The sequence below is a fragment of the Pholis gunnellus genome (assembly GCF_910591455.1).
Source record: "Pholis gunnellus genome assembly, chromosome: 10".
Classification (NCBI taxonomy): Eukaryota; Metazoa; Chordata; class Actinopteri; order Perciformes; family Pholidae; genus Pholis; species Pholis gunnellus.
In genome coordinates, this window is record NC_136537.1 from 10643039 (window position 1) to 10931396 (window position 288358).

General features: G+C 43.3%; 13 protein-coding genes across 22 annotated transcripts; 7 read left to right on the forward strand and 6 right to left on the reverse strand.

Moving 5' to 3' along the window:
• Positions 1–58053: 58053 nt before the first annotated feature.
• nlgn3a (neuroligin 3a) lies at positions 58054–149430 on the forward strand (the record flags this gene model as incomplete). Of its 5 annotated transcripts, none has more annotated exons than XM_079167994.1 (7): positions 58054–58525; positions 59632–59691; positions 68120–68179; positions 76077–76226; positions 110879–111064; positions 137294–138083; positions 148578–149430. In XM_079167994.1, 7 exons carry the CDS (start codon positions 58054–58056, stop codon positions 149428–149430), a joined length of 2571 nt encoding a protein of 856 aa, XP_079024120.1. The 5 variants fall into 5 exon arrangements, with proteins under 5 accessions (XP_079024120.1, XP_079024121.1, XP_079024122.1 ...); XM_079167997.1 differs by having other exon boundaries at positions 58192–58525; positions 68120–68191; XM_079167995.1 differs by lacking the exon at positions 59632–59691.
• Positions 149431–160482: 11052 nt separating this feature from the next.
• On the reverse strand, positions 160483–164267 carry LOC306702302 (regulator of cell cycle RGCC). Its single transcript, XM_079167887.1, has 5 exons — positions 164116–164267; positions 163037–163201; positions 162317–162397; positions 161685–161747; positions 160483–161094 (listed from the first exon to the last, which is right to left on the reverse strand). The coding sequence occupies exons 1-5, from the start codon at positions 164135–164137 to the stop codon at positions 161087–161089; spliced, it is 339 nt and encodes a 112-aa protein (XP_079024013.1). The 5' UTR covers positions 164138–164267; the 3' UTR covers positions 160483–161086.
• Positions 164268–170016: 5749 nt separating this feature from the next.
• pcdh20l (protocadherin 20-like) lies at positions 170017–174306 on the forward strand. The gene is made up of 2 exons (XM_079167040.1): positions 170017–170092; positions 170600–174306. Exons 1-2 carry the CDS (start codon positions 170045–170047, stop codon positions 173120–173122), a joined length of 2571 nt encoding a protein of 856 aa, XP_079023166.1. The 5' UTR covers positions 170017–170044; the 3' UTR covers positions 173123–174306.
• A 3431-nt stretch (positions 174307–177737) lies between these two features.
• Positions 177738–182491, forward strand: plp1a (proteolipid protein 1a; the record flags this gene model as incomplete). The annotated part of the gene is made up of 7 exons (XM_079168211.1): positions 177738–177753; positions 177993–178179; positions 178314–178470; positions 178825–178993; positions 179947–180020; positions 180133–180198; positions 182130–182491. 7 exons carry the CDS (start codon positions 177738–177740, stop codon positions 182286–182288), a joined length of 828 nt encoding a protein of 275 aa, XP_079024337.1. The 3' UTR covers positions 182289–182491.
• A 2900-nt stretch (positions 182492–185391) lies between these two features.
• Positions 185392–186971, reverse strand: rab9b (RAB9B, member RAS oncogene family; the record flags this gene model as incomplete). Its single annotated transcript, XM_079168078.1, has 2 exons — positions 186934–186971; positions 185392–186060 (listed from the first exon to the last, which is right to left on the reverse strand). Exon 2 carries the CDS (start codon positions 186001–186003, stop codon positions 185392–185394), a length of 612 nt encoding a protein of 203 aa, XP_079024204.1. The 5' UTR covers positions 186004–186060; positions 186934–186971.
• A 1930-nt stretch (positions 186972–188901) lies between these two features.
• pofut4 (protein O-fucosyltransferase 4) lies at positions 188902–192566 on the forward strand. Its single transcript, XM_079167379.1, has 5 exons — positions 188902–189031; positions 189330–189668; positions 189808–190188; positions 190975–191597; positions 191764–192566. The coding sequence occupies exons 1-5, from the start codon at positions 189029–189031 to the stop codon at positions 191912–191914; spliced, it is 1497 nt and encodes a 498-aa protein (XP_079023505.1). The 5' UTR covers positions 188902–189028; the 3' UTR covers positions 191915–192566.
• A 152-nt stretch (positions 192567–192718) lies between these two features.
• Positions 192719–206145, reverse strand: znf185 (zinc finger protein 185 with LIM domain). 2 transcript variants are annotated; one of them, XM_079167378.1, is made up of 34 exons: positions 205975–206145; positions 205010–205072; positions 204575–204698; positions 204375–204482; positions 204243–204269; positions 204026–204085; positions 203891–203941; positions 203726–203797; positions 203550–203630; positions 203325–203387; positions 203047–203169; positions 201713–202966; positions 201248–201313; positions 201064–201135; positions 200731–200805; positions 200439–200513; positions 200149–200229; positions 199754–199798; positions 199555–199608; positions 199249–199308; positions 198656–198706; positions 198504–198548; positions 198216–198263; positions 197554–197619; positions 197332–197397; positions 197151–197204; positions 196756–196872; positions 196443–196490; positions 196087–196122; positions 195358–195429; positions 195188–195262; positions 194999–195064; positions 193950–194055; positions 192719–193263 (listed from the first exon to the last, which is right to left on the reverse strand). In XM_079167378.1, the coding sequence occupies exons 2-34, from the start codon at positions 205017–205019 to the stop codon at positions 193162–193164; spliced, it is 3453 nt and encodes a 1150-aa protein (XP_079023504.1). In that variant the 5' UTR covers positions 205020–205072; positions 205975–206145; the 3' UTR covers positions 192719–193161. The 2 variants fall into 2 exon arrangements, with proteins under 2 accessions (XP_079023504.1, XP_079023503.1); XM_079167377.1 differs by having other exon boundaries at positions 200731–200808.
• Positions 206146–207792: 1647 nt separating this feature from the next.
• On the reverse strand, positions 207793–211425 carry nsdhl (NAD(P) dependent 3-beta-hydroxysteroid dehydrogenase NSDHL). The gene is made up of 7 exons (XM_079167935.1): positions 211244–211425; positions 210976–211137; positions 210547–210693; positions 210286–210414; positions 209667–209809; positions 209083–209185; positions 207793–208970 (listed from the first exon to the last, which is right to left on the reverse strand). Exons 1-7 carry the CDS (start codon positions 211262–211264, stop codon positions 208638–208640), a joined length of 1038 nt encoding a protein of 345 aa, XP_079024061.1. The 5' UTR covers positions 211265–211425; the 3' UTR covers positions 207793–208637.
• Positions 211426–211554: 129 nt separating this feature from the next.
• On the forward strand, positions 211555–214809 carry cetn2 (centrin, EF-hand protein, 2; the record flags this gene model as incomplete). The annotated part of the gene is made up of 5 exons (XM_079168212.1): positions 211555–211566; positions 213689–213853; positions 213959–214087; positions 214375–214512; positions 214720–214809. 5 exons carry the CDS (start codon positions 211555–211557, stop codon positions 214807–214809), a joined length of 534 nt encoding a protein of 177 aa, XP_079024338.1.
• Positions 214810–216386: 1577 nt separating this feature from the next.
• On the reverse strand, positions 216387–220075 carry gcna (germ cell nuclear acidic peptidase; the record flags this gene model as incomplete). Its single annotated transcript, XM_079168213.1, has 12 exons — positions 216387–216854; positions 216985–217189; positions 217338–217473; positions 217612–217756; positions 217864–218002; positions 218100–218519; positions 218629–218699; positions 218803–218869; positions 219005–219054; positions 219189–219261; positions 219352–219544; positions 219986–220075. The coding sequence occupies 12 exons, from the start codon at positions 220073–220075 to the stop codon at positions 216623–216625; spliced, it is 1821 nt and encodes a 606-aa protein (XP_079024339.1). The 3' UTR covers positions 216387–216622.
• Positions 220076–221124: 1049 nt separating this feature from the next.
• Positions 221125–235073, reverse strand: LOC306701961 (UDP-N-acetylglucosamine--peptide N-acetylglucosaminyltransferase 110 kDa subunit). Of its 5 annotated transcripts, none has more exons than XM_079167421.1 (22): positions 234713–235073; positions 232621–232771; positions 231772–232015; positions 231503–231571; positions 228084–228200; positions 227444–227523; positions 226914–227109; positions 226685–226825; positions 226462–226562; positions 226168–226321; positions 225800–225901; positions 225510–225689; positions 225002–225160; positions 224745–224834; positions 224483–224608; positions 224200–224370; positions 223957–224073; positions 223565–223735; positions 223037–223189; positions 222704–222956; positions 222371–222494; positions 221125–222280 (listed from the first exon to the last, which is right to left on the reverse strand). In XM_079167421.1, exons 1-22 carry the CDS (start codon positions 234747–234749, stop codon positions 222100–222102), a joined length of 3117 nt encoding a protein of 1038 aa, XP_079023547.1. In that variant the 5' UTR covers positions 234750–235073; the 3' UTR covers positions 221125–222099. The 5 variants fall into 5 exon arrangements, with proteins under 5 accessions (XP_079023547.1, XP_079023546.1, XP_079023545.1 ...); XM_079167420.1 differs by having other exon boundaries at positions 225492–225689; XM_079167419.1 differs by having other exon boundaries at positions 232621–232801.
• Positions 235074–253498: 18425 nt separating this feature from the next.
• Positions 253499–262639, forward strand: fhdc2 (FH2 domain containing 2). Its single transcript, XM_079167885.1, has 12 exons — positions 253499–253622; positions 254733–255335; positions 255440–255501; positions 257199–257301; positions 257571–257656; positions 257838–257938; positions 258276–258346; positions 258560–258667; positions 259009–259079; positions 259553–259670; positions 259749–259913; positions 260007–262639. The coding sequence occupies exons 2-12, from the start codon at positions 254859–254861 to the stop codon at positions 261948–261950; spliced, it is 3306 nt and encodes a 1101-aa protein (XP_079024011.1). The 5' UTR covers positions 253499–253622; positions 254733–254858; the 3' UTR covers positions 261951–262639.
• Positions 262640–264545: 1906 nt separating this feature from the next.
• On the forward strand, positions 264546–268195 carry rhogd (ras homolog gene family, member Gd). The gene is made up of 2 exons (XM_079167360.1): positions 264546–264592; positions 265216–268195. The coding sequence occupies exon 2, from the start codon at positions 265245–265247 to the stop codon at positions 265818–265820; it is 576 nt and encodes a 191-aa protein (XP_079023486.1). The 5' UTR covers positions 264546–264592; positions 265216–265244; the 3' UTR covers positions 265821–268195.
• Positions 268196–288358: the final 20163 nt, after the last annotated feature.

Here is a 288358-nt window from a genome sequence, read left to right on the forward strand (position 1 = left end):
CATGTATGGCAATGTTAGTCCGCCGGTTGATCAGTTGGTCTGAAATAACTCAAAAACTATTGGATGGATTGGCATGAAATTGTGAACATTGTGTTCATGGTCCCCAGATGATGTATAGTTGTAAGAACTTAATTGTTCACCAGATTTTTTCTCTAGCGCCATTGTAGTGACATACTTTGACAACTATTGGCTCGCCGTGACATTCGGCACATCTATCCATAGTGCTGAGAGAATGAATCCTTAAGACTCTGGGGATCCGCTGACCCTTCCTCTAGCGCCACGATCAGGTCAAACTGTTATTCAATAAAATATCTTGACAAATGCTACATGGATTGACAGGGAATTTTGTGCAGGCATTCATGGCTTCCAGAAAATAAGATTACTGACTTGAGGAATCCCCTGAAGGTTCCTTGAATGCAACAGTGAGGTTAAGAGTATGGTTCAGAATGACATATCTTAACAACTATTGGATGGATCGCAAGACAAATTAGGTACAAATATTCTTTTTGTGATCCCCTGATTTGTCATCTAGCACCATCATCAGGTCAAAATTTAAATTTGTCCAACACATTTAAGTTAATGGCCTATTTCCTGCTAAACTAATAAAATTCCCGTCAAACCCTCAGGAAGAGTGCTGGGCTTTGAAGCCAGTTTTGGTAGTGGCCAAACCAGGAATTGCAACTTCCAGGTCAGTCGTGTGATACCATTGGTCTCAAAAAGACTTATTCTCATAGACTTAAATTAGAAAAGAGACGTCTGTAGCTCAGCAGATATTTTTTCTTGAGGTAAATCAACTTCCCAGTTTGAGCACTTGAATAGCCCTTAAAATGTAAAATGCACTAATAGCTAAGTCCAGAGTTCTTCTCTTTCCTCCATTAATGTAAATGAACCTGAGGCCGAGCAGCTTGGAGGTGAGGTCAAAAGAAACACAAGTGAGCTTGCTCCATAGGCCCCACGGATGCAGAAGCAGTGCGGGAGATCTTATAACTCAGCAGTCGAGTCATTTTAGCTTCATGCGCTACCGAGCAACTTTAATAGGAATGAATGGGCCCCGCCTCCAACGCTGTATCAACTTCTCTTTATACATCTACGATTCCCATCAACCTTCTGTTTACTGCTAATAAGCAAATGTTAGCATGCTAACTTGCTAAACCAAGATGGTGAACATGGTTACCATTTTACCTGAACATCAGGATGTTAGCGTTGTCAATGTGAGCATGTTAGCATGCTGATGATAGCATTTCTTTCTCAAAGCACCACCGTGTCTAAATACAAACTCAATGAGCCGCTAGCATGGCTGTAAACTCTTAATCTTCCAGTCATTTTAAAACCTCTTTTGTCAAAAGAAAGTTCAGCTCTACAGCTAGTAAAGTGGATGGAATGTTTTTCACATCTGAAGCCTCTTCATAGTTAGTGCTTCCAGGGTATTTTTACTAAGTAATCTCTCACACTTGCCGTGGACAGCTCTCAGACGCACTCAACTCTCCTCAAAGACCACATGATGCCCTTCATCTGGGTTGTGTTTCCTGTGTGTCCGTAAGGAGTGCCCATCCCTGGAGAGCCACTCAGACGCTTCTCTGTGCAGGAGGCCAGCAGAGCGTGTGATATCTCCCCGAGGTGCTTTGTCAGAGAGCTATTAATAGGTTCAAGGGACATCCTCCATCCCCCATCCCCCAATCCCCCAACACTCCCACCAACCTACGGCCCGCTCGCAACCATCCACACGTGGGCGCACCTCTTTGTTGGCGTGCCCGGCGAAAAGGTGACGGGGCAGTCAGCCGTGATGCTGTGTTTAGAGGAAAAAGGCCCCGCGTGGTGAGGGAGGCTCTGCTGGTGCCCTCCAGGCGACGGGGCTTTTATTTCCTCTTGAGAATTACAAGAGGCTGTTCAACTCACAATGGAGAGATAATACAGTGTAATATATTACAATAATTATCAGGTCTATAATTGTAACCCTGTCAGTGTAATTTATCGCATTTTTTATTTTACCGTAAATTGCCTCTTACACAGATTCTTGAACATTTGTGTCTTTAATACCATCGGTGAGACTGATGATCCAGTACGTACAGTATCTCTTAAAATATGGATGTCTAATAAAACATCCCATTTAATCACTTCTGTGTCTCCCAGTTCACAAATTGGTATGCAGCCCACATCCAACGTAAAGCAGAAAATAAAGTGATGACATATTCCCTTTTCTCCCAGTTTGTATAGTTCCCCTCAGGCAGGTAATATAGTGTCAAGAGCCACTAAGGAAATCAAGGTCTTTGTCCAAAATTCAGTTTTTATATTCTCCTGACTTGTAATGTAATAATAGGCAGTCTATACACATCCTTCCTGGACAGTTCACACTTTTATTTTTTAGAATTATATTTTATTGTTTATTCGTTACTGATACATCTGACATGTGTTGTGAATACGATGCCTTTACGTTTAACATCTGTTACGTGTTTTTATATGCCACAAGTAGCCAAAGGCAAAGCTCCACATGTGCGGGTCATAAACTTTTGCAAAGTCTACTGACGCAGCCATGTTATTAAGTGAGTAAGTTATTTCCATTCCACCTATTTACCCACAACAGCAGCTTGACAGAGCTGGGTAAGTAAATGTTTGTCTTCAATTTTCGTCTCACAGCAACGAGAGCAAAAAAGGCCCATACCTTTGAAATGGCATTGAAACGGATACATCTGAAAAACTGATGAAAGTGTTTGGACACTATTTCTTTTGGAGCCCCCCCTCCTCCCCTCTTTGCAAACTAAACTCTCTTGCAGCCAGACGATTGTTGGAACGTGGTCACATTTTTTTTAAAAACCTGGTCAAACCATGAGACAGAATGGATCCATAAGGGGAATAACTGCAAACTGGCAGACGGACAAAGGCAGAAAGTAAGAGAGGAGGGAAAGATTAATCACTTTTACCCTGCAGCCTTTTTTTTCAAACCGAGCAGAGTTAACTCCCCCGCCTCTGTCCTCCCGGACCCAAGCTAAGATCGGAGCGCTCTGTTTGCATTTCACCTACCAACACCCACGCAACATCACTAACTTTAGCCTAAAGCACATCAAGGTCAGCCTATGTAAAGGCTTTTAGCGTCTCTTAAATGTCTTGCCATACATAAGTAAAACAAGCCGACCATCGTGTGAAACTTTTCATAATGTGCCGTAAATATCAGCCGAGCCATCACCAGCTGTCTTAGCTGGATGTCACTTCAATAACACGCCAAATGTCACCCTCTGTCAACTTCTTACAAAGTTAATTTATTGAACATTTCTGTTCTGTAAATGTCTGTTGTGCTTTGTAAGAAAATTCTTTCATTAGACAACAATTGATTGGATGTCTCTTCCATTACCACCTGGCCTTTTAGTTATCAGTGGGCATAAGACTGATAATCTATGAGGTGGTATTCAAGTGTCGACCGACTCATCCACAGACTTGTTATAGTTGGCTCAGGAATATGTATTTCATCAGAAAATGATTGGTAATGCAATTCGGAATTTGTGTCTATTAAATGTGGGGGTTTCTGCATTTCCATAATACTGCGTTAGATTAGTGTTTTGCTATTTATTGTATTCATTGGGTTTTATTATGTTTTAACCAACCTGTGAAGCCAAAGGCTAAGACAATAAACATTATTATTATTATTATTATTATTATTAATAACCCGTGTGTATAAAAACACGACAAATCTGACATAAAGGTTAACAATCCAATCAGACATGAGCAGTATATTCCAAACTACAGTATGTTGAAATTGTCAGGTGGGCCATTAAACTGCAGATGAAAAGGGCCTGCTGGAGCCGAGGTGTTCCGTCATCTCTCAAATTTTGCAGTAGGGCTGTCAAAATTGGCCAAAAGTTACGTTTGAATATTCATTCTTAAAAAACACACGTGTTCAAACTGTTCCTACATCTATTTTTGCACATTATGTCCATGACTCTGTGTCCTAACTGTCCGTGAGCAGCGCAGCACTGCGTGGTGGGACGCCCTGTTTCTGTTTACGTCTGTCTTGCTTTGAAAGCTCCGTAATGGCCGAGGAACAGCTGATTGGTGGGTTGAAATTGGGAGTTATCGATACGAAACCTCCTCATTTCACTACAAAACCATCCACTGTCCACTCAGCTCCCCGGGAACCTTTATGGAAGACGGAGTTAGAGTGGATTGGATGACAGGATGTTTATGCGCCTTCTCACTCCCGGTGGGGATTCCCAGGAAAAAGTTTAATTTAATTTTCAATCAATACAAGTGGCGTTGTTTGACACCTGTCATTACGTGTTTTATTGTCACAATTGAACACACATTTTCATATTCAAATATCAGTTTGTTTTTTTACTACCTTAATACTTAAGGTAAAATAAGGTAGTATATATTTTAGAATATTTGTTGACAGGCCTAGTTTGCAGTATATTACTTTCTTTACTTTAGAAAATGTGTCTTGCCTTAAGGCCCTTTAGTGAATCTGTGCCAACTAAAGTCCTTGAACTACCTTTGCCTAAATCCAAATTTAACAGAGCAAATTCTGGCCCTGTTTCACATGAAATCATGCAGTCTCGCAGGGTACACACCGCTATTTATCTCCGAGCCAAATGCAATTACTGCTGCTTTTCAAAGGCAAACTATTTCTATATTGAAATCACAATATCAGTTGTGATGCTGAGCCAAGCAAGAGGAAGACGTATAGCTATAGGAGAATGCTTTTTCCACGAACGATCTAAGTGGATATTATCTGAATGCTAATCATTGCATTACAGTAAGCCCAGGGAGCACAATGGAAAATGTCTCCTTGGCGAGGTCAGTCCACATGATGATGGAAACCAGTGACTCAATAATTAAGTATATCATTAACACAATAAATCTGGAAATGTAATTAAAAAAAGTCTATTGCAAAACAACGGACCGGTTGATCACTGCACAGGCTAAGGTTAGCCCTTATTTGTCAGCGAGAATCTGTCAGTAATGACAATCCTAACCTTCATGTGCTCTTCTTGAAGTCCAATTAAGTCTGTGTGATTGCTCATATTGTTACCGCATGTAAATCAGCTGGCGCTCTCTCTGCTTCCATTCTTCACACTCTGCTGTGTGGGTGAAGGACATTGCAATCACAATCATACTGTACTGCATCACAATGGGATTCATTACAAAACATAGGATCTGAATCACTTTTAGTGTATTGTAATCTTACCTCAACATTTGCCCAGATTTATGTGTACCACAGCTCGGGTCAAGTGCTTTATAAATTATACCATCGCGTATATTAAGTTCATATAGTCCTTCACCTTGCCACTGTAGTCTGCCGTATTCGGGCTTGTTTTGGTTCGGGCTTGACGACTCTCCTGAATGACACCGTTAACGGCCATGTTGCAGTAATAAGCCGTAATCCTCCTACATATTCCTCCTCAGAGAGAGCTGCTCGCCAGCCACCTGTCTGCTCATCAATCTGTCTCTCTGTAGTTATAAATCAATCACACATCTGCAGCACACACACACACACACACACGCACACACTCTGAGCCAGTTAGAGGCACTGCTAAGATTCAAACAAGCCAAGCAAGAAGCATGTCTTGAGTTTAATAATGTCACCGGTTTGAGAAATCAATGTCTTCATCGGTGTTGTCACATAAAACAAGCTACTGTAAACAACCGGTGTCAAAAAAAATAGAAGGTTTGACGTGATGCTACGATGCTTTCACTACATCCCACCGTCTCATGTCAAGCAAAGTTAAATGAGTAATCCAGCAATTTAGCATTGAACTAAAGTCGGGGGGGGACTTGTGAGACACCGATAAAAACAATTGAGCAGAGGTCACAGAGCGAAAACACTTTCCATGATGCGACGTGACAGAATTTTTTCATTAGATCCTCCCTATTTGTTAAATGCCCACATCTTTCAAAGTCTTGTATCTCAGTCTCAAGTGACATCACTATGACATCATCAAGCACCTCCAGAGCCAAAGAAGACATTACACTACTGTCCTCTGGAGGTGTGAATCTTGACTGGCCTCATTACGTTTAACCTGCCAGCGATTCTACTGCACGATGATTCTTGATGCATCTTAGTGTATCACATCTTCAATGCAGCTCTTCTATATAACTGCACATGGCTACTTTCTCATCAGTATATACAAGCTAACTGAACGCAAACTGCTTTCAAAAATCAAGTTGGCTGTAATGTACAAAAATAATGTTTCACATAGCAGTTCTATGACAGGGCACTTCCTGAATGCCTGTAGCATTTTATCTTGGCTATAGTGGAATTTTACTCACTCATAGCTCTTCTAATGTCACTTGGTTGAAGTAATTGCATTTCCCGACAGAACAGCAGCACGGTTGAATTTCAGCCCGCATGCACGTTTTCTCAGCCCGACATTGTTGAAAGCGAGCAGGTCATTTTGGTAGCAAGGGCAACAAGTTACCGCACTGCCCAGTGTTCAAAATCCGTCACAGCTCCGCGCAGAATTTGTCAGAATTGTCCACATCGCTTAGAAGTGATACATCTCCACGTCTCTGTCCTCACATGTTTGTGTAGTACTAACCATCAGTAGTAAGCAGAAAATTGGCGGAGTGCCCCTTTTTAATGCAGCTGATTTAAAACAGCGGACATCCTGTGGTGGCTAACACTTACAGATGAAGGTGGTTGTAAGGACAGCAGTGTAAAATAGCTTTGTTCTTGACCATGGAGAAGGACAAACTAAGGTTCTAATCTCTATTCTCCAGCTCAGAGTGAAACGGGGGACCTTCAGTGTGTGTGTGTGTGTGTGCGTGTGACCCACAGTGAAGATACAATGGACTAGAATTCACCAGAAATACAAAGCTGTGACAATCTCAATGACTTTTCTTTGTAATCCAATGAAAGGGAAGCCCTCTATCAAGGAGAAAATGAAAGACGAATGACTCAAAAATTGTGAAATTGTAGAAATGGTCTCAGGAATAAAGGGGTTGACAAAAGGGGCATCCATTTCAGAATGGGCTCTGTTATTTCCATTAATGCTTAAAGAGGACAGATTGGTAGGTGTGAAATGGAAGGTGCGGGGCGGCTTCATGCACGTTTCCATTCCCATCACTCTGTCATGCTTGTTTCATGGCAGACTGAGGCTCAAACACATCAGCGCATTATCATTCAAGTATAGCTTCTGTCTGAATCAAGGACGTGGGCATTATCATGAGAATGAATTGCCAGCTGACATCAATGAAACACAGATATCTTTCACCACCAGCACGCAACCTTTCTCACTTAAAGTGTGTCTGGAGGTTTTGCTTTTTTTTTTTTTTTTTTACTGTGGGTTCAGCATTTGAAATTGCAATATTTGTACCATATGACATGCACTTACTGGTGAACACCATAGTCATTCAATCAGACATGCAGAACTACAACATTACGTTCTACATTAAGATGGATGCGGCTTTGGTAATGCTAAACCTATATGCCATCATTTCCAAGAGAGATGCCGTTGTGATTTTAAATGTATGCTGGGCACGCGCTCTGGTTTTCCAGCTACAGCATGTGGGTGGGAAGTGCTCTTCTCTGCTTTCAAGCAGTTTCACTCTGAGAGAAGGCACCCCTGCGCTATTAGACATGTAAATGTAAATTGCAGGTAGGTGGTTATGCTTTTCCGCCCTCTCCAGAAGCTGCACACACTCCAGATTAGAAGGCCAGTGCCACCTAGTGGTGTGACTTGGAGCAAAGAAATCCAACTTGTGTTTTGCAGCATAAGTGGCTCAGTTGATTAAAGCTCATCATTATCACATTATTAAAGTCAATCTAAAACTGGGTTGTGCATTGGTTTTACACAGTATTTTACAGCTACATCGGAGTGTAGTCGTGTAGGATGTATAGTCATTTAAAATGGTCTGCTGTGTTTTTGTTCACCCATAGTGCCAAATGTGCCAAACACAAATAATGTGATGCCTATCTACTGCAGATTGTTGCCTTGGTACTGCAGTGATATGCCCATTTCATGATACAACACAGTACAGTTTTTATAATAGGGTATAGTGCCATATGAGCAATAATGTTTGGGATCAGTTCCTTTAAGTCTCTCACCCCTTCTGCCCTTAATCTCTGCGTGTAAAAAATGTCCTTGGTGTGGGCTCATGATTCGACAGATTTGTGAACTCGGGAAACCCACTCAGCCATCCAGTGTTCATCAGAGTAATTATGTTTTGTTGTGCCCACAGAAGTGACTCACAAAAGAACAGCTGCATGTGTTGTTGCAGAATTCCGGCACACGGGCGTGTACACAAAGCCGACATCTGCACATCTGTGTGATCATCTGTGCTCCATCCGAATGATGTCGGGTCAAACAAAGTCTATCCAAAAGTTAAAATAGCTTGATCCTCGTCCATCGCTGTTAAGAAATCTGACTGAGAAAATTAGGAAATATGTAGAAATTAAGTTTTGGTCGAAGGCAAAATGTGAATACAGACGATAGACACACACAAGCATGGCAATGTGTACAAACACACACACACACACACACACACACACACACACACACACACACACACACACACACACACAGACATCCTTTCACACACTGCAGGAGAACTTTGCAAAGACATGCCTCATAAATTATACATGACAGGTTATTTCCTTTTTTTATTTTAACTACTCTGTTGACACATCTCAAGGTACAGTAGCAATGAGTTGGTTCAGTGGCTGGTGGCAAAAAGGCTTCAGCTCTCAAATACAAATTGTCGCAGAGTGCAAATCCGATGATTTCATTTCCAACTATTGAACATTGTTCAGGAAAGTGCGTCTGCTCGATAGCACAAAAGCCATTTGTCAGCACAAAGCTTAATAAACGGAAGCAGCGGATTTGAACCTAAAACTGTTGCACATTTGATCTCTTATTGGAAAAAAAAATGAAAGGTGCGAAAGCGTCACTCAGCGGAAGAGTTTTTCGACTGTGAGCGAGGGCTTATGCTTGTTGCTGAAATGAATCTCCTAAATGAGGAATTGATTGGCCATTATGAGAAACTAGCACTCTTAATTTGCTCGTGGAAATGTGTCAGAAAACAGATTTGCATATATATTACAAAAGCTTCAAGATATAAGTAGCTTGGGCGGAATTCAAAGCAGCGCAGCTACAAGATTGAATTACGCACTAATTGAATCAATCAGTTATTCTCGTACACATGAACGACTGAATTGTGTTTCTGAGTGGCGAAAAGTTGATCAAGGAACCAATTTGACACCCTCTCTGGCTGTGCCTCAGCTTTTGGAGCTTCCAAAAACATCTTTTGGAGTTGATGATGATATTTGTTAAGGTAGTTATTGTAGTAATTTGTGTGTTTGTATCAATGGGATCAAAACAGATTGTCGTAAACATCTGAGATTCCTTAGTTCTAACAGAAAATATACTCGCTCTCGGACTCCTCTCTTTTTCCATGTTTCTTATCATACTCTCCACCACCCACTGTATTGTTCAGCTGATGATGAATGACCGTGGCGCTGGAAGCCAGAATGAGCTCGCGCTGAGACCACACGAACGCCACACTTTCAATACCTCTCCAGAAAGATTCATTACAGTAATTAAAGTTCTGTTTTCTCACATACTTCCACAGAAGTCACTCCTCGCAGTCATTCCAGATTCTCAACAGAAGCGAAGCCCGCTGTAGTTCTCTTGGCGTTGCAAGTGGGAGGCGAGACTGGGTTTTCTATTTTTATCGCGGTGGACATCACCATCTTGGGTAATCAACTCCAACAGATTGCGCTCTGAGAAACAAATTGCTTCATTTAAGCATGAAAATGATTGAGCAAAAGGATGACAAACACAGCGGAGCGCATTTATCAAAGCTGTTTACACGAGACGCACATCGCGGCTGCTGGATCCACTTGAGAAATTGCTTTGTTATACTTACAATTTATCATTGCCATGTTGTATTTACTGAAAAACAAATCTGTCACATGGTAGTCAAGAATAATCCAAAATGTCAATTATCACCACTGAGTAGAATAAGGTCTCATGTGTATGCTGCTCACACTCTAGCATTGTAGTTCAATCCAGAAGTTCTCTACACATTAATGTCTAAAATATGAGAAACAAAAGTTTTGGGAGACGGCTGCATTGCACCCGCACCCGTTGTCCTGGTGGATATCAATTTAACTTTACATGTTCTGAATTTACATACAAACGAGTGCACATTAAAGGAAGAACCTGAAGAACCAAGTGGAGAATCGTGACGCATGTCGATTCATCATTGCAGGGCACGAGAGGTCACTGAATGGTTCAACGAGAGTGAAAAATATGTGGATCATTTGCTATGACCTTCACAGTCACCTGATCTTCGCTGAGCATTTATGGAAGATTTAAGAGCAGCATCCCTCCAGCAGAGGACAACACACTCGCAAAGTCGATGGCAAAAAGAACTTACACTGTTTTAGAGACCCATTTGGAAGATGTGTTGTGACGGATGTGTTGGTAAATTTGGGTTTCTGCCCACTTATTAATATAATGTATGATATAATGTGTGGAAGGATCCCCACTTCACTACTGCTATTCATCATTAAACATTTGCTGTGTGTGCAATGTTGAGTTTTAAAAACTGAAAAGAAAGCCACAGCCAAATAGAAATCCCCTGATGTTGCTGCAAACTGCAAGTTTTCTGTGAATAGATTTTTAAATCAGCTTGTCAAGGAATTGTGTTGCTATGTTATTATTATTTCCTTGGACATTTAAACAAAACTTTGGAAAAAACTAAGCAAATCCAACATATTTTCCATCATTCTGAAGTTTCATCATTCAGTTTCTCTGGCCTGATAATGAGAGTAAATTGCTATTTTGTTGAGTGGATCCATTCTCTAAACTCTGGTGATTGTTTTTTGCTACAATGGCAGAAAGTAATCACATGAGCAAGTAATAATAAAGTTTACAGGCCAATCCACATAGAAAGACGTTTTGACATCTGTCACTCGTCATCATGACCCCATGAAGTGAGTATCCATCAATAACTAAATAAAACTTCTCTCTCAAAGACAAAAGAGGTGAGGCAAAAAAACATAGACAAGGCATCGTGTAAACACTGCAGGAGTGGTTTCACTCTCACTTGTGGGTTTTCTTAATCTCATTATGTTCCACTCTGGAGCGGCTGCTGAGTCAAAATGCGACGCATTGTGGTCAAATCCGGTACACGGTTCCGGCGTTTGGCTTAAGATGAGACCGCTTTGAAATGTTTACTTTGCCCAACCCTCACCGTTTGTGTGCCTGGTGAAGACAATTGAGCCGGTCACTGCAGAGGTTCTGAGGACAGAGACTGCCAACCGGAGGTCAGAGTGGAGTAAATGGACAGAGAGCACTTTAATAGCACTTGCTCACATCTCACTTTTGATGTCGATTTTCCAGTAAGAGTCAACGTGCAACCACCTTTGCTGCTGGATGGATCTCATCTTCCCCTGTGGCCTTTTTTTCTGGCTGGAGGCACTATGTTGTCAGATCGTCTGTCCCCCCCCCCCCTCCACCCTGTAAGTTTATTTGTCCGGCCTATGTCTCAGGATTGAATTTCTTTAAATGTGGCACAAACTTCAACTTGTGCACAAGGTTGAATTGATTAGAATGTGGAGGTCAAAGGTCACTGTTCCCTAAAAAAAACTAATTTTTGGCCAAAACTCAAGAATGTATATGCTAATTAGGACAATTTCACACAAATGTTTTGATGACATTTTGGAGAGACAGGAGGTAATCATAGTTCATGAATGTAGCCAGGTAGCTAGCAAGCTGTGCAGAAAAAGTGCAGTTCTCAATCCTGCCCCCAGAGCTGTGATTCTCTTTCAACCGGCAGTACAGCACAAGACCTACTGTATATATTTATCGCCAAACTGGTCAGAGATGTGGCGATTCAGAGGTCTGGAACCAGGCTACAGTTTGAAAACTGTCCATGAAAATGGCTTACCACCAGGCTGAACAGCTCTGTTTCACTGTATTCACCTCTGACAACACCCAGCATGATCTGTAATCGAATCCAACACTGATTTAATTAATGAAGTTCTGGAATACACATTTACATCCATTCAGCAACCACTAGAGGTCAGCAAAAACAACACCACAGGGGGTTTTCAGATAGTTTTTAAAGAGGAAGTCATCAGGACAACATTAGTCTTTTATTCAATTGCTTAAAACCACGTGTTTGCATATTTCTGGAGATCTACCTTCAGCAGAAAAATGACTGTGGATAAATGACATGACGACTTAGTCCTGAGCAGCCGATTAACACACACACACACACACACACACACACACACCAGCCTCTGATCAGCACCATGGACAGCAGCCGAAGCGCCAGTTGTATCAATGCTAATCTAACAAAGCATGCCTGAGTTTGGTTAGACTATCTACTGCAGGTCATTGAGGGCATTGACATCCATCATTGAGCTAAGAGGAGACCAGATTAAATTATCAGACAACTGTTCCAACTCAGAACATACAGTCGCACAGCTGGAAGAAGACAAACCGTTGCGCATACAAACACAAAGCCGGTCGCATCATTGATCCATTCTGTTGCTTTGAAAGGAGGCTTAACATCAGGACAACTCCTGTGTGATAGTTTTCCCATTACAGCTGCATTAAGTGCCATTAACCGCACAGCTTTCTACTCTCACAGTATACAGTAACCATAACAATTGCTCGGGGCCCGTCGCAAATCAGAGATGATGGTTTAATCAGAGGAGAGTTTAGCCTGCTGCTCCCGGTTTGTCTTCGACCCGGTCGTCACGCCACACTAATTCTCCATACGTGCTTGGTTCACTTGAGAGATGATTATAAAAATGTGCGAGAGGTCTCGGGTTCTCACACCTGCCTTTTTGTCCTTGAGTTTTCCCAACAGGCAAGCCCACACAGGCAGACACCCCAGAGCCTGGATCCATAAGAATTTACATGCCAGGCTCAAGCGGCTATAAAGCCACTGATGTAAAGGGACTGAAGGTCGAATGAGAGCTGTGCTGCAGTGCATTTGATGTAAGGGCAGAGTTGAGGGATAGTTCCAAACATTTCAACCCACAGTGAAATATACAGTTTGCAACCCACATTACTGAGTCTGGTAATTGCTGTCAGACAAAGACTCTTCTGTCTGATAACTAGTACTTCCATCGGGACAGGATATAAGGCTGGGGGGCTCCAGTGTGTGTGGGGAAAAAAACATGAGGGATTATAATGTATACAATGTACTGCACAATTCAGTTTTCTGTATTTCTCAGTTATAAAAATCCACACTGAATTATACGTGGAACCTGTATCTTCCCTTTGGCTTCACTAAGAGCGCCATATCATGTGGGAAGAAATCCGTCTGACGCAGTTAACTTTCTTGTTTATCAGAGCTTTGTTGAGTTTACGACCATCTCCGGCTCCAGTGAGATTTTCTAACCACATCGTCTTTGTGTGCAAAACAAAAGCTTAGGAATATTGGCAAGGAGATCAGAGAGTGAAGTCTGAGATTTTGGGGAGTGGTGTGTGTGCTTGAGAGATTTCCACAGAAGTCTCTTAATTTCCCTAGAAGCAACGCGGAATCCTATTCAGCCAGGCCAGACATATTTTGGGAGATTTTGCGTCCAAACGCGACTTTGGAGAGAGCCCAGTTGTAACCCTCGTCAGGATGTATTGGCTCACAGCCAGTCGGTTTGAAGGTGCAAGATAAAAAATCTTCTCTGCGAAGTTAGATCCATCAGTTCAGCCACCATAGATGGCACTGAATGCATACAGGGCTGGTGTCTTACATTAGAAATGCATGGTGCTTTTTTTTCACTCCCTACAGTCAGTTTTGCCTTAAGGGGTCTTTTGGGCTGTTTTAGTGAAAGGATTCATTTATAAGATATTCATACTTAACAGCTCTCTGGTTATATTAACTTCCATTTGAAGTTTACTTCAACTACAGAGCACAGCAGCGATACTGTGTGATAGCAGCGTCTCCGCTTGTGATTAATGAACTTGTGCTGTTTAATATGATTTTCCTGGAGAAGAGCGATTAGCTCGTGGCTGTAATGCCTTCAAGCTTTTGTCTACCGCTGTTTGCGTGCTTTTGAGCTTCGTAGCACCTGAACTTCTTACGCAGGCGGCATTGTTCTTGGCAGAGACCGTTATGGGCTTGAGGTAGAAATCTTCAGGCCCGACACAGCACAATTTGTCGCCGAAAATATTTGACACTGAGCGAGACTCTTGTTTCTCTCAGAGCTCAGTTGGCTTAGCTATAAATTGCTTTTTGTGAGACAAGACCCAAGCCCCATTACCCTCGGTGGAAAGCCGTCTCATGGAAGGAGTTGTCACCTTGAGGCCCATCTGTGCTCGCGACTGACTGACAGCGCTCCCTCTCTCCGCGTCTCTATTCCTCCCATCTCCCCTTTCCATCACGCCAGCCCCCTTGCTCCGCCGCAGTCTGTTTAGATCAAACCACTCCTGCAAGCATCTCTGATTTTCAATCAATTTCAGAAAACATCGCCGCTCACTGTTGTCTGCCTGTCCGTCAGTCTTCAGAGCACCCACTGCTGGAGGGAGTGGAAGCTGAATCCATCAGGGACGCAAAACTGGTAGCATTCTCCATTTACATACGAGTCTGAATAACAACACTCCAGGACTGCTGCCATCCCTCCTCCCCCTCAGTCCTATTTTAAGTGTACTGTATATCTAATTTGGTGGGGGGAAAAGCAACAACAGAATAGCAAAGCAAGCGATATCGGTATATATTCATGTATCACTGCTTGTGATACGAAGTTGCAGCAGTGTCCAGCTCCGCCTGCTCAGTGATCGCATCTCTCTTGCAGCCTGATTAGACGCCATGTGAAGAACACAGAGGCCCTTGATGCATTAGACAGGCCTGTTCATGCTGACCAATTAGACCAGATCGCCTGCTGGAATCACTCCGGCAGGCGATGTCGAAAGCAAACAAACAAACAAACCCCTGATGACACCTAAACACACTTTGTAATGAGCAGGTTCATGAATTGCACACGCATCTATTAATGCTCAGTGTAAAGAATAAAAACAAGTTGAAACAGAATCCACTTGTGGAGAAACGCAACACGATGTCACGCTGTGGTGGCCAATCATCATAGCAATGATAGTTTACAATGCTAACACTTGCTAATTAGCTGTAAAAACGTTCAGCTGAGGCTGATGCAAATCTTTTTTTTTAGGAATTAAGTACTGGCAGAAATGATTTTTTTTTTACCTGCTGATGGTGATCACCACAGTTGGTAGCATTCATCCTGTGCTGACCAGGAATGTCTGTGCAAATAAGCATCCATCCACTAGTTGAGATACTATTATTTTCAGTCTGGACCAAAATCGTGCATCAACTGACATACATAGCTAGAAAAGTCTATAATCCAACATTCAGATATTGGATTAGCAAGTGTTTACAATGTAGTATCATCGGTTACCCTCTCCACCTGTGTGAGAGTCTTCATGAGCGTGATAAGTAAATATACACCTGCTCACACAGGACAGCAACATCCTGCAGTGCAAATGTGTTAAATAATATCGCTCTCCTCATGCAATGTAGGCCATTTTTATATGTTGCTTTTAGATAATGTCAGAGCAGTTAGCTACTTAATCAACCAGCCTCTGTGTCACATTAATAAAGCCCCAGAGAAGTAAACAAATACGCTTTCCACTCTCATTAGGACTATTTCCGCGCTGGTAGAGCGGGAGGATGCTGCTGGGTAATGACGTGTGCATCGCAAGGTAATAAATGAAACGCGACCTAGAATCAACAAACCGCGATATATTCCGTGGACAGAACATAATAACTGAAGGGTGAATGCACATCCCAGTCTAATCAGGGTATTTGAGCAAAATCACCTTGTTTGTGTTCAGGAATGAACAAAAAGAATGGTGGTAAGGGCTGGGGATGGTGTGAGGAACAATCACCAGGAAAAACATATATGCCGTCTGAAGTCTGAAAACATGAAAGGTGTTTTGTGGTTATCATCATCATCTGATAAAAGCAGGAGAAAGCACTGTAACAACACTGGGAGAGAAGAAGAGGAATATAAGAGTACGTCCCAGCCATTTGTCAAGTTGGTGATCACGATTTCCAGTTTTATTAGAGGCTTATAACGAGAGGAAGGGGATTATGAACTGAATCCTTTGTAATTGGGCCCACTGGGGGAAAGTCTTAGAAACAAAAAAGCTTCAGAAGAAGCCAAAGTCAAGGTGATTGGACACGGAGGTGAGACAGAGGAAGAAAACATGTTTACACGATGGAGGGCAGAGTGAGCCTGCGTGTTCACATGTTGCACAAACTGTATTTCTGCCCTTGTTACCCAAGAGTATTACAGGCTCATCTTTTATTTTGTAACACGGAGGACCGTCAGTCGTCCCCTCTGCCCTTTGCGAACGCTGTTGTCTTTCATCACTGGTCCGACCATGAATGCGACGTCCTTCTCCCGGTGCGACGTCTCCGACTACCTGAACCTCTGCGCCTCCTCTAAAGTCCTGCTCCTGGTCCCGGGCTTCTGCTTGAACGTCTTCATCCTGGTGTCCCTGGTGTCCTGTCTGCTCAGCCAGCGAAGCAAGATACGGGGCAACGTGGCGATGTTCATCCTGGGAAGCACCTGCTGCAACCTCGTCAACCTGAGCCTGTGGCCCATGACCATCCACTGGAAGCAGCATGGCCGCTGGCTGCTCGGCGCCCGCTTGTGCGACGTCATGGTGGGCGCCAAACACCTGACGAGCTCCGCGTCCTTCTGCTACGTCTCCCTTATCACCTTCTCCGTGTACCTGACGGTGGTATGTGGCTGCGGGCACCTGGTTAACAGCAGGCTGTTCCTGGCCCTGCAGCTCCCGTTCCCCATCCTGCCCGGTGGGCTGAAGGAGCTGACCCTGTGGATCCTGGGCCTCCACGTGGATCACCTGGATCCCGTCAACCTCACGTGCTTCTCCTTCATCAACGACGAAGTCGTGCGGGTCCTGTTGCTGGTGAAGACCGTTGTGTTTCTGCCACTAAGCCTGTATTTCTACACTCACATTCTACACACCATCATCCAGAGCGCCAAGGTGATGCACAGGAGCCAGAAGGTCAACGTGCGCCTGACCAAAGTGTTCAGCTTCATATCTCTCATCACCTTCACAGCACATGTTCCTGGTAAGTGAATGTTGTATCACCGTCTTTTTGGGGGGTTGCTTTGACTCACTAGTTTGACATATTTTAAAGTCGGTCAGTATTCACTTGCTCGTATGTACGTTAAACGTTCCTTTCTTAATGTCCTTAATGTCCTGTCTCACACTGCTGAAACCTCATATTTGCTTTAGTAAGTCTTGAAATCATTGAAATCATTTCAGAGAAAAGTGTCAAAGACAAATTACAGCAACCAATACGTCTTTCCATGTGAGTATAGCTTTGAGTGCTGTCTTTAACTTTAACACTTTACATATTGTAAGTTTCTAATGAAAAGAGAATTAACGTTTTGAACCTACGTGAAGCCTTTACGTATTTGGAATACTATTCTGAAATTAAGTATAATAACAATGAATTTACAAGTACTCAACATGTACTGTGTACATATGAATACGGCACTGTGTACAGTACAGTGCCCATTTTGTAGGAGTTTACAGTTCCACAAATACAGCTTTTTATATGATTTAACTTGCTAAACTGATCAGTGTTGTAGGAAGTAACTAAGCGGTATGTCTAGTGATGAGATTCAGAGATTCGTACGTACACTCTATTGCCATTTGAAAAGTATAAAGGCTATTTTCTGAAACAATTAGCAACAGTTTGAGTTGAGTAATGAAAAATACAATAAAAATAAAAAAGCCATCCTTTGGCATTTGAACAACTAGGACTTTATTAAACCCACCAATGTCAAATGTACTCTTTACACAACACAATCATTTGTTTTACTTAGAGGAGTTTCATTCAAGAGATGAAAATTGATGAGTAAAGTACATATTCAATAAATACATGTTCAGTCAGGAACACTCTCGTTATAGATTTTAACCATTTATTGCAACAAATGGAATACAGTTAAACTTGGCGATAATGGCTCCGCTCTTTGAATGCTCCCCGGATTAGCCAGCAGCTACTGAGCTAAGACTGGGAGCACGAGCAATAACCCCCCCGGGTTTACAGGACAGAGGTACAGTTTTTAGAGACAGTTTTAACAAAGAGGTGGCGGCTGGGGTGGAGGAGGCGAAGCTTCGCCAGCAGTGCGGTCTGTAACAGCGTAGATGTAGAATGAATCAGTGAGGAGGAAGCCATATTTAAATAAACCTCCGTGAAGTGAGAGTGGGCTGTGATTGGTGTGTGGCCGATGGGAAGCTATGATTCAATCGGCTGGCTGTCAGCTGGTTACAGCTGGGGCATATAACTTCTGTGTCCTGCATGAACTTACGCTATAGCTTCATTTCTACCTCTCTCCGCTGGCTGGATAAAGCTAAACTGAACTATAACACATACCTTAACTTATATTTGTCTTCTTCTTTAATTATACTCTATTGAGAATGGTCATACTACAGGGTATTCATATATTTGAAAACATTTTAACCTCTTGAACCCTAGGCCTATTTTTTTATAGGACTTATAGGACTAATTTGTTTATCATAAAATATAAACATTTTAAGGCACTGAAGTATTTACTAACCATTTATACACCATCTGCACCGTATAGGTGCTGTGTTTGCACTGATGAAGCACCTGACTGTGTGTCAGGAGATGGTCAGAGACTTCCTGCTGGAACTGCCTTTACTCTCCAGCCCCATAATCCTGCTCTGTATGAACAAAGAGCTCAGGAGCCAGTGTCTGCTACTGCTGCAGCGCAACCCGACCAACCGCTACATGGGGAAAAGATCCATCAGCAAGACCGACGAGCAGCACAAGAACCTGACCACAGGAGAAACTGACGTCTGTCACCCCTAATTGATACAATTACGATGTATAAGTTTTCATGGTAAAAACAATTATTAGATGTTGTTGTCCCTCATTAACTTGCCTTGCAATGTGTCATTGAGATGTATGTTGAAGTAGAAAAGACAAATGAACAGCAAACAAATATATCAAAGAAGAAGTAAACTTTTGTTTTGTGCCATTTTTGTATGCATGTGTGTGTGTGTGTGTGTGTTCGCTGAATGTAGGCCTCACTGTAAATCCACCTCCTCTAAAGGCTCAAGGTTTAAACCAACATTACCGCCCACGTGTCACGTATCAATACGTCTTAAGTTTTATTCATTCATGATATACACCAGTTGGGTTTTTGAAGCGCTGCTCACGCCTGATCAATGGTTATGCAGTGACATCTAGTGGTGATGTACTAGACTGCATTTACTGCACTCATTTGATCATGAATACTGTATGGCCCAATCTTAATGTGTACAGACTCATAGGCCTTGAGGCTGCAAAGGATTTGAGGGTGCAGGGCTGACCCACTGTCAACTTGTTGAGTGCTTGAGGGCTCTCTCACAGACATCTTCAGCCCTTTATACACTTTCCGTAAGTCTGCATTTCTGCAAACATTGCCGGAGGGAATTTATCCCAATTCATAGCGTTGTGGCGTTAAACGCGGGGCTGCCAGGGGAAGCCTAGAGGTGTACAAATAGGTAAACAAAGAGGTCAGCACATGTGTTTAGCCTGGCGTGTTGAATTTACACAGAAGAATTCACATTTAAGATTGTACATAAAACACGTGACATCAGAGGAACGCAAGCGGAGGCTTTATTACACACTTGGTTTATTCATCGAGCAATTCTTTTAGTTATGCTTATTAGAGCTGTTGACAAAGACAAGTACAGAGATTATTTTTACAATTACCTCTCGTCTCGAGAGGCAAGAGCCTGAAATCCGTTCAAATCAGGCAGGAAAACAATTAAAAAAATGTAAAAAACCTTGGGTGTCGTCAAGGTAACATGATATGTCACTGCCAAGTGTTGTCCCATTCGCATTTATACTATTTCAAACCCTTTGCAGCCGCTCACACTCATAAGTCCCTGAGGCTTCAGCGCTGAAGGCCTTGGGGGGGGGGGGGGGGGGGGGGGGGGGGACATTGGAATTGGGCCTAAATTAAATAATTATGAAAATCCACTTAGTTAGCTCATCTTTTTGTTTTTCACCGACACCAATTTTCAATATCTACAGCAGCTGCGGCAACATAAACTTAAATTGTAACCACCTTCAGCCTCTCTTCAGAACGGACTTTATTTCCTTGAGGCTCTGAAGATGATGACATATATAGAAATGGCAGCTAAAACTAGGATCACAACAGTAAAGGTTGCTTTATACAATTCACAAAAGAACCTATATGCAGAATCCATGCTGTTAAAGTAGAATGCGATATCCCTCCGATGAGCAGGCGCACGTCTGCTGTTGAGTACTGCTTTTAGTCAGTAGGTGACGCTGTCTGCTCACGTTTGAAACCGCTGCTTACAGTAAGTCATGAATGACTGAGTAATATTCATTAATCTTCATGATGGATTCAGTGAGAAGGATGCAGCACTGGATAATGAATATGCATATTTATGTGCTTCCTCACCCATGGTTTAGATAATCCGAGCACATGCAAGTTATGCATTTCCCTGCAGCCAGTTTGCCTTCATTTCCAGGAAGCTTCTGTAGGTCACCCACAGCACGGAGCTCCCCACCACGCGACCTTTAACCCAGGTAATTTCCCAGGGGACACAAAATGGTAATTACTGCTGTTACAGACTACCCACATATTATGTTAACTAGATGAAACACAATTAACATATTACTGAAATAGTCTCATGTTTTTGCACAGTGGATAGCTGGTGTAGTGCAGCATTGCAGCATTTTCTTTTTTTCCTTTTTTTCAACACAAGCAAACTAATGTGACAAAGAGTGACGGCTCGTGTACCAGATCTTTTTTTTTTACCGTATGTGAATGTAAACGTGTTTGAGGTAATTGGGGGGTAATTAGAAAAGCCTGTTTTAATTGCAGCACTGCTCCTCATAACGCTTTGATGTTTCTTTGACCTCAAGCAAAGGCACTGTCGACACACATGGAATCCTTACCCTGCATTACCTTATATTTGAATTACTATTCAGTAGATCATTTTGCATGAAGTGTGTGTGTGTGCACATTTTTTTTAGGGGGGGGGGGGGACAATTCCCTTTCATAACAGCAGAACTACTTTACGTGAACTTCAACTTGAACACATTTCAGTGAAGACTGTTCCTTGATGAGTTTCTGTTTGCCAGCGCGCCAACGAACATAATATTACATTCATTCTAATTACTAAGACAATTTTTGTGCAATTAAATAAAATGTCTCCCCTGTAAGGCATTATATAAGATCTTTCCTTGAATCAAAGAATCATTTCAGTCTGCAGCAAGTGTCTTCAGTTGCCTAGCAACTCCAGCCCTGGTGCGGACTAATGCTGTCTGGTGTGTGGAGGTAAATCGGGGGGCAATCTGATTCCAAAATAGGTTGCATGTAGGCGGGGGTCAAACTTTGCTGATGCTCCAGGACAGTTCTCCCAATTTGGTGGTGGAAGCTTGTTGTGCTGCTTGTCTGGGGAGAAGAAAAAAAAAGGGGGGGGGGTGTAGCTCACTAGGGGAAGTGTTCTGCAATTTAAGTAAGATTAACAGACTATAGTCCAAGGACAACAAATCAGATCTAGCATCTAGTGATGGGAGAGTAACGTTTAGCTGCTGACCGTGTAAACTAAAGCTTACAAGTTCTCCCCAAATGGTGAAATTAACCATGCTTGCCACCTGAGCTGCCAAGTCCCGCAGGCAAGCTGTGGCTCTGTTCAAAGCCACGGGAATTTTGCTTTGTGGATTGCAGCCATGTCCTAACTTCGGTGGTATGTATAATTGTAGAGGTGGCTCTTACGTTCACATGTGAAATGCAAATGCCCACAGCGATTGTTCTCCTTCTCCCAGGTTCCCCGCGTCTTGTCCGTTACGCTTCGCTAAAACAATTCCACATTGCCTTCAGCGGATCGGCTTCTCTTTTCACACCGCTCCCTCTGTTGCACAGTTCATTAAAGTTTCATGCCAGATTTTTTACTTTGATAACATATGCATATTGTATGTCGCGCTGCTGAATGCAGGTAGGATCACAGGGGCCTGAAAGAAGTCCACATCCTTTATTCCCGGGCTCTGTAAAGTGTCACATGCTTCTGCTGTTTCCTTCATTTCTTTACAGATGTGTCATTGCAAGTTATGACACGCTTTGACAGCAAGAAGACACATTTCATTGTGATGTTAAAACTCATCCATCCGAACGTTCAGCCGCAATGAAAGAGCCTCGGCACGTTATCGGATATGCTATTTGAATTTCCATAGTTTGTCATGCTTCCCTTCCTATCGGGTGATGACGGGCTGCATTTCCTATGTACATGCAATCTGTGGTGTACCATCTCCGAATTTTGATGAAGAGAATAACGTATGAGGAATTCTATATTCAGACAGATGGGAAATTCATTTTTTTTCCCACACTTGCCGACCATATGTTCAGCTATTTCCGTATTGATTTCTAATCAAAGTCTCCACTGGGTGCTGGTGCTGGTTGCATCTCCCAGAAAATATTCAAGATAGTGAGTAGAGTTCAGAATAGTATTTCATTGTCATGGTCACCTGCTTGGGCTACTTAGACAAAGTCGATGACACAGAACAAATCAATTAAAAACAAACAAAAGCAGACCAAAAAAATGTAAAGTTATATGCAGTGAGGGTCGATATAAAAGTGTTTGAATGAGTTTCAGTTGTGCACAGCTCGAGACTTCCCAGTAAAGGAGAAGTAGAGCAGTGTAGAAATGATTTATAGCACCCCGAATGTTTAACAATTAGATCAAATATATTGGTGTTTACCAGCACATCTGAGGCGAGGCCTGGCAGGATAAGTAATTTGATGCCGTCGGACTCGATGGGAAAAGTCCCAGCATCTCTCCTCTCTCAGTCTCACTTTCTTTTTTTTTTCCTTTCCTAAAGCTTTCTGATGCATTTGCGCTACTCTCTTCTTGCCCTGAAAAATCACTTTGTCACATAGCGACGCATCATTTCACATGCTAAATTTTTAAAAACTGGAACTGGAAATCCTTTCTCAGCATGCAATATCCATTAGGGAGAAAATTATTCATATGATTCGCCCTGCATTATTTATCGCTTAATGAAGAGAAATATGTGCCCCTCACGCTCGCGCCATTGTTACCCACAAATACCTTATCTCTCAGGATTTCAGGTTCGTCTTTACAGGATCCCACTGCGCATCCACTGGGTAATCTAGAGTGAGAAACGACTTTTGATCACATAGTAATAGGAGTTAAAGTGCCCTCATTCCTCCATCACCTTCTGTATGGAAGATTCACTTCATGGAGGTCCCATAAATCTCCTCTCCAGAGGTTGTAGGGGTCTGCGTTGCTTTTTTTCTCCTATATGTTTGCTGTATTGTGGGATGGTGGAGAATGCCCTTTTCCTTTTTTTTGTCTTTCAGCCAGTTACACATGAATAACTAAAACCGTACCAAAACCTATGCTCACCCTCTCTCCTCTCCATCGCTCACTGATACGCTGCAGACCTCCAGCTTGAAGAGTTGAGACGCAATAAAAGAAAAATAACACGGGCAGAATGTAATTTGGAAAGACAGAAAAAATATCTCAGAGCACCATCGAATGCATTTATTCTGTAGACAGTCGTAGCCGCTGAAAATAACTGCAGAGCATCAAGCGGGTGTGCCTGTGTCAAATACAAACCGTCACAGGGTATTACAGTCAAGGTTGGCTTGACGGTGTGTTGGGTTGTGCCGCTTTCTGTCGTTGTGTGGTGCAGCGGGAGCAGATGGAGACTTTGCAGGTGGGAGAGTCGGGCTTCTGTTGTCAGTAGAAGCAGTGAGAGGAGGAACTGTGTCTGCTGCTTATATATGGTCCCTCCAGGGTTCCTACTATCACAGTATTGAAGGTGATAAATGGAACTGCAAATGTGACACTAACCAAGATCACGGTTCAATGTTTTTTTTGTTCCTCTTGTATACATTTAAACAGAATAGATCCTATTTTCACATGAGTTCTTCTTCAGTGTGTGAATCTCTTGTAAATGTCCTTTTATGTATGCAAACACAAGGCCGTATATGTTTAGAACGCATCACGGTGAGTGCAATTACGTTTGACTGCTTGCGCACATGTTTGCAAATTGAGGTAAATACCATGGACATTGTAAATGTGCAGACGCTGACCTTTTCCATAGATAAACAAAGCCACAGATGCTGCAGGGTTCTCTGCACCCCACAGCGTTTACGGGTCACAAAGAACACTAAGATCTACACACGTCGAAGCGGTAGGGCTTCTGGCGGCAGTGTGTGGTCAAACAAATAAAAGAAAAATGAATCGTTTCAACTCGGTTGCAGAATTACTTGGAAGTTAGATTTCTTTGTCAGAGTATCTACTTACATTCTATATATTTGCTGCTGTTCTTGTGTGGTTGTGATTGTGGGGCATTGCTTTACAGCTGACCTTGATTCGCCCTGTCCATTTTCTGTTTCCAGCAGCATCCTGTAGAAGCTTACCTTTGTTTACTCGTCTGCCTTGTGATTTTTCTCCTCACTTTGATAAATAATTGACATGCTCTTCTCCTTTGATATGTACTTTAATGCTTTTTTTCCCCCCCAAACCTTGTAAAAGTCTGCACTTATAGTGCTTCTCTTCCTGCTAACTTTAGAGTGCACATCGGCACAGTCACTGATTTCATGGTGGCAGCCTCTTTAATTTAATATTCACATACAGTTCAATCATTTTTTTCCCCCTTCATTTTCAGAAAGAAAGAGATTAACATTAAAACATAAATTGCATGCCTGGTGTGACACGAGTATTGTTAATCTACAAAAGCAACAGTGGCTATAAGTGCCTTACTCTCAACTTCTTTTTATACCTGGTACATTGCATTTCTGTCGGTACAAAATGCGTTTTATGTGGTTGTTTCGTAGGGTGCTGTTAAACTACATACTGCACATCTACAGCCCATAACATTTAGTGTATTGTTGACAAAAGTTATTGCCTGCTCACCGGAGCCTCATTTATTGTACGCTCCAGGCAAAAAACATTTCAAAGTGAGAAATTGTCTTTTGGAAAGGTTTTTTTCTTTTTCATTTTTTTTTTTGCTTGCTTTGGCAAATGTTGTATTTTTAATAGAATCGCTTAACCACCGCATACACTCCAAACAGTTTGAGAGCAGCCTTTGAAATGTTTAGGTTTTTGTCATTTTAAAAACCAGATAGAATCTATTATTCAATTACTATCTCACAGCGGAGTTATTCAGTGTTGCGTCGTCCATACTGTAAATACTACACGCTTAATTAGCTGTTAATTTGGCTCAAAGTATGGAAACACCTCTCCTCTTTTTATTTTTAGAGAGAGAGAGAGAGAGAGAGAGAGAGAGAGAGAACGAGAGAGAGAGAGAGAGCGAGAGAGAGCAGGCAAACATTTGAAATGAGCAAAATAGTTGAGAAAGCAGAAGTGTGAGAGACCAATGCTTCCCTCTCCACCTGTGAAACCTTGCTTACACTCATCTGGTGGCAGCACTGACAGGAGGAACCCTGCTAATTAGTTCCCTCTGTAAAGCTGTCATTACCACCAATGATAAGGGGGGGGGGGGGGGGGGGGGGGGGGTGGAGGGCCGCAGAGGAGATACGGTGCTCTAATTTGTCCTTTTGTACGAGGAGAGTTGAGAATCCATTTACAATGGTGTGAAACATTTGATTGAGTTTTACAATAATTCCTGCACACAGCACGAGGAGACTCACGTTTAAGTCCGGAGAGCGATGAACACCGTCTATTCATTCCTGTCATCTCGTGTTTAATGAGGATTATATTGCATAAAAACACAATATTGCACACTTGAGGGAATTCTGGCAAGAAACAAGAACGCCAACCCTCAGTTAAATTTGAGGAAGTATAATAAAAAAAAAAATAAAAGAACAGTTTTCTGCTGGCATCTTTTCTGCCTAATACAACTCAATGAAGACAATTTGACACAAAAGTGATTATGCATCCAGGCTAGGTAATGTGAAATAGGAGCACCAACGGGACGCAGATTCATAAACAGGCAGTGAAAAGTGATATTCTGTTGAAATGCAAATTCTTTGAGGGTTTTGTTCCAGAGGCATGCAGGGTGAAATTGGCCTTTAAACACATTGGCATACTAATGTCTTGAGGTGCCTCCACCTTCAGCCCACTCAGAATAACCATGGTGCTATAATTGACTCGTAGTTCACAATGGCAATGCATACATTTGCATCAGATAGAATTAGACATGTCTCTGCTCTGAGGTGTGTTCATGTGCCTGTGTCTGCACTACGGAGAAAGAAGAGGGACTTGATGCACCAGGCAGTTGTTGAGGATGGAAATAGGTTTGCTTTGGGGGCAGACTGTACCCGCGGCTGTTTGATTTATCCCCTTTCTTCCTGCTCCTTTTCTTTTCTTGTGAGAAAAATTGCTCCTTATTAAAGAAAATCGAACACAGAGAAAAATAAACACGTTGTCCATGAACACAGTACAGTACACACTTTCTTGAAAAGCAGAACCATTTAGACATAACACTCCTGGTCTGTCTTGTAATTCAGTGTTTTCCAGCGTTTTTTGACTCGTGACATAAAACTTCTTTCGCTCCTTCGTCATCAGTTGCGCGTGTCTACCGATTAGAGTCCAGAAGAAAGTCAAATTAAATCGTTCATTTACAATATGTTAGGCTGCTTTTTCTGCTTGCTTCTTCTGTTAGTCATCTTGCGACTGCTTAAATGTATCATCTCGGTTTGCCACCACTGCACTGATAAACTAATACCTTGACCACAAACACTGATCTCATGTGGACCATCTGGTCAAGTCAGTACCATCTTTTCAAATTTCCTCCTAAAACATACTTTTACGTGGGTTTATTTACATGTAACTTTTAGTTTCTTTTTCTTTTTTGGATGACTGACATTTATTTTACTATAAATTGTAAGGATTTTATAATCTGTTGGTTTTAATTTGCCACCTTGTGCGACGCATTGGTTTTGAGAAGTGCTCTATGAATGGAGGTTGTCGTTGTCGTCTCGTTACAACTCAGACAGAACACCGGTGGGTTATATCACTGTTTCAGTGCTGACACAGCGAGCTACTTATACCACAACATTTAGCTTGAAAAGATAGATTTTAATCAATCAAGCGTCATACAGTATGGGGTCGGCGTTGTAGTGCGCAGGCTGCAGATGCATATTTGTTTCAGTGAGTCAGCTCTACGATTGGCATTCAGTTGAACTCCCAGCAGGATTTCAGGCAATAAATATGGAAATCTGAGGATGAGAGCCAGGCTCTTGTCTAGCTGCTTTTTGCCTATTGCACAGTTTAGTCAAGTATCACTTCAGCATAAACAGACTGATAGCAAACAGTAAGATTGGAGCTTTCTCAACTGGCAACTATTTACTTCAACATGATCACTGTGCGAACATTTCACTCAGAAAAATTACCGGTTACCTCAGTTTTCTATAGTAATTCTACGTAACAGATATAATAATGTGTACAACACACGGGGAAATCATCTGTGCACAGTATATTTAGTATGTTAGTTACAGCCTGTGTAAGGGAAAGACCAACAGAGCCCTGGGCGCTTGGCACAAAAATATCCCTAAATCCCCTCTCCCACCCCTGGGCAGTGACACATGCTGTGACTAACCCCTTTCTGCGATAATGGAGTTAAGATTAGTGTACAGAAAAGCGTGTCCTAATAAATACAGTGTGGTAGTAAACACTAAACCAGTGAAAAGTGTGTCTGATGAAGACATTAGTATTAAAAGGATGCATCACCAGCTTGATTAAAACTCTTTGTTTCGACTATTGGGGTCCTGGGGAGATCTCCTGATTTTTCGAGGCTACCTGGGAAAGTGCCTGATGTGGCGCGCTGTAATCAGCCTCTGCCTGAGACCCAATCACTGCGAGAAGAGACGGTCTCAAAATACCATAAATGTGTTCTGAAAGCACAAAAAGCAGTTCAACCAAGCTGAAAATGGATGTTTAAGAGGAGAGCTGATGAAAGGGTACAATATAAAGCGGGATTAACGTGAGTTGACTGTGGAGATGAACTGTGTATATTTGTAAACCATGACAGTGCTCCAGCACCATCAAGATTCCCTGAAAGACTGAGAAGCTGAATTTTATGACTTACAGAAACAGCCTCTTATAATGCAGTTTGGAAGGGGAAAACGTGTATATATTATTCATTTCGCTATTCTGTTTAACCTTGCTATCGCAAGATAATTTAGGGTTTTTGTCGGCACCATATTTTGCATCGTGCCTTTGACCAGGGGACTGTTAATAGATCCTTAATATCTTTTAAAAGTGCGGGGTTTCTGCGTCAGTATACTCTGAGCTGTTAAACAGCCATTGTGATAAACAGGAAAACAACAAGCCTAATGTGAAAGTAATAAAGTACAAGGTTATCATCCCGTCACATTTTCAGCCCTGCGAGGATGAGAAGATTGTCGGTTAAAGTGAAAATCTAATTTTAATAGTTGTCTGGCATAATTTCACAGTGAGATAAGGATGTCATATCAATAGAGTGCTATGAGAAATTCATGCCACAGTTACTTCCCGCTCTTCACTTTCTATTTTTGATACTTGATCTGAAAAACCGAAGGTTGAGAGGTGCAGAGTAAATTGGTTGAGCTTCAGCAGGGATTACCGCGTCGATCACTGGGGTAATGTTACAATAAGGGAAATAAACAAGCTGAGAATGACTCAAAACAAAGCAGGAAGTATTTTGTAATGCCCATGTGGGAGCCGCGTAATGCTCTGCACTGGACAGCTGTTACAGATAACTGACAGAAGCACTCAGCAGAGCAGATCAGGAGATCCTGATTAATTTGTAACAGCTTCGACTAAAATACATTCTGTCAACTTTAAAGTATCCCCAAAGTTAAATTCGGCTCTGGCTTTTATTTTGTCTTATTTTTGGTAATAGACAACAATGACAACTCTTGCTACACTGGTGCAGCCAGTGGGTTTTAGAAGTCACATAATTAGTTTTGAGTAAATGGAGGCCACCTGTGTGTATCCTGAAGGTCCCACTCTAGGTGAGTGAGTGTTGTAGCAAAACCTACACAATGATGACAAAAGCAACGCTCCAAGCAACTCCACTGTAAATCCTGTTTGTTTCATTGTTGTAAGACAATAAAATATGAAAATCAAAAACATAAAAAATATGTATGTAATTCACTTTGTCTATTCAGATAGTCAGCATGAGAAAAACAAAGTGTTTTTGGAACATTAAAGCATGTAAACGTGCTCTAATAGAAACCCCAAATACAAGTATGGACCTGGAAATGAGCGTTATACGTCCCCGTTAACGCTACATTGTGCAACAGACATCTGACATGTGAATGTTCTGGAGAGGAGGACATAAAAATGATATAAAACTAGTTGAGCCAGAGTTTATTGATGAAGCCTACAGCATCTGTTAGATGTCTTCTAGAAGTTAGCTGTGCCTCCGTACCCAAAAAAGAAAGTAGCTTATTCTGTAAATGAATGGAGTCGAGAGCCAATAACGGACCAACAGTCATGTTTTCAGAGATTTCTGTTTCTGACAATGTGCCCCACAGCCTCTGTCTCTGGTCGGTCTGCACCAGCCATGTCTTGCCTTTTTTTTTTCTTCATTTTTTAAGTACGTCTGTTATCTGATTATTTTTTAGCTTCTAGGCTCACGTGGATAAAACAAGGCGCTGTGACTGCGGCCTGCTGAGGAAGAATTGGGCTTTCATACACACACAGCGTTGCACTTCGTCTTCAGGGATCCCAAATTTATTAGTGTATTTTTGACAACCCATTTGTCCAAGTCCTTTGAGAGCACCTGACCACACAGCGGTGTGAGCCGAGGGCTTTTATCTGTGATCACTAGCAATTTGGAGCTGCATTATCCTCCTCATTATGCGCCTACTTATCAAACATATTAAACCTTTCACAAAAGATATTGATTTTAATGATTTTATTACAAGCTAAAGTAAATTACGAGCTTCTGGGGAAAAGGAGTTTCACAGAATTTAAACCAGATACACCAGAGGCAACCATCCATTTTTGCTATTTATTAATAAATCGTTCTTCACAAGATTATTGCAAAAAGCCACATTTGAATAGTAGCGCATGAAAAGAAGGACACTCTTAGTAGTCCTATCAAGGCAAAGCGTGGCTCTGTTAACAATTTCAAATTGATCTCAGAAATGTTGAGTGAGGACAACAGCACAGAGAGACCCCGAGGCAGATAGATGTCGAAAAGTAAAAGGGTAACTGAAAGCCACAGGCGTCACAAGACCCAGGCACATGGCAGAACTTGAAACAATAAACTCTGTTGGTAGATTAGCAGGCTAAACTCAGCATAAACTCCCTAGAGGCCTATACATGTAACAAGTAGCATGCGGTTGTGTCCCAAACAGCGATTATGTGATCGAATAAAAGAGCGATGGTCTGAAAACAAATAGAAAAGAATAGTTTAAGATAAGTAGATCAACCTCATGGCAGTTTAATGAACTGAGATTAATGCGATTAGTTAGCCAGATAATCTTAGGTAAATCTCAAATTTTATTTCGGTGTCGCAAAAACAAAATTTGAAAGAAAGCCCACTTTAAGAAGGGTCGACCTGCATGCTGCCTGGCTAACCTGCTTCCAGTCAGGTTAGGTGGTGGGACAGAGATCGTCTTATAGGAACAGCCTGCTTTCTCTAGAAAGACTTCAGAATTTCCTCAGGACGTTTGATTTGATGAAGACACATTCTCATTAAAGTGGCAAACAGCAGAGCACTGGGCATTGTAAAAAATAAAGGATGCAAATTGCAAACTTTGCTTTCCATGATAATTCATCAGGGGTGTGATCAATGTCAGGTGAACGGCTCACTCTTACTATAAAACATGCTTCTAACAAATAGCAGGCGCCTGTGATAATTGTACTAAAGTTACTCATAGTTTCCTCTGCAGTGATTGGTTCACTGAAGAGGCAGATTGCGTTGTTCCCTCGGTGCCCTGATGTCGGACAGTAATAAAGAAGAGAACATGTTTTTGTGGATTTAAAAATATCAGTGTTCTGTTTTCTTTCCCACTAGATGTCTACTTCAGTGCTGTTTCTTTCCTTCGAGTCCAACTTGGCCACTCTCTCTTTCGAGCTGAGCTTCATTAAGCCCGACATCGCGATGCTCACAGACGGCTTCGTCTGTTGTTGTTTTTTTTCAGCTCTGAGGTCGTTTACATGAAAAGAGATTGGGGAGGGTGAAAACCACATGCAGCATTAACCGTTTGAATTATTGATCCTCTCGCGCAAACGGTTGTTGTTTCGGCAGCTGGAGAAATAATATGATTCAGCTGGGTAAGAGATTGGCACGTTAAAACAGCACAACAATAATGGTTTAAATTAATAGCACCACTGGTGCAGAAGTAGAGAGTTACTGGAGAGCGATTGCAGATCTGGGAAATATGTTTTTTCTGTAATTGTGTTTCTTCAGAAGACAATGCAAAGGGATGGACCCCTTCAGAAGACACTATCAAGGTCTTGATATTTCTTTAGAGTGCAGCTGAACTCATTCTTCATTGATATACAGTCATGGTCATCACAATGTCACCTATCTCCTTCACTGTTCTGCTGACTCTCTTGTCCTGCTGGACTGTCTTGTTTGTTTATCTTCCCCATCTCGCATCTCCTGCTTGACATTTCTTCCTTAATCTTGACTGTACAGTATTTGACAGATCTGATGTTGTTTGCTTCGTGTTCTGCTTTTCTACTCTTGTGCGCGTCCTCGTCTGTGCTGTCTGTGCTGCTATATCCCTGTAGGTTTCACGACTAGTGTTTTTAGCGTTTTTTAACACTTAGCATTTTTTTTTTTTACATCTGGCCAGATACAACTGAAAAGATTCACCATTTAGGTCTTTAGGTAACTCCAACATATTTACATTTGTATTGTTTATTAATGGACATTGTCCCTAATTACCAAGTTAAGAAATTCTAATAAATCGCATCCAAAGGTAATGAGTTTCCTGGCAGTGTGTCTTTGTTTTGTAGGATAAAAATACTTCAAAGTAAGAGCAGTTTCACACCAGTATTGCACCCTAAAAAGTTGTCTGTAGTCAGTTCGACCTGTTTTAAATGTGCTGCCCTCATGGGTATTTGTTGCAGTAATATTGCTTGACTGAACGTTAGCAGGTTATTTTTACTTACAGTTTTCTGATGCTCAGACGTGACAGTTTCCTTGATAAAGGTTGTAGATGGGGGTGTCTTTGATTGAGTGGCTATAATTTGGGCTTCATGTCCAGCAAATGTAAACTTGGGCAAACTAGCATTCAGACAGCATCCAGTATTTTCATTTTGCCATTGTGATGCTCAAGCTCACTCCCGAGGCATACATATTATTCTCCGGCATGCTTTTGAACTAACCATCCAGTTGCCTCAGGGCAGGCACAACAGTCATCTGTTTGTGACTGAGCTGACACCCTCCTTGAGAGAAAAATAGTCCTTGTGAGTATGAATGACTCGCCTGTGCCCACCTGTAAAACTGCAACAAGCCCAGCATTGCTTCTGGGACATTAAGGAGTCCACTTTTAGATACTCAATGTTCGTTTTTTTGGTTTTTGTTTGTGATGTTACAGACTGTCTTGCTGCTTTCAGACACAGTTTGTTTTATTATATATATGTCTCTAGCTAGAAAGTTCATTGAGCCTCTTGCTAAAACACAAGATGTCTTACGGCTGCATTGTTGTCAGGAGGTTTGTGTCAGTGTCCTTGCCTTCTTTATGATTTGTTTTCTACTGTGTGAGTGTTAAATGCCAGTAAGAAATGGCAGCCCTTGCTCTTCAGTTCTGACTCAACATTGGAGACTTTTCACGCAGAGCACGCTATGTATATATATATATATATACTGTATATATGATGTGTATGCTTAACGTTAAAGAGGTAAGAGTTGCTGCAGTAGTTGCACTAAATTACCTTTACTGGTCACTTATTGCTACGCATTTACTGTGGTAAATGTTTGTACAGTTCAGCACTTTAATTGTGTTTAAACAATAAAGCAATGTTGCGTTCCAACTCCTAAAATGCACTTATATTTGACTGCGTAACGAGCTCTATTTAACTTAATCTTGATAAAGAACACCTTCTAACGATAAGGGACATTTAAAAGGCTGCTGCTCAGATTCACAGCAAAAGTATAACGTCTTTGTTTATAGAGGACATTCAAAAACAGATAATGTGGACCAAAGTGCTGCACAACTTCAGTGACCAGATAAACACATAGAGGACAACTTAAACGCAAGGACAATAGAGGAACAATGCAGAAAGACAAAGCACCAATGATGCAATATTGATCTCAAATGGATTTAAAGGCCAAGGAGTGGAGATGGGTTTTCAACCAAGATTAACAAAATGTCAACAGAGGGAGCGGAGTTCTGTCTGGGGGGATAAACTCTTCCATAGTATCAAGCGGCTAATGTGGCTCTGAAATCACATATAGAGTCACATTAAAGAGACGGCTATCTCTTTTGAACTGATTCCTATATTCCCTCACCTGTCTAAGCAAGTTGTCCTTAAAGAGTTAACCATTAATGAAATGTCCCATTACTTTTCTGCTACTTTATCTATCCCAAGTAGCCGATTTGAGCATTTAAGGAACTTTTGCATCACATCTTCATTCGGTAAAGTCTTCTTCGCTCCTTTCAAGACTTTTCTTTGCAAACTCGGCTTATCTTTAATATAATTTAATATTCATATCATTAAAAGGGGAAAGTCCTAGAAAACGCAATTCTAAAAAAAGCACTAAATCCCTACAGGAGCAAACTGCCCTATAAAGAATGATGCCTTTTAATAGGGTGCTATTTGTGAGAGGCAGTGAAGTTGTGGCCCCTCAGTGAAACATGAAGAAAAGGAAGAAGCCCTTTTTTTGATGACCTGTCAAATACGGCAGTCCAGAAGAGCAGAGCAGTCGGGAGGTGTAAATCCTCAGCTCCTCTTCATGTATGATGCGTGTGCCCTTGGTTACCTAGTAACTCTCCTCTCCATCTCCCAATCGGCGCTCCCGAATACTCAGCCGGGATCGCGCCGCGCGCTCCCGCGAAGCTCGTGTTGAGCCGAAGAGTGCAGGCAAAAAGCATCAAGACGCGCCAGGACTAGGAGGAGAGCTTTCCGCTGCAACAAAAAAAAAATTAAATAAAAACAATAACGCGGGAGAAATCCGTTAAAATGAGAGGAGGATAATGAGAGACGCTGCCGCTTCACAGGAAGGTCATTCCCGACAAACATAAGCAGTGCGCAGACTATACGGATATTTGGAGTATACCCGACCGCAAGTGAACACCTCGAAACAGTGAAACCTTGGTCCCGGCTTTTTATCCTCTCAAGAGCAAGGCATGGGGGGATTTACACCTCGACAAGACAGGTGAGTCATTTCATGATACTTGACGAGCAGCTGGGGGAGAAATCTCAAGGCTGCGTGCGTGGTGAGTGAGTTCTGAGGGGGGGGGGGGGGGGGGGGGTGCAGGGTGAAACGGGCACATCGGGCTACTTGTACCACTTGTGTATTTTTCTTTCCCCGTAAAGATAACGAGTGGGTTATTTGTGGTGCTACATCGAGGCAGCGCATTACACCGGCGCGAAGCCACGTCGGCTCCATACTTCCAAAATGCATTTTTTCTTCTTTTTTTTTTTGGTGACTTGAACGGACTACCTCGAGTCTCATTAGAGGCAACATTTGGCCGCCGGATAACTGTGCGTGTCTTTTACCCACGCTGCCCAGATGTGACGTGTTGCAACGCCGCACTGCAAACGTTAATGCAGAACGTAAATATTGTGACAAATTGGTCCGAGCACTTGTTACTTGGGCATAAAGACATCTTGTGCGTGATGGAGCAGCGACGCGCAGACTCTCTCTCTCTCTCTCTCTCACACTCTCTCTCTCTCTCTCTCTCTCTCTCGTTCATTGAGCTCTCCCTTAAACGCAAATGAAATAGCCCGGTGACTTGCTTTAGGCAAATGAAATTGCGAGCTCTAAAGTTGAACGGAAATTAAACAGAAGAATTACTGAATCAAATCAACCAGGATAGATAATATTTTATTTCTTTAATGAGAGTGGGGTCTGGCACCAGTTTGCAGCAGGCTACCTCCATCTGTTGTGCGGAGGACCAGCAGGATCCACCACAAGCATACGTGGGGATCCCCATTTTCCTATTGTGTGTGTGTGTGTGTTTTTTTTTAAAGTTTTGCTCATGAATTGGTTCTTTTGGAGGTTATGGGTGAACACATATCTCACTCAATTTGAATACTTAATCACATGACGTGGGGTTCAATGAGGTTGAAGGATATCTTTTGTCATGCATAGCGACAACAAAGAGTGCACTTATGATATCCATGCTCACTCATCACTGGGATTTTCTCTGATCTAGCAGCCTATAAATCTGCCTCCTCTCTCCATTGATCTTTCGACTTATTCCATGACTCTGCTCAATTCGTCGTATAGTAAACGACCTCACTTTCCCATCTCTCTAATTCCTGTGACAGCTGTAGAAACCACATGCACAGACTGCTCGTGGAAGGAGAGGGTCTGAATTCAAAGCGCTGTGACGATCCTGCAGGCCCCTTGTTGTGTTTACTTTCTCCCCGTATTGAGATTGCTGGACACATGGCATCAAGATAAATGGTCTCATTGTAGTCAACGGCAGAGAGAATAATTAACTCTGAGAGGTAAATCCCGAAGAGGCAGGGAAAACGTCAAGCAAGAGTTGTCATGGTGATTGTTTGTATAAGCGATGTGTCCCTGAAACCTAAGCGTTTAGGAAACGATCCAGCCTTTTATTTGGCAATGCGTGCCACCCTATTGATGACAGAAGCCCTTAATGGGTGATAATAACGCAGACGCACACAATACCTAGTTATTTGGTTGCACGCATTTCAAAACCACCCTATGAAATTTGATTAGCACTCTCTGGGTTTTGATTTGCCGCCAAATTGCGTTAATTCACATTGTGTGTGTGTCTTCGATATCATCCGCAGGATTATGCATGCTGCTGCTGCTGCTGCTGCTGCTTCTGCTGTTTATGAATTCTCTCTCTCTCTCTCTCTCTCTGGCCCTTCAGACTTTGTATTCCAGTCCAGCAAAGTGCTATTCTTCAAGTTCCCTGCTGTTTTAATATCCATTCTTCTCTCTCTCTCTCTTTTTGTTTTTCTCCTGAAATGTTCCTGGCCTTGTGCTCGAGCCGTGCAACAATCACGGCAGCTAAAATCAGAGCAGAATAATTACCAAGAGCGCTGCTCGCTGAAGGTGTTCATTAGCCGGACATATTGGACTTGAAGCCTTGAGGGCCAACGGAGAAGTGGGTGAACACGTGATCACCGGCAGGCGCACGCGCTGACACAGCGCTTCAAAGTGCAGCACTGAGTCTATTGTTTACCCCGTGAAGTCTCAGGGCTGCTCAAGAAAAGCTCCGTGAGACTCCCTGTCTGCTTGCAAAGGTCAGCGAGGCTTCGTCCTGACCTAAAGTGAATACACCTGAGTACGCCTTGGCCTGACTTAACATGGACGAGGCGCTCATTGGCCCGGGAGCCCTCTTGTTCTTTAGCCTTCGGAGCCTCTCCCCCGCGTGCTCCCGTTATTGCTCTCACATCCAGACGCGTGGACGGAAGGCGTTGCTCCTCTGTGTATATGCAGAGGTGTGTTGTTGCACATATGAGAGAGGCTGCGGAAGGTTATTTGTGTTTTTCTAATATTCTTCATTGTGTTTGACATGTTGTCTCGGAGGCAGCAGGAGCAGGAGCTGAGTAATTTCCCAAATGGATACCTCTGACCTTCTGAAAATATGTCCCATCACTGCCTATCCCATGCCTGAAGAAAAGTCTGTCATTGTTCGCGCACTGTTTTCACCACGTCGCAATGTCATACACACAAGAAGAAAAAAGGCAGAATTTGGATTTAATACATATTATATTTGACTACATATCCAAGCAAACAAGATATAGGGTTGTGGTGGCATTGATGGCTGATGCTCTTAAAGACACAGTGTGTAGGAATATCTGACAAAGCAGACATACTATACAGCTGTGTAGAGTATATTCCTTTTCTGTTGGTGCGAGTGAAGAGATTTGCTTGGTGAAAGAAATCAGTTTCAACGCTACTATCACTTGTAAATGTACATGATTGAAAGTCCCTCAGGTTTTTAATTGGCCCCAACAAAGGCGTATTTTAAACACAAGTCAAACTGTGTATCGGGATGTGTCAGCTGAGTCCTTTCATAATCCGGGTACAGGCGCAGATGTACAGTGACTAATGATGGAGGATAAACCTGTCTCTTCACATTTGCTCAGGAGGATGCGCTTTCATCAACAGTAAATCACACCTCTTGTGACATAAATGACAAAAAAAACTCCCCCACCCTGATTGTTTTAAATATAAAAAGCAACATTTCACAAGATTCTTTTAATAATGAATGAGACATATTTGTTAAATCTGTGAGAAAATGAAAGAGTCTTTGTTTGACTAACAAAATGGTTTTGGCCTGAGGCGCAAAGATACGCCTCAAGTCTACTGCACATAACATATTTAAGAGAGATTTTTCATTGTTCATGGCCCAAAAACATCTCCCCTGACTAACAGGTTTCCCTGCCAAAGACCAATGTCTGCTTAGTAAACAAGATTCTTTTGGACATCGCCGTTCTAACTACAAAGCAGATGTCACACAGTATGTCTCCACTCACTGTCTGCCAGAAGTTATCTATTTATTATTTATTTATTAATTATAAAATTCACACTCAATAATACTCAAGACAGAGGACGAAGCCTGCTGAGTTGAAATCAGGGACGTAACCAAATATGCAGCAGCAGCGAGGAGCTATTTTCAATTGTTTTCCTTTTTAAAAAAAAAAACTTTAAAAAAATGCATCAGAGAGAGAGAGAGAGAGAGAGAGAGGGGGAGAGAGACGACGAGAGGCGGGGGTGGGAGGCTGTAATGATAGGGGGAGAGGCTCTCGGATGCAAAGCTGTACTTAGACTTACATAAGCTTAGATTGGGATGAAGCTCAGTTCATTTCATTCATGTGGAACATGCAAAAGACATGAATGACCTTTTTTTTAACGGGAGTACAGGAGTCAGTCCGCTGAAGCAGTGTGTGCAAGTTGGTGAACACTCCATTGATTGTACTTCGGGGAAAAGCGCCACACTTATTTGCAGGCTGTGATTTGCATAGACTTGCACAACGCAGTGGGATATGACAAACGACTAACTCTTAAATGTATGTATAGATTTCTGTGGCCCTGCACTTTCTGTCCTCTAAAAGTCCACATCTGCAGCCTGCCATCTCATTTGAATTTTAAATTGTCTGTCAAAAAGATTTTAAGGTAAGTCTGAAAGGAACAAAGGAGCAGTTATTCCGTCAGTACTCTGTGGCTGACGGGGGGGGGGTGAAGCCCTGCCTGTGTGTTTGCGAAAAGTTCACCTTAATCCATATGATTCAAATTGCATTTAATTCCGCTTAATCCATCCTGAGAATAGACAGACAAGTGACAGGGAATCAACACTTTCAAATCCCGGGGGATGAACGTTACTGTCCAGGTAAAGTAGATGTGGCAGAGTGTGCGTCAATTCCCCAGCTTCTTATCCAACTGAGCAATCGCTTAAGCCCCTTTCTTCCCCTCATTTTCTTAGCGTGGAGTGAGTATTGTGCGGGGGTCTGGCAGGACACAGAAGCGAGGGGGCCCCGTCTAATGCGTGGGGTAAATTAGTGAAGATAAGGCCTGAGTCAGTACCTCCAGCCTACCATGGATCCCCCAGGGGCAGGCTCTTAAGGAGCTTAGTAAAAGCCTGTCGCATGAAGACATGACATGGAGCTGGCTAAATGGGCTACGTTGGAGTGTCTTCCATCAACCTAATATTCATATATGGGTCACTGTCGTTCAAGCTTTAATCCCATTCAATTTATTCAGTCTTGGTTATTAATTCAGAGTTTTAGGAAAATAAGGCCCCGTGTGCAAGAGAGGCGAACGAGGGCGTATTAGCGAGGCTGCGATGGCACCTGTGCACCAAACTAAGAAAACACTCGGGCCCACTCATAAGACCATGTTGTGTAAGAGTCTGTGCCACCGAATCAATAATGAATGCTAGTTTATCCGTAGTAAAGGAACAAGGAAGAGCTCCTCCGGAGTCACTGGGTCACATACACTGGGGAAACAATTAGAGGCTTCCTCTCGCTTCGCAGTGCCGAAGCTTGTATTTTTTTTCCAGCTGCATGCATTTTTCGTAATTTCCTCAAGGGTCCAGCAGCATGTCTTTACCGGCCGTTGAGAAATTACAGACACGGGTCGGTCGCTGAGTATTTCCCAGCCCGAGCCACAAAAGGCAGCGTCGGGTCCTCGTGATCTCTGCGGGGGCCGCGGGAAGCGCCGAGGCAACGTGACGGACGGGGACGGCAGTCTTGCGGATGTGTGTTAACCTCATAATGCTGACAGATTACAGATTTAAATATTTTAAATCTCACAGAGCACATGCTGCTAGTGATGAAGAGAGTGGAAATAACTGCAGTAATGCAAGAGATTAATAGAGATCCTTCCTCACTCTCCCACACACACACACACACACACACACACATACTTTAAACACACACACACACACACACACACACACACACACACACATACTTTAAACACACACACATAAACTATCCTCTGAAACTGGTTGACCACGAGTAGACTCAAGGATTACATATACTCTTTGATACTTTTTTCATTTCTCCCCTTGCCATTATTGAGGATTCGTGATTGGATATCAGATTTAACCACATCAGTGCTGAACTTGAGTCCAGCGGCTGAGTCATGCTGCTTTATCTTTTTGTTTCTGTCTAAAGGCAAGTTGTAAATAATGGAGAAGCGTTTATTTATATCTTTTCCTTCTGTTTTGAGTCAGACTCTCGGCTGCACTTTTCACCTGTATTCGTGACAGTACACGGAGAAGGCATTAGGAAGAGACAGCTCTTGCTCTCTGAGATGTTGCCAACTTATAGCTTTTAATTATTTTATCTCACTATTTTAGCTGCTGAGGATCCAGGAGACCAAATTATATTAGTATGCGTGTCATACTGTAAATGTAAAGCTCAGTCAACCAAAGGGCGTTTGGTGTTTCCCTGTGTGGACATTGTTGTTTTTTTACTCAGGGCCAGAGCCAGAATAGAAATTGTCCAAATTCTGACACCCTCTTAGAATTGTTTGACTAGACCCCTAGAAAAGCAAACCATGATTTTCCTCTGCATTTACCATTGATTGGAGTGTTAGAAATTGTATTTCTTTAAATGTTTCAAAAGCTTCTCCCCGATGCCAGCGATACAAATCTGGTGGAGAAATCCTAAATCCCTTTCATTTCTCTGGCCTCAAACCGTCCATTTTTTAAGAATGTAAACTCTAAGAACATTACCAGAACCAGCTTTAAATACAGTAGAATGTAAACTACCGTTTTGATGACCCGAGGAGGGGTCATTAAAACTCCCAAATCCCCCAAAACGATAGTGAGGACATGTCCTTGGTTTCCTCAGTAGCTACATCTCTGTCCGTACTCATACTCGCATGTCCTCCCACATTCCACATACATGCAAATCAGGTTGACTGGAGACTCTGACTTGCCTGCAGGTATGAATTGTGAGTATGAGAGGATGTGTGTGTGTGTGTGTTAGCCCTTTGATGGATGTCCACTGTGTTCTGAGGTAGTTGTAGAGTCTCCAGTAACCTGAGTAGGGAGTAAAGCAATACGGGATCAGTAAATAACAAAGGACCAAATCTAAACAGAGTCTTTTTTAATAGTAATGTGTTTTACAGTGTGGAAGCATTTAAATGTGCCATAATGACACTGTAAACCCTCTCCCTTAATGGGTCGCTACCTGCTTTGGGATTGGTTTATTTTGGTGCTTACATGTAGACCTGCTCCTGACTGCAGTCTAATTATATCTCTTGCCAGCTTGGCATTGCCTCCTGATAGCCTTTGAGGACGGAAGAATACCTCCATCAAACCCGGGGCCCATCTGTGCCCGCATTCCTCCCAAAAGCAGCCATCCTCCACAATTACAGCGTCCTTCCAATGATTCCATCATCACTTTGTGTAAGAACAGGCTCCAGGAAATTGACTTGATAATAATCTGACAAAAATTACCATCGAAGGAAATTAGACTGGGGAGTTTTTCCCTCTGTGTTGTGTTTTAAAGGCGGGATGCACACTTTGCGTGGCCCTTAGAGCTTAAATAATAGAACACGTAGCTCATTGATCAGTCCAGATATTGTGAGAGTGTATAAACGTCATGCTTTCAAATCTATGCTAAATAGTTGATTTGACCTAATATCTTCTCTTTGACTCGCTGCAGCTCATTACGTTGATATGGATCCCGATTCACCTGAAAATCTGGGTCACTCCAGAAATAGCCTCGTGGCTTGCTCTCCCAAGACGGCAGGTCTGATGAATTGGTGGCTCTAGGTCACTATGACAAAGGTTTGAGTGAAAAAGTGAGCACCGGGGCATCAGCCCGAGATTTTGATTCATTTAGTTTTTTTGTATCTCGCAAAGAAGTTTTGTTCCCGAGGAGTTTGGTGATGTGGGCGAAGACACATAACACTGGAGGGATCCTTTAGGCACTTTTCTGATCCTTTAAGTAGCACAGATTTGAGGGGTTTATGCTAAAACTGCCCAAGTTGTGCGCTCCAAAATCCATAATCGCATAGTATTTGTAGAATGCGAACACTATGTGGGATGCAGTTTGAACCGTGATCTTTAATATGCTGCAGTTCATGGGCTAAAAGACATTTTAAATACAACTTGTATTATTTTTTTCTGGAGTCCTGGAGAGTGACGCTTGTCTCTACAACAGGAAGGTAGATTTGGAGACGAGAGACTCCAGAGTTGTAGCTTCTCTCATAGGTCCTCTCAGCCGGCGCCCGCTGTGAATTTCAGCGAGGTTTAAGTACAGGTGTTGAATGACATAATAACGGTGGGCAGTTCGGTCCTGAAGCTGAAGAGTGAAATGATACCGTTGGATAGAAATGGTTCTCGGAGAGTAGCGGGAATGGAGCGGGGATCAGAGCGGATAAGTGCAAGGACAGGAGGAAGAGTCGAGATTGAAAGGAAACAAGAGGAAAATGGTTAGGTTGGAGAAAGGTAAGCCTGGATAAGCCTTTTGACAAGTGAGCTCTGGGCTGGAGAAAGCCAGTCAAACAAAAAACTGCCAAGTTTGGTTTATTCATGCTGTGGACAACTGCAGCTTAACTATCTTTTTTTTTTTTTTTTTTTTACAGTGGTACACAAACAACAAGCAGAATACAAATGCTACCGAATTGTATTCTGCGCTCCTCCTTTTATGTGAAGATTTCTGATTGAGGCAGATCTCCCTGCCATGTTGAAAATTACTAAATGATTCAAGGTTTTCTGACAACCCCAGCATCAACTGGCATTCCCATCTCTTATTCTCTTTAATCGTATCCTCTTTCAATCCAAACCTGCTTCACACACATTCATGCATTTAATATTCGACAGGAGCCACAACTCCAAAAGCAAAACGCGACAATAAGCATTTATTGTTGAAGCTTTTTCGGTAGCCTGGCATCCAGTAATATGTTAACTAATGGGATGTCGAATGGAGGTATTTGCTATTGCTGCTGAGGAATAACAATTTACCGAGGATATTGAATTTACATTCTTTGAGTCTCTTCTTGATTTGTATGACCAAGATATCTTCCAAGACTTCATCAGAAATATATAATTGAAAGGAAGAAGTATTTCATGTTTTACGGCGCCAAAAGGCATCTCGAACGTCACAATATTTTTCAGCAAGACTGTCCAACTGCTGCACATCATTTTACTTGATTGGCTATTGAAAAAACACCTAAAGGAGAGTCATTATCCAGCATACACACACACACACACACACACACTTACGTGCAGCACCCCAAGACCCCTCAGGGTCGATTCTAATGATACCCATGTGATTTACCCAGCAGATCCATGCTCAGTGTGTAAAAAGGAATTCAGGACTGACCTAATAAGCCATAGCTTTGACTTTGTTTCCCGCTGTGCTGTTTGAAAGGAGACATTAGGAAGCACGAATGAGGAAACCTTATCACAAAAGATGTCGGAAATGTGACATATTTCCTCGGGGGATAATTTTGCTTTGTGTCTCGGTGGCCCACTTTTCCTTCACATTGATGCTTTGCTGCACACGAATGACAAACAGCAGCATCACATGTTAAGGTCTTTTTTAGTCAAATCCATTAGCAAAGGTTCAGAGCAGAGGACTTGAGAGCAGAATATCCTCCATTGAGGAAATGTTTCCTCTTTTGCGTTTAATTGTTCAGCACGGTGTGAAAGGACTCATCAAATTGTGTTAATGAAGATCCTCAGTTTCCCTTTTAATCTGAGCCTTGCACAACAAAAAAAAAAAACCAACAACACACACTGCTAAAGATAAAAAGCGACGAAAACAGTAGAGCATGGATATAGTGGTGAATAGCTCATAGAGGATATTTATGTAATCTTGGGGCACCAGGGCTGACTCAAACCCGACTCAGAGCCGCTGTTGCAGAGAGAGGCCCAAGGACAGTAGCACATTTTCTAAATCCCTGGTAGACACAGAAAGTTAAGACAAGCAGTGCTGCAATAAAACAAAGCCCAGCCCATTTATCTGAGCATCCCACACAACCCCTGGCCCAGATTTACAGCCCCGGGCATCCGGAGCCACCAAATCTTCTGGCAGCCACTGCCGCAGATATTGATAGGAAGAGCGAGAATCCCACCAAGGAATTCTGAGCTGGAGGGTCCGACTTCCCAAAACATGAGCTGTCCCCTCATGGTGCGCGATCAAAACACCAAAGGCGTATGACATAAAACGGTATGTACCATAATCACATTGTAAATTGGGATAAATTGTCCCTCATTGATTTTTGCTCTTTCCCTGAACTTGTCTAGCAAGTATCTTGTGCCATGTGGCATTAAGAGTGTATGGATTGTTTGACGAAGCCAGGTCTTTGATGAGCATTTGTACCCTCCGGAGACGGAGCACAGACGACATTCCATCAAGAGCAAAATGCCTGTTTGAAAACAAATAAAAACAGGCCCCTTCTCATCATTAGATCTAAAGCACTTAATCCTGCAGAGTGCGACTCTCCTCTTCCTCTGAAAACCTTTTCTTTGTATCCATCACATATGGATTCCCTTCGTGGAGTAAGTCTGCATACCAAGTCGCTGACGCTCACCTCTTGAGTTTGAGGGCAATCTTCACCGGTCGTGCCCCTCTGTAGGTCACCGCAAGGGTGCGGGGTATACAGATGCTTTTTAAATTATTCAAAAGTGAAAAGAAGTCTTGCGCTGAGATAGAAAAGAGAATGTCTCCTATTAACGAATGCTTTTGTTCCAGAAAGCGTTCCACTCTGCTTCTGTCATGCAGGCAAGCTTTGAATATAAACCTGGATTCTATTCCGGCTGAGTGAAAAAGTTCTCCTGATTTATCTCTGTATTTTTTAACTGCCAACTCATAAAACACGGGAAAAGGACAGTAAAAAAATCACCCACACGCACACATAAACACAAACTGAGACACACAGGCCAGTATTTATGCTAGCCAGGCTTTCTGTTCACCACAGGGGTAAATATTGGTAATATGTGACGTGCCATTGTGGCTCCGAGGGCTTTGCTTTTAGTGGAAATGAAAATTGCGGCTAGGGCCTTGTAGTCACATGAAATTTTACAGCAGGCATGGAGGCACTTTCATTGTTGTGTTTGCATCCTCGCAGAAGCTCCAAGGCTCCTCAGCTAGAAAACAACAATGGCCTCGTTGTTCCGTCTCATCTGCGTTCATGCCTGCTAAAAGGAACATAAAACTCGCCCCCCTGCCAGATCCTGCTCGTTGCCTTCGTATCGGCACAGTTCAGGCACAGAGGAATAGTTTTTCAAAGTGTCACCGTTTAGGGCATGGTTTGGATGTCAGCTGCTGAATGAATAAATAATGTGCCCTCAAGTTGCATTTGATGTAGCGGGATCTGATCCGATATGACTTTTCACTCAAGGTAGCTAACATCCAGATGTTAGACGAAAACCCTTTTTTTTCCCCCCTCAGGTTGCTAATGAAACATGGAACAGGGAGGATGTTTATAGTCGTTCCGCCGACAAAAACATTACGAGGAATGCTTTTTTTAAAAATGAGGCAGATGGGAAAAGTTGTCTCGCAAGAGCAAAAATGATTCGGAAATGTTGCATCATGTGTAAGTCTGGATGCATGATCACCGTGAGTGTGAGCACATACAGTATCTACAGTATGTGTTGTCATTGCTCAGGGCTCCTTTGCTGCAAAGTCGGCACCGAATTGGAAGCAAAGATACAGTTGTAGCTCACAGCGCGTGCTGTGTGCAGTTTTTGAGGAAGTGCAGACAACCCGAGGCCAGATTTGCCTCCAGTGTTTGGACGTGGCCTACTTCTAAGTGTGCAGTCATTAATGTGGTCTCCTACTCGGTTTAAAGTACACAAATGGGATTTTAATTCATACCCTGAGTTCCGTATGCAGAGTGTCTGTGCCCAGTCTTTTCATCCCACTAAATTCAGTCCTGCAGTTCACCATGTCAATGTGCGTCTGACGTTCAGATAACCTGGATTTATTTTTAAAAAGTGGGCACCCGGTACGTGTGACGCCTCGCTGCATGACCTTGAGTACCCTCAGTAAGCCGCAGTGTCTGAGGAAGTGCGTGTTTGGTACCGTAGTGGCCTACTCTCATCTCATGGACTTTGTAGTGCCTGTGTGTGTTTGAATAATGTCCTGCAAGAGACACTCTTAAGTGCAACGTCTAGGACTCAGGCGTCAGCAGTAATATCGGGGCAACCTCTCCTCTGCTCTCTCCTCTGTGTGCAATGGCATGGGGGATATTACAGCATTAGAACTCATGAATTATGGCCGTATTGTAAGCTCAATGTCGGGGGACATAGATGTGTTTCGGGTACCACCTTGGCATCAGTCAGAAGATTGGAAAAGAGGGGGAAGTGTGTGCGAGTATGTCGCTGTGCACACTGTTTTGGGCTCTGGTGAGAATTTTGATGCCATATTAGTCACAAACGGTTGTGAGCTTATAGCTGCTCCCCTGTTTGATCTGGAGGCTGCTGCGCTAACACAGGGACAGGTACGACTCGCTATTCTCCATCATAGTAAATGGATCTGTGCGTTTCCCAAAAGATGGGGGGTGGGGGGTTTGCAATAACAAAAGATGCATTACCTAATAGATTTGGCAGAAATGCAGAGTTCAGGGCGCTCTGATAAAGCTGGGTTACAGTACTTTAATCAATCACTAAGAACACGAGCCAATTTAGGAAGAAGCCTGACATTCAAGATAGGCTTTCAGACAGGATTAGAAATAGTGAATGGAGAGTGGACATATCTGCCAGGGCGAGCCCAAAGGACTGTTGTCGGGGGAAAGTGTTCCCTCCGCCATGTGTGATATTGAGGCATGCCTATGCTTCACCCCCCGCCCCCCCCGCCGCCGCCGCCACCGCCACCGCCGCCCTTGTGTATTTGAAAAGTCACAATCCGTCTTCCCGGCCTTGCCCCTCAGTTACACGAATGCAGATGAGTATTAGTAACAAGACAGCGTCGGTTGTCTCTGTTGTTTACTCTCTCCCTTCAAGAAAGGGCACTGTCATTTAAAATGTCCCTCGGAGCTCATTATCATCTGGAGTCTCCGGCCTTACTAATAATATCTAGAATATCAATGCGAACATGCAGTGAGCTTTTCTAAACAGACAACTGGGAAAGTCACTGGAGGAAAACAGCTGCTTTCTTTGCCTCCGGGACATCGTTCTGTTTTTCTTTTTTTCTTCTTCTTCTTTTAATTTTTCTTTTTTTTTACCCAGCTTAACCAATGCAGCCATCTGATTTCTGACACTCAAAGACACCCAATCTAAGCGAACATTTTAAAATACATCTGACTCCATCCTCAAATTTTGTAATGAATTTAGCTATTTCCCAAAGCTTTGGGACTCCCTGAAGGGAAAACCTGGCCTCCAGCTTCAGCCCTATAGCCTGGGCTCATTGGAGAAAACATCCACAGGCTGTAATGCTGCTGGATAAAGGGGAGGTTCAAATGTGGTGATTGATATCATCTCACTAATCCCTCCACATCGCCTCTAAATCCACCTGGCTGCAGCTCTGAAAGAGCCTGTAGAGTGATGAATTAAGATGTAAATGCTCAGACCGCATTTCCATTTCCGATTGTCATATTTTATAAATGTATATCATATATTATTTAAATGAAAGCAGTCAGGATTCGATTTTTCATCATATTTTGTAGCTGTTTATTTACATTCACACGTCTGTCAGACGTTCCTGATGCTATAAATTAAGTATTATACATCACACGTTAAAGACCGGATTTTACGTTTCACAGTAAACCTTTCTCTGAAAGGTCAAAGATTGTATGCCATACAGTCCTTAAAGTGCTATCAAATCCTTAAACGCCTCTCGTTAATGGCTGAAAGAGGCCATGTGGCGCGGCATGTGTTTGTTTGTTTTTTTTGTTTACGCTGAAGATGAAGGTCACCCCCTCATTAGTGCTGCGGCCTCTGTTTTTGATGTTGCGATATACATAGTAATCAAGTGTGGCCCACATCGCTGTTTACTGTTGACCTTTAGTTAAAAGCACATCACTGTCGGGTCGGTTCGAAACTTAATTATGCTCCCATAAAACTCCCAGCCATCATGTGCAGTGGACAGACCTCATTTAATCTGTTGTCATTAGGCTACAGTAACCCTGTAAATAAGGCCCGCACCATAATGCTCATGAATCCATTACCGCCTTTTTTTTTTTTTTATATATAAGAAAATAGATGCCGAGGGTTTTGCTGTGTCAAGTGCACTCGTGTACGACTCGGCTTTCAGCTATGTATTCAGAAATCCTGCTTGTCACACAACAATACACTTTGGCACCTCTCACTTCTCTGCAACTACCAGGCATTTGCATGTCAATAGCATCAGTCTACCACTGTGCTTTTGGCATTTGTGAATACTCTGAAAGGGAGCCAGGTATAGTGCAGTGGAGGTCTCTGTGAAAGAGACCTCAGAATAATGTGTTGGGCGTCGCTGGCTTCATTAACACGTTACTTTCTCAAAAGAAATCATCTCGGCTCATTTCATCGTCGATCACAATTAAGCGCGCCGCGACGTGCAACTCAGTTTTAAAAGTGCATCCGACATTTTAAAGTGAATGCCTGGAGGGAGAAGGAGAAGCTACACAAGTGCTGTATATAATGCAACACACTGTGATGTTTTTAGATCATATCAAATAAATTAATTCCCTAACACCATATTTTACCTGAATGTGGAATAGCTCTGTGTTTGCACATTACTGTAACTGCTGCAAATGCGAAAGGCACCTAATGCATTATTACCTCATTAATTTTACAGGCAGCATCTGGGTCATGTCTCTGCCTGGTATATGTATTATTCTGTGGAGCCCTTTCACACCGAATGATAAAGCTGATCTTTTAATTTTCACTGAGAACTGCTGCCTACTTACCTTAAATTAAAGCTGTTATTTGGCTTATTAGGCCATGGAAAGATTCATTTTCTCAGCATACTTACAGTACATATTGTACATGCTCACACACACACACACACACACACACACACACACACACGCACACAAATGCACAAGGCAATTACATTTCACAGTGAAAGCTTTCATTTTATGATACATTTTTAAAAAATAATAATTTCATATTCTTCTGGACAAGTAGATCTGAATTTTTTATCTTTCTCTGCAGAAAACATAATTCAAAATGCAGTGGCTGAAAGTGGTGAATTACATGCGCTCTTTGCAAGGCTTCGCTGCTTTTGGAAATGGTGCATAGCTAAGTGTTGTCCTCAGGATGATCAGCTCTTCAAAGGCCTGGCTTTGTGTGGTTTATGAGGATACTTCTGTTTGTGTTTCACTTTCTGTCGCAAGAATTTATTTTCTCCACTCCTGGCAGGAAATGTCCACCAAATTGTAGACATTACTGCACCGTAAATTACCCACATAATCCCAGTTTGAGATTTATATTGTATGCTATTAACTGCAAAGACGATCTAAATCACGTTATCATCCGAACCATTCTTCTGGCCGGAAGGGAATTATTTTTTTGTTCTGTTTAAATAATTGCCCCCCCCCCAATGTGCGTTGCTCTTAGTTGCATATCTACCTTTTGATACTGGCTCTGCAAAATGACTATTCAGGCCAAGGACAACTGCTCGGTCTCTTTAACCCAGAGGAGAAGGTTCAGCACCAGCCATAGGAGCTGATCCATCTATGCTGTTGTAATGCAGTGCCAATGAACTTGGAGCCCCGATTGTGAGAGATCAACTCCCTGTTGTAATTACCAGCCAGACCTCAATTAACTCACAGCAAACCTTCGGTTCAACTCTATATGTTTGTGAAGTGTTAATAGCTGCTTTAAGGAAAATGTTCCCTCTGTCAGTTCTATGGTGCGGCTGCTCCTCTTGGATCAATATGCATTGCACTGCATCTTCAGATACACACACTTAAAGCATTTAATACAGAGTTTAAATAGGAAAACAAACTATTTATCCCAAACGATACTCTCATTAATCTCCAACCACAATCAATCAGTGTAAATGTTCAGAGTGTTTTCTTTTTTTTTCAGACAGTAACTCGCGATAACTAGCCAGGAGCTCCATGACGAGCAGGATTTCGTCCAAAGAATACAGCAGGAGTAATACACACCGGTTCACATTTAAAGTGATTGTCATAAACTTTGATTGGCTTTATATATGTAGTGGCATGCCAGCCGCTGTTCAGGTTCCTTGCACTTGCCTGAATTTTATAAGGGATGCATCCCAGAAGGCTAAAAAATCCATCCTCCTCTCAACTGTAAGCCAGAAATTGATGTTAGTGCTGCCATGTTATACGTGCTGTCCTCACAGTAGAGGAGATGAGAGGAGCTGCTTGAAATATCCGCTGAATTCTCCTTGGTATGCTCGAGTGTATCCTCTCTAGGAATTCAATCATGTTTCACATGTGCTCACCATATCCAATCAAACGCGTTGCCACTTCACAGTTGTGGGACGATATGACAACTAGGACACGTAACATACAGGTAAAATCAGCTGATCACAGACACTCGCGTGATAATATATACGCCTGATGAAAATGCTCTTTTGGATATTGACCCAGTCGTCATGCGATCAATATGAAACACACAGAAGCCGTAGAAATTCTGGTCTGCCCATTCTTTACTTTGAATCTTTTTCTCCCTCTAGTCTCTCATCAGGAATAGTCTCGTAAAAGTGGTGTCAAAGTATACACATTGCTGTCTTTGCTAGTTTGATCTTAAAAATGAGGGCTGGGGGGGTGAAGGGCTTTGACATTCTTTTATTTCACGAAATGGATCAGTCCCAAGCGGTCGACCATAAACTTAGGAAGACGTGTCAATATTCACACCAGCATTGATGTGTTTCCTCACCGTACAGTCATATGTTTTAGTTCATAGCTTAAAAACGCATTCGAGTGTGAAGTTGCTCGTTAATTCAGCACTAAGGAATGTTTGTTTACCACCGAGAACATTTTTGACCAGTTACATATCTCGGTCTATATGTTAATATTTTGCATTAATCCATTTTGTTGACGTTTAGCCTTTCAGAAAAACATTTTCTCTGCAGAAAACTGCTCGCTTCTCTGATTATCTGAATCTGGCAGTAACATAGCAATGCGCCCGGTGTCCACCTGTTAAAGGGGACTTTTTTTTCCTTCTGCGACTGCCCCAGTGCTAAATGCAAAAGTCAGTGTGCTAACAGGTATAAGGTATATTGTTTCACATTTTCACCATCTTAGTTCAGCGTGTTATTATATTATCATTTGCCAAAGTACTGAACACAAAATACAGCTGATGCTGATGGGAATGTCATTTGTGTTGCAGGTATTTGGGTATAGATCATATAAGTACATACAAATATTGGACAAATTGGAATTTTGACCTGATGATGGTGCTCGATAAAAAGTCCGGGTATCACCAAAGTCATTACAGTTCATACTGCGGGGAACACACATTTCTTTCCTACCTTTTCATGTCAAAATACTTCACTAAAAGAAAAAACCCCAACACTCATGGTGGTGCGAGATAAGAACTCAGGACATCACCAAAGTTACTAGAATTCTGACATTGCCAATCGCAGAGCCAAACTGTCAGTGTAGATAAGGAAATCCCCCAAATGTATATTATATCTACGTGTGATACTAATGCAGAGATGTACCAACATAGGCCTAGACATTGTTAGATGGAATAGCTTGTGATGGATGACGTGAAATGTGTAAAATGAACAAAATGAACCCTTTTTTTATTAGACGTTCCTTGTTTGTAATTTGGTTACTTCTAAAAACACAACAGAGGCCGTCCTCGCCTTGTGCTCTTTCGTTCGCAGCATTTTGGAGCTGCGTTGGCAGGGTGATAGAAAATGCACACGAAACACTTCCGTCAAGAGAACAGATCCCACTCTGCATACGGCATCTGTGGGAGGGTGGATAATGAGTATGCCATGTGTAAAGCCTTAATGTGTTTACATACGGCTAGATTAGAGACGGACCCAATACTTGCCCCTGCGGTTTCTGAAGGAATCCCTGTGGGCTGCTTGAGTGATTAGCTAGTTTGAGTTTTTCCCCCCCAGTAGGAGTGTCTAGTGGGATGCTGCAGTGGATCGATAGGAGTTAGGATGATGAACTGTTGGGGAAATGTCTTTATTTATCTAATTGAGTCAGTTTGCCTTGATTAATATCCCTCTACCCCCACATATTGTTACACATATCGTATTACTGCCTCAACCGTATCTGACACTCAGAGGCACGCACGCCCGGTGAAGAGAAAAAGAAGCAATATAGGTGTGGGGACGGGCCACTGCCTCGACTTGCAGCTTTAGGACTTCTAGATCACATCAGTCCCTATTATTTTACTCACGAAGAGCAAACAGTTGTTTCGAGCGCCGTCAGCAGTTAAGAGAATTGCCATTATTTATTTGCTGCGTAGCCACAGAATTCATCTCCACACCTGGAATCTGTCTTTATTTGGCCCTGCCAAGCTCACCTCTCCATGTTTCCTCGGCCGTTTGGCCGGTAATGATACTCGCGGCGGCTTTTATCCGGCAAGCCAGGAGAAGGGTGTGGAGACGGACGGCTTAGCAGGCGGGCCACAGCGCCGGCGCCGTCATTCCTCACCGTCTCCCTTTTGCTCCTTTTTAAGAAATATGTCGGCATCACCGCGGTGATTAGCAGTCAGAATGTGCTGCGTCTTTGTCCTTGATTTAATGCCAAATCTCCTAAGTAATAAGCACTGCGCAGGCTCTGTCTCTGACGGGAAAAAGGCGAGGGAAGAGTGGGCCCTCATCCCTCACTGTTACAGCGCCACTGGTTCTCAGCAGGAGCCTCATGAAGCCGCGGTTTGATTTGACATTTTGTGAATGTTGTTTCTGAAACATGCCAATCACCCTTGATTTGATACGGCGGGGCTGTTGTTCGTCAAGCCCAGGAGCTTATACGCAAAGCACGCGTGCGTAAGGAGCCGTGCCGTATGTGTGTACATTCATTATTGATTTTGCTGTGCTGAAATCCATGTTTGCCCATTTGAAATAAACACGTGTAAGCAGACAATTCACAGATATGTATTTCCACATTGTTGACACGCAGAGGCCAGAGAGCAATCCGATCATCAGCTGAGCTCGTCACCGATGTAGATTGGTGTCTTTCTGGAGCACAAATGGGAGGTGAAGACACTAAATGACGTTTTTGCCGTTGCCTCTCACATTTTAATGAGTTCAGCCGAGGTAACCGCCCTGGTGCATAGGTTTTCTGTCTTCTGCTTCCTATCTTGTTGCCTGTCTCTTATCGTTTCTGTAATGGCACTCTCGGCCTTTTGTTATAATGTAACAGCACCAAAAGCATTTGTAATCAGTGATTACACTCTCTCAGGTCAGGACGGCTGACTTCACTTGAAGTTAGATGTTCCAGAGGACTAATGCAGCCCTGTGAATGCTTTTGTTGCGGTCTAGCTGCAATAATAACAGAGTGGGGAGAGTCAGAAACTCCATCTACTCAGAACTCTTATTGGTTCCTTTTTTTAACAGAGCCCATTCAGCCTCCCTCTAAGGGATGTCAGGGCGTAGGAGTACATTTGGCTCTGTGCTCAGACTTTTATTGCGATGCAGAGATCTCTCCGCTGCAGCAGAACAAAGGTTCTTCTACAATAAGCGTACACGGCTGTGGGCTCGGACCAAAATAAAGAGGAATGAAGTCTTATGTATTTTCTTCTAAATATGGGACAACTCACATGTTGTACCAATGGTGTCTTTTTCAATATTGATGAATAGGGATTGGACTGGCAGAATCTAGCATGTCCTGTTAATCAGGGTCTGGACAATTGGGGAGGATTGTGCTTGTACTTGGTGGAGTGCCGTCCTGCATTAAGGTCTAATAACCTCCCTTAGACTCGGCACCCCTCTCTCCTCCTTCTCTCCTCCTTCTCTCCTCCCCCCGCCTCCATCAGCCCAGTTGTATTTATTATGTGCTGCAAGGCCACGGTGATGAGACGATCAATATTTCTGGGATGATGAGGGAGAACTCATGCAATCGCTCCCCCTCTCTCTCTCCCTCTCTCTCTCTCTCTCTCTCTCTCTCTCTCTCTCTCTCTCCCTCCCTTTCTCTCTCTCCCTCTCTCTCCCTCTCTCTTCCTCCCTTGGCAGTGCTTCAGCAGGTAGAGAGATCAAAGCAGAGAGGACCTCTGAGATGCTATTGGAGGGGAGACAGATGAAGTCCTCTGTGCTGCGTGTCCTCTAAACACACACACGCACACACTCCATCACACTGTCCTATGTCCTTGCTGTGTCCTGATTAAAAAGTTTGACCCGATGCAGTTTATCTCAACAAGAATTAGTGTTATTACACTTATTCTGCTGCTGTGTGTGCAGAGCTAAACATGAATGGACTCAGTTAAACTTGAAATTGAAAATCTTGTGTGTCTGCTCGGGGGATAAATACGTGGAACAGTGAACTGTGATGAGAAGTTTAAATTCCTGCTGAAACAGTTTTTGAAGAGGGATCAGAAATGCGGTCATGGCCTTTTTTCTTTGTTTTTTAAGGTACTTTAATGTTGTAGTTCGGGAAGTGTTTATCCCCATTCTGTAATTTATTATTATTGTTTTTTACAAAAGAATGCACATCGAGACGATAAATACCAGGTGCTGGATGAAGAACATGTAAGAGATGGAAAAAGTAGTCCGCACATTAGACAATGCTCCCATGAACATATGTTTAATTGCCTGAAAGTAATTTTATGAGCGTTCTCCGAAGAAGTTCCTGACGTCAGTTGGTGGTAATTAAGCATTATCTAGTAATTCTTTCAGACTCCCACATTCTGAGTTCCCATTTAAATGTTTTCATCTAAATTGGAATGAACTTTCGAACTAAGTTTATAAAGTTATGATGTATGAATGAAAGGGTTTTAAACTATATTCTCAGTGTTACTGAACATAGAAACACAGGACTGATGTAACGAGCATATGTATGTATGTGATTGTCATCATTATATTAAATTTGTTTCTAAGAAATCCTGTTTCGTCCGTAATTTGGGCAAAGAGGAGAGGTCAAAACATCACAATACCCAAGAGCCTTGGCTGCGGTTGCCATGGAGAGGAGGCCATTCTGGGGCACGAATCAGAGCAGCAGCAAATTCAAAATGCTTCGTCGTAACAGTTAAGAGTGAATTTATTTAAGCTTCAGATGCAATAATATTTAGTTTACACTGAATTTCAAGCTCCAAGCTTCAAGCTCCACCCTTGACTTTCTATCAAAGAACCAGATACGTTCTTAAGCTCTTTTAATAATGGTTTTAACTGGAGAACGTCATGCTGTCTATGAGAAAAATGAACGGGACTTTTACTTCCAGAACCAGCTTAAAGATCATGTTGTACTGTAGTGTGTGGCTCTGTTGAATTGTATTGCATTATACTGGATGGTGTTGCCAATATTTAGTCACTGATATACATAGGTCTTTGATAGAAATGGAGTGGATGTAAGTGGAGGGACAAACTATTAGCAAACCCTCTCAGTATGAGGCAATATAATTCAACAGCACAACAAACTGCAGCTTCAAAAATGACCATAAAGTTTAATCAACACTTCTCTCTGAAACGGTTTCAACAAAAGCTTTACATTATACTGTATAACCTTCATGAAGGTGGGATTTATGGCAGGACTGTTGTATTAAACAGAATTAGTTAGAAGTAGCCAATAAGCTGGCAACAGAGTGCATTATATGGTTCATATATTACTGGTTGTGTTTTGTGGTGTTTGTCGGTGTGTTTTCTTATAAAGGTCCGTCTCGGTTCAAGCATTTCTCTCTAGCAAAGGCTGTAAAGGCTGTGGTATATGGCAGTGGTCGATGCGATATGTCTTTAACAAATATATATTTATCTTTTAACAATATACTTCATATAGCATTTGAAGTTGGGGATATGGCAGTAAAGTCTGCTAGGTTTTCCGCTCCTGCTAGAGAGAGCCTCGTGAGCGCGGAAGGGACTTTGTCAATGTGACTTTTCTGCATTTCGAAGCCTTTGCCAGCCCCCAGCAATGCATGCCTTTTAGTCCCTGGATTGGATATGGATGGCTTTTCATGTATTATGACTTCGCAGGTGCTCGGTGTGCCGAGTCTCTGGGGAATAGTCCACCACACACATTTCATTTGCACAAGTATCAGGGAAGGTGAGCACATCCGCAGTATTTACAATATGTACTGTATGTGAGGGCTTACATGTACAACTTCCACCAGGCTTTCTGTTGATCAACGTCTGCTGCAAATGGGAAAGCTGCATGGCAATAACGGCACCTCCAGGAATGTCGGGATTACTTTCTATCAGTGGTTACTGGCCCTCCGACGGCTGCTGATATATTATAAATCATTTACACAGTCATTTTGGAATGCAATATCCTCCTCTAAATGCTGGCTTTTCTTCTCCATTGTTATTAGAGCGAATACTGCAGTAGGCGCACAAGGCTGAGAGGGACACTAAGCCACAGAAATTGAAAATTGATCAGGCAGTGTGGGAAGGTGTTGTCACTGGCACCACAGGTTCACCCTGGGACTGTTGATTAACATTTACAGCGCTGCCGCTGGAGGAACCTGTGCCGCCTGAAGCTACATCCTCCCGTCTCCTGTTCATCCCAAAAAGAGATCTGTTGTAGGAGCAAGAAGGGAGATGACATTTAAACTCTGCCCTGTTCATATCTATAACCAAAGGGAAATGCTGCATGGCATTAAACTGGGCATTCCTTTTTTTTTTTTTATCATGTTATGATGTGCTTGTGTTTGACTCCAGCTGATGGGTTTTAGCAGTGCCTTTCCTGTAAATGTAGATAATCGTAAAGCATCCGTTCATACTGGCTTAATATTCATTCCTCACGTGTTTTCAATGGAAGTGATGGCGGACAAAATCCACAGTCCTATCTCTCTGCAAATATACATTCTAAAGTGCTTCTGCGGTTATGATGAGGCTGTAGCACTCTGAGTTAGTCGAATCAAGTGGGCGTCTTTTTACTATAAAACCCTTCTCTCTTTGTTACTGTTCTCTCACTGCAGCTCAACAGGAAAAGTTGTCTGTTAAAAGTGAAACGGAAAAGGCTGTAACTTTGGACGATGCCCACTTGATTTGTCTCATTCAGACTGCAGAATTCTCATAAACCTTTTAGATATATCTTTCTCACTGGCCTCCATCATTTTCATTGGAAGCATGTTAAGCCAAGTTCACACTACACGACTCTCAAAGTCGTGAGGTCGCTGTACTGTTCACACTACACGCGCTGTCTTGTAATCGGGAGTCTTTAAGTCGTCGTGGGGTTGTCACACTACACGACTGACCGGCGACGGAAGGTCACACACGACAAGATCTTTCTCTAGGAAGAATCCCCAATGAGTATGTCTGGCCTCCAAAACTATGTTTTTATCACAAAGACACGCATGAGAAGTGACATGAGGGTAGTGTAGTCGCTGTTGATGATGTCGTCTTCAGCACATGTCTTTACTATTTACCCTACGTAGATCAGTCACTGTGCTGTGTGTTATGAAGACATCCAACACGCGTATGTGCAACTTTGGTCCGGATTGCAAATGCAACTCATGCAGTGAAGTTCCTACTGTTACGGGCAACCCCTTCGCCAGGATTCCCCCTCGACCCGTGTCTCGTGCTCTCATTGGCTGCAGCTCCCACGACAGGTCCCGGTACTCAGCGTGTGAAGATATCTGGATTGTGTCTGCGATGCACCGGCGACACTCTCGGCTCGCACCTTTGAACAGTTCACACATAGCACTCGAATCGCCGACGTGCGAGCGACAAGCCGATGCAGATTTGGCTTTCATCTGGGGCTTTTAACCGGGAGCCTCAAAAAGCTGTCGGCGAGTGGAAAATCTGGGCTTAATTTGTTGTCGCGTGATCTAGAGGCACGAGTGGGATCTTTTAATGGGTCAATATCACAGCTAACCTGTTTTAGTGTTCACACTTTGCGTCTGACGTTTGTTTTATGACAGAAGAAAAACTGTTAACCTATTCTTTAACTATTACCGTAAACGTTGGCCTTTGAAGAATAAGTACCTACTGTCAGTTGATGCCTTTCACATGCCACTTGTCCTATCAGCATTATTAGGAACATCTTGACAAGTTGCCAGGCAGTTAATTGCAATATCCAAGTCAAAGGGAGCTTCTTGATTACGTGGATTGATGAGAGCACCGAGAGCTCTGTCATGTTTATGTGAGCTGTTTAATGTCCTACCAGAGAAGAACTCCACAAGTCAATAAAAATGACTGACTAAAAATTGTAGCTGCAAAACCGGTGGGCTGTCAGGGAAATGTCATTAATTTTCCTGTCCTCTTCTCTTGCAGCACGGGATAGAAGATCTGACGAGCGGCGAGAGGGCGGTGAATCAGGAACTCGCCGCGTAACCCGTGACTGCTTTCTCCTCGTCTGCAAGCCGGCGGGCTCCAGTATTCCCAGCTGATGACTGTCCCTCAGGTGGCTGGACTGCAGGGCTGAGCGGGAAGGTTTTTTTTCGCTGAGGAAGGGGGGGGGGGGGGGGGGGGTTTACAGTCGCACTCGCTCTCAAGGACCATGTGGTTCTCTCCAAGGAGAGGTCGTCTCCCCTCGCAGAGCTGGCTCGGTGCCGGCGGCTGCACCGGTTTCAGCGTGTCCTTGTGGGTGTTGAGTTTTTGTTGGTGCTTTCCGGCCGTGAGAGGTGAGAACTACCACCCCACTGTGAACACGCAGTATGGCAAACTCCGAGGGGTGAGGGTGCCCCTGCCCAGTGAGATTCTTGGGCCGGTGGACCAGTATCTCGGGGTTCCGTACGCCGCCTCCCCAGTGGGAGAAAAACGCTTTTTGCCCCCGGAGCCTCCTTCCTCCTGGTCAGGGATCAAGAACGCCACTCACTTTGCCCCCGTCTGCCCCCAAAATATTCACAACGCGGTGCCAGAGATCATGATGCCTATATGGTTCTCCTTCAACCTGGATATAGTTACTACGTACATACAGGATCAACACGAGGATTGTCTTTATCTAAACATCTATGTTCCAACTGAGGATGGTGAGTGCGTCGAGTAAACAGGATGAAACCAAACCTCTCCTCCTACTATTCTTGTCTCTTGCCTCCTTCTCGCTCTGTCTTTCTTCTTAAATTTTGTGTCACCGCTGTATTTTTTGCGCGGAGCATGACCTGTTGTGTGGCGCATGCCGTGTCTGTGTCCATCATCTCAACCTCCCCATCTTGACTTGATCCTTCATTTAGTCTTTTCATCAACTCTCCCTTTCCATGCCACTGTTAGAGGTTCCTCTTTTGATGACTAAATGACTTATTAATATGACCCCCAAAAAAACAAAAGAAATCTAATCATACAAAGAGCAGATTGGAAATACTTGGTGCACCTTCCTACCCTCACTGTCTTGACTGTTCTGGGGATATTAGCCATTAGCGATTAGTAGCCTGCCTCATAAGTGAATGATCTACTGCTGTAGGGTTGGTGAAATATTCTGTCTGGTACACGAGAGGCCTGTGGCATCAGCCTGACCTATGTAAGACCCTTTACTCTCCTTGCTTCATCCGGTTTGTCCTTGCACAAAGCTAAAAGCCAGAGCAGGTTTTGTGCAAAAGGCAAACAATAGATTGGGCTCCACTGTGACTAAAAGTCTCACAAGTTTCAAATGTCTTTATGTCGACTCTTTTAAATGGCCACCATTATTTCACCACTTGAAGGAGACCCACACAGAAAAAAAAAAAGGCTTGAAATGTTAAGTGCTCTGAGAATCAAATGGGCAATGTCAAATAACACTCTCACTTATCAGATTACAATGCGAACTGCAAAAACGTTGGAAATGTAGCCTCTCTGCCTACTGTGTGGCTGTAATGGGTCTTAAATAGAAGTGCATGTGAATATGGGCTTCCTGTGTCCCAGGATGCAGCAAATTCATTCCACCATTTTGGAATATTTCTGCAGCAACACCCCAGTTACTTTCTCAACAGGTCCTCTGTTGTTGTTCTTGTTGTTGATGATGACTGGGAGGTTGGGGGGAGGAGGGTGAAGAGGGGGGAGGGGGGGTGGGGGGGGGGTCTGACTCAGTCTGAGTTGTTGCATGTCACATGGGATCTTTTCCAGAGCTCTCTGTTATTTTGTAGTTTTTCCATTCATTTTACAGTCAAAAGAATATCCAAGGAATGTGCCAGGAAACCCAACAAGAAAATGTGTAGAAAAGGAGGTATGTAAAAAAAAAAAAAAAAAAAAAATGAAAAAGAGACAAAGAGAAAGCCAACACGGAACGAAAGAGAGGAATTGAGAGAGTGAAAGAGAGAGGAGAGTGATGGGTGCATCCTTCCAAAGCCGCCAATATCACCACCTGTCAACTCCCAAATCAAAGTGCTAATTGGGATGAACGTGGGACTTGTGACTCAGCTCAACCTTGACACGAGTGTGAGAGATGAGCGAGCGGTTGTGTTGCACATGTGTGTGTGTGTGTGTGTGTGTGTGTGTGTGTGTGTGCGCGCGCGCATGCTGAAGTGTGGTGTTGCTATGAGTGTGTGTCAAGGAGCGTCAATGCAGGTCTCTAAATAAATAATGACGCGTTGTCAAGCAATAGATCGTGATGTCTAAGAATAACACCTATTTTATTTGTTTTCTTTACGTGATTGTATGGCTTGTTCATGTTTTAAAGTGTAATCCTCTTGAATTCAAATACAACTGTTGATTAAATCAGAGGCATGAGTGCTGCTTTGAAACACCAGAAGATAAAATCTGACTCGGTATGCAAAGAACTTTAGTCATGTTTCAGACGGCTCTGACAGCACTTAAGACACCAGCTTATTGGAAGTATTTGTCAAACGTGACACCTGAAAGCGTCGGAGCCTCAGCCGTTAATTAAATTTACACTAAAAAGTGGAGGGCCACCTCTCTCTCTCTCTCTTGAATTTATGATTCACTATTGTTCAAATAGGGGCTGGTGTGGGGTATTTTATTGGCATGACAGCTTTCATCTATCCATGTGGCAAATGCTCACAGCCACGTCAAAACGCAGTCCAATTTCATTAGCAGCAGCTAAAATCTCACTGTTGGGAATAACAGAAGGCTAATTCTCTCAGCCTGCCTGCAGGCAATAGAGGACCATACGAGTAGCCTTAAGACAGGGAGCATATCTCGCTCCACAGTACAGCTCTTGTTTCAGCGGCGAGACCGCTGCTGTTGATTTCCATGGAGGCAAGAGGCAGCTATTGGCCTCACTCTGTGCACTCATACATTCTGCTTTGGTAAACCAATTTTGTGAGAGAAAGACTGGCCCTCCAGGCACATCTGCTTCCGAATTAGTCCCAGTTGTGGAATATACACAGAAATATCTCTTTAATATTCCCCTTCCACTTGGAATTTTTCAATTATCTCCCCCATGTTTGGTAATGAGAAAAACGGTTTATCATAAGTTTTACATGTTGGTTTTGTGACACATTTTTGTGCAGAAAGATGATTGTTGCATGGTTCCTCTGTCGCTTTAAACACAAAGGTTGCTGGAAACTCTTTTTTTTCATTTCAATTGCACCGTTTTTTTTAAAGTGCTTCTACTAATCGTGGCTTATGTTGAATTAGCAGTGCAAATGAAGCATAATTTATCCTTCTTAGGCAAAGCAAGCACTGCCTTATACTTTGATTGGGTTAAATGTTTCCAAAAAAGAAAGTTAAATTCTTCTTTGACAAATTCAGCCTGAATCGGGAATAACTTCTCTTATTAAATATTGTGATTTTATTAGTTCAATCAGAAATTGGTCATAAAATTAGAGGTTTATGTTTTGTGTATAAAGTTTTGCAATGTTTTCACTAGAGACCTGTACACGGCAGTAGAGTCATACACACACTCTGCATATTCAGTACTAATAACGCCTCTCTGTATATCAATGAACGTGCTTCCTCTGGAGAAGGGCATTTGACTATTGATGAAACGGTTGTGTAATTGTTGCCAAGCAACAGTATGCAGTTGTGACAGGAGCGGAGTAAACGGCCCCCTCACCTCGTGTGAAGCACCTTTGTTACACTGCTGATGCTTGTCAAGTGAGAGAGATATTGTACGTCACCCACGAACCTTGTAAAATGCACACGTGATTCTTCTGTTTTATGAGACAAGGAGCCCGTATGCCATGAGTTGTACGGTGTAGAGCCTGTAAATCTGGAAGAGTAGTGGTAACTATATATATGTCGAATTTGGTTTTGAAGAAATAATTCTCATCTTACTTAGAGATTGAAAATTATTAAGAAAATGGGCCTTAGAGATCCTGTGCTATTACCATCCTTTTGGCATTGTGAAGCCACTTAATTTGCCGATATCAAAGATGTGGATCATTTTCCTCCATTAAACAGGGGGAAAGCTCTTAAACCGCCCGTAGTAGTGCCCGGACAAAAGATCAAAGACACGCTCATTGAGAAAATAATGGAAGGTTCAAGACAAAATTATAGTCGATGTAACTATTTTCAGTATGGTTGGTTGGTATTCAGAGCGAGGGGTTTTGCTTGTCCAAAATCAACAGAGCATTGCTCTTTGTTCAGGAAACAGATTATTGTTTGCACTGACTAAAATGCAATTTAAGAGAACGGCCGTCCCTTCCCTCTGCTCGACTGGTGCAGCACCGTGTGTCCAAGATGTCCTCACAGGTAGTCTTAATTTGCGAGATCAGCACCGTAGCCCACTGCTCCCTGTGAAGTGGCCTTATAGTGTGCGCGCAGAGCAGCAGCAGCAGGCATTGGAGCCTTGGTTTTATCACTCGGTCATTTTCTCTTCTCTGAGTCGGAGTGAATGGAGTGAAGAGAGGGGTAATGATGTGCGGGGGACACTGCTAAGCACTATTCAGCCTTCAGAGTGCTGGATTTGCTCGAGACGGGTCAATTTTGCAAGGACGCACCTTGATGAGGTCAATCTTTATCTTCAAAAAAAGGTTTACGTTGTTCGGTTGATAGGCAGACTTTAAAAGGCACCTGTAAATTCCCGTGCTTTAGATGAGATCCTCACTGAGGATCCGGTGATTAAGGTGCACTTACTGTGCTGCACGCCGCCTGTTTATGCAACGCGGAAATTATTTTCTACGGGCTTTTTTACAGCATGTCTCTTTCGCCGCCCATAACCCTCTTGTAGAAAATGCCCTAAGAGTCCTTCAACCTGGTCTCTCTGAATAACACAGCCTCCGAGAGACACTCTGAGATCACACTTCCTGACTCCTAAAATCATCCCTCATCATGAGCCTATTTGAGATAAGTGCAACCAAATCTGTTGTACATTTTGGCTTGATTTGGACCACTCAAATATCATTCTTATGCAGCCCTCACAGGCAGCAGGCTGCCATGTGTTACGCAGCCCGGTGCCAGCACTGAACAGCCCCATCAGTTGCCAAACCTGTAGATTAAGTATCCCAGAGCAGAAACGCTGGACATTTTTCCATCTTAACAGATGACCTCCAGATGCTCGAGAGCTGTGAAAGACAGAGCCCCCGATCCTGGTGAGACCGCGTCTGGGCCATGGCAGTCAGTAACACACCATGGTAATCCCGTCGGTTGGCCGACTCAAGGAAGGAGGGGCTGCCTCTCCCCCCCCACCACCCCCCGAGTGCTGCCGACGAAATCTGTACGCCAAGCAGACAGCGCAAAAAACTTTCCAAGAAGACGAGAACAAATATTGGCTTGTGTGATTTGAAAACAGAGCAGATGTCTGCTTTTGTTTGACCGAAAATGACTTCCACGATCTCCTGTGATCATCTATCTGGGACTGTTTGTGACCCCAGCGAGTGAGGGCTGTGACCAGCCAGTGGCAGATCCAGTCCCTCTAACTTGAGATGCAAGACGCGACCCAAGCAGGAAGTCCCTATTCAGAAGCCTCATGCCGCTGTGCTGTCCAGCTTCCCCCAGTCAATCCAAGGCTCAATATCTCTCTTGTTTATCCCAAAGTAAAAAGGAATAGAGGACACAGCCTGTGGGGTCTTAAAGCCCTGTTAAATTGAAAACACAATTTATTTGTTGATTCTGGTATCTCTGTTAGCTTAGAGCCAGGTTCTTGATTCCTAATTTCCATTTAATTTAATTTTCTCCTGACCTAACAAATCTGACATTTTATGGTGCAGCCATAAAATTGTATGTATACAATTTTATACAAATCCTCATAAAATTGATACAAATCCTCTTGCAATTCAGACTACTATATTTGGTATCTTTGGGATTTTTGACATTTGGCCTGGATTTAGTATTTCTCACCAAAACGCATTGTTGCATCCCCAAGGTTCAACACGTTCTTCGAGAGCATTTGTTTGCCGAATTCCTTTCATATTTTAAATTTATATCCATGTTTGCTTGCTAACAGTATTCTTCTTCACTGCCTTTGGCTGTGTTTTGCCTTTCCTGGGGGTGTTGAAAGCTACATACCTGCATTGTTCTGGCTTTCAACGGCGTCGAATGCATCGGAAATGCGTAATGATGCGTACAGTATTCAACCGTGGTGCAGCAGATACTTAAATGACTGTTTTGTCTTACAGAAGATTAAGAAGCCGAAAGCCTGGTGAGTCTTGATTGTTTCTGTAAGATATTTGTGCAGCGTAGTCTTTTTTCCCTAATATGGGGAATAAATGGTTCATTAGGGACCTAGAACAGAGGTAAGAGGCCCCAGTGTGTTCGACTGCCACCGTACTCAGAAGCCTGTGGTCTCTGTTAAACATGTCTCTTTCCATTATGGAGCTGTAGACAGGAACAACTTGGCGGCTTTCTATTTGTTTTGTTTTTTGCATTTTGGGAACAGCTGAAGCGCAGTGTGAGTTTTGGCTGTCCTTTACTGCAGGATTACAGCCTCCTTAACCTTTTAGCTGCATTCTCCATCATTCTCTCTTATGTGTCCCTCCCAAGCTGTTCCCTAACCTCTACACTGGGAGACGGATTGAGAGAGATGGAGACAGACACAGAGAGGGAGGGAGACACGGAGAGCAGGGAGACAGGAAGAGAGACGAATCCGGCCACTCTGAAAGAGAAAGATGGCCACCTGAGGATTGGAGACCGAATATAACTGCTCTAAATTGTCAAGGCTGCAACATTTCACATTTCACTAAGTCCCTTTCCACATTCTGACCTTTCTGATATTTAACTCTAAGGCCCATCTATTGTCAGCGAACCTTTTTCCAGCAAAGGAAAGGCAGTTAACATTCAGCCCCTCCACGATGTATTGAGTGAATTCTGGATTCATTCAAGGAAGTGTCTAGGGTCTCACTGCACTCTATATCTTCACGTGTGTGTGGCTGCATGCTTTGGTTTATTAATGTAAAACTCTACAGCCAAACACTTGTGTCTTTTGTTTGGAATTATATCTCCTGCTGAAATGTTAAATTTCAGCAGCCTTTATGTAACAAGTAAGCCCATCAAACGCGGTTTCTTTGAACCTGGTTTGATAAATGCAACAGGTTTCTATTTTGCTTGTCAAGGAACACGAATAAAAGCCGTTATTCTAGATGACGCCTGTTTTGAAGAGATGCACATGTCAACTCCTGGAGGCCCGCTATGCGAAGAAACTTGTCAATTCATTGTAGTTTGATTTTAATGTCAGTCTTTTACTGTGGCATCACTTTAAAAGAGTCAAGGTCAAATATAGGCTTTTTTGCTAAGTCACTGAGGGTGTTAACGTTAGAAGCTCCTATTATAGATCCAGCATTTGACACACACGGGCTCACAGACAACAAGATTCAAAGTGACGGAGCTCCTCTGTCGACACCTGCCATCCAATCTATGCCTGTCTGAAGCGCTCGATACCACCACTGTTCTGCCGCGTCAACGGCACAGTGGACGCTAGAATAACCGTGATCACTAACAAGCCATATAGAAGCCTGGTTCAGCAGGTGAGGCATCTATGTTAGGGTGCTGGCTGTTATTCTGCTAAACCATTTTTTTGGAGGTTCCCTTGAAGCCCACATGAGAGAGACATGACACCTGATCGCTTTTAGGCAGAATGAGTAGGATTTGTCGCCTGCAGCTGACCCCAGAGTCATTCTTTTTTTGTGGAACAAGCCTTTTTTTCCCCCCGCTTGGCGCTTTGCCTTGCTATATTTGTTCATTTGTTTTCGGCGCTGTGTCTGCCGTGCGCTGTTTACAATCTGGCACGAGGTCGCTACATTTTTATAGAGGTTGATGCCCAGAAACGACCTAAACAGAGCACAATAAGAAAGTACAGGCAGAGGGCACGGTCCCTGCAGATACAGACGCCGCCACACACTTCATAAGTGATGAATGAGAGGGATTATTTTTGTACGAGTCGATACATTGCTTTTTAGGAAAAATCCAGCTGGTTCTGCCTTTAATAGCAGTCACTCCCTCCACTTGTCTGACCTGTTGCTGCTCTGAAATGTGTCCGGCTTTAAAGCGCTATACCTGCCAAACTCTGAGACTGTGGCCATTTTTAGACTGACACCTCGTGAAACAACGCCGCCGCCTTATCACTTCAATGACATCACCGTGTTGGCAGTGGTGCCAAATGCAGAGGGCTTCAGTCGTAAACGCTGGCTCTTTTTTTGCTGCAGCGTTATTCGTAAAGGCGCTGCGTCGGCCCATTAAATACCTGCAAGCGTACATTCCTTCTATATCCCTTTGTAACGTGGACGCCATATTTCTGCTCGTTCTCTGACGAAAGATTAAAAAGTCCAGAGTTGTAAAAGCCAGTCCGCTAGAATAACATCAACTTTTCACACCTGGCAAGCTTCCACAACATCTTTCACCACTTGCTGTTGCAACGTTATGTCCAATAATCTCTTTCAGCCAAAGTAGTAGCTTGAAGTCGTCGTAGTCATGTGATTGTGTTGGTCTATCTGAAGCTCGTATAGCTGCCCATAGAGACTGCATTATTCATCATGCCCATTTATTAGACTGAACAAGGTCACCGCACAGACTGTGGAGTCAACAGATTCAGGCCTCTCCACTTAAAGAGCTTCAATTTACTCAGTAAATGTCATGACACTCAGCCTGTTACATAATGCAATATATTGCATCTTTCAATTAACAATGGATGAGGTGTTCAAACAGAGAGGCGCATTCATTCAAATAAAAGCTGTTTAACTGGTGCCTATGCCAGGTTGGCTTGCCGACATGAATGAAATAGTGTTTTAAAGACTTTTAAGGAATTAAAGTAAATTTGACATCGTGATCATTCAAAGAGTCTCCGGGCCTGAGCGCATCATGGGACTTGCAATGCAGAATTGGTCGCTTTGCCAAAATTATTTCCCCACACTGCCCTGTTTGTGCATCATCTCCTAGGGACCATGAATATCCCCGATGTATCATGTCCTGTTATCAATTTAGTCCGTAGATGACGGCTTAATCAACAGCCACATGATGTGAGATGAGGTTGTGTTTGTTTCAGCACTTTGGGAAACGCTAGACATCTCACGGAAATCATGAATGCTTCAGTAAATCCGCTGACAGTCATTCCATTAGATTTTGATATTAATTTGTATTCGTAGTGGGCTGGTGATTGCACCAGAGGAAAAAGTCCAAGGTCACAAAAATATTAGGATTTACTGTGTCAAGAATTGCTCAGGAGGAAAATCTGAACTGACAGTGGTGCTAGATGAAAGGCCAGGGTACCACCGAAACTGAATAATTCTCCAGAAATACCATATTTCTTAAAATTCTTGTCAGAAGATGATCAATTGTTGAATACATAGACTGATGGGTTCAACCAACTGACTAGCCAGCGTTGAGATCCTTAGGCCTTGCTGCTAGTGGGCATTAACAATGATTACACATGGATATCAGACCAACCAGTTTAGAATAGCACTGTGTGAGCAGTCGGTCACTTGTTCACTGTATTTGTACATGGTGTGCGTGCACCCTAGGGTTCTAGATTTTCATACTAACATGTAGCACAAGGACAACAGCCTATTACCTACTGTTTTGGGCAACGAGACGAGCTGAAGTGACTGCACACATCACTGAGTATACATAATACACGCAGTCTTATGATTTATTTAAATCTCTACCACCTCTGGGGAAGTTGCGATCCTGCACATTTAAAAACTCTGTTGCCTGCATCCTGATTTTTAGATTCTTTAACTTGCCAATCAACACATTTTCATTTTCTTTGCCTAGAAATGTATGATAGGTGCACATTCCAAAGAGAATAGAAGGTCAGTTCAATATTATTTGAACACATCAAAACCCTGCTCAAAAAGTCAGTTATTCATTATTTCAGAAAAGCTTTTAAGCTAGTAGTGTTCCCCAACACTTTCCGGATAAATCTTAAAAAATAAAAAATGTTTCTGAAACTGCCAGTGGTGTATGACTCTGCTCCAAATATGCTATGGTATGTCTAGGTTACCTTCTCTATGTTTTGATTTGTGTATTGTGATAACGGATTTGTAGTCAGTGTAGTCTTTTTTTTAATCTGTATATATTATTAAAACATTTTCTATTTTTCTCTTTTTGTTTGTGCTGAAAGTGTTAACAGGAATTGCCCACGACATGTCTACTGCCTTTTCTAATGGGAAATGTGTATTTGAATTAACATTGTATGTCACTCACATGTGGTCTCAAACACTGATTTATATTGAATTGCCTCTTTTCCCTGAGTGTGTTGCCAAACGTGCTATTTTGAATGTCCCTGTGCCTCTCTATGTCTCTCCCTGCTTCAATAACAGGGGCCCATGCAAAAAAACAGGGCGAGGATTTATCGGATAACGACGGTGATGAAGATGAAGGTATTTTCCATGGTGAACAAAGATGGTGCATGATTTCTTTTTTTATTTTGTTTCTAAAAAAATGTCACCGTTTTCTGATCATTTATGGTTTTTGTTTGATTTATTTTTGTTTCTAATTGCAAATGCGGTCATCAAGCACTCCGGTCACATTGCAATCTGTAGAACAGTGTCGTCTTTGATCAAATGTTTGACTGTGTGAGTGAATGTGAAGTCTCCTGTGTCGAAGCATCAACATTCTATCAACGAGCAGAACGTTTGGCTTGGGAGTCAGATGGGATCCCAGTAGCTGTCGGGATATCGAAGCCCAGATTGACTCATTTTAATATCTCACATATCGTGACTGGAGCAACTGTGACAATGAGGGCAGAGGCAGAGGTGAGAGCCCCCTCTTAAGGTGAGGCCAGCAGCTGTCTTTGTGCTTCTAATGGCAGAGGGAAAGAGAAGCAGGCAGTGTAATATCAGGCTGTTCACCAGGTCTGCCCGCAGATTTAGATGAGGAGCGGCAGTTCAGGAGTGCTGCTGGAGAGGATTAGAGGCGAGAGGTGTTGAAAATGGGAAGTTGCTGCTCAGCAATCGCATTGTTCACTTTCCATATTTATCTTAGGATATTCCTGGCTCAGGGTGGATCTCTGCCGAGATTAGAGTGAGAGACGATTCTTGTGCTGCAACAGAAACGGCTTAAGTCTCTGAATCTAAATCAAACCCCTTGATATCGCCCCGCCCTTGTCTTCCTTTGCCACAGTAGGGCAGGTGATGCAAGCTTGATGTCGGGTATCAAGGTAAAGCCATTGATGCGCACTCTGTTTGTTACGGACAGATTGGATTTTTGCACATCGTGTGTGTATATTCGGTGAGCAAGATTGCGTGTCTGGAGCCGAAGCCGTGAGGGATCGTAGGGCATTTAGGGCATAATGGACCTTCTACTGGGCAGGAAAGCTGACACGTCACACACAAGTTGCCATATCCTCTCACTCGTGAATGTTGGCTCACCCAATGCCGGCTGTGCTGCGGGTCCTGCGTTCGGTTTGAGAGCCACTGGAGGCCGGCTGGCCAGGCTCCTTTCCAGATGTGTAAGGGTTTGAAGTGAAGCTCCTTCCTCGTCGCCGGTGGGCTCTTCTTTCAGAAAGAGAGCCTCTCGCTGGCCTTGATCACAGCACGGGAAGCGTTGCCATGGCACCACTTTGACACACAGGTGTTTCTTCATTCAAGCCCAGGGCTGAGCTGTTGCAACTGATGCCAAATTGCCTTCAGTTTTTGTCTTGACTCTGTGTACACTTGCGCGCGCACGTGTATGTTTTTCTTCCCTCAAGCAAGCCCGCATGCTTTGGTGTGTGTAGCCCTAAGTCCGTTCAAAATTGCTGACAAGTGTGGATCCCTTTGTCTGGCAAGTCTTTTGCATGCGCTCACAGTGGCTTGGTCTCCAAGCTGTTGTGCAAGACTAGCCTCACTGAAAATGTGACAAGTCTATTCTTTACTGAGCGCAACTAATGCTATTTACAGAGCATCACCGTAGAAGCACAATACAGTCCCAGCAGTCTCTGCCAGAGTGCTGTAACTAATGCATGTGTGACAGAGTTGGCCATCAATCCCTAAACATGATCCAGAAGATTTTCCTTGTTCTGGTGAACGTGTTGGTTTTGAAGCGACATGGCCCAGTCGGTGTTCAGTGGCACCCCCCCCCCCCCCCCCCCTAATTCCCCCCCCAAAGAGGACTGTTACCTCTGTGAGGAAAAAGACTTCACAGCTCACAAAGTCCTTGTAAGCTGTCTTTCACACTACCGCTCTCACTAGTGGCTGTACTATTATTGCGAGTAATAGCAATCTCCTTGTCTACAGTAAATGCACTGCACGCCTAACCAATAACAATCAAACATTTGTATTCAATGTTAAAGGCCAAGTCGAATCAGAGCCCAGGCAGTACTCCCCCCCCCCCCCCCCCCCTCGCTCTTTCACTCTTTCGCTGATGCACCTCTTATCCACATATTCTCATTCTGTCCAGAGAGCTGCTGTCTTGTCTCGTTTCTCCGTCTAACCCCCTCCATCTCTCAGTCTGTTCATCCAAACATTACCATGCTGTCTCAGTTGGCAGTCTGTCTATCCTTGGCTAATTCCCTCCCTCCCTCCCTCCACCATATTTGAGCCGCCCTCCTGCCTGTTATAACCCTCCAGACACCCTCTTAAATTCAAATAACTTTTATTGGAACAATAAAGGATTTCTCACAACGCCAAAGAAATGTAAGTAACATATGTAACAGAATAGTAATGTTTAAATTTACAATGAAAGGCAGTGGAACAGCCAATAAAATCCTTAACTGTAGCTGGGAATATAATTACCTTTCTTTTTTTAATACTGTATATCTCACTCTGTCCGCTGGCTGTCCCAGAGGACGTCCTCCTTAGCCGTGCTGTCTAATCGTCTCTTCATGTGTCTTTCTGTCTGTCCCTTTGTGTGTCCGCCTGTCTGTCTGAGCAATAGTCAACCCCCCCTCCCCCCCCCACCCCACCCCCAAAGTGCATTCAAATTCTACACAACACTCCCTCCAGCAACACAAGCGCGTGGGCCAAGTTGCTGTGATTTACATCGGCCCACAATCATGACCGAGGCAGTTATTGCACTGTAAAAAAAAAAAAAAAAAAAATGGAGCGCAAGCTTTCAATCACCTACCTGCTGTCGTTAGATAAAGGTGGGCATGTAAATAGAGTGAGTCAGGCTGTGTAGGAGCTAAATCTCCCAGGTGGAACATGGCAGTGGTGCCGAGGTATACTGTGCCCAGTGTGAGGCAGAGAGAGAGAGAGAGAGAGGCAGCCGTCCCTTCTCCACCTCGAGAGTGTCTCGCACCACTGCAGCCTCGGCCCTCTCCCACTGATGAAAAATAGATGTGTGTGTGTATGTCTGTCTGTCATTTGGCACTTTGAGACTCCAGCTCTAATCAGGAGGAATGCCTCCACCCAGCGTGAGCGTGCACGCACACTCGGGCGTGTACACCCGCATCCTTTAAACCAGCGAAGCACGCACGCACACACACGCACTCGCACACATAAACAATGCTTGCTTCCAAGCTTTAGACGCAGGCGCCGAATAGACAACACACACACACACACACATTCATACCCCCCACCCCTGGAGAACCTCTCCGTTGCTGCTGTGCCAGGGAGCAGAGCTGAGCTCCACCTGCCTGGGTATTACCATTAATTCCATTGCACAGGCCTGACTGGATCCCCATCCAGCAAAGCCCTCAGCTCAGCTCAGGCAGGCTGGAGACTGGTGAATCGACAGTGGGGGCAATTCACTCACCATTCTCTCCGTTCTGCCACTAGCCTATTCTCTGTGATGTGGCAGGGTTGAGGAATCATGCCCCTTTGAAGCCCATTTATGCAGAGATAGTTGGAATGCTGCTGCTCAGCTTCTTTCCAAGATAAGCATTGCTGCTAATGGCTGATCCACAAGGGCATCATTTGAGCCATTTCAAAGGATGGTGGAGACCCAAGACTGTTGCTGTCATCAATTTCTCTTTTTTTTTCTCCCGCTTGTCCTTTACTCTTCAGTGGCACGAAATAATTGGCAAGGCAAAAACATGTAGAAACTGCTGCTTTTTGAAAAATCTAGAGAAGTGAACAGAAGTGAAGATTAGCCCACTGAGGCACTTTCCGTATAATGCCACTGCACGTCTGCGGAGGCTGGTGTTGTGTGCACTTCTGTAATGGGTTTATTGGTGTGCTGTCCTCAACCCTTCCGTGGGCTTTCACAGTATAACGTCAGCTTTTGTGGCTTGCGCCAGCGCCAGCAGGCTTCTCTGAAAGACTAAAGGGTTAGTCTTCATTCACTCAAGGAGTAAACAGCTGTCTGTGAGTCTTAGAGATGACAGCACCTCTACAGCCCCCCTCCTCTCATCTAGATCCTGGCCAGCTGTAGGGGGCTTTGGCTCATAGCCTAAAAGGCTTCTCACCGCGTCTTTCCTTTTATTTTACTCAGCCGACGTCTATCCCCGCCTCTCTTTCCTCAAACACACTGCTCTCTGTCTGCCCTGATGCCAACATCATATTTAACACACCAGCGAGGGAGCCGCAAGTCACCTTCACACAAAGGTCATTCCTCCCATTACTTTTACTGTAGCGATGTCAAGATTCATAGCAGACGTGCACACCCTCACACACACACACACACACACACACGTCTCCTTCTCATATACCCAATGCCACGTTGAGATTTTCTTTATTTACGCGTTTCATACCTCAGTTGCTCTCAAAAATGTCAAGCGTTGCGGAGTCTGACATACGCTAACTATAAGGTGCTCCCATCAGTCCTGAGGATGTGCAGGCTCTGAAAGTCCGCTGGCTTAAAATAGCAATGCAACAGCATATTTGTGTTTCCATGGTCTTCTTCCACTGTCTTCTGCAGGTCCAAAATAGAAAATGTGTTTCCTGTGTGTTCCTTCACTGTAGCCTCCGAGGCCTGGCCACACAGTGCTCGCTCATTTGAGTCAACATAAAGGGAATATTAAGCAGACATTCGGTGACATTCAGAATACTGCCAGTGACTTGTGCAGCGGCACAAGCTGCTGTATAATTCGGTGTAATTACACCGCCTGTTTTGCAAGGAGCAAAACGGAATGCACTTCTTAAATGTGAACGTGGCCAGTAATGGACTTGTCATGAGTGAAGCGTGAAGCTTGGCCTGACAACACCACTACAGTAGGGTGCATGTCATGTCCTGCTACATCAGGACATTGTCACCCGCTCCCCCCCCCCCCCCCCTCCCTCCTACCTCAGACCTCACTGATGGCTGCTGACAGCCACCATGTTTCACCAAGTGTTGACACAGTGAATGCCACCGACACTTATCTCCACACTCGCCTTCCTCCTGTCCCGATCCGGAGTGTCAAGGCCGCTTCTAGGGGGGCGCGCTTAATGTCAGATGTATGACCGACTCTTTTCAATGGAGGGAGAGGCAAAGGACAAAAAAGGTGGAGGTACAATTGGGGATACAAAATATGATAGAGGAGGAAGGAGCGAATGTTCCCCAGCTCTCCTGGTGGGTTTCACTTGCAGCAGCAACACTTAGAGGCTCAGCTCAGGCCTGAGTTATGCCTCCCACTGACACTCCAATCAGTCCAGAGCCACTGCGATGCACCTGTGAGAGGTTGTGCTCCTCAGGTCCTGTTAAAATTCATGCCCTGTGATGTATTTGTAGGTGTGACTGTCCCCAACCCTTCTAGCTGGTGCAGTGAACTGAGGACTTTGATATTTATTTCCTCCACTGTGATACAAGTATTCGCCGTTGGTACGACGTGTGCTGGGAGTGTATGCCACTGTATCGCAGATGCTGCGTGGATCTGATTGAGCGAAACACGTGAGAGAGAATGATGTGTTAATATGAATTTTGTTTGCGTTCAGCTCACTCTTCATTGCACATCCGCTTTCATCTGCATTTCTGTCACGCACAGATTTCTTTGTTCATCACCAAAACATGAGTTTATTTGTCTTTTTTCTTTATTTATTATTATCTTCAAGCCGTGCATGTGATTTTACTGCAAATATACTACTGTGTGCATTAATGAACCTATCACTGTTTCTCTCCTAGCACACAGCTCTGTGCTGCATTTTGATGCTGTGAATACTTATGTTGATGTAATGATGTGTTTGCCTCGGAGAAGTGAGTGAATCAGGAAGCAGCTTTTTCGAGGTAGCCACTTAGTCACCTGTTACACCAGATTAGGCCGTCCGCGGCGTCCGACAAAAGCTCTGATCTGATTGGTTAAGGAGAGTTACTCACCTCATTACCTCCACATCATGCTGTGCTGCTGCCCACATGTGGGTGTACCTCGAAAAGATTATTATTGCTCACTTTAAGTCCAATTTGGATCGGTTGCATGTATGTTTTTCTCTGACACAAATCACAGTCAGTGGGAACTCTATATTACATCTGTGTGACACACAGCCCACATCAGATCAAGACAATAAATAGATTAGAACAAGTGGAGCTCCGATGTTTTGTATCGCTCTCCCAAAGGGATTTAACTGTTGTCATGGAGACCTGATGTGAATCAACAAAAGAGGTGACTGATAACATTGACATGACTAATCTCTTTTTCTTATTTCTGCCCCCTGCTCCGTCTTCCTCTCTGCCATTCCCCTTGTATCTGTGGTCCATTTGTTTGAGTAGCTTGTGTAGGATATGCTGTTTTTCTCCCTTTCTTCCCCCCTTTTCCCCCTCTCTGACTGAACCTTTCATGCTTTCTCACACCATGCATCCCCCTCCTCCTCTTGTAGAAGATAAGTGTGTGCACAGAGAAGTGTCAGCCGTGAATCACATTTCACTGTGTAGCCCTCTCAGATACCAGCAAGATAAAGAAAGCCATAAATAAGGCCACATCATATGCAAGTTATGGCTTTGCTTTTAAACGTAACGGGGCCATGAATAACCAAGGGAATTATAGAAAAACCACAAACCGGTGAATCAGGGCTGAGCTCTGCTATAGAGGTTGCAGAAAAACCGTGTCTCTGCTAAATGCATTTAAGTAGTTGTCCTCGGTGTTAGGCATGCTAATGTGATGGGGTGCATAACGACGAGCGGTGCCTGCAGATGGATGCAGATTGGGCTGTGCAGGATGTGGTCTGCGATTAGCTGTTCTTGAGGATTTAGAATTTTGGCTCTCAGTCACCATAGCAACCAGAATACAATACCACCATTTTAAATCTGAGCCCATTCCTTTCTCTCTTTTTTCCATTTTCTCTCCTTCTGTTTTATATCTTTATTCCTTTCTGTCCTTTTTATTTTTCTTCCTTCCTTTCTTTCTATCTTCCTTCTTTCTGGTCTGTCTTTGTCTCTCTCTCTCTCTCTCTCTCGCTCTCTCTCTCCCTCTCTCTCTCTCCCTCTCCCTCTCCCTCTCTCTCTCTCTGTCTTCCTCACTCTTTGCCCTCCCACCCCGTCTCATTCTCACCACTCTCAGGGCTTACAGGAAGAGAGGCAGGGAGTTGGACAGAGATGGAGGGAAGGCGGGAGAGAAACAGGGAGAGACAGGGGAGAGTCTGTGAGTGAAAGCGATACAAAGTGAGGGAGGGGAAGGCGAGAAGCTACACAGAACACGGGGGGGAGCAGGAGTGAAAATGAGAGAGAGTTTCTTGTCTTGTCTCCCAGCTCTAGCTAGCCGGCCAGTAATTCAGTCTATTCCTCAAACAGAGGCTTTTTTCTTCCCTCTACCTCTGGTGCTTTATCTGGCTGGAGTGTCGCTCCAGCTGGGTATCAAGCCTTGGTTTTGGGAATAGAATAAACAACATTTTACCAAAACTAAAGCACAAATGTAACTGCCTGCAATGCCAAGCAAGACCGTGCAAATAAATTGTTGCACGGAGATAGGCCTGTGTAAAAAAAAGGAGGCACGTGATAGCATTGTGTAATTAGCCGGTGCGTTTTCCCTTTCACTGTCAAGCCAGATTAGCCTTCTCCCCGGTTAGGAGATGTGTCGGAGTACCTCTCTCTTTATCCTCCCTAATGGCTTCCTGCGTGTCTGTATTGGAAAAGTGCGTCCGCCTCCTGGAAGACAACACAAAGCTAAATACGGCCCTAATAGTTTGGTTTATGATAAATATTTTATCTTGTAAATGCAAGCCACATTTTCAGCTGAGATGGCCAATTACTATAATAGAGTTGAGTCGACATAATGAGTGGACATTAATTTGTATCTCATAGAGCAGATTTGAAATAATATTGCCTCCATTCCCATTAGCAGGTAGTAGCAGACTGTATCATCCCACAGCTGGTATCTGAGAGGTGACCGTCAGCTTGTCTGTTTGTGGCCCCCATGCGCTGTATCTGCTGTATCTGAATCTGAGCTGACCCCTTGATCGGAGAGGCTGGACCACAATGTGAATGTGTTAATGATGGCCGCTCTTGCAGACATACGAGACACCGGGGCCAAGCCTGTGATGGTCTACATCCACGGAGGATCCTACATGGAGGGGACGGGCAACATGATCGATGGGAGCGTCCTGGCCAGCTACGGAAATGTCATCGTTATCACTCTCAACTACCGCGTCGGCGTCCTCGGTAAGCATCTTTTCCTGTCTATTTCCTTCTCTTTTCCTTTTTTTTTTTTGACTTCAGCTCCTCCTTCAAGGACATTTTTCTGGGCCATCTTAATAGGGCAGCTAGGTGTAATGAGCGCTGCTGATTGCCACATACACTCCAAATAAGGCCGAGGGAAAATCACAGCAGTGTAGATACACGGACCGGTTCCTGTGCTTCATGTTGATGTGGCGCTCGTGTATCAAAATCACAGTAATTGAGTGTGCTGAATGTGGGTATGTTGTTGTGACTGGGGTTTAGAATAAATTAAGAAATTATTGTAATGAGGTTTGAAAAAAATGAAATGATGAGATGGGCGTGATGCTTGTGAGATAGAAGAGAGGACAAGAGTCTGTTAGAGAGAACGAGGGGTTCTCTCTCTGAGTTGCAGTTGGTTGCAGATTGACTCACACAGCTGAATCCTCTTTCAGGATTGAGTGTGTGTGTGTGTGTGTGAGAGAGAGTGTGAGAAAAGAGTGGAGAGGCAGAGAAAGAGAGAGAGCGAAAGAGAAGGAGAGGGAGCTCCATGGAAACAGCTGCAGCAACACAAAATGGAGTTTGTTAGCACACTACCCAAGCTTTGTAGCTTCTCCATCCATCTCTTGATTTCCCTCCTCGATGATTTTTTATTTTTTTTTTTCATTTAGTGTGTGTTCTGAGTACAAAGACATATAAGATAGAATTTCCCCGAGTTGTTGTCTGCATTTGTGGAGAATATTGCCTTGGATGTGGACGTGTTTGGCTCCGGAATAGGTTCGCGTAGATGCCGTCATAGCATCAGTTGTATCAGAACGGAGGAGTTTTTCTTCATTAATAGAAGAGCAAAGAACGGCACTGAAGGCTGTTCCCCGATGGAAAAGATGTTTTTGCTCTTTCACGACTCGCTTCGGTAAGAGTTTGATTGACGGATGGTTCAACCAATGACCTGCCATGTATTTTTTTAAAGTGCCTGCTCTTTTCCAAACCGTTTCAAATGACGGCTCCTCAGATGGTTCTGTGTGACAAACCATCCGGTGCGTCAGGTTAGCTGAGAAGAGCGGTAGAGTAGGAGAGAACTGACTCCGTACGGTCTATAAAGCACTATCTATTTAAAGTTTGCAAGGACAAGCTAACATGAACCACTGTACACTACCCTGAGAGGAGTACATTGAGTGCAGTGAATAGTGTCTTTTATGACTTATAATAGGTTGTATTTTATTTGTAAGAGAAAGAATGTGCTATTTCCTCTTTATTTAAAAGTTACATAGGATCGATTTTGTATTCACTAGTGTGCTAACGAGTATCAACAGCAGGAGGACGGTTGCACGCAGCCTTGACTCAAACACACGACAGTGTCCATGGTCAGTTAGCCTCTGCTAACCTGAGGGTCGGAGCCCCATACCAGGTCGCTCAATCAAAGGTCACAGGATGATTATCAAGATGGGAAAGAAGAAGAGAAGTGTCTGCTACACAAAGATGTGTGTTACATCTGTTCCGGTCTCTTGTTTTTCTTGTTATACGTGGGATAGATTTACTTTTTCAGACCTCTAAAATGTATGAAATAAACAATCCGTGACAAGGTGCCATAACTAGACATTGTCTTAAAGGATCGGGGGCACTGAGCTATATCAGACGGCAGCTGCACATGCTCGTTGTTAGGATCAGTTTGTTGTTGACGTCGGTCTTTTCGTGGCATTTGGTGACAACAAGAAAAATATTGAATATCACCAGCCTTATCCTTAAAGGAGCCGAGCCTTGCTGCTCCACATGTTGAGAGCAAGAGGGTGACTGAGGAGAGATGCCTCCTTACCCTTCAGGACATTGAGATGACTGGTGGGGTTGACTCACGCAGGCACAGCTTCATTCATCCTGAGACTCTCTTTTTGAAGGAGATGAGAGCGCTGCGGCCTATCGATTCTGTCATCAGGATTGCTCGCCTTGAATGCGCAGTGTTTTCCTCATTTCCTGTCATTTTTGTGCAGTATCACTTTGAGCGTTGTAATCAGCCTTCGGGGTGGTAAGGTAGTCGGGAGTACTGCTGCCGGTTTTAAAGCCCAGCACGTAAGCCAAAACACAGATTCATGATCATATTTCTTTCATGGCACTTCAATTATGAGTCAGATGTTTCTTCTCTCGCTGCCACATTTCACTAAATGTCATTCTACATGCATGCACACACACCCTCGAACGCCACATACGAGTGCTCTGAGCGTGTGCATGCTCACACACATGCTAGTGTGTGAGACATAAGCAAAAACAATCTGCACACACACACACACACACACACACACACACACACACACACGCGCGCGGTTGCGTTTTCTTTTTTTTCTTCAGAAACATGCACAGACATACACATTTGTGCAGTTCACAAAGCGGCTCTCTTGGTAAAGCTCCCCAGCAGCCATTCTGAGAAATGAGCAGAGAAGAAGCGATGCATGTAGCTGAACGATAATGTCCACCGCTGAAGCATGGACTGATAATCTCCCCATGGTACGGCTTTAAACTGTTATTACAGATACACTCGTATAAACCAAATAAAACCAAGGCCAGAGAGAAATCAGACCATGATGGGCCAATTAATGTTAAGCTGTCTGAAGACTTCCAGTCATAAAGGGTGAATTGCAATACTCCGAACATGAGGAATTGTAATTACATGTCTTTTATTTTATTTTTGTTTGCAGTTTCTTATTGAATATGGGCTCCGCGAACACTTTCAGCGTTAATCTAGTCTAGACAGCATTAAGTGGAGTAGATTAGCGTTTTGTGCATTAGCCACTGCACACGGAGTGTAACATCGGGTCATCTGACGGCTAGATGAGAGCAAATACTCCAGTTTGTACTTCTTCTGTGGCTTCAGCTCAAGTACTGTGCAAGAAAAGAAAAGTCAGTCATTTAGATTCCACACTGGGTGACGCAGTTCCATGTAGAAATGCAGAATAAATAAATAAATATGAATGAAAAAATTAAAGCTCTTTTAATTAGGCTGCTTAAAGGGATGAGGGAATAATGAAGGCTGAGAGAATTAGACAAGATAATGAGTTTAAAGGGAAAGAAGACAAGGCTACAAACTACACTTTCTGACACTAATATAGCTCTCCCACCATCCCTGGGCAATCTGAATATGGCATTAATAATGCATTAAATACCTTAGTCTGAAATACACACAACAATCTGAATAGTAACTCACAGAAACAATAGGCCCAGAACTATTACGCAACAGCAGCCTTCACTAACAAATCTCTGAAAGCAGTTTTTTAATTAATACGAAGAACAAAAACATTTTCACCAGCAAACTTCAACAAATCGGACCGAACTGTAACGAATGTATAACGAATTTGTTATACATCTATTGCATTCATTTCCACTTTCAATCTAACATTTTTGGAGCAACACTATTTCCAGCGCTGCGGTGCTTTTTTTCCCAACCTTTCACTAAAATGGAGCAAAGTTATTGAAAGATGGTGCTCAGTGCGTTATGAAATATAGATTTAGTATTTGTTTGGTGTTTTCCAATAGACGGGCCGCAGTGGATCTGGTCTATATTTTCAGCGTGGTTTCATAATATGTGCACGGCGGCTTCACGTTGTACAGTGAAAAACTCAAACACTAGCAAAGAGAAAAAAAAAGAGAGCCAGGAGAAATCCTGTAGAAAGAAGAGGTAACATGGTGGAGACAAATTGTATTCGGAGACCCTCGGCCACTCACAGTTCCAATTAAAGAGGAGTCCACGAAGTTTCCAGTGCCGTTCTATCATCCCCCTGCAGCTTTTAGCCCTACGCTGCTGTAATGGTAATTATTGCTTCAAAGGGTGGACCACAATTCTCCTGAGGCACCATTTGGAAACTTTCATATCTGAACCTTTAACTATTTAGATGAATGAGAATTCGTTTTAAATTTGATCTTTAATTACTTATTGACCCACTGCAGTACGATTAACACCAGATGAGATGTGAAGAGTTTTTCACGGCCCTGTCAGGACTCGTCACACTCTGCTCGGGTCAGTGGACCTGAAGAGCCGAGTTTGTTTTACCAAAGAGAAAGAGTGTTTGGATTTCTGCTCATTGATCTGTACGTGTGTGTGAGAAAGAAAGAGACATTGTGTGTCTGTCTCAAAGTGTGTGACTTTTCAACCGCCCGTGTGTGTGTGTGTGTGTGTGTGTGTGTGAGGCGCGTGCACGTGCGTGTGACTAGTTGCCGCGCCTCTCTAATGATGTGTAATGAGTCCCAGTCAGAGGGGAGTATCTTGTATCACTGCTCTTTACAAATATAATTACTCACTGGCTCTCCAGAGCATGTCAATTTCCCAGTCCATTGGGGGGGGGGGGGGGGGGGGGGTACTTAATTACTAGTTTCCAAATGCATTAAAAATTAACAAAGGCTGCTTCTCTTGCCAAAATTCAAGGTGAGATTTGTCCTCTCTCTAAAAAAAAAAAAGGAGAGTGGTCAAGTACGGTCTGCACTTGTGGAGAGTTGTCACCATTCCACGGGGTTTATTTGTGACCTTTGATGTCTATCTCCCATATCTATTCGATCACAGCCATTTTATAGTGGGACCGTCACAAAGCTGTGGACTGTCACCTCGGTACACCCGAGTTATTCGGGCCTTCAAAAGAATAGTTTTAGATCCAATCAAAATAACCTCGGCCTACTGTAAGAGTGTACGTGGAAGCAACGCTGAAGCAGCAGCAGCGCAGGTGTTGTAGCATTGATTTGTTCATTGGCCGGAGTTATTCTGTGTGTGGTAAGTGACTTTCTGTCCTGTCCCTCTCCCAAACTAAAGATGGCGACTGTTGGTAATTCAGCCAGGGATTTGGGGAGCAGAGGATATGTTTGGCTGCGTGTGAGCAATATTGCAGAGCAAAAGATAGTCTATCGCACAAGTTTGTATAGTTGTTTTCCACTTACTGAAGAATTGCTGCGGAGGTCCACTGAGAGCTGAAGAGCGCCGTGTGCTCATGGCCTCCTGACCCAGACGCTGTAGTCTGCTGGATGCTGGTTAAGTAGTAATGCTATAGGATGTCTTGTCTGAGGTTTAAAACTATTGGCCCCATTTACACTTGTCACTCCAACTGTCTTCTATCCGGATTAACTCCAGATGTGATTTAATACACTTCCATTTACACTTATATCCGTCTCGGTTGGCCAGATCTTATTGCAATCTTGAGGTTTTCCCAAGCTACAGGCAAATCAGGCTCGGCCCTCCTCCAGTCCAGAAGGAGCGGTAATGCACCTGAGGCGGTTCAAAAATACCAGAAAAAGAATAACATGTGCACTTTAGCAGCTTAAACCACTCCCTCTTGAATGTTTGATGACTTTACATTTATAAAATGAGTATGGAAGATTTTTAGTTCAGTTTAGTTTTACTACAAGTTAATATGCAGGATATAATCTGTCTGGGTGCATCTAATTTGTCACATCGGATGTATGGGATCACACAAATCGCCCTGTGAGTTACTGCGGAATAAAGTTCAGCATGACAACCTCCCGTGTGGCGAGGGTGAATCAACTTAAAATAAAGAGCCTCCCTCAGTAAGTGTTCCCAGTCACAGTCATTTCGGTTATCATCTGATATATGAGCTTGGCGCCGAGCAGAGGAATTCTCAAACGGTAGGTGGAAGAAAAAGCGAAGGCAGAGCGAGTTCTCTTTGTCTTCTATTACCAGGAAGAGAGCGGAGATGGATATTTACTTGTTTTCATTGCCATTTGGATGAATTCATCCAAATTAAGCAGAGAACAAAAACATTTATTCATCCTATTAATGTCAGGGAGTGAGGGATTGAAGTAATGGTTTTCATGCTCCAGTCTGCAGCCGCTTGTTGATGCTGCTCTCCTACAAATCACTGCCAGGAAATTAACTCTTAAGCCGCTCTTGCCATGACACACTGCAACAAACGTCTGGCTCTGCAAGACAGCGTCCAGACGGGGCCTATTGTTTCCCAGTGCTCGGCTTTTCACCGTCCCCCAGGAAGATGTTTGCTTTCCATCTTAAAACTGTTGGATAAGTATTGATTGATAAAGTGGAAATACCACTGAGTAGGACTCAGTTCCTTTGCAATTGGTGTCAAACAGTGCTTACACAGCAGGAACTAAAATCTTCTTCATGTAGGAGTTTTAAATACAGCACTTAACAAAAATCTATAGATTGTGTGTTATCAACTTTTCATGACATTTTTTTTTGATTATGTTGTTTCTCAAATCTCACTTTATAATCATTATTCCTATATTAAATCCTCTATAAAGTAAGTTCTCAGTTGCAGTCGTGGCACTGTGCTTTGATTGGCTCACGACGCAATCTGCGCCACATCCAGAAAGTGTGTAATTTCAAATGCTGGAGACCTCCCTGATTGAAAGGATTTAGTCGGTTGTTGAGGGAGGGGAACCAATCAAGACTAATTGTGTTTTCGCACACTGATGGGAACGTCCAAAATTTGGAACCTCCAACTGGGTTTCTCGCAGCATCGCCTTCATTTTTCAAGCCATACAGACATGAAACAACATGAGTAGACATTTTGAAACATCCACAATTACCTCGCTATATAGTAGTTTTCATTGCTAGTGGCATAGTCAGCCATACAGATTACCTCTCCTACATGCATGTCCACTTCAACAGTTTGTGCACCTGTCAGAAACTCTGTCATGATTCAGTTTTTATCCAGTTTCAGGCCATACCTTTATGATACATTTTTAGATCTCGCTTGCATAACCACATCTTTTAACTGGAAAACAGATTTTAATCATCGGATGGGGATTTTAAAGTTGTTTTTAGTCTTCTGCTAGTGCGAGAGCACACGTCTGAGAACGCCACTCTCTACTACGAAGCAAAACATGTTTTTAATGCTATTCTTTTATTTAAAAGACCGTCTTCCTTCCTCTTGAAGAGAATACGTCTGTTCTCTAAACTACAATGGCTGTGTGTGGACCGCAAACTTCAATGCTCGCAGTTAAAGTGGCAATCTTGAACATTTTCATTTAGATAAATGTCTGTTCAGTCACTATCGCTGGAGGAGGTAACACAAAGGTGATTAACCCTACGTCCCACTGATGAAAGTATTTCAATATTTCTGCACCATTCCTGCAAAAAAAAAATATAATACTCAAGACTGCTAAACTTAAGTACAATTCCATTGTTTCCACTCAAATAGAAACTCTAAATCAACCAGGACTGAAATACGGCTCACACTCATCATCCCCTAGACCTCTTCAGCCCCCCCCCCCACACACACACACACACACACACACACACACACACACACACACACACCATTGGAGACTCAATAACCAGGGACATGCTCTTCACAAACGCCATCACACACAGTCTTCCTCGTACCACAGTCCCCGTCACACTGGATAAACTCTTGGACCTCCCGCCCTCACTCCCTCGCTCCATCAAAAGCGAGGGAGAAATAGTGCTGCATGTGGGGGCAAACGGCACATCCCATTGGGAGTCTGAGTGCACCACAAATGATCTTAAAGGAAAGTGAGTGTTTTTTTTTTTTCCAGAACCCATTCCTCCATTTCTCGGCCGGGGAGTCAAACGTTTTAGCCGTCTGCACACCAGGCTGCAGATCTCACAACATGGTTTTTTAACCATCATTTTAACTTCTTCCGGGGCCGCGCCTCCTTGTTTAAAGAGAGACGGGATTCATCCAAATAACCAAATGCTGTCGGCTAACATTCAGCATCCTGTCCAATCCTCTCCATGCGCATGACTATTTACACGACACAACCCACTTCCTCTCCTGTCTCATCTCAGATTGCCGTACTGTAATATTGTGAGCGTAATGAGGGTGGAGGGACAGCTGTAATCTACAGACCCACTGTCTGTCATCCACACCAACTACAATGCTTGCATTTTAATTGTATATTTTAACGTAGATATTGATAATTTAGCAGATGCCAAAGCCAAAGAGTTTTTAGAACTGTTGGATTGTATGGCTTTTAAATAGCATGTTTACACACCCTAGATTCTATTGTATATTTTGGTCTTAACATTAGTATATCTTCAGCCATTGATCCGGCTCTTTCTGACCACCACTGTGTGTGTTTTTTTTAATAGTTTTGATCATTCTCTCAAAGCATCACAGAACGTATTATCATGAAACGCTACATTACCCCCGAAGTAGCCACAACTCTTACATCACATATTGCAGCCTACAAAAAAAATAATGTCTCGCCATCGTCCTGTGAAGACTAGATTAATGCTGCTTAAAGAAAATGTTGCCTCTTGGAAAAATAATCAAACAATGGACCTCAAAAGAGACTGCTGAATCGCTGAACGCAGATGGCGGCCAAGAAAATTAGTAATCCATCATAATGTACCCATTGAAAAAATTAAAAAGCACAACAGTGCAATTCAAACATCACAGTAAACATTTTTCTAATCTGCTAAACACCAACACGCAGTACAATAGATTCTCTCGTAAACCACAACGAACCACAGTATCAAGATTCTTAGTTCTAAAAATGATGGGTTTGCTACTGCAGATAGAAAATAATCATGAGCTCTAGCATCTGAAAGGGCACAGTGTACTTGTAATCTGTCTTGTATACACACTGATGTCAGATTTGAACGTTTGATGCTGAAACTCTCAGGAAAACAGTAAATGAGCTGCAGCCCTCCACACGTTCCCTTGACCCAATTCCAGCCTCAATTTTTAAACAATTTTAAACTCTGTATCTGAAGACATCGTTGCCATTGTAAATTACTCCCTACAGCTTCGTGTCTTCCCAACAGATTTTAAACCTGATTTAATGTAATCGCTTTTAAAAGAAATGGAACTTGGACATTTTAACATCAACCATTTTTGACCGATTTCAAATCTCCCTTTTTTCAAGCAACATTTTTGACAAACTGGTTTTAAATCAGCGAAGTATCTTTTTTTTTTAATGCAAACACTAGATTAGAAGTGTTTCAATCAGATTCCAGGACACATCACAGCACGTGCAGCCCGACTGAAAGTAGCGAATGATGTCAGGACAAGTCCGAAACGAGCAGTTCTGGGTCTGCTTGACCCGGACGAAACAGAAGTACTAATAATTGGTTCAGTAGCTCAGTGAGAGAATCTGGCTGTCATGAATGAACGCACTAGGTCTCAACCCAAGCCAAGAAGCAAGAAATCTGGGATTGATTTTTGACTCTAATTTTAACTTCAAGGCTCACATGTGGCGTATCATAAAAACATAATTTTTATCATTTGAAGAGCGTCTCCAAAGTGAGGCCATTTCTCTCTGAGGAACATAGAGAGACCGATGCATACTTGTATAGCTACACTACACACAAGACAGCTACAATGTATTCAAACGTATTCTGCCTGAGTATTAACTAAGACCAAAAGGAGAGAACATATTTTTCCTATTTCTTATATTGTTATACTGGCTCCTTGAGAGTTTTCATATTGATTTTAAAGCTCTTGTTCTAGTTTATAAGGCACTAAATGGCCTTGCTACCTCTCTACCTCTCAGGAATGCTTTTAGTTTATGAACCAGTGAGGCCCCTCAGCTCCTCTGGTTCTTCTCTTGTTGCTGTTCCACAAAGCAGAACATAAACATTTGGTGATGCTGCTTTTAGTCATGCTGCATTGCTGCTCTGTTGGAACAGCCTTCCAGAGGATCTGAGAGTTGCTACAAATATTGGTATTTTAAACAGAAACTAAAACCCATCTATTCAGTCTGGCTTTTATGTAGTGTTTTATAATTGTAAGGTGTTCATTATTATTGCTTATTATTTAATCACGCTCATTTCATAAAGTGTTTTATGTGTTATTTTATGCTATGGTTTTGGTATTTCTACATATTTTAATTTTTATTTTATTTCACTCTAATTTTAATTGATCAACATTTGACTGATGTACCATGATACCACACATTCAGTGTTGTATTTCATTTGGTGTGCAGTAGACTCTTCATCTTCCTAAAACAATTTGAATTACATTTGATTTGTTTGAAATGTGCTATAAGTACGACTTGATTCATTGATCGATACTCACGCACAATATTCAAAGAAAAGGATTCTGAAGTCATGTCAGAGGTGTATTAAGTTACTGCTCATGCAAACCAAATATGTCCTACTGCCACTAGCTCACATTAAAAGCAACTAACTGGAAAAACCTGCTGTGGCACGTACAGTATATGAAGCAGGCAGAGGAAATGCAAAACAAGACGTTGTCATTTGCGGCATTTTGTGATAGGGGATCAGTTTAAAATATGGTCAGGCAACATGAAGATCTGCATATTGCATTCTGTTGGTTTGTATTTCCCCCAAAAAAATGACCACCAGACCCTTTTAGCTCACAGTCGTGGAGAATTCATTTGTTTTCATCTTTGTTTTGTCTCATTGGCTACATCTGCTAAAAAGATCACACTTACTAAATTAGAAAAGGAAATATGGACACAGAGAAGCAGCAGAATAAAAACAGTCTATTAGGTTACTTCTTTTTTATTTCACCTTTGATCGCTCAGAAACAAGTATTCGGGCTGATGTTATGGATATTAACTCAATTCCAACTTTGACATGGTCGGCCCAACCCCACTGCTGACGGACACGATGCTTAATTACTTTTTCCATTTTCTATTGATATGAGGCATAGCCAGCTGAGATATCTTGAACGGCCGGTATATGAAGTACCTTGTTTTTACGTACTGTTTCTTTGAGTCTAACCACCTGCTCAGAATCATCATAGCAGCGGTGCGTAAAGATGTTCTACACTGAATGAACAACAAATTTTCCCCTCGCCTGTTGTGACTTGAACTCAGATTGCTGATGTATTTTTAATGAGACTTTGTCCTTCTTTTTCATCTTACAACAAATGGAAACGGGAACAAAGCTCATTATATTTCATAAGCATGACATTTCAGAAAACTGTGACATTAATAAATCAATTTCTACGGTACAGTAGTGATTTTCACTATGCAAAACAAGCTTTGCCGTAACACTGCCCTGAGATGAAAACATCTTTAGATTATCGCAGTACTTCCACCAAAACGGCAAATATGCATAACAAAGACATCAAAGAGCTCACCCGAACATTTGCTTTCATCTGGTCAAGGGGTCTTCTGCAGCGTCTCGTGTAAGAACGGAGCACTTCACCCAATATGAAGTGCACAGATGGAACGGCGGATCACTGAAGGAAAATGTCAACCTTGTGTCAGTGTTTGTGGTTGAGATGCTCTATTGATGGATGTTTGACCTTTATTGCTTGTGATGGACGATGTGCTTCTTGTGAAGCTTTCATTTGATTCATAAACATTAGTAAACATTATTCTTATTCAGTCGAGTGGCAAAACGTAAGAGCTCCGCGGGGGGGGGGGGGGGGGGGGATCTGAGTGGAAGACGAACAGAAAGAAGACTAGTATTTACTGAGCTTCTATCGCTCTTGCACTGACACGGCACGGTGGAGCAACAAGAGATGGCATTTATAGTACCACCTCAGCAAAATCTGACCTAATACTGATTCAGAGGTAGAGCTGCAATTTCCAGGTGTGACCATGTGTGCCAAAACTTTTTGACATATTTTCAAGTGGCCCTTAAATTGAGTGTATTTGAGTGTGAGACTCAAATCAAGTACCCAATAGGCGATTCATAATGCAATGCATGCACAGTGGCAGGTGTTGCCAATGTAGTGATTAAGCTATTCTTTCACCTTTTAGGTTTTCTCGTGGCAGAGGCTATTAACTTGCACAAATAGCCGTTTCAGAGTTGTGTGAATCCCCGGCTGGCTTTCGCCTTTGCTTTCAGAGCCAGATGCCCTTTTAATAGCCACCCCAGTAAATCCCCAAATATATTCACACCAACAGGGGCTTTTGTGTGACCTGCTATACTTGGTTGTGTTTGGGCTGGTTTATTGCCCAGCAATTTGCAAGATGACCTTGGTTTGCAATGGAAGGTCACCTCAAGCTTTATTAATGCGTCGTTGCATAACACATCAGCTTTATCACGTCACCAGCGTTCAATGTGTAGCTGTTATAGTCGATGCATCATCGTGCTCCCCCGGGTCATACGAAACTACATAAATACTGAGCGAAGATTTCTGAACACATCTGAAAAGTTCCAGACTCTCAATAAAACAGTAAATGGATCATAATGTAGCACTAAAGAATGCAAAACCAAGAGCATTACCAAACTGAAGTACACTGAGGGGCTCAAAATGCCACAGAAAAAAAAAAAGCATTGCAGTCTGGGTAATGGGAACTGCAAATTACTGTTTTGTTTCTCCACTGAGATATCGACTGTGGGAACGAAAATCAATTAAATGAAAACAGTACATATCATTGTACGAGGTCTTTGAACAAATATCACTCTGTCAGAAGATGACACAAGCGAGATATATTGTATACCCGAAGGTGAATATTTGTATTTCTGAGACTTTTATAACTTTAGTCTATTCCCATCTCGTATTGGGCTTCTTGTTTTTGGCGCCTGAAAGATCTATCTGTGGTGATTCATTGCTTGAATGCTTTGTTTTGCTTTATTCTGGGCTCTAGGAGGGAGTATGGGGCTTCTAATGGCAGCCCTGCTTTTCTTCTTAGTGCATTTGTCCTTGAGGGAGTTTTAACTTCACAACAAAAAAACAAAAACACACACAAGCGCTTCTTCTTCCGCAGGGCAAAATACGTACAGGTAACAGCCTTATCGAACGGAAGCCAGCATGTACACCTTCCAGATGAGCCCAGTGCGGCATGTTTGATCATTCAGAGAAGGAAAAGAAAATGTATTTGAATCTAAACCTCCTTTTCAACTTCTTACTCCTTCTCAGCAGCATTGTAATGGGGGGGGGGGGGGGGGGGGGTAGTAGAGAGTAAGAACAGGAGGAAGGACGGAGGTTAAGATTTGTCCATCATCAGGTTGTGTCCTGAGACAGGAATGATATGTGTGAGAAGATATATATTGGCCAGGCAGGTAAGAGGTACTTGCTTCTTGTCTTGTCGAGGCATTAATCATAGCAGCGGCCAAGCCTAACCGCCAAGGTCAGCAGTCTTAGCATGTGTGGGAGGCAGCTGCCACCACAAAGCACTGCAGCAGAGGGGCTAACAGAGGCGGGAGGCAGGAGTCTGAAGAGGGTGAGGAGTATTATTATTAGGGTGTTGAATTGACAAGGTGAAAGTAGGACCAGAAGAAAGGGGAGGAGAACATAGTTGAATTAGTAAAGCCCCTGGGGGGGGGGCCTAGGCGTGGTTGGTAAAGAGCGCCAATTGAGGTGGTAGTGAAGGAGATTGCTAAGCAAAGGTAGGTGGACATCTTGGGATAATGGATTGGAGTGGGCAGCACGACTGGGGAGGGGGAGCAAAATAACAGCATGCGATGCACTTGTACAGTGGGTGGAACTGCACCAGTCAGAGGGAGGAAGGTTGGGAAGGACAGCGTGTGAAACGAGGTCTGGTCACAATGCTTTTAATCACACCTCGAGTAGGAGTCTGGTATTATTAGCACAGGACAGAGGTGAGAATGAATGCCCATTTAGGGAGAATCGTGACTGCTTGGAGCTTTGTGAAAGATGCCAGATGATAAAGGTGCTGCTAATGTAGCAGAATACAGAGCCAGCTATCCAGTGTATTGCTTACACTTGATACAAAGTATCCACAGAAGGACCATAGTAAGCAAATAGGTGGCAATATATCCACGACAGGTTATATTACACGTCCGGCAAGTACCATCTTTCTCCTATGAGAGTTAATTTTATGGGGCTATATATGATTTTGAATGTGTCATATCCCCAGGGAGGACCGTGTGAGGGCATTTCTACTCAACTGACTGCTATGAAGAAAATACAATAATTTCCTCGGCGGTGTGAACAAGAGGTGCTCTTTATCCTTACATTCTGCGGCGAACTGAGCCGTGGCTGCAGCTCTACTTAGTCCAACTTCATCTCCTTCAGTATTTAGGAGCCTTGATTGGTATAAAATTGATCCAAGCGGGATTTTCCCACCATCTCCTTTGCCCGTCCATTCCTTTCAACCCCAGGAACGAGGAGATGCTCTGGAGGGAAATGTAGAGAATTAGAACACACTGGAAGAGCTTTGTTGTAGTAAGCCAGTGTACAAGGAATTTTTGGCGGGCACTGCCTTTGCCCGAGTGCCCTCTGCTTATGTAACTTTTGCAGTCATTTCAGGTAGCGGGGGCTGTACCTGTCTGTAGGCATCATTGCATGAGCCTGATTAGTTGTTCTTTTTTGTGGAAATGTGGATGTAAAACAGAATCTGACTTCAGTGTTTTTTTTTTTAGGACTGGCTCTTTTAGAAATAGATCTATAGTAAAGGTCTAATGTGCAAAACTGTAAGGGAATGGTGGCGGCTAATTGGGAGATTTAAAGTAAAAAACCCACAACAAAGACATTATTAACTGACATTTCTGCCACTTAAAATTACAATGTAAATATAGTTTCCACCCCATCAGTTTGTACCAATCAGTTTACATACTGAGAGTCCAGTCAGAAACACAATAACACATAACTGTATCTGTTACTATGCAATGTACAACACACCACATGCATAATTTATGACTTCAAACAACCTTGATAAATATTTTTCTTTGCTCAAGCAAACAAAAAAACAGGAGAGTCTTCCGCCACAATAGGCAGGCGAAAGTAACCGAAGCGGCCACTGTCAAAACGCACCCAAATAACTTTAAAAATCTCTCCTAACAAGGCAGAACTGTGTGGAGTGGAGGGAGCTCTGCCTTGGCGTCTCTAAGACTCAGCTAATATGATCTGGAACAGTAAGGTATATATAAGGAGCTTTGCCGGTGAAGCAAATGATGAGGCTGATCAGTCAAAGTAACTATGAAGCATTAGTCCCCAGCAGCGGGATCCCTGCGGTGAACACCCAGGACAGCCCCGTTTCAGCACCTTGGACAGCGGTCATGACATCCACTAATTTAACTTTAGGTATGGGTGGCTACACTATTGTATAAATTATGATATTGATATGGAGAAAGAGACAGACAGAATATTTAGTAGCATTTGATGCTTTGAAATAGGTCAGTTCTAAATGTTTACAAGGTAGTTTGGCATATTTGAAGGTTTAAATGTGAAATAATTGTGCATAATAGAAGATACCAAAATTAAAAAGCATATTCAGAAAACATTGCACTAGAGTCCATTTTCAGCACTTGTAGAAAATCCTTGAAACCGGAATCTTATCCCGAAAGACTGACCTGCCTTTTGGTGCTTCATGGCCAGAATTCAAACTGTCTCATCAGCGTGTTGCTGAGGATTGATTTGTTTTTATTCTAATGTAAGAAAACAACAACAACAACAACAACAAAAGAAACAGCAGCCGGAAGAGGGGATATAAAATAACAGCATGACAAAGCAGCTTACAGAGGAAGGAAAGTAGTGCAGATATCGAACAATTCATTTGAAAATGACATATTTACAGTGTAAGTCTGACATGCCTGTGGATAAACATGAACAAAATCATGGGAAACAAATTAAAATGCCATCATGATATGCAGAGGGACTCAGGTTCAACCAAGGAAGCTTAATCCATGCACATGGTCTGAGCGGTTGCGTGTGTGTGTGATGCATGCAGGGAAAGTTGAATGAATTGGAAATGGTCCCGTCAAAATGGACTACTACAGTTCCACCTTTTAAGCTTTTGTCACTTCATTTGATTTGTAGTGTTTATCAGAGGATTGAATACGTTTTTCAAGGGTTTGTTTGACCAGCAGAAGAGTTGAGAGGGTTCACCACAAATATAACTCACTGGTGTGTAAATCACACAAATACGACTGTGATGATGGGGGATGAAATGGTACATTTTGAACCAGATATTCCATTTTAGATTAAAAAAAAAAATACTAAAATGAACATAGCAATGTGAAATAGTAAGCTATAGAGATATAATTTAATTTAATTAAAACAAGGAAGAGGGGGAAAAAATGATTTCCTTCAAACCTCATATTGTTGGACCTTTTTTTATTTTACAGTGTTAACACTGTACTGATTTCTTTTAAAAAAAAACTGCGCACAGAGTACTTAATCAACAGCCGGGCTTAATTGAGATTAGTCCATAGAACAGGAAGAGGCTTTGTTCCTCGCAGGCAAAAGAAGTTCAAGGGATTCTTGTAAATATCACTCCGGACTGATGTGAGCGAATGCCAGTTTTCTCATGAATAATAGAGGCGAAATGTGTTGATAAATCCTGAATGTCTTGTTGGAGTTGCGTGGCTTCAGGTGTTGGCTGACATTCTCTCCGTGGAGCTGCCTGTCAAACCGATGCTGGCCCTCTGGAGCGCCGTCTCTCTCTCTCTCTCTCTCTCTCTTTCCGTGCTATTTTTCAATCGCTGCACTTGAATATCCTGCTGCTCTTAAGCAATATGAGTGTAATACCGAAAATCCACATTCCCCACCCCGTTATATTCCGAGATATCGTCTGTTCCTTCTTTGTTTACACAGATATGAGCCTTGCTGTGTTTTCCCATATCACACTGTATTAGTTTCTATCACCGCTAACGCGACGTAGCAGGCTAATAAAAGCATCAGTGAAGTGTGCAGCACATGGCAGCCGCTCGGGGACGGTTGCTGCAGAGTAGCAGCTCTCATCTGGTTTGGGAGAATTGTGGGTCCTGCTCCCATATATTGGCCAGGAGCCCATGTGAGTTGTGACCCCATGCCACTTGTCCTTTACACTCACTGGCTGCATGCTGGCAAGTTGACCTTTATCATTAACCCTGCTGCGTGCTTGTCATTTGAAGTCTTTATTATTCACGCTTCCCTTTGGGTATATTGCATACCGGAGCATGGAGGAGGGCTGCTCGCACATTTACACTCGGCAATTACAGCACTTAGTCGCTGCTGAGGGAAACCAACAAAGAATTTTTCAAGAGCACAAATACATGAAATACCAAAAAAAAGGTGAGTTTTCTCTCATACATGCAGCAGTAGAAAGACATGCTCCTTTCACTGTATCTCACGGGCACATATCCCTGTTTACTACTGAACACACCCACATGCTTCAGCACAATATTGTAGCATGCTTTGAAAAGAATAAATAAATGCAAACAAACTGAAACATCGACTGCACTTTCTTATATATTATTGATTAGTCTCATCTCTTCACTATAGTCACGGTTTCTTTCATACAACAGCGGCTGTTCCATTTTCTTTTTTTACTTTGATGTTTAAAGCCCAGCCAGACGAGAGGCACACACTGTGGCTGAGGCACTGTTGATATTCTCGGCACTCGTCTTTTTTCCGCGGCAGTGTTAATCAGCAGCCATTCTAATTAAACTCAGTTTGCACTTGAAATGCTTTAAAACATGTTCAAACACTTCTGAACGACGACTGTTTGATAGGACACATTGCTGCTTCTGTCCTGTTCGCAGGTGATAAGCGCCGCGTGCTCCACAAAAGTCGGCAGGGATGTATTTTAAAGTGCAGATTGTCTGCAATTGTTATCGAACCAAGTCCATCCGCGTCACACACTTCCGTTATGATATTATTCATGAATGTTTTTTTAACCCGAGCCCACATCCATTACATCTTTATCACAACTATTTTCATTATCATTCGGCTCTGCCACTTACCTTCACTTACCCTCATTCTGCTGTGCGCCAAGTCAGCAGTCTCGCTCAAAAAGTAATCCGCTGCCGTTACTGATGGGCTGTGATATGGCTCTCATCGTCTCAGTGCTGCAGCGGTGGCCACAGAATGTGGCAAACAGGCGCTTGACACCCCGCTTCCGCCGTGTTAACTATTACATTTGAACGGAACACTATCAACATGAATCCTACCTCATTACTTGATTATGTTATACATCCAATTACAGTGTTTAGGTGCGGCTATCTTCGAGGCACTGACAATGGCAGGCGGGGACGGGGAATGTCAACCTTGTATTTAGAGGCAAATGACACAGCTTAGTTGTGCATATTGTTTGCATGTGTTCTTGTTTGTAGTCCTGTCAAAACCTGTACAGCCCTGCATACCATATTACGCAAAATTTAGCCCAAAAGACACATTTTCAAAACGCTTTCGCCTCGCAAAATTTCCCATCATTAAAAAATAGAGCAGAGGAATGCTTATGATTACAAATGGAAAAATTGCAAATGCGTGTTTTTACCCCCCCCCCTTCTTGAGCCTGTCTGAATCAATTGAACAAACCAGCATGATATTTGATGGCCTGTGAGCTCCAATTATTAGAACAATATTATGGCGGGGGTAAGTCAGGGGCACTCCACTGGAATTCCAATAGCGTTTAGAAGCTATTTGTATTGGTGTTAGTCCTTCAGGGGCAGAAGAAGGGCATACAGCTCAATAACTCAATTTTTAACAATTAGCCCCTGACATGTCCCCCAGAAAACAGATAGAGAGGACTCTAGTGGATGGAGATAGAAGGCAAGTATAGAGATTATTGTTTCAATGCCCCAAACAGCATTGCATAAGAAGTTGTGGCTCTGCTTTCAAATCATACTTGCCCGCTGATAAGATCGTGGTCGATAAGTGCGCAATTCTTCATCGCTCAGCTGTTTAGGTGGCTTTTATTTTGTCGGCATCAGCATGGACCTCATCACAAGCACCAAGAGCTTCTCGTTGTACTGTGGAAAAAAACTAAGCTGTTCTCCAGGGTCACTAATTATCAACAGCGCACTTGCAACATTTCAAATGGCACAGACCTTATCACTCTCAATTATAAAGGTATTGTACTGTAATCACAAGGGCTCTTGGATCCGGGATCAGACCTCATCTAACTCGCCGTGTGCCTGCCGCTCCCCTCCCCTCCCCCTCCCCCTCCCCTCCCCTCCCCTCCCCTCCGTGCACACCTCCACAGCCGTGGACCCAGCACGAGAGTGACCTTGGACCGGGGCCGACCTTGCTGCATCACCGCAGTCTGATGTTATTAGATTGTCCAGGAAGGAGAAAGGTTGAGAAAGCATACGCGGCCCATCTCACCTTTCATTTGGTCTTCGGTGCACTTTCAAGGGGATAGGCAGAACAAATAGAGCTGTCTGAGGGTGTTTGACTTTTGTATGCGCGGGTGCAAAAGTGTGTTTGTGTGTTTGATGTTGGCACGTGTACAAGTACGTGTGTGTGTGTGTGTGTGTGTGTGTGTGTGTGTGTGTGTGCGCCGCCACATAAAACATGACTCGCAGACAGATATGGAGGTGGCATTTGGATTTGCCCTCTCAGGGGAGGGCTCCCATGCCGAAGGGGAGCGTACTACTCAGTCGGGCTCTCCTGTGGGTCCTGGTGGGCCGTGCGCCGTGGTCCGATTGCAAAGAGGTCATAGCTTTGTGAAGGGAGCCCCAGAGGCCAGCTAGAACAATTAGAAATATGTTTCTGGGTTAGTGGAGCACAGTTACAAGTCTGGTAATGCTATTCTATTTCCTGACAGTGGAGGCAGAGGAAGTGGCTTTACTCTGGCTTTTGTCTGATTTGTGTTGTGATATCTCTGTGCTGGAAACACCATGCCTGCTGCTTTGTTTAAACCGGTTTACACTTGCAACAATGCCATAGATTTCCAGGCTTTTACTTTATACTGTATATTCTAATCTTGCTCTCCCCATCTCCTTAAATCTGTGCCGCAAACACAGCAGTGACAATACAAATGCATGAGCAGTAACCCAGCTACAAGGAAGCAAAGACAAATGTAAACACGGCCGACATTTCCCATGTGCACGGTACACTGTACCGTGTACCGTTTTGAGTAATATTCCCACGAAAATAGACCTCAGTATTCCATACATTTTTGATGAAATCTAAAATACAGGGTCTGCCGACTCCACTATACAAGAACACATGTGTAATTCAATCCATTGTTGCTGTAACACCGCTGTGAGTCTAATGCTTTCATTGGAAGCAAATTGCCACGGGCTATACACCTCTCTCTGAGGCAGCATATCTGGTGCTTAATATAGCAGTAAACAAGTTAACAATGCTTGACAGGGATTAAAATGGATATGGATTCCTGAGTGGCAGAAATGCAATGACACAGGTCATATTAGTTGCACTGTTAAAAGTGTCAGACCATGTAAACTGAATTCAGATTTCAAGTTGTGTCTCACTCTTGTCCCTGACTCAAACAGGAACCGTGTAATTCTTTGACTTCCTTGAAACGTCAAGATCCCCAAAGCTGGCCGTACGAGGTTTTCACCCGACGACAACAATATATGGACACATTTTATATCTGCCTTTCCTGAAATATGAAAGGGCATAGGCAGGATGAGTCACACTGTGCCTGTGATCAGTGGCTCCAGCTGTTATGTATGACAGAGAATATGGAACGGTATGAATTATCTTAAGTGGTATAAGGGCTGCATCAAAACAGATTATCGACTGACTCAATAATTTTGCAGGGGTTGTATCACACCAGTCTAACTTGATCATCCTCCCCCATCGTTTTTGACATGAATTGTGTATCAATTACCTCCCCGGCAAGAGCAGGCTGGGTTCTAAGTACAGTCCGGTATGATTTGGTATCATAGTTCTGGCATCTAAATGCATGCTCTTCGGTAACATTTTTCATGCGGGATTATAAAATGCTGACGGCATGCTTTTACCGCATTTGCATTTTAATGTCAACCCTCCATTTACATTTACTAACAATACCACGGTGGTCAAATTGATAATGGTAATGCCAGCAACTGTGTGCGAATAAGTAGTTTGGAGGAGAAATCTCTGTAAGGCTTTTAAGAACAGGGAAAGTCCCACCTCTTTGAGATAGAAAGCTAACACATTTTTCTATGCAAACAAGTCAGGGTCCAGTGCCATTTGCTGGTGGCACCACTGCTCTAATGCCCATTTCCACCCATGTTGTAAAGGGCTAAATTAGCCTCCTCTGGAGCCAATTTAGCTGAATTAAGGAGCTTAGAAAGGTTAGACTTACATTTCATTTGAATTTAATAGACATTGCAATACGAGTGCTTTGCTTTGCTGTGTTTGCTTACACCACCAGCAGCCACTTTCCACGTTAATAAGACCAAATATTCAGTCATTATTCCTGATCCCCCATCATCCGGGCGCTTTACAGGTGGCTGGGATACAAAATCTCAGATATTCAATATCTTTGTGGCATTTTCCCAAATTAGGCCTCCGATCCACAGTATGTTTGGCCACTGAGCCACCTCGTTAAGTTAAATAATGAATGAATTGCACGGTTAATTATGAAAACTCTCACACTGCTCACAAGCGGGACTAATGCTTCTGCTGGTTTAATTAGAGCAGGAGCCTGCCACTCAGGCCTGTTCCCCACGCCAATCCTGAGGACAGAAAGGTGGATTCTCAGGCTGGGGGAGATAAGGCTCAACTCAGACGCTCGGTATGGAACAAACGTGCCACCGCTGCACAGGCTGCTACAGGTAGCAGCGCTGCATGATTTTCAGCCACAGGTAGGGACGTTACCGACAGTGAGCAACAACTCCCAGACAGGAAGAGCAGTTAACCACCTGTCTCGTGACATGGGAGCTATTGCAGCGTAGTTAACCTATCAAAGAAAAGAGGAAAGTATTGTCATCAGCATATGTCTTGATAGCACCACAGAGAGCATTAATAGACATTATAGAGCGTTATCCACAGGGCAGCCAGTTAGTGGACACTGAAGTGAAGGAATAGACGTGTGGTGGCAGAACGGGGGATGATTCGATCAAGACAATTGGCTTTATTTCTGCTCTGCACCTGCTAACTGTTTGCTGCTGATGCTATCATGGAGCCAGAGGGGATACTGGAGCACTGACTGAAACAAGATGTCCCACTAATAAGATTCATAGTCCTCCCTTCCATTAGAACATGTCTGTTTCCCTCCCATTATTGACATTGTTGTCGGGTCAGTAATCCACCCTCCTAACCTCTAGGCAAACTGACTCTGAAGGATACAGAGTTGACAACAAAGTGTGTCACATGGGAGATGGCGCGAGCGTGGGGGGGGGGGGGTTGGGCAGCAATGCTTTGGCTGGACTCAGGAGAGGTGACATTGGCCTTGACTACCCAGAAACTCCACAAAGCAATCTGTATAATGAGTGGTTTCCCCCTCTGACTGAGATGTCATTCCATTCATACGTCGTAGCTCGATACATCCTTCCCCGCTCTAGTCAGCCCTCTTAAGCCTGAGGGGAGAAGAGAAGATAGTGGGGATGCCATTCGCACAGAGAAAGATGAAGTGTTCACCAAACGGAGAGAGGAACATACACTGTCTTTTAAATGAAAGAAATGATCACACTGATTCAGTTGCTTTGATTATAATATCGCAATTACACAGTAGCATGTTAACTGAAACATGAGAATTTATCATTTGAATTAAGACATTTTTTCATAAATGCTAATACAGTTCCCTGAGCATATTTAGCAGAAATTGGTTACACTTATTCACGTCCTTGGTGTATACAAAATATCTGAGCTAATGTTGTTGTTTACACTGTCTGTAAAGTGTGAGCATGTGCCCGAGACAAGCCCCTATAGGCTTATGCAGCATGCAGCCACGGTTCAAACATATACATTTATAGATATCTGCTATCAAATAAAGCAAGAGACACTCAATTAAGGGAAGAGATCTGGTGGGGATAGCGTCAAATTAGGTGACTGAAATCTGGAGCATAAAGCATTTTTCATACGATAAAACTCAGAGATGTCCTTGGAAAATGGGGCATGTATGTGATGCTCAGTTGATAGAGAGGGACGAGAGCATAGCCGCCGAGGCTGGGGTCATGTACGAGTACTGTGACAATTTCTTCTGACAATGTCCCGTCATATTTTTTGCTTCGTCAGCATGCTCTTTAAAGCAGGGATGTCGTATTTAATCAAATTACCTGCGAGAGCTGCTCCTTCCTTTTATTAATTTATTGAAGCGGGGTGAGGGGAGTCGGGGGTGGGTGATGGAGCACGGATGAGCTCCTCTGGGATGAGTGTGTTTGTGCTCTCTGAAACGTGTACCAGAGACGGCCGAGCTAACGGGAGCTGACAGCGGCAACCGCCCTACTGCTCGACTGTGAGAGGACCAGTCGGCTTTTTTCGCTCGGGCCTCTTTAGGGAAACTGTGAGAAGAGTCGTCTGAGGCTCAGAGAACGGGAGCTGGTGAGAAAAATGGATCAGGTTTGACTGTAGCTGTCAAGACTTTGAGGCTGAGAAGCTGTCATCTTAAAGGGATAGTTCAGATTTTTCCCAAGTGGAGTCCTGTGAGGTACTAATTCATAGTCAGTGTATTACCTCCAATAAATGGCAGTTGGCTCACCCCCAGTATTGAGAGGCAGGCAGGAGAGCCACCTAAAAAAATACAAAAATAAGATTAAGTGTACACTATATTTTAGAGCATTTTCACTGCTCTGCCTTGCGTCAGACCACCCTTTCCAACTGGGAGCCATTATTCATGCTCTCTTTAATTAAAACCACAAGACTCCTTTCACAGAAACAATAATTTTTGCTTCTCGAACACGTATGACTTTGGTGAATCCGCACTAACCCTTTGAAGTCACACAATAACTAACTAACTGTTGGAGGCAGCATTAGACCAGCAACTTCCTTGTTCTGTACAAATTATTGTACACTTAATGAGATATAGATTTTTTTAGGTGGCCATTTCTTTTAGGTGGCTAAAATACGTTTTTCCGCTGCCCCCCCCTCCACAGCAGTGCATTGCTCAGTTTCCATGCTGGTACTCTTGCCTGTTTCTCCAAACTGGGGGCGTGCCGGCCGCCATCTACTGTAGGTAATACAATGACTATGGATAAGTACCTTATACAACCCCACTTCAAAAAATCCGAACTATCCCTTTAAGCGGTGGTGAGCATATGGGGCTCTTATCCAATCACGTCTCCCTGCTAAATTAGTGCTGTTGATGATGATGTATCTGTGATTATCTCTAAGGTTAAACCCTCTTATCTAATTGTGCATCAAAGCTTTTTTTTTTTTTGTCAATGGGGATAAAACGCGAGCAGTTAACAAAATGTGGCGATGGCACATGCAGCGATATTAACAAGACTGGATGCTGCTCTCTTCCACTGTCTTCTCTCACTCTGTGCTTTGGCTTTCGGGCTCTCAGGTGTACAGTGCATCTGGCCGGCCTATAGGGCACGTGGAACAAAGCCACGGTGACATTTCATCTGACAGTAGCTCCTGTGGGGGCCGGGGCCATGTTGCCGAAACTGTCAGGCAGATTTCAGCGCGATGAGGAAGGGGAAGAAAGCCAAACAAACAGAGCCCTGGCACAATCTCCCATCACCAAGCAGTGCGGAGGAGCACAGAGAAGACGTCCCTGGGGATTGCAGGGGAGGCCGAGATGAAACGGAAAGCGAGATCTAACCTTTTTGTTGTTGCTGGAACCTCGTCCTTTAGTGCTGCTAGATTAAAAGAAAGAAAGGCAAAGTGAAATGAAATACTGACTAACTTCAGCTGTTCAATTGTGGCGACCCTCGCTGGGAACAGGGCTTCAATATCAATTGAAAGGGAAGAAAATAAAGCAAATAAGTCATCTTTTGTAGGACATGGGTACAAGTGTCTTTTGTATCGTGCGGGCCCCTTGTGTTGCGTGCAACAATACATGACACACTCCCCCTACTGTAGAAGTGTTATGGTAATCATACACACTATTTCAAAGGCTTTTCATCCATTTTTCATTTCCCACTGTTCTCGGGGTGAGAGAACAGGCATGTTTCATCAACAAAGGACTATGTGAAGCCAAGCACCCTCTCAAGGTAGAAGGTAATAAATTCTGCACATGTACAAAACCGAGTGGTTTCAGTTTCTAGCAGACAGGAACTCATCCTACCACCAATATCGACATATCAAATATGTTCAGTGTTGGCGAGCGTTGTTAACAAACCACATAACCACAGGTTCATATTCCCAAATCAGCCACTTTGATTGCTTTTCTAGGTGGCAGTTATATATCATCCTTTGTTTGTATGATGAAGACCTGTGATCTTGATCACAATTCACAGAAGGGCTACTGCATTGACACACTCATAGAACATCCGATATTATGGAGCTCCTAAACATGCATTTTATTGTCTTTCTCCAGCTTCAGATTTAGATGGACCTATAAATACAGATGTGTAGGGGTCTAATTAGATCTATAGCACAATGAAGTTCCTTCCCTTTCTCACTCCTCTCTATAGGGTTGGTATTAACCTCCTGATGCTTTCACAGGCAGATGAAGAGATACCCACCACTGATGTTAAGCTGGAAATGGGAGCTGGAACCCCCGGAGGCTCTGATCAAATCCCCAACTTAGTTCTCGAGTGTGCGCTGCGTAGCCCAGTTCAGCCTCACATGGCCCAGTCTGCCCTAGCTTACACCGAAGTGATCTTCTTGCACCGTCCCACCGGAGTGAGGAAGAGGAGGATCGCAGCGGCGAGAGAGACAGAGATCAGATGGAGAAGAGGGAGGAAGCGGAAAGAGAGACGGTGTGGGAGAAGTAAGATGGTGATTGGGAGGTAGTTGAACATGAAGGGCGAGGAGGAAAGTCCACAGCAGAGTGAAGTCCGCCAGGGTCGAAGTTCACTCAAGACGGGAAATGACTTTGAAATGAGGCTCACTGGCTCCAGATGGCTGCATCAGACCTTTGGAAACAGGGCTTAACACCTCTTGTGTAGTTGGCAGACACTTACTTAGTAAAATCAGCCCTGGCTCCATTCGTTATTGGTGTCAGGCTTTTAAGAACAAGGCTATAAACAGCTAGTGAGGAGGCGAGGCCTTTTTATACCTGAACTCAGTTAGTCAGCACCACTGCTCACTGTGGTGGCTGGTACAGATCTTATACCGCTTTCCACATCAGAGAGTAGACGCACGCCGTTACCATTGGCCCGGGAGACCGCTCGCATAGCCATCGCGCCGGCACTTCATCAAATTGATATTGTGGGAAAACACACGGGCAGTGCCCAATCTTTAGTTCGTAAACACACCCAGACCCGCTGCCAGCTCCCACTGGCTAGCGTGCTGGCCGTAGACCTAGTCAGCGTGCTTGGCTAATAATATGAATGGTAATGAGTGACTGGCTGCTGGGATTGAAAGCAACAGTGCTGTCATGATTGAGTTAGATTAATTAATGGAGCTCCACTGTATTCCTACAGATCAGTGCATCTTGTTAGAGGGCTGTGCTGTGGGGTAGGGGCACCGGTGGGGGGGTTGTGTGTTGTGTGGCCAAAGTGTACGTGTTTGTGCGTGTGTAACCTGCAGATTGTGGGTTAGGTGGGTTGTTGTGTGAGGAGCTAATTGAAATGAGAGGCGATGTGCGAGTCTCAGCCAACATGGCCGGTCCATTTGTCAGGGTGACATCACTGCACTCACACCCCATCCATCTCCGCCCGGCGCCACAGAACCATGCTCCTCCTGGTGATTAATATCCATACCTCCCTCACTGCATACACCCCCCCCCCCCCCCCCCCCCCTCCCCTCCCCCCTCCGAGCACTCGCACACTACTGCTGCCGCTCCACACACGCTCACCCGCAAACACATACTCGCACACACACGCACATTGTTCTCTGTTGGAAGCCCTCTTCTTCACTTATGCACACAGTGGCTGCGCACTCACCCACACTCAGTGCCATGGCACTCCCATTTACTCTCTCATACACTCATGGCTGGAGCCCAGGGCGCAGCCAGCCACACATACAAACTTCCTAATTGTTCCAAACACAAACTGTCCTTGCTCCTTGGTTGCATATACATTTTATTGATTCTGGTTCTACTTACTAAGTCCAGTGTTTATTGAATTCTGGTTTACAATATTTTATTATAATACAACTTTTTATATATGTTTAAAAGCAAAGAGCATCTTTATTTTAAGTTTGTTTATATTTAGGCTGCCATAAATAGTCATGTGTAATAACTAGTTAGGTAATTATGGATTATTTTTGGTAGACATTATAGGCAATTGTTGATTTTACTTAAGTTGTACTTGCTACTAGCATTCGCTGATACATTATGACTAAGATGGGGACATGAAAACACTGTATTCTTATATTGTCAGGGAATACTACCATCATGTTAGATGAAATGTAATTATTTCCACGTACTGATATAAAGCTGTAATCTCTGCCACCAACACCAAGCCTATTAAAGACTATGTGACTATTAAAGATGTAAATCACTTAAAAAAGATCTTGACACTGTTGTTTTTAGGAAATCTTACACAGGAGTAAAAAGTGTTGGGGCATTTCTTTCAGCCAAAGATTTGGTGTGCTGGTATTAAAGGCAGAAGTTCAGTTTATGTGAGATTGACAAAAAGAAACGACAGTGTCAGTTTTCATTATAATGGAGGAACATGTCATCCAGTGCAACGCTGTGTCTGATTTATGTGTTCTTTATAGTTTTTAGACAACAATGGAGCTCTGTGACACATAGGAACAAGATATATTAGGCTTTGGCTACAATGTTATTTGATTTGTTGTAAATGGAATCATATATATATACGTCCATCACCATCCCTGCATTTTACAGGTTTTTATTTAAGCGCTCATTATTGTGTGGCATTGTGTAAACACTGTACACGAACAATACTGATTGAGTTAAAATCGGAGCAGGTCCAAAGTTTCCGTGTATGATGAGCAGAATCAAAATGCACGCGTCCTCACTAATCAGTACTTCTTCTAAATGTGGAGCCAGTTCTAAATCAGAACACAACCTCACTGGCAGCAGCACCACTTTTTGTAGCCAGAAATATTGTATACCCTTCCGAAGACAAATAAAACATCACTCACACGTTACACACCACAGTGCTAAACCTCAGGAAAACAGATGTTCATTTAAATTGCTGTCGTTGATTTGCAACTAAAGTTGGCAGGGTTTTTACAAATGAACAAATTTAAGAAGAAAGGATTTACACTAGCGGGAATGAAAGCTGTAGAAAGGGCTGTCTGGGCGTATTTCTTGTCAACCTAGGAGGGGTCAACCTAAACTAAACTCATTATAGCCAGCTATCAGGGCTGCCCGAACCTGAGGAGCCGGGCTTTGAAGATCCGTTAAATGATGACCTCTCTGTCCTACTCTGCTCCGCTGATGTGCTTTGATAAGCCGGCGTCTGATCTCCTCCGTGGGATCACGGCGCATCACTGCACAACTGCCCCGGCCTCCCTGAGCTGGATGGTGCTAAACTTTCTCACCACGCCCTCAAATTACATCACCCCGGCCTGGCTGTCATGTTTCACACTATGCCTTTGAACTTGTGCAGCCACTGGTCAAAAATTGAGACGGAACACCTTGCCAGAGTGTTGTGTTGTTTGAACAAAGGATCGAGAGTATACTCTAAGAATGTATATTCTTTTAAATTTGAGAATTAAGTCGAGGCAAATTGTTGTTTATGAAGAATCTCCCCACGATGCACGTCCCTCCAAGTGGAACCAAAGAGCTGGCTTGACCTCCCAGTTGTGACTCTGCAGCACCAGCGTTTCCCTCTCCCTCTGCAGGAAGGAGCATGCAGGCCCGCCTCCGCACCAGCTGTGAGATGCAAAGCTCTCCTTAATGTAAAAAGCATTACTCTGTCTTTGAGAATACACTGTCTGTGCTATTCACTGAAAGCAAAAGATGTCGAGAGATACAAAGAATAGAGAAGGTGATAAGTGGGAAGAAAAAGATAGAGGCAGAGACGGAGAACAGAGAGAGACACTGAGAGCGAAGGACAACAGGAAACATGACTCGAGCAAAGGGAGAGACGGTGAAGGGAGGGTGGGAGGGAAGCAAAGGGAAGATAAAAAAAACAAAACTGAAAGCCGACAGCAGCTATAGACGATGTGTGATTGATTGAGTGGCGTTCAGGTGCCAGGGGTCATACATATGCAAACTGCTCATTTGTAGTTTGCTGCCAGTGCTGCTGCTCACCAGAGCCCTTGTATAGTGTCGCCTGACCACCGGGACACATCAAACAATCAGATTAAGCAGCGCCAAAGTCACATGCAGGACGACCAACAGCTGCCACGTGCACCACCAGCACTGCTTAGAGTATCTGTTTCTCATCCCTGTCTGCTCTAACAGGCCCTTGTCTGTCTGTAAGAGATCTGGGTTTTAGGGGCTCAGATATGTGTCAGATGGGCTTTGGTGTTTGTGCGGCGCAGGTTTTTTTTACTCTTGACATTTTGTTGTTTGCTTTTTTTTTCTTCTTTTCTCTCCCTACAGTGCTTTGTTGCACACAAACCACATTTTCCATTTGAGTGGCTCAGTCTTTATACAGCAGCGCAGTATGCATTAAGCTTTATCTCCAGCATCATGCATCACACTGTCCCACAACCTTTTCCGCACACACACACAATGGAGTCGCAGTGTTGGTTCATGCTTCGTGCGCCTCATCTATCCGTGTCATCGTGTGCACAGGGGACGAATATTCAAGCTGAACTATTTAGGTTTCTGTTCGTCGTCGGTTTAGTCCTATTTGAGACCTACAGTTTAGTGAGCGTGTTATCATTCAGTTTGAACTCGCCCAGTGTCGAGGGGCAGGCCCCTGAAACATGGGATGACTTTGTTTCCTTTCAAGGCCGTCTGATATTTTCTTTAATTATTGATTCGTGGTGAGGCCAGCTGGAATCAGGGGCTCATGCATAAATTCTTTTTCACCATTTTTTTGTTTGATACTGCTATTACCCTACATTCATTTTATACAGAACTAGTAGGGATGACAATCAAAAAGTTGTGTTTTTTGTGTGTGTCCCCCCCCCCCCCAAGTCTTTATTTTCTCCTCCACCGGAAACAAGGATGTGGTGTTGGGTAAATGGCCTTCAGTGTTCAGGCTACCATAAAGAGCCTTTCTTGTGCTTGCCTGCCCTTCTCTCTCTGTCTCTCTCTCTCTGTTTCTCTGTCTCTCTCGCTCTCCTGCCCTCAGATATAGACTGCGCTCCAGCCATGCTATTGGGCAGCGAGCTGTAAACAGGAGCTGTACACTGATTCAAGTGGCAATCACCTTCATTCGACCCCCTCCTGCCCCCTTCCCTTCCTTCACCCAGCTTTTTTGTTTGTTTTTGTTTTGTTTTGACTCGTCGGCATGCTGAAAACTTCACCACCCCCCAAAAAAAAAAAGAGGATGAAAAATCTTGTGGGAATGACTCCCTGTGTGGAGGATGGATCGCTGGGTATGTCCCTTGCTCATCGGGAGCATGACACACAGGCCCTTTATGTGGCTGTGTGGAGGGTGGCCCCCTTCCCTCCTCTGCTTCTCATCCACACCCCAGAGGCTCCCATTCAGCCCAGGCCTGGCTGGGGGGAAGTTGGAGCTCTTTTGTAGTGGGGGATTCTTAGGGGAGGCTGTCAAGGCTGCAACTGTGTGGACCTTTATTTCCCCAGAGAAGAGGAAGGGGGAGAAACGATAGAGAGAGTGGGCAAGAGGGAGATGAGGAGGCGGGGGGGTTCCAAAGGAGAGTTTGGACACAGACGGCCTTGTTAACAGGCACCCCCAAAGAGGGAGAGGATGAGAGGGAGAAAGCAACAGGGAGAAGGCAAAGTAACAGTGAGAATGAATGAAAGCCAAAAAACTTTCCCTCCGTTACGTCACCGCTGTTATTCCCGTCCTCCTTCTCCTCCTCCTCTTTTCCTCCACTCCTCCCTATCCGCTCCCTCCATTTGTCCCTATGTAAGCTAACTCTTCAGCTCAATAACAAGCTTTTGCCCTCCCCGTCACCCTTCCTCGCCCCCTTCTCACCCTCCGCCATTACTTTACACACATTCCATTATCTGGGAGACCAGGCTAAGAGAGATGTCTGGGGTCGGAGCGATCATTATCATCACCTCTCTCTCCGCAACACTCTGAGTTATAGCCCACCGTATGGGAAACAGACATTTAAATCATAATCAATAGAGCAATATCAATGCTGAGAGGCATGGCTAAAGGAAATCACTGCCGCGGCTCAGGAGGAAACAGAGACGCTCAGTTTAGACTGAGATAGTGGTGCTCGCTTATTGATCAAATACGATCAAGCCGCAAAACGCATTATGTGGCATCACGCTCGGCGCTGGCTTTTCCCTGAAAAATAAACTCACTTTCGTTGATATGACGGTGATGCAACGATTCCGGCTGGTGCGTGAATATGTGTGGAATTGGGAAGGTGTTGGATTCGAGCGGTGATCTCCCGGTCTCTGCTGCTCGTGTATGTGCAATGTTGGCTGAAGCTCAAACGTTTTTATTGCTTAAAAACACGGCAGAGAGGGGGGACGGCGCCATGCTGTATGCATTAACTGACCCTCTGGTCATGTTAAGTTGACAAGGGGCGGCTCAGTTCCTCGTGGGGAGAACCGCACTGCAGGCACACAATGTTTTGTCCGGCAAGGGCGATGCAAGGTGACAGGTGCGACCTGACCACGGCTGCGACCGGACCACGGCCGCCGCTGCCACTCCGACTGAGATCAGGACTGATTCTCTGACTCTGTGCTGCCACAACAAGAAAGTACCAGGTCTTCATACAGCAACAGTGCACCGCATCGCTGTCAAGGATGGGCAGCTCTGAGACGCGATACAAAAACACATCATGTAATCAGTCAGGACAAACTCCAGAGAAAGAGTGCAGAGAAAGAGCACCGAATCACTGTTATTAACTCGTACAGTTAGTTTGCTGTGAATAAGGAACTCTCTTGCAAGTTTCACATCATATCCAGGTGACGTGTAGGTTGGATTCCATTTTGGAGTGTCTGTGTTTCAAGCGTCGAGACAGTTTCAGATGTTATTGGTTGGCATGACTTTTTGCAACTTATACAAACGGTTTTCTCAACCGATCTTATTAAATGTGTTTTGGATTTGACAAACATGATTCAAGACGGTTTGACTAACAGATAAGGATTTCTTCTCTCCAGCGTAGTTCACAACCATAGACGACATTGGTGTTCCGCCTGAAGGTGCACGGATTGGGCTTTGCCGCAGTTATTGAGACCGAATTGAAAAAAAAAATACATCCCACATTTAATCTAAACTTTGTCACAGAACTAGCAACAGCCAATAATGTCGCGGAGAAAATTGAATTAGCACAAATTGATTTGCATGCACATCACTTTCAAAGTATCAGAACAACTAGAACTATTTAATGATTATTTTATGGTGGTTGAATTAACTTGACTGGGACACTGTAATTGTGTTCACTGTTTGTGCCAAAGTTAATAGGTCAGATCATTTAGAAGAGAATTTGCATATTGATTTGAGTTCAGGCCGCAAAAGAAAAGATGGATATAATGCGATTACAGTTCATAATTAAATGCGTATTGTAAAGCGGCACCTAGTGTGTATTAAAACTCTCAATTGAATGTCAGGTTGAGTAGCGAAGTCAAGCACATAGTCTGACCAAATGGTTCAGAAGCACTGAGCTGCAGCCCAGAATCCCTCGGCCCTGTGTAGGAGGGAGCTGTGAACAGATAGTGCACTGCACATCATGGTTCATGTGTGGTCAAAGCCCACGCAGTGCTGATGAGACGGGGATCATCTGCTAGATCTGGAAATCTATAACCCAATCCCTGGTGAGTGAGGGAGGTTTGGAAGTTTAGATAACTCAATCCAGAGAAAAAGGGAATATATCGTGTGATATGTGACATTATTGAAATAGTCAAGTTATTGTACCTTTTATTCTAGCAAAGAAGGCTGAAAGTCCCAAGGTCATGCAGGCAACTAAACAGACCAAACACCTCCGGAGCACAAGCGTAAAGTCAACGGTCTGCTATAAATGTAAAAATAGAAATAACCATGCATGAAAACAATTACTTTGCTATCTTAATTGCTTTCCAAAGAAAATACTTTCTGTCACCTTTCCAATTAAAACATAACCAGCAGCTATATTTGATGTATTTTAAAATGGTGCCTGCAGCATGTCTTGTTGTCTAAGATACTGGATTCCACCTCTACATTTTAATGACCAGTTTCATTTATAGATGCAGAGGAACCAACACTGCTATACAAAACAAAACAAAAAATCACAAAAAACTGGAACATTGAGCAGTGCTTTATTCTGCCAGCTGGGGATCCAGCTCCACTGATTTACATGTTGTCACTTAGTAATGCCTCGCATTACAATGCCAAACGGAAAATGTTTTTGCTATATATTTTCAATTAGAATAACAGTTGCACAAAATCCGCTTTTCATGCCGGTCTCCTGACATTTCTCAACCCATCTGACATACCCTTGGTGAAGTGTGAACCAATTCGCAAATGAGGGTTATTCTGGGAGAGTCACGTCTCCACGGCACCCGGGAGAGGGTTGTAAAAGCTGTTGTCCTTTAGTTATGACGCGAGGAGGAGCCGCAAGAGAAAAAGAAAAGCTTTTCAATTGGAGTCCTCCTTTCTCCTCTCTCCCTCTTCCTCTGTCTGCGTCTCTGTTCCCCCGCCTGTCTCTTTCACTCTCTCTCTCTCTGCGTGTGCCCTGCTGCTCTGTCATCCTCAGGGATGCGTCTGAAGGAGACCATCTGTTGATCCATTTGTCTCCTGCTTTGCTTACTGTGCCACCGCCTCTCTCCTATCGATGATCAGGCTCTGGCCTTTCCCCTGCCCACCCTCTTGGTTGCTGCCAACAGGCACTCGGGGCGAGGCGGGTGTCCTGTTAGGGGTGGGGCAGGAGCCTGTGCCCTGTGTAGTCTCTTGATTCACACAAAGAGACAAAACAGGGGATTGGCGGACTTGCATCCTTTTTGTACATGCATGAGACCCGAGCAGCTGCTTTCTAATCGGTGTTTATCTAAAGTGAGCATGGTGGTGCTGACCTGAGTTAAAAAAAAAACGAAGATTTATTTATTTATTTTTGCATTGTTGATATCCAAACTATTCCTTTTTGCCCCCTTAGGACTTGAACACAGAGCGCTTATCATTAAATGAGGCATAGACCATGAAATAGATGATGAAACAATCGTGCGATACCAACACAGTTATTGATGGTGAAGTGCTGCCACTGCACGGCAGATTTCAAACCACATATAGGTCTCGGTCTCCTAGCTGTCATCTCGCATGCATGTTCAGGGGTTTGATGGACACTGAGTCCACCGTGGGGACTTCAGGGATTGCTTGCCTTTGATCTTCTCCCACGACTCTCGATTACCCATCATTCAGCAGGGCTTATGCCCTGGAGAGCAGCTGGGAGAGGGTGGTGTGTTAACATGAGCTATGATGTACCCAAGAGAGACTCACTGTTCAACTCAAGACATCATATGGCAGATTACACAGACACGGAGGGAAAAAGTGTGCGGATAGTGCCTGTTGTGAATGTTTGGACTGGAAGTATGTGGGACTTCAGAACGTGACTATTGAAACACGTCAGAGCAAGGTGGTATCTCTGATGGGATATATAATGAGGTTGCAGTCCATATGGAGGGTTTTTGCCGCATCGAAATGATTGTGGATCTTGTTATCATCTTTTTCACTCCATCTGTGGAATTTTCATAGATTCCGAAGGTTTTCATCAGGACTGCTCAATACATCCGATGATGGGTGCTCACCCGGGGAGACATGCCATTGATTTCCCATAAGGTGCAGATGACATGTGGTTTGGCCCAACAGCCGTGTCATCCAATAAGTCATGGTTTCAGCGCCGCTGTCACCCGGTTTGATTGTTCTACTGAAAACATATGGGGTGGGGCTGGTCACTGCAGAAAACCTTTTATGCTGCAGGTGCACATGCAAAATAATTATCTGTGGCCTATTGCACGTGCAAGTTGCAGAACACCTCCTTTTTTATTTTTGGGCAAGTGCAAATATTGGTATAAAATGTGAATTTTTTTTTTCTTCCTTTAATTAGCTGTCTCTGGGTGACTTTTTAATCTCTTATTGTCTGTTTGTGTTGCAGGCTTCCTCAGCACTGGTGACCAGGCTGCTAAAGGGAACTACGGGCTCCTGGACCAGATCCAGGCTTTAAGGTGGATTAGCGAGAACATCGGCTTCTTCGGAGGAGACTCCAACCGCATCACTGTGTTCGGTTCTGGCATTGGAGCTTCCTGCGTCAGCCTGCTCACCCTCTCCCACCACTCGGAAGGTACAGTAGAGCAGGAATGAGGGGGAAGGGTGATACAGCTGTGGAGCTCATGCCTGCTGGTGTGTAGGCTGCTTGATTTCAGAAACTGGCGATGCAGCTAGAGAGTTATTGACTAATGTATTCTACTGTACTGCACAGCATAACGAATGCTTTAGGAGCAGGTGTTTGCATTTAAATTATCGTGATGTTCATTACCATCCGGAAATTGAAACTGCACGGCAGATTTCAAACCACATATGGGTCTTGATGTACTCTGCTGGTTTCCTCGTATCCCTCTCTGTCAGAAATATACATGTAGCCATAATGTGTCTTTGTAAGCAAGATATAAAAAAAGGGACACGGTGTACTAGGGAGAGCTTTTTAGTGGCATTCTAAATAAAGCCCCGTCTCTTTGTCAACAATGTTGTTTATCTGCTGGCTACCTTAGTGCTCCTTCGTGATGATTAACTGCCCTCATGTCTTAAATACTGAATGCAGCATGCACAGTGAACCTGGACATGCGATAAACATTCCTCATACTCATTCCCCTCTAATGCATTGAATTACTCCTTATTGGTAAGTTCTTGCAGGAAGTGCTTTGGCTCAGGAGCTGGTCCTTTGAGCTCCGTCCATGAATTGCAGCCCGCAAAGCCAAATCAACACAGCATCATCCTTAACCTGAAATTATTACAGTCAGTCACGTATTTGTCCGTACGTTTAAAAAGCCGGCTTGTTTGTTTCGCATTTAATTGATAGCGGTGTTGTGTGCAATGTACATGACAGGCTATTAGGATATTGAGGTGTTGGTGTGTATAGCAATCTTTATGTTCTTCTACTTTGTTGATGTGGTGGTAATATTCCAAATGGAAAATCTTTACACTCAACCACACTCACGAAGGCTGCTTGTGAACATGTTAACAAGCCAAAAACATGCTGCTTTGGACATGCATGATTGGAAATGTAACACGGGGCTTTTACTCTACATTACATATAAGTGAATTACATTAACGAAATCACTCTTGCATGAGATAAAGGATTGGTCTAAGGCAGCACTGTGGTCAGGAAGCTATTAAGTGGGCACACTCCCAAACACCCCACGCTAATGCCTAATTTATACTTCTGCGGAAAAGCTTGTGCAGAGACGGTTTGTGGATCTCGCAGAGAGCCGCACTTCCTGAGAAATGTGACTTTCGCAACATGCACCGCGGACATCAGAGCCGGGAGATGGGTTTTCCTGATAAGTACCTCACATCCTGTTACAACAACGAGCTCCTTTATTAATTCTAGGCCCAGGAGCCCCTCCTCATCATCCAACTCTTCCATCAATTTATTTACAGCCATGGAGTTGCGTTGGGCCAAACTTATATGGAACTATTGTATCACGCCAATGGAATACTTTAAGAGGTTAAATCAAAGACTGCCTGACAAAGGATTTTACTTTTTTTTTTTTAAATGACATGCTACACGCAATCCTCCGCAGTATGTACGCCTGGCGTGCGTGAGCGGTGTAAATCATTGCATACATACACGCACATTTCATTTTCTTGTCACTAGGCAGAGTAGATGCTGTGTTCTTGGATTTTTGATGAGTAGGCCCACGTGCATTTGAAAGAGGTCATTTGAGCTGCTCTTCTTCGGTCCCTAATACAGTGCCAGGGATTTGTGATCTGTTTTGCGTTCTCCAATTTGCATTAAAGTGTTACTAATTGCCTTGATTTCCTCCGATGAATGATGACTGCTTTTCGATTGAATTTTTACCATAAATGCCTTTTTTATTCATACTCCATAATGTTACGCTCCATGTAGCATGTTATTATACTGCCAGTGAAACCATATCCTCTGCCTCCCAGTAAATTGGATATTACCGGGTCTGTTTTTTCCCGTGAATGGAAATGTATGCCCCACTGATGGGATAAGAAAAAAAGAAAAAAAAGCCACTAAAACTTGAGGGATTCTAGCAAATTGAAACAGGAAGCCTTCTATCACGCCGGGACTCTTGCTGCGAATGTTACCAATGGCAATCGGATTTCACACAGTCTCTCTCGGAGCACAGATTGTTGTAATTATATAAAGTTTAGGACTGGAGTGGGCTGCAGGATGTGACAGGAAATCCAAGTGAAGAAATGTCTTTTTGCACCTGCTTTCACAACCTCTGCTGTACTCTACCCCTCCTCTCCTCCTCCTCCTCCTCCTCTCCTATAGTCTTAAATGTTGAGCTGAAACCTGGTAGGACGCTCTTGTTGCCAAGACAACGCAGTAAACAAGAAAGGTATCAAAGTGTCTGGATCTGCTTCGTGGTGATCCTTGATGCAGAAATCTATAATCAAATGAATTATACACTGTGGCGTGAGCACACCTGGTTTCAGGTGGCTTCCAGTCAAGGATTTGTGTAATCATTTCCTATCTGTGTTAGCAGACCCAGGAAGAGAATCTTACACTCAGTTTTCTACTTTGCCCTCTGAATGGAAATTAAGTCAGGAAACAAGATTGTTCATCTCCTGATTTGGCTTTTCATTTCGACTTGCTCGCGAAATAAAAATTCATATACTCTGCGCCTAGAAATAGAGGCAGTGGTGTCACGTTGAATGCGGCGCGTTTGAATTCAGGACTGGCATACGGGAGGATATGATAACATAGCATGGATGGGGTTCACATGCGTCCCACACAAACATTTCTCCTCACCTGCTTCTCAGATGCGGGATAACGAGGCGCCGGCTAAAAAAGAAGTAAATCAGCGGGGTGACACACTGTTCTGGAGCTCCCTGGTGTGTCGGTGCATTTAATGACAGTATTCCCACTCTTACTGTACCCAGTCTGTCATCACTGCCTACAGTACATAGACTTTCCATATAATAGAGACTCCTTTTATGCCTGTTGGTGGCAGAGTGACAACTTACTTCAGATGCTCCATGCTCCTCCTGAAGCCTATTTAATAAGCTGGATCCTCCTATATCATCCTAGCCCTCCGGCCTTTCTCTTTGATTGCCTGCTCCTCTGGCCTGGCCTTGGTGGCGTCTCCATGTGGGCGTGCCGAGGGCTCCAGTCACAGGGTACATCCATCACCTCCCCCTTCCTCTGGCCTGCGTGGAGTCTGGCTTGGACGTACTCTCGTGAGGGCTAGATTTTAGACCCCAGTCTGTGCCCTGCCTCCTCCATCTAATCTCCTCCTCACTGCACCCATCTGTCTCCCTGCCTTCACACACAGTAAAAGCATGCAAGGGACACACGCTTTCTCTCCATGTGCCAGTGTTTCTCTCTCCCTTTCTCCCTCTCTGGGTTTCTGCTCCCTAGTCTGCAGCATGTGTGGTGTGTTGCTATTAATAAGATGGCTGCCTTGTCTGCTATGTGGCAAGCAATCTAGCCACACATCTGAGACTTTGGAAGCAGAATGGTCATTAAAAAAACGCAGTCCCTCTCGGCAGGAGAGTGTTTTTGACCAGCTTATTAAATATAGCTCAACAGTTGTGTTCATCACAGATGGAAATCTCTGTCCTCATCTTCCTTTTCCCGGGCTTCAAACAGGAAACGGCTGAAGAAGTTCACAAGCAAGGACATTAGCCAGTTCCATGTATTATCTATCTGGCAACGCGCAGGCACTAATTGAACGTGCAGATTTAGCTTTTTCCTTATCTCGTAATAATCATTATGATATAAAATGGAAGATAGTTTCTCTGCACTTGAAAAGAATACCAAGTAGCCAATGACTCAGAGGTGAAGCCTATATTTTGTATATATATATTTACCCGTTTCTCTCTTGACAACCTACAGAAAGCCTGTCTATCTATGCACACGTTTCGGCGTTCGTGTCCCGGCTGTCCATGTATGTGCCCGCCTCTATTCACAGAGCTCTCATGAGGGAAGGGCTCGTTGTAGAGCTGCTGAAGGTCGTTCGGTTTCTTCTTTTTTTTCTTCTCTTCCTGTAAGCAATCAGGATAAAAGCTCCGCTTCTGAGGAAGTGCTCTCCTTTTAATGGAACGTCTTGGACATTAAAGACAGCTAGTGTGGAGGATCCTTCATGCCAATGTCAGCTTTCATTTTTATTAAGACTTCTGGGTTATTGAGGACCGTAAATGTTCATGTTAAATGCTTGGCTTTTATTACAGCAGTGCAATGAGTACCAAAGCTTTTTAATGCAAGACCACCACCTAGCAAACACTGAAACCGCTTGAACCATGAGTATTAAGAGGGCAGCGTGACAGGTACTCTGTTTCCTGCTAAGGGTACGAAGTTTCCGAATCCATTTAAAGTGAAGGATAGAAAAGAAGGTGATTAAGTGAAGGAATGCAACGTGGGATGTGTAGAAATCGAGGATCAGAGAGATTGAAAAAAACAAAATGGCGTGGCAGGACATTTTTCTCAAATCAAATCTGAAATATTATCTTTATTAATGGCTGCTCTCCATAGTGAACTACTACTATTTTCGGACTACAAATGTATGATTCACGCAGTCTTGGAAAGGATCTGACTTGGAAGTCATGGGAATTGACGTATTACGACAGTTTTCCTCTGCTGATTGGGTGAGAAACTAGCTTCTGTTAGAGTGACTTCAGTGTGATGTTGTGATTACAGGGAGGCACAAACTGCCGTGTCCTTTATGATCAAGTATGGTCAAGTGCTCTTATGTGCAGTCAGTGAATCATCTGAAGGCAAAATGTCTGGCAAAGAAAAGCTTCAGTGCTTCAGAAATTTAGACTTGCCCGTATGAGAGGATTAGTTGGTTAAATAATAAAGCAGAGTTGATAAAGGATCATCCAATGGATACATTTAATTTGATGAAGACTTATTTACATATATTATATTATTCATGAATATTTTGATAATTATATTTGAATGGCTTAATATTTGGCTGTGTGGCTTTGTGTGTGACATCACATGGACGGTTCTGGAACAGACGTCTTTGTAAGGTGTTGTCTGGGCCCTGTTGTTATTTCCCCGCTCAAATCAGTGCAAATGACTGCTGTGCTGTTTCTGGCACGTATTTACCTCGTGCACCTATAGAGGAGGTAAGTAAGACTGGCAACAATGTTTATTGGAATTTGAATCAATCTCCCTGCGTCACTCTGGCTGATACAGTGCTGCTGTTGTGGGATTCAGAGCCTGCATTGCCATGAGCACCTAACCTCTGCAGTTACCATGTACATGTAGGCTCCTAGTTGTCCTGAGAGGGAACACTACAAACAAACGGTTGTAGTGAGGCTGCTGGGAATTGTGCGGGTGTGTTGAGCTTTGAGAACTTGTGTACTCATTCATTGCTGTATCTTGAGATATCGGCAGGTAATCCAAGGCTAATGTAAAATGCTGCTCTAAATTACCTTATCTTACGGAGCGGGGAAGGAGGCCAGCAGGCCATTTAGATGAAGAATGTGCGAGTGTTACTCTACATCACTGCTTCAACCGTAATGTTATATCTGGCTATGACCTTTGAAAATAACAAGTGTGGGCTTCCTCTCTGAAACGAGACCCGTGGGAGCTTCTCCTTGTGGAATGGCCTACAGGGCTGCATACCCCCCACTCCACAATGCCCCGGTGCTGAGCTCTTAACGTACAGATATGGAGGTGCGATCCATACACATTCGATGTCGACATCATTTCTGTTGGCTCAGGCATCCTGTAGCAGCCACTCGTCTCCTGTAGAGTTTCAGCATCAAATAAAAGCACCTTGCAAGAGCTGCAATGTGAATTGGAGTCACCGGGAAAGATAGCTGCACAACCACATTCGCTGGGATGTTATTCATACACGTTTCAGCTGCCATTGTTGTGCAAATGCCTAGTCCTTAAGAAAAACCAGGGACAATTGTCGAAGTTGAATAGACCCTATTTCTGAGATGTCAAAGGCATTCAGCAACTCGACACTGTAAAGTTACATGGGTGTTTGGGGCAACAGAATGCCTCCATCTCGAGGTTTGATTTGGCTGTTTGCTGAAGGGTGTCTGTGCATCTCAGGGTGTGAAAAAGGCCTATGCGAGATGAGAGAATGGGGACGCGCCTTGTCAGGTGCCGTATTCATCCACCTCGATTGACAAGAGCGATAATTAAACCGGGGGGATGCCATCTCTGCGGAGCAAGAATGCTTGTATTTATTTACGCTGACTATTCGGCTTTGTTGTCTGCCATATAGTGTGGCCGTCATTGTGTGGAAAAAGCAAACTGCTTTTAACAAGAGGCCTATGTGGCATTTTCCGGTCGCTCTTTGAAACAGCAGTGTCTTTGACTTTGTACAGCAGAGAAAAAATGCCTTATAGTAAAGATGGAGAATTGCTCACCAACTAAAAAACATTACTCTCTTTTGGGCTCGTGAGAAATTGGAAACGGCCTAATTCAAGCAGCAAATAGCTTTTCTTCTCCTCACTACTCACGGTTGCAAAGAGAAAAGTTGCATTGAGCAGAAGAAAAAAAAAAGGGGGGCCCCGCAGAGTAATGTGGGGTGGGAGGGGTGTTATAGTGGTAAAGATGACTCCACTGAGGTCAGATAGCCAGTTAGAGGTAACGGACTTTAGAAAATGATATCCAGTTGGGCTGTCCATCAGAGTGAGGCAGCTTTTCCTACCCCTTGCCAGCAGAGAGCAGAGGAATGAAGAATTGACAAATGGCCTGAAAACGGTGGAGGCAGTTCATTCAGGTAGTCCAGCCATCAGTCTGTCTCTGCTTGCAGCAGGTAGTTGAGCCTATAAAGCATGGAGTTATAGGTGTTAAAGAGCCGAGCAGCAGGTCAGAGAAAGAAGCAGGGGATAATTGAGTACTTTAGTAAATCCGTGCCTCCATCAACCGAGGTAATATCTCAGAGCATTGCATATACCTGCAGCCCCAGATCCACGGCCGCACGGATGGGCTTCGGCAGCTTGAGCGACATGTGGCACACATGGGCTGCCTCAGCAATATTCTCCAAGACAATACAATGAGACCCATCTGGTGATGTATCGCTGAGATTGCTTTTGGAATCTAATCGCAGCTGATGAACGAGGCGACTACAGAATATGTCATCTGTTGATGACCTGCAATCCCCAGTGAAGACGCTGGCAAGTCATTAGTTCAGGTAGATGCCATCTATGAATCATTCTTGATAAATCATTGTCAAGGGCGCATTCATACACCTCCTAATGGACAGTGACAGTAGGATGCTTGAGGGGGGGGAACGGTGGCTGCAGCTCCTGGCTGGCTGGCTGGCGTCCTTTGATCCTGTTAGGCTTTAGATCAATTAAACCAATAGCTGCATCATATTGCTCCCAGACGGTCTCGTCTGTTTCCTCTCTTGATTGGTCTAATGACTTGATGGAGGTTTCTGTCTGTCTGTCTGTCTGTCTGTCCGTTTCCTTGCTACCTCGACTCCACTGCCTTAATCCTCGGTGGTATTTTCCTTAGCTCCTTTTCCCTGTTGCTCGTAGCAGTTTCTTTCTTTTCTTTTCTCCAGTACTCACCCTCCCCCATGTCTCTCTTTCGTCTTCTCACCATGTCTCCCTCTCTCTGCCTCAGTCTTTCTCTCTCTGGCACCAGTGTAAAGCATCCATTATAGAGTGATGCATGGGTGTCTGTGTGAGTGGGAGAGAGGGACTTGGCACTCCTCCTGCCCCACCTGCAGAGGAAGCACTGACAGCTGAACATTGGGGGCTCATCTCTCCCCCTCCTCCTCCGCCCATCTCCACATCTCTACTGACCTCCCTCCTCCTCTCACACCTTCTCCATCTCCCTCTCTTTCTCACCCTCCCTTTATTCCCTGTTGTTCCACACATATTGGCCCAATTTCTGCCACCACTCACTAGTTTCCCTTTTTGCTATTTTCACATTTCATCATGTCTATCCATCTTTTCTTTTGCACCATCTTCTGCACTGCACATTTTTATTTGTTTGGGCTTTTATTTCACCTAGGATTAAGTGTTTATTCATTAGGCATTCTGCGCTCGGAAACACAGCCAGCTAGATGTGTTGTTAAATAGACTGTTTCCCTGTTTGTCTGCCAGATGAACAACTGCAGTGCAATTAGCTGAACTTTGCCCTTTAGCGACGACCACGAGCACTCTGTGTTTTCTTGTTGTTGCTGACAGCTCACCTCTGCGGCGAGCCAGGTCAGTCGTTCACTTTCCGTACATCTGTTTATCCGTGCTGAGAGAAAAGCCTCTGCATGAATAACAGAGCGAGAGCTGCTATGAAGCCACGCCACACACCATCTCATCATCAATTTCACAGGTTTGCATAATATGTGATTTATAGACATCTTCTGCAGCTGAAAGGGAACATTACCGGGTGTTTTAAACTGTTTCGGGTGGTGTTTTTGGAAACTTCAGAATTATTTTTGAAATAGGAAATGTATGAAGTTGTGCTCACCTAATTCCGGTACAACCACTTCATCTGCACAGAGAGGAAAAAAGACTTACTGCATGATTATAGGCATCCAGGAATATATCATTCTGTTTTCACAGAGCCTGCTTGCTACAGTCTGTGCTTACAGACAGAATGATATGGACAGAAAATTGTTTCTTCAATGTGTGATAAGAAATGTCGCGTAGGAAAAACACCAGTCCAATTACTTTGCTGTATGGACTAAGCTGGTGTGATATGCTTGGTGAGAGCCTATAACAATGTGATATAGAATGAATGGAATTCATGTATGCCATCTGGATCCCTCTCACTGCACTAAGTGCACACTTTATCTGTCCGCTACCTGTGTGTGTGTGTGTGTGTGTGTGTGTGTGTGTGTGTGTGTGTGTGTGTGTGTGTGTGTGTGTGTGTGTGTGTGTGTGTGTGTGTGTGTGTGTGTGTGTGTGTGTGTGTGTGTGTTTTCGTGTGCAGTCACAAGCTGTAGCCTGCCTACCAAGACGTTCAATTCTGGGCAGTGCAAATGCATTAGCCTTAGCTGTGAAATTTGCATAGTCTGAGCACAATTAAATCCCCAATGAGAGGAACTTCAGCAAACATGCTGACGAGCAGAAACCTCTACTATAAAGGGCCAACATTGTGCAACCTGACAAAAAGACTAAATCTTTAGCTTTCAGGGCCGCAAGGCTGTGATAGATTTTTAGCTTAGAGAGGTAACATACACTATAGATCCTTTTTCAGTGGTAAAAGGGAGTTACTCACCAATGCGTCTGCAACTGTCAGAGAACAATATTGCACAAGTGCTATTTCACATAGGAAACTCAACATCAAGTTACGCTGCTCATATTAGGTTAATACCTGGACAGAGAGGCTACCTGCTGCTGCAGACTGAAAAGACATATATGCAGTTTGACAGTCTGAAAATAGCATTTTACAAATTAGGTATTATCTCGGGTGCAAGGGTTCCTGCATGCTTTTAACAAACTCGCATGCACGACCGATCACGCGTGACAGCAAATCATTCACATGTTTCCCACAGCTAGCTCGATCGAAGGTGGGGCGAGAAGCTGTCTGACATAGAAAGGCGTTGGGTTAAAAACAGGAAAGGTAATGAACCTGAGCAGCTCCGGGATTCCTTTTAGAGATTTGTGTACTGTGTTTCCTAGTCAGATAGAAATCTCACTATCTTCTTTTTATTGCAAAGAAATATCCCAAAATGCCGAGCTGTTGTAGCATTAACTATATACAAGCTTAACTGTAGCTCTAAGGTTCTTGGCTTTCCTTGCAACATTTTAACAGGAAAGGCCTTCGAGGGCACCTTACAGCCCTCATGTGTCGGATGTAAAAATGTCCTAATTTTGGTAACTGCAGAATCCTATCTGAAGACACCAAGGCCGCCACACAGGTCACGTCATTGTGGTTTGTTTTTTTAACTCATTCTATAGTAAAGTAAATCATAAGTGATGGCTATTTTATAAGCTTATTCTAATAAAAGAAAGAAAGAATTAAATAATTCAGTATCTCTCCAACAGAATTGTATTTCTTGCAGCATGGAGAGGGTTTTGAAACAATATTTAGACCTTCATGCTTTTATAAGCAGCTGTTGATTTGCAGAATAATTCCTTTATAATAACTTCTCCATTTTAATAATAAAAATGCAACAATTTTTTACAATGATTGTCTCATTTTTCAACAAACAAAAACATATACCATCAACATTTATTTTTAAGTTGTATCACAAGTTGTATCACACAACACATCGACACTACTGTTTTTTTATTGCTCAGATTTCATGAAGGTGTTCCCATGATTTCAATAGAAACACAATGGTAGGCATACAAACAGCAATCAAGCAACCAGAAAAATAGTCTTACCTAAAAAGAATTATTATGCAGCCTGAAGGCTTTTATTGTGAAGCAGCTGCAGGAAGTGCTGAGGAAGTGGTTGCTGACAAAGCGCAGCGATGAAGTGAATCAGGAACCAGTGAGGCTGCTATCTGTTAGATGAAAGGTACGAACGGGAATGTAGGAGTAAAGAAAAACTCCCAGTGCGACTCTTAAGATATCCATGAGCTAACAAATGCAGATTAAAGCAAACACTAAAAGGAAAGCGCCTCCTCAAAGCTGTTCATGATGAGCAGTTTAGTATTCAACACAGTGGCAGGCGTAGCTGTGTGAAGAATGAACAAAAAAACGAAACTGACTACTGGAGACTCTGCCTATTTTCACACCTTGCTAATTGCTGCAAAAATATAGGCGCAGACTTTCCGAATCAGAAGCTCTGATGCAGTCCCACGTTCAGAACAGCTCTTCATTCAAAGCATGTAGCAATGCCTGACAGCTGAAGAGGCTGCTCAACTGTGGCATAAACCCGCAAAGTTAACGCATGTATCATTTGAAGGTGACCTGACTGAGCCCCCATCAGAAAATCACTCCTTTGACAGACTCGACATCTAACTAAAACAAATGTGGCTTTTTGGTAGTCAAACATAATGCTGTATCAAGTTCATCAAATGACAAATCGGCATCGCTGCTGAAACATTACTCCTTGTTTAAGTGAAGGCTGTTTGGAGAGCATGCATCCTCCTCAGTATTTCAGATGTTGACATACCCATATGGCATGCCACTAATCTTGATCGATGCCCACCACTGGCGAACACTTCTTGCACTTTAGAGGATAATGAAGTGTAGCAATGCAACATTTCACAAAAATCATCACAGTGATCTGTTTATTATCCATTATGAACGGCATCGTGGCCTCTGCTGTTTTGCACTCGGGGAAAAAAACAATGCAAAAGAGTGGTTAATCTCCAAACACAGAGCCGCGCAGAGTGCTCATAAAAATGTCTTCGCTGCCCAATGTGCTATTCTTAGGGTTCCCCTTAGAGCCACTATCTAATTGGAGCCTTGGTTGTCCTGTCGTTGAAGCGATCCTCCACACAGACTTTTGTATGAGGCCTGTGAGTGACTCAGATTCCCTGTCTGGGTGTCTGTGGCTGTTCTACCGCATGTCCCGGGACTCCTGCTCATCGGTGAAGGCTTCATTAGCCGGGGATGGGAGGTGGCAGCAGAGAGAGAACAGCTGTTTAGCTAACCACTTGCATTGTTAGCCAGCCTTCTCCGTATGCCTAACTGCCTAAATCCGTCCCCTAGCTGCTAATAGAATGCTCATTAGGAGAGGGGAGGGAGACTCAATGGGAAACAGCGCCACTCTGCTGCAGCCCTACCAGCTTCTACAACTCCTCCTCTCCCTCCGGTCTCTATTAAAGCAGTGTATAAAATAAACCTCTGTGAATTTGCTGCCTTTACCTCTCACCCTGACCTCCTGGGAAAGACAGGGTGTGTATGGATACCTGGGTTCTCCTCTGAGACAACCGCCAGCCTCTGTGATTCCAAAACATGGTAGATACAAAACAATCCCAGAGGAAAGTCGGATGACACCTCGCGCTTCAAACCCTGAGGACAGAAGGGGTTAGTTTGGTGTGTAGGTTTTTGTTTTTTTCTTTTTGCAAATTTCCCCAAGCGGTACGGTTTTAAATTATTCAAACACTGTAGATTGTGCCGCGGTAATTTGTCAGTAACCCAAAAGCACCAGTCTTTTTCTCCGTGTCAAAACCGATGAAGCTGGGGAGGAGGAGGGAAAGCTGCGACATCAGAGCTGGCACTGTGAATATCTGATGGTGTTCATGGGAACGGCTACAGATCAGAGCCAGAAACACTGCAGCCCTGTCACAGCCAAAACACATCCCTGGCTGAAAGGGGGTTTGATTAAAATTCAAACGGGAAAACATGTTAGCATGGAGGTACTTCATTGAATAAACACAGGCCATTCGCTAACATTCCCCGTGCAGAAATGCAGGCAAACAAAGTGCACAGCGACGTGGGGAGGGGGACAATGTGTGGTAGAACTGATATGCTCCAAGCTATTTACAGTAAACGACAGCAACTGTAGATTCTGCTGTCATGTGGAAATGTACTCGGGGAATAGTGTACACAGAATAGCAAATATTCTCACCTGTGAATGACGATACCATATTGGCCAAATATAGGACGGCCATGATAATGAGACAATGCTCCCTTCTGACTGTTTGTTGTTAAACACTTTTTTGTAAGATAAGAAACACTCTGAATGAGACAAGGTGGGCAGATTTATATCTTAAATCTTTTAAATTAAGGTTGGTTAATGATTAGACGAGCTGTCAGAGATTCCGTACTGTTATTTGACGATTGTGGGCAATGTTGCAAATCAATCAGCAGGAATGTTTTCTGTCAAAGTGGATTTCTTTTCATAATTTTTGCCTCAAATGTGATGAATGCTGTGACTTGTCAGTTATTTATTTCGCTACATTTGCCTACAGACATTCCTGTCTGGCTATTTCACTCTAAAACACTTTCTTAGTATATTTTTTCTTATACTACATCACAATAAAAATCAATATGACAGTTTAAAATGACAGAAACAGTGATACTGGATTTCATCCATATGGCCCTATTTCAAATTCATTTTATTCAGTATACCTGCGAAAATACATCCATTAAAATAAGGTGATGACATATTTAATTAAATGCCATTATAAATGCCAATGAAAAACAAGATTACAGTTGGTATTGACGAAACAATCCCAACTCTAGGTCCACTAACTAGCTTCTTCCTGGAGCTCAAAAGCCGTTTCTCACCAGAGCGATGCAAAAATGGGGTGCGGGAATTCAGAAAATAAAAAAGCATAATGACGGCGATATTTTTCATGACATCAGTTGGAAGAAAGGACTTTATTTGTGAACATTTTATGGAAATCCGCTGATATCGAGGTCCTTCCGATTATTTTTTTCTTGTTCAAGTCTCAACTGTCCCATAGGGGTGTTGCAAGCATTCAATAAACCACTAAATTAATTTTACTAATATAATTGTATGTGTGAAACGGTTTTAAAACTTTTTTATCAACAGATGGAGTTCAATCGTACCTGTTCGATCTGTATTCATAGCCCTTTAAGGACTACTTGCCCATCCATGGATGAAGACCCTGTAATTTGGTTGAAAGCAGCAGAAAAAGCAACTTAGTGGACACTGAGGTGGGATTGTTTAGTCAGATTTTCCTTTAGAGTAATAGTGTCCTTAATTTAATTATGTGTTCATTAACCATCATCATTAGCCATCATCAGTGCTCAGTTAATGGAGTTTATTCAGATATTTTCCCCCCGAACTAATGCGTGTCTTTTCTCCACCAAGAGAAGACGAACGGAGAGACACAGATGGATCAGTTTTTCTTAAAAACCAAACACTGTCTTATATTTAGGCCAGTATGCTAATAGAAAATCAACATGATACCACTCCAATTCCAGTTGTGCGTCATTCAGTTCGTTTTTGTTGTCAATCTTTTTTATTTCATATTGAAAAGATGTCAAACTAAATGAGCTCTGTAAGCATTGGTATGAACAGACTTCACACTGTAATCAAACAGCTCGATACATTTTCATTAGAACTGTGTGAACACCTCCGTTCTAGATCCTTGTTGGATGAAAATAAACAACCTACGATACGCCTTCTCCACAGCAGACATTGTGACTTGTCATAGTTGAAAAAGCCCAGATGTTACCAATAATATTAACGATGGCTCCGTTCTATTTAAGTGTCCCATTAAGTTGTGGCAATAAGCCAGCATGACAATAGGACCCTGAAACCAAAGCAGCCAAATGGAGTTCAGTCATCATTCATTTTATTATGTACACCTGTGAGTTTCCTCCTGTTTCATGTCAATGTGTCGTCTATGAAAAGAAGCCTGTTGCAATAAATTGTCCAAACACATAGAGAACATGTCAGTACCCCAACCAATATGCCCTAAAGGAAAACATCATCACAATCATAAGGATCAGAGCATGTAAAACATTTTAAAGTAATTCAAATTAACATAAATTACTGCAATCAATGTAAAAAAAAAATAATTGGAATATGTATAAGTGAGCTCCTGCTGTTTGATGTATAGATTAGTATTTCCTTCACGCTGAGGAGCTAATCTGTGTGATACAGAGCAGACGTGTGTGTCATTTCTTTACGTGGGGATGGAAGCTGACAATGACACATTCTATAGTAATGGCAATAGGCTCACCGATGCCACTCTGAATGTGTGCTGGAAAAGAGTGTCTGTGGGTGAGATATGTGTCAAGCGTTGTGACGTTAGTTGCTGTTGAATATGTGTTCGCTTGACATTGAGAAAGTGGAGCGTGCCAGCATGCAGCCTAACTGATAGACGAGCACACTGAGTCTCTCACACACACACACACACACACACACACACACACACACACACACACACACACGCCCGTACACACATCTAACTCATCTCCACAGACTCACATCAATACTGCACAAACATGTACGTACTTGCGCAAACACTTCTATATACCGGCTCAGCTCTGCACATAAGCAAACACACACACACACACACACACACACACACACACACACACACACACACACACACACACACACACACACACACACACACACAGAGTCCATGTGTACATGTAAGTCCACGTACTCTTCCACTCCAGGGGATTTCATGTGGCTACAGCTGTGTGCCTACTGGCACTGGCAGCAAGAGACACAACAAAGACAAGATAATATAGAGGGAGATATGGAAATCAGCAGATTGCAGTGAAAGGCATGTTACCATGGAAAAAAGGACAAAACCATCAGAAAGGAACTTGGACGATTGTGATTCTTTTTTTGCTCTTTTTTTTATTTTCTCTCTTCCACTGCCTGCTGCCTGGTTTGAATGTAAAAGACTGATAATCTGAAGTGTGACCGTTGAGGCGGAAAGGCAACCATTGAATGCCTTTCTTACCTCTGCGAGGTGATCGCACGGCTCCACGAGCAACGCGCAGAGTTCACCAGAATGGCAGAGGACCCACACAATCTGGGCTAACAGAAGGACGCTAGCTAGCATTGGGCAGTATGTTAACACACACATACACGCACACAAGTAAAGAGAGAACGAGGCTGCCGGGGGGGCGGGGTCACCACTGCGAAGCTCACAGCTCTCTGCCCTTGTGCCGGGATCTCGGCCGTGTCACTCTGCGTTTTCCTCCCCGCGCCACCACTCCTCTGTAAGCAACCGACATAATTTTGTGTTGAGATGGTGAAGAAACTGTCCACCACTACCCATTTGGCCTTTTCAGAGCTTGACAGAAAGGGCCAGAGGAAAAATATTCACTGCATTCTGTGCTGCCAAAATTGAAAATTGCTGGAGTGCTGCTGTGAAAGGGGAATGTATATAGGCCTTGTTATTAGGCCGGCTGGTCTGAAATGAGTTTGACACGGCGCCAGACATTGAGATGTTTTCTGTCACTTCGGGGTTTTTATTTTTTTATGTGTAATCTAAAATTCAATATGATACATTAGTGTCCCAAATGAGTCTTGTGCAATAGATATTAATTACTTGTCCATTACGGTTTGTGACACTATCAATCTGTTATCAGCTGGCTACCCCAATGACTGAAATTAACTGTCACTTCTCAATATCAGCCAAGTCATCTTCGTGCTTTATTGCCTTCATTACAATATTCCTTTCTTAAATGGTATCCTCATGAGGTCGGACGGTGTTGGTGTCAAACACCTTCCAAGGAACAAGAATGTGTTGTGGCGTTGAGGAAATAATGGGAGTGCAGCCATATCGTGATTTCCTGAGGTCCATGTATATTTGATAGGGCCTGCCAGATGTGGCCTTGGATATGTGGATGTGTATCAGCAAGCAATCTCTCTCCCTCTGAGCTCACAGAAATTAGATTTCATCTCAGGCCCCAGATCTAATACACAGACTTATATTTACACACAGTTGCAGAGCGTCATAAGCCAATATGACCCTATAGAGGGGTGGCGGAGCTGCACAAAATACAGTTAAATGAAAATGCTTTGAGCAAACTGTTCCGAAAGCCGTTGAAGCTTCTTAGCCATGAACTAGCTCAGAATGCAGTTTCTCCACTGCACTGCCAAAAGCCCTTTAACACATTTTTGACACCGTCTTAGATTAAAAAATAATCAAATTGTTGTTGAATATGTCTGACAAATATACTTCCGATTCTGTGGTATAGAAACATGTTTGTGTTAAGACATTTGATTCAACCAAATCACACTCTGAAATCATTTCAGAGCCTTGGGTATTGAGCTCGAGAACAGCGCATATTGGATTTGAAATGGTTGCATGAGTCATCCAATGCATTGAAATGCCTGTGTCTTCCTCACAATGAATGCAAAGTCACAGTTAGCATGCGGAGTGCTATTTTCTTGTGCGGAGAGCCTTTGCCTGCTGTGAATACTCCACTGGGACAATAGCACCCATTAAGGAATTCTGAGTCTTCTCGCTTTTTTTCTTTTTTAACTTTCTCCTCCTCTCTTATCCTCCCCTGACCTCCCCCTTTTTTTCCTCCCTCCTCTCTCAGTCGGTGACACAATGAGAATAGATGTGTGCAGCCTAGTTCATCCATACGACTGTCTGTTTGTCTTGCTAAGATGTATTTTCTAGTTTGTGGCGCAGATAAATGTGTAGTCAGCACGCTTTTGTTCAGAGGAGGCAGAAATGAAGCATCTCAGATTGATGAACACTTTGGTCAACACATTTTTCGTCTTTATTGCTAAAGTCAACATCTCAGCAGGCCAGCGTATTCCCTAATCAAAATAAAAAAACATTTGAACAAATTGATTTAGATTAGTTTTGCAGCAGATCGATGCTCAGTGGCCGAACATGGAGTTCAGATATGCTGCACTAATAGCTCCTAATTGTTGGGATTTCCAGTTGACTTGATTTGTTCAAGTAGAATTACTGGGAGCTGCTGCTTCCAATGGACATACAGTACGGCATGTCATAACCCAATTGTCTCAATGTCCACTTACAGTAAATGGCTATGGTGACTAAAACTTCTGCCACAGTAATTGACTCAATGGGAGTTTACAGTATGAAGAATGAAGCAGGGGAGGCCGACATAGTGCTCTCCAGGGATGGGCTGTTGTGACAGTGCTGCTATCCCTCAACTGTGTTTCTTTCAGCACACAGAATACAGGCCACTCATACACACAAGCAGCAGCACGCACACACACACACACACACACACACACATGCTACAGAAAGGCACAAACGCAGCAGCCTTCCGCTGAGCAGGTAATTCCACAGTCAGGTGCTGGGATCACATTCGGGGCGCCGTCCCATCCCGGCTCCTGAGCTTCGCTCTCAATCTTTAATGCGTGCCCAAGAATGAGGGCGAGGCGAGGGCGACGCGTATCCATCCTATTTTGGTCCGCTGTTTGCATGGTGTGCCGCCTTGAATTAGACCGAGCTTGCGTGGCTTCTGGCTGCAGGGCTGCTGGCACAATGGGCAAGAGCAGGGCGGGGGAACAGTGGTGTCAGGCGCTGTGAGGGATGAACACAGAGTGTCATAGGCACAGCTAGAAGAATATGTTTACACGGCTGGAGCCCGCGCCCGGCCTGGCACGTTCATGCTTCGCACAATAGTTAATCAGCTCGGACGCTGCTGCTGATGTGACCACAGACCCTAAAAGGCTTTGGTAACAAGGGGGGCTAATAGGAAGGCCGCTATATTTTCGAGTGGGGTGCAGGAACTACAGCACATCCAGGGGAGTACTCCCCCCCCCCCCCCCCCCCCAACGTCTCCTCTGGTTCTGCTTCATTAATGGTGGTTTAGATTAAAGGGGTTGCTGATGTTCTTGGTCAGAGAAAAAAGGTTGCTCCCTGCCAGGTGCTCTGTGTGTGGCGCCTAATGAGCTTCCTGAATTATATGAGCGTGTGTATGTGTGCAGGTGTGTGTGAGCATGCACCACATGTGATCATTTATGTGGGTGGGTTGTGTAATATACAGTACATTTATAACATGTTGGTATTTTCTGTGTAGCTACAGTAGAATTGGACTTCCCTCTACAGTCGGTATTTAGAGGATGCGCAATGTGTAGCTAAGCCAAAATGTTCATGCTCTGCGTCTGCATGAACACCATGCACATTTACATTGTTTGCCTTTGTATGTAAGCTACAATCAGATGTAAATTGGGAACATATCCTTTTCTGAACCAGACTCAAAGGCTTGTAAGCAAGTGATCTTCTGTATTGGAAGACTGTGAAAAGGGCGAGGGTAAGCAGCAGTAAGCTTCCACCCACCTCCTACTTTTGACTGGGATGTGTGTATCCATCTCAGTTTCACCTCCTGTACCCCTACAGCTCACAGCTAATCTGTTTCTGCAACTTAGGCACTTAGGCCGAGATCTGTCTCTCTCTCTCTGTCAATCTTTCTTTCCTTCTTTCCTTCTGAATTTCTCTGATTCCTCCCCCCAGGGGGGTGTGTACACCCCTTGTGATAATTTGTCTGTCACAAATGCAACTGCGCCCTTTCCGTGGCTTTGCTTGGCCCAAAAATGAGTTTCAGCCATCCCATCTGGCTGTCACAGGCAAGATGTCGCCAAGAATAGAAGCTTCCCATCCTTCCACATTTCATGGCTGAATTGTCATATTTGTGTGTGACTTATATCTTTGACCCTCCCCTGCTCGACATATTTTACATCTGATTTGCACTTATGGAGCTTTGCTTCCTTGAAGTGAGTGCACTCTTTGTCTTTTGCTGTCACTGCTGCATATATAAAAATGAACCAAGCGATGGGGCTGCTATACAATGCACATGGGGTGTAAAACATGGTGCATATATTTCGAAACAACAGGAGTCAGATGTTTGCATGGTTACTAAACAGCAGCCACAATCCTCCTATGAAAACCAGCTTCTCTGGGAGCTAAAGGCACTTCCTCTCAGCGCACTGATCTGCAATCTATTTGTGGACGCAGCAGGAGAAGAGAGAGGAAATCAGAAAACATCTTTAACAACTTGTCCCATCTAATGAGATTAGCCGAGGCGCTTACACAGTCATGACATGGAGATACACACTAGATAACCCTGTAATAACTCATTATTCTCCCCATTTCCACATCGACAGCCTAGTCAAGGCTCGCTGACAGTGCGTGTTGTCGTGCGTACACATGCTATCAGGCCAATCTAGGCACTGCAGCAATGTGGAGTGAGCTCGGTGTATATACTGCTGCGAATGCCACAGCACAAAGAGAGCTAGCAGTTGAAGGACACGGAGATAGCATTCTCTGCTTTTCAGAGGCTGCAGCATTAGCGACACATGCATGAGTGCAAATGGAAAAAAATTCTACTGTGGAGGCTCTCTGTTTCTCTTGGTTTGGCAGGGAGGCTGCGCGGGGAGAGGAGGACAGAAATCAATTCGGTTTGTATCTGTGCAGGCGTGAGTGGTCATGAGAATGCACAGATAACGTCCCCAAAAATACAGGAAACAGCTGAAAAAATAGTAAATGCAGTAAAGGGCATTTTGTTGCCATGATTTAAGTGCACATGCGATCGATAATGATAGAAAATTGTTCAGTGATTTCCTCCTTCCCTTGTTGAAACTTTTCCATCTTGTATTTTTTTCTCCATAACAATTCTATTTATAGACGTGGCGTGACTTGTATGTCTTGTATGCTGAATATTCAGTCAGTCACCAAACGTCAACTAAAGAAAGGAGAGCCTTCTAGCACCCTGCAATTAAACACACTTTACCAGCAAATTACATGCAGTACAGTAAAAGCTGCCCTTACTTTCATTTAAGTGTCATAAGACCTTTTTTTCGCTGGCAGTAAGTGAATGGGTTCATGCCTATTCACGCTTATGAATAAGTCTGTGGGCACCATAACTGGATCACATAGGATTTTCAAATAAATAGCATTGTTATCCTACGAAGAGTACCAGATCCAATTTGGCATATTTGGACAATACAACACAGAAGGACCAACAATTTTCGACAATCACAGAAGGGTATTGGAAATTTCTATTTGAATCTACTTTACAGCGAATGACGACATGCACTAATCTGAAATGTCCTGATGCAGATAGGTAAACCCCCGCCCCGCCTACGCCAATTTCTAGGCTGAAAATACATTCTGAGAATTAGTCTACAAATGCTGTTCGGCGCAGGTGTGGTGTGCATGCCTCTGATTAGCAGCCAGATTGATGAGGTCAAGGAGGAGCAGTGGCCCTGTTGTGCTGTGCGTGCCGGCGTGCGCGCGACGATGGCGCCTGGAGTGTGTGGTATTGACCACTGGATGTCATGTCGTGATTAGTCGGAGATATCACACTCGCTGGGCTCAGATACACATCGATCCTGCAACCTGGGTACAGCCTGTCAGTGGGGTCATTTTTATCCTCCTCTCCTCTCCTCTCCTCCCCTTTTGCCTCCTGCTACTTTCCATTTTCTATCCTCTCCCGTACTCATACCTTCATCTCTTCCTCTCCCATCCCATCCTTTTTTTGTCTTTTATTCCCCCTCTCATCTGTCTCTCCTCTGTTCTGCTTTCCCATTCCCTCCCTCTTCCCTCCATCCACCCCCATGGATCAAACTCTTTATCTGGCCTAAGCCACAGCCTGCAGGCAAGCAGGCAGTCTCTACAGAGGCTGGAGCAGAAGACCCAACAGCTTCAAACAACATTATATAGGGCTGGCATGGAGCATGTCTCATACTGATGGGCCCTCAGACACTGTCTCTATATGGACATGATGAAACACGAGCAGGGCAGTCCTTCTGTTTCGAAGCCCACTGCTCTTCACTTGTATATTGCTTCAACACCTCCCGTGGATGGAAGACAGACTTAAGTTTCGTAGGTATTAGGCAACAGTTCGCTTTTGTGCTCTGATCCATGCAAAACAAAACAGTCAGTTTCTGGGATGAAGATGCATTTTCTCTGGCAGCTATCCTTTTGGATCATTTGTTATGAAATCAGTCCAGTAGAAATCTGGTTCAGAGGAAACACGTGAAGCCAGGTAACGAGAACAGTCATAAAAGAGCAAGACAACAAATCCTGCACACGATGAATCACAAGTAGCGAGTCCTATTTGGGCCGCTTTATGTCATTTTTCATTTTTAATGTTTAAGCAAACAAGTACAGCAAATAACAGCCTTGCTCGGATTAAAGCTCACGCACGCACACACTGTCTGGATTATTTTGTGCTTTAATTTACAGTTTATCCCTGTAGCCCGAGGGAATCCAGGAAGTGTATTCAAAGGCACTACTGTCTCAGAAAGCAGAGCATTGCCCTTTTCCTGATTCCATCAGCGCGTTCGTTGGTTTTGAAGTAGACGAGTTTGATGTTGGGTGTTAATTTTTATGAAACAGAAAAACAATGTAGGTGTTGTTTCAGGGCTGCCAGACCAATGTGAAATTATCCATGGACTAATGCACGATCACACCAGAGGCACTTGTGTTTAAGTGGATGCAGCCTGTGGTACTGTAGGCTGTAGTCATGGAGACAGCAGCTTTAACCCTGTGTTATGAGACTGCAAGTGGCCAAGGATCTATAATTAGGCAAAATTTACAAGTGTTCATCTCCCAGCTGGCTTTAAATATTTCAGGTGGGATTAAAGTACTTCATATATATTTATAATTTAGATTTTTTTAAAAACACTGTGGATTCAGTTAAGAAGGAATGGGGAAAAACAGCACTGACAAAGAGAAACTAAAGAAGAGTGAAATGAAGCAACAGAGGCAGAGCAACATTTATTGAGTGTGTCCAACTGAGCGCTAGCCTAGTTTGACTGTAGACGGAGAGAAATGTTTGCAACAGAGGGAGCTCTGCACAGTCCACGGGTCTGTGGAGATTTGCTTACAGTGAAGTGATGGTGGAGGTAAGATGGCTCAGAGGATTCAGGCTCTGCTGAACGCGAGCTTATGTCTAATAATCAGCAGGGAGGGACTCAGCATGGTCCCTCAGAAAAAGAGGCACGGAGCGTGAGATGGAGAGAGACAGAAAAACAGAGCAGAGGAAGGATTGAAAGGCGATGAAAAGGCATGTAAGATCTAGTAGGAGTTGTAGGGGGGGAGAAAGAGAAAGACGTGTCCCTGAGGCCACGTTATTTCTCTCTCGCGATGGCTTTTATGTTTCTGAGAAGAATTCCGATAAGATTTTGCTGCTTTGCATATTTTATATCCTGTTACCTCTTAAAGTCATGTGGAATGCTGTTAAGAAAATGAATCACTGACCTATAAAATGAAACTTGACCGATCCAAACTTTCAAGGTCATCTGACAGACGTCTTTGTGAAGTTGTTTTGTTTTTTTGTTTTTTCTCATGTGGATGACATCGTTGAGGTTGTAGTGGGGTTGTTGCAGCGTGCATTTTACAAGCACATTTATTTCCGGGCCAGACTGATAAAACTCACCGCTGATGCCTCAGTGGTTTTTGCCAGCTGTTCCAGATTACAAAGTACAGTCATTTACGGCGCTTACTGGGATCATCATCAACAGAACATCCTTGTCCATTAACACGTACTGAACACTCACACATGCCCATAGTTGCCACGTAATACATTAGCAGTGATCCAGCCACGTCATGTTACTCTCTCCCCACTGGTGCGGCATTGGCTTGTTTATATCAGCAATTCATCCATATTGCTGTTGTCAAAACATGGCCTCAACTTGTGTTTGTTTGAGCTTGTGTGCGTGTTTGTGTGGATTGTGGCTCTCTAACCTATGCGGCGGTCGTCATACCCTCAAGGTCAAGCTTTTTTTTCTTTTCTTTTTTCCCCTATCAGCTGTGAATTATCTCCGCAGGCAACTCGGCCAATCCAGGGCCTGAACTGCATGCCCATTTAACGGGTGTCTAGTGAGAGGGCAGCGCGGTCGAGGTCGGCAAACCGCAGCGCAGAGGTGGCTGCGGAGCGACGCGACAGCATTTTAGCAAGGATCCAATGAGTGATTACCTCGGAGCTCCGCTCATAATTCAGCGTGACCTCAATCTGCCAGCAACACTATGGTTTGATGGATCTGCTCGCAGTTTGGGTGTCGGATTCTCGCATGTCAAACACAGCCAGATAATGATAGGGGGCTATCTGTTGCTTTCACAGAGTGAAACATGCAAGATATGGATGTGACACACATGTTGCGTCATGCCCTTTCTGTTTTTTTTGCGGGACGTGAGTAGATACTGAATACAAAACAATGTCCCAAACGGTTAACCCCAATCATGATGATGCCTGTCGTCTGTCGGTCCATTCATCATCTCCGTGTCTTATCGATCAACGTCAGAATAAATGCACGTGCGTGCACACACGTGCACTCACAGACACACATGTACACCTCCCGCTGTGGATAATTAGCGGATTCCCTCAGTGGGTGAGAGAGCCTGCGCTCTTCTCTCCTCTCTCCCTGACCTTCCCCTGTGAGCTTCCTACCACAGTGGGGCTCATCACACGCAGCTCTAATGCATATTCATCGGTCCGGTGACAGCTCATGTGCGCTGGATTTATATGTTTCTCGACAAACAATAGTAAAGCCTCAGTCACTCGTCCTCCTCTTTCATCAACCAAAGCGGGAGATAAATCTAACGTTGTCAACCTGGCTGCAGCCTCCTCAGCAGTCGGCCATCTTTGGGTTCAGACAGACACCGGACCAAGCCCAGTTGCATTCAAGCCGCTCTCCTCAATTACGGCAAAGGGATTTGATATACGTATGTCTGTCAAAATCGCCTCGCAAAATGGCCTTGGAAAATCGCCTTGCCAATCACAGGATTCTGCTGGCACACGTTTTCCTAGAGCAACTTTCTGATCAAAGACATTTAGAAAGTGCCTGTGGCCTGTCTGTCGGCATTGGAATTCTGGACGGACTCCCTGCACCATGACTGGCTCTGTTTGCACAGCGCAATCTTGAGTTGAGATGTGAAGCGAGGCAATACCACTAAAGAGCGAGGGGAGGGGAGAGGAGGAGGAGAGGGGAGGGATTGCAGGATTAAGCCCCGGCCCCCCTCTCTGCCTCCGAGCGGCCATCTTTCATCTCGCGGCTGCCTCTCTAATGCTTTCAAGTGGGTGAAACCCTCGACATCTGCTTCCGCTCCCTGGGACACGGCACAGGCCACCGTCCTGCAGAGACGCACGACCACAGGACGTCTCGAAGGTCAGCGTCCTGGCAAGGCTACAGAGAGCTGACGAGCTCTTCCACGGAGAAAGATGTGCAGAAACACAAAAACAGACATTTCTTTCATTGCGGTTAAATCCAAAACTTATATTAGGACATGTTGTGATATCTTCGCTGCCAACAGCTGCCGCATTCAGACCCAAACTCATTGTTCAAATACACAAATTGTGGCTTATACCAGTAAACACACTCACCACAGAAACATTTCACAGTTCACTCACCCAGACACATTAATTCTACTTACTACTTGCGAACAAATAAATGTAAATAGCTCTGTAAATAAACGCTTCATCTTCGCCAAGAAGAAATAAGCCCCCCGCCGCCTCTGATTAAGACTACCAAAGTGATATATCTGGCACTTAAGTCTGCTGTTTACCTCATAAACACAAAGACTTCAACACAGCCACCCACACTGGCGCTGAAATATCACAACCCGAGTCTGCGTGCCTGTATATTTCTCTGCTAGTCTTTATGACTTAAATGTGTGATCTTCCATTGACTTTTTCTCTTTTTTTCTTTAAATGTATGCATGCCATTTCTGGAGCATTTCATCTGCTGTGGCTTTCAATATCAAGGGTTCAGTGGTATTCCATGACTCTGGCAGTGAAACCGCCATGAGCAATAAAGTGGCATGGTGAAGTGGTCTCTGATTTTCTTTGAGATTGGTAAAACAGCACTCGTGATTTCTTGAAAACCCTATCGGGAGGACGGATGAGTGGGGCTGTCAAACAGAGACTGCGAGGCATCACCGACGATGTGGAGGAGGGCCCCGAGACAGAGAGGATGCCATTTCACCTTCAATCTACTGTCTGTAAGGAGGAAGGAGGATTTTTTTTCAAAGGGGAAGCAATTCAATTATTTCTGAGGAAATGATGTTTGTTGTTAGGGATCTGTTCCTTGTGGTGAAAAGTCATTGAAGATTTCCTTCATACTGCCCTGCGACTAAAATTTAATTTGATTAGTAGATTTGTTTGCCTTCTTCTCTGAACCCCCTCCGCCCCCCCTTTAAAGCCCACCCACGCACAAACACCAAGCTCCTATGTAGATTCACATACTGGATGGTCTGTTGACTCTGAGTGCAACATAAGTCTATTTATGTATATCAGATGCAGGAAACTGTGGTTGTTCTGCTCAGCTTCTTTCATTGTGTGCCACTATGTTGCATTGTATTGCCGGGTGAATGTGTGCAGCTCCATTCCTTCTGCATATGTAGGGAGTAGGAGTCTAGTTTTATTTATAGCAATCCACCCACAAACTGTAGAATTTAGTGATCTTTCAGGTAAAAAATGACTTTTAACTTGGAGAGGCATAACTGATACAGAGGTACTGTGTGTGTATGTAATGACTGCAAAAGGGAGCATCTGTGTCTATAATTGCAGTGTTTGAGGTTCATCCAATTCAAGCTACCTTGAAAAGTACATTAACAGGGGGGATGGCATGTGTGCAGGGATTATATATTTAAGAACTCTTACTGCATTTCTGCATTTCATACAAGGAAATACCTTGTTTTTTTTTGGTATGGTATAGTCCATCCTCTATTTGCAACAAAACCCATCGAGCCATATTGGCAGCATCTGCTCCTGACAAACATGCACGGATTAATATCGAGAGAGCATATAGAGATGGATGGAAGAAGGGAAGATGACAGACAGAGTACTGATTCCCTTCTCTGTCTGCGAGCTGTCAGAGAGACCAGGCCATCTGCACATTCATTATCACAGCCGTGATTCCATTATTGTTCTGTGTGGCAACAAGGACTTGTTCTGTCTGGCCTCTGTTATTCTTATCAACTGTGTAGCTGACAGACCCCTTTTGATCATGGCAGCAGCAAAATTAACAATCATGTAGTATAGCACATAACTGAATTATCCTCCGTAGTAGTGACACACTGAACATCATCCTGTCTCTTCTTCCTGTGTCCTTGTGCAGGTCTGTTCCACAGAGCCATCATTCAGAGCGGGTCAGCCCTCTCCAGCTGGGCGGTGAACTACCAGCCGGTCAAGTATACACGTCTCCTGGCGGAGAAGGTGGGCTGTAATGTCCTGGACACCTTAGACATGGTGGACTGTCTGAGGAAGAAGAGCTCCAGGGAGCTGGTGGAGCAGGACATACAACCAGCGAGGTACCACGTGGCCTTTGGACCTGTAATCGATGGGGATGTTATCCCGGACGACCCCGAGATCCTGATGGAGCAGGGCGAGTTTCTCAACTACGACATCATGCTGGGGGTCAACCAGGGCGAAGGGCTGCGGTTTGTGGAGAACGTGGTGGATTCAGAGGATGGCGTGTCTGGAAATGACTTTGACTTCTCAGTGTCAGACTTTGTGGACAGTCTGTACGGGTACCCGGAGGGCAAGGACACGTTGAGGGAGACCATTAAGTTCATGTACACCGACTGGGCAGACAGAGACAATCCAGAGACCAGGCGCAAGACGCTGGTGGCTCTGTTCACCGACCATCAGTGGGTGGAGCCTTCGGTGGTGACGGCTGATCTCCACGCTCGCTACGGCTCACCCACCTACTTCTACGCCTTTTACCACCACTGCCAGAGCCTGATGAAGCCAGCCTGGTCAGACGCCGCCCACGGGGACGAGGTGCCCTATGTTTTCGGAATTCCTATGATTGGTCCCACTGACCTTTTCCCCTGTAATTTCTCCAAGAATGATGTCATGCTCAGTGCTGTGGTCATGACCTATTGGACCAACTTTGCCAAGACTGGGTGAGTAAATTTTTCCATCAGTTATCCCAACTAGTATTGATACCGATACTGCTTATCGGCATCAATATTCATTGGTAATCTTATCAATAATCCTCCTTAATTTTAATAGGATTAAAATGTATAACTAGACGCACCAGTGTTCAGTTGTGCCTTTTATTGGTGTTTAATGTGATCATGGTGTACTTTTAATAGTCCATCAGGAGGAAGAGAAAATTGTGAGATCGATGGCTGGTACTAAGGGTGTAACGATCCATCAATCTGGATCAATGTAGCGCGGTTAACGAGCGGGGTTAGCAGCGTAACATGAGCGAGTGTGTGGTCGGCAAAGACAGAGAAAGAGAACATTTGTGTGACCGTGAGTATCAGTAATGTTACAGCTGTGTACATAGCAGTGCATTGGGTACAGTTTAATCGTTGGTGAATAAATGCTACGACTCCTCAAGTCCGTGGCCAATGACTTCTGCCCAGGCTCACTTAAGGTGGGATGACCTTTAAGGTGGACAGCTGTACTTATTTGAGTGACAAGCCTCTCACCAACATTAACCTTTGGTGAATATATATGCTATTTCATCCCATTGGATCGTCTATGTTAGCCCTGATACACACAACTACATTTAGCCCGCTCTTGATGGAGTTGCGCAATGCAAAAGACCATCGTCATTAGCAGATGGCTATATGCCAGGAAAAATTAATTTAATGGTGGTCTAACTGAAAATGTCGAATGAATGACTGGCATTCAAATACTGTTAGCCATATACTGACTGCTGAAGGATCATTACAGTATTATGAATCTGAGCAATCAGGAACCAATCAATACCAACTTAAGACCTGTTATCACTAACCATCTCTAATACCAATTTAGATCAAACAAGTTTTTATTTTTATCTTGGGTCTAATAATAGTTGTAACAAAACATATTCACACATAGTTCGTCTTTTAAATTACATAAACAGCATTACTTGCAATTTAGTAAAACCAGTGATCATGCAATTACAAACTTGTTATAAATAGAGAGTCACAGAGAGAAATTCTATCTCAGTCCTATTAAAAGGACGTCTGTGCTACAGAAAAGGAGCTGCAGGATAAAACGAAGGTCTACAATGGATAGTATAGGACAGAAAAGGCATTTTTCAACGTGTATTTTTTTCAGAGATGTTTTTTGCCTGGACTTCCTGGGTCCTAGTCTGAAAACCTGAGACATATTGAATCTGTGGAAGATAAAATGTTCCTCCAGAGTGTGTGCTATTTGTGCTTGGCTGCCTGTTTGGGATGAGTATGTGTGCACGGCTGCCTGCCTTTCTGTATCCTTCTGTGTGCATGCGTGTGCTTGTGTGTGTATTTGGCTGGAAATACTATCTATGCTCTATTACACCAAGGCTCAAAAGACACAGAGACTTATCAGGGAGACATATCAAACTCTTGCCCTCAGTGGTATCGATTCCCTCAGCGTGGACCCAGTCGATCACCCGTGCCCTGGGTGAGTCCCGCTCCCCACAATGCTCAATTTCACCCCCGCCCATCACAAAGCCTGGCCATTTTGTATGACTACTAGTCATCATTTCTTACAATGGAAATTTAATTTGACATTCCCACGTTACCAGAGAGGTATTGATCCCATCCTGAATGGGCAGCACGCTGAAATCTTGTTCTGTTTTTTTATCTGTCTCGATATCATCTGCTGTCCAATCAGGTGGCATTTACATCTGTCTGATAGGCTGAGCCCCGTGCCGCCGGCTCTGCTATTTCCTTGAACTGCTAATGGCAGACTAGTGCGCAGATGGACTGATGTCGGCTCCTCGAGGAAAGCACCGAGGTCCATCAGTGATGCTGGGACTAAACAGCTGTCTCCTCTGCCTGCCAGGCAACCATCTTGTGTCAACACATACAAGGCTGCAATTTGTACACACAGATTTCTTACTTGTCCTTTCAAGAATATTATCTGTTGTTAAAAGAAGAGCGAGTGTGTTTTGATTTGAATGAGAAACGTTGAGGCCTCAAGGTAACAATGCACGGTGCTGATGAACTGAACCAGTCTCAACTTGGATCTTGCGACGTCAGTGAAATTTATACGAATGGTTGATGACAGACAGCCTGCCTGTCTTACCCACAACCACTCAGACTCAACACAATGCCATGAGCAGAAAACCTTTCGTAACCCTGACCTGGCCTTCAACCTGGCAAGCATCGAAAGTAAAAAAAACAAAAGCACTTTCACTCCTGACCCTATGGCTACATCCACACTAATGCGTTTAAAAAGAAAAGAAACGATTTCTGTCCACACGGGCGTTTCAGATTCGTTTTCGAAATGGTCCGTCCTAGGACGCCTGAAAAGGAATATCGCATATCACACTGGGCATGCTGGTGCCGGTGTAAACAGGAAGTAGATTGGTTGCTTATTTACAGAAAATACGACACAGTATTATAGTACTCTTCAATAATAAAAGGTCGTGCTTGATAATCTTCCTCTATATACTAAAACAGACACATTTTTAGAGTTTTATTTTTCAAACTTAGTTACAAGGCTGCAGGTCTTGCTCTATCTCTCTCACACACACACATCAAATATACTTTAAAATGAACAATTCACAGTTTACTACATTATGGGTCAATAAATTTGGTCAGCACACGTCTCACTTGTTTCCTGTTTTGTTGTTGTCTGTTCTCACACTCGTTGCTCTGTCGGATGGCTGAAGTCTCTGTTGCACTGCAGAGCATTTATGCTTTTGTTCCTTTACAGTTTCTGTGTGGACTTCACAATAGTTCTGCGTTGTGTGTCCATCGTCCATCCTCAAAGCCGCACACCGTGACTTCAAACGTCCGCTTTGTAGGGCTGATAATGCCGCTGGACATGCCGCTCGCTAATCTCTCCAATAACGGCTTGCTTGCTCCGCATGTCGGCAGTAGGAGAATTATAAAATGCAGACTTTAACTGCACAACAGCTGCTAGTATAGACAAGGTCAGCAATGCCTATAATCCGTTATCTATGTTGAATTAACCACTGGTCAATCAAGGCTGTTGTTGTTGTTTTCTTCCAGAAAAGGGTCATGTGATAGGGGCGTGACGAATCAGGGAAGAACACGTCGTGACTGCTACGACCCAATCAAGTAGCGAACGCGGGTGTCTACGTCATCGTTTTTTAAATTCGTGCGGTTTCGCCTGTCCACACAACTCCTTTGTTTTTGGTGCTCTAAAACCCCATATTAGTGTGGACACTCAGAGTAAACGAAGCAAAAGATGTGCATTTTAAAATGGAAACATAGTAGTGTGGATGTAGCCTATGTCAGTTTTGTAGATTTCCACGTCACTGATTTATTGAGACAATAGAAACAGAGAGTTGTGGCAGAGTAAAGTGGTTCTAGACCTCACCATGTAAAGGGTAGTATCCGCACTATGGCGTGTCACCTTGGCATAATTACAGACTGGGGGATTACATGCAGACCACAATTAGGCACTGAGATGGTATAGAGTGGGATTAGATTCCAGGATAATAGAAAACCCAGCCATGCTGCTCCAAAGGGTAATTTTACCCAAGCCCAAGTATAGGAATCTACCATCAACGCCTCGGGGGTGGGGAGTGGGGGGGGTGTGGGTTAAGGATGTGAGATATTTCTCATAGATTCTGAAGTTCATCCTCCTCATTTAGACCACACTAGGGGATATAGATCTCTCCCCTAACACCACCCAACCCAGTCTGGCTCGAGAGGACATCCTTTTAATTAAGACACAGTTGAATTCCCTTGCCTTTCGCAGACCGTCCAACATCCATCTTCCCTATATCTGTAAAGCAGCTCTCGCTCCCCTTCCAGATGTTCGTAATGAACTGACCCAGATTGCACTTCCTGCCCCCTTTCTAAATCGGCTGTAGAAACATGTGTGACATGATGTTGAGACACTTGGGCTGCATGTCAACAGTGTATATCATGGCAGCGTTGCCCCCAAAGCTCTTCCTGTCCCTGGCTCTCATGTGTCATCTTTACAGGGCAAATCCCTGCCCATGCGCTTTTTTTTTTTTTTCCTCCATCAGTGTCAGTGAAGCATAAAAGCATACAGAGAGTGCATGCTGTCAAATCTTCTTAGTGTGTGTGTGAGTGTGATTGTGAGAGTGTGTGTTTACACTATGAGAGTTCGGGATGTTTCAAAAGCCGGGGATTTACTCAGCTCAGAGTTCTTTTTCTGGCCGTAACATTTGTTTTACTATTGACAGGCAAAAAAATTGCCTGCGCTTTATTGCCACAACAACTTCTTCTGAACAGTTTCTCGGAAAGTTTTTGCAGCAAGCCCACATACTGCGACTTCCACACCTTCTGGAACACAAATGCAAGCACAGCAGCGCGACTATACCCCAAAACACTGGCAGAACACTTCAAAACAGACAAAGTGATGAAAGCCCCAGAAAAGATCAATCATTATATATCATTAGTGCTGTAAATATGTTGGTCCGTCTTCCCACTACTTTTTTTTCCTGCTGGCTGGCGCTCACTCTGTGTGTGTGAGCTGTGCCACATGCTGCGCAGGGCCTTTGCTAGGTATAAGAGCAGAGCGCTGTCATGTGTTGAATATATTTTTCCTCATTCTCCTCCATCCCCCTCTCTTTCATTAATCTATACAAAAAGAAAAGAAAGTCCACCCATGTTTTACGTTTACAACATGAGCTAAAATATGCAGTATTGATTGCTTTTGTCTTTAGTGACAACGGCTGTCGACCAAACAAATGTAGATAGAAGCAACTACAGCGTGTCTGCAGTGCAGTTAAACAGCCGGCTCTTTGATTTACAACGCTGCTCGTTGATGTTTTTTTATTCTCCTCCCGCTTGTCAATCAGACACCCCTCCTCTGTCGGGTTAACAATGCATGCATCAACTGTTTTTCCCATTTGACCTCATTCACGCACTCCTCTTTTTTTACCCCAGCTGTCTAGCAGTTACATCACTCATCCCTGATCCCCCTCCTTGTCCTTTCTCCAGATTATCCCCTGTTCCCTTCAGCTTCCTTCGTTAGGACCAACTCAACCTGTACCAGGAGTCTGTGAATGCTCGGCATTGTGGAACAGCACAGCCACCTAGCTACTCCATTAAATAGGCACTCACTTGATAGGAGATTTGTAGCCAATACCCTGATTTGCATTAGAGAAGGTAAGGAAGTGGTGTGGCTTGTTAAGGGGCCTGGTTGCCATTGATCGGTGTCCATGCTGTGAGCTGCATGTAATGAGAGCAGGGCGGCAGGGGAGGAGGAGGAAAAGGAAGTAGATCTGCATGTGTATGTTGTTGTCAGATTAAAATGGGGATCTATCCTAAATGTAAGTGAAATGCTAAAATCATTAGAAGGTAGAGGTAGAGAGCTGCTAATTGGTTTAAACAGGGAGAATGGCGACGCAAGGAAGGTGTGGGAGGTGTGGGCGGTGGCTGCCACTCATCTAATCAAACAAATCAATAGCATCCATAATAAGGAGTGGTCCGAGAGCTGTGTCCTCCAACACTTCGGCACGCCCCAAAGTCACAGCGCCTCGCACCCCGCATCACTTAGCCTGCTGAACCGGAGGCTGCCATTAAATATGAACCACGCATCACTCAGCCCTCTGCCCCAGCGTGCAACCACATGAAGGGTAAAAGAGCACAGCCTGATAATTTGCCCGCTCAGTGCTGAAGTTGCCCCCTACACCGAGCCGAGACCAAGTCTACAAAGAGAATTACAAAAGAGTGTATTTATAAAAGATTTACACCGAATGCAGCGAGAGGTGTTGGGAATCTTCTGTTGGAGTTAGAAATTACAATTAGCTGCTTATATTGTGTTACCTGGTAAGTTGTTAAACAACTTCAGGGGATTAATTTGTTTCACAACAGTAACAACAATAACTAAAAAAAATTTTCAAAAACAGGCTTCAACTTCGCATATTTTAGCAGCTACGCAAAATGAGCATCAGTGCCACTGAATTAATGCGTTTTCCTTGTTTTATATTGGGAGCTATACTCGCCTGCAAATTCAGAGACCCTGAGTGTAGGGGAAATAGATTCTTGTCTTTTGCCTTGGGGCACCTAAACGTGTCTTTTCAGATTTGGTGATGGCTAGGTCTATGATCATTCAAGCGCTTCAAATTACATCACGATGAGAAGGGGAAGGAGGTACATGGGAAAATGAAAAAAGAAAGAAAATGATATTCATTCTTCCCCCTTATCTACCTTATACATCAGTGCGTGAAGATAGGGCTGAGAATAAGTGATGAGCTCAGGCCCCCGTTCTGCCACACGTTTGCGTAGAGCTGGGAGTCGTGTCTGTCATCCAGGTGTTGCAGCGTCCTATAGAAGAGCAGTTTAACACCTGCAGAAGCCTTTTTTTTTTTTTCTTCTCATATCAGCCTGGAGAGGCTCGTCATCATCACTGCACGACATGTACTGTTTTGTGAAATGTGACGTGTCTTGTGTTCAAGTGCAGCGCTTGTGTGGCGCAGAGGTCATCAAACCATGATGCGTCACAAATACAAACGCACACACACACACACACACACACACACTCACAGGTACACAAGCTGACAGACAGGCGATGAAGAGCACACACACAATGAAAAGCACACACACACAAACTCCCAGTCAATCACAGATACAAACACATGGGAGCACTTAAACACGCAAGGCAGGCCAAGGTTAGCGGGGGTCAGCAGGTCATCGCGAGGGGAGGGTGTGTGCGGTGGGGGGGGGGGGGGGGGGGGGTTTATAGTACCGCAGTCATATGAACACATCAGAGGAAATCTGAAAGGCCATTAAAACGCCTGCTTTTATGGGTGTAATAATCCCTCTCTTCTGCCTGGGAGTGCAGCCATAGCTCCAATGACCATCCAGATTAAGTGGGAGGTCTGACAGGAGGCAAGCTATCAGCTAATGCAGGGGAGCTCTGAGAGCCCAGCAGGACCACAAACATCCCATAATGCCAGGGCTGTTCATACAAGTCTCAGTGAGGTGTTTGCTGCAGAGCTGAACACATACAGCGAGCTCGGGGAAGTGCTTTGACAGCGACGCCGTGTTCGGCGTTTTATCCCGGTTGAAGTATTTGAATGTGAAATTATGACCAGCAGGTTCGAATGGCAGCTGTAATTTGAGGCTATTCAGGCAACGCAAATGCAGCCTTTTATTTTGTAATTGTACCCTTGACACACCTCTTCTTTTCAGCTCGCAGCTTAAGATAATGTTCAATACGTGTTTTCATTTTCTTTTTCTTTTTTTAATCTCCAACAAAAACTCTTTACTGTGCAGTGACTTCTAAAAGTCTTCAGCCCATCAAGATCAGCAGACTGTTGATATCTTATCGCCGAGCTTATCTTTCCGGCCGATTTAATTCTATTTGGTTTCCGTCGGTATGTCTGAGTCTTCAGCTGCGACCAGTTGACGTCATAGTCGGAACATTGTTTGAAATTAATAAGAGCACAGAGCCCAAACAAAATGTTGCTGTTCACACAACCATGAAGCTCACTGTAGAGATTAAGACACTCTGCACAGTTTAGGTATCACAGCTTCAACCTTTCCTTATTTATTCATTTATTATCTACAAAGGGTGAACACAATAATATCTTGTGCAGCTTATAATTTAGCGTGCGTCACATTGTGGCTGTTGCAAAGAAAGTCTGTGGGCTTTGCTGTTGTTTTGTTCTTAATTACGTCGAAAAATGTTCATGTTATTTTGTCCTCATATACATACAAGGGAGAGACAAATTAAGACTTGTGAGATGTCTGAAAGGTTTCTAGATCATCAGCTTCACTCTGGCATGACTCATCATAGAACCATTGTGTTGGATCATATTGAACAGTTAAAAGCTGAACCACCTAAAATGTTCCCCACCTACAGAAAACGTCAGCAATGATCACATCTCCGTTTTTCGGAAAACACAGCAGCGCAGCACTCAGGAACCATTATGAAGTGGATCTGACTACAGTGCATCACACGGCGTCCCAGTAAGCCTCGGTACAAATGCAGCAGGGTAACCTGGTATCCCTCACCACATTGAGCAGCAGAGACCGAGCTCAGATCACTCTCTCCTCTACAGCTCAGGGCAGGACTTCAAAGCCTGCATGCAGCCCAGAGTTCAGCAGCGGTGGTAGAAATTGTTCAAAGGAATGTAGCCTGTTTACTATTGACTTTGCAACAATTACCCAAGCATATGTGTGTGTAATTAGATAAGGCAGCCAGTTGTTCTCTAATGCGGCAAATCAAATTAACTAAAGATGCCACATTGATTTCTTTGTGTTCCCTAAATTATTCATCTTCACTTGCTCTGAACCAGCCAGCCACCAAAGAGCTTTTCTAACTCCTCCACACCACCGCTCCTTTGCTCCCTGCACACACTGATTGTTTGGTGAGATCCATCCATGTACCTTTTCAATATTTTTGCTGGAACAATTGGGCAAATAGACCCGCCTGAAAAGAGAGCATTTGCAGTGTTATGGAAATGCCCAGAATTCCCATTAACTGAGATTGCTCTGACCCCCATCATTGTTGTTATTTGCGTGTATGTAAACTTGTGTGACAAAAAGAGAGGGGGAGAACATTTGCATTCTGTGTGTGTGTGTGTGTGTGTGTGTGTGTGTGTGTGTGTGTGTGTGTGTGTGTGTGTGTGTGTGTGTGTGTGTGTGTGTGTGTGTGTGTGTGTGTGTGTGTGTGTGTGTGTGTGTGACAGCATGCACAAAACCGCTGTGAAAATTCATGAAGCACGCAGGCTGCAGACAACCACGTCTCAGGCTGCTCCATTGACGTCCTGTTCTCTGGCATGTTGCACACGGGGAGATCAATATGACCTTACCTCCACCACCCACTCCTTTGAAACTTAATTACTGATATTCAGCTACAAAGTCATCATAGCCTGGCTGTCAATATTCATTGGGGATCATTACGGGCCTAATAAAAGAGGTTATTTATGGGCTGCTCTGCTGACACCGGCCCAGGTCCAGGGATTCAGCTCTAGCCATCTCAATTTGTTTTACCTATTCTCTCTCTTTATATCTCTCTCTCTCTTTATATCTCTCTCTCTCTTTCTCTCTCTCTCTCTCTCTCTCTCTCTCTCTCTCTCTCTCTCTCTCTCAAGCACTGACCTGGAAAAGAAAAAAAATGACAGCAGAGGAGCGAACAGAGGATGGAGGGTGAATTCTTCTGGCATGGCTTTTAATTCTCTTGGCGGTGTTTAGAGGTTTTTCAGCCCGTGCCAAAAAAACACTGTAGGCGCCACATCCCTAAACCCCGAATTGAATTTGAACTTTGCTTGCAACTGACATCGCAATCAGACCCACAAAGGGATATTTCATGACATTTAGAGAAATGTTGCAAAGACCCTTTCCTCCTTGCAACAATACAGTCTTAACTTCTCGGTTCCAACATCAATTCTTGTGTTTTCAAGGCCGCAGCGCTATTCTTCTGTTTCTTTTGCAGAAAGTAATTTCCTCAGTACCAAAGGCTATAGCAATGAGTCGCAGAACTCCCACTCCCGACATTGTATGGCAACAAGGCAACATGGAGTTGTGTGATTGTGGGACCCTGCTATATGTTAATTCTTCAATAAATCAATAACTTCACTGTAATTGAAATGGTTGGCCATCCGGTGTTGAGGCAACGTGTCAAAGAACTGAAAAGTGGAACAGTGAACTCTGTAGATCAAAAGCAGTACTGCATCCAGAAAATATCTCTCGCGTTCTCTCTCTCTCTTTCTCTCCTTCTCTCTCGCTCTCTCTCGCTCAGTCTCACACACTCTCACACATCCCTTTTGTCTCTCGCTTTCAGTCTCACATATACACAAACATCCTCAAATGCAAGCACACACACTCCTCTGCAGTTCCCTCTTAGTGTCTTGATTAATATGGTCCACTTTAAATCAGTACACTGGATGCCAATGCACACTGTGCTGCCTTCCCTAAGCAATTAGCAGAGGGGCTCCACCAGCATTGGATTATCAACAACAAGATGCCTCCTGACGCGAGCCCTAAAGCCTGCTGACTTATTCATATGTGTTTACTTTAAAAGCCTCTGCCCTGGTTTTTGTGGGTGGGCTGCATCAGAACTGAATTTAGAACAACATCTGGGGTGAGAGGATAGGAGAGGATGAGACCGACATTGAGACACATTATGCCCACGCAGAGGTCACTGAAAGAGGATTGGGTCGGGCCGTATGGAGATCTTGTGGTACAAACAAAAATGTTATTGGGAAAATAAATTGAAATCAGTGTCTGTTGATGCAGCGACAGAAAGTGTACCATACACATCTTGATCAATTATTACCTGCAGCCTGTTAGTTGCTGTTGTGAGTTTGTGCTTTCGCCAAGCATGATCAATAAATTCTCCAGTGGTGTCTGAACCCTCTTTCTCACCAAAAATTGAAGCTGACAGACACTGTTATGTTTTGTTTTGAGTATTTTTTATGCGCTTCATATTCCCACATGAATGTGGGAGCATGAATAAATAAACGTACTGTCAGAATCTCATTTAACACTTTATCATGTCTGTCAACTCTCTTTCTGTAGGGATCCCAACAAGCCAGTACCCCAAGACACCAAGTTCATCCACACCAAGGCCAACCGCTTTGAGGAGGTGGCCTGGTCCAAGTACAACCCCCAGGACCAGCTCTACCTGCATATCGGCCTGAAGCCACGCGTGCGGGACCACTACCGCGCCACCAAAGTGGCCTTCTGGAAACACCTAGTGCCCCACCTGTACAACCTCCACGACATGTTCCACTACACCTCCACCACCACCAAAGTGCCCCCGCCGGAGACCACCCAGAACACCTTGTCCACCAAGGGAAACGGGAAAACCTGGCCGTTCAACACCAAGCGGCCTCCCATGTCCCCGGCCTACAACAGTGAGGACAAAGACTCTTGGGGTGACGACGAGGAGACGGGGCCACTAGTGGTGGAGAACCAGCGGGATTATTCCACAGAGCTCAGCGTCACTATCGCTGTGGGAGCCTCGCTGCTGTTCCTCAATGTGCTGGCTTTCGCAGCCCTCTACTACCGCAAGGACAAGCGGCGGCAGGACTCCGGCCACGGGCAGCCCAGCCCGCAACGCCAGACCACCTCCAACGACATTGGCCACCACGCGCCCGAGGAGGAGATCATGTCGCTGCAGATGAACCAGACGCACCATGAGTGCGAGCCGGGGAACAGCAACGAGGGGGCACTGCGCTTGGCCTCGTTGCCCGACTACACGCTCACTCTGCGGCGCTCTCCGGACGACATTCCCCTCATGACCCCCAACACCATCACCATGATCCCCAATTCCCTGGTGGGTATGCCCAATCTGCACCCCTACAACACCTTCACAACCGGCTTCAACTCCACCGGCCTGCCGCACTCCCACTCAACCACCCGCGTATAGCTTTAAGGAGGCCAGGGGCAGCCGGCTCAGGCGGGGGAGGAGGAGGAGGAGGAGGAGGAGGAGGAGGAGGAGGAGGAGGAGGAGGAGGAGGAGGAGGAGGAGGAGGAGGAGGAGGCGGCGGCGGTGGTGGTGGTGGAGGAGGAGAAGCAGGATGAACGAACGGAGGAGAGGATTGTGTTTTATAAATATCACAGGGAGGGGGAGGGGCGGGGAAGGACATGAGTCGGATTAAAACGTGAAGAGATTTAACTAGACTTTTACTACGAGGAGAGTTGCTGAGAGCTCTCTATGGATGTCAAGTTGTGCAGAGCTGCCAAAATCAAACTGCTTCCCTTCTCCTGATCGGGGGAGGGGGTCTTTCTGCAGTGTTTTTTTCTAAAATAATCATTTTAAAAGCCTTTTTAAGCAGACTAAGGAGATATCAACACTTATCTTGAATTCATAACAAAAACAAAGAGAAGTGCTTTTTATTTCCCATCCCTTCCTCCTGCGGGGGACACATCTCGAACAATGGCCTCTACGTCAATATTCGCAAATGTTTTTAATTGCTTCTTTGTTTTGTTTTACGTTTCAATGCCTTACAAAGCTTGTTCTTTTTTGTCATTATTTCTATTCCCTGAGACTATTCCAAGTGGAGTGTGTTAGAAACCGATATGACTCAAAGATGAGAGACTGAATCCAGGATGGGAACCTAGAGGATATGCAGATGTAGAGATTTTAAACCCATTTTGAGCAACTCATTTTTTTCTTTCTGTTGCGTACCAACACAACAGCCACACAAATGGTGTTATCTTTTCTTTTTTCTTTTTCTTTTTTTTATCTCGTATAGAAATGATTTGTCTGGGACAGCTCTTGCCGGGAGATGAGAAGGCAGAGATAAATACTATGTTACTGTGATTGTTTTGTTAAGAAAAAAGTGCATCTTTTACAGCCAATTTATCTGTTAAGCTATCTGATATCTCCACAAAGTGTGCACGTACACATGCTGCTTAGAGCACCTGTGTGTTTGTGTGCATGTGAAAATGATTTCTCGTTCCTTGCAGCGCAAGCGTGGTAAAGAGGCCAAGATAAAGGAAGAGACTCATTGTCGGAACTTGCAAAAGCAAGAGTGGCTAGCGAGCGAGCGAGCGAGCGAGCGAGCGAGTGTGTGTGAGTGTGAGAGAGAGTGTGTGTGTGTGTGTGTGTGTGTGTGTGTCTGTCGCTGCACCTGTTTTTTTGTTTGTAGGTTGTATAATGTGGTTTTTTTGGGAGTGGGGGGGTGGTGGGGGGTGGGGGCTGAGTACTTTCTCATGTTGTTGATTTTTCGTTCACCACCAGTAGTGTTTCTGCTGCGTCTCTGGGTGTATGTCTTCGCGAAATAGCACTTTCGTTATTTTCAAAGTTATATATGTCTAATTTTGCTTAAAGGTTACAAAATAAATATATTATTTTACGTGTAAGAGAAAAAAAAATAGCTAAAGATTCAACTGAACTAACTGACATGATTCCATTGACTTTGTAAGAGTTCCTCTTCAAAAGCAGACAGTGGCCTGTTTGCACTGAATAAACCTCCATCAGTGCACACTTGTATTTCTTTGAATATATATATAAATATGGGCATACATACATATATGTATAGGGCTCCCACTTAAAAAACAATTAAAACAATGTTCAGACTGCAAAGCACCAACACAAATAATTTCTATGTATTGTTGTTGTCATTTGAAACATCCTACGCCAAGACTTCTCCAGGTGTCTTTGTAAGAGCTCTATATGTATATTTATGTATAAAATATTTAATATTTATTTATGTATACCAGATGCATACATGCTGATTGTGCCATGTGCCAAATTAAAACTGTAAAAAATGAATAATATAAAGTTTTACAAAACTTTTTTCTCTTCTTGATCAAAGTTATTTTCCATCCCTTTTATGACTTTTTATTATTTCCATTTTGAATGAGTTAAAAAGAAACATTCTTGCAGCAAGTGCAAGTCTCCCCCCCAGGACTTCCTCTCTACCTCCCCCTCCCTCTCTCCTCTCCTCCTCCCCCTCCCTCTCTCCTCTTCACTTGCTGAAACCTTTGAGAAAAACAGGCTAACAGCTTGGGGCCTATCTGCGTGCATAACTCCAGATTTTACTGTAATTCATGCAAAGTAGTGCTGCAGCAATGGGAGATTGTGAAAAGATTGCCTTGATGTACTCATATTGCATCCTATTATATTTTATTCTCGGGGACAAAACTGGAGTTATTGATTCTGCGAGTAAAACTGACAATTTTCATTAAGTGTCTTGGCGTAGCACAGATTGTCTCCTGTCCGACAGCGAAGTGCAGTAATGCGACCTGACCGGTGATCCTAGATCAGTGTTTCAATCCTTAGATAGCTCATGCACGTAGACCGCAACATTTTTATGAAGTATTCCATTACAACTTCCCCTAGTATTTAATGATTGGAGATGCAGCAGAGCGAGAAGCACAGGCTGGTCAGCTCATCACTGATCCTGCCAGTCGCAGAAAGAGAGAAGGGGTTATGTGAGGGAAATTGCTCGGAGACTGATCCATGTGAGTCATCTTGTTCCTGCTCATCGTGCCTTATATGGGTCTCACCTCTTAATCAGCCACCGTCTTCAGCTGAGCATCAGCCGCTAAGAAATAAACAGGCTGGTGTCTACCTGGAGCTGTCTCACACATACAGAAACATGTAATGATGTCTCTGTGATTGTGGCTACGCAAGAAGAAGGCTATGCAAATAGTTCCACTTGTTAGCGGAAATAATCGTAAATACGTGGTTTTCCGGCATGATATGAACAAACATTGTCGATGGCATTTTGAGGAGGAAAAAATATTTTTTAAATGCTCTTGACTGACAGATTTGAACCTTTCTAATTGGAATGTGTCCTTAAAGATTTGATTCACCTAAATTACTCAAAAACATAAAAAAATGTAAACGTACCTGTTGTGACATCTGACCATGCAGAAAGTTTTGTTTTTTTAATTCGTCAAGCTTTTAAGAAATATGTCTCTTTCAGCAGCCTCCTCAATACAATGGAAGTTGAAGGAATTTTGCTTGTGCTGCTCACAGCATTGAAATATGACATTTAACAAAAGAAAAAAAAAACCTTTCTAAAACACATTCCTCTGACTGTTTGAGGTACTTTTTCTTTGGTTGAAAATAGTTCCAATAAAAACTGTTCACAGTGAGGTCTGTGGATTACTCAGAGACTCAAGGACATTGTTTTCAGAAAAACAAGTTACCGTTGAATTCTTTAAAGGTGCTGCAATCATTATTTTTTTAACTAACAAAGGTTCAAATGACTCATGTGTGTCATGGGGACAAACCCACACATAGTTATCTCTGCAGCTCTGCAGAGCAGTCGGCCATCTTTTAGCTCATTGTTTTGGTTTATGGGTGGCAACTTTACTTCAACCTTTGGTTCCTTTCACTGCTCTCATTGTTTCATTTCAAGACACAGCAGGCTTTCAGCAAAAAAAGCCACTAATCCACTGCACGCTACCTGACCAACACCAAACAGCAGACGGACAATATCGGTGTGAGTGAGTGAATAGAGCTCCTGGATGTGCAAATACGCAACTGTTTGCTAACAAGTAAACTTTATCAACTTAAAGGATGATAATATGTCAGTGTTGTGTGGCTCAAAAAATCAATTGAGTTTAGATATTTAAAAGAATGTTGTGCTGTTTGCACCACAAACAAGATGTCATCTTGCCATTCAATTCATTATTGATTCCTTCTTTTATTGTTGTTAAAGACAGAATATGAATCAAAGTAGTCCCCTCTTCTGATCCGTCTGCCGTGGTGGGAGGTCAGTTTCCATTGGCTCCAACTCACACACACACACACATACTGTGGCACAGGGCTAAAATTGAGTGGCGGAGTTGAGAGTGAAGTATCAAAGGGAAGAAATGTCATGAGAGGGCAACTCATTTTTTGCCATGTCATTTTCCCATATGCTGTCAAAGCAGACAGATTTCACTGGGTATTGGCAGGGTTAGACCCGGTGGCCTCGGGGACACGGTCTGGGATACATGGCCCTGTGAAGAGCCACATAAAGTGCCTGACCAAAGGGGAAGACCATGTAAAGTGCAGTGGTGTGGTGCAGTGAGAGAAAACGGGGTCGAACTCCTTGAGCAATCAGACACCTGAAGGCTGGATGAAATCAGACCAAACCTCCTATGACAAGAAGCACCACAAGTAGGGGAAATAGGACAGTTTTCCACAGTCGGGAAATAGGACACTTTTCCACAGTCGAGATTTATTTGCAGTTCAGTGAGTGTGTTTCGAAAGTGACATCATTCAGGGATTGGCTGGAATACCCCGATGGGGTTTGTGACTGCCTCCTGCCTCGACAGCATGGAAGACAAACCCAGCCTAGGAAATGGATGTGCCAAATTACACAGTGCCACCCGCTGGGAGAGAAATGCAGGTGTGTGTGCGTGTGTGTGTGTGTGTGTGTGTGTGTGTGTGTGTGTGTGTGTGTGTGTGTGTGTGTGTGTGTGCAGAAATTGAGAATTTTATTTCTACCGCGGCGAACGTGCTGTTACCTATATTTCCTCTCACTCACCCTCATTGCTCTCTCTTCCTGCGTCTCATTCGTCTTTACTCTCTCCTTCCTCTTTCATGCAGTTTTTTATTTATTTTTTATCCTTCCTCATCCAAAATGCAATCTGAGCAGCTCTACCTCTGTCTCACACGGAAACGACTGGCCCATTTTCCTTTTCTCCTGCTTTGTAAGTGCCATAATGTGGACTCCCTGCTCATTTCCAATCATTTAAGGCCTCATTTTGTTGAGTTACTACGCTTCTCTGCTGACTAAGACGCTAAATAAGATTACTTATTGGGAAGCCAAGTAGAACCAAAACTCTTGTAGTTCAAATGTAAATAGCCTGTTTTTCTCCAGAGGGAAATCATTCTGCTTTCTGTCAAAACATCAATAATCTATTATTTCCATTTTTTTCTTTTGTACCCACAGAGCATAGACAAATCACTGGCATATGTTCAGGACTTCATAACAAGAGCCAACCTGCACTGGAGCTTTTTTGGTGGCATCAAACCCAGATACTCTAACACATTTCTCACCAGAAACTAGGACTGATACAACAAAACCATTGGTGTTTGAGCCCAAATACATCATGATAAATCTCTGTTATCTCAGTGTCATTGTACAGATTACTAAAGATGCCCTGTTACTTCTATGTTTGTGTCCATAGAATGTATTTATAATCTCGCAAACTGGAGTAATCAAAAATAAAATATCTATTCTTTCTGTATCTTATTGTGGTTCTCATGAATATAGAACATGACATTCACTTTCACTGGGCGGCGTGAGACCAGGAAGTTTGGCGCTGATAATAGTGGTTTTGTATATTTTTCATCCAACAAAATGATTATAGAGAGTGTTTTGCAATCCAAGAGAGCGTCTTTGTAAGTATTGTATTTGAGTGCTCTGTTCCTCCAAAAAAAAAAAATCACACAGCTTTTGCATTAAAGGATAAGACTGGCATATTTTATCTTTTATTTTATTATCAACAAATCCCCTAACAGATCCAATGTGTCCTGCTAACAAGACTTCACAGCCAGAGGTAGGGTATACAGCTGTGCCATTGAACTCATTGCAGTCCAAAAACTAATAAAAAGACAGAATAAAGGTCCAGACTGGTGACATATTCTTTGATTACAGTGAATAAAGACAGTGTAGCTCTTTCCTCACAGCTCGTCAAACTAGCAAAGCAAAGAGCCACATCCCCCTGCATGCTCAGTCTGCCCAACACGGAGCTTCTGTCCAGAAAAGATGCTGCTGCAGAGTTGTGTCAAAGTAAACTAGATTATCACCCAACGGCGAGGCTGTTTTATATGTTTTTAATGGTTTTTGGATGGCGATGGAGATCTGTGGCACAGAGGCATAAGCTACAAGCTGTGGCTGCACAGACAGCACTTGTTAGCAGGATAAATTCATTGCTGTTTTGTTCTTTTAATGGGATCTGTTGGTAAAAAATAAAAAAGATGAAGTAACACCAACTTGGTCCTTTACCGCAGCTTTGGGTGCAACAAACTGTAGCAGCATTGTAAGAGTGCAACAAGCTCGAGTGTAATGTACTATTCAACAGTAAAAAGGGCTGGTTTGTTTTTTATGGAGGTCTAGTAAAGAACAACGGCAGCCCATAGTTCATCTGGTACAAGCAGTCCCACCTGCAACCGGCCTAAAGCTGCCTGTCGACTACATAATGATCTGCCCTCTGCAAGATGGATGGCCTGGAGATACCACTGAGGCTGCTGAGACTAACACCTTCACGCTCTAAGTGTGTGTGTGTGTGAGAGAGAGAAGTAACAACAAGCAGGAAACGAGCACATTTTAAGCATCTACATGGTATCTATTGTTTCCTGTCCAGAAAACCCTGTTACCACAAGATGCTGTTTGACGGCTAATTTTTCCTGTTCGTCCAGGTTCCAGCGGGATCGGAGAAGAAGTTTCACGGCAAGATTCACAACTTCGAGAGTGTTTCATTCCTTCACTAACTGCTCTCATTATTCACAGCATTATCTTGCAGATGCAGAGCTATTTTGAAAAGTCGTTCCTAGCCAGCGGAGCCCGGACCCAAGCCTCTATCTCTTCGTTGCATCAGCTGGAGTTCACCATCAGATGGCAGTCCACTAATGCCTTTCTCAGATGTGGCTTACTGGTGGCAGGGGAAGGTTGCGTCAGTGGACCTCTCGTGTATGAACTCACCAGCCTTTGGTGCTCCAGCACAGACTACAGAGGACTCCCAGAGGACTTCCCGAAAGTATCTTATCACTTAGATCACATTACAATGACTTTCAGTGGCACCAATTTGATCTTAAGTGCTAATCCAGGCTACCAGGCTTTTCACAGATCTTTCAGATCAAATGCACTGTGAGTTTCACATCAATATCTGAGCTTACTCCCTAAAAAAATCGGCACCATTTTTTTATGTGAAAACTACTGGAAACATCCTTTGAAGTTAAGCTTATTTTTGCCCCAAGAGGCAGAGACATTCATTCGTCAGTTATGCCTAAATGTTAGTCCTGTGAAGTGAATTCTCCAATTTTTTCTGACAAATTGAATAGATGATTGCGTGGTCATTTTTTAACCCAAATAGACCCAGATATTGTTAAAACTTAATCACAAAGTTTAATAAATGTCTGACCTCATGAAACTTTTACAAATTTTCTTTTTTTCCCATCAGCAACAATTTTGCTGATGGGAATCTAATTTGAAGCCCACCGCGTCTAAAAATGCAGGTCCGTTTGCCTTCAGTGTTCAACGAATACATTTCACATCCTCTGCCTTGAAATAGATTTAGAGTAGCTGTTATGTTATTAGTTGTGGTATAAAAATGACAGCTAATCAATAAGAAAGAAGTATCATCTCAACCACAAAAGATTTTTTTTTTTTTGCACCATTATAAAACTTGTTCACAGCTGTAAAGACGCACCGAGACGTCTTTGTTTGCCTGACAGTTTACTATCTTGGTACAATACAATAAAGAACATCGTTATTCTGCCCACTAGGTACTGTAGCACATGGCATTTGTAAAAGCTATGTTCACTGTCACTTCCATTCACACGTTCGTATCTTCTCACAGCTTGATTTCACTCCCTATTCTCACCAGTCTTCAATATATAACGAGAGCTTAAATTGAACACTATTCAAAAATACAGAGGCTCCATAATCCAAGAATGTAGTTATAAACAATATTTGAGCTCTTTGATAAACTCTGTGTTGTTGGCTTGACTCAGTAATGAATTCGAGTAAATTGCCTGTCTGAGTTGAAAGAGGAAGGGTGAAGTGGCGTCAAGAAATCCCCAGTCAGCAGTGATGTAATGGCTCATTTGAAGTCCAGTGAAGGCTGGATGAGTCACATTCTTCGAGACTGAACTCCTCTGAAAGTAATTATACTGGTTTCCTGTTTTATACAATGAAGTCTGGAGAGTAAGAGACCAAAACAGGAAATTAGATGGGCTACATGTACAGACTGACAGCAACCACAAAAATCCAAATAAGCCATTAATATGTTTCCATTGCCCTTTAAAATGAGGGAGTAGTGATTAACTTCTCTTGAATGAGTTGAGTATTGGCTTATAGATCTATTTCATTTCATGATCCACAGAGGACTTGAAGTTATTAATGTTTCCTGATGCTTTGAAAGTTCTTTATTTTACAACAGTCAATATGCTTAATTATGATACGTTTACAAACACAAGATGCTAATTTTGCATCCTTAAGATAAACTTTTTAATTAGTATACAAATATCAATTAAAATGAAGCACGTCAAAAACTGCTACGCCTGCTATGTTACAGACCAACCAACCAACCAACCAACCAACCTACGCGCCACAAGCATGGCTGAAAAATGTAACTTTACAAGACCGTTGTAGTCGTTTACTGCCCTGTTATGTCATGAAATTAAAATAACTGAGAAATGGTTTTACAGTATTTGCGGCTTACATGAATAACTGGGAACATGACTTTGAAGTGGTGTCATATGAGAGTTGATATTGTGCAAGAATAACAAAGCAGTGATCAGAATCCTTGATCCGGGCTCAGGGACTGGCCTCAGTTATGTAAGACCCAGTCTGACAATTCAGTGTGTGTGTGTTTGTGTTGGTGGTTAAGTTGCGTGTATATGTGTGTGTGTGTGTGTGTGTGTGTGTGTGTGTGTGTGTGTGTGTGTGTGTGTGTGTGTTGGGCGGTTGAGCCAGCTAATTCCATGGGAGAGCGTTGTTAGCCTGGACCATTTGGGGATCTCTCAGGAGAGAGGCGTTGCTCTGTTCTCTCATCAGGCAGATGACAGAAGACTGCGTGCTCTGCATGCTGCACTCATCTAGGCCACGATAGCTTCACTGCACAGGCCATATCTCTGCTTCATTTACTCATTGTCTGATAATAACAAGTGTCTCTATTCTGATATACTCAATTACATCTTCATTAGCCTGCTAACTAACTTAAAACAAACCAGCGTTGTGTGTGGAGATTTTAAGTCGATGTGACATTTATTACCAAGATGCCTGAGTCTGTGTAGGTGCGGGCCGAAAGGGGCGTAACACGATATTTAGTATGTCTTCATCTACTCTCAAGACCATTCACTGTCTCGTCATAACATTAATTCATTCCAATTTATCAGCTAATGAGCTCAGTTCATTCCTCATTTACTCTGTTATCTAAACAAGTGGCTGACATGTTGGCCTCTTACTTTGGTGCCCTGCCAATCAAATAGCGTTCTCATAGTAATTAGCTAAACAATGGGGGAGTTCAGAATCAGATCCCAATGAAGAGCAATCTAGTGAAAGCAGCATAATTGGCAGCCGGCGAGTTTTTCGCGTACAATGAAATGAGTGTGAATAAGAGCAGGGAAGTGCGGCAGCAATGTCGAGTGCCAGACCGATTACAGAGCTGCAAATCTTGCACAAACCACCATGGGACACACAAAGGGAGAATTCCAATCAAATGCCTTTTAGTTTCATCTGTACTACACCGTCACGTTTCCTGCATTCTTGCGTTCTCTCTCCGAAAAACAGGATGTGCCCTTCGTTTGTGAGGGAAGTCCCATCATGTCAAAGCAAACTTTGTTTGTTACCATGCGGAACAGCTGTGGCCTCAATCAGTCATCCTTCGCCTTTCTCTAAGTGGAACAGACAACACAGGAGGAGCAGGTTACTTTATACCACCCCTGTGTATTTCCCCATTGTTTGAACACTCTCATTTTCCCTTTTGGTCTCTCTCTGTCCCAATGAGTCCTCTTTGCTTTACAGTAATGTCAAATTTTGTAGCTCTTTTGCTTCCACCACTGTACCCTTCTCTCCCCAAACCTGCGCCAACTCTCAGTCCCAGTCACCGGGGTTAAATAGTTGGCTTGAGTTCAGAGCAGTGAACTCTCTGTACAAAGTGTCTTTTAATGAGACAGAAAGAGACAGGAAACAGTCTCTTAAATGTCCAGCCTTCCTTCCTTTGGCCGCCGCCACTGACACAAAGTCAAAAAGCAGGTCCATCCAAGCAGTCTAACTGTAATATAGGTGACGGGCCGTATCAACCACCTCTCCAGGGATTTTTAAGGAGAAACGATGACAATTTAATATACTGCTGGTTCGTGACATCTCTGTTTCTAGGAGGGCAATACTTTCCCTTGACGCTCAACACCCTGAAACCAGAGTCGTGTGTGTGATGAGAATAAACTGTGCAGCTAAATACTTCAGAGATTGTTTACTGTCGATTGTAGTTCCTCATTCGACCACATCCTGAAGAGAAATCTGGCAGCTCTTTAGCAGATGAAAAATAATTTTGCATACTTCAGCTGGATTATGCAGCACATGTCGCTTAATGTAAAATCACAAAGTCACAAGTGAAAAATCACACCTCACAACCACAACACGCCTCGGCCCCGTCTGTTTCTCTAAGCAGTGTTGCTCTGACAACAGGGAGGAGGCACCTGTAAATGGATGAGACTCAGTGGAGGGAAATGACAGCGGGCTATCAACAAAACCATGGTGGAAGAGTCTCTGCTAGGAAACTGCAAGATGCTCTTTTACAGGCGACTCAAACAAAGCAGAACAACTTCCTTCCTTCTGTTCAAAGCTTGGATTTGTGGTAATAAGTTAGAGTCAAAGCCCACGCAAAAAGAATTACAGAACAAAGTCTTAATGAGCATTGTTTCTCACAGCACAACTGACGCACTTCCTTTTTAAGCTGTCTTCACATGGTGTCTGGGGGTTTCCTGATTCGGAGGCAGAAGTGAAACTCAAAAGCAAAATCAGAACAGACATACAGGAAGCATAGGCACAAACTAAGGGGGATGGGTGAAGGGCTCCTGAGACATGTGGTGTGACAGTAGCAACAGTCAATTCAGGAGATAGTGAAGGTGTGGGCACATGGAATACAATTTGTTGTCACTACTGTCAAGAGTATTTTTTTTTAGGAAAGTGAAAGGCTTTCAACATTGCATGTGTGTTTAGAATCAGACGGCATGGTCAGCAGTTTCTCTGCACTCCGATTGAATTTATATATATATATATCAATAAGAAAAAAGAAATGTCAATGAAATTCAATCAAAATGTAGCTTTATTTATGTGCATTCATCTGTACATCAATTGATTTCTATAAAGAAACATCACAAATATGAACAAGAACTGTACACTGGAAATGGCAGCATGCAAATGTTATTTGATTTACACAGCAGATCTGAACGTCTTGGACTTAGAATCAGTTTAAAATCAAAAGTGCCATCTGTAATTTGTAACAATCTCCTTTTTAAAAAATGTGTGTATTTACTGACATAGCATTTATGAGAATTTTAAATGTGGCACAAAATGCTTTCTAAACTCTGAGCAGCGTTTCTCTTCGGTCAGATGGAAGTTTTGTTTCGTTTCTGGAATATGTCACACATCTCGGAACTGATGCTGCAGGGATGTAGTCTTGCCGGCTGGACGCAGCGTCGCCAGGGGTCTGAGGGTGTTCTTGCATTTTGGAATGGGGTGGCCTTTTAATTTCTGACGTTAACCTTTTCCCCTGGAGCAGCCAGGGGAGCATTTGCTCCGTCAGATCTGCTCTGGTGTAGATCTGCCTGTCTGCTCGGCAATAGCCAGCCATGTCGCCCCTGGCCTGTTTCTCCCCCCTCTACGTGGCTCGCTTTCTCTTTCTGTTCACATCTCTGCAAAAGAGAGGGGAAGAGAAAACTACAAAAGCTCAGGAGCCAGAATAAGAGGAAGCACGCAGGCATATTAACACACGCAGAAACATGCACCGAGGTGAGCCTTGTACAGATGCAGGAGGGGGTTACAATTAATTTGTAACATTCATTCTCTCTGCGTTAAGACCTCTGATAGCAGCGGATGTATGCTTTGTTCTTTGTGGTTTGTGTGCCTGCACAGGACCATGCATGTGTTCACAGGCCTCAGAAACACCACTGCTTTAGTGCTGATAGCAGAACCACGGTGCTCATGCAGTCAAGTATGCTATTATCATTAAAGGTCGTGTAGATAGTCCACCTGAGTCCCCAGACATGGCATTTACACACAAGAGGTGCTCAGAGATAAATGTGTGGGGGGGTGTAGTACAGGGTAGAAACAAGCTGGCTACTACTATGGACTCTGTCTTTCAATGTGTAACAAAACATGCACTCCGTCTGGGTCTCTGCAACCACTACAAATTACTGCCTACTGGCTTGTCAGCTTAAGTGCTAAAGGAATAAAGAAAAGACTGAGTAGGAGGGGGGGGGGTGTAATTCTCTTAAATACGCACCTGCAAGTTCCCGGTCCAACATGTCGATAAAACTCTCAAGTTCCCTTGTGTCTCCCAGCTTGGCTGCAGAAATAAGTCAGAAAGAAAAGGAATTTGAGAAACTATAGAAAAGCAGTGGAACATTTTTGTGGAGAAATGCGGCTCAGTTCAATGGTATTTCCTTTGGACCAAAAGCTGAAAACTAATCTAAATCACAGAATTACATTCGAACCAAACTGCATTTGGACCTGAAGCTTGAAAGCTTGAAAGAAATATATATATATATATATATATTTTCTACAATCTGAGTTGGTTTCATCCATTGAGATTTAACAGGAGTCTTCTGTGCGTCTGCGTGCAACAGCTCTCATTCATTTACACAAACCTAAGACAAGTCTCATCGCTTCATAACAGCACAAATAACGCCTGCAAGAATTTTGGAATGTGTGTGTATGTGTGTGTGTGTGTGGGGGGGGGGGGTCTGAGACACAGTCACAGCGGCAAGGGCTTTGTTGTGTAAAAACAAAAGAGCTCCCAGCCTAATGTAAAGGGTTTTTGTGTGGCTGTGATAGTGATCAGAGCAAAAGCGATAGTGATCACTGTAAGAACGAGGGCTATCTGGATGGAGATAGGCGGATGGGAGTCTCTAGTACCTTTCGGTGCCAGTGTTATGCCTGCTGTGTGAAGCTCTTCCTCGCTGGTGTTCAAACTGTTTCCCAAAGAAGCTTCGCTGCCTGGGGGGAGAGGGAGGAGAGGAGAGGAGAGGGTGAGAGGAGATAATAAACAGAAGACAAGCACTAAGGCCAGCCCATGCAAATGAGCATCAACAACAGCAATGACAACCACTTTAAAACAATGCAGGAGCTGCACAGAATGATAATAACATGCAGTCAAATTAAAGTAAACGTGTGTTCTCTGTTAGAGACTCCCAAGTGTCAGCTTTTGGAACGTTAGGGGGCCAAAATGCTCTCAATAATGACGACGCATGGGAACAGAGAAACACATTGTCTTCTTTTATCTCATAACCGTCGACAAACGCGCAACACAAAAAAGAAATTCCAGACAATTCCAGAAAATGGGTTATGCGTAATTGCAGTTCATTCTGGTACACCGCTATTCTCATGAGCAAAACAGCCACTTTAATAGAAGTGTACCGTGATGTGTCCTCTTGTAACACTAATTTCATGCAAATTGAAAGCGTCAAGCTGCAGTTGTTTGGGCTGATAAAGGGGCTCAACCGGCACCCAAGGGAGCTGCCTACAACCTCACTATCCAGCAAATGATGCACTAAATAATGTCCACACTTTGGGAAGTATGCAAATATCATCTTAATCACAGTAACATTGTTTTAGTGTGAAGATTTTGTCGCTCACTGTAATCCGAGTCCTCGACTCCGCTGTCGTCCCCGAGCCCTGTGCGACTCTTGGCCTCCTGCAAGACGTGCTGGTAAGCATGAGGTTTGCTTTGAGAAGGGGCCTTCAGCTCCTCCACCACATCCTGGAACTCCTGCAGCAACTCGCCCAACTCCAGCTCCAAGTCTACGGAAAATGTGACAGCAGTTGGAGAGAAACCACATTATTCCAGTAAAAGAAAATGTTCTCAAGCTCGTCTCGAGCAAAAAATAGTAGCGGTACAGAAAGAAATTACATTTACACATATGTTTTTGAAATAAAACAAACCAACAGACAACAACTCAAATCTCTTAGATATATCTGAATATAATAAATAATAATAAATATCCTGGGTTATAATCAAATTAAATGCAGGTAAACTGCAATTGAAGTTTGTCAGTGGGTTGAATCAGATAACTTGATGTGTGAAAATAAACCTAAGAGCCCATAAGGCATATAAAACATCTAACAGCCTGTAAAACACCTGGTCTCCTCACTGTGATACATAAATATTACATTTTAAATTCAAGTTCTATGCTTTGGGCTGCAATAAAACAACACTTTCTGCTATTCCTTGAATAAATGTCATTAAATAACGGATGACCACACCTCTGTTTAACTGCATTTTATGAATATGATAATAGAGCTTTAACAGTCCCCTATGGGGTAGGAAGCAAAAGGAGTAGCAAGTAGAAAAATACAAGCACACACACATTCAAACATGTCAATGTCTGGTATGTTCTGAAAGAAGACAGCCAGCAAGAAGTAATGACTTGTGTTGTTTTTTAGGCATGTATTCTGTTCATAATATATCTGCTATAAGACATAGCAGGCAACATGATTTACAAAACTGCTGACTTTCTAACGTGTAACTTTAATATGTATCAACTTTATGTGATGTATTCAAAAAAAAGGGATTAGTCAAGTGTGGGATCTGAAGAAGTTAAAATATGGTGTACAGCCTCTGATACATAATTATACAGGCACCAGCTGTTTGTTACAGACCCGTGATCACTATCACTCTACTTAAAACTAACGGCTCAAGTAGTCGTAAGACTCACCTGTGGTCATGTCTGAGGTCATGCTGGAACAGGGAAATTAAACACCAGCGGGCTGCTGTGCGTCTGGATTCAGAGCGGTTTAAAGCTGACAGTCAGGGCGGTAGTTTTAAGATGAAGCCCTCCACACACGCACGCATAACCACGTACACACACACACACACACACACACACGTGCTCAGCCAGCGGATCCAAACAACCAATCGTGTCGCAGAAAACCCTCAGTGGTCGACTGTGACTGGAAAAAGTGGGCGGAAAGTTAAAAAGGAAAAACTATACGCAAATGAGACAGACCGACGATGAGAAGAAGTCATTACGAAAATCAGGTCGAGTGCCCCCCCCCCGCTTTGACATTAAGAAAGAAACTGTGTGTAGATTTCGTTCAGTGTTCATAATAGATGTAATAGCCTATCATTTGTTGGCACACGGATCTTGCTACAATAGGATTTTACATTAAAGAGTAATCGGAGTTTGAGTGAAGCTTTAGTGAAGAATACAAACTGGGTCAGACACTGCAGTCAGATCGTATCATCCTTTAAAACATCTGGGATATTTTACTTAGCCACATAGTTTTGATTGGGGGAATTCGTACTTATGTTTCACTCTGAGTTGAGTGAACTCGAATAGAAAAAGTTTCCATTTGTCATAAAACTTTTTGCTATCATAATTCTGCTGTGAGTGGTGCAGTTCTCTGCTCCATCAACAGAGGCCCCTCAAGTGCAATTTCTGTTCAAACTCCCACAGAAGTGATACTCTTAATCCTTAACTTAACGTAAAAGTAATAGGCATACCAGGGTAACATACTCCAATACCGCAAAGTATAGGTTCAATTATCAAAAGTTCTAATTATGCAGAATAGCCCCTTAGAGTAGCCTAGTCTTTTTTAAGGGTTTGCATTTGTAATAACACACACACACACACACACACACACACACACACACACACACACACACACACACACACACACACACCTATTCAGAAAGAATATTGAACTACAGTCCAAAAAAACTATACAAAAGTCATGAAAAAGTCATAGTATAGTATGTTGAAAAAAGTTGTTCAAATGTCGTAGCGTAGTTCATTGAAAAAAACCAGTCATGGAATAGTATTTCCAAAAAAATCCATAAAAAAGTGATCGTATAGTATGTCGGAAAAGGTTTTAGTATAACAGCTCAAAAAATGTTTCGCATATTGTAAAAAATCACAGTACACAATGTTGAATAAAGTCATGAAAAAGAAAATTTCACAGTATAGTATGTCAAAAATAGGAAAATAAAAAGGTTTTTAAATAGTCGTTGTCTAGTATGTCGAAAAAGTCATAAAAATAGTAACTGTATAGTATGACAAAGAAAGTTCATAGAAATTCATGGTATAGTGTGTTGGAAAACGTAATTAAAAAGTCATAGAAATGGTAGTATAGTGTATCAAACAATGGCATATGTCAAATATTATATATATTGAAAAGGTTGTTGTTTACTATGTCAAAAAAGTCATAATATAGCATGTTGAAAAAAGTCATAAAAAGTAATCGTATTGTATGTAAAAAAAAAAGTCATTAAAGTCAAAAGAGTTGTAGATATTGAAACAAGTCATAAAAAAGTAATAAGAAATCATAGTATAGTATGTCAAAAAAGTCGTAAAGTTAAAGTTTAGTATATTGAACAATGGCATGAAAAAGTCAGTTTTCCCGATTTTCTCTCAAAATAATCTTTCATACCAAATCCTAAAAATGACATTACAAAAATACCAATTGATTTTATAACTTTTATTAAATGAGCACCGGATCAAAACGGGAGTGTTACAGCAAGAAATGAAAGGATCCGGTGCTCTCAACTGGAAACAGAGTGTAACGAGTTGACAATCCTTAACTTCCTCAGTTTGAAAGATAAGACATGTTTGCTTTAAAACGGTAGATAAATAAATGTAGGAGTCAACTCCAAGTCCCAGAGTGCATTGCAATAAGAAACAAACAATCTTAGAGCTATAAAGTATAAATAAATATAAATAAATAAATATATATATTAAAGGTTAGATTAGAACTTGAGCTTTGTAGAGCCTGCTGTATAAATCACACATTTAATTTTGTTTACCATTGGAATGATTTTGGACCAATCCAGCAGCAGTAGTGAGTTGTGTCTCTATTTACAATAATGTAGCTTTAAGCTAATTTTTTACCAGAAAAGTGGCTCAGGAAGAAAACTACAACAAAAGTCCCAAATGGAAAGATCAAATCTCAGCTCCCCAACAAAAGCTCTATGAAACAATATTCAAATGTCTCAGATCAAATGCCTCTCAGGATGATAGACGACTGCTCTGAAAACTGGAGGTTGTGGGTTAAATCCTCATGAGGCGCAGAGAATTTTAAGGGCAAACACTGAAAGTGAAAAAGTCGAATATGCTTGAGAGATTGAACTTGTGTGTCAGATGAGATAGCTCAGGGAAATTATAGGGCGGTCTGAATATTTGTGGGTGTGTGTTCGGTGGTTAGTTAACTGGTTTGTAAGGTGCAAAGGACGGGTTAGAGTTCTCACACGAGGGTCCAGAGGACCACCGCTGGATAAAGGAGCATGAGACCGAGTCACCTCCTGTTGGATTGGAGAGACAGAAGGAGGGCTTTATGAAACAGATAACCACAAACTATTTTAATGAAAATGCGGCAGGCCAACCCGTTGTTAAGACCTCTGAGTTCATGAAGCACAAGACGTTGGACGACGCGGAGAAATTCTGTCGTCTTCAGTTTTGGTCTGGAAACTCTGCAGTCATCTGGGGAGAAAAGAAGAGAAGGACGACATAAGAATTTGAATCCCATTCACACATGTCTGCCAACAACAACGACAACAACAACTTCTTCAACAGCTACAACATCAAGCACAACTAGTACAACAGCTACTACAACAACAACTACTATGACTAAACTTCTAGAAGGGTTCTCAAGGTTTTAATTACTTTGTGCCAATTTAGGGAGCCGAACAGGAAAAGTATACACATTCTGACATTTTTATAGATTCTTATGGCATTCTGATATCCTATTTTCATGAAGCTTTTCTGACTCCTTTATGGCATTTTCTACTATGACATTTTTGACATTTCTTATGACTCTTTCATGACATACTATACTATTTTATTTGTTGTGACGTTTTTATGACATATCATACGATGATGATATTCTTTTAGATTATTATGGCATATATATGTTCTTTAATTTTTTACGACATTTGTTATGACATTTTACATTGCATTTTTCAGATTTTTATATTGCATCCTACACTTAATCATGCTGTAACTATAATGATACTATAATCGAAGTTAAAAGACAACGTTTTGCTTAACTGGTGTTTCCTTACTCTGAGATCATCCGGCATCCTCTGCTTGTCTTAGATCTCGTCTCGGAGTCCACTGAACTGCTTCTGATGAGCCTCCCTGTGGTTCTCCAGCTGCTCCGCCGGCATTTGCTGGAGGGTGAAGACACAAAAAAATACATTACAAACAAAAAATCATCTTATATAAGAATCATGTCATTTGACTGTTGCAGTTTCCAGCTGTGTTCAGATGGTAAATTACCTAAATTCAGTGACATTGTGACCTGGCATCTGCCTACAATTTAAGAAATAAAAGTCAGACTTTGTGGCCAATTGTATCACATTAAAAAAGGAGAGATTTTTCTTAATAACAGATATGTTGCAAATTGTTGTCTATGATGCCTCAAGAAGACAAACAGACACACACACACACACACATATATATGAAAGATTATAGCCTACCCAGCCCGTTTTACCTGTTGAAATACCTCTCAAGCAACAATACAACCCATAAAATGCAGTTTTCCACTTGCCAAATGTGTTTTAAAGAAGCTGTATTTAACATTCTGACTATTAATATGGCAATTAAAAAACAATTTGCCATGTAAAGACAATAAGTAATATCTACCTGAGCAGATAATGAGGTCATTCTCCCTCTGTGTGTGTCCTTCTCCTTGCTTCGTTTACATAGCCTGGCCACTCACACATGCTTTTACTGCATAAGAGCGTGCCCCACTGTTTAGCTAAAGCGGTTACAACCGCCCCGACTGACAGAGTTGTCGCGGAAACGTAGCAACCACCATATGGTTCCCCCTCAGGTAAACACTGTTAGCTCTACCAGCACTTTCGCCGTAGTTTGCACTGTTAGCACAGTTAACGTTGAGATGCTGACCATGTTGAGGGCTGTTGAGAAACAATCGAAATGCACTTAATCTGAGATCTTGCACCTTTAAAAAAAACAATAAATGTGATAAATCATCATTTATCTGTGTTGAAAGGAGTTGTTGTTGTTGTGCACAGGGTCCTGAGCCAATGGGAGGCACTTGACATTAAGATTTATTATCTTTATTTATGTAAAATATTTTTGTAATAAAAACGATTTAGCGAACTAAATAAATTATAATGTGGTAGGCCTAGTGACGTAGAGCCATAGGTCAAAGGTCAATCTCTCTCTGTCAACAAGGAGGAGTGAGATAGCAAATACCCTCCGTTTAAAAAACGTCAGCAAAAATCTGTGGAAGGTGATGCTCTTACTGTTACTGTTACTGACGCTTCGTGTCAGCAACTGCGAGGGAGAGCAGCCATTTTCACGAATGTCCAGGATCAAAAATTAATTAAAAGGATGACACAGAGACGCCTCACCCTGCTGTCACTCAAGGTAATTGAATCGGATCTCGTCCGGGAGTTGGACTTTGACGACCTGATCAATGACTTTTTAGTCAAAGAAGTCCAGAAGAAAGACGGTGGTTAGGAGGGAAGATAGTTTTCACTGCGTTTGTGTGTGGTCGTATATGGCTCTGTGCCATAGCTCTGTACTTAATTTAATGTTCATTCATGTATTCTTTCACGGTTTGTTGTTGTTGGTTTTATTCAAATCAAGGTGTGTGTTTTCACTCCTAAATATAAATACTGTGCTGCACAGGAAAATGGCAGTAATTTAACAAGTCATAAAAGGAAATATAATTTCAAAGTACTCGTTATATTTTACGATATCATCACCTTAAAACATGGGGAAAATATGATTTTGGGTTACTGTGTTTATATAAATGTAATTTATGAAGCTGTTATTGCTGCTAGACTGCCCCGTTGCACGCTTCCCTTGGGGGATTTTAAACTGTTGTTTTTTAAAAGCTAAACACCAACAAATATGGTCTAAAGCAGAACATTTCATGAGATGAAATATGTAGTGAATTTTGGAAATGATTATATCCATCTCCTTTTCAATACATTTTGACTTTTGGACTAAGTTAATTGACTGAGCGCCACATCGCTCACCTTGTGTGTGAGAAAGATTGCGGCTATAACACGCAATGTTTTTGTAAGTTATGAATAATAATGCCAACATTATAAATGAAACTTTGATCTATTTGGTATAGCCCTAATGACGTGTGGTTTGGGGTTGCCTTCCGCTATTGTGCAACCAAACTCTGTGTGAGCAAACATCGTTAACACTGTATTGGTATTATTTAAGGATTTGATTTCTAGTTCTAGGTGTTATAGAGGCTTCTGGTAATTTGGACAGAACAAAAGAGAAACAATCTGAAAAACAATCTGAGAGAGAAAAGCTGATTCAGAGACCATTATGAAGTAAACAGGAGGCAGGTGTGCTAATAAAAACAGGTGCGTTATTAGCACATTTGGTAATAGAACATTAATCCTGTCCCGTATAGTTTAGTGCCAAGATATGTCCATAAACAAAAGCCCACACTTGCTCATTGTTTCAGTGTGTCCAACTCATGCAGGTAAACCTGTTGTTCCTCTGACTTCTCCTGTGTCAGTCTGACAGGCTAGGTAAGTGTTATGGGAGGGGCATGTAATGAATCATGCCTTCAGCTGTGCAGGTTTAGGCTGCTGCCTCTGTCCTCCGCATTCACTCACTGACGAGGGGAACTTGGGTAACATGTGTGAGGGCGATGGGCCATGGGACTCCTGATAATATGAACTGGGCTGGACTATTGCAGGTCAGTGAGTCAAAAGCAATGCAAGGATTTTCCATTCTGATGGTGTCTACTTGCTGTGTCAGTGCTTCCGATAGAGAGAAAGGGTATAACTGGAATGTTGTTGCTATCCAGTAGCTGGATAGACAATGAAAATGTTCTCATTTTAAACATTATGTTTTTCTTCGTGATTGTGATTGTGAAAATGCAGATATATATATATATTATTTTGTCATTTTTTGTAAAGCCAAGCACATGCTTTTGCTTTTATTTTGTGCATGTTGTTTGTGTGTTAGAGTAACTGGTTTGAGATAAGTGAGCTTCATTGTACAGTCGCTTGCTTTTAAAAGAGCTCACTGAGGCATTAAGTTTAAACCTTATCACCACCAGGGAAAACGTCTATGTTCTGCCAGTTTGAAGTGCAACATAAAGACAAATCAAACAAAGTATAATCATAACCCAAATTTGAAAAAAATGTGTTCTTTTAAAAACAAAGAATTACTGCTCACAGTTTGTCTCTTTTCTCGCCAGAATCTGCTGGTTGTGGTCCATCTGCAGCAGGTCATATGTGGTTCTGTCCGATTTTCTATCCCAGAGGAGCAGGAGCCTGGTAGTCTGGCAGGGTCACTTAGTAAACACTTTCCACCTCAGTACCAGCTCCTGACCCAGGAGTATCTGTGGATGGACAAAAACACAGGCAATTTCTACACCACTGAACAAAAGATGGATCGTGAGACCCTCTGCCCCGAGGAGACAAAAGCTGAGGAATGCATTATATTACACAATGCTGTCGTTGGGCCCTCGGGAGACCTTATACAGTTTCCTGTGATCATAGAAGACATCAATGACAATGCACCTCATTTTCAAAACAGTGAAATACACCTGAGGGTGTCTGAGGACATGACTGTGGGGACCAGTTTCGTACTAGATGACCAGGCTCAGGACAGGGATGCTGGACAAAACGGCGAGCTGCATTACCGCCTAGAAGATTCTGATGGAGTTTTCAATTTAAAAGTGGAAGAAGACGGGCCTCTCATCGTGCTGGTAGTGCAAACAGCTCTGGACAGGGAGACTCGGGACATGTATCACATGGCACTGGTGGCCACCGACTGTGGCTCAGAGCCTTTAAGTGCTACAGCAACTTTAATAGTCACAGTGACAGATGTTAATGACAACTGTCCAAGCTTTAGCGCTGACAGCCCCCGCAATGTCACCGTCCCCGGAGACTCCCCGAAGAACATGCTGGTTGCTCAGGTCAGAGCCACAGACCAAGATTCAGGCCCGAATGCTGCCATCGTCTACTCCCTCAGTCCCAAAGTGTCAGAGCGGGCCAAGAAACTCTTTAGCCTCGACAGCGTCACTGGGTACATCAGACTAACACAGGACCTCCAGAGTGACAACTCCGAGGTGCTGCTGTTGAACGTGTTAGCTAGCGGCCATCACTGCCCCCCAGCAGACACGCAGGTAACCGTATCTGTCCTCCCCAAGGCGAACCAAGAGCTGACCATCAAGATCGGGTTCATAGCAGAGCATCAAAACCAGACTATGGTGTTACCAGAGAACCAGCCCCCCACCGTCTTAGCTATTTTAGAGCTTGAGGGTGACAGCAGCTCATCTCTTGCCATTGAGAGTGATGTGCCTTTCACTTTGAGCCCACAGAATGGCAAATATCTGCTTTCCACATCAAAGCCCCTAGACTATGAGATGAAAAGCGAACACTATATTTATGTGGTAGTGCAGGGGAGATCAGCTGAGGGATCTGTGATCATTTCTTCCAGGCGAGTGATCAGGGTGTTGGTGGCAGATGTCAACGATAATGCTCCACTTTTCTTCCAGTCTCACTATCAGCTGGAGGTGGAGGAAAACAACCAGCCAGGGATGTCACTGCTGAAGGTCTCAGCGTCAGACGCAGACAGTGGATACAACGGCAGGGTGACCTACAGACTGGACAAACACACATCTACCATCTTTAACATTGCCCCCGAGACAGGTCAACTGTCTGTGTCAGCCGTTCTGGATAGGGAACAGCAGGGTGTGTACAAACTCACTGTGTTTGCACAAGATAGCGGCTCGCCTCCCTTGGAGTCAGTGGCCACAATATCCATTCGTGTTCTGGACCAGAATGACAATGCACCTGTTTTTCTAACCCCTCACTTCATCTTTTTTATCCATGAGGATGTACCACCGTTCGCCCAGGTGGGGGTGGTTGGGGTGACAGACCCAGACGAAGGAGAGAATGGGAACACAGAGCTGCATGTTGTAAACAGCAGTGGACCTTTTGTTGTGGATAACACCGAGGGGACACTGCGCACCACCAACAACTTGGACCGCGAGACAGACGATCGCTATGAACTCTACCTGCTGGCCAGCGATCATGGGCGCCCGTTCGCTTTGACTTCCACTGCCAGGGTAACTATCTTTGTGGAGGACATCAATGACAACCAGCCAAAAGTGATCCTTCCCAGCAGCAACTCCTCGTGCCAAACTGTCTCTCCAGCAACCATTGCAGGCACCATAGTAACAAAGATCTATGCCATCGATGAGGACTCTGGGCTGAATTCGGAGATTACCTACACTGTTGCGGCGCCAGAGTCAGTGCAAAACAGCAGCCCCTTCCGGTTGGACTCAAGGTCAGGGAACGTCACCGTAGCTCAGCAACTTCTACAGAAAGACCTGGGAATGCATCACATGTTCATTGTGGTCAGAGATGGGGGGAAACCAGCTCCACTTTATACCACTATCTGGGTTAATCTGTTGGTCAATGAGAGCGTGGGGCCCTGCAACTTAGACAGGGCGCCCACCTGGACAGGGACTTCTGACTTGCATCAAACCCCCTCAAAGGCCCCCATATGCGAGGGGGAGGACACCAGATCTGCTCAGCTGATGCTGTCAGTAGGCCTGGGTATGATGCTGGTATCCACATGTTTGCTTGTGGCGACAGTTGTTTTATATCTGAAACAGAAGAGAAGAAGTCTACAACAGAACAAGAGGGGGCACATTGAGGAAAATGAGATTCCACTCAGGCTCAAAGACAAATATTACTCTGATGATTAACAGAATAAAGCAAGCAATGTGTGTAATCCTCAGTCGCACTTTGTCAAGGATGAAATCAGACTGTGAATTGAATACATTCTGAATATTTGTCGAAGGCTTCTTGCATTTTGATAATCAAATTTGTTGAAATGTTCAGATACACAGTGTATTCAAACATTGTAAAACTGCAACATTCTGTGGAAATAAAGTAGATCCATTTTCTGATAAGCTGCCTGGAAAGCGTATAAAAAGGTGATCTTGAAGTTACCAGCAGAGGCTTGCAGACAAATGTAGAACACTGTAATTTGACATTTGACGTGTACAGTGTAGTCATCATAAGATGGAGCCTATCACAGTGAGGCATTGCTAAAATACCAGTCATTATCATCAGGGATTATTCTCCATGACCCCTGCAGTGACAAGAAGACTGAGGTAATGGTCCGCTATAAGTTGATTGTGTCTTTCTCAGATTTCTGACTCAGAGAGCTGGGGAGTCTAAAGTATTTAGACACACAAAAGGGTTTAATGTTCCTCCACTGGGGAGGTGATGAAAGTCTCTCAAGAAGCAGCTCTGAGACGACCACAGGAGGCGGAGCGCAGCTGTGGACAGGTGAGAGGCGGCAGAGGGAAGGGACACCACCATCTCAAGTCACCGCCTCACACCTGTTACCCGATAGCGCTGCTACTCACCGACAGCGCTTGATCGCACCCAAAAGGCAGAAAAAAACCTATTGTACTGCACCCGGTAACCCAACAGGCTTGTTGTTTTGATGACAGCTGTTTGGAGTGAAATCACACTGTGTTCAAAGAAATCGTTGCAAAAGGCAGTTATTACTGGTACATCTGTGTGCTGGGGAACAATTGAGATATCAAAACCAGGTTAAGTGATTCATAAAATATGAATGAGGCCGGGTAAAAAAAATGTTTACAAATCTGTGAACACACAATTACACAAAGAGGGTTGGTTAATTGTTTTAGGGAAATGGGTTTTTATCTTTACGATATCATAAACTATTGAGTGATCCTTTTAGGATACACCTGTGTAAGAAGAAAGGAGGAACACCATGAGTCGTAAAACACAATGTACAACAAGCTGGTTAGTAGAGAACAAGCCTTGTTCTAACATGAGTGGTGTTTCTCTGAGGGTTTCTGAGCTAGCAGCTCAAAATAAATAATCTAATAGGGTTGTACTGTCTGTGACACTAACTGCATTAAATTAAAGGAAATAAAGTGCTACGTAACAAAGTTACAAATTAAAGAGGCATTTTGACAAAATACATTTCAAATTCTATTGGATTTAAAACATGTACAAATGTATATGAAACTGTAGTGGTTCAAAAGAGACATTTTTGACCTGGTTGACAAAATGTCAAACATCATTACAGAATGGATTTTAGGACCATCATGTTTAAATACGCTTTTTTGACAATTCTGAATTTTCTCAAAAAATAAATCCTATTGTGGGATAAGACTTGTGTGTCTGCTGATGTACAAATGCTGTGGCAAGACAAAGCCTGCCATCTGCTGGAGACAGATGAAGCCAAATCTGGTCCTTTATTTCTGGTATTTTGCCAGAGGGTGTAGATGAATCAGAGGACAGTCTCTCACTCGGCCACAGTCAGGTCACCTGAGATCAGTGATGCTTCCCTGCTGCATGCTACCCTGCCACATCTCATCTTAATCAAATTCTTTTTTTACTAAAGCTGAACATTTGATAGTGGGTTATGGGGTTGCATGAGCTGACATGGACAAAGAGCCCAGCTGGCGTCGACCCAAATACCAGTGGATTATTTCCGAGATACACATCAGGGGTTTTATGATCACAAATTACATAATAATCCAGTCTAATTAAAATAGCAGTGATGGTTTTCTTATCAAAGAAACTGTGTAGTGATGATGAGAAATACCCCTCTTTGCCCCTCAACTATCCGGCTTAAAAGGCTCTATCTCACTTGATTATTCCACATATTCATGGTCCGTGAATGCCACTTTAAGCTTGCTTTTTAAAAAAAGGAACATTTCAGGACTAAATAGACCCATTTAAGAGATAAACGATAAAGCTCATATCAGTTTTGCCAGCTGGGATCTTCTTATGTTCCGTTCTGTATCTCAAACACTGCAGTCAAACAGATAGTATCTGACAATTTCCGAAGCCTGGAGAGCATCACCTGAATGTCCACAGGCTCATATTGATGGTGTAACTTCAGACAGATCGTCTTCACTGACCACAGACATACAGCATTTTATCATTCTCTTAAACCATCTGCATAATCCATCAGATAATGTCTCTTTTGATTTATCAGGCTGAAAACGTGGACTTTAAAAAACAGAAGGCCTTGGAGAAACATGGACCGGGTGCCCCAGAGTTGGGATGGTCAACTAACAGAGGAGGAAAAGTGGTTTTAATATGGTAAATAAAAACGTTCCCTCTTCTATATTTGCATATGAAGTTGCAAGTCGCTCTCTCCATATGCAAATATGCGTCCACAATGAACTAATGACATTTCTGCAAGCGCAAGAACCTTGACCTCCTCATTATTCTCCGCCTTGAAGTTCATTGAAAAGCGACATTGTTTCTTTAAGATTGCACTTGCAGTCATCAGCGGGTCTGTCCATTGTTGGGGGAACAGAAAGCGAGTTGAGGTTGATATACGGGGGCCGAGGACCAGTTGCGCATATCATCAGTGGACCAGCTGCGGTGCAGGCAGCAGTAGCGGACTTGAACGCATCCTTCCAGACATGGGTAAGAAACTCCAGCCACTTATTAGCCGTTAGCAGATAGAATACGTCACTTTATGAAATCTGCATTTTATTTCATGTGATTGCACGCTGATATATGAATGGAACTGGGAAAGGGCATCAGAAGTTATTACGTTTTTTTTGTCAGTTTAGAGGTCGGGCCACTCACCGGCTGATGCACCATTGATATTATGAGATTTATTTCATGCTTGAGATGGCAGGGCTACTTTCAGAGGAGCCTTGTCGCATTTGCTTTCGGTCGCAATCTTTCTCAATTTTGAAAGAGCCGAACTTGGCCTCAGCTTTGCATTTCCTACCAGAACGAGGCCTGTTTTCATTTGAGTCACAATCGAGAGACTTGTGGGCAGCTTCGGCTCGGAGGGCTTTAGCTCTTTGTTCGGACTGGTAATGTCATCAATTTGTTAATTGGCACAAGGTGTGTCTGACGGCATGGGGGCTAATATTGGTTAGACTGTGTGGTGTTTAAGGTGCTGGTCTTTGTGCATGCCGTTAGCTACTTGTAGGCCTAACATTAGGCTACTCGTGGTGACCAGATTTCTTTGTTGACTTTAATTTACTTCCTTCCTAAAATAACAACACTGAAAAGTATTGTCTGTTATATTTGCTAGATTTCTTACAGTTTATCAGTACAGTTCCCTCATCCAAACCACTGTAAAGTTATGCCATCTGAATGACAGTGATCACAGTTTGTCTCTCACATACACCGCTCAGTTAAAGAGCTATCTATTTGCCCCTCCTGCCATCTGTGTTTACTGTAATGGTACCAACCACAGTCTGTCTGCCTCCATTGTGGGTGTCTGTGTGGATGCACGCATGCAAGCGTGTAATGGCACACATGCACACAGTTGCATTGTTTAATAGCGTTGCTTTTTTTCCCCCATCCTCTTCCAGCACAGACAGCGCCCCACTATCACTTTTCTTGTTCCCGTGTCTCCCCAGAAGGAAGTCCACGAGTGTGTGCATGTGTGTGTCCAGCATAGAGGTGCCTCTGGCCTTTGTTTGCTTGACATTGGTGGCCCTTGTACCCCCATGATGCTGTGGGACAAAGACTGTTGTCTCTGCAGTCACAAAAGCTGCCTCTCTCTCTCTTTCACTTTGTCTCTCCTCTCTGTCCTCCCCCTTTTCTCACACTCTCCATGCTGGCCAGTGAATGGAGTCAGGGTGTGAGCTGGGGTCAGCGCAGGCACATCCCCATGCCCTTGTCCCTTTGGCATCCATTCAACAGGCACATGACTATTAAGGAGAATGCTCCGCTTTACCATGGGAATGAAAGTGTTAACAGCTGCAGCTCGGTCCACAGTGTCAACGCAGCATCAATTCAGATTTTAAATTCAATCTTGCTTACCTCTGGTTGTTATCTAGATAGTATGGAGATAGTTTTGGTTTTACGTGGCCTGGTTTTGAGATACCCACTGCTAAGAGTTCTGCCTCTACTCCAGTTCAATGACTTGTGTGCGTTCACACCATTAAAATAAATGACAGAGCTCATCTGGATAAGCCAGCTCTTTGTGCTCTCCTTTTTTTCCTTTTTTCCCAAAGAAACGGTCACTATGGATCTGTTGACGGCGGGCTGTGAATCATCCAGCAAAAACAGAAAAATTGATTGAATAATTGATTTGTAGATCAATAGAAAATGAATCGCCAACAATTTGAATAATTAATTCAATATCAAGCATCTCTTTGATTATTTTGAAGATGCCAACATGGGCTGTCAGAAACTGTGGTAGACATTTAATTTACATTTTTAGACTAAATAAACAATAGATTAATCAATAACGACTTCTAACTAATTCCATTCACCTTCACTGTAACGTTTTGGAGGCAAAAATCTCATGGAAGGATATCTCCAAACCAGTGCACAACCTAAACTATCTGCATGGCCATCACCCTAGGTGAACAGGTTTTCTTACATTTGATTTGGGTGAACTGTACCTGTACAGGTTGTAGCACATGTCCATATTAACTTAACTGAGAGGAAAGAATTAAAAAAAGAAAAATATTCCTTCTACACAAAGCACCTACTCTACATTCTTGTGTGCATCATTTGCCCATTGGAACGACGTCTGTCTGTCATATTGCATCAGTTTAATTATGCGCCCTGACTTTCACGCTGCTGTGTCTTGACTGTCAGGTTGCTATGACTGCTGTATGCGCTGTTTGGGTGGGGTGCCGTACTGCTCCCTGGTCGCCACACTGCTGTGTTTCTCTGGCATTGCCCTCTTCTGTGGTTGTGGGCACCAGGCACTCACAGAGACGGAGAGACTCATCGAGACTTACTTCGCCCGTAACCTTCAGGACTACATCACCCTCGCCTACATGTGAGTGCTAAACCTAAGCATTTCCATCATTAGAGAGACATCTTTTTACCCCTCTCAGGTTCTATTCAGAAGATTTAGGTTTTTGTAACCCTGAATTTTGACTGTTTTTCCTTTTCCCTCCTCCTCCTCCTCAGCATCCAATATTTCCAGTATGTCATCTATGGTTTGGCCTCGTTTTTCTTCCTCTACTGCATCGTGCTGCTGGCTGAGGGCTTCTACACCACGAGCGCTGCCAAGCAAACCTTTGGAGAGTTCAGGAGCACCATGTGTGGCCGCTGCCTTAGTTCCTCGGTGAGAGGGCCCAGAGTTGGACAAGTAAAGGGGATTGGATGGGATTAATACACATATCACTCCCTGGTGGGTGCTGAGCTGAAAATCTTAAGGTTGCTAAAAACCTTTGGGGACATGCAAAGATAAGCATACAGTGTGTGTGTTTGAGCGGTTGGGGGGGAAAAAGCTGAGTGGTTGGAAGACGAGGAAGAGAACACACAGAGAGAGAGAGAGAGAGATAATAAGTAAAGCCTATCAGAAAAAAAGTGAATGGTCACTAAGTGAGTCACTGCTCCTAAAAACGCTCTTCGATTATGTGCATCAGTTTATTATGATGATGCAGCCTAATGCTTATTCTGCTCCCTCCTTGCACAGTTTATAGTGCTGACATACGTACTAGCTGTGCTGTGGCTGTTGGTGTTCGCCTTCTCGGCCCTGCCTGTCTACTTCTTCTACAACATGGATGCCACCTGCCACACCATTGACGTGCTGACCGAGACGCCAGCGAGTATCAACCAGCTCTGCGTTGATGCAAGGCAATACGGTAACGAGACATCTTTTAATGGCAACCTGTGAGGCAAGCTTCTTACACTAATTCTATGAACAAATCCCATGAAAAGACCAACAATGAATTGTTTCTGCTAACAATGCTAACACGCTCGCAATGACGATGCTAACATGCTGATGTTTAGCAGGTCTAATGTTAACTATGTTCACCATCTTGATTTAGCATGCTAATACTTAGCAGTTAACACAAAGTAAAGCTGAGACTGAAGGGGATGTCATTAGTTCATCAGGTATTTGTTCAAAACTTGGACCAAGATATTTGTCAAATAAAAGTTTGAAAGTTTTTGCCAAATTTCATGGCGATCCATCCAATAGCTGAGACAAAAGTCAGGGGATCACCAGAGTTAAATAGGATTCATCTTCTGGGCATCATGAATCTCTGTAAAAAATTGCAGCAATCCGGCCAAAAGTTGTTGAGATCTTTCAGTCTGGACTAAAAAACGACCGACATTGACATCTCTAGAGCTCCCTGAGTGTGGCCAATAGCACATTTGCCACACAATGAGCAACACTGTTGCACTGGGTGACATGTTCTTTCATTACCATGAACATGGACACGCAGCTGTAGAGTCTATCCCACATTCACTGTACTGATGGTGTAAATATTCACCACCTCATCAAATGTGTATTAATCCGCAGCTGAAAATATTTCCCAACAAAAGCACTATTTACTCATGTTTTGCAACATTTGATAAACTACTCCTTTTTTTTTTTAAATAAACCTACAGTATATATATTTACATCTTCAATAGTAAGAACTAACAAGGTAGGAAAGTCAAATAGTATTGTAAATGAAATGACACATTGATGGTTTTGGTCTTTTCATGCGATTTGTGGAAAGTAAGAAAAATATAGAGCATTGCCATCTTCCTTTTGATTGTTACCGTACGTAAGAAGTAGACTTGAATGGGGACGTTTTATTTTTGACAGGGCTCCTGCCATGGAATGCAGTGCCAGGGAAAGCTTGTGGCATGACTCTGTCCATGGTTTGCAAGACCAGAGAAGTAAGAACCAGGACCTAATTAAAGCTCTGCCGTCATGTTCTACAGTTTGCCTGACATGAAATGAAGACGCACGTCATCACCACTAACGCAAAAATCTCCCATCTCCTTTTAGTACCGGATGACCTATGACCTTTACATTGCTGCCTTTGCCGGTGCGGGCATCACTCTCTTGGCTCTGGTGAGTGATTATGCTTCAGACGGGGCTAATTTGCCTTCTTTTCCTCAGTGGGGCACAATAGTGTTGTGGCTCATGTGACTCGGTGACGCTCAAAGTGTAGGCGGTGAGGCATCTCAAACCTCCATGACTGATGACTTCTATACTATTGCTCTCTGTTCCTCTTTCTCAGCTGACACAAACATCATAATAATGCCGTAATGTCTGGTGGTTTTCCAGCCAGGCAAATGGTGCACCCATTATACCAGCATGCTCCATTACGCGAAGCTGTTATACGGATGGCATCTGCTATGAAATCAATGCCGTTAGCAGTTAATCATATTTCTTTCTTATTTCAAGAGTTTGTGGATGTTGCAGATTTTTATTCTCTTCACTTCTGCTCTGACACTTCCTGTCTCTGCTTCCTCCATAGCTGACCTATACTGTGTCAACCACCTATAACTTTGCGGTTCTTCGGTATCTGGGGAGAAAGGGCATAGTTGCACGGTGTTAGGCTCACCAGCTTCCTGTCTGCTCTATCACTACTCCACCACCAACATGGGGACGGCAACAATTCCCTCCTTCCACATCATCTGCACAGAACCTCTTGTGGACTCTTAAAAATACTCTTTATATTTTGTACTTGTTGGGAACAATGTTATTTTATTGTTCATCCTTTTCTTTTTGTTATTTCGTATGTGTGTGGGGTTGTCTTGTGTCAGTGTTTCCTATGCCATGTCACCAAAATATTTGTAAAATATTGTTGTTTCTTGCTGAGGTCAGTGTCCTAAAATGTATTTCTGCTTCCCGTTGCATTCAAAACACAAATAACACATCCCTAATCAATTAACATATGTAAGAAATAACCACCAATTTGCAACACATGTGCTGCTAGAATGCAGCTGTTGCGGAGAAAAAGGATTATAGGTTACCATGGCTACCCTGCTTCACATCTGGTCGCCATGGTGGCAGACAAGCATGCATTTGGGGTCTCACGCTGACCTCGGAACTTTTCTCACGGGCTGGAGAAAAGCCTCAACAATGGAATCATGCCTGTTTTAAAAGCTAGCCAATAAGGAGCGAGCTGTGGGGGCCACCTGCGCTACGAGTCTCTGCCAAGGGTTATATTACATGTCAAGGGAGAGGTTCCTCCTGACAAAGAGAGGGTTGGACCCCTCTGAAGCCTCAATGCAGGTCCTATGGGACAGCAACCACACACACACACACCATCCACAGGCTGCTGCATGACCCCCACCTCCCTCCCAATAATTGAAGTGATGGATTCAGAGGGAGGGGACTGAAGGAATTTTAGATGATTTTAAGTAGTTTCCTTCTGACAAAGGGACATACTTGTTTAGTTCTGATCTAGAAAGGTCTGAAATAGTTTCTCATCATTTTGAGATGGCAAAAGCACTAGGTGCTAACTTATGGAGTGACCTCATATTATTAGACCTGAAACACATTGAGGTGTGACTAGACCCTGCTGTTAATGCATGACTGAGGTACTATTATAGAGATAGGACAGCTTTGTTTTGTCTCTAATCCTTTGGGAATTTTCTTGTAGTTATTGTATAACACATCTTTTTACTTACTGTAGCTGAATTTTCTACACACTTTGGGTATTACTAACAAAATGTTTTTGCAGCATAATAAGTAGATTATTCCATTTGGTGTGAACTTTACCCAGCTGTGAGTGGTGGATTTGTCAAATGGCAGCTGGCTGTTTGATTATTTTTTTTCGTGTTGGTAAAATGTGGTAATAAAAAAAGAATATTCTTTGAAGTATTTGTGCAGAGTGCCTCTGAAAACATTTGTTTGTAGTCTGTGTGAAAGTGCAGTGTGTGGTGTTGTGTGTCACAGTGTTAAACTGGAGCTCCATCCCTGGCTTTCTGCCATATCTAGGGGGCCAAGGTGTTTTGTAAGGTGTTTTGTATTCTATCCTCTTGTGTCCACAGGTGCACTGCTCCCTGCACTTGGCTGTGAACCAGGTGTACCTGAGGAGGCTGGGGCACAGGGAAAAAGAGAGCGGCTACGACCTGTATGGGAGGTTGCAGAGGGACAGAGGGGGGACACTGTTCTCTCCATACCCTGCAAACCCATCTGACATCTCCTGACAGCGCCTTTAGTTTTGCTGCAGGAGCTTCATGACGACGATCACAGCCGAGCTGCTCATCAACATTATTCTGTTTTGTGACGTGTATATCTTGATTATTATTTGGTGAATTGATTCCCTTCATTATTTTTGAAGTTTTCACTAAAATATAGGCTATTGTGTGTTCATGTCTAATGTTGTAAAATACAGGGAGTCATAACATTTTGTGCTTATTTCCTATAATGTGTTATTCTTTCTGTATATTTCCTTAAATCAGACATTTAGTTTGAAAGGCAGACCTGATTTTTATTTTTTTTCTTCTAGCCAGGTCTAATTTTACAGTATGCGGTGCATGCTTGCTTTCCTTTATAATGAAGAGGAAATAAACAGTGTTCACTGTCTCTTGGCTTCCCACTCATTCTTGGTCATTCAATGACATTGAGGGTCTTGTGTGATGAAATTCAAACAAGGTGACCAGTGTTTTACTCAAGATCTTGCAGAAATATAGTAATACTTCTTTTCAACACTTCCTTATTACTGCAAATAGTTTTTTTCCCCTGATGGTAAAATGACTGCTGAACACTGGAGAACTGAGGTATACTGATTAATTTGAGTGACCCATTTTAGTTTTAAAAATAGTGGAAGAGCTTTTGTTTTTAAACTTTAAAGTCATTTAAGGCACACACATTCATGAATTTCAAACAAGAGAGTTTCTGCATTTGGTATGTTGCGTGTTTTATTTCTAGCCAAGCACTGGAGAGTATTCACCGCGTTGCCAGCATGTTGGCACAACCATTTGTATCCCCCGTAGTGCAAAAAGAGAGAGAGGGAAGTTGCCCATCAGATCAACACACAGTCAAGATGAACAGTCTGACTTTCACACAGCTTGAATCACACTCATGGGTTGAGCACTGAGCGTGAGACAGACGTTCAGTGTCACTTCATACATCGTTATGAAATAAATGCCCTTTGCAATTTACATAAGCCATTAATATGGACAGGACAGCCCAAAGAAATTACTTTACATTCATAAATATTACAGCAACAGAAAAAGACTGACATAAGACAGCAACACGAGAGCAACATGTATGGTTATGCTACCCGCTTCTAAGTACCCGCTAGTTCTCAGGTAAACACTGATAGGCTACATTATCTGAACAAATGGTAAAGAGACAAAGTATTCCATTTAATCCAGAAAACATTAAACACTGACAAATGATAAACTAACAGCCCTCGTTTTTTCTTTGAATTAATGTAGGCTAGCAGCTTGATTTAGTTAAAATGCCCTCGTCAGTTCACAGTTAATTAAGTTTCTCTCATACTGACGTGTGTACTAGTACTCAACACACGTACGATAATCCCACGAACAAGCCATTTATTAGAAGCCTACATCAAAGCAAAGAACCATGTAATAAGTAAAAATGACGGTACCTGATTAAATTAGGTTCACTTTCACAGTGAAGCTCTTGTAACGTTCCCCATTAGTCTGCACACACATTGAAATATGACGCAATCTTTACTTGAAAAGGCAAATCTCAGGCTGAGAGAATACACAAAATCTCCAACAGTAGACGCAATATAAAACACTATTCCAGCAGCAATGGCAATACTGACGAGGATGAATTTAGACACCGTTAAACTTAATTTGAGGCATTGAATATCAGCTGATTTTTGTCTGTATTGCCTATAGCAGTAACACCAAAGGAAGCCTGTATGTAAACACATTCAAATGAAAATAAAGTATCACCAAGGTGAAAACAAGTAAACATTGTTAAATTGTCAGAATATATATGCTTCGCTCAATACTTTATGAATGGACAGGAGAGGTGATGCACAATGCATGCATTATTAGTAACGGCCTTATCCTTGTGCTCTGGTTACTTCACCTTCAGCTGAGACCTGGAATAACCAGGCAGACAGCACAAGGTGTTTGTAATGTATCGGTGAAGCACAGGAGACCTTCAACATAGGCAAAGCAAAAGGACTGGAATGTTAAAGCCTGCCACGCAATCAACGAAGCAGTCACAGGATTACAGACATGCCAATATTATGGAAATGATTGATGATTTAGAAAATGATAACCACCTATATCAGGAAAACAGACTAAAATCAACCCAGAAATCAAATCAAACTGAATATTACAAAATGTCTGCAAAAAGAAATAGGATCAAAATGTGCTTCACAGAAAAATAAACAGCAGTTTATCAACAACAGCAGCAAAAGCAGTATTATTTTTTAACTTCGAGAAACACTGGAGCTTACTTATAGTAAAGGGGCCCATGTACATTAATGGGAAATAATCTGATAATGCCTAACTCGTACACCTGGCACCTCCAGCTACACACTAGTGCAGTGCTAATACATATAATAGACAACTGGATAAGGGCACCACAAAAGCACGTACCCAATGCCGACAGCAAGAGCTGCAAAATTAAAGCTTACAGTTCCCTTCCCATTGAAGACAAGGAAGGTCATCCTGCTTTTGTGAGTAGCAATCATTTGAAATTCCTCGTACCTAAAATCACATGTTGGGAGTTCTCATGCATAATATGTGCCTGGGTTAGGAACACTGTCACTCACAGACACCATCTCCCTGCTGAAAGATCTAAAAACAAGAACGTGTGACGTTGTATTCAAAGTCCCTCTAAAACCCAGGAAAACCAGCTCATGGACAGACTGTTGAGCAGATACAAGTCTGACTGTATGTTGCTGCGCCAAAAGTAGAGTGTGCTCGTCAAGAAAGGAGTAGTGGCGTATTCTCCCGTCCAGTTTCGATTATTTCATTTAAAAATAAATGCTCTGAAAGCACTATTTGATACAACACCTGCATAGGCAGACCAAGCTGAAGCTGGGCGAAAATTGTTTTTGTGCAAACACAACTGAAAGCAGATAAGAGTACAAAGGAAGTGAGAGCCTGTTACAGTGTGCCTGTACCGTGGTAAGAGCAATAATTCAACCTTGACTCCAGCTGAACCCCTGACACAGCGCTCCACAGAGCAGCTGTGTCTTATCCACATTCTCTTTAGGGGATACCGTACATAGTACCTACAGCACGCTTACCATTAACAATGGGCGAGCTTCAGCCAGACAGAGATTAAGACAAGGTGGATTCACACCTGAACCAATCAGCAACAAGACGCACGGGAGTTTTTGCGGTTGCCATGTAGATCGATAGTACTACCCAGTAGTGCGTGGTCAATCTGGTCCTCGGCAGCCAGAACCTCCCTGACAGCTGCCTCGAACGCAGCTGTGACGTTAGTGTCATCCTTGGCACTGGTCTCAAAGTAAGGGCAGCAGCCGGTCTCTTCGCACCAGGCCCGTGCTTCGTCCTCCCCCACCTCCCTCTGCTCCATGTCCACCTTGTTGCCGAGCACCACAAAGGGGAACCGCTCCGGGTCTTTAACATCCGAGTAGTACATGAACTCCTTCTTCCAGCAGCAAAGGTTTTGGAAGCTCTGCAGGTCGTTCACAGCGAACGTGAGCAGGCAGCAGTCGGCGCCTCGGTAGAAGGGCGTACGCAGAGACTTAAAGCGCTCCTGGCCGGCTGTGTCCCAGATCTGAAGAGTGACCAGGCGCCCGTCCACCTCCAGGTCCCGGTTTAGGAACTCCACGCCAATGGTGTGGAAGGACTGGGAGTCAAAGCGGTCTGTGACATAGCGGTTCATTAGTGAGGACTTGCCCACTCCACCGTCCCCCAGCAGGATCACCTTCAGGAGTAGGCTCTTCCCGCTCATCATGTTTCCTTCCGCCCAGCAAGGCCTCCACACCAGGTGGCAGACCAGGGTCAATTTAACCTAGAAAGAGTGAGAAATACTACACATTCAAAAGGGAAAACAAATCACTTGGAAATTAAACAATTCTCAGGAAACATTCAACACCCAAAGTCGTCTGAAGGTTTGACTTTGTGGATGATTCAGTGTAGATAACTAGGGGGGAAAGACTGCTGTTCTAGCAACATCTGTATTCGACCTAATAAGGGCCATACTGACGACAAATGACAGGGAGATGTGTAATGGTTGACTAGTTTCAGGGACAGGACAACAGGGGTGAAGGACCGAGAAGTCTGCCTGAGGTCTCTGGTTGAAGCTCTGTACTGTATGTGTAGTTGTTTACTACATAACAGTAATACTAAACGTGTACCATGTTTGACAGCCATAGCGTTGGACATGAACATGATCGTACAGAACTTAAGACAACATTAGTTTCATCCTAGTTTTTTCCTACGCCACAATAACAGGGGCGGGTCAAGTTAATGGGCTGACCACTGCACCTGCGCAGACCACAGACATGTACAAGCTTGTGACTAACGGCTAAAACTCTGATTAAACTGCTCCGTCGAGAGTCTCTGTGAAAACTGTTCATGAAGTGCTTCAGACCAGAAGTTAACTAGGAACCGAAACAAGTGAGAGGCTTCTAAAAAAACTACAATGCAGCAGAGACGAACAGTGTAGCGGCTCAGCAAGCATCCCAGCCAACTAACAAGCTAGCCGGCTAGTGTGGTGGCTTGTTGACATTCTACCCTGGCCAGGCTAACCGTTAGCTTCAGTGCATATGCGACTCAAAACTATATTTAAAGCAACAAAAGAACTCACGTTGCAGTGAGGTGATGTATCTATGATTGAATGCATTAAATACAAATAGGATAAAAAGCATGTATGTGGACTCACCCTGTTCCTGATAGTTTATATCGCGTGGTCCACCCTCCTCCCCTACATCTGACCGAGGTTTAGTGTCGTGATGTGCGCGCCCCCATCGAGAAGCTGCACGTGCACATTGCCCACACAAACCCCAGGTCCTAAAATCCGTGACGTTCACTTTTTTAAATAAATGATGTCAACAAAGTGTCACTGTGAGGCGTGTGGTTACTGTACAAAGCGCGTTTTGAAGTATTTCACCTGTGCTACTGTATACTTCTATATTATATACATATATACTACACTACAATTCAGAGGGAAATATTGTACTTTTTTACTCAGTTGCATTTATGTGACGGCGGTCACTCGTCACTTTTCAGATTAAGATTGTGTGCAAAGCAGACCTTGATTTAATAAGATATGATGTATTGTTATAGACTAAACCACCCAACTGTGTATAGATCAAATCTACCTCAACACAATTTATAATAATAGGGTACAACACTCACAGGGGCTCATAACAAGTAGCCTACTTTTACTCATGGTACTTTAAGTATATTTTGCTCCTAATACTTTAATACTTTTACTTAAGTAAGAACCCCAAAAATGCTTAAAGCAGAGGACACCTGTAAACTGTGCCTTTTAGACAGTGGTGGGCCGTCAGGGCCAGCAAGGCCTTCTCTGCTGGCTTAGACAGAATCACAAAGTTATAGCTATTTTATAATTTAATTATTTTTCATAAATACAATATTATAAATATTTTTACCATTAGCTTATTATCTCATTGCATAGCTACTCTCTTCCTCAGTTGCGCTGCTTCCAGCGCAGCTTGATTTAAGTAGAGCTTTTATCCAATCAGATTCCGCCCCAATGCTGTCTCTAAGTAAAAAAATCTGCCTAGAGGCCTTCAGAATTACAAGTGAATCCATTTGCAGTTTAAGTAAATGGGGACGATATTGTTGATTGTCATAGTGTTCAACCAATCAGATCTTTAGTTTGACATGTTGGGCGTATTCTTTGACATGTCAGAGCCTTCTAGCTGGCCAACAAGTACATCAGCATTAACGTGCGGCTTGATTGGTCAGTGGGCTAGCGTGGCTGTGGTGAAACTAGCTAGTAGTGATATGTGGGAAGTCTTTACATGACATTACATTTTTGGCATGTTTGGCGGTGACAATGCCAACGTGTTTTAGCGCCGCGTTTTCCTCGAATGTGCAGAGGCCTGTTGAATCGTGTTATTTGGATTTTATGTTATTCTACCTGCTTTGTTATCATATAAATATATGTGACTGGTTCTTGTAAGTTTGTTCTTGTCTTAATTACATTGATTTTGAATATATGCATTGTCCGTTAATGACGAAGCATCCCATCCTGCTGGCGTCATAATGAGGTTATTAGGAGGTGGCTCAACTGTAGTAGGACAGCACTGAAGGCCCAGGTATAAGATACACGGCCCGCCACTGCTTTTAGAGCAGTATATTTGACAATGATAAAGCTACAAGAATGCAATTACCGAGTAAAGACCACAAATGAACAACAACTTTCATACACTGACAAATCATATCATTTGCATTATTTAGTTCAAATCAATTAGGGAAAGCAAATGAAGGAATGACATGGATACTTTTTATTAGAGGCTTTTTTACATTTACTTCTGCAGATGTGACTCTATCGGTAGTATAAATGTACCAGACTGGCGCTGGCATTAGTAAACTTCAAAGCTGTTTTGACTTATGGTTCGATTTATTTTCAATTGTTTGTTTATGTATGGAGTAGGCTATTTTTTATCCTACATTTAAAACGAGCATGTTTTGTTTTATGTACCGTATCGATACATTTAGGGTTACATTTGTCCAAACTAAACATAGAGCAAATACGTGTTGCAGGTTGCAGTGGCCAGACGTTTAATAGAGCAGTACACACTCCGGACCTGTAGGTGGCGGTGTGGCGCGTGGGTTAGAAGAAAAGCTGAAACGTAGAAGAAGACTCCAGCTGTTTTCATTCCCTCTGTACCGTTGACCGAACAGTCTAGACTTTGTTATCACTGCTCCTCAAAAGGAGAATAACTGCATGTTTGCTGTTTGAAGAATCAAGAATAACGCACCTTCATGTGTTTGCTGCGGCGGTGATGGTAGGAAACAGTGTTTATGTTTCAATATTGGTTCGATAGTTGCTCAGATAGCACTGACACGTATAATTAAAATGTTAGAGTCAATATTGCTAATGTTTGTTAAACGACTTTAGCTGCGAGGGTAAATAATAACATCCACAATACTTTAATATGGGTTATGATGAGCGCCAAAACAGAGCGTGGGGTTATTTGCGACACTTATTTGAAACACATAAAAAAAAAGCTAATTGATTTGTTGGTTTGAATGGTGACCTACTTGTAATCTCTGTATTGTGTGTTGCTCTTTTCAACCTTGTAGATGGCGGGTAGGGGCAGGCTCGTGCCCTGTGCGTGTCTGGGGCTGTTCGGTGTCCTGTGCTGGGTCTGGGTCTCTTTTGCCTCTTTTCCAGATGACCAACATCCCCTGGAGGCCTTGGATGCATTGGACCGAGGAGCCTTTCAGCCCCAGAGTGCTTTGTCAGAGATGGAGTTTGCCTCCATCGGTCCATACAGAGGACCTGGCAACAATGACCGCCGCAACAACAAGGAGCTGCCCATCCTCCTTTGGTGGAGTGGAGGTCTGTTCCCACATTTCCCTGGGGACTCTGAACGCATCGACTGTGCCACATCCTCCTGCCTGGTCACAAGCAACCGCAAGGTACCAGAGATGTATAACCTCATGGAGCCTTTTAATGAAACTCTTGGCTCAGACGGAGAGAAGATGCATGCTCACATTATTAATAATCACGATCTGACGTTGTTGTGACCGCCAGTAATCTTGAGTTTGATCTTGAAAGGTCCAGCTGTACAAACGGACCGCATCCATCATCTTCTATGGAACAGACTTCCGGGCATATGAGGCGCCACTCCCTCGTCTCCGCCACCAGACCTGGGCTCTGTTCCATGAGGAGTCACCCATGAATAACTACATCCTCTCCCATGGACCGGGAATCAGGCTGTTCAACTACACTGCCACGTTTCGCAGGGAGTCCGACTATCCGCTGACCCTGCAGTGGCTGCCTTCTCTGGATTACTTGCTGGAGCCGGTGGTCGTGTCCCTGGAGCAGAAGAACCGGCTGAGGAGGGAGGGCCTGGGTCCTGTGCTCTACATGCAGTCTCACTGCGATGTACCATCAGACAGGAACAGATACGTCCAGGAGCTCATGAAGTATATTCAGGTACAGTACAGCGATGCTCCTGAGGGACATTTTTACAAAGATACATGCTTGAAGAGTGAAGCTGTTACCAGTTTAGCACCTGGGTTAACACTCTTTTGTAAAAGCCGTATGCTGCATAGTGAGCAGCAATTTTCCAATTATCATAACCGAGGAGGATTATAGTTCCACAATCCACACGCTGTAACATTGCTGTATATAAAATATGTGGTCGGCACATCTCCACGGTCTGTTATTCCTTCATTTAAAAAAAGGAAACAAATTAAGGTTTACTAAAAGTAAGGTCTGCTCTCATCCTCCAACATTTGTTCTCAAATAGAATATTTGTTTTGGTATTTTTTTGCCTCTATACCTGTCATGAAAATCTCACGACACATTTCTGCTCGGTGTTGAATACCATTTTCAGTAGTCTCCTCAATTTTGACCCCTGCTATAGCCATTCTTTAAAATAAACCTCAACTGGATCACATGCACTGACAATCTGTAGCTCTTTCTCGTTTCCACTTGCACATACTTGTGCACAAAGGTCAAGAGGTCAAAAATATGAATCCTCACGCATGCAACTGCAGTAACACCTCTGTAAATGCTTTGTAAATATAGCCTGTGTGGGATTTTTGTGAATCCCCATCAAGGAATTAAATGTTAGATTTCAAGTAGAAACGTCTAATCAGGATTTCTTGAAAAATATAGACCATTTAAAAAAATGTGAGAGTATCTCATTAGTAATCTCATTAGTAAAGTATGGTCCCCATCTCTCTCCTTTCTCACTCATTGTTTTCCTCTCCATAGGTGGACTCTTACGGGAAATGCTTGAACAACAAACCTCTGCCTGCACATCTGGAGGACACGGCCACAGCTACCGGTGAAGAGGCCAACTTCATGAATTTTGTTGCGCGCTACAAGTTCCACCTGGCGCTGGAGAACGGCCTGTGTCCCGATTACATGACAGAGAAGCTGTGGCGGCCTCTCCATCAGGGCTGTGTGCCGGTCTATCGAGGCTCCCCTGTGGTGGCAGACTGGATGCCCAACGACCACTCCGCAATCATCATAGATAACTTCCCCTCCCCAAAAGCTCTCGGGGAATTCCTCAAACATCTCGATGAGAACGACGGTGAATATGCTAAATATATAGAGTTCAAAAACCCCAGCCGCATTACCAACCCCCGTTTGTTGGAGGCTCTGGAGACCCGTGAGTGGGGGGTTAATGACATGAGTAAACCCAACTACCTAAATGGATTTGAATGTTACGTGTGTGACCAGGAGAATACACGACTGGCAGCAGAACGAGCATTTAGGAAAGCCCCGAAGAAGAACCAACCGCCTCAGTCTAAAATGGCCAACAACTCTCACATGGGGTGCCCCCTGCCCAGCCCGGGGTACGGAAATGTCAAAGACGTACCTGCAGATGATGGGTGAGTTTGTCTTAAATGATCCACTGTGCCAGGTGTGAAAGCCTTCTACTTTCTGCACTTTAATGTGAATAACAATGTCCCGAGGGGAGAGCCATCAGTCTATTTTTATGGTCTAATTAAAATATCCTCTGTGATGAGCCTAATCTGTTCGTGTATCTGTCCGCAGATGGTTGCAAATATGGCCTCAGGATTACTGGCAGAGCCTGGACCAAGCAGAGGGGCTGGACTCTTTGATAAGACATAACGAGTCCGACCCTTCGCTGCTGTGGAAGCACATCCAAAACATTGCTGTGAGCAGAGCCAGAGGAAAACACTGACACAGGCCTCGAAACAAACAGGAGGCTGGAGCGCATCCAGGATTACAGAGGTGTCCCAATATTATGCATCCTCTCTGTTTGAATGAGGGAATGAAGCAGAAATCAGGAAGACTTTTGCACCTGAGCCAAAAACTTCCTATATTTTGTTCAGCTGACATGATAGGTTTGTCCTTTATCCCAAGTTCAGTGATGGGAAAATAATGTTCTAGATGCTAATATTTCCAACTCTTTTTTATTACTATAACTGAGGTGCCATCATTGCCCTTACTGCGCCTTGGATTGTTAACATTAACTGGATGCAGTGCAGTTGCTCCACAGAGGCTCATTCTCACGGGAGGCAGGTTTTCATTGGACTGGGGCAGAGCCGAGGGAGCTCTGCCTAACTGTGTGTGAAGACCATCAAGACAGCAGCCAATGAAGTGCATTAGCTTCTTTACAGTTACTCAGCAGGTTGCTGATGGTTATTAGCTAAAGTCACATTTAATGTACACCGCTATTTGAAGTGTCTATGCAAGGAAAATATTATTTCACCAAGAAGTGGAGAAAGGCGAATGTAAAGTTAAGCCCGACTCCCCTCTGGGAATTCACCACTGCTTTTGCTCAGGAACAGCTCATCTAATGCATTTCCTTTGGCGGTTACTTTACCACATGGCCCGAACTGTTTTCTGTTACATGATGCTAAGATAAGATATGTATGTGCAATCGTTTTTTAAAAATGCTTTTCAAAAACATTTAACTGCTCGAGACTCCATGACAGTCCTGTGTGTACTGCTGGCACACTGACTTTGCATCACATGTTTATAACAGGATTATATAAATCATTTTATTTTTTTTAACAAAGCATCATACATGTAAACACACACTATTTTGTATCAAGAAGAGAAAAAGAAGTAAACATTTTGTAATAAAGTCATTTTTTGCATAACGACTGTGGCTAAATTTGTTGTTGCCCACTAGCCAGTATTAGTCTGGTCACAATAGATATCCTTCATAGTTTAGGCAGATACAGCTTCCACCACCAGGAAAAAAAACAACACAAGCTTGTATATCATGTTTGAGAAAGTTAACCTAAAGTAAGAATCAACATTAAATAGTCATATTGTTCACTATTACAACCTTTATGATCACCCTAAACCACATTATCCCTGAGTTCAAACCAAACACAGTCCAAACATGCGAGTTCCCACTTTATATGCAAATGAACATGAAGGGTACGAGGATAAGAGGCTGCAGAAGGGCTTCGATAATCAGTCCAAGGCTTTGCTGTAGCAGGGTTCGCAGTGGACTTTCCCACCATGTAGGAACATACCGTCGAGAAGGTCTCCCATCGGCTTACTGCACACACCACACTGAAACATTGGGAGAACGTAAAAGAAAATGTACTCGTGAGAAAATGCAGTGAAGAGCAGTGTTTTTATCGCATACTAATTTACTGCTCCAAAATACACAATAAACTGGTTCAACCCTTGATTCATACACTGGCAATATGCAATAGCTAAATATCATTTGTATTCAAGACTTGTAGAGTATTAATGTAGTACTAGTAAAAAAAAGTATTAAGCAAATTTAAGTTATATTATTATTAGTTTTGGGAAATGCACTTATTGGCCGTTTTGCCAAGAAATAGATAAGAAGATCGACACCACGCTCATGTCTGTCATATGAAGCTACAGCCAGCAGCTGGTTAGCGTAGCTTAGCATAAAGAGAGGAAAGATGACAGCAACATGTCGTATTAACGCTTTTATGAAGCATTAGCGCTGCTGGTAGGTGGATTCTTGAACAATGGATAGTGTTTACACTGACTAAAGCTATAACTGACGTCTGTAACATCACATTAACTCTACGGACATTAGAGAGTAGTCTCTGTTTTCCTCTAACTCTCTACAAAAAGCAAAGAAACACATTTACCAAAATGTCAAACAATTCTTTTAAGGAGAACAAAAGCTCACTTCCTCCAGGTCAGACCCTTCAAGGACTTTTTATAGTCCAATAAACACAGAATTGCATCTTCATAGGAGCAGACAGATGAACTACCTTGAAGCAGTCGGGGTGACAGTTGATATTGAGGTGCTCGATGGTGATCTTGGCATCATTACCCACCGTCTTTCCACAGAAGTTACAGGTGGATGACAGCTGGCCACTGGGGAGACACAGCGATTGAGACAAAGTTACTTTGGCCACGACTCAAGCAGCTCTCGTGCAACTGCAGCTCTGTCTGGAAAAAATAACCTGCGACCCTTTCTGTCCTGTGCGAGGGAACTTAATCAGTGTAAATAATCCTTTGATGTCCCCGCTTTGCCTCCTAATGAGCTGACTTGTTGGAATTTCTGCCCTACTGCTTACACATATCTAGTTCCGGCAGAATTGGAAATAACAAGGCAGGAGGAGAAGGGGCTTAGGCTTATGGCTGGTTTAATAAAGCAGGTTAGGGAATTGTGTTGTTACCAGGAGTAAGTGGAGGAGCTGCGTAAGAGAAATGTCAAATAATCTCACTCACTACAGAAACAAGAGCAACTAGAAAAGAAGAATCTGAAGAAAATGTGTATTTTCTCTCTCCCTGCTGAGAATTTGCATTTGAATCATTTGCAACAGCTGAAGTTAGAGTTGAACTGGCAGTCACAACACAAACTGAAAATAGCTGATGTGGCAGTCACAATAAAACTATTGAAAGTAAATGAGATGACACTTTAAAATAGAAGTGCTAAAGCAGAAAAGTGTTGAGAGTAAAGTTGAGTTCAGTTTTTAGGTTGAAGTGAAAATGCTTAGAGGAGCTGAAAGTGTCAGGGAAGAATTGAGCTGGAAGTGTCAGTGCAAGAAGTGTCGACTGAAGTGTAACAGAGCAGTTTAAGTAACTTGTGTATAAACAAGGGCGGTTGTGGGTTAGAAGAGCTGAAGTTCTTTTTTTTTTCCAAAGGTGAAGATCTAAAAAGGTTTGAAGTGTGTGTCGAAGTGTAAGCATCAAAAGGAGTCAAACTGGCAGTTGATGTGTAATGGGTGAAAGCAGTTGAATCGTCATCTAAAGAGCAAGAGATGAAAGCAGCTGAATGCAGGTAGAATAATCCTTTAGGGAGTTGCGTTATTACCTGGAGTAAGTGGAGGGGCTGCTGTAAGAGTAACCGGTGGAGCTGGATGTCAAATAATCTGACCCACTATAGAAAAAGGAGCAGTTATTAAGTCATGGTAAGAGCAGCGCTGAAAGGTTTATTGAGCCGTACTTTGTGTTAAATCAATATTGTTATTTGATTGTGTAAACAAGCTTGCATTGTTCCTACCTATCGGTGTTGTCTCTGACATTATGCAAGGACAGCTCTGTTGCATTGACATACTCCTTCACGTACACGAAACCCCTTGAGCAGTAGGCAGATGAAAGACAGATTGAGTTAATATGCATAGTTAAAATATTAGCTTTCATTTAAATGTCTAGTTTGTTCAAATCACTCACTTTTTGGCCTCAGGTTCCGGTGTTTGGACACGCTGGTCTTCTTCTGTCTCGGTCCTGGAATAGGTTTCATAACTGGAGACAGAGTGCAAGCAGTGTAAGCCTCGTCTTTCACTCACTGACAACAGCAGTGTGATGGGCTATACAGAAGGACTCTACATCTGTCAAATGTAACTCAGGAGGTAATCATTTTCTGCCATCGCTTGTTAATGGCGTGCTGTTTAACGGGCTGTGATTTGACAAAAGGACATCCCTAATACACATCATTAATCTGACATCTGGAGACTGATAATTAGAGGGAAGGAAATGAGGGCAAATTGAAAGACAATGGGAGAGCCGATCTTGTCATTTAACTTCGGTAATAGTCAGGCGTCTGTCTAACCAGGAATCATGCAGGAATTGCAGGTCGCATTAGATCCAGCCTGCAGTATTCAGCAGATAAAAGCTGCATTCCCAAAGGGTTCGGCCTAAATTTCTCACTCCCTAACTTGCAAACACAGTAAAAGGGTGGTGAAAGTGTAAAATCAAGCCCAGATGGCCTAAATATTAGATGGTTTGTGTTTTTAAATACATTTAATTTCCATGCAGTACCACAAAAGACAAAAATCTCCAGTTGAAGGAGACTGTCCTTCCAAAAAGGAAGAAAATCAGCGGACCAAAAAGTAGAAAATAACACTCTGGAGAAAGTATCCTTGCATTATGATGTGTCTGACATTAAGATCATAAACTTACCGATCCATAGCGGGCTGTTGGTCACTGTTTATCTCTCTGGAAAGTAAAGAAACTATATTAGACTGAAAGTGTAGGCTGTAGGAGTCAACAAGCCGGACTCAATCCAGTGAGCAAGAACTGTGCAGTTTTTATAGATGTACAAGGCTGATCTTTCTTTCTCTGCTGATCCAGAGGGGTCTGGGTTTATTTACCAGGTGTGGTCTCCTTTCTATTGTACTGCAGCATTGCCTCATTCTGAGCCCTCTCCTTCCCATGCATTGTTGTTGCAAACATCACCCAAATGCTTCTCACGCTGTCAATTCCACAGTTTTTCATCATAAGAAGTGAGTTTTATGAATCAAATCAATCATTCAAACCTGATAGTGGTGATGGTTGTGACCGTCTCCGTCTGTGTATACCCTGTGCTGCAAAACAGAAGACAATCCTGTATTATAAGAAAGTCTGGCAGTACAGAAGAAGTGACTGTATGAGGTAAAAAATAACAAGTTGAAAAGGAGTTGATTATTCTCAGACTAAGCTGTGAAGAAGTTTTAACTTGCATTTAGCTTGCTTTCAATTAAATGGTTGACAGGCCTCGGATTTTAAGATGCTGTAATGACTTCCTGCTGGAATTGTGAAAAATAAAGTGGTTTAATATGCATTTAATGAGCCCAGCCACTGTGGAGATACCTTTCCTTCTCCTCCTCTTCCTTCTCCTCCTCCTCTTCTTCTTCTTCCGTAGTGGTAGTGAGAGTATAGACAGTGGGTGATGTCCACCTGTCCCATGGGGAGTCATTCTCAGTGGACCTTAAGCACAAAAAAAGACATTATGTTGTAGCATGAGAAGATGACTAATTTACACTCCTAATATTGTTAAAAAAAAAAAAAAAGCCTTTAAGGGGATCCGTTTACCGCAGTTGTGAAGAAAGATGGTAACAAATATATGTCTGACCTATTTTCATCGGCACCAGTGCACAATGTGTTCTGGCTCAATGAGTAGTTGCTACAAAAGCCTAGTTAGGAGGTTATGGGAATAAAAGGAACAGATACACACACAGGGCTTTTAATAAAAAAAGATGACTTACTTTCTCTCAAACATGACCAGATCTACAGTTTGGCCTCCTGGTGCAGCTTCTTGGCTGAGAGGGGGACATACATTGAAAGGCTTTTAGCACATAATGGACATGGATGGGTGCGTGTAGATGAATGAAACATAGTGGATGACATTGTGTGGAAGTATAAGAGTAAATCAATGTGTTTCATCACCTCTCTTCAGTGTTAGCCTGCTGAGGTGGGTTGGTGTCCCATGTGCGTGCCCATGACCGGTGAGTGCTGAGACCGGAGAGAGAGGGAGAAGGTGTAGAAGTTATGACACATCAAGCATATTAGACCGTAATGTGTGCACTTTGAGAGAACCATTTCCATTTCCCTGCATGCGTCTCACTCATACATTCATAACATAATTATGCACTAAACTCAGTTTAATACCTTGTGGTGTCAGTGTTGATAGGGCTGACGCTGTCTGCAAGGGGTTTCAACGCATTACTGCTAATACTGTCAAACACACACAAAGAAAAGGGGACAATGTCGTGAAGTAAAACATTAGAATTTCAGGAAATGGGGTGCCCTGGGGTTTAAAGCACCGACTATGACGCGCAATACCCCACTGCATCGTCGTTGCATGCCGTTGCCCATTTTCTGTCATCGCTCAACTCTCTAATAAAGACATAATGTGCCCAAACACACTTTAACAAAACTACAGGTGCACACAGGGAACATGTCACTGCCACACTCAATATAAAGAACATTTACAGTTTAGAGTTTAAGGTTATTTGATTAATCAATTAGACAATTAATTACCAGTAATGTTGCTGATTGATTAAAAAATGTCAAGTCATTTATCGAACAAACATAGCCCAGATTCTCAAACGTGATCATTTCTGCTTTATATCATAATTTTAATACATTTGGGTTTTGGACCGTTTGTCAGACAAAGTAAGCAATTTGAAGAAGTCACCATGGCCTTTTTTTCATTTTTATGATTTTCAAACTAAATTAATTAAAAAAACAATCAATTTTGAAAAAGTTAATTGGTATTCACTTAATAGTTAGCTGGATCACAGAGCAGGTGTTAGATGAGTGCAACTTACTCGGTTTCTGGACTTGGATCTTTGTTCTCCATGAAAGTAAATGATGCTCTGAAGAAATAATAATAATGTAAAACATGAAATCAACATAAGTGTATCAATAAGGTGTAGCCACAGAGCTCAGTGTGTCTAGTATACCAGCTGCTGATTATGAATACAAAGTATTGCAATGAAGAATAAAGTGCAGCAGTTGTAGTAATTCTAATATTATGTAGCAACATGATAATATCGGTGCTACAAGCAAAGGTTGCAATATATAAAAAGGGGGAATTTGCATTATCATTCCAGTACCTGTTGCTGGAAATATCAGAGAGAGGCTGGAGCAGGTCAGAAGAGCTGCAATGGAGAAAAGTGGCTCATAATCAGAAACTGCTGCATTATGCATGCCGAGATGCTATCTGGCTGGCTGGAAAACAGTCACAGCTCCAAACCAATATGATTACCTGTTAGAGGATGTGGTCCCTATCGGATATGGATCAAACGGATCAGCCGAGCTGAAAAACAATTTCACACTGATTTCACTCTCAATTGTCAGCATGGCCCATCTTGTGTCAAAGGAATTCTGATCACATTGACTCATAATGGAAAGATTTAATGCAGTTTGAATGGTAAACAGAAACACAGAGGAACCCGGGGCCAAACTCAATCCACTTCAGAATCTGGATGTCTTTGACAAATGGAAAGACTATTCTGCTGCTGTTAAGGTTTTCTTCACCCAAAATGAACCCTGACATCAGTCTATACCAATTACCGAAAACTAAACAGATCATTAATATGATCAAATCTGTTTTCAGATTTTTTACAAACAAGAAATGATTTCCTAAACAATGATTTTTTTTTTATCATTAAACATTTATGGCATTAGAATTAATTGCCTATTAAACTGGAATGAGAATCTATCTTACAATTGAATCCCATTTTCAAGCAGTATTAGTGGAGTAAACTATTCCTAAACACGTATATACATATTGCATCCACTTTAACACAGACCTCTTAAAACACCAGCCCATATGTGACGTGGCAGTAAATAAAATACCTTGACTCGGTGACTGTGGTCGTCTTACGTGAGCTCCATGGATCTGCTTTGTCCTCTTGGCTGCACGGAGGCGTGAGATAAAAGTAAGTAAGTAAGGAGAGTGGTACAGATGAATGGCATGAGATGGGAAGGGAAAAGAGGGCAAGTAAAGGTGAGTGTGGTTCTTCTCATACACTATTTACAATGCCAGTCCATTAGAAAAGATTGGAACCCACTGAACAATTTAACGAGCATCAAAAACATCTGAACATAGTACAGAGCAGACTTTCTTTCAGTGTGTGTGCGTGTGTGTGTGTGTTCTCATACCTTTTGTCAGTAATGATCACAGTTTTGGTGGTTATAGTGACGGTCTCTGTGTGGCTGTCGGGAGGAGAACCACAGCACAGTTGCAGACAGAGTTAGTATAAATCAGTACCAGGCATATCTGGATAGAATGCATTTCTTAGCAGGAACAGCTCTGCATAGATAGATAATTGTTTAAGAGCAGCCTGTCATCTCCTTCTACCTTTGTGTTTCATCTGTCGGTTTCTCCTCTCGCTGCATGCTGAGGCTGGCGGAGACAAAACAAAGCAGCAATACTAATCAGTACAGAACATTCTCTGCTATTTCCAGTCGCGTCGAAGATAAGACGTGGCTTTCTGTTTCAAAGCGTTACTCAGTTGCTTCAGGAATCTGCGACTTTGTTTCTATCTAACACGGTGCAGGGGTTAAAATAGAATGCTGGAAGTGGAGGAGCCCTGATTTATGGATCAAACTTGAGGCGGATGGGGTTTATTAAAAATCTTACACCTCAGGGAGCCGGGACGCTTGGCTCCTTCATCTGCAGTGATAAGAATTAATGGTACACAAAGATGGGAGGTATGGGGAGCAGAGGCTATCACAAGCCTGTCTCTGTCTCACCTGCGTGCCTCTGTGTTGATTGGAATGACATCGTTAGCCAGGAGATCCAGGGTGCCACTTGTCTTTGCTGGGTTTGACTCACTAAAAATGTCAAACACAAAAGTCAAACACAGAGCAGAGTTTGTGCGCACGCTTCCTTTAAACCGTACCCAACTCTGGCAAAGTAATTTAAGGTAATGCCTCTGCTTGCTAAGGACAAGGGAGCTATTGATTTTGTACTGATGAAAGGATAATACTTTGCATAACATCTGTATTTGGGGCTTGGGTGGGAAAGAGCTCTCTTCCTTTACCTGTTTAGTCCACTAAGCAGATTCTGACTCCAGCGTCCTGGACTGGGGGGGACGGGCTCTGCGCACTCCTCTGGACTGCGGCGGCGGAAGGATGAGAGGAAGAGGAGATGGTGGCGATGAACAAAGGGGGGTTTAGGATTCAGAGGAGATTTCAGGGCAAGAACAGGTCAGTTGAGGTAGAGGAGAGAGGGGGGGTCATTAGAAGTCCAACAGTGCCACCTTGTGGGTAATATTAAGAGCATTTTCTAACGCGAGGCTTTCTCAAAACGGCAAGAATGTATTTCTAACTAACCCGTTGGTGAGAGCCAGGAGATCATCCGTCAGTGGTATACCGTTGCTGAGCGCTGGAGCTGGCTCCTGTTCAACACTGCTGACAGCAAGAGAAAAACAAATGAGTGCAACTGCTTTGGCACGCACGCGTACACCTCTATATTACATTTATAAGTACCACATGTAATCAAGTCTAATTAGGGAGACCCTCTTGTGTGAGGGAGTTTAAGGCACCTGAAATAGAGATGTGGAATATTTTGTGATTAGGTTAAAGTGAACACAGTGGCAGCTAGCCATTATCTCTTTTCTTGCCAATCCTGCTATGCCATGAATGAGGAAGTTGTTGGTTTCATACCCGTTCTCTGTGGTGTGTCTGTTTGCTGAACCTGCTCCTTTCTCTGCCATCACTGGCTCATCATCCTTAAAGCTGGAGAGGAAATACACTCTTATTATCAGATGCTTGTTGAGGCTGGAACATAAAAAAAAAATGTCTTTCCATATTGGTTTCTGCTGCTTTCATCTTTTTCTTTTGCCAGTACCTGGTTGAACTTGAGTCGAAAGAAATGAGAGTGTCGGACAAGGTGGTGAGCGTGTCAACACTGGAGCTGTGAAAATATATGGAGAACAAACACATGACATTCCAGGGCAGCTTTCAATCATACACGTGAAAAGAATAAGAGCAAACATGCACAAAGAAAACCACATGAAGGCATATTCAAAGCTTTGCTTACAAATTATGATATTCATTCATTGTATTATATAACAAATATCTTGGCAGACTTTATGTTGATGTTTGAGGCTCATTACCACTGAGCTAGAGATAAAGTATACTGATGAAAACACTATGCAATGGTGGAAGTATTCAGATTCAGATTCAAGTATTCAGTGTGTATTTAGTTGAAGTTTGTATTTAATATATTAATACACAAAGTACTTTTACTTTCCACCACTGATACTATGTTAAAATATGTGGCAGCACTGATTTTGTTTAGTAGAAATCTGACCTTGGCTTTTGAGATGGTTTCGGTGCCATTTCTGGTTCTGGTTTGGTCTTCACTGTGATCTCTGTTACAGCAGACACTGGGAAAGGTGACAGAGGGACGGGTGAAGCCGGGGCAGGGGATGCTGGAGTAGGTGATAATGGGGCTGGTGACGCTGGGGTGAGTTTAATCATAGGGGGCTTAACCCGCCAAGAAATGTCTGAATCCTTGGGTTCTGGATCTGTACGGACTGCTTGAAAACACTCTGGGATGAGCACAGGGAGAGGAGTGGCCACCTTGGTGTAGCCTGGTTCCATGCCTTCAGACGGGTCATTTTCTGTCACAGACACTGGTGGGGGGTCATCCTTCACAGGCTTTGGAGCAGATGACAGAGGGACGGGTGAAGCCGGGGCAGGGGCTGCTGGAGTAGGTGATATTGAGGTCGGTGACGCTGGGACAAGGTCAACCATAGGGGGCTTAACCCGCCAAGAAATGTCTGAATCCTTGGGTTCTGGCTCTGTACGGACTGCTTGAAAACACTCTGGGATGAGCACAGGGAGAGGAGTGACCACCTTGGTGGAGCCTGGTTCCATGCCTTCAAACGGGTCATTTTCTGTCACAGACACTGGTGGGGGGTCATCCTTCACAGGCTTTGGGGCAGATGACAAAGGGACGGGTGAAGCCAGGGCAGGGGCTGCTGGAGTAGGTGATATTGGGGTTGGTGACGCTGGGACGAGGTCAACCATAGGGGGCTTAACCCGCCAAGAAATGTCTGAATCCTTGGGTTCTGGCTCTGTACGGACTGCTTGAAAACACTCTGGGATGAGCACAGGGAGAGGAGTGGCCACCTTGGTGAAGCCTGGTTCCATGCCTTCAAACGGGTCATTTCCTGTCACAGACACTGGTGGGGGGTCATCCTTCACAGGCTTTGGGGCAGATGACAAAGGGACGGGTGAAGCCAGGGCAGGGGCTGCTGGAGTAGGTGATATTGGGGTTGGTGACGCTGGGACGAGGTCAACCATAGGGGGCTTAACCCGCCAAGAAATGTCTGAATCCTTGGGTTTTGGCTCTGTACGGACTGCTTGAAAACACTCTGGGATGAGCACAGGGAGAGGAGTGGCCACCTTGGTGAAGCCTGGTTCCATGCCTTCAAACGGGTCATTTCCTGTCACAGACACTGGTGGGGGGTCATCCTTCACAGGCTTTGGGGCAGGCTCCACCACCTTTGGTGCCACCGGCTCCTTAACAGCAACAGCTGTCTTAACACTGGTGTCGACTCTGTAAACAACACAGGCAATCAATGAGTTTGAAGAAAGCACTTGTTACGCTGGCTTGTAGAAACGCGGCGCAGGGCTTACACTTTCCGTGGTGTGGGCTCAGGCTTGGAGGCAACAGATGTGACGGGCAAGACGGGGGAGGGGGACAGAGGGCTGGCAGGTGCTGGTTTCGCAGCTTTCTGATCATCATCAGTAATCTCCACCCTGCACATTTATAGCGAAGCACAAGTGTGCACACACATGAATGCATGTGTGGAGTTGGGCGTGCACACACATAGTTGACAGACAGAGTTACATTTGAAAACTTTGACTCATGGGTTTGTCTTTTGTTTTTAAGGGGTGATAGAGGGAGCGTTTACCTTCTAGCCACAAATGCTGGAATGCTGTCGACCGAAGAGGTTTCGGGCTCCGTTTCTTGAGAGCTGAGATTTTTCAACAAACATTTGTCAGAAATTCCTCCAGAAATGCCCAATATTTCATGTGCGAGTGAAAAGCACAATTTCTCAATGTCTTTTTAAAATATGCAACTCACTTCTATTGAGTGTTAAGATTAGCATTGGGAGAGTGACATAAGACATACATACTCATGTTTCTTAGCAGCAGAAAGCACATAAGACCGTTGCTTGACTGAAGATTTCTTCAGAACATTGCTGGCAGCCTCCGTCCTACAAAATGAGTCATTATAATGTTAATGTAATCTCTTTCCCGGGGCATGCGAGTTCAAATTGGATGTCGTGCTTTTGCGTGTGGACAGTCATACCGTTTCTCCTGCTCCTCGTTGCTAAGCTGGTCCTCCTGGTTCTCTAGAGTGGGCCTCACAGCGTAGGTGGCTCTAAGGGAGAGAAGCGCAAACACACACCTCATGAAAATACGTTCTCACTCATCTGCCAGTGGTCAACTGGGAATCTGATTCGTGTGCGCTCACATTTTCTTGTAGCTTTCTGAGGGTTTTTTGATCAATGGTGTCGTTGGTCGACTGTCAAAAAGAACAGATCACATCAAAGCGGGAATGTCTAGTCACACGATTAACTTTGCTTGTTTAAGCAGGAGAAGCTCTTACTTAAAGCTGTTGTTAGTTGTTGGAGCTGGAGTAGGCTTGTCTAGTTTAGTGAAAACGCCTCTGAAAGAAAAACGTCACTAAATTCATTCATTTTTTCCATCAATGTAACATATAGTTCAATTACAAAACGCCCCATTTGGTCCTATTTTTAAGTGCTCAGATAAATCTACCATTTGGTTTCAAACTGGATTTATTAATGTGCAAGTGTTATTCTTACCTAATCAGGTAGCCTGCTGACGGTGCTCTAAATTCAAAACAGAGACTCATTGTCAGCACAATCGTGTTGTGTTGGGGTTAGGTTTCCAAGTGCTCGTTAGATAACTCTGTGACATTAGAAATCTGTGTTTACCTCTCAGCGTCAGGCTTGGTGGCTGGCGGTGTGGATGTTGTTGGTGACGACACTGGACTGGTCTCAATGGGTTCTCCGTTCACACGGCTGGCCCTTACTTCTGCTAACCTGCATGTTTTCACAGGAACTTGGTTTTTGTCTATTCAAGTGACCGAGTAATGGATAATACGTACGGAACCCTACTTAAACACGTGTCTCACCATGGTTTCTCCTTGTCGGTGTCATCCTCAGGCTCAGCCTCACTGCGGCGCTGCAACCAGCTGCCGTCTCCCTTCAGCTTGGTCCGCACTTTGGTGGTACGGAACACAGATTCTTTTCCCACCTCTGCAACACAAACACGTGCATGTCACATACCACCCCACACACCATCTGAGATATTACACACACGGTAGGCTGCATCATGAGGACATCTTAATCACTGTATGCTTGGTAGCATGCGTGAAAATCAGTCCCCTTTGGGCCAACACACAACACAATAATCAACCACTTGTATTTTTGCATTTACTCAAGGCAATGACAGATCAGAAATGACAGAGTCATCAGCTTGGCGCAGAGGAACGCAGGCGGACGCGCTCTGCTTTCATTGGAGGAAACACGTCATCTCACATTCACATCACACCAGTCAACCTACTCACGTTTCGACATGCTTCTTCTAGCCGAGTCTCTCTCTTCTTAGTTCTGTTATCTATACAAGCCACCTGAAAAATATATGGAAAAAACACATCTTGAATTTGCAGAAAATTGAAATTTATTACGACATTATCTTGTCTCAAAATGGCCCTTCCCAGGCCATGTTCCCTCCCAATGAAGGACATGTGCTCTGTATAGCATTCCGCTGTGTCATCCTTTAGACATGTAGATGATCCTGTCTGACCACTTTCCCAAAAATACTGGTGTTGCCTAAATACAAATGGACTCAGACAACTACATATATTCATGATCCTTTGTGTTTGGATACAAAATACATTTGCACAGAATGATTTATGTGGTAAATATTGCTTCCTTCAATACATATTCAAATTAAAATGACCACTCAGTTATTTAAAAGGTCAAAAGTGGACTACTCAGGGGGAAACCCACTTCCCCTGGGAACTGAAGAATAAAGTAGGCGCAGACTACAGCTCGTGCAAATTTGTAAAACCAAATTCAGGATGCAAATATAACGTGTAAAACTCCTGGGGCTGTGAAGTCACTCCTTCAAAATCATGTCGCCACAATATCTCTGGAGAATATTGTCCACAACAATGGTGACGGAACAAATACACAGAGGGCTCAGAAAGCATATTTATCTTAGGTTTAGCACATCGGTCCACGGAGGATAAATGATTGATGAAGAGCAATAGCATTTAAGACAAACAAGGAGCAGGACAGACAGCTCTGCTGACAAGCAATCATGATAGGGAAACACCCAGAGAAAATGAGAGGGCAAACACCGACAACCACCGGTTAACACTCTAAACAAACAGTTTACGTAGCATGGTTGATTACTTTTAGATGTTCGGTTCTTACAGCTGCTGATAACCGACGCTCTGAATACAGAATCGATCCATATACTTTAAATCATGTTGTGAATAACACACCTGCCAGCCAGAGCACCTACCTGCTTTCACTTTATATCCAGCAGAGAAATGTCCACCAAGCTCAGTCGAGAGTCTGCGACTAGTGTGTCCCTGAGTGCGGCTGGTGTGAGTAGAGGGAAAGTCTTTCTCTGTCAGACAGGTGTCTCAATCCCTGTGCTAGCAAACAGGTACGGGCGTGAGCACCACCAAGCCCAGTCATTCAAGGAAGATAGATGTGGGGTGGAGCAGAACGTGTTTATCTATGCGAGTGTGTGTGTGCGTAATAGAGGTTGCTAAGAACTCCTTTTTGTTTACTACACCTGCACTGTGTTCATGGGAGTAGGCAAGCACATACCTGTCGTACAGGTGGCTGATATTCAATTCTGAGAAGAAGAGGCAAAGGGAAGAGGGCGACGAGGTGCACAGCATGGCAGACATAAAGGAAACATCTCCTGTGGGAACGCTCCTCTCGTGCTCACTGGGTAGGAAAACCCCAGGAAGCACACACACACACACACACATCATTAAAATGAGATCAAGAACAACACTCACACAACCGAACTGAGACAAACAAACAGTGGCCCACACGTCAATAAGAAATAACATCAAAGCCAATCTCATTTGGATGGTGTTGAATTCTAATTTTATATTCGAAATAGAAAATTTTTACTTTTCATGTGTTTTTGTACAAAGAAAACTGAAACCACCACCTTAAAGTATATCATATCTTACATAATCAGAGTCTAGTAAAAATCAATCATGACTTAGTTTAACCTTTTGTAGTTCATATTCTAGGGCGGAGGGCAGACAAAGCGTTGTACAAACTAAATGTTTGATCAATGTGAGTGACTGTGTCTACGCTCATGCCATTGATCAACAGTATGCACGGATTGGCCGACCATTGTTTCAGTACAAAAAGCAACCTCACGCATGTCATACATTTACAGATACTTTTCGACTCAGAAAAGAGTGTGAATAGATTTCGCAACATATGACAGCGAGGGGGGGGGGGGGGGGGGGGACATTTGCATGTCTGAGAGCCAAAGTTTCACTCTGGTGAGAAGCTCGGCTCTATTATCTACCTGGATCCGTCTCTGCCCTGAACAAAAAACCAGTCAGACGGCCCTGCCTGTGGCACCGACTCTAGCAGTGAATCATTAGGGAGCTGCTTGCGCGGAAATAAAACGAGCATTCAAACTATCTGAACATAACTCCCACCTTGTTGTCGCCACACCAAGACACGGAATGACAAAAATGCTTCACCTCGTAAAGGCAAAATAGCTGTGGCAGCTAATGAATGCATTTGACACAAATACTTTGAAAATGAAGCACTCTGACTTTCACAAGTTTGTCAGTTGCATAACTTTGTCGTCATTAAAACAACAGAATGACAGCTGGAATGTAAAAAAAAGGAGGATTAAGAAATCTTACAATGCATTTGCATTGCCCATCCCATTATTGTATTTGATGACAGTCCTTGAATAGTATTTTAACACTTAGCGCAACTCCTAGAAACACATGCCATTAGGATGATATACAGTATACCAGAGAGACTCCAGTATCGGTGTGAAGGTAAAATGTGATTTATGTATCTATGGAAAAACACTACACGACCAAAAGTATGAGGACAGCAAGTGTTTTTAGGAATGAGTTTCCTTGTTTAGCTTCCTTTGAGGGACAATTACCCAAAGAGGGAATTTTGTACAAGGTTTGGACGTTACCCATTGATGTGTCGATCTAAAAAAAAAAACTGCTAAAGCCTCATATTAGTTTTACTATTAGCTCAACTTTGATATAAATGTTTGCATATAATGAATGCAGACTGTGGATTTATCACCCATTTCTTGCATTAGAAAGAGATCCTTTCATTGTCAGTGTGGACAAGAGGAACAGTTACTGCAACCAAAAATTGTTTTAATGTGCATATATGAATGTGTTGTCTTCGGACACACTTGAAGAAGGTAAACCTACACTCTAAACTATGGGCAGTAATATCCTGCTGTATATTGCAGCGTCCACTCTTCTAGGTTTCTAAAATGTTGGAACCTGGTGAACAGGCTTGCCCCGCAGTCGTCATTCCTATTCATCTTAAGGGTGTTGGATGGGGATGAGGTCAGAGCAAATCTTTACACAAATCTTTCTTTATGCACGTGGCGGTGTGCACAGGGGTATTGTTCTGTTGAAACAATGAAAGGGACAATCCCAATCTGTTGCCAAAAGTTGTACAACAATACACATATCCCTGTCCACATAAACAATATTTTCAGGCAAGTTGTTGTGGGAGAATTGTGGTTTAGTGGAATGAATTAAGGCATTTTGACATAAACAGCAGCATCTCAATGTGTGTACAGCACAAGATGAAAATATACAAGAATACAAGTCTTTGCAGTTTTCCCAGTGTAAGATCAGAACATTTATGTTGTCACAAACGGTGGTTTTAACTGTTCACTAAGTGCTTTGAAACTTTGGATAGGCCAGACTGCAGTGTGTGGACCAAAATCAGAGGAACTTGCTGCCATCTGCTGTTGAAAATGGTACATACACGTTGAAAAGGCACTATTGTGCTTCACATTGGGAGGTTTAGATAGAAAAGGTAAACTTTCTGTTCCCTCATTTTGAATTGTCCATTCAGGGTCACCGTATTTCTAGAGTGGGTGTAACGGTACAGCCTTACGTGTCTCAACAGTCCGTCTCCATTCTACCCTCAAGCTCCTTGTCTGAGGTGAGGGTAGCTCTGCACGGTGCGTGCTATGCCGTCCTTCAGACCGACCACCGGTTTGTAGCCCAGGTCCTGCTTGGCCCGGTCACAGCTGTAGTAGTGATGGGTTCCAGCCAGAGCCACTCTCATTGGTGTAAAGGTGGGTTTAAAGGACACTAGAGGGCGCAGGATCAGGGCCAGCAGCCAGAGGAGCAAGGACAGGCCGTACACGAGAGTGTAGGGGAGGTGGTAGCGAGGAGCGGCGTATCCCAGACCCACCAACACCTCAGACATGAAGTCCCAGAATCGAACTGGCTCGTCATTGGTGATGTGGTATGACTGAAAGTAAAGCGGAAGATACAAGTTAAATGATAAGGTGTGTGACTCGCAACATGATTGTATGGACAGCATTGTTTAAACCGGCTCTGTGTTTGTTTTTATTCTCACTCACTTTTCCACATATGGGGGAGTCTGGCCTCAGGCGTTCAGCAGCCAGGATGTGGCCATGAACTACATTCTCCACAAAGGTGAAGTCCACCAGATTGGTCCCGTCACTGCAGAAAACAAAGACAGAGAATTAAATTTAACAAATACAAAAAAAAAAAAAGGAGGTTAATCATTCAGCGCACTGGTACAGCAGTCCGTGGGTCTGAGCTACTATCGCTAAAGAAATTTAAACTGTTCAAGTGGCAGGGGAGGAGTGGGTCGGCCGGTGAGAGTGTGGTTTAAGAGGAGGGAGAGTGGAGAAGTAGGTGTATAAGTAGGTTTGAGAGATTTAAAAAAAAGTCAGATTTCAGTATTTGACTACAGCGTGAAAACATAAATTGATGTTCGAAAGGTTAGCAGAACAAGCTGCAGCCTCTGAATACTGGAGCCTCACACGTCGTTGATAATTCAACAGCGTGCACCTCAATACATATTTGTATTTTCAACTATTTACCATGATTATTGCTGAAACCAGAGGCATATATTCTACTTCTATTAGTAGATTTGACTAGTTGGATTGGCATCATTGGTTAAACCCTTACGACTTACCCGATGATGAACTTCATCTTGCCACTGCGAGCCGCGTCCACTAGAATAGGAACCAGCTGTGGGTCCCGAGGGCCAAAGATGCCATGAGGCCGGATGGCAACTGTGAGGAAACCCTTCTCCTTGTCGCAAGCCTCAAGGACCAGCTGAAACACAAAGACAGTAGAAAATATTCAAACTCTGCATCCTTATTCCTCTCATCTCTCTCGTGGGTGTGATTGATTGTGAAGGGCATGGATCAGATGACGTGCAAACAACAGAGCAAGTCCTGGAAAGATGTATATTATGTTCTTGTATGACGCTGATAAAAAATAAAGCTAAGTGTACAAAACTAAATCTGCTACTCGTGAGTAAGGAGTACATTGTAAGAACTATTAAATCATTGATTCATTTATTCCTTTTCAAAATCAAAGCTGAAGACGGTGCTGGCATCCACTGGGATCAGTATATCACAGGGCTATATGCGATTTAGACGCTCCATTTCAAACTGTGGTTTGAGGAAGGTCACATCAGTGGAGAAAACATGCAAACTATACAAAGAAATGAAACAATCGTGTTGTGGGGCAACAGCACAAACTGGGCTACAGTGGTGAAAGCATTATTAAAAATACCACTCTCCAACCTTTTCTTGCTCAATCTTGGTCTCTGTGTAATAGTCGATGGGCTTCTTGGCGTATGGTAGATCCTCGCTCCCATTCTTAACGTCCGTCCCCTCAAACACCACACTGGCACTGCTCGTCAGGACCAGTTTCTGGCAAAAAAATAAATAAAATAAATCACATTCAAAATTCAATGGCATCTTTCATCCTTGAACAGTGAATAGCAGGCATTCACACAAAAAGAAAAGCCCAGCATCTCACACCCCACCCACCGACTGCCTCACCTGTACTCCAGCCTCGATGCAGGCCTCAATGACAGTGCGTGTGCCCTGAATGTTGACCCTCTCAAATAGCGCGCGGTCATCGCTGGCAGGGGCTGGGGAGGCACAGTGGAAGACCAGGGACATATCCTTCATAGCTGACAGCAGAGCCTGGAGCAGAATGTGACACACACACACAGCTATTGACAATTGTTCCATGTCTAATATATGTACATATACAGCCTGCACATTTGACCTATATGAGAGGTCAAATGTGCAGGCTGTTAATTAAATACTCAAGGTGCCATGCAAGGCCTACATGTCCCGGTCTTATATATATTGTTCCAGAATGTTGACCGTTTTTGATCATGTGTTTAGTCAGGTCAAGTCTCACAACAGTCAAGTCCACATTTTGCTGTGATTGATGTCGTGCTCGAAGGGGGCAAGTGTCACCTGTTTGTCGCAGAGGTCTCCCTGGTGGAAGGTGACGCCAGGCAGCTCGTAGCTCTGGCGGATGTCGAACACAGAAACAGAGTAGCCTCGATCCAGCAGCTTCTCCACCAAGTGTCTGCCCAGGAAACCGGAGCCCCCGATGACTGCACACCGCTTACTGCTCTGCACGACACCGTTTGATACATGTCAAGCGAACAAACAGCACTAGCATCATGAAAAAAAGTTTAAAAAGATGTTGCACCATTACAAAATAAACCTCTTAACTCACCGGTCGCACGCGCGTGGCCATGATGATTGAATAGTGACAAACAGGTGAGCGAAAGTATCAGGCACCGTGGTGAAAATATGTTCCCTTACAAGTGGAATAGTAAGTAACGAAGAGTTTTCCGAATTATATCAAAAGCAGTACCTAAATGTGACAACTTTTAACATAAGAAGCACGGAACAGGCTACTGTATTTACCTGCGCGTGCAACGAAAACACGTATAAACTATGAACTGTCTGAATGAGCTGAGTGAGAAGTGTTCGGTGATTGGTGGAGCCAAAGCTCAGCACGAGGATGATGTTTGAGAGTGGCCAATGGTGTACAGGGTACGTCAAAGAACGCCACAATTTAAACCAATCGGAGACCACAAAATGGTTCTTTCCACCTCCTCGCTCAAAGACCACGCCCCCTGGTAATCGTCAGACCAACGGTACAGAGGGTAAACGAGAAACTAGTTTAATGTAGCTTTTGTCCTTAAGCAGCCTACTGATTTTGTTCCGAGAACATTTTCTCCTTCCCTGGGCTTTTGTTTTCGTTTTTGTATTTCTTTCTTTGCATATCATTGAGTTAAACATTACATAAACAGAGACAGATAAAACAATGTCCATATGACTGCCAAATACCAGTTGATTTCAAATACAACTGCAGTATGAAGGAAACACGTGTAGAAAATACGTCATAGAAGAAAACAGTGAGAAGGGGATAATAGTAAAAAAAAAAAAAAGTAAAAGAAACAGCTATAATAAAATAAAACAAGTATTTAAACATATAGTTTATAGCATATTTGAGGTGAGTAGCCACAGGCTAGCCACGGAGTATAGCTGTACTACTCCGGACCCTTATGCACCATTTCCTCTAAAATCTAATCTGAAATTAGACAAATTGTCTCATGAATGTGATTTGAAGTTAGCTCATGAATGAGATTTTGAAGGGCTTTATTTTTGAAATGCTACATCAGAATATCCTGGTTCTCTCCGAGTGACACCTTGAGGTGGTCTGCTATAACCTGTCGTGACATGATTTTGTAACTATGCACCATTTCCTCTAAAGTCTAATCTGAAATTAGAAGGAAGTTAGTTTATGAGAGACATTTTGACGGTCTTTAATTTTGGTCAGAAATGTCCTGAACACATACATATCAGTAAGTCAGATACTATTAATATAATTATCTTTCGAGCAACCCTCAAATCAAAGAATAAAGACACAATTTAGTTGTATTTTCCCTTTAACTCACGAGGTGCAGGTAACATGTTTTATACTTAATGTTAATATATATGATTATTTCCACAAATGCGATATGTATATATGCTTAGTTGACATCCTATTTTGGAAACCAGATGTTGTCTGACGGTAATCTTTCTCGCTTATTTGGCATCTTATTCTGAAAACCGGACGTTGTCTCACGTTAATCGTTCCGCTAACTTTACAAAGTCCTTCGCTCGCTCCTGATCTGTGCCGTTTGAATGCGTTTACCGTGCATTTCAGCATATAGGCGCACTAAAATGTAAGTGTCTGCTGTGTTGACCACGGAGATCCGAGCTTCTGCTGATAACACCGCAGTACCATCGTTTCTGTTAAAACAAGCTCTGATCTGAGGTCTGCAGACACTAGATGGTGTATTGAGATGCGCGAGGAGCAAATGCACCATTTATATTATGCAATGTGTGATATGATGTATTTTGCAATAAATATGAAACAAATACTTTCCCAAGCTTCATATTCTGTCTCAGTGTTTTATATTTCTACAGGAAATCAAAGGAGGTTTTATTTCAGTCTCCAACAGCTCTGAACGTTCTGATCGTGTCTTGCACCCCGTGATCTTCAGCAGCCAATCATCTTTTTGCCCGAATGGTGCGTTTGATTTTGACTCCCGCTTGTGCCTGATTGTATCCTGCTTTAACTGCTCAATACAGATCAAATAATCGGCTTGTCTGCTGGCACAAAGGGTGAACAAATCAAACGCCTGGGGCTCCATAACGGCAGCTCCTGGACGGCCAAACCTGTGCATGTTGTTAGCTAAAAACGGCAATTTTCCGCGCGTTCTAGCAGCCGTTCCTGCGAAATAAATAGAAGGTTTTGAGGAATAGGACACTATCTTATTGTCAGGGGAATTAAACAGGTAATGCGAGCAACCGATGCAAAGTACAAACCGTTTGATCATCACCTCCTCCCTAAATGATAGGAAGGCTTCATAGACCAGAGGAAAACATATTGCCTAATAGATCTGCAGCTCCTTTCTGTCAATCAAATAAACAGCAACCGATGGTGAGTTCAAATGTTTCATTCTAACCTGAATATTTGTTAGTGTGTTGCATTGGAGGTGATTGGGTTGGGGAGGTGCCACTTTTTACCCAGGCACCTCTCTGATTCTGTTGTCATGGTTCTTGTGTCTAGTCTACAACAATTAAGAATTGTTTCCCTCTGCCTCCCCTCCTGTGTCCCCACCAGGCAACCAGTGCCAAGAGACCATCCCTGCAGGGTCCTGTGCCACCTCCTCGCAAGAAGACGACCCCCAAACCGGAGCTGACCGAGGAGCAGAAGCAGGAGATCAGGGAGGCCTTCGAGCTCTTTGACACCGATGGATCCGGATACATCGATGTCAAGGAGCTGAAGGTAAAAGTGCCCGGACGCTGATCGCGCAACCTCACGTGTGTCAAGAGGGGGAGACACAGTTTTGTATGTGTGCTTCACTCTCTCACGTTTCTCACACTGTGCCAGGTTGCAATGAGAGCTCTGGGGTTTGAACCAAAGAAAGAGGAGATCAAGAAGATGATTGGCGACGTGGATAAGGACGGCACAGGGAAAATCTCTTTCGCTGACTTCCTCTCCGTCATGACACAGAAAATGGTAGATATCTGTCATGAAATATACTAAATATGCAACCCCAATTTGTCTTTACTTTTAAAAGGAGTCACTGGTTTTGTCCTGCAGTCTGCAGAATGTAGATTTTAAATTAGATCCCACAAACTGCATCCTGTTCGCCACATTTAGATTGACCGTTAGCTATCCTGGTATTGCTTTTCATTGGCACACACAAACTGGCCACATTTCTGTTGTCTGTTGTTCGACGACTACATACCTCCTGCAGAATGGCTGTTTGTGGTGAAACTACTCTCCATCTTCTCTGATTGTAGGCCGAGAAGGACTCCAAAGAGGAGATCCTGAAAGCTTTCCGCCTGTTCGATGACGACGAGACGGGCAAGATCTCATTCAAGAATCTGAAGAGAGTTGCCAAAGAGCTGGGAGAGAACCTCACAGATGAAGAGCTGCAGGTAAAGCGCACCATTATGGAATAAAACAATAATAAGATACATGAAGACTCACAGCAGACTCCTGAAGCTCACAGACCGGTTGTGTTTCCAAGACAATGGTTTTGAATCATGTCAACACACAATTGTGCGAATGAATGCTTCTAAGCTACCTTGATTTGCTTCCTACATTCTTCTTTTCATCTCCTGTTATATTGTGCTTCTCTGTAGGAAATGATAGATGAAGCAGACAGGGATGGAGATGGAGAAGTGAACCAGCAGGAGTTCCTGCGCATTATGAAGAAAACCTGCCTGTACTGAAGGAAGTGCGTGACATTGGGTTTTGTTGATGTGGAGGGGTCCAGTGGTGGTGTCACATGTAATGCTGCTCGTATGTCTAATTAACCTTTCCTTATTATTGTGTTTTCATTTCCACTTATAGTCAATCAAAAGGTTTAACGAAAGTTGTATAAGACTCGTGGTCAATTGCCAAAATATCATCCTCTGACTTACATTATAATCTACATTACATTTGCCAAAAAAACCGAAAGAGATCACTCTCTTTCTTTCTTGGAATGCTGCATACTTTCATGAAGAATACATTTGTTATATTAAGGATAATATGTTGGTTATTCATTGTCAAGAAATCTCAGTGCCTATGTCAATACGGTGACAAACAGTACATTCCAACGCTTTGATTGATAGTACAGTATGCGCATTACATTTGGTTTACACTGGTAACTCCAGTGTTTCATGTTTTAGCTCGTGTAACCGCTGATGATTGGAGAACGCTGTCTCACCTCAGTGCTACCTGAGGATTTGTGCCTCTTAAAATGGGCGATCCCACTATCTTTAAAATATGATTGATTGTGTATGTATTTTTCTTGTAGCATTGATTATGTATCCCTCTGTGTATAACTAATGTATAATATACAAAATACTCCGTATTCTTCAATGTTTTGTAAGATGCATAGTGACTTTAATGAGTAGATGAACAGCATATAAGTGTTTACGGTACAAATTAAATATCTTGAAGCAGTTTGTCCTGTCTTTTATAATGGATTATCATAAGCATCCCTCATCATTCATCTAGTTATCAGTGTTTGAACAGCTTAACTCCTGTTTTTTCTTTTTACTAAATTATGATTGTCAGGGACGTGTTGTGTTTACTTACAAGAGCAAAAGAAAAAACTGTGACTGAAAAATGTTCACCTGCAGCTACATGTCAGCTAGTTCGTCCTCCTGGATGAGGCAATAGATGCGTCCCACCTGCAGCCAGGTCTCTGACTCTTCCTCTCTCTTATCCAAATCAATAGAAATCCTCAGGCTCCGCTTGGTGTAGTCCAGAGATTTACGAGATGATCTGCAATCCAGAATTGAGACGGTTTTGGTCTGAAACCAAAGACGTTGTGGAAGAGATGGATAGAGAATAAGAGCAAGTGGGAAGGAGAGGCAGAAACTCACCTTTCGGTGTGGAGCGAGAGGTAGAGGCTGCTGAGGATTTCCAGATACTCTCCCTCCAGTCTCTTGTCCTCCAGCTCTCTGCATACAGACACACAGTGCTCATAGTATACGATACTCTGGCCGTACGACTCAGCACCATCCGACCTTTAAATACAGCAGGTATGTTAGCTGTTGCTGCGGACGCCAAATACACTGATACGTATGCGACACTGAATAAGAACTTTATATTGTTTGACCTTTATTGTACAATTGGCACGGATGATATGCCATGTAAAAGTAACTTCCAAAATCTATAATGTTTTCTGTGTCAAACATGAACAAACAATTAACTAAAATCAAAATGTCAAACCATTTAATGTACGGTCACATTTAAACTTTATTGATAAGAGTTCAAGAGTAACAGGAAGATAAAACTAGTCAAATACATGTATAAAATCATACATTTACCGTACAGTACAATCACGTTTAGGCTCAGATTTCTTTCAGTGTCAGTAGACCCAGTCTAAAATCACATACTGATGAACACAGAAATGACATGAAAAACATTCATTATCAACAGTCACAGCTGCTCACTAATGCAAGATTAGTCGATCGAGGCATTTCAGAATGTGAACAGGTTTGAACAGGTGCAGCTCAGTCCATGGCTGCAGGTACAGAGAGCATCAGGATCTCAGCTTTGACTTAGTTTAGTCTTGGAGGCAAAGTCTGCACTGAGTTTACGCATCACTTCCCCGTGGCTTTGTCCCCTTAGCTCGTGTCGTACAGTCCCGTAATTCTCTTTGACAAAGTTGGCAAAGGGTGTGGGGGCCCGCGGCTTGGCAGACGTCAGTAGGACAAGTTGTCCTTTGCAGAGGGCACACACGAACCTCTGCGTGTCCAGTGACTTGGAATGACGCCCGATCCTGTGAAGAATCATGAATTCTATTACCCGGTGGGGGGGGAAGTGGCACAAAACTCAGTAAATGCAAGGTGGATAGTGAAGAGCGACAGGAGGTGAATGGTTTTAGTCAATGTGAAAAGAGTCAGACGTACGTGTTCTGGCAGCGGGTGCACTGGTACTGGAATTTGTACTTGATGTCATAACTGTGGCAGCGGGTGACCATGGGCAGCTCAGGATGCGCCAGAGTGGACTTGCGAGCATACAGCTTCCAGAAGTTTCCGTGGCCGTCCCTCACGCCATTAATCAGCCAGGTTGCAGCATGACACATCTCATGGATCAGTGTGTCCCTGAGACGATCTGGGAAGGGGCAACGAGGAGGTTGCGATGAAAAGATTCAATCCAGCACAAACAGACATGATGATTTTTACTATGCACGACATCACAGATTTACATTCAGAGACTTCCAAGCAGACACTTTACTATATCTGGCTTACTAAAGCTTTACCTGCAGAATCACAGACTTTCTCCGACAGTTCAATGCGGGCATAGCGGTTCCCTCCACCTCGATCCTGACCGGTGATACAGTAACCGGCTGTTTTCCGCATCTTCTTATTCCAAGTCACCGACATATCAATGGGGAGCTAGAGGTCACGTCAGACAAGGAGAAAGAACATATTCTACATGTTAACAAAGCGATTACACAATGTAAACTATGAATACAATCAAAATCAGGTGAAAATTCAGACAGAATCAAAAGAAGGGAAACCACTGTTCATCACCTTACTGTCAAACACACTGGTATTGTACAGCTGGTACAGTCTACTGGTGAGTTCTTCCTTGTTCTGCTTAAAATTGCGGCCATAGCTGGAGCCAGGGTTTGATAATGACTGCAAGAAGCACCCGGGGGTCTTACATGGTGCTACCCTAGAAGGGAAAGAACAGGTGAACGCAAGACAAATGTCTGTGTATGAAAGACAAACTGGAGTGAGCGACGTTCAAGTCTGTGTATGAAAGCTGCTCGGTAGATGTACCTGCTGATGGGGCCGTGTCTGGGCTCTGTCTGACTCACTGTGGGCTTCAAGATGTTGGGTTTTCCAGGTGTCTTCACACTCAGAAGGGTTTCCCCAAATGATTTAGAGGCTGGTGTTACAGGTGTCTTTACAGGAGGAACTGACACAGGAAAATATGTAATCACAAAACAATAGAGATCAACAACTAGAATACAAAAACAACACCTAGAGATTGTTTAAAATGTAAAACAAGTTACCATGGGTGCTCTTAGGGGAGAATGTAGTGCTAGTGAACTTGTTTTTATTCTTCAGTCTCTCCAGCAGGGATGTGAACTCCTCCTCAGAACTGTCCGATTCATTCAGCTTAGACGGTGCAGATAGAGTGCGTTTTGGGGAGGCCAGGGATGTCAGAGTTTTGTGGGGAAGAAAGGAAAACGGAAAATGGACGGAAGGGAAAGGCAGCGGTGGCGAACTGTCCTCTTCATCACACCGCAGAGCATTATTCTTGTTAGCCTTCGGCAGGGTTTTAGGTTTTAAATGGCGAGTCCTCCAAGTGCTCTTGACCACAATATTATCATCATCATCATCACTGTCACTAACAAAGACTGGGGAGTCACAGTGAGACAGCGGTCTCCTCGGTGGCAGCTGGGCTGCCGGAGTATTGCTCTTCTTAGGCACTGCAAAACAGTGGACACAAAAACATCACCGTTATACACGTATAGTGTTAAGTGTCCTTTCTGTGAAAGATAACAGAACATCCGCACTGATAGGGTCTCTCAAAGTTACCTTTAAAAGATGGTTTTGTCTTAATAAAGTCATCATCTGATGAGCAGTCATCCACTATGAAGTTTTTGAGGCTTAAGCAAAAACAAAAGACAAAGCATATTTTTAAAAACAGAATTTTCCAGACATTGACAATGATTTAGTGGAAGAAAAACACATTTAAAAAAAAAAACTCACCTATCTTCACTCCCACTCCCTGATATTTTCTTAGGCTTGACATTCGGGGTTTTCACTCGTTGCAGAACTTCAATGTGCAAAATGAGAATGAATGAGAGTAAGAAGAAGTATATAAAAGATGTTTTCCTCATCATCTAACTGATGAATCTACTGTCAGTGGTTACAGATAGAGAACTGGACCCAGAAGAAAAAGGTTCCTTACATGTCTCGAAACCGTCGTCATCGTCCGAGCTCACCACCACAACATTTAAACTAAAAAAAACAAACAAAATGGTTCAGAACATAGAACTTTAAAGAGACAAATAAAAAAAGGTAAAACTGAAACCAGAAAAAAACACAAAGATGTTGCTTCATGAAAACATTTTCCGCTCCCTCCGTTTCCATACCCGTCTTTCTTTGCAACACTGCGTGGCTTCAGTGAGGCAGGTTTAGTTTTCGGTGTAGCCCTTGCCACAAGAACTAAGGAATAAAAGGTGAAATGAACACATTGGTGTGTTTGTAAACAGAGTCATATAATTCAGCAATATGAATTCATGCACTTTAACTCACATTGGTCAAAATCATCATCGCTGGACTCAATCAAGGGCGTGTTTCTGTAGCTGTTGCTCTTGGAGTATTGGTTCTCCTTCTCTGAGTTATCTTCACTATCAGAGAGGGAACGCTGGACCGGAGAGGCCGAGTGATCCACCGATCGATGCCCACTCGTGGCAGTATGTTGAGTTTTACCAATCGATCTCATCAGCTACAAAACAATAAAGACAGACAATAAACATGCCCAACTTTTAAATAGAGCTGCTACTAACGATTATTTTCAATATCAATAAAGCTGCTGTTTATTTTCTTGATTAATCAAGTAATAATTGTGTTCATGAAATGTCAAAATAGTATTGTTTATTACTTGTTTTATTCAACCAAGAGTCCAAAATAAATATATATTCTAATTCCGTTTGCTATGATAGATGACAAATAAAAGCACAATATCCTCACCTATAAGAAGCTGGAAACAGCCTATTCCATTCTCAAAACAGATTTAATAGCGTTCACTCTAATTATGCTTGTAAATTAGCAATAATATGTATCCCGGTGACCCAAAAACACATAGCTTATAGTGAGTTATCAAAATAGAAGAAGAACTAGGTTAATGGAGGTAACTGTTCGCAGGTTAATGAAGTGTGAAACCAACCTTTTTATCTGCTGTGTCCAGTCCTCGCTCGTCAGCCCAGCCCGTCTTCTTAGCGACTCCTTGAAATGGTTTGCGGGCATCATCATTCATGGTTCCCCCTGCTCTGTGAAAACGGTACACAAGTCAACACGACATTTAACATTTAAAGTCCAGCGCTAACGTCAAACCGTTAGAATATAATGAACTGCCGATATAAACACTCAGTGCGGCTACATGGCGGTTAAAACAACCATTCAACCTGTTCGTTGGAATGCAATTAATCGATTAACAGGTTCTAAATCCACACACGCGCTTACTGTTAGCAACTTGCTAGCTAACATTATGTTAATTGTCCGTTAGTGTGCATGAACCTCCCACTGTATATTAATCATTTTGCTAAAAGAATATATATTTGATTTGACAGATGATTACCAAAATCGCGTCTGCTGTTGTAAATAAAAGACGTAGAGATGACAACCCGAGCTAAACGATGGTAAATTCAAATATTGTGATCCACTAAACCGGAAGTTGTCGAGAAGACATTCGACCAATCGGAGCGGGCTTATATGACAAGTGGACGTTATGTCCACGCCCACCATCATAGAGATACAGCGCCGCTAGTGTGAAAACCATCATTAAGAAGATACAAAGCGGGCTCGACTACAGTTAACATTTGAATACAGAAAACGTGTGAATATATATATTTTTTAATATTAGATTGCTGGTGGAATTACTCAACTGTATTATGGTAAAAAAAATAACAATCTTAAAGTTGTCTGACAGAATGGGCGCGTTCAAAGGTCTGAACCCTAGCAAACACTACAGTGCCTCAACATTAGAACTAGCATCTGAACTTGTCAACATGAGCACATGAATCTGTTAATGTTGAACTCAGAACTTGTACTCATACCTTTGGCATTGTGAAACCTCAAAATGTACTTCATTAAAAGATATGAATACATGCTCCTTTAGTGGTCTTTTTTCACTATTGAGAGCACATATACCTGGCAACCCATAGCAGATTAAACAGCTTGTATATCAATTTGTCGCTTAGTTTACAATTATTGTCACAAAGAGCAAAGAAAGCCTATGCTAGCTGTCTAAACAACAAAAAGGTTTATTGTCCCAACAACTCAATGAAGCAAGCACAAAAGTCCGTATCAGAGTTCTGCCATCTCTTTATTCTTTTTAATTATATTTAGAACCTTGCGGCATTATTGACAGCATACAGTTAACAGACAATACAAAAAAAAAAAAAAAAACTTAGAAAATACTTACCTAGGCCATTCCTGGTTTGTGTGATTAAAAAACAAGCTCAATTTGACATCTAAACTGAAATTTAGGCCCTTTCCAAAGAATTGAAGCTCCCGTGACCAGCTTTGTCCAATCATTTTTACAAGCATGGTGTGACATCAAACAGGACAACAGCCATTGAACATATTCCTGGACTGACTAAATTAAAATCTGGCATTTGGTGAAGGGAAGAACACATTCCTCAAAACTTCCACTTGTAGTAATTAAACAGTTTAAGACAAACTAAAGAGCAATCTCTGTTGCGATCTAAGTTTTACAATTGCATGTTAAAGCTGATGAAACTTAAGAGTTACAATTTCAATGGTGCAACATTGTCCCCTTTAAAACACAACACTCTTAATCCATTTATAAATAGATCAACAAGAATTGACGGCTGAGCATTTTCTTCACAAGCTGCAGGTAATCCTGTACACACGCACACGCACACACACACTCTGACAGGAGAAAAAAAAAAAATCCACTGATCCAAGTACAGAAGGGTTAGCAGGGCATTCACATGCTCACCAAATATACTGTGATTTAGGACAAGAGTCTCAGACGAGATGCCTGAAAGTCTCAGGCTGCATCTGGCTCAGAAAATGCAGATGTGTGAGGAAACAACGGGTGTGACGGGGAAAAATGTGTACATCTGTAGGCTCCTTCACAAATAAGAGTCCCATTTATAGTAGAGGAGAGCAATGGAGACAATCATTGAGGGAGAGGGCTGGAGTGGACACTGACCATTGCAAGTGTCAGCAATGGTTGAACAAAACAAAAAGACGGTGGGGAGGGCTGGATAGGACTTGGGGTATAAAGGGACAAGAATTCAGCGTGCTTCCAGTTCAGGCGTTCTCACTGGCCTCTACTGAATGGATGTTGATCAGGGGTTCGGGCTTTTTGCCGTTGCTGTGGTGCTCCCACATCTGCAGATAGAGCCGCTCCAGGTCAATCGTGTACTGCTTGGTGTTGAAAAGAGGGCTGCAGATCCGCTGCTTCCAAACACGCGCTCTCACCATCTTCAGGCTAAAAAAAAGGAGACAAAATAAAATAGTCAAGACTTCAGAGTTTAACAAATATGGGTTTTCAAAAAGAAGTCGATCAAATTCTACTTACTATTCCATGTCAGAGCCCAGCTTGACTGCTATGTCCTCATAATCCTGACGACTCTGCGCTATTAGCTCAGGGCAGCCCAGACAGTAGAGTTGTGAGGCAGCCACACGGGAGGCAAGGGTCTCACCTTAATAAAAACAGGTGCTACAATTAAAAAGCCGCCTTCACTTGAAATGTGTTCTGCGTACTTAGTATCTTGTCAGAAAAAATCCAGCATTTATAAATGTGTAAAATGATTGTATTTTCTGAGTATTGCAGTAAGATTGACTCAAACATTTGTATGAAATTCGCAACCAACAGTTGTAAGCCCGCCCCTCGATACCCTAGTTTCCTAACCTGGCATGGTGACCATGGGTGTTCCAGCCCAGAGGACATCCATGCCTGTGGTGTGACCATTGCACAGGGGAGTGTCTAGACACACATCAGCCAGCTGGCCCCTTCTCACGTGCTCCTCCTTGGGGGCCACAGGAGAGAAGATGATGCGAGAACCAGGCAGACCCATATTCAGAGCGTACTGCTGGATGTTGGGCTCGCCGACGGCCGGGAACCGAAGAAGCCACAGCACACTGTTGGGCACGCGCTTCAGGATCTGCAGGGAGAGGGGAGCTTTAAAAAGAGAACACAAAAGGAACACCCAAAGCAGCTAGAACCAAAGTTTATCCAACTTACATTGGCCCACATCTGAAGAGTAGGGGGGTCAATCTTGTAGAGCTGGTTGAAGTTGCAGTAGACAATGGAGTCCTCTGGGAGACCGTACTGGGAGCGGGTCGTCACTACGATGGTGCGTGGCACCTCCTCCCCAGTGGCAGCTTTGTTGTTGATCTACAATGGGGGAGGTGGAGTAATCGTAACGCTTTCATCCTGAAGAGTTACCAAGTGTGACAGATCTCAACTTAATGGTAACGAGTCTACTGGTGATAATATGGTGTTTGGAAAGCAAAGACCGCACCAATCATTGTGCCACCATTTCCCTCACCAACAGCTCTGTGCCTCCACCTTACTGTCATGAAGTCATCATACCTGTAAAGCCAAAGTCTCAGAGACTAAAAGCTCATCTGCTGAAAGGACCTGGAAAAGCAGCGGGCTAAATTAAATGGCTGCTCTCGCCTCGTCTCTGCATTTGTAGATGTTTTATACCCGTGCTATACCCATCAAGACTTGGATTGACATGGAGTAGTGTGTCCGAGTTGAACATACCTGTGTGGTTGCCAGGCCATTGCTGACAGTGAAGCCATTGATGGTGACCTGGATTTGGCCTTGGTTGATCATGTTGATGATTGCTTCAGCTGCTGTGTTCATGGGGATTACGGGCATGGACAGAGCGCCATTTGTGTCCCCAACGGATTCCTGGTTGATGTCACACTTCATCTGGTCACAGAGAACAGTTTCAACTTAAATTCAAAATCATTCAACAATATGATGATGGGTCCATCATTTATATTCACTTATTGAAAATGTTTCCCCCCAGAAAACTTTAACCTAAGGAAGCGATGTATTGTTTTGCTCTAAAATTGGGATTCACTAGTTCCCTAGTTTGTCATTAACATTTATAATAACGATGTCTTCTTCAGGAAATGTTCTTAACTCACCTTTATCACTTTCACATCTGGCAGACTGTCCAAGTAAGCCTTCAGATCAATACCATTAAGAACAATGCGGTTGTCAAAGATATGTCCATTCGATTTGAAGTCAATCACAGCCTTTTTCTGTGGGGCCAAAAAAACAAATGTTTAAAATATAATCAAAGTGTTTCCTATTTTGCTTTTATTTGGTATTTAACAAAGACTCTCAGCTCACAGACACAAATAGCAGAATTGTTGGAATTAACAAACCTTGAGGTGAGGGAACATGTTGGCGTGGTCTCCGATGAAGAAAGTATGGGGCATGTAGGCCAGTTTCTCAGAATACTGGTCAGCTACTTCAAAAGGTGACGTTTCCTTGTCAGAGATGATGTAGTCCATGAAAGGAGCCCCACTGGTTCCAGGGTAACCCAGCCACATAGTCTGTTGAGATCAGAGTAATAGGACTGTGAAGATGCAGTTATTCATTTGTACAGGTGACGTTTATCCCCCAGAGTTACAACTCCGTTTATCAGAAATCATATGTATTGATCACCTGAACGGGGGCAGGGCGGAGGGCAAACAGCTCATTCCGGGCTCCCTTGGTGTATCCGTTCATGTTGACCAGAACGTGGATTCCATCCTGGTGAATACGATCAGCTGCCTTGCCATTGCAAGGAATCTACAGGACAGAGGTACCAGTTTCAGTTTGTTTTTGATATTGCATACAGCGACGCTTATATTCAAATGACCGGCTAGTTAAAAAATCCCATCCTTAAGGTTAATAGACACACAGGAAGCCTCCCCAGGTCAGTTACCTGTGAGAGGTCTGTGAAATGATGAGCCTCTGCTACCACTTTCACACGGAAGTTGGTGTTGTCATCAGGACTGAGGGCATAGCAGAACACCTTGAGGAGAAAAACAGTATTGACTTGTACGCTCACATTTACTTACACGCAATTCATCAACTATATCGGTCTATTACCGGCAAGCCCACACATTGTAAAACACATTATAACTTGTCAGGTCAAGTTTGTAATTTCTAAATTTGAAATAACAATAAAAAGTCTCCAACCTCAAACTTCTCCGGATTGTGCATTCCAGGAATGGACTGCATCAGGTGGGAAGTAGGGTGGTTGCCGAAGTCAGAGCTGACGTAGCCAACACGCAGACGACCACCGCTGGCCTTCAGGTCCTTTGGATGCTCAAAAGCAGGTTTGTGCAGCGCATTGATCTGTGGAATTAGCATTAGTGTAAGAATACCATGACAGCAGGATAGCCAAATCCAGTTTGACTGGGTTACACATAGTGTAGCAATGTTGGACTAATACTGAACCATGAGGAACCACCATCGATTCATTTAGATTCATGTCCAACTTTAAAACCATACCCCTATCCCTGCAAGCAACCCATGCACCACAAACTGTCACCTCTGGTTCTACAAAGCTTAAATACATCCAGTATGTTGCCCATCCCTTACCTTCCCCATATCCCTGCAGACAGCCACTGCCATCACCAGCCACCTTCCACCCCCCCCCCCCAAAAAGGAATTAAAGTTTACTTGCTTTGATCAGTGCGTGTACCTTGTCCAGGCAAAGGTTTCCGTGGCGTTCAGCAATGGCCTTGCGGAAGCCATGGGAGAGTGGATACAGCATGCTGTGGTGTGGGTGCACTGAGGGCAAGCGGTTCTTATCCAGCTGGTCGGCCACGATGCTCACAAGCTTCTTCATCCGCTCATCGTAATCTGTCCAGTCGCACACAATCTGGGAAGAGAGACAGAAATAAGAGTCATTAGAAAATGGACTATAATTGAGCCGGAGCAAAAAAATAAGTAACTATGGTATGTACTGTAAATGCATTGGCATATATGGACCTGCAGACAATGTGCCAAGTTGCAGTAAGCATCAGGGAAGTCCGGCTTGAGCTTCAAGGCTGTGCGGTAAGATGAAATGGCCTCTGGGATGTTTCCAGAATCCTAATAGTCAAGAGAAACATTAGAATACATTACATCACACATAAAACAGGTGGTGATGTATGCACAAGTGCGTAATCTGCATGCGACTCCATAAAGTAATCATTACATGTTCTTCCTTTCCCGAGCAAGAAGTTCATCATCAGTCGCCTCAAACAGAAATTCAAGTGAAATCCTACATACTGTATATAATTTAGACTAATAGGAACCAATTAGCCATTACACTGTTATTGACTGAATGGGACCAAAGATCAAAGAATCCTTCCTACCTTGTGGATAGAGGCCAAATTACTGTGAGCATCAGCAAAGGCGGGGTTGATCTGGATGGCACGGGTGTAGCATTGCAGCGCTCCCTGTACGTCTTGCATTTCCTTCAGTGTATTGCCCATGTTGGAGTAGGCATCGGCAAATGTAGGGCTGATTCTAAAACCAAACAGGAAATCGGTTCAAAACATGTAAAACACCATCACGTCTTGTAAATATTGTACCTAGTTTATGATGATCTACTTTAGAAAATAAATAAAAACTAAGTCAGCAGGTACCTCTAATATATAGCTACATACCTGATGGCCTCCTTGTAGTGCATGAGGGCCTCCTGGAGTTTCCCCTGCTGCTGCAGCACACTGGCAAGGTTAGAGTGAGCTGCTGCAAACTCTGGGAACACCTGAGGAAAAACAAAAAGGGTTACCGAGAAGAATAGTACAAGAAATGCCACGCTCACTTCCACAGCAAACATGTTAAACAGACCTAGTCACAGCAGAACACATCAGTCAACTCTGAACTCGCCTCTAGTGCTTTCCTATAGAGCTGAACAGCCTCCTCAATGTTGCCCTGCTCACGCTTGATGTTGGCCAAGTTGTTGAGAGAGTCTGCGTGAGTTGGACACAAACGCAAGGCTGTGTTGTAGCACTCTTCTGCTTCAGACACCTGGGAAAAGACATTGGCATTTAAAAAAAGTTAAATTCATTAAGTGCTTACTGAATTATAGAGACCTCACAACTATGTGCTGCCTTACATTGCCTTTCTCCTTCAGGGCATTCGCCAAATTGCAATAAGCATCGGGGAAGTGGGGCTGCAATTCAATAGCCCGGCGGTAGGTGTCAATAGCCAGATCGATGAGGCCTTGCTCGTAGTAGACACAGGCCAGGTTTCCATGGACCACCGCATGGTTGGGACTCAGACTGAGGGCTCTCAGGTATCCGGCCACAGCTCTGGAAACAAAAGAAGGGGCGTATAAATTGTAGTTTTCATCTTTTTACATAACTTCTCACAAGTGATTAACAGTCGAACTGCTACATTTTACACAATTTTATTTCAACTATTAAAGTATATACAAATTCAGTTCTGAAAATAAACCCACTGTACAGCAGTTGAGTCACAGCCATGACCACGATGGTGCAATAAATACACACAGACAAGGAGGTAATGGAAGTTCTTGACTCATTTGAAATTCCACAAGGTGTGGCAGAGGACAAAGAATTAGACATGAATGTATAAAGGGAGTATGTGTATCATACCGTCTACCATGTCATGATTTGAACTCACCTGTCAAAGATGCGAGCTTCTTTCAAAACATTTCCTAAATTGATGTATGCGTCAAGGAAATTTGGGTCCAGGGTCACCGCCTAAAAATTGAAACCAAGTTTAAAAACATGCGACAACAAGAATATAGACCAGACAGTAGCAGGATGCAAAAATCAAGGTTCCCAATCTTCCCTAAAGATACATTTCCAGGACATTCTCTGTAATAATCGTGCTTTATTCTATCCACGCTCATCTCTGTGGAAGTCTGACTTAAAAAGACATGCAGTCAATCGCAATAACTTATCAAGGAAATCATCTCTTACAACTACCAGCCAGTAGTGACTAATATTTCCATTTCAAAGTTGATGCAAGTTACATTATTGTTTTAAGTTGTAATGTCATCCAACCTGCTGTGCTACCACCTGACATGACGTGTCTGTTTCCACACCATACCCGAGAGCAGCCTATTAAAAACACTCTTGTCCTTAAACTACCAATTGAATAAGATCCTGAATATATGAATGATATGATCCTGAATCTATGAACGATAAATCCATTTTCTCTCATTCACCATACGTTTTCCATGACTGGAAAATTGGTCAACTGTTGTCCAGGGACAACTGTTGGAACCCTGAAAACGGTACAAAAAATACGGACTGACCTTTTCAAAATGGTGTATGGCCAGCCATATCTCTCCTTGAGCATTGAACACACAGCCCAGGTTGCTCCAAGCCACTGCAAAGTTGGGCTGAGTCTCTATGGCTTTCAGGTAGCAAGCCTTCAAAGGGTGTACAATGAAAAACCATAGGAAAGGAGAAGAGGTAGAATGGGAGAGGTATAGTGTGTAGAGGGGAGGACAAGGGATGGTAAAATAAAAAACAAATAGAAGATTGAGAATAAAAGCAAGAAAAAACAAAAAGGGCAGAGAAAGCAAAATTAGTGACTATTCTCCATCATGGCAAAAAGTGAGTCTACAGCATGGGCTCGCGTGCGCAAAATTCTGCCGCGCTAAGCTGCATTGCTTTTTCCTACGCTGCGCGGATCCAACCAAAACCCACACTTGTGCCCGCATCCTTCAGTTATAACCACATTTTTACCAAATGTAGTGGTCCCCACATCAGGCACAGCATGCTGTCCTTAATCAAATCAACGCTGGTTTAGTTAAACCCCCAAAAGTACAAGATATTATACTAAGATCTAAGAGAAATCCCAAATTGAATGTGGGTATGATATCTCACAACCTGGGATGCTGGACAGTTCGTGCCAGTGATGGTCCCTGTAATGCGTGCGCAACAAACGCGAGCGCATGGCGTGTCTATTGCCACCACCACAACGCCGCATTTCATGCCGTTCGCATGACCTCGCTCATGGCAAAGGTCATTTATCGCTGCTGCGCTCGCTGGATGCTGCAGACCAACAACCCCGGGCAGAACGCCTGAAACACCAGACTAGCACACACTCAGCACCCATCACATCTCAGAATTGAGGGAGACACCCAGTGGCTACACCGGGACGTTAACACAGGGGGAATTTGGAAATAAACAGCCAATAAACAATAACATTTGTTATTGAAGTGGTAAAATGGTTTTACTGTACGTGGCCAAATCTGTGTTTTTCAACAGCCAATTAGGTCTGAGGTTAAGGGGCATTTGGGAGCGAGGCTGGTTGTGAGTGGGGAGAGGTCCGCAACCAACAGGCCAAAAGGGAGTGAGGGTGTGTGGGTCGCATGCTTGCGCTTTCCGCCCTTTTGGTTTCTTGGAGGATATCGCTGCGCGGCCCCTGCGCTACTGCAGAATCACAGCGCACTATCTGCATCATCATCAGAACGCTGCAACTCCAAATCAAGAAGGAAAAACAAAACAAAATAGGAAAAATAAACACGTAAGAGTTAGAGGGTTCTTACTTGTTTTGCACGATTATTGCTTCCAAATCCTAGTTTCTTTTTACTTAATACAGAATTGGGTTATTAGTGGAGCATATTGTAAGGAATGCTTACTGTAATTCGTTTTTGCTACTTTTTTTTCTTTTGCTCTTCAAAGGAAGCCACAAGACAGAGGAGCATGAAGTGAGGTGGTTTTTCTTTTGTTGTCAGTTACAAACCCGTTACCATATTTTTGGACTTTGTCAGAGTTGTGGCCGCAGCTGGCTGGAAGAAGAGGAGAGGACTGAGGCTGCCCTAGTGTTCCTTTCCGCCAGGCACCTACGCAGGAATAGTGTCACCCACCTGAAACCTTCTAAATAACAATATCAGTTGTGGAAAAACCAAAAGAGACAAAATCAGAAAACAAGATCGTTAGTAAAAGTCTTCAAACAATACAATCTCTTTAAATATGGAAATAAAACAGGTTCTTCCAAAACACAACAAACAGACTATACTTAGGTTTTCATTCATGCAATGACCGTTTCATTTCAAAGAAAACAAAAGAAATGCTTTTGGGTAAGTGGGAGGGAAGAAAGGCTTTGATATGTTCAGTTTTATCAGTAAAATATAGGTTGAAGTCAGATTTGCAGCTGTTCATCAATTCAGGTTTCATATGAAACTACAGGAGGGCAGTTACTGGCTTGATCTTGGCCAAATGAACTGATCCCATGTCTTTGGGAATAGTATTACATACTTGAAGGAAAAGGGAAGAAGTATTAATCATTTTCGGTCATTCTTTTTGCATTTCCATGAAATATTTTTGAATCTTGGATTTCGTTATCCTGGCTTGCTTTCTTGAATCCTGGCCAATGGGTGGGGAGAAAAGTCTGTGGTGTAATTGTTGGCATCTAGAAGCCTCCAAAGCTCTGAAATAAAGAAGTCATCGCTGTTGCTGCGCGGGCCTGTCTTCTTAACCCAGCATCTGACGCAGGTGGTGGAGTACAGATTGTGAGCTGCCTGCCTGACGACACTTGGAACTATTTCATGGCACTTGAGAATGAGCACTCATTCGTAACCCCACTCAGTTTAACACTCTATTCAACAGCAGTGGATATCAGTCTGATAGCCAGCTGTGTGCAATTTCATTTTATCAACTATAGCCAAAACAACTAATGCATGTGTGCATAATAAGCACTGTCGCGGTGTGCTTGAGCGAAGCTGAAGGGTCAGGAAGGCAGCTCTCAGCGCGCAGACTCCACCAATCCTTTGCGAGCGCGCGGGGGGTGGAGCGACAGAGCAGGGGAGCTTGTGACTCCTTGATGCTCCTCCCCACTCCTTTACCCCCCTCTAGCACGAAATAAGATGGCCTGTAACCACTGAGACAACTCCACATTTGACCCCACCCAGGGAGCCCCTTTATACAGACCGAAGTCTTAAAATGACAAAAAGGGGAAGTGAAACCCACATTGGCAGCAACTGTGCTGACAGCAAACTGAGACCAAAAGCTTGTCACTGGGCACTTGATAAACCATGTTGGGAGTGTAGTGGTTAGGTTAGAAACCATCTTACCTTTTGCACTGCAAAGATAAACTAGCTTCTCATCAGTTCATATAATCTTCAAAGACCGAGCCAGCATTTTCCCTCCAAAATCGATATGAAAATGCACGGGCTGAGGTTCAAAATTGACAATATAGATCAAATGTTTAGATTAAAAAAACTCCAGCCTTTCTTCCTAAAGGAGAGGGGCTGACCATTGGTAAACGGTCGGGGTAAAGCAACGGCTTAATGGGGATACAGGGCTAAAAGAGATACAGGTCGGGGACAAATGTGATAGTACACTATATCAAAAAATGTATCTAGCCGTTTAAAAAGTAATCACCAGAAAGTGTGGTATGATTATGAAAAATATATATATTTTTTAAAGGTAAAATTGGTTGCCTCATACGGGTGTCAACTTGTAGTCCAATACCTTCAAAAGTAGGTGAAGCTTACTGCAACTCTGAGAACAGAGAAAAAAGCTTCCATGTCCCGTCCCTAAATGGGACGTAGGGGTTAAAGGGAAAGGACTGGATTTGGCCTAAAAATGTATAAGCGGAGACAGGAAGAGTATCTATGGCTTTTTTTGTGGGGGGGGCCACTAAAAAGACAAAAGTATTTATAAAAATGAAAAAAATAAAACACAAACACATATATACAAAGGGCAACGCGCTGTAACATACCTTGGCCTCTTCCAAACGTCCGAGGGCTTTAAGCAAGTTGCCCAAGTCGCTGCGCACACAATAGAGATCCTGGGGGGGTAAAACATAAACATTTTAATGTTACTGCTACAATAAACTGCAGATCAATGTTTTCAGTCCAAATATGTTTGCATCATTAGCAAATAGATTGCTGTAAATTTAAAGAGTAACTCAACACCCCTGAAAACCTCATATTTGCCATCGGTGTTAAGTTACTCTTTATGGTTCTTCACAAATGGCACAGCACTTACGGGGTTGTACTGTAAGGCAGACACATACGCCTGCACTGCTCCCTCCATGTCCCCTGCGGCCACCAAAGCAGCTGCCAGGTTGATGTAGCCATCAATAAAATCTGGTTTCAGTCTCAGAGCATGGCGATAATGCTCTATGGCCTCCTGCAGTTGCCCGCGCTCCTTGTAAACGTTCCCCAGGTTGGAGTAGGCCTCTGCCAACATTGGGTTCTGTTTGATGGCCAAGGTGCTGAAGTGAGCGGACCTGTAGGGCCAGAACGGGTACAGAACGGTCAGAATCCTGAAGAGTGTGTCTGGCAGTGTTTGCTCGATGCCCTGCGTAGAGGCAGCAGGAGGTGGGTAAATAGTCACGCAGCACTTCAAGATGAATAGCCTTAAAATGCTGAAAACATCGTTACGTGATATACAAACACACAGTTCACCAACTTCCATTCTAACAGAATCCATTATTTGAGTGCACATGATACAAAGTTTAGTACTGCTTGCAGTACACTCCAAATTAAATTGTGATTGCCCAGGTAAGTGGTGCATCTATGACGAAGACTGTGCACCACATTTCTGAAGAAATAGAAAAGAGTAAACCAAGTGGAATGTTTAAACCTGTAACTCGCAAGCGCCGAAACCATGGCACCAGTAAAGCAAGGGTATGGCCACCACCGAAACAGTGTTAGAATCACAAGGGAACTGAGCGAGACCAGATCGAGCAAAGAAAAAGATTTCCAGAGGACCACTCTGTTGCTGCAAGTGACTCCCAAGAGCGGCCGTGTGCACTTAAAGTCACAGACGACCCATTATTATCTGCCACCGCCACATGCTCAGTGTGCGTTGAGTCAGCTCCCCACACCTCACCTGTCGAGTCTTCGGCACTGGAAGTGGATGGAGGACAGGAGCAGCAGCACGCCTGTGTTATCAGGCTCCTGCCTCCATAGCTGCATGCAGTGGCGCTCGGCTGCCTCAAAGTCTCCCGACTGATACTCCCGGTGCGCCAGCTCAGCCAACCCTTGGAAGGAAAGCATACGTTTTGTCGGTTCTGGAGCACCAACCAACACATCCCAAGGAGGGGGGAGGGGAAACAACATGTTAGATGTGATGAAGAAATTAAAGCAGACAAATGAAAACAAAATGAAATAAAAGGAGGTGAAGCTAATACTGTCAATGACGAATAATAGCTATCAATTTGAACTCAATTGGAAACAAACCAATTGGTGAAATAAAGTGAGCACTCAGATCAAATGCTGCAATCTAGAGAACTCTTTTTTTTTTACCATTGCAATTTCAATTTTTAAGCCATAGATTGGATTAAAGATTAATTCTCTGTTCACTAAATCTAGTTGCAGTTTCTATGTATGACAAAATGTAAGGTTGTCACAAAATTACATTACTTAATTGCAGATGACTGTTTAGTTTCAAATGTATCTCCTTTGAAGAGAAGAAACTGCATACTCACACTCACTATATTGTGTTTAATTTATAAATGTTTTAGCGGGATAATGATTGCAAACAAGAACACTCAGCTGGACTAACTAAGGCTGCGTTACAGTGTGCTTTGTACCTGGCTCAGTTCCAATGTTATCCTGATTCACAAAAAAGGATTAATGAGATACTGTTTCAAGTAAACCTGAATCGATGCATGAGATGAAAAACAAACAGGGAGGACGATATATACCGGCAGAAATTCAGACGTTCTGGCGACACTTTGGCTTTCACATTCTAAAAAGATAAACCAAAAGCTTGACAGTACAGCCTTTAGTTGCTGTTCAATACCATACAGTCTTAATATAGGAGATATGTTGGTTGTAAATATAGATTTACTTTTCATTTTGCATGCGTTTAATGATTAGCCATCCAACTCTTGTAAACAATGGTATTCATTACTCAAAGTGGGGTGTTGTCTTTCTCACATATTATATATATACACACACATGTTTATAAACGCTCTATACTAAAAGAGATGAAACAGTCAATATCAGATGAACCTACAGTCACTTGAGGTCAAATTATTCAGGGTGTGGCACCAACAACATGCCACAGATGCATGCATGGTGAACACAAGGGTGGAAAAGCTCTCATGTTTTGGGGACATTCCAAATGCTGTGCAGTGGATGCACACATCTGCAAACTGATGCCAGAGCACACTAAGATCCCAGTAGATCAGGTTCCACGACTATTACGTAATAATACTTACATGTAGGATGGATAGTTTCGATTACATAAAGCACCCTGTCGTAATAAACCATGAACAGTTACGCGAAATTGCGTTAAGGACTACATGCAGATGTACTATCAGTGATCGCCTTTTGGATTTATTCTAACGTGGTTTTAACAGAAGGCAGTGATGAGCGCGCGCTCATTTTTAACAGCATGACGCTGCACGGCCCACGTTGCGTTGGTTGTCAAGACGAGTACCTTTCTCTCGTAGCTGTTAGTCAACAGAACCAAAGATGGAGACGTTTTCAACAGAAGACATGTTTCTCATTCACCGATCAGAAAATAAAACGGCATCTTAAGACCGTTTGGACTAGCATACATGCTAGCTAGCTTAGCTTAAATGCAAACTGTTTTAGACAAAACCACATGCTATATATAAGGGCAAACCCCTTTATTTTAGCACACCTGCCCGTAATTTAGACCGTCAAGTAGACACTCGTTAACTATTTTAGGATATCCGTTACAACCTGCTACGTAGCTCGAGACTAAAGCAATAATATGACGGGTGAGGCATAAACTGGGCCTACATTACCAATACAATCATGATCCGATATGTGACGAGAAATACTAAATTGGTGAAAGAATAGCCGTTAGTACACTAACGATATCATTTGAATAAACATGAGCTACTTAGGAGTCGCTGGAAATAGCTAGCGTAAGATTTTAACACGAGATAACGTCGTCGTACTTGCCATTTCGCTACCGTTAGCTTAGCTAAATGATATCAACCAACCTGTGCTGTCAGCCACGTTTCCCACGGAGGTCGCCATCTCCACAGTCGTCGTGTCTCGCACGGTGGTCGTCAATGTGTCTCCTGGTCGATTACCGTTTCAGAGAAAAATTGTCCGACGAGCAGTCGTCTTTGTCGGCTGCGACTAGCAATCACGTTGCCAGGCAAGCTAAGTAACGTTAGCTATCGTTACGTTACCCTAATATTAGATTCTCCGTACAGCACTTAATGACGCTCTTGCATTGGTCTGTATATAGTTCAGCCGGGTGATAATGAACCATCTGACCTCGCTACAATCCCTAACAGATAACCTTTTACTGGAGTTAAATATGCTGTTGCTTTATGGTTGAAGGTGATTTCTCCTCACAACAAAGCTGCTATGGAACATAAAATGGCGGAATGGGTGGAACTAGTTTATGAGAGAAACTAGTTCCGCGCATCGTCTTTACGAGGAAACATGCATGTACAATTGTAATAAATGTCATATTAGCGACATAATAATTCATAGAACGTGGGCTTGAAGTAATGTGTGCTAATCGTGTGTTATACGTTTCATGACGGAAAATAAAATGATTATAAAATGATTTTGCGCGGAAGAACACATTGGTGCAGTGAGACAGAGTGCAAGTCACGTCCATATCAGAGTGTTCCTGAGAGAGCATCATCAGTGCCTCCACGATTCACGACATCGTTTGCTTATCAAATACAACATGGCATGACATCTAAATATGTCTGACATGCACAAAGTCTGCAGTCTATATAAGGCTACAAGTCGAATAATACAATATAACTATATGATTCAATAACATATGCAGGAGGCTTGTATTGTAGACTTACTTGTAGTGTGCTGTACAATCAAGTTGGAAAATGTACGTTACCTTTAAACACTTAAGTATACAGCTGTACACAGCACCGGAATATAGATTACACTATACTTTACCTTGCTTTTTTATGAGAAACAGCACAAGTAATGCAAGACAGTACCAAAAGTGAACAAGGCAAACATCTTGTAGTGTATACTGTTTTTCCAACCATGCATTTCTTTACCAAGCGGAACAGGACAAATCAATTAATTAGAACATAACTTCGTACATTGTGTACGGTAACATAATTACTTAATTGTGTTGTGTCGTTTTGTGTAGCACATGTGCCATTTCAATGTCTAGGGGAATACAGTATTTTCAATTAAATTATTTCTAAGATTTAATTATATAAAAGAAAGATTTCCTAACAATGCCCTTGGCACAGAACCATACTTGAGTGTAAACATTTTTTTTATCTGTTCTTGAAGTTAGTATCAGGGATCTGTAGCTTGACCAAATGTGTAAGTATACAGTGAAAGTATAGGCCTCCTGTATGTGGGCCTCTGTACAGATGGTATGCAAGATTCAGAATCACCAACAGAGGGCAGCCTCTGTAAACCTATATGAAAGCAAAGTGGCTTTGAACATGATTTTTCCTTAGATTTATTTATTTTTGCAGGTCCTACATGCATGGTATTTACTTGTCTGTCGTTAACAATAGAATACCCTGGGTTGTGTTATAATATGGGGTTTGTATTCAACTATTAAATAGTTGTTGGACATTTCATACCACTGAAAGAGACCCTTCTTCAGTTTGTTAATAAAACAATGTTAATAAAGCATTTTGGCCAATGTCACAGTTTTATTACAAACCTCAGTCAATATTAATTTGAAGCCTAAATTAAAGGCAACACAGGTCCTCATCTTATTCTCCCATATGCACAGTATGGTCCCAATTAATTTATGGTCAACACGTCAGTTTTAAGGATGTGGCCCCTGAAGTGATAGTCATTAACATGCCATTCTGCCCTGAAGATGTTGAAAAGGGGGCTACTGCTTGCTGCATCCCAGTTTTTCCCATAGTCCCTCTATGGGAAAGTAGTTGACATTATTGCCCATGTTGGCTTTGCTCTGTGTGCTCAAAGCATGCCTATGGTGCAGGGTTTGTGTACTCTTCCTCGCGTTCCTCTCCTTTGCTCTCACTCTTCACACTGCTTAGCGGTCACTTGTGCACAGAATGATGTCATGGGCACTGTGTGTCTATGACAATTGCATCTGACATGCTTTATCTTTGTGCAGGCTACAGTCACTAGGAAGGCGGTCAGGGTGAACTCATCTTCCCCTGCCTACAGGGTCGGTGACAGCTCTCCACAACAGACCCTGCTTTCACACAAGCTATTTTAGGAAGCATGGGAGAGCAAGAGGTTCATTCACTCACAGGTCAATTTAGGCGTTATTAAAATCGCAGCATAGCCTGGAGATATTGGGAGTTTGTTGTGCCGTTTAATTGCCAGGCCAGAAAATTCTGCTACCAAATGATTGGCCGAAATTATTTCAGCCCATTTAGTTTAGGAGAAGGTCCAATGCAAGCTGATGACCCACATTGTTTGTGGTGTTTTGGTATGCTTTCCAAAATACTTGAATAGGGTCGCTTTGGGATACAGAGGGAGTTATTTGTTCATTAGTTAGAATTTTTTGCTCTGTTTGGTGACTCATAACAGAAAGCTGTCTTACAGGGCATGAGCTCAGTGAAAACATATTTCACTGTAATGGGGGAATTTTCTCTTGCTTGCCACACATCTGGAACAGCCATCATGGATCTCAGTGTTTCAGGCCTATACCGATCAATGAGTCCTCCTGATTTTATGCTGTGTTTTTAGTGTTTTCCAAAGGCACTATAATACAGAAATGATGCTCCAGCTCTATAGGGATGATACAAATGTATTTATTTAATTTCCTGGATATAGATAGTCACAGACCATTATTCATGATGAAGTTGAATTTCACTTTATGATGCTGACTTGGCAGGATCTAACTGGCGATGATAACTGACCCAATTGCACCGAGTGCATCTATTCAAGAAAGGGCCTATGTGCTTTTTGAATTCATCAGCTGTCTTCACACAGAATTCAGTGAAAAGAATTACAAAAAAACATTAATGACTGCACTTTCAAAATTGTCAAAAAATGGTAAACGAGAAGACCGTTTAGATTACATCAGTGGCAAAACAGTAGACAACCATGGTGTCTGCATGAGTGCAAAACTTTATTGCTTTATAGCCTGCAGCAACGCGCATATTTGTCACTCTCTATAAGACAGACAGAACAAAGTCATTTCCTCAGGAGCATCATTGCCGTTGTGGTACGGACCGGCATACATATCGTGACTGTTGACACACTAACACAGTGAGACAAAGTTGAGTCACTGTGTAAAGCTTTAAAAATATTGTGATTCAGGGTATTATTATCCCTATGTTGTGTTCTAAGAATGACGGCACATTGTGGAAAACAGGCAGGCAGATATTGGACTTCTAGCTGCCAGCCAGGTTAATCATCAGGTACCACCAGTTTGATTCATGCTCCCGGCCTTTATTTAAGACATTTGTCAGGTGCAGACTGATGTTTTATGGCCGCACATTTTGTGGTTGGAAGTTATGTCTGAACAACATAACTACTTAGAAAAATGCACAGCTGTAAAATGTTTCTTTCTGTTTGAAGTTACATTTTATCTCTCTGGGGTTATTGGTTAAAGTGATTATATGCAGGTGGAAAAATACAGATGGTCTTTATTTTAAGTTAGTTTCACACTAATCTCTGCCAGTGGCATTCATTTGAAGCTATGGAGCGCAGACGGGGGAAAACACATATTGCAAGATCATCATCGTTTGTCATCATTCAAGTCACACAACAAGGTTTAACCCCGTCTGCTCTTGTGTCCGTCAGTGTCAGAGAGCAGGAACGGGACAGGTCAGGGCTGGTGCAGGGAAGGTGCCAGGGCCTGCCTGGATCCTCCTTTAAATCTCTGCATTCATCACCTGTCGTCCCTCTGACTCCCTGACCCCTCTCATTTCACCCCGCCCGCTCCTCTTCTTATGTGTCCCTCGAGACTGGCAGTGTGTAGGACCCGGTGACACCTCTCATGACAGCAGCTGTCAGTCTCTGCTATCAATTACACCGGCTAACTGACACTCTCTCCAACCCTGATCCTGGCTTTTATTCACCCTCTGGAAATCTCTACCAGTTATGACAGCAACCACCTCTGGCGTAATCACCACGCTAATGCAGACCCCCCCCCATTTCTCTCCAAGACTTCCTCCTACTACCCCAGGAGAGCAGTGCATTGTCAAATGTTACTTTTCTTCTAGTAATGCTTTAAGGAAGTCACTGGATACGCTGACCACCGCAGTGCATTTTAATGGTGAATATGTGACATCTTCAAGGGTTTAGACTAAATCTCCCATGTAAGAAGTCTACTCGGATGGAAAACTCCACTGATCCCGGCTTTGCCAGATCTCATTTAGATCCACCTGAGGGGGCATCCAGTGGCGTGCAATCCCAGAGACGGGATGTCTGGGGTGGGGAAGGATTAGAGGAGACTCCCCCTGGCTGCCCGTGTGTATGTGTGTTGTGCAGATGATTGTTTGATATTGTATTCTACCCTGAACCAGTGTGCAGCTTTAGATCAGACAGTTTGAGACTAGCAGAATCACTCTCATTTTTAATCGCTTGTCTTTCAAGTCTTTTACTGTTTTACACTCTTTGTATCGCTTTCATCCTGCAGCTATTTTCTTTAGACTTGCTTTAATGTATTTTATGAGCGTGACGTTTTCTTTCACTTGCTTGTTAAAACACTTCTACATAAAAAAACGTATCTCCATGATTTGTCCTCAATTTGTTTTATAGTGTTGTTAACTTGTTCGTTTAGATATTCAGCATTTATTCTATACCCTTTTAGTTTTTTATTGCTGGTTCTAATCCCAAATTAAGTTGACTTTGCACCAACCAGGCGTCTCCACTGCATAACACTGGGAACATGCTCAGTGGCCTACTCCTCTGTGACTTCTCTCCTCTTTCCCACTGTAAACAGAGCACTTGTTCTGGCCTGTCTCGTTGTTTGTTTAAGATCAAATGGAGGTGGAAACTTACATGAAAAACACAACTAAGCTGTCAGAGGTTAACCTATAATTATCCACTGTATGTGCCCTACAAACACTGTAATCTCAGGTTGATTGCTCTGTGGGCCTCACACACCCATATTCCACCAAATACGATGGTCCTCTCTCTTTAGATTGATGGTGCTTGTCATTCACCTTGCAGTTTCTGCCTCTTTCGGTTTCACTCTGCATCATTCAAATGGCTTTCCTCACCAGCGACAGTTACAGCATAATTGACCTGTGGCCAGCCTTGAGCAAATAGGACATGTGCTGTGCCCCATTCTCACGCAGAAGTCATCCACTTTGTCAAACCTTTTATCCAGAAAAATGGATCATCCATCACTAACCCTACTCCCCTGTCGTAGCCCCTTTCCTCCCGCTGGTTGCGTAATCGGCCGTACCTTGTGAGTCAGCCACGGAGGGGGGAACATGTTGTCCGGAAAGAAGGTCACTGCCGGAGAGTAGAAATCAGCCTCTGACCAGGATCAGGGCACAATACACCACTGTTCACCCTAAAACCAAAGGTCTCCGCTTGCCGCCTTCGTGTAAGCTGCTAAAGAGGAAGCCCCCGTGTTTGAACTGTACTTATTGCACCTGTTCGCTTTATAAGTTGACAGTTCATACTTCATGACCAGCTTATTATGGTCCTCCACTTTGTGTGAGAACCTTTCCCCCTCTGCCTTATTGATGCCGTTCCAAGTTATGTAACTGCACACTATGCCACAATAAAGGATTAGACCAACTTTGAGGAGATAAGCTTCATAAAAATAATAAGCAGTAGCAGCACAGAGCCGGTGTTCTCAACTCTGGGGTGTTTATGTTTGATCTATAATCTCATTCACCATCACCAGTTGTAGAGCCCAGCCATAATTCATAGGTTAAGCAGTTTAGTCTGGATTCTTCTACTCATATGGCTCAGTTTATTTGCCCATCTCCCCTCGAGGTGACTCACTATTTCTAATCATACAGTAACTCTACAATTATTTTTTCATGCAATTGTTTGAACAGTGTACCTACAATCTCAGCCAGTTTTTCCCACCCTGTTCTTTTCCTCTCTATGTATCCTGTTTATATGACTAACACAGTTGTAGAAATATTGCGGAAACCGGGACTCATTTCACGGTACAATACACACTTGATTTGAGTTTGTGTATGAAGGCAATATTTTGTAAATATTGCCACTCTAATCTAACTTTGCTCAGGGTTTTGTCTTTCCATTTGCCGGTTTGGATCTTAGAGAGATTGTCAGGGTTTTACAGTGTTGTTGTTTTTTGTTGAGAATATGCACGTGTGTTACTTTATGCACGTGCAAGAGTGTACACGTGCGATCATATCTGGCCAATTTGTATGTTTATTCTGTATCTGTGTGTGCACAGGTCGGAAACGGGTTGGACCACAGCGGTTGTGGAAGGAACAGGGAAAGAGTCGGGAGGAAAAGGCGTAACTGCTGCCTGTCGTCCACCAATTTCACTGCCCTTACCACAGAGTGCAATAAAACACTCCAGACAATTTCACACTCACACACACACACTTATGCACACTCATAAACAGGGAGATCATAATAACAAAGTACAAAGCTGACCATTATTGTACGTGTTCTAACCTCATCTTATAAAATGTCATGTTGCAGCAAAAATGACAAGGATATTTTTGGGCTGATTCCACAGAGTGCTGGCTGTGGGTTTACTGTATGTGAATTCTCGGGAAGTTAAGTGGATAATTGGGGTAAAACTACAAATCTTTGTGGGACCGGGCTAAGACTTTTTCTATATGGTCACCTCAAATTTGCACTGATCACACCCTGTTTTCACTTCAAATTGAGCGCTTAGGTTTGTGCGGTGATTATATAATTATCTATTCTACTAAAAGTCACACACCCTAAATCAAAGACCATATGAAATTGAACTTTTTTGGAAAAGTGTGTGAACTATTCTTGTACCAGTCCTCTTGGTTAGACGAGTCATTTTACACGTAAAGGAAACAGTGTGGGATGACATTCAGACACAGCTGTGGTGGCAAAGCTGCAAGGGTCAAATGTCACCATGAGAGTAGAGGGTAGCGCAATCTACTGTTACGGGCAAGGCAAGCTTTTCTCTTTTTAACATCCAGTTATTTTCTGGTATGTCACAATATAAGTGAATAATTCCTCTATTTATCTGGAAGCTGTTCAGATTCAGGGGATTACAATCTCTCTTTTTCCTGTGTTATCTCTTGCAAAACAATGACAGGAATCGTGTGAGCTTCTGTCCCACTGAGTGTATGAATGAAAAGTGAAAGAATTAAAACTAGGTGCAAGGTCAGGCACTCTTTTGCATTTGAAGATGTATTATTAAGCCGTATAATTGATGATCTAAACGTTCAACCCATGGTGAATATATAGTGTGACATTCGAAATCTGACGGAAGTGTTGAGAAGTGTGCTTCTATGTAACGTCACAGGTGTTGTACTAAAATCTCACCTCCCTTGTAAGCAGCTCTGTACTCTTGAATGATCTTTAACCCTCTCTCCACAGCTCTGGGTCCCTCCCTAGAGACAGGGCCCGGGAGACGGGACCAACCAGGGGGAAACATGGGGGTGAAAGGTCAGGGGTTGCTGATGCAGAAACAAGGTTCAGTGAGGGAGTGTATGGGGTGGTGACCTTTGACATCACAACTGAAAGAGTTGCAGTCTCCAAATCTTGAGCCACCAATCATGTTAAAATGACTCACTATATGTTTGCATTTCTAGTTTATTACATTCTAATATATATGTTGTTTACAAGCACTCAATGAACTTAATGAACCTAGTTCGTCATGTGTGATAATCAGTCCACTGCACCGTAACATAAAGGCCATCAGGCTAAAATGTGGCAGATTTTAGCAGGTACAGCAAATGTATCATTAACGATGGCTCTATGTGTACACAACATAGGTCAAATTGACCTTGGAACTGACACATCTAAAATGAACATGATTAATATTATTTATTACACTTGTGCTTTTCATGCTATGAACTGTCAGTCTCATTTCCAATCGCCTTAGTCAAAATTAAGGCTGGCCTATGTTCAACATTTAGGCAATTGATCAGATGTCCTGATATTGGAAAATAAAAAAGCATAATGAAAACAAAAGTAGGCTACCCATGTTGTTTTCTTGTGTCAAGACATTAATTGATATAGCTGTGACATGGACCTTTAGCATGGGAACTAATGTAAGGCTGTGTTGAATTAAATCAAGACAGATAATTCATGCAATCAAGAAGCATCAGGCTGGCTGACTAAAGATTGCAAGGTATTAGCTAACCAAAGCTACTAGCTAACACAAGTCCTGTTCCTACCCTGAGGCAGCTATATTCCCAATTCTTTTTTTATTTTTACACAAGGAACAAGCATTTGACTAGCTATGTCAATGTGATAATGTGAGGACAATAAGGTGGAATGGGACAGGAGGAGAATTGTAATGGTTGCTAATAGTTTGGCTAATGTAGCTAGCTAGCAATGTTAGCATAGCCAGGAAATCTACACTAGCCTGTGTCTGAGGGATTGTCAATTTACCTATTAGAAACTAAATGTGAGATAAAGGCAGCAACTCAGAGTTCAATTTGTCATGGGCCTGCCCCAACGTTGCTGTTGCACCAGCGGGCTGTTGGGCGAGGCTTTGAAGGCCCAGAGGTGGGAGAGTGCTGAAGAGGGGAAGTGCATACAGTATGAAATGGATATTGGCACAGAGCACTGACTCAACTGCAAGTGAGCATGTTTGTTCCAGATAAGGGCCATTATTTTTCTGCTGAAAATAAGAGAAAAACACAACCATGTGAAAGATCTGAAGGATGTTGGCTGTTCCAGCAACTCTAGATGAGAACATAATACATCAACAGCAATGTGGAAAGGACGGATAACAAATGTTGACCCAGATGTTTAGTCCCTTTGAAGTATGGCAATTTTCAGGCCAAAACAAAATAAGAAACACTTAGCTGAAGGACAATGTTTGCTACAGTATGGTTGACTGACTTTCTTTCTAACTAATTCCTACAGAGTGAGACAGGCTCATAAGGTATGTGGATGTAGAGAATAGATTTTAGGTAACAGAGCAGTTGTCAGGATGATATAGGCGTATGGCCATAATAAAGACTTGCAATCATTGTCTTGATATACTTTACTGTTATCTATTGTAATAATAATAAATAATATAGTATGTTCTCTCTGTAATAATTGCATTGCTTGCATGTTTGACTATTATCTGGCATTGCTTTAATATTTGTAAAGCAATGTTATTTTGTATAATTACCAGCTGTTGTTGTTATGTTTCTGTTATTATTATTGTTAAAAGAAGGGACAAAAAAATGATGACATAACCAGTAATTCAGACATCCCGGTGGCTTATATGCATTGGGTGCAGGCCGTCTTTTTTTGGCATGGCCTTGATTTGGAGCAAATCCCCTTTGTGTGGGACACAATGCTGAAACCAACTAGCTCATAATTAACATTGCTTGGCAAAGACCTGCCCAGTGCACCTGGGGATATGGGAGTGGAAGAGGGACAAATGGATGAATGGTTATAAATGCGATTTGCCTGATTGTTGCCACCTCACAATATGTTTGTGGTCTTCTACATACTGAAGATAAAAAAATATTGGATGGCTTGTCCAGTCGGAAATGGTCATGGTTCATTCATTTACTCTGCAAGAGCAAGACCATATACCACTGCTCTGCATAGGAGACTTTATCATGGCTGTCAGCTGTAATAAGTACCCTTATAGCTTATCTGCTATTTTTATGGGAGCACTATGTTATTATGCCCGTGGAGCACTGTAGCTGCACAATTTGTGTCCCTCTCCTAATTTTACACACATATCAAGCACCTGGTGGGAAATAGGCTAAGAATTAACGTTAGGGAGACAACATGTCATTAAAATTCCTCGTATATGCCTCTCCGCTATACATTTTACTTTGATCAGTAAAAAACAAACACGGCCTAACATACGAGGTCATCTGTGGTCATCGAGTGGGAATAAAAAGGATCCATTTCAACATGTTAAACCAGCTTTGGAGTAAAGGCCTCACCAAACAGCACTTCAAAGGAATTTCCATGTCAGTCAGGGTTCAAAGGGCCGCTGAAAGACCCGCTCTGTGCCCAGATCGGTGCCCCTGGACCCTGCAGCTCTGATGTGCCCCATAGTGGCACCCTTCTTTACTTTGATGCCCACATTGTCACTGAGTCCTATGGAAGTAATCAGGCATGCTCAGTTTATGCTTGATCACAGCACCAGCGAGAGCAGGGCATTACGACCGGCGTGTTTCATATGCGACTCCTCTGCGGGTCACTGGAGATGACTGAGATCAGCCTGAGAAACACAGATTTCACTGTGGGGTCTCCTGTGCAACAAGAACCGAAACAATGATGACGCCAAGGCGAAGCTGAGGGGGATGTCTTACATGGACAGAGCTGCTGTGTGGGTATGTAGTGTGTAGTGACAGCAGTTCTGATAAATTCTGTCAACCGACAAGCAATACTCTGCGTGAAAATATACAAAAACAAGCTTCAGTCAAATGCAGTCAGTATATGAACAAACAACTTTGATTCATGATTTAAACCAAGACAATAAACAAAAGACCAGTGGAGGACACAGATTTGAGCCAACGCTTTTTGTTTTTATAGACTTTGCCTCCCTCTCTTCTTAACACCCCCCTTCCCTCCTCCTCTTCCTCATCCTCCACACCTCTTGCTCAGGTCACAGTTGGAAGACCATTGAGAATGCACTGTAGTACATCCCCCAGCATGCCGAATGAAGGGGGCGTTAAACAAGAGCCCTGCCATTACCATTCACATAAATGTGTGTTTGTGTATTTGAATGTGTACCAGGGGGTGATTGTTGTGTCTGTTGTGGTTGCATGTACTCTGCCAAGCCCTTGGGTCGGTCAAGATGAGTTATTTCCATGCCCTATTTAGGTTATGGTATAATTAAGTGGTTCCTCTCTGTTGAATTTCATTGGTCGCAATACACAAACGCAGCAGCTCTTTACGCGCTCTGGGAACAACAGGCAGGTGTGACCAGTAACAACAGGATGACAGGGTTCAACACCTCTGCTCCCCACTGACTTCCTCTCACGCCCCAGATCCACATTCAACCACACCCAGAGCAACAAGCCACACAACTCCCAGTATGTCTGCCATTGTACAGTATATGTGCACAGAAATGTGTGAGTGGATATGCTCTGTGTTTGAGTAGATGTGGGCTTGCACTCTGGTTTTAATCCCTGAATACCTTCACTGAGGTAATCCATTTAACTGTAGGAGGGCTCATCTACTCAGACAATTGTATTTAACCCCAAACAGTTGCTGATAACCCCTGAGCCTAACCTGTGACCTCTGACCTTAACCTCGGGACTCTTCAAACAAGACATTGGCCTCTAGGGATTCAACCCACATATCTTTATCGTCTCTTTTTTCTCTTTCTGTTTTGCCTTCTCCTTCTTTGAGTCACACTCTCTCTGGTTCTCCAGTCTCCCTCTGGTTTTCGTTTAAGGTTGGCCCAAGATAATCCTTTGAGCCTGTTTCCTTTAGAGCCCATCCTGAGTTTTCACAACACAGAGCCAGAGGCTGCTGTGATGTACACGTGAGGAGTAAACAACAAAAATGCCTAGATCCATTTATCTAAGCTTCTCTGGGCTGGGCGATACTTCTCCTGTGTACACAGTATAGTTTCTTTTACAACTGATACCTAAAATCTTGATTCTCCCTTATTTCTTACTAGATATCAGTCATTGATGAAATGGATTTCAAATGTTTGCTTAATTTGGACAATTACACTAAACAGGTTTGAAACATTTAAAGGATAAGGCGGGTGATAGTTCATATTTAATTTCTGGTAAAAAAAAAAGTGACATGACATTACCAAAACCAACTATGCGTAAGGGCTGCGTTATACAAGAAAAGGACTAGTTTGTACGTCGTGTTGTTCAACCATGTCAGAAGGCAAACGTGTTGCAGAGGTTATCATAGGTGTTATAATCGAGGGAGAGGGAGTAGATGTTATAATCATCTATATACGGGGATCTCCTGGAAGACATTCATATGGTTGCACTCGGTCACTTCACATGGAATGTGACAGAAATGGTCGTATGACAAATGAAAAAATACAGCTTTAAAGAGAAGTTCCAACCCTGACTCTCTATGTATTTCCATCACTACATATATCTAGTGGGTCACCAGCTTATTGCTCAGGTAGGAAATGAGAAGAAACAAAATTGTCACGCACAAAATAGATATTCATTCTACTAACTTTTCACAATTTTTGCAAGAATTTGCACAAAATACTCATGAAATACAATAAAACAAAATGAACTGTATGGTTCGTAGTTGCATTCATCATTTCATCAGTCCTCGGTTCCTGCAGAACCAGATTATTAGATATTTATATGGGTTTCTACCAATGTTACTATTCATGTTTACAATCCGCTGTGCAGTCAGAATTACCTGGGCAAAACAAGGGTGTGATTTGTTCTAAGTATGAGTTGTGTGTGTTTTGGTGTGTTGTTCTTTGGTTATCAGTGACAGAGAGGCCATTATACTGACACCCTGATTTTGACCTTTGATTTATCATTCTCAAAACCTGAGCCGCTGAGATGCCGTACATTTCCATATGTTCGTGTCATAGTAAATTTCCATCTGTATTGTTTATTTCCACCAATCATTCACTACTATTTAGGCTTTGTCTCAGGCTCTTGGTAAGTCCTTCAGACCCTGTTCATCATGTAAAGTGGTTAATGAAGGCTCAGTGAGAGTGATAGGAGGTAGTAATAATACTAATTGGTGGTGATTGCAGTGGTTCGAAAGTGCTATATCTGTGTGAGTAAACAGAGGCCTGGTTCTTTTCAATGAGCTCTGCCAGAGTGCTCTCTTTTTCTCACAGCACAGCCTAGCAACAGCCCGTCCTTCCATTTTACTGGGTTTTGACCAAATAACTCAGCTGGCCATCGCAACTCTACATTGGTCACTCATCCTTTTGTTCTCTCTCTTTTTTGCCTCTGCCAAACATGCCAGATCTCCATGTGTCGGGGAGAGAGGAAGGAAGGGAGAGAGGGTTTGCACGTGGTTTCCAGAGAGCAGAATAAACCCCATGCTGTCTTCTCATTTATCTGAACCACATTAAGTAATTTCTCCCTCATTCTGCCCCTCTCCATTACCGGCTTTGGTCATTTTAAATGCGTCTATAACTGCTGTTCTATCAGATGATGCCTGTTACTATCACGTTTAAGGTGACTGTGGGCCTTTGTGTTCAAGAAGACTTCCTGCTCTCAGCAATACTTAAAGGAATACCTTGACCTTTGGGGAAATACACTTATTCACTTTCAGAGTTAGATGAGAAGATCGATACAAATCCCATGTCTTTATGCTGAATATGCAGCTGTAGCCGGCCAGCTAATCTCACCATAAAGACTGGAATTAAGAGGAGACAGTAAGCCTGGCTCTGTCCAAAGGTAGCAAAGTCTGCCCTCTCACCTCTAAGCTCAATGATTAAAATGTTAGATCTTGTTTGTTTAATATGTACAACAGATGATGTTTAAATCTGTGGTTTTACAGGGGGGATAATGTGCCAGTTCATTCATTGGCCTGTTTGGAGCACTTAAGCTAACCGGCTGATCACTTTAATTTCGTATTAAATGGACAGATATGAGAGTCTATTTACCAAATGTCAAGCTATTTCTTTCAGCTATTACACAATTTACATGCCACTCATTATTTCCTGCCACCACTTTAGAGACAGAGGCCCACCCACGCTGGAGGGGAAAGCAATTCTTCTCAATTCTGCTAGCAAATAACAGAACTAAGATGCCAAACTGAAAAAAATGAACCTTCAAGAATTCATGATGCTGAACTTCAGTATGCCCACATGTGCAGCAAGCTTTTTATCCAAAGTCAATTTTAGGGTAACAACATTTCGGTAAGTTGAGGTGAAGCATTTTGACAGTGGATAAATCAGAGAGCTATGCAGTATTATGTTTGCAAGTGCCTTAGCTAACTACAGTAGTTTTGTAACAACTAACTTGTCCCATCATCATTTTAGTTATCAGGTGCACCCCTGATAGACTGTGTTTGCTATGGAGCAAAAATAATCATTAACATGCTGAAATCTGAGGTTTTTGTTTGCGTTTCAGCCCCTGGGTGCATATTGTAGCGCCACGGTGGGCGTGGTTTACAGAGTATGATGCATCGCGTTCTGTCTCTATGACGTGTGCCCCAAATGTCCAGTCGCTCACACAACTTCTCCAGGCTCCAAAGCTTCCCCCACAACACAAGAAACTGGGCCTTTGGCTCGGGGGTTCTGGGGGCCCAAGGGTGCCTTGTTTTACCAACAGCTCCAGTGCTGCAGCAAAAGGCCGGCTGCATTGTTATGCAACAGTTTAGTGAGGATGAATAGGTTCCAGCACAGGCCCAGTGAATGCCAGGGGAAATGAGGAAATGATGGTAAGAGAGTAGCAGCTAGGTTAATCCAAGAGGGAGTCCCCTTGGGGCCTGGCCCTCATAATTCCTCTGTTTTCCTTTCAGCCTTAAATGTGTTGGTTGAATGTCCGTCGTAGCCACAGAGAGAGCAGAAAGGAGGAGGTTAGGTTCTGTGGGTGCAGCAGCAGACCGGGCTGCTTAATCCCTGCAGCCCCAACACCAGGGCCAGCCAAAAATCTGGGCGCCCTCAGGCACCAAGCCAACCGTCCCACTGTCTCTCTGTGGGTGACATCACTGGTTGGCACCGAGAAGCAGGGGGAGAATAATTAGGTTTAGATGGTTGAAGTAACCATATGTGTGTGTGTGTGTATACGTGCATCTTGAGTGTGTGTGGCGATGTAGAAGGGAATTTGCGAGGGTTTACTCGATATGAAGCACGTAGATGTTGCAATTGCTACTCAAACAGAACCCAAGGGAAATATGTATCGGAATGCTCTAATTGGAAATAAATAATGCAGTTCGTATTTAATGAGCAAATTCTGAGTTGATGCGACAAAATGCAATACATTTGGCTCTCTCTTATAGCAAAATGTTTAGTGTTGTGACAAAATAAAAACATAAAAAATGCATTAAAGCCAGAGCGGCATGAAATGAAGAATGTGTGGTTTGGATGGTGGGGGAGGAAGAGCAGGAGGCCCTGCTTTAATAACTCACTATAGACTCCATACATGACCACCCCAGCAAAGCCCATCCCTTCACTGCCCTTGGTGCTATATACACAGCCTACTTAAGGAGAAGCCTTTGTTTGTACGACGCGCTTTGTCAACCTCTATTTAGTGGCTTCTTTACAACAGACCTGGCCCTTTGAATATTAACTGTGTGATCACTCTTGCCACACAAGCAGCCGCTCAGGACCCCCTATCAGCGCAGCCCAGCTCCCCTGCACTCTGCTTCAGGGCTTTGTGCCCAACCACAGCTTGGTATACAGACTCTTGTGGTCTCTCATCAGCCAGTTAGGGAGACATTTAGTTTCCATTGCTTCGTTGACATCATTTATGGAGCACGGATCAAATATGAGAGGAGTCGTTCATTTCACAAAAAAAAGGGACAAAAAGATTGAAGAAAAGGACTGATTTGTCTATGTCGCTGTATGTCACTGTGTCATTGTGAGCCTCTAGTGGAGTGCGACTGTAGTTCTGGCTAGTGTAATGACCGTAGCAGCTGGGGCAGGAAGGCGACGCAGGGTGGGAGAGTCTGGGCTGGTGTTTTTGCAGGCCAATAATCCCCTTTATTGAGTCTCAGGAAATCCTAATTGGAGTCGGAAGTGGCTCTAGTGGCCAGATGTGCAAAGACAAACAGAGTCGACCCAACCCCCAACTGACCACAAGCACCGCGGCCTCCCTGCCACCCTGCTGAGTTTAATTTAAACACAGCACACACACACACACACACACACACACACACACACACACACACACACACACACACACACACACACACACACACACACACACACACACACACACACACACACACACACACACACAGACACACACTATATGCAAGGACAACTGACCACAAGCATCTCCACAAGCTTCCCCTCCATCCAACCTGGGGGAATTTAACTTATTAACAACACAGCAGACACAGACACACAAGTGCACATATGCATCCAATGCTAAAAATGTTGTGATAGTAGAAAGCTTGGTAAATATAGCAAAGCATCACTTAGGACAAAAACAGAGTGAGGTGCAGTCATGCTTCTCTCAATCGATAATAAAGCAGAAGCATAGCCAATACTTTTACAAAATCACGTAGTTGAAATTCAGTCAAAAATAAATGTACAGGACACCTTAAAAAAAAAGAGGAAGAAGAAAGAAGAAAGAAGAAAAGGAAACGTCTCAACACACAGCCCTTCTCAGACAAAAAGATGAAAAGATCAACAAGTGAAAGCTTCCACAGATAGCTCTTCATAGCGTGGTTTCCTTTCTCCACAATTTGACTCACAGCCCTTTCATCTTTCTGTCTCCATAATGTTTGTATCGTGGTCCAATGGCCTGTCTGCGATCCCCTAAAGTCACATTGTGCAGCAGCAGTGTGTGTCTTTTATTATCATGTATAACATATGTATGTGTGGGAGTGGGTATACTCAAAGCACCCATGTATGGAGCAGCCATGTGTCAGCGCGTATGTGTGTTTGTGTGCCAGAGAATTTGGGAAAAGGAGGGCAAGACGCTGAGAGTGTGTCTGTGTTTGTCTGTGTCTTGCTGTCTCTCCTTATCAGGCCGGCAGTCTGACCAAAGCCAGAGATCCTTGTCAGGCTGTTCTGGATAACTGCATGTGATCTGAGTGCAGCAGGGAAACCGAGAGAGATCTAAGGAAGCTGGGTTCGATTAGGAATACCTCCCCAGACCTACTGTCCCAGTCTGGGATCAGACCCAGGTGTACGCATGCATGCATGTCGTTTTCACGCACACATACACACACTTTGTGTTTAATACCCCCGCAGAGCAGCATGTCACACTGACCTATTTACTCCACCATGGAAATGGCCAGGAGACCCAGGAGGCCGACCAGAGTGGCAGAGTAGCACTAAGCCCCCATACAGTCATATCGATAGTTTCACATGGAATAGTTTTACAGCCTCTTTTACACGCTATATAAATGGGACATCTGGGCAAAAAAATCTATTGTATTGATTTCTCAACATCCGGATTCATTTTCCGCAGTGTGAAAAGCCAATTGCAGCAGAGGCCACTGCGCAGAATTTGACACCCGTAGCAAAAGTACAGCATCAGACTAATGTTTGTGTGTTTTTTGTCCAGCTCTGATTATGTGTGTGTGTAAGTTAGGGGAGGAGGGAGCTAATAGCCTTCACCTTGACATAACCCCTCTTGGACTTCAAAGCGACATTAAGGAAGGGCTAACACTTGCAACTGCCCCACCAAACTAAGGGCTGAGCTCCTACTTCCTTCATGCTTATGAACTACAAATTTTGTTAAATCCATGATCAAGAAAAACTGCTATTTCTTACCAACGTATGTCTACGCAGCATAATTCAACGTGCATGCATGGATTCCCCCATCACACAGGTTCACACACAAATCTTATACATGAGCACCCTCCTGCACATTCATTGACTAAAGAATGGGCTGAGTGAAGCGCAGGCTCTGAAGCTCACTGTTATGCAAAGGGGGGCACCATCTGGGAGTGGGCCTGTAAACACATCACAGACTGTTTTGTCTCCATGCGATGTAAGTGTCTTGGTGAAACATGTGAGGGTTGCCAAGTTAACTCCTTACCATTCATGAATCAACGTCGCAAGGTCCGCGTTGCACGAATGCTGGCATAATATGTGGAATCGTGCAGGGTTGTTCGGAGCCTTTATGGACTACAAAGCTGCCGTCTCTCACCATTGGCATTTCCTTGTATTCTGAGAAGTGCACTGTACTCCGAGAAGAGAGTGACTGAATAGAAAGTGAAGTTTCCTGAGAGAGGTTTATTCTGGCACGGGTACACTATAGCATGCCCTGCTGCACAGGCACAATAATAACCAGATCTTTGGGGTCGTAACCCCCTAATTACCACAGAACCCAGAAGTGATGACAACTGCCTGTCAGCGTGGCCTGTGAAATGTGCTACCTACGCCGGACTCGGTTGCACCAGGTGACATCGGCCAGGAGCGCTCCAGCACCTCGGATGAAAGGTCTGTGTTATGGGTCTACATCTCAGAACCTGGGCCATTTCAGCACCTCAGAGGGACTTCTGGTCTTCTTGGCTTTCACCTATGCCCCGTTCATGGTACAGGGAGGAGCTGCAGACATCATTTCCCATGTCTGATAGCCATCTGCTCCCTTCTCTCAGGTTCTCAGTGTACTCCTCTTAGCCTGATCAAGGCCTTCTGCACCAATTACAGATCAGAGTCCTGCCCACTATGATGATTAGCCTGAAATAGAGACATGTCATGTTGTCAGTACAGCTCCTGACAGCAAGCTCTCATGCACAATCTTATCTGGACAAACATTATTATAAAGACACTATAGGAATCACTGCCATCAAAACAATTCCTCTAAAAGATGAAAGAAAAACAGGAATTACAATTTTAGGTTTATTGATTGTGTTGAGGGACTTAGTATGATTCAACATTGCAAACATACCAGACAATAAGTCCCATCACAACATCTTCAACGTCTAAAAGTGGAGTAAAGGGAGTTAAGAGCGAGTATACTCCCACCTGAAAACCCCTGAATCCGCCCATGGGAAAACTGGGAGGATACAATGGGGCATACGAGCGAGCGGGTGCGCGCGTCTGCGCGTTCCCGGTGGATTGTGTGGAAGTTTCCCTTCAAGTTGAGAAAGACAAGGGGACTGCAGCGAGTGGAGCGGCACAGGTCACTGAGATAAAGGGGATACAGCAAACTAAAACCTGGCATTGAAGCGTAAATGCGTGAAAGTCTTCCATACAATTAAGTCGCGAGCTCTTGCTGGTGTTTGTGGGATTACCTCCATGAAGAGTAACTTCAGCCGTAACGGCAGGTAAGTGAAACAACTTGACTGGGTTATCCTGACATGAGAATTACTTCAACAATGGTATGTCAAACTTTAATTGAGGCATAACTTTGAATGTAAGGTAAACGTAAACTTAAGATGTACAGGGATAAATTACCGGGGTATGAGAACCGGTGTTGTAAGCTTAAACAAAATGTTATTGTAAAAAAAGAAAAAGCCGTGAAGATTCTTCAATTAAAAGTTATCAGTCTGCAGTTTTTATGTAATTGATAAGTCACTTTCCCCGCGACTTTTTATAGTTTCTATGAACTCTTGGGCAACATGATTTATCAAAAAAAAGTTTTCGCTTGTCAAGATACAGATCTTATTAAAAGATGCGGGGTGACATCACCAGCGGCGGTTTTAGCAGCGCGCTCGTGCGGCGCTCGGCAGAACAGCACGGCAATCACGCGCATCCCTGAAACGTTTCCCATAAGTTCTGATTCATGTTACGAGCGCGAGACAGGACGAACTGTGTTTTTGGCCAAATGCTAATCCATGTCGTGATTAAAGACTTTTCTTTGAACCAGACACCTGAAACCTCTGAGTCACACTAATTGCATCACTAATCCTGTTTAAAACTTGCTTGCACAAGAGTGTGTGCAAACCAGCTTTCAGATGTTCACCTCCCATAATGAGAAAAAGTCACGGTTCGGATGTTGCAGACATTTCTCATCTTTGTGGTTAACTGCGCATCTTACCTTGCCTGTGGTGTCAAGGTCCATGTATTTTAATTAGAAGGGAGAAGTGTGTGTGCGCATGCAGTGAGGTGAAGCTGAACAGGATGGGACATGAAGTTCAAACAGCCGACAGAGGGGGGAGAGCTCATTCTAGCTCAGCTCGTACTTTCCCCAAAACACCGTGAACTTCATCCGAAGGTTGAGCCAGGGGTTACATTTTTAGCTCCAATCACTTGTTGGGCCAGTCAATGCACTGGAGTCATGGTAATGAAAGGAGAAGTGAGGCCAGGTGTCAGACGATCTCAGGTGAGGTCATCAGCTGTCTTGCTGATACATGACTCTGGGATGACACGGATTTCCGTGTCTCTCTGTGTTCAATACTGCCTGAGATAAGATTTATTGTTGTCCTGTCTCCTAGGCTGCCACTATTGATGGACCTTTGAACTCACTGGAAAAGCGGAATAAGACGTCACTGACCGACTGAGCAGAGACAGCTCACCCGCCATCCCCCCTCCCCCCTCCCTGTTAAACCCATACAGCCTCTATGCTCATCAACCTGACGGTGGCCATCAAGGAATCTCGTGCCTTTCATGGAACACAGCCTGCCCTCCCCGCCGTTGCCCCTGACACTGTGGGAGTGACAGCCATGGAGTCGCGTCCGCTGCTGGTCGCCCCTCCACCGCCTCCCCAAACACCTCCACCACCTCCGCCTCCCCCTCCTCCACCCCCTCCGCCGCCGCCACCACCTCCTGGGTCCTCCTCGCCTTTCAGCCGGGCCGACAGTGCCCGTCGGAGCCGGCTGAGGAAGCTGAACTGGGAGCGCATCCCCAAAGAGAAGGTGGAGGGGAGGAAGAGTGTGTGGAACGGGGCGGCTCCGGGCGAGGACGAGTTCCCCATAGACCTCCATTCTCTGGATGAGCTGTTTGGTCAGAAGGACAGTAAGCCTCGGGACAGGACCAGCACCCTGAGACGCCGGTCTGCTCTGCTGCGCTGCAGATCCCCGCAGGACAGCTCGGAAGAGGTCAGATCATTAGGGTGGCCGTGATATTTTTCAGCTCTTTATAAAGACAGGGAGATTTCTTGCACTTTTCCTCCCCTTAATTGTGCCCTTTGCCTTTTTTACAGATTTCCTTGTTGGACTCCAAACGCAGTATGAACATTGGAATATTTCTACGCCAGTTTAAGATGTAAGCTTCAGTGCTGTTTTTTTGCTGTTTTGTATCGTAGTAAATTGAATATCTTTGGGTTTGGGCCGTTAGTCGTACAAATGAAAACATTTGAAGACGTTGCATCGGGCTTTGAGAAACTTTTATGGATATTTTTTTTCTCAACTTTTCATTTAAAAGCCCATATATTGGTATTGGTGTCGTTATCGGGACTGAAAAGGTCGAATCGGTGCATCCTTAGTCACCGTCAGTCAAAATGAAAGAGGAGGAAACAGAAGTGTGTACAACTGTGCCCCGAGCAACAGTACCTCACTTGAGTTGAACGAGAGTGTGTGGCCATAAAGCAACGATTTTAGTGTGTGTGTGTGTGTGTGTGAGTCAGAAGTGTGAAGTCTCATCAGGAGAGAGGATGTCTGGTGTCGGAGAGGGGACACAAGTATATTGCAGGGGACAGGTGGAGGGGAGGGTGCACGCTGAGCAGCAGGACTGGGGGACTTGTAGGAGGGTGGGGGGTAAGTAGCCGAGTATAGCCCGAGGAGTCACAGTTGACACCTGCTGATGCCTTTAAAGAGTGTCTTATGTTAAGGCAACCCTCTACAGAAAGAGACCCCAGGTGGCTTGTAATATTCACCCATCCCCTAACGCCCGTTTAGCACGCCGGCCGGCCTCAAACAAAGCTTCCCCTCTTGTAAAGAATAGGGCTGTTTTAATAATCGTTAAAGCACACTTACATGTAGTTCAATGTCTGAAAACTGCAGGTTGCAACAATGATACAAAGACATGGAAAAGAAGTGCTGAGTTGCTATATTGTCATGCGTGCATGAAATGTTCACAGAGACTCAACGGAAGAGCCTTTCTTTTTTTTTTAACCCAGATTTGTCAAGACTTGTAGGGAAAGCCATTATGTGAAAAGAGCGTCTTGTGCACACAAACATTTGTCTGGTTGAGCGCTTATTTGCCTGCTGTTCTAAACACAGACAGAGCTGCTGCTGAAATGTGGGTGGAGTTCAAACAAAATATGGTTTTGTACTGTAGTCGTCACTTACTAGTTCAGTTTGTAGTTCCTTACGCATTTTGTTTTCAGCAGAAAACTAGTTGGGACAGATAACAACACACAATAAGAGTGTTAAACCACGCTCCAGTTTAGAAAGAGAGTTCTTATGAGAATAAATGATCTAGATCTTTCTAGATAGGTAGACCTATCAGGACATCGAGATAGAAGTGCTGTTGTCAAAGGATTGGATGAATATGGATGTGAATGTTGAGCTATGAATGAGGAGAGTAAGCCACACACACAGTAGCGTAATGGAGTATGAGCATGTGTGATGAGGGGGGAGGGGAGAGGATAATGGAAAACTGCTGGACAGATGTGTCACTCAGAGGAAGGAAGTCAGAGGTCAAACAGTCAGTTATGTTTCTGCTCTTTCACCTTGAGATCCCAAGGCCTCTCAGACGCTTTCTCTGCATGTCTGCCTTTTATTTGCCCACTGGATGGATATGCCACTTTGTGTCGCCAGTGTGGCGTCAACCAAGCCTCGCTCTCCAACACTTTGACTGATAAGAGTGGGATAAGCCTAAACACTGTGTGATCAGGGTGAAACAAAGAGCCAATACTGCTCATAACAGGAGTTTCCTTGAGGGGTGTCGGGGCTGAAATCCCCATCGCACGTGAACAATGATGTCATACCAAAAACATGTCTGTTATCATTTTTCCGCAGGCCTGCTAAGGAGATAGTTGAGGATATCAGGCACGGTGCTGGGGACCGTTATGGAGCAGAGAAGCTCTCAGAGCTCTGCAAACTGCTGCCTGACAATGAGGAGGTAAAGTGCCTGTTGCTTTTGCATACAAATACAACAGTGACAACCCCCCTTTCCCTTCCCCTCCGCTTCTCTTACTCATCATCTGGCTCTGGTTAGATGATCAAAAGTTTGCCATTACACCATGTCATATGCTGTGGCCTGTTTCCGGAGAAGGATCGCGCTGACAGATATTGGAATTGACTGCTAATGGCATGTTTTATCTTTTTCTTTTTTTTTTACAATTGAAGCTGCTTTTCTTTTGTTTTGACTTAGCATCTGTTCTCTCTCAGGAGTCCCGCCTGAGGAGGTTCAGTGGGGAGCGGAGTTGGCTTGGAGAGCCTGATCTTTTCCTGCTGCTGTTGGTGGAAGTCCCCAGGTACACCCTTAGTCCTAGATTAGTATTAAGCATTAGTTTTATTTATGTGACTCTTGTCCTGCTCACATGCCTGACTTTGCGATGACGTGTGCTTGTTTAACTGATGATTGATCGTTTTGTCGCCATCGTCACTCTCCCCTGTCCATCTATCCGTCCGTCCCCCTCTTTCCTCCTCCATTAGTTTTCGGCTTCGTCTGGATGCCATGATCCTGCAACAAGAGTTTGACCCAGCTGTGACCTCTCTGTGTGTGGCAGCCAGATGTCTGAGGGAGGCGGCCAGAGGTAAAGTGAACAGCAGGGAGTTGTGTACACCACCACTATAAAGACCTAGGTCCCTCTTAAATCCTCCTATTCATAATTAGTCTAGAGTGGTAAAGTTTGTACCCAGAATACAAATGTGATTAGCATTCCGAATAGTTTTATACTGATTAAGGAGAAACCTGCGATCAGTTATATATTGTTTGGTCTAAAAGTTTAATTCACCAGTCAGCTTTAGTGTCAGTTCTTCAAAACAAAGTTGCTGACTCATCTTAAAGCCTTGATGCCAGCTGCATGCACGTTCATCCTCATTATGCCTCAACCTTGAGGCACAATATCGAGTCTCTGTCTTCTCTCCTAGAACTGCTGAGCTGTCCTGAATTACACTCCATCCATCGTTTGGTGCTGAAAGCAGGGAACTACATGAACGCTGTGAGCGCTTCTTTATTATTTTTCTTTTCTTAAACCCAACAAAGCGGAATCAGTCCTTTTTTTGTCTGTGTACAATGCAGGTCTGGGTCTGGGTGTGTGTTCAGGGGCGTCACTCTGACTGTGCACCTGGGTTTTGTATCATTGTTTGTTTAAAGTTGTCCCATGTTGTGTATGTGTGTGTGTGTTATTCTGACCTTGTTTTTGGCCTCTTAGGGTGGATATGCGGGGAACGCTGCTGGTTTCCGAATTTCATCGCTGCTGAAACTGGCTGACACCAAAGCCAACAAGCCGGGGATGAATCTACTGCATTTTGTTGCAATGGTAAGATCTGAAAAAAGAGCAACATGTAGTATCCAATCAGAGAGCTGAAGGAAAACTATTTATGTGCCAACCGCCTCTTTTTTTAATTAAACACTATTCCTCATGAAGAGGATGCACATTGTGTGTAAAGGTATTTGTGAAAAGCTGCACCTTTACAGTAAAAAGGTGTGAATATTTCTGGTTGAAAACATTTGGGGGAATTTCATTATAGCACAATTGCTTTTGAGAACAGCGGCCTGTCAAGCCTGCTTCGCCAAGCACATTATTTTGTCAACATTAACAAATGAGGGCTAGTTCTTTTGAAACAATAGCTGTATAATCATTTGTGTTTGTCTCCCCAGGAAGCTGTGAAAAAGGACCAGAGTTTACTGTCATTTCCCAGCCAAATAGGCCATGTTGGCTCCGCCTCCAGGTCAGTCTCTTCCCCAAATTCAGATCCTACAGCAACTGTGTCTGAGGGAATATCAAAGCCCTGCTTAATAACATCAGTACACCGCAACAAAACAAACATATCGTAAATCTATTGCATTCTTGTATCAGAACAAGGAGCCCAGCTGTTGGCAATAGCTAGCTGCCTGAGAGAAAGTGGGTCATGACAACATTGATACTCCAAGCCAATATTTAAACTCTGCAGGAGAGTTTATCTGCAAGGTGCTAAGGAATGACCATCCTTATTTTTATACTTTATAAAGTAAAGCATTTCCTGCATGCCACTGCAATCTCGTTTGGGTGCATGGAGTCCATTTTAAAGTACTGAATTCCTGCACACTTTGAATGATTTGTATGTATTTATCAACTGTTTTTGTTTACGAGACCGCTCTCATTTTATCTTACAGAGCTATTTCTCATTATATGTCCTCTCTCTCTCTCTCTCTCACTCTGCAGGTTGAGTGAGGAGTCTGTGCTGGAGGACTTATCCAAGTTAAAAAGCAGAGTGGTGGCCCTCAAAGCAAACATCCAGACTGAGGCAGAGATTCTGCAGCACACACAACTTTTCCTAGAGGTATGAAACCTATTCTGTATATTAAAAACGTCGCCTGATGCCTTAAATTCCAAAGATGACTGTGTAAACTGTGTGCAGTTGGCTGAGGAGCGTCTGAAGGAGGCGGAGGATGAGGTGGAGGGCATGAGGATGTCGAGTCAGGCTCTGGTGGAATTCTTCTGTGAAGATGACAGCACCTTCAAACTAGAGGAGGCGTGCAAGGTCTTCCATTCGTTTTGCCTCCGCTTCCAAAGAGCTGTCCAGGTTAGATTAAGCAAATATCTGTTGATACAAACCTGTATATTGTCAAAAATAGTATAGATTTAACTCTGCACTGATTCCTTCCCCTTTATACAGGAGAATGCGGAGCGGGAGCTGAAGGAGCAGAAACGCCTGGAGCGTCAACACGAGATGGTGGAAAAGCGTCGCTCCCTGGCTGTTTGCACGGGGCTGGACGTGACTCTCAGCCTGGCCAGAGAGCCTCAGAGTCAGGAGAACCAAGGAGAGCTGGAGAAGCTGCTGGAGAAGAACTTGAGCTGCACTTGGAGTCGACGTAGCCTGAGAAGCTCCGAGTCCCGCAGACACTCCCATTTCCTCCACAACGACGCCCATCCCCACAACTCATCCGTGCTCAAGAGCTTCCCCGAGCTGGGCAGCAGCCCCACGTCCACCAGTTACCACTCCAACAGCTCCTCCGACCACGAGACCACCGCTGTGCTCTGTAGCTCCCCAGAGACCGACCGCACACGCTCCCCCATCGACCAAGAACCTGTTCTGGGCCAAGGGAGCAGGTCTCAGCACAGGCGAGCAACGAACAGGAGCATGGGTGCAGTTCAGGACTCGCACATCGCCATGTTTGGTCACTTTCAGCACAGACGTGGCTTCACAGTCAAGCAGCACGGGCCTGAGAGCATTTCTTATGTGCTGCAAGGCCAATCGAAGACAACGGGACTTGAGAAAGAAGCTGAGATTCCACATGAGCACGTGGTTTCGACGACCGATGAATCTTGTAAAGACTCTGCTGCTATACCGGCCGATAAACCCGCCCTTTGTGTTAAAAACCAGATCCCCACTCACAGGCAGAGGTTTGGCCTGCCAGGTACAGACAAGACTCGACCAGTTCAGAGTAAATCTAACAGCTCTCGTGCGAATGAGTCTGTACCTCACTCTCTTCATTCAAGTGGAATACTTCCTCACAGTGACACTGGGACGTTAGGGTACCAGAGATCTGAGAGTCAACCGCAATCTTGTGTAAATACTCCAGAGAGGATCCAGTCCCAACCACAGGCGAGAGAGTCGCCCACCGTAACAGCAAGTGCTGTGATGCCTTTGCCTGATGTAGGTTTAACAAAGCCCACGAACACAGAGGTGGCGTCCACACCTGGGGAGGAGAACTGGATGCCCTCCAGTCTACCGGAGTTCAGCCAATCACAGCGAGAGGAGCACTCTGAGTTGCCAAGTCCCGAGAGGGAGACGGCAAGGCCGTTCTCCCGCGTGGGCGAAACACTGGAGTGCCACACTCTGGTGAAAAGCCTCCGATCCTATGATGCCTTGTCACCCCCAACCTCCCCACTCCCACGACCCGCACCGAGCCTCTGCTCCAAGTGGAGGAAAGAGAGGGAGGGTGACCTCCGAGCGGGGACAACTCCAGGGTCTCCTACATCAAAGGAGGAGACTCGAACCGTGAAGATCCCCGTGCGTAGTGGAATAGGGGCCAAAAGGGGACTCGTGTCACGTGCAGGATCTTCCAATAGCACAAGCATTCCCAGGGTGCGCTCCAAAACTGAGCCTTCAAATGGAGCCCCCACCCCCGCTAACCCATCCCCTCCCAGCCGGCTGTCTAGTCCTCGCAGCATATCCATGCGCTCGTCGCCTATCACACGGCCTGCAGCGGTTCAGACAGATGTGAAACGCAGCAATAGCACACGGGAGAGGACTATAAGCGAGTTACAGACCACAGGGAAGCCCACCATAACCCGCAGGACCTCAGACAGAGCCGAACCGGAGAAGGTCTCAGGCAGCATCCAGCCAGCCTTCGTCAGAGGAACCCCTCTCCGTGTGTCAAAGAGAGTCGCCCCAAACTCGGAGACTCAGGCGCCCTACCAGCCTCGAACCGCCCACAGCTCGTCATCCGCCACGGCCAAGACCATACGCACGGCTGTCATTTCTGCTGCCCGAAATAAAACTGCCAAGACAACAAGCACAAGCGCGTCTCCCGCCAGCTCGAAAATCCCCACAGTTTCACGGATACCTGGTCCCAAAATGCCGCGAGCTTCAGCAGCCTCGCCATTGTGGAAGTGACGATGAATAAGTGCTTGTAAATGCCTGTTCACACTTTTCACGCTTTCAGTCTAATATAAAAAGTGTGAGTCATCAGTCAGATAATTAGATATCGGTCGTCAAAACTCAACTTTTATGAAATGTGTATGTAGTTCTGAGTGCTTATGTTCTACATTTGTGAGAGGGAGCTGCACTGGGAGCATCGGGGACAATTTATCTCATGTGCTTCACCCAATAGCAGAATAAATCCTACCTCCTTTTATACCCATTTGTGTCCTTTGCAGGCAATAGGACACCACAAGACCAAGCCATCTTACAGTAACTCTTCATATATAGATACAGTATATATATATATATCTATATATACATATAGATATATATATACAGTATATATATATATATATATATAAATGTATATATATATATATAAATGTATATAGAACAGCAGTAAAACAGTAGCAAATCGGTCAGTAAAACACAACCAACTGACGTTACTTTGCGTAGTCTTTATGTTTGGGAAACTGTTTCAATCTCTTGAAAAAAGTAGTTTTGTCCAAATGTTTTGAATACCGTGACGCTTCCGCTAAGTGATCTTACTGTACAGTCCGAACTGAACTCAACAATCAACTCGGTACAATATTGACCTGTTTATTCTCTTGGTGAGAGGCCTCATTGTTCTGATGCACTTTAAAAACTGCGAGGAGACGATTACTGTAATTTGTGTCTTTTTTATTTTGTATCAAAAGATTCTATAACTTAATTGAATAGCATTGGTTGTTATTCACTGTATTATGTGGATTTATAAAAAAAAAGAGAAGATGAATAAAGATGGTATTCAACGGTACCCGTGTGTGTTTTTATATATATTCACATCTATTGTTCAGGCTTTGCATTCAGACGAGCACTTGCTGTGAGGAGCTTTCACTTTCAAGCTCTGCTCTGCTCTGCTCTTGCATCTTGCCGTCCTGTCTTCCTGTCACCCCCATTTTTCTCTCTCCCTCTCGTCTCTGAACTCCCACTTGCTGCATCTCTTGACACAATCACCCCCAACTCTGTCAGTGGCTGTTGTCATGGAAATGCTACAGACGTCCCGGGGAATCTCCTGGCAGAATAGTGGGGTGCAAGGGTTGGGGTGGAGGGTGACTGTGGGTGTAGGGTCCCAGTGGGAATTCTCTCTTTATAAGCTGCAGTGACGCCAGAACCTCTTGGGAAAGGCAATAAACCGGTTCCTCTTTGTGTTTTTGAGTGTCCGGTTGTCGGCCAGCGTTGGCCTCTTAACCTGCCCGAGTGTATAGAGGTGACATCATCAACGGGTCTCCAGGGGTGCAGGACAGAGTAGTCTAAAGTGGTCCCTCTTTTAGCTGCCTTCATGTATCCCGCATTGATCTGAAAGCACTGGCTTAGTGAGAATAATGACTTGTCTGAAGGTGAATAAGTGATATATGGGCTTTAAGACCAGTGCTCACCAAAGAGGATGAGGTCCAAGGGACAGGATTTGTTTACGGCCTTTGCATGTGGGGTATGTATGCACGCACAGTGACACATTTAAGGGGCGAGAATGTGGCAATTTCAAGAGAAGGGGTGAAGTCAGAGCAGAAAGTCTTTAAGCATTCATGCATTTATACTCCTTTTGAAATGTTAACAGGCCGGTACAATTTAGAAGCAGTAAGGTTTTGGGAGGTCCTTTTCCTTTTGTTTGTCACTTTCAGAGATGTTATACAGTCTATGGTTTTTGCAAGGTGTAATATAGGTATTTAAAGTCCTAATAATTGTGGTCATGGGGTCACATTCATGAAAAACAAAGTTGTAAATATCAAGCCAAACTATATTCATAAATCTGTCAGTTATGACCCTGAAGACAGGCAAATATGTGTGTGTGTGTGTGTGTGTGTGTGTGTGTGTGTGCGTGCGTGTGACTGGGGACAGTGGTGCATAGTAAGTACATTTACCCAAGTACTCTACTTAACTACAGTTTTGAGGTACAGGCTTACTTTTGTTAAGTTTCTCCGTATCCTGCTACTCTTATATCGTAGTATTAATTTCAGTATCATATATTATACTTTTTACCTCATGTATTTGACAGCTGTTTGCAGATTTATATTCTAAATACAAAATATGAGATATAAAGAATATGAAGCATTGTTACAGCTACTCAACAGTACATGAAGTAATTAATATGAGCTCCACTTCAATCAGAATTAATATGCAGGTTACACATTTAATACATCAGTAAACCTAAATTTAACTCCTTCAAAGAGTCTATTCTGCACAAATATTTTTACAATATTGTCAATATTTCTTCCACCAAGAAGCCACTATTTAAGCTACCAGAAAGGACAAAATATTTTCTGTTATCCTGACATTATGTCACCACACTTGCAGTTACTGCCAAATATAAAAGTCGAAGTTTGTAAAATGGTGTTTTTAACTTTGACTTTATTCGTACTGGTTCTGCTCAGACTGTTGTCAACCCAGGTCACATAGAACAGCTTAACATCGCCACCTAGCGTCCATGGAGTGTTACGGAAACAGCGATCACAAAATAAAACTACAACTACCAGTTTGCATTGTTTCCGTACGGCGATTTTTACGTAATGGACATCTCCCCGGATGCGGCTGTGATTGACTATACCAGGCAAAAAGAGATCGAAAGCCAAGTGGCGGTAAGTCACAAAAATCCTTCAAATGTCTCCGTTACTGCAAGTAACTACTTCTAACATTTATATTGGAACATAATGTAATTTTTAGAGTTACTTGTGGTATGTTTTTGGGACCAGACCTTTATGAGAAGTGGCTTTCAAATAAACTTTCAACTTGTTTGCTAACTAGCTAGCTTGTTAGCCACTGAATGCGCTAGTTCCTTAGCTTGATGCTAGCCACCGGGGGAACGCCTAGTATCATAAGTGAACCGTACGAAATAACAAACGCTGGTAAACAAGTGTCTCACTTCTGATTCACCAGTTGTTTTTGGTTCAAGTACTATAGTTAGCTCTGTACAGTTTGTAGACGATGTTTATTTGTGGACGGCTGGGATTGTAGCTTACAAATGTAACGTTAATTACGTCGACAAGCTAACTCTGGCGCTGATTAGCTCGTCTGCTAATTGGGTGAAAAGTTGTAATACTGTAAAAAAACAGCTTTCGTAAGTTATTGGCGGCAATTTTAGCTTTTGTTATTTGAAGATTAATAATTATCCCGCTTATCAGTGGTGCTGATAAATGTAACTAAGCATGTCGGTGCATGAGTCGTATAAGTTACCCAGGTGCTTTCTTCTTGTTGTTGTTAGGTGCTGCAGCCCCAGTGGTCGTAGGCAGGATGCAGACCATAAAGTGTGTGGTGGTGGGTGACGGGGCAGTCGGTAAAACATGCCTACTCATCTCGTATACCACCAATGCCTTCCCCGAAGAGTACATTCCCACAGTGTTTGACAACTACAGCGCTCAGATGAGTGTGGACGGACGCACCGTCAGCCTCAATTTGTGGGACACAGCAGGCCAAGAGGAGTATGACCGCCTGCGCACGCTCTCCTATCCTCAGACCAACGTTTTCATCATCTGCTTTTCCATCGGCAGCCCCTCCTCCCACGCCAATGTCAGGCACAAGTGGCACCCTGAGGTGTCTCACCACTGCCCCAACGTGCCCATCCTGCTGGTAGGCACCAAGAGGGACCTGAGGGGCGATGCAGAAACGGTGAAGAAGCTGAAGGAGCAGAGCCTGGCTCCTACCACCCAGCAGCAGGGAAACGCCCTGGCCAAGCAGATCGGGGCTGTCAAATACATGGAGTGTTCTGCTCTGCTGCAGGATGGCGTCAGGGAGGTCTTTGCCGAAGCTGTGAGGGCAGTGTTGTATCCAGTCACGAAAAAGAACCCCAAGAAGTGTGTGCTGTTGTAATAAACGGTTCCCCAGATTTGGACTGTGGAGAGGGATGAAGGGAGATCCACAGACACAAAGGCTGAGGAATGAACGTCGTCATCTGGCTGCCTCCACACCACCTCCAGCAGTTGAGACTTTGATTTCAGCTCCTCTGTCACTCCTCTCTTCCTTATTCATCTCCTGGAGGATCTCACTCCGTTGCCATCACCACCAAAGTGACTATGCCAAAATGGGGGCAATAGACCGGATCTCCTTCTATTTTTCTTACATTTTAACTTTTGATATTTACACTTTTCTCCAATTTTACATCTGTTCTAGATTTATAGCTTCTCTGCTTTGCCTTATAAATGCTGATCGTGGTTGTCACAAGCCATAACAACATCGGAACCAACCTACCAAGCTACCCTGATTGACTGGAGAGAGGAGATCTGCCTTTTGTTCAGGTGGAGAAATAATGACTACCTCATACTCTCACCTAGGCTGCATCTCATAAGTATCAAGCAACGTCGCGATCAAAATGCTTCGACTTGCCTATTTAGATGTAATGAACGGCCAAGTAGAGGGTGACCAAGTTTTAATTTCAAGCAGCTTGAATCCAGACATAATGTGGTGACTCCCAGACAAATGCCAGTACCCCTTAACCAATATGCACAGACTAGAGGTTAAACTCTCGAGCTGCAGTTCCCCTTGTGCTCAGTCTGGCATGTTGGAGCTGCCTGGCAGGCTGCCCTGCCAGGCTCTTGCACTGCTCTCTCTCACTACCACGCATTGAGGAGCCAGTAGGCCTTTGAAGATAAGCGGGACCCATTGAAAGCAGCTGGCCGTTTGCCCTCTTCAGTAATAGAGGAGCAGGTGTCATAAGGCCGCTGCCAAATTAACCCACACTGGTACAGCATTTCTGGAGCTGGCATATCAGGAAGTCAGGTTGTAGCACAGCTCTCCTCTGTCTACGTCTTAACTCTTGAGGCTCACACCGAGTGCCATTAAAACATGCCTAAGAATGTCTCTTTGACAGGGTGGGGTCGAAAAGACTATGTTGTCTAATTATGTTGAACTTACTCTGTAAATGATTTTTTTTAACCTACGAGTGTGGTTATGGCCAAAGTTGAATATATTTTTTGTAATAGCTTATGTTTATTTGATCAGTAAGATGTTTGTGTGTAATAGATAATACTCATATTTGATAAACCAGAACTCCATAATGCTCCCCCTTTGTCATTTACATCATTGCCTTACATTTAAGGTCAACAGACTATGACCACTGCCTAATTGATTCAGTATAGCATATAACTGCAGAATATGTTCTAACTGGCATGTGCTAGGCTATATAAATCATTTCATCTTGTACTAGCAGGTTATCTACTATATATAGGGAGCCCTTTATTTGGTCAGGTGCCTTATCCAAACCAAAGACCATAGCAGTGCTCTTTTGTTCAACCCAAAAGTTCTCATAGTGATGAAGGTGCCACGAGACATTCAAATCCAGGTCCAACCATTTCTGGCTTTCATTTCTGTCATTTTTTTTTCTGAAGCTCTCCGCCCTACTTTCTGCCAGTAAACTCACACTCTCTCTCTCACCCTTTTGTAAGACACAGGTGTTAAACTGACACGTCTGTGTGTGCAACAGAGCACATGAAACGGAGCGCTCGTGGCCCCGCAGCTCTTAACAGATTGTGGTTTACTTCCCTGCATTGCAATGGTGCAGTACGTGCACATACGGTTAGCAAGAGCTGCGTTGGTGGAACGTGCCTTGTCACATCTGACGATTTAAAAAAAAATACATTTTATAAAATATTTTTTTAGTAATGACTGGTTGCTCATTTGTGCTTCCAGCTGCCAGTAATACCAGCATCCCCCTTTTTACTACTTCTATTCACCTGTTTTTATAAGTCAACCTAGATTGTGGCCCGTGTAAAGTCGAGCATAACCGAAGCGCAGCACGAGCGGGAGATTCTGTGGAACAACAGTGATGTGATTTGAGATCTGCCAAAGGATGTGTGAAAATGTCCCAGATTGCTCTGTGTGTGTGTGTGTGTGCGCGTGTGTGTGTGTGTGTGCGCGTGCGTGCGTGTGTGTGTGTGTGTGTGGAGGGTTGAATGTAAGTGCACAATATGTCAAACTGTCAACTGTAGGTGAGCTTGTATTTTTTTTTTTTTTTTTCCATGTCCTGATTTCACTCAGATAATGCTGTTGAAGTGGAACATACAACTGTGGGCTCTCTGTCTGTGTCCTGGAGCTGTATGCTGCCGTGTGCGTGGTACTACGCTTTTACACTGGGAACTTGATTTGTAGAAATCTGTTTGTAATTGTTTTATATATAACAAAAGCATATTTGTATAAATGAACTAACAGTGAGATGATTTTAAATTATGCCAAATAAAATGATGGTTTAAACCGGACGCTGTTGTTTTAAAATATGTTAATCGTTTTATTTCCTTGCCCGTTTTGTGACTTGACAAAAGAGCTCGAGTAATACGCATAATCAGCACATTGCTGCACGGCTGTGCGATAACAATGGAAGAAAACATTCATGCTGAGAACTGAGTCACGCATTTACTCACAGCTACTTGTATTTTTAGCTCAGCAAACCACACTACGTTCCTGTAGCGTACATATTGTAACCTGATTGTAACTTAGTTCATTTTCTCTCCCGTCTCTTGTCTTTTCAATTACCATGTCCGAACACTAGATGGACACAGCTCCATATTATCCAGAACGAGTGCCATTTTTCAAAGACAGCTTTTCTTTCTTTCTTTTCTATACATTTGGAGTTAATGGTCTATACCCATCCGGTTTTCAGGGCCATCATTCAACTTGCGACACCCACTAGTCCTATCAGTCGCAGGCGCTTACAAACCCAGCGTGCTGCTTACTCTGAAAGATTCCCTTGACCTTTCTGGGTGGTGGCTTTGTGACAAATGACAGATGTGTTGAACTCCACCAAAGGCTCATTACAAAACCACTGCAGCAACACTTAGAGCCCTTTTATTTTGCGATTTGTCTAAATGTTTTACAACCGAGTCGCCGCTGAATGTATATTTGCAGCCCATAAACGTTTGCAACCGCCTTGTGTTGGGGCTTGATGTATTGTTTCAGGGAACTCTGCCAAGTATGAAATGATAGTAGGAGGCACAACTGAGTACTGTGGTGGTTAAATAAGATCATAGAGGATGAGCTACTGTTGCTGTCTGCAATGTGCTTAACTAAGGCGGATTAGTGAGCCTTGGGCCGGTTGAGGTCATCCATTTTTAAAGGTGTGTACTGTCGTGTCTACTGAGTTTCCTCCTTTCCTTTTTGCTTGCACGGGTTAAATGAGACCCGAGACTCATTCTTTCTACGTGGGTATTTGTAGTGAGCTTGACTTCATTGTTGATCATTTGGCACATGCCTGGCTTCTCCCAGTTCTTCAAAACTGTTGTCATAGCAACAAGACCATTAGCCCAAACCGTATTCACAGTTAGGTGGATCATGACCGTTGCGGGCGAAGCCCAGACGACAACCCCCTTTCAGAGAGAAATGACCGTCACGATCTACGTGGTGTAATTATCGTACACAATTATAATACAGACTCAAATGACCTGTACATGAGAATATACATTTAGTTCTGGACCCAGCAAACACACCATTAAAAGACCAATAGAACAAGAAAGAAATGGCATGTAACCAGGGCATTATGATGGGACTTTGTCTGTATTACATGTTCATTCACTTGCAGGCTGTATGTTGTTGGACTTCACACTCAATCATTCCGTTTTTATATAATAGACTTACCTGGATGGGAATAATCAAATAGCGCTACTGCATTAGCACTGCAGGGAAACACATACAATTAGACTTAAGTCCGTGAGTTGTTTTCCCTAGAGCATTCTGGGAGGCCTCTCTACACACACGCCTCATATAAATGCTGATTTAAGTTTCTACTCTCATGTGCTTTTATGTTATTTAGACCTCACCGTTGTAGATAACGTCATCCAAGTTCTGTAGATCAAATCCAGTGTTGTGACAGACGCCACGCTGAATGGGCGTTTAGTTTACGGCGTGCTATATACGATGAACGTGGACGTCTTTCATGCCGCACACCGCGAACCTCGTGTTTGAACGTATCAAAAGGTGAGATTCTTCTCCGTGCTCCATCTCCGCCTGGTTGATAGAAATATACAGCGCAGGGTGAGACAACCAGCAGATACGCTTTCTGTGAGTCATCAGCGTGGAGCGAGTGGGAGTGCTGGCCTCCGTCGGGACCTTGATCTCAGCTCTGTCTATCGCTCCTCAATCTCCCTTTATCTCTCCTCCCTCTCACTGTCCGTTTGATGATGTTCTGGGTAAAGCCAAAAGGACGGGCAGCTCTCGGCATTATTCAGTCAAGGAACTGTTGAGATTCCTCTTCTTCTGCTTGTCTAAAGACGAAAAAGCAAAAGGCCTTGATCTAGCAGACGGCCCGCAGCAAGACTGGGACTGAGAAAGCTGCAGTTCTGCATTCAAATCAAACTGTTCCAGCAGTGGGAGAGGGAAAATGTGATTGCAAAAAAGAACACAGAGGCGGGTAAAGGCCGTAAGCTGTGTTTGCAACAAAATAGGACTCAGCGGAGGAGAAAGTGTGGTGCTGAGACACTAATGGAAAGACAGCAAATGGGCCTAAAAAATGATGGAGTTAAGACTTTGGTCTTCAAATGTAAATTCCAGGAGAGGGTGGGTGACAGAGGGAAGGATTGGTGGATAAAGAAAGAAGCTGTGGTGATCTGACACTCTTCTACTTCCTGAGGTCCCATGGGACGGAGTGGTTGGTTTTAAAGGAATAGTTTGACATTTTGGGAGATTGGCTTGTTCAGTAAGCTAACCCACTGCTGGCTGTAGCAGGTTATCTTAGCTTTGCACAAAGACTGTGAACAGCTCTGTCCAAAGCTAAAGGAATCTGCCTACACCAGCACCTCTGAGGCTGACAAATTAAAACCAATAATTGATTTCATGGCAACCTCACTGTGAAGACAAGACTCCAGGGGAGTGTCCGGGTGAGAAATAACACACAACCTCCTTTAAAACTATACCTTGTTGTTTTCACTCCTCAGCTCTTGTATGGATTAAAAACAAATAATGTGAATATATATTATATATATATACAAATAATAAGCTTTAGAGGTGCTCATTGGTTACAGAGTTCCCCCTGTTTTCCATCATGCTAAGCGAAGCTAACCAGCCGCTGGCTGTAGCTTCAAATTGAACGCACAGTGTCATCGATCTTCTAATCTTATTCCCAGCAAGAGAGTGGATTAGTGGATTATTTCCTAAAATATCAAACCAGTTGAGCAGTTTATTTGAATGTTTACTGTAATATTGCCAGCAGCTCTGGGGACAGAGTGGAACCAGCTCAAATGAAGACCTGCAGGCGCTGAACGAGTAAAGAGAGACGTGAACAGAGAGAAGAAAAAGGACAGGCACACAGGTCTACTCGAGAAATAATGATGTCGCTTTGCAGCTCGGAGGTGGTAAACTGGCGTCTGCGAGTTCCTGAAGTAACATCGTTGGGAACAGAAAGTCCTCAAGTGCCCTCTTCACGTTCTTGTTGCTCGAACCCGTTTTCTGAGAAAACAAACGCAGAATGAAACCGGGCTGATTAGATGTCCCGTGTTATGTGGCCATTGTTGACGTGCGAAAACCCTCTAAATACACAAGAGGCTGTTCACACGCAGTCATTCAGCGATGTCTGTATCGCCACAGCGGGGAGAGGCCAGATGGCAGGGGGTGCCTGAGCAAGTCAACTCTGACACTTTTCAGAAGCCCGCTCACACCACTGCGCGGGTTTGGAGTGATGATGTAAAGGGAAGAGAAAGACAAAGGAGAGATCTTTGTGGGACAAACCGTGGTTAGATAGCAAAAGCAATCGATGAGCGGAGTATGAGCCTCGCTGTTCTTCATCAATATTGGATGGGACATATGACGGACCACACACAGAGAGCCTTTTGCCCTTCCCAATTACCAGCTATAACTTTGGTTTCATGCTCTGTCGGAGCTGTCATAACTCTTAAATGACGAGACAGTGTGAAACCAAACACTGTTAAGTCCAAACAAGCCACATTTCTACATTCCTCTCCTTCCCTTTCCTCCTCCCTCTCTCTGCTCTCTCTCTCTCTCTCTGTTGTCAGCTCTCCCCGGGATCTGTCAGCAATGGAGCAGAACCTTTTCACAAACTTGCCAATTCAGGCAGCGAGCAGAAGGTCACTCGGTAATATAGGCCGCCCGGTACCGAACCGACACATGAAAGGTCGCCAACTCTCAATAAATCTGCAAACCCTCAGGCAGATGAGCGTGCAACCTGATGGACGGACGGAGCAGTCAGACACTGTTCCTCTGGAGTCTTGATGCTTCGTCGCTACAACACGTACTTCAGCCATTATGGGAGAGAGTTGGTGTTTCTGGGACTGTGGCCTCAGTGTGTGCCGAGGCAGAACATCCTGCCTTGATTACTGCTCTCCTGCAGTGCCGTGTGCCTGCTTTGATCCTACCCGTCTCGTCTTTGAGGAGCAGATTTTACCGTTCTGCTCACATGGAAGTAGATTGTGTGGTTTAACCAGGTGGAAAAATGCTTTCTAGAGGAGAAGGGAGCTATTTTTCTTCCTATCCGGGCTTGGAGTTTTTCCATGGTCAGGGGCAATCTCTTTTCCGTTGCGTATCTCTGCTCTTTGAAATGCATATTTGCATCTCTCATTGGCTCAGTTTCATTTGTCAGGGTTTTGTTGTCATCGTGGATGACACTGTCACGGCACTTTCAGGTGCTATAAGCTGTGGAGGAAAGAGTCCTCACAGTCCAAGTGTTAATCCAATTGTCTTTAGTCCCATGTGCAGAAAAGGGGATTGGGTTCTCTGTGTGCATGTGAGTGTGTTTGTGTTCCCTGAAATGTTTATGGATTACTTAGAGGTCAGCCTCTGCAGTTGAGCCTCTTCTGGACAGGGCACACGTCTTTGCCTTGGAGGCTGGTGTGCTTAGCTCTCAATACATAAACCTCATCTCCTGCTCTTCTTGGTGCAGTGTGGAAGCTGCATTTCAACAAAAAGACCAAATTAAATATAAAAAAAGCTGTTCCCCCCCGCAAGGAGTAATATCTGATGTTGGTCTCATTGTGTTGAGAAACTGCAGCTAGTGCTTCGACTGTGACTATCATTAGTGGCTGCTCAAGCTGCAATTAGGTAGCCAGTGAGGACGAAATCTGATAAAAGGAAAAATACAACTCTCCCCGCCGGGGTAGCAGCTTCTGTTAAAGTAAGCATGGAGACGTTCTTTATTCTCTTCTCTCCTTTATTCTATCTCCCCCTGTCCTCTTTGTTTCCGTCTCCAATGGATCTGGGGAGAAATGTTTGCATTTACATCTGGCTCTGTTCATTGTGTTTGTCTCTTGTCCTGATTTTAACTAGGAAACCCAAAGGATCCAGACATGAATGGATGGATATTTTTATCCTCCTTGGTAGAAGAGGGATTCATATTTTGAAAAGTTTGGGGGATACGAACTATTGTTGGGCTAAAAATAAGTCAGAGTAGAGCTTACAGAAAGATCAGGGATTAACTTTGAAACTCAACTTTTAGGTCAACATGCAGTGCCTCAAGCGCTCAAGAAGAGAATGAATGAAAGTCTTCACTTCCATGATAACTGTGCAAAATCCATCTGCTGATGAAGATGATGTGATATGATGACTATAAACGGAGCTTTAAGGTGAGATTGTCTCCCCAACAAAGTAACATAAAGCTGGAGCGCCAAGTCTTGAACTTAAGACTTGATTTGTGACTTGGTAGTTTCGAGATTTGAATGCCTGAACAATGAAGAGCGAATTTGATTTCATACACATACTTTGGATATTAAATTATTAGGCGTAATCACTGAAGGAACTTCAGGCGACAATTATGTAAAAAAGGAAAATAAATATAGCAGCTTTAACAGGAAAATGTTAATTTGCAGCATTTTAATGATTTCTAACAAATAAAGTTAATTTATTTTCATTCTAAAACACAGGATTGCACCAATGCCTTTATGCTGCACGACAAAAAACTAATGACTGATGACTTATGATACTTCTGCTTCTCTTGCCAGACAGCAGCAGGGTGAACAGGCTCCTTTGGGCTCCTCGCCCATGCTCGGTATAGATAGGTACCAACGATGTTCTAGGCCCCTTTAATCAGTCACTGTAGAGCCCTTCTGTCCTGCACCATGCACAAACCATGCCAGTTTCTTATGCTTACAATCAGGATGCTTTATATTGCTCCTCTGTGAAAGTTGACAAGAACTTGGCAGGAGAATTAAGCTTTCTGAAGTTCCCTTAAGGAAGAGGCAGACCAGACAATCGTGCAGTTTGCTAATAGAGACTTGGACTTGACTTGGACTGGTCTGAAATGACTTGAAAACAGCTTTAAATTGTAAAAGGTATGAAGTACAGTATGTGCACCAACAATCACAAAATCACAAACTGGCTGCAGTGATTCCCTCCCATTACTGATGTCGGTCACTGCTTTCTGAGCTCCGGGCTCTGTGCAGCTCAGTCAATTTCTACCTCAAGAAACTCAGAAAACCATTTAAGGGCTTTGTGAACTTTGCCACATGGTGTTAGAATATATGAACAAAATGTTTTGATTGATGTACATAAGCACATAATACAAAAAATGGGAAACTTTGTATGTAAATATGGCTTTTGGTGATGTGTTTTGAGAGTGACATATCATGCAAATATCCATACCAAAGCATTTCAGTGGTTTCATAACGAAAATCCTGATGAATACTGTGATAAGATCTGCCTCGTATGCTCGGCATATTGGTTTTATCTGTACAAAAAAAGAAATATCATGTATAATACCATGTTTTATATAAATGTTTTTTGAAGATAATGTACTACATATTGCGCATGCACACACACACACACACACACACACACACACACACACACACACACACACACACACACACACCAGAAGCTGGAGTCGGAAGTATTAACTCAACTTAAATACATGAATGCTTAATTGAGATTGATAAATTGCACATCTGTTGAAACATTGACTCACAATCCGTAAACAGGAAACATCATGGGGCCCAACTTTTCCAGCGTCACAATCTTTGCAAAAGATTGTCTGAGATGCGCTCAACGTGTGTTTTTTCTGTGTTGATGTTTGCCCGAGAAGCCGTGTGTAGACAGTGCATGTTTGAGTGCTCTAATAGATGGTTTGCTTTTATAACATCTGACATACTGAGACTGACAGCTTTTTCTGGGACCATGGAAACGGGAAATTAGCGCGTTCACAGGCTACGGTAATATGCAGGCTGACACTTAGACACTCGCTTCCTGAAGAGCGTAATGGAGGAGAGGAGAGGAGAGGAGAGGAGAGATGGAGAAAAGACTCTAAAATGAGAGATAACGCTTCACATGTTGACATTTCTATGAGCTTAACCCACAATGCAACCCTTGCTTCGAATCACAGCTAAATTCCTGATTGAGCTCTTCCTCCTCTCTACTGAAGTCTACCAGAGGTCCGGTTGGCTCGACGAGAGAGATGTCTCCTCCAGATGTGGTATCTGCAGATTAGTAGTGTGCAGTTAGGCTCCCTCGATGGCTTGGGAAGCAAGCTGTGTGCAGTAATTGAAGCTGGCTCCCCCTGGGGCTCTGCACTAATCGCTAATAAAGTCTACCTCCTCCCCACCACTGCCACCACCACCCGACACAGTGTGTTTGACCCCTGCCTGCCTTCTCAGTTTGTTCCCATAATGAAGGTCAGGATGACTACATACACGGAATCACACACACACAGCGTTCACTTAGACAACAAGAGGCCTCACTAAAACAAATGCAAATACACAGCGCCACATACTGTGCACTGTATTTACATTGTATAGAATCATCATGCATTAAACATTTGCTCAGACGCAGACATGCTGTTTTTGCATGCATCACTGCACCCGGATGTGCTTGGACTTATAAGGTCAGCGACACATTTCCCCCACAAAGCGATTCTGTGACCCCCTCCAGGGTCATTTTCTTTTTTCTCCACAGTTTTAATTTCACAGCTGAAGAGAGGAGACAACACTGTCTACTTGGCACAAAGCACATTGGTAAATGAACAAGATTTGTACTGAATAAAACATAGAGTGAGAATCCCTAAAGCCCACAGTGCTGAGCTTTAGAAGTACAAAGAGGATCAAGAAAGGAATCTATTAGGACTCTTTAAGTCGGTTTCATACGCTTTAAGACACTGGCACTGTGCCCTCTGCTCCCATGTGTTTAAAAAGTATTATCGGTGTGTGTGTATAAGAGCAGATTTTATTTTTAATTTTGAAATAATATTTCATAGATACACTATTGATTTTATTGTATTATCTGGCAGTTTTGTGACAGGAAATGAGGAGAGACAGAGAAGGGATATCGTGCCACAACGGCTAACTTGAAACAGGGTTTCCATGGCGTTGTCGGCCTTTAAAACCCCGAGACCACAAGGACACAGTGGTTTTATTGATATTACATATTATTAAAAATATATAACATTTCATAATGATAATAGAACACTACCAATAACAACACATTAGAAATCAAAATATAGCGACAACTCCCCCACCCTAATAGTCGCAGTGCGCATGCCAGAGGCTCTGTGAGGCTGTACTTAAGAAAAGCGGTGACTTTCTAATTTGAGCTAAAGTCAGAGTACTAACATGTGCAAAATGACCGCGTCAATGCAGCGATGTTTAGCAGGTATAATGTTTACCTTCAACATATAAGTTACGTGTTAGCATGCTAACATTTGCCAACTATAGTATCACAAAGAGATATTACAGTCTGGACCAGGGCTGTGGACCACAGAGAGACTTGGACTTGAGTCGGACTGGAGTTGTGAAAATGAGGACTTGCAACTCAACTTGGACTTGAGTGCTATGAGACTTGACCTGTTTGACATTCAGCTGCCTGAAGACTTAACTGGACTTGAGACTTGATGGAAAAACACGGAGGAGACTTGACTTGGTGACCCATGAGTATTGAAAAATGCTTTTATATTGTATAACTGTTGGGGAAAATCTAAATGTCTAATTATAATGTGTGCTTACAAAGTCTGGTGTCCTTATGAGATCAGTTTTATGGGACCCTGTCCTTGTTGTGTGAACTTCCTCTGACATTAAGAACCAAGCTGTTTAGTCTATCCGAAAGAACACTCAGCACTGCTTGTAATGGTAAATAAAATAGACGGCGTCAATACTTCATGGCGTCTTCTGATTATAAAAGTGACCTTTGTACTAGAACGAATTGTTAAAGTGTCCAGATACTTAGAATATGCTGTATGAAGGCAATTCGTGTGTGTTATCCTTTTGTGACGTAGATTGCCGGTGACACTGTATGTTTACTTGGTATAAATATACGAGGCTCGGAGACAGATCTCCGAGCAGCCTTGATCCACGTATACTGTATGTGAATCAACTCTGTCTCCTTCTTTGCAAAGAATAAATGTCCTGTTTGATGATCGTTACCACGGATCGAGTGAATTTTTCCTAACAATAACATAACCAGGATGCGTGCAAAGTCACCATAAACTAATGCATACTTTCAGATGCAGGTGCTGGCACCAGAAAAAAATTGAGAAAAAAATCTAAACTCAGAAATAGACTGACTGACAGACAATACCATCCCTAGAACCAAGCTGCTTGCATGAGAAAACATATAAGTCCTGTCCTACATTATGTATCACATAGTGCCTGGTGCTGGGTTATCCCTGAAGCTCTGATACTTCCAGTAGAAGCAGGGTTTTCAAGGTGAATAATCTGGAGAAAGTGACCAATCTTTTCAAGAACAACCTTCCTTCCCATGTGAAATGGCTTGTATTCTCACAGTCTCTCTTCACCAAAGATTAATAACGGGCAAGGCATCTTTGGACCTATTGTGTAAAATGCACTTCGAAAAATGAGGAGGAATTCATCATGAAGCCTCTGGTGTGATGAGGGGACATGGAGTTCCCTGGAGGGCAAACCTTGAAGGAGAAGCCAGGATCTTGTTCAATTTTCACCTCATGTATCCCACTGGATTCCCTGGTAACACAATCTTGAAATTAGTTTGCTCTCCTTACTCTCTATATGATTGTACACTCGTGGGCCTCTGTTAAAGTTCAGATGTAAGTAATTGCTCAGTGTTTCTTTTTTCCATGAGTGTTTCGATCAACCTGCCGGGCCCATCGTGTCCTGGTCTCCGTCAGACTTCCCGTCACTGACAGAGATGACTGTAATTATATGCTCAGCGTTTCTTCTCTCCGATACCAAAATAGATTTATGATCCACCAGCCCACGCAGTGTCCACACACACACACACACACACACACTCACACACACTTAACAAACAAGCGCACACCTCCATTGTAATCAACTCTGATGGAACGCAATTAATATCCAATTGCACCAGCCTTTGTTTTCGGCAGTGGATTTAAAAAGAAATGAGGAGCTCCGGGAGAATTGAATCATGAAAACCAATATTTAGTGTTGTGACATTGTCTGTTTGAGGTCAGGGATAAATGACTAGAGAGCTCAGGTCTAAATTGCCTTTGTGAGTAAAATGAGAGTAAGAAAAACTAGCCCAATCTTTTTATTAAGATGTGAGAGGTCTTTAGTATGCCGGAGGCCTCAGGTGTTTGGACAAACAGAAGATTCCAATCTTAAGCTTCCCGTCTGGCTCTTGATGACACACCAATGGATAGCCAGCTGACTGATTCCCCCTGCTAGTCTTCAATCAATATCAGAAGCAGCAGGGGAGGGAGAGGTATCTTGGCTTCTCTCCATTTCCCCTTTAAATCAAACTTACTATGCGGGGAAGGAAGACAACCCCTTCATCCTTTATCTTGCTGGAAAGACAAGACCAAGGAATGCATTAATGCAAACTGTGTGCTCTGCACTCTCCTACCTGGCTGCCTCAGCGATAAACTGTGTGTGTACCCTGTGGTGGAGTTATGGGTGTGACAGTATTTCTGGCCACGTTGGTCAGACGTCTAGATGGTCTGTTGTTGTCTTGTCAATTAACCAACGTCAGGTGTCCTCTGATGTCATCTTTCTCTAATGAGAGCCCTGTCATGCTTCTGGAAGAAAAGGAAGAAATGTGTATAAAATGTGTATTTTTATCTATTCATTCATGTTTAGCTATGAGCCGGGTAGCACATGTTTACATGCTAACGTACGAAGCTAAAATGACAGTAGAGCCAAAAAAACAAGCCCCGGAGAAACCGTTCTTAATTTACAGCTAAACACTTAAATATGTTTCTGGAAACTTTTGGGATATTTTATGCATCATTTTGAATTATTATTATTTGTATACTTATATACTTATTTGATCACCTTCACGAGCAGTGATTCAATTCAATTCAATTTATTTTTTGTATAGCCCAAAATCACAAATTACAAATTTGCCTCAGAGGGCTTCACAATATGTACACATGACATCATCTTGTCCCGGAACCCTCACATCGGAACAGGAAAAACACCCCCAAAAAAAACCCTTTAACGGGGAGAAAAGAGGAAGAGACCTGTGGGAGAGCAACAGCGGAGGGATCCCTCTCCCAGGATGGACAGAAGTGCAATAGATGTCAAGTGTTGAACAGCATAACAGAATTACAAGACATTCAATGTCTGATTGACAGCAGTGTTAGCAGCTCCTCGGCTCTGATTGGTCGTTATTCTTCAGCCACGGTGGACTCTTGCAAATGCAATTAGAAGCACTAAAAGGTGAGAGTTTGAGCAAATATGATAAAACTATTATAATATTATTTTTATTATTTGTATTTAAGTCACCAGCTCTGTCTTTAAGTACAACCTCTCAGAGCCACTGTGGTGGCTGGAGACTATTACTCTTGTTCAACCAGCATGATGCAGATATTTTAATGATGCATATTCTAAAAGCAAAGACCTAATGTAGGCAGCACAGAAATGTTGCAACACAGACTTTTACTCTTGCAGCTCACAGGCATTACATTTTCAGTGGAAGTTGTGGTGTTTCAGTACTCCGAAGGGAAATATTGTAGGAAACGCAGAAATAGTTTGTCACAGAAAAAGGCAAAGATACTCTATTCTACCATCCATTTAACAAGACTGACTTAACAAGACTTTGTCTAGCTTTAAGGCCAAACGCTTTAGCTCTCCTTCAATATATATGTCTGCCTTAACACTCTCTTGTTACTTTATAGTCCTCCTCCTTCCGCTCCCTTTGGCCAGAGAGATGGATGGCCACAGATCAGGATGGAGGCGGCAACCTCGGACAGCCTGATGGGGAGCGTGAGTGAGCCATCACTCTTGTAATGAGTTGTTGGGACACACACTAGGGTGAGTGGGTAGTGGCGAGGGGGAGGAGGGGAGGGAGGGATCAACCCATCAGAGGTCAGCCTGGAGGTCAGAACGGAGAGGTATGACGAGACGAGGAAGAGCATTAACACTGTGGTATTAGTGGGAGACAGAAATAGCTGCAACAGGGGGCTTGGTAACAGATCGAGGACAGATTGTGTGAGTGTGCATCTGTGTGTGTTTAATACAAGGAGAGCAGTTATTAAGGGCGAAAGCGTTTGGTGTTATTGTGTGGATATGTCAAACTCTTCAGGACCTGCTGCGAGGAGAAGGGTAATGAGAACAGTTGTGTGGAGATGTTTGTTTAGGGGGCACCAGGAAGTATCTAATTAATGCCATCTCAGAGGCCCTGGTGAGGTCTGACCTTCTGTTCAAAGCCCCGAGCTGGCTCCACCGCCTCACCCTGCCTGGGCCGCCATGAGTGAGGCTTGAATTATTGATAAGACTGAGAGGAGAAGTAGGAAAAACTGGGGGGACAGATCAGGAGTTCTCTATTGCATGTGTGCAAGCAAATGAGCTCACAGGAAGTTTAACAATCTATAATGGGCTGGTTAGAGGAGACGAACCCCAAGGGCGGGCGTCTCTCGGGCCTAAGGGGAGAGCAACATCCTAAATAGCATGCATTCTTGAGAGAGGGTTAAAGGTGATGGGAGAGAAGAGGGTGGCGGTGGAGGACAGCAACAGGAGCATGATGAGTGAGGTCAGAGGATGCATGATGGAAGCAGGAAATGAAAGGAAGACACAAGCAGTGAGGAAAAACCAGACAAAGAATGAAAGAGAGATGTAATTTGTCCAATAATGTAGGACTGTGCCTACGTGAAATGCAGCAAAGGGAGCATCAGTATGACGGAGAGTGGGAAAGGGGGACGACGGTGGAGGGAGTGCTGCGACTACTAAATCAGGCTGCTGCTTTTCCCAAATGCACTGCTGTTATTTTGTCACAGCTGGAGTTCGCTCACTGGAAACAGATGGAGGTAATAAAGCCCGGAGCTGGGTGGACGCTGCTTTCCCACTGGGCTGTCTGTCTGCGAGCAGGCACACTTCATCCCAGCCTTGACACACATAAAGCTGCTGAGGATTGAGTAGGGCCCGAATGGTTGGCGGGCAAGGTGACCAGCGGGACAGGGATTCAATCCGGGGGAAACAAGCCGTGTTTAAAGCTTATGGTTTTGAGAATGATTCACGAATGGACTCCAGAAGCAATACAAGGCCTGGGTCTTAAATATCAGCTGTGAAGTCACAGACAACACGGGATGGAAATGTGGTGCAGAGCCCGTTTTAAGTTACAAAGATATTGATAAATCAATACACAGTACATGAAGAATGGTTATAGAATTAATTTGATATTATGGGAAATAACCTTGTTGGCTTTCTTGTCAAGGGTAAGATTAAAAGACTATTTGCCACTATTTGCTTTTTCTTAATGGAGACTCCTAAGGAAGTTACTTGTCCCAGTAACAGTCTGGCACATAACTCGTAAAACGGTGAAGTGTCGTTTTTACATTCAGTCTTTATACTAAACAAATTAACACGTAGGCATATTTTTCTGCGTTTAGGAAAAGCTGTTTCCTCCTGTTTTCATGCCCAGCTAAGCTAACAGGCCGCTGGTACGGGAGTGGTTTCCATCTATCGATCTCTCGAGAAGAAAGCAAATCAGTTTATTTCCCAAAATTCCTTGAATTAATTAAACCGAAGCCTCAAGCACCATTTCACACATGAAATTAAAATGGTCTTGAGGAATCAGATGCAACAATAATTTGACAGTATTAAACCAAACTGTCATTGCCTGAGTTACCTTGAAATCCCACAGATTGCATAAAATCTCTCCAGACTACAAACCTGAACACTTTTGCATAAATTTAAAGACTAATTAGCCTTTGGTGATTAGCTTCTGCTTGTGCTTTTATTCCATTCTCCTTTAATCCCAACCCACCCCAACACCCACGCTCTTTCTCAGCTAAGTCATTAACGGCAAACCTCCCGTGGGAACTGAAGCTACCTGCATCGAACAAAAACAAATACTAGCTTGTTTCATGCATCAGTTGCCGGAGCCCCTGAGACTGGCAGAGTATGAAGTCAGGAGACGACTGCTCCCACTAATGTATTTTTAATCACTTGTGTACACTTTTTATTCTCCGATCCAGACAGGAGACAGGTGCAGTGAGTCCTTGTGTCACCTTTCTATTAAGTATTTCTGGACATGTTTTAGCCAGGGAATAAGCCATGCTGACTTTTCTGTGTGGCTTTTCAGTGGACCGTATAAACATTTTATGCAGTAACTGAAAAGTGGAGGAATGCATGTTGCTGCCAAAGTGCTGTTATATGTTTTTCTACAGCCCTAAAATAAACTGTTCATCCACATGCACATCTACTTGAACAAAGAAGCAGTAACTTGGCTTGAAGGGAGAAACTCTGCCACAGTGAGATCAGGAGCAATCAAATCCCATTAGTATTACACGCAACAGATTCCCTGCACACACACTAACATCGCAGTGCTGAAGGACGCTGTCTTTCTTTTAATTCAATAAACAGAGCCCTTGCGTTTACATATAGAAGCTTTTACTCTGTCCAAAGCAATTCTTTTCTGTCTCAGGCAACCTCTGGCCTTATTCAGTATGAGTTCACCTCCCTGAATATGTAAACACACACACGCGAGGCACCGACATCCTGTTTTCGACACACCTTCTCCCTCCCGGTGGGGCTTACAAGCACGAATGTTAACTTATTCAAGGTTCACCCTGCAGCTCGTGGTGAAAGAGAGACAGCCAGAGACATAGAGGTGCTAGCGTAGCAGAGAAGCACATAAAGGAAATCATGTATGATGAGTGAGATAACAAAGACGTCGGAGCGGGTTTGAGCTTTTACAGCAGCAGCAGCGAGCGAGCCAGATGTGACAGTCTGCATTTTGTCTTCCCTGACAGAGAGCGGGAGTGATGGCTGCTTTGATCCAGCGCAAGATCTGACATATTCTCAGCTCCTATCTGAGCACTCAACACATCCCCACTGGCATGCGATAAACCCCGAAACATGCTGGTGTTTGTGTGCAAAGACGGAACTGCAGAGTTCTTCAAACAAAGTACCACAAAGCCACCTGTCATTGAACGGATGTGATGCGATGTGATTACAAATTGTTCCATTAACTAGTTCCCTAGCTTTTCTTTAGTGCAGCGTGTTCGCGTCAAACAGTGTTTCGCTAACACCCCATCTGCAGCAAAGTAAATGTTATCATTGTAGAAAATGTGCCGCTCCCAAGCGGAAATCCACAGTTAAACAGTGAAAAGGCCGTCTGAGTCTCTGTAAACAGTGGATAGGTGCTTCAGCCTGTGGTTAGATTTAAGAGCTGCTTTCACCTCTTGTTTGTCTCCAGGTTGACAGGAAGTATAAAATCTGTATAGTAAAACGAGAATTAGTTCCCTTTTTACAACGAGGTCTGCCCATAAAGGGACACACTGACTTCACGACAGACTCTCTGATCCACAAGCTGTGATATGGAGTTAAGAAGGGTTGAACATGGGCTCTGAGGGATTTACCATCAGACACTCTGCTGTATCCCCATATAATAATGTGCATGTCGATGCATATGTATTAGCATTCCCGTGAGTGTCCTCAGGTCTGCAGAGTTTCGCTTATGGCAGTCAAGTAGTCCACTTATACAGTATTCATTTGGGGTCTTATCAAATCTTTTTGAAGCTTGAAACAGCTGTTCTGTATTCTGAAACAGTCAATAAAATCCTGTAAACCGTGAAGCTGTCCGTTTGACTACTTTAGAATTGATGTAATAAATATACACATTTCATTAAGATGGTAATCTCCATGAGCAACAAGGGAAAATGTTCTTCTGGGGGGGTTATAATCTTCATCCGCTTATCGTGATCAATACAAATAACCCAACAGTTTGTGGTGTAATTGGATAGTCAGCTCAACCAGTTGCAACTAAATCACTGATTTCATGTTACGGCATCAGGTGTACAAAACCAATAATATGATATGAATGTCATAATACACATGCTGTATATTAAGGTTCAAAGTTCATTATTAGCCTTGGGGACAACAGCTGAGAAAACAGATCAACTCAACGTTGATTAAATAGCTGATCTATGTTCCGGTGCTTTTCGATCTTATCACATGATCTTCCTCAGCAGACGGCAGTTCAATCAGGAGAGACAAGTCAGATGAAGAAAAGGTTATTTTTTATCATTAACGGATGATATGTGATGATAAAGTCTTGACGGAGTCTTTGGCGCTTGGACTCTACAGAGAGATCTGGAATCAATCAACAAAATAAATCCCTCGTGGAGTCCAGACACTGGTGGTGGTGGTGGCTGACGAGGCTGATAGAATGATGAGTTGATGAAGCTGATGGATCGGCGAAGACTAGGCTGAGACGGGGAGGTGGAGGAGCGCGTAACAGCAGCATGAACATACTGAAGGTAGAGAGACAATCATACTCAAAAGAGACCGCAGCAAGATGATAGGCTAACGATGTAATTGTTTCATTGTGCTATTGGATCTAAACAGCTGATATCATGATTGACAGCCCTGAGCAATGACAGCAATGAAATAATGAGTGAGCATGCATGAGAAATAAACTACGGGCTTAGGGATGCAAGAGTATAGTCTTCCTGACTGAATTTACGCTAGAGCTTCATTTGTGCAGATGTCAACATGAATGAGAAGTCCTCAAAGTGCTTAAACATCTACAATCCATATCAACCGGGCAACATTTAACTGATAATCTGGATTTATTCTTCAGTAAATTTGGAATACAGGACATCGTGATATTGTTACTCTTACTTAAGTAAAATATCTGAAAGCTTGTTTAATCACTGGTACTGGTAGTTTTTTACAAAAATCACAATAGAACTCAAATGCATGACTCAGGGGCAAAAGTAGGTGCAAGACTCTTAATTGAAAAATTACAAGGATTGAAAATCCTAGCAGGTAACAAGTGTATAAATGGACAGAGGCTAAATCCAAATGAAACAGGCTGGGTCAAGAAACAGGATCGGGATGGAAAAAAAGAAACCCAGAATGCTGGAACGCTGTCACACAAGGCTCAAAGACAATCCGGCAGAGATCAAAAGAAGTGAACCGATATATATGCACTAGGGAGCTAATGAGGGAATGAGAACCAGGTAAGTGTGTTAAATCAGGTGAGGTGATTTTATTGGATTGGCTGGAGGGAGTGGCTGGATCTGAGATGACAGCTGAGTAACAACAAGGATAAACAAATAACAAGACAATAAATTAACGCCCAAATCACGACAGGTACCTATTTTGTCATTAAATTAATCCATGATTTGATGTTGCTGCACCATTAAATAGATTATTCTGATATTAAAACTTTTTTTTTCTTCCAGGAACTGAAGTTACATTCTGCTCAAGGAGATGCACTTAATCATAACGACTCCTTTTTCAATTTAACGGCAGTCAAGAGTCTTGTTTTATGTCCAAAACAGACAGAAGAGTTAAAGCTGTTTTGACACTAAAAGTCCTTCGTTTATAACAAACCATCTCTTCTATTAATTTCCCTGCATACATGAGTACTGTGAGACTGTGATACTGAGACACACAACCTGTGGGCATCTTAAATGCCTCTTATCAGCGGCATCTGCCTCATAAAGAAACAAATTGGGCTGCTGATGCACGCACAGCTGATCCATCGCCCTTGGGGCTTGAACTAAAGAAGATGTCGCAATCGTGAGCCATGGATTTAGTCTGGGTAGTGTTTATCCGCCAATCTGTTTGGATTACCGAATAGCATAGAGGATATTGTTCAGATATGGTTCCCTGTTGGGTACAACAGAGCTCAGAATAAGATGCATCTGTCTGCATGCTCAGCCGATGTCAGCACACAGAGGAGGACAGGAATCCAGATGTAGCCTAATTTCATCATGGAGTCACTGCTGTCTGAGGGCGTGCAAGTTATGAAATGGGAAAGAAATATGTGTAAGGGGCACGGGGGGGATATTTGCACCATTTAGTTTTTTAAATATGAATTAAAAAATAATATTTACCAATCTCTGCGATATAGTGGTAAAGGAGAGATGCACTTATTATAGTTTAACTAATGCGGTGTGAAAAAGTGGGACAAGAATAATAGACTTTTAAATATTAATGTAATATTTATTCTTAAGGGAATATATTCATAGGATAAATGCAGTATGTGTATAATAATAACCCGTCGTTACTGCTTACAGTACAAATACATATTGTAGTAATTAGTGTCGGATGTAAGACTCAGCCTCACACATATAATGACTGTGTTTTTCACAGGTTACATGTTGTTCACATTTCTGTTGCTAAAAGAGTTGTAACGACCATAATCATGTTTTTTTTCCAGCTGTAAAAATATCAAACATGTTTCATATAATCACATAATACAAGTCTGAGGCTCATTGGCAAGGAAATCTAATCCCACACACAGTCTGCACAGTCTGCCGAGCAGTGCAGACTCTTCACTGATCTGAAACACAGTCAGTGCCATATAGTGTCAAAGCTTTATAATAGTTTTTTGTTGTTGTTGTTTTTTTTCCCATTACTGGTTCATGAATAACCCAGATAATGTTGTGACACGAGAAGAGGAAGTGTCTCGTTCCCACCCTTCCATCCTGTTCCCAGAGCAAACGGCGCTGCTCTCTGCACCCCCCCTCTTATTTTCCCCACGTATCCAGCCTGTCAGACGTGGAAGCACACAGATCTTTTCCTGTTTGGACTTATTCTGTCTCTGCTCTTTCCTGTTGAGCACTGCTCAACGGCTGTGTTTGTCTAAAATGTCTCAATGTGAGATGTTACATTTGCAGGAGTTGGCAAGTGTTGCCTGGAGACAGAAACAGGTGGGAATGCCATTGATTTTTTTTCCACGAGCTGGTGCACGTGCATAAAAGAGAGAGCGATTCGGCAGAACGGCCAGATGTGTTCATTGCAGCTCATTGGAGCTGAAGCTCTTGTCCTGGAGTTCATCGGTTTCTCTGAGGCTGCTGCTCTAACCTCCAACCCCATCCAACGAGCCAGGGGCCTCCCTCTTTAACTGTCTCCATCTCATGAAGACGTCTGTTGCTGTTTGGATTTAAGACCGATTGTGCTCTGCAGTGGCCAAACGCAGTCACTAATAACACCATGGTGTTCTCAAATTGTTTCCTCATCTTTTCACTTTTATGATTATAGCGGGATTTAGATTACGTTTGTTTGCAAGACACTGGCTATAGAGTGCTAGAATATGTTAGCTAACACTCTCTAGGATTGTATATTTTATTGTTGGAAATAAAATTGCTTTACTACTGTTGTCAGCTGTTTGTGGGCCTGTGGATTTGCTGCTGTGAGATAGAAAACTTGTGAATGTCTCCACTGAAGCTGCTTATGTGTTGATTCCTGGCTGAAATAGTCTTTGTGAAACACCTCCTTTTAAAAGACTATCTCTCAGTGAACTCTCCACCAGGATACAGAGAGCTAGTTAGCGGCTAACGTAGTAGCAACAGCAACGTGACAGTGTGTGTACAGTATAGATTCAGCATTGCTGGCAGTGCAGTGCGGTGATGAATCACTGCGATTTGCACAGCCTGCAGAGGAGGCGATACCGCAGACTATTAAAGACAGCAGCCCTGCATTGATTACCATAGCAGGTAATTGCTTGGCGAAGATAGAAATCAGTGCTAATCCTAGGATGTTGTCAGGTTTCGAAACAAGAACAACTTTTGATCTTCCCAGCTGGTACGTAAAAGCATGGCCACGCCAAAACAGATAAGCTGAAGTGGACCAAATCAATTCCTGCAGTGGGTTAATTGCTTTTCTGTGCATCTCTAGCACATTTTAAGAGTGAGTGGGGATTGTCTTTATATTGATTCACTGCACAGGGAAGATTTTAATTTCCCTAAACATCTCTGGCAGTGCCAACAGGCTGACGTTAGAAAATCCAATTATCTGGGCTCGCCCCAAAAACTCAACTGAAACCACAGGAGAACCATGATTTTGAAATGACTGACATGATTCAATGGGCCTTTTGAAATTTTGAATGACTCGAGATAAGGATCAACAGATCAAGGTTGCCTTCACTGAGATAATGAACGGGTTCAGGAAGGCTTGTGTCCTCTGTAGACGACCTTGTCCTGTGGTGTGAAAAGCCTGAAACACGCTGTGACTCACTGCACAGGCGCCGAGCAGAGACGTGTTGCAGCAGGATTGCATGTACAGAGCCTGAATGTAATTTTAAGCATTTTTTGAGCTTATGTT

Excerpts from the sequence above, each read along its gene's own strand:
- LOC306702302 (XM_079167887.1), bottom strand. The coding sequence starts at position 164,137 with ATGACCTCAGACATGACCACAG. Across the intron at positions 163,202-164,115 it reads GACCTCAGACATGACCACAG|ACTTGGAGCTGGAGTTGGGC; the intron begins GTGAGTCTTACG and ends CATTTTCCGTAG. Across the intron at positions 162,398-163,036 it reads AGTCGAGGACTCGGATTACA|GCAGCGAAGCTTCTTTGGGA; the intron begins GTGAGCGACAAA and ends CTCTCCCCCCAG.
- pcdh20l (XM_079167040.1), top strand. The coding sequence starts at position 170,045 with ATGGGCCATGGGACTCCTGATAATATGAACTGGGCTGGACTATTGCAG. Across the intron at positions 170,093-170,599 it reads ACTGGGCTGGACTATTGCAG|AATCTGCTGGTTGTGGTCCA; the intron begins GTCAGTGAGTCA and ends TTTTCTCGCCAG.
- pofut4 (XM_079167379.1), top strand. Across the intron at positions 189,669-189,807 it reads TGGTCACAAGCAACCGCAAG|GTCCAGCTGTACAAACGGAC; the intron begins GTACCAGAGATG and ends TGATCTTGAAAG. Across the intron at positions 191,598-191,763 it reads GACGTACCTGCAGATGATGG|ATGGTTGCAAATATGGCCTC; the intron begins GTGAGTTTGTCT and ends ATCTGTCCGCAG.
- znf185 (XM_079167377.1), bottom strand. Across the intron at positions 203,388-203,549 it reads TCTGCTGCTAAGAAACATGA|CTCTCAAGAAACGGAGCCCG; the intron begins GTATGTATGTCT and ends GAAAAATCTCAG. Across the intron at positions 196,491-196,755 it reads GAAGAGGAGGAGAAGGAAAG|CACAGGGTATACACAGACGG; the intron begins GTATCTCCACAG and ends TCTGTTTTGCAG.
- nsdhl (XM_079167935.1), bottom strand. The coding sequence starts at position 211,264 with ATGGCCACGCGCGTGCGACCG. Across the intron at positions 210,694-210,975 it reads GAGACCTCTGCGACAAACAG|GCTCTGCTGTCAGCTATGAA; the intron begins GTGACACTTGCC and ends ATTCTGCTCCAG. Across the intron at positions 208,971-209,082 it reads ACTCCCCCATATGTGGAAAA|TCATACCACATCACCAATGA; the intron begins GTGAGTGAGAAT and ends CTTTACTTTCAG.
- LOC306701961 (XM_079167418.1), bottom strand. The coding sequence starts at position 234,749 with ATGGCGACCTCCGTGGGAAACGTGGCTGACAGCACAG. Across the intron at positions 224,835-225,001 it reads ACAATCCGGAGAAGTTTGAG|GTGTTCTGCTATGCCCTCAG; the intron begins GTTGGAGACTTT and ends TTTCTCCTCAAG. Across the intron at positions 224,074-224,199 it reads ACATGTTCCCTCACCTCAAG|AAAAAGGCTGTGATTGACTT; the intron begins GTTTGTTAATTC and ends TTGGCCCCACAG.
- fhdc2 (XM_079167885.1), top strand. The coding sequence starts at position 254,859 with ATGCTCATCAACCTGACGGTGGCCATCAAGGAATCTCGTGCCTTTCAT. Across the intron at positions 257,302-257,570 it reads TGCTGCCTGACAATGAGGAG|GAGTCCCGCCTGAGGAGGTT; the intron begins GTAAAGTGCCTG and ends GTTCTCTCTCAG. Across the intron at positions 259,080-259,552 it reads CATGTTGGCTCCGCCTCCAG|GTTGAGTGAGGAGTCTGTGC; the intron begins GTCAGTCTCTTC and ends CTCACTCTGCAG.
- rhogd (XM_079167360.1), top strand. The coding sequence starts at position 265,245 with ATGCAGACCATAAAGTGTGTGGTGGTGGGTGACGGGGCAGTCGGTAAA.